The sequence below is a fragment of the Salvia splendens genome, chromosome 5, assembly GCF_004379255.2.
Source record: "Salvia splendens isolate huo1 chromosome 5, SspV2, whole genome shotgun sequence".
In the NCBI taxonomy this organism is placed as follows: domain Eukaryota; kingdom Viridiplantae; phylum Streptophyta; class Magnoliopsida; order Lamiales; family Lamiaceae; genus Salvia; species Salvia splendens.
Genome location: NC_056036.1, coordinates 913,067 through 1,188,817, shown reverse-complemented (window position 1 = coordinate 1,188,817; position 275,751 = coordinate 913,067). Strand labels below are relative to the sequence as shown.

General features: G+C 37.0%; 36 protein-coding genes, 8 non-coding genes and 1 pseudogene across 89 annotated transcripts; 15 read left to right on the top strand and 30 right to left on the bottom strand.

Annotated features, from left to right (window-relative positions):
* Positions 1 to 5,561: 5,561 nt before the first annotated feature.
* On the top strand, positions 5,562 to 17,497 carry LOC121803593 (histone-lysine N-methyltransferase ASHH2-like). 4 transcript variants are annotated; one of them, XM_042203220.1, is made up of 20 exons: positions 5,562 to 7,311; positions 7,595 to 7,885; positions 8,036 to 8,103; positions 8,212 to 9,847; positions 10,018 to 10,219; positions 10,886 to 11,034; positions 11,116 to 11,195; positions 11,423 to 11,554; positions 11,622 to 11,738; positions 12,186 to 12,278; positions 12,867 to 12,944; positions 13,459 to 13,515; positions 13,642 to 14,569; positions 14,658 to 14,713; positions 14,966 to 15,045; positions 15,149 to 15,231; positions 15,336 to 15,415; positions 15,744 to 15,823; positions 16,144 to 16,189; positions 16,285 to 17,497. In XM_042203220.1, the coding sequence occupies exons 4-20, from the start codon at positions 8,278 to 8,280 to the stop codon at positions 17,164 to 17,166; spliced, it is 4,713 nt and encodes a 1,570-aa protein (XP_042059154.1). In that variant the 5' UTR covers positions 5,562 to 7,311; positions 7,595 to 7,885; positions 8,036 to 8,103; positions 8,212 to 8,277; the 3' UTR covers positions 17,167 to 17,497. The 4 variants fall into 4 exon arrangements, with proteins under 4 accessions (XP_042059154.1, XP_042059153.1, XP_042059155.1 ...); XM_042203219.1 differs by having other exon boundaries at positions 7,595 to 7,917; XM_042203221.1 differs by lacking the exon at positions 7,595 to 7,885.
* Positions 17,498 to 18,140: 643 nt separating this feature from the next.
* Positions 18,141 to 19,427, bottom strand: LOC121802579 (annotated as a pseudogene).
* Positions 19,428 to 22,026: 2,599 nt separating this feature from the next.
* Positions 22,027 to 25,923, bottom strand: LOC121805073 (putative late blight resistance protein homolog R1A-10). The gene is made up of 2 exons (XM_042204825.1): positions 23,294 to 25,923; positions 22,027 to 22,424 (listed from the first exon to the last, which is right to left on the bottom strand). The coding sequence occupies exons 1-2, from the start codon at positions 25,835 to 25,837 to the stop codon at positions 22,401 to 22,403; spliced, it is 2,568 nt and encodes an 855-aa protein (XP_042060759.1). The 5' UTR covers positions 25,838 to 25,923; the 3' UTR covers positions 22,027 to 22,400.
* A 1,080-nt stretch (positions 25,924 to 27,003) lies between these two features.
* On the bottom strand, positions 27,004 to 30,374 carry LOC121802338. Of its 5 annotated transcripts, XM_042201990.1 has the most exons (6): positions 30,279 to 30,366; positions 30,065 to 30,149; positions 28,477 to 29,585; positions 28,186 to 28,396; positions 27,623 to 27,705; positions 27,004 to 27,285 (listed from the first exon to the last, which is right to left on the bottom strand). In XM_042201990.1, exons 3-6 carry the CDS (start codon positions 29,518 to 29,520, stop codon positions 27,208 to 27,210), a joined length of 1,416 nt encoding a protein of 471 aa, XP_042057924.1. In that variant the 5' UTR covers positions 29,521 to 29,585; positions 30,065 to 30,149; positions 30,279 to 30,366; the 3' UTR covers positions 27,004 to 27,207. The 5 variants fall into 5 exon arrangements, with proteins under 5 accessions (XP_042057924.1, XP_042057921.1, XP_042057920.1 ...); XM_042201987.1 differs by lacking the exon at positions 30,065 to 30,149 and having other exon boundaries at positions 30,279 to 30,374; XM_042201986.1 differs by lacking the exon at positions 30,279 to 30,366 and having other exon boundaries at positions 30,065 to 30,272.
* Positions 30,375 to 31,453: 1,079 nt separating this feature from the next.
* On the bottom strand, positions 31,454 to 35,291 carry LOC121802398 (PHD finger protein EHD3-like). Of its 2 annotated transcripts, XM_042202062.1 has the most exons (6): positions 35,151 to 35,291; positions 34,664 to 34,978; positions 33,962 to 34,117; positions 33,473 to 33,805; positions 33,142 to 33,231; positions 31,454 to 32,712 (listed from the first exon to the last, which is right to left on the bottom strand). In XM_042202062.1, exons 2-6 carry the CDS (start codon positions 34,874 to 34,876, stop codon positions 31,837 to 31,839), a joined length of 1,668 nt encoding a protein of 555 aa, XP_042057996.1. In that variant the 5' UTR covers positions 34,877 to 34,978; positions 35,151 to 35,291; the 3' UTR covers positions 31,454 to 31,836. The 2 variants fall into 2 exon arrangements, with proteins under 2 accessions (XP_042057996.1, XP_042057997.1); XM_042202063.1 differs by lacking the exon at positions 35,151 to 35,291 and having other exon boundaries at positions 33,962 to 34,206; positions 34,664 to 34,787.
* A 511-nt stretch (positions 35,292 to 35,802) lies between these two features.
* On the bottom strand, positions 35,803 to 36,270 carry LOC121802575 (probable calcium-binding protein CML44). The gene has a single exon (XM_042202264.1). The coding sequence runs from the start codon at positions 36,268 to 36,270 to the stop codon at positions 35,803 to 35,805; it is 468 nt and encodes a 155-aa protein (XP_042058198.1).
* A 1,229-nt stretch (positions 36,271 to 37,499) lies between these two features.
* LOC121802570 (TOM1-like protein 4) lies at positions 37,500 to 41,391 on the top strand. 2 transcript variants are annotated; one of them, XM_042202259.1, is made up of 10 exons: positions 37,500 to 37,701; positions 38,266 to 38,408; positions 38,773 to 38,851; positions 38,967 to 39,065; positions 39,142 to 39,246; positions 39,630 to 39,775; positions 39,869 to 39,950; positions 40,039 to 40,115; positions 40,201 to 40,392; positions 40,711 to 41,391. In XM_042202259.1, exons 2-10 carry the CDS (start codon positions 38,302 to 38,304, stop codon positions 41,237 to 41,239), a joined length of 1,416 nt encoding a protein of 471 aa, XP_042058193.1. In that variant the 5' UTR covers positions 37,500 to 37,701; positions 38,266 to 38,301; the 3' UTR covers positions 41,240 to 41,391. The 2 variants fall into 2 exon arrangements, with proteins under 2 accessions (XP_042058193.1, XP_042058192.1); XM_042202258.1 differs by having other exon boundaries at positions 37,500 to 37,812.
* A 1,679-nt stretch (positions 41,392 to 43,070) lies between these two features.
* LOC121806080 lies at positions 43,071 to 43,191 on the bottom strand. Its single transcript, XR_006051615.1, has one exon. It is a non-coding gene; the product is annotated as a U5 spliceosomal RNA (small nuclear RNA).
* A 402-nt stretch (positions 43,192 to 43,593) lies between these two features.
* LOC121806071 lies at positions 43,594 to 43,752 on the bottom strand. Its single transcript, XR_006051608.1, has one exon. It is a non-coding gene; the product is annotated as a U1 spliceosomal RNA (small nuclear RNA).
* A 575-nt stretch (positions 43,753 to 44,327) lies between these two features.
* On the bottom strand, positions 44,328 to 44,524 carry LOC121806074. The gene has a single exon (XR_006051611.1). It is a non-coding gene; the product is annotated as a U2 spliceosomal RNA (small nuclear RNA).
* Positions 44,525 to 46,827: 2,303 nt separating this feature from the next.
* On the bottom strand, positions 46,828 to 46,988 carry LOC121806055. Its single transcript, XR_006051593.1, has one exon. It is a non-coding gene; the product is annotated as a U1 spliceosomal RNA (small nuclear RNA).
* Positions 46,989 to 48,474: 1,486 nt separating this feature from the next.
* On the bottom strand, positions 48,475 to 48,636 carry LOC121806067. Its single transcript, XR_006051604.1, has one exon. It is a non-coding gene; the product is annotated as a U1 spliceosomal RNA (small nuclear RNA).
* Positions 48,637 to 54,772: 6,136 nt separating this feature from the next.
* On the bottom strand, positions 54,773 to 54,933 carry LOC121806033. The gene has a single exon (XR_006051573.1). It is a non-coding gene; the product is annotated as a U1 spliceosomal RNA (small nuclear RNA).
* A 482-nt stretch (positions 54,934 to 55,415) lies between these two features.
* LOC121806081 lies at positions 55,416 to 55,534 on the bottom strand. Its single transcript, XR_006051616.1, has one exon. It is a non-coding gene; the product is annotated as a U5 spliceosomal RNA (small nuclear RNA).
* Positions 55,535 to 56,291: 757 nt separating this feature from the next.
* On the top strand, positions 56,292 to 58,050 carry LOC121803344 (stellacyanin-like). Of its 2 annotated transcripts, XM_042203024.1 has the most exons (3): positions 56,292 to 56,511; positions 57,164 to 57,428; positions 57,744 to 58,050. In XM_042203024.1, the coding sequence occupies exons 1-3, from the start codon at positions 56,346 to 56,348 to the stop codon at positions 57,832 to 57,834; spliced, it is 522 nt and encodes a 173-aa protein (XP_042058958.1). In that variant the 5' UTR covers positions 56,292 to 56,345; the 3' UTR covers positions 57,835 to 58,050. The 2 variants fall into 2 exon arrangements, with proteins under 2 accessions (XP_042058958.1, XP_042058957.1); XM_042203023.1 differs by lacking the exon at positions 57,744 to 58,050 and having other exon boundaries at positions 57,164 to 57,620.
* A 9,242-nt stretch (positions 58,051 to 67,292) lies between these two features.
* LOC121802455 lies at positions 67,293 to 68,982 on the bottom strand. Its single transcript, XM_042202132.1, has 2 exons — positions 68,156 to 68,982; positions 67,293 to 67,594 (listed from the first exon to the last, which is right to left on the bottom strand). The coding sequence occupies exons 1-2, from the start codon at positions 68,881 to 68,883 to the stop codon at positions 67,525 to 67,527; spliced, it is 798 nt and encodes a 265-aa protein (XP_042058066.1). The 5' UTR covers positions 68,884 to 68,982; the 3' UTR covers positions 67,293 to 67,524.
* A 15,190-nt stretch (positions 68,983 to 84,172) lies between these two features.
* On the top strand, positions 84,173 to 87,861 carry LOC121801930 (pentatricopeptide repeat-containing protein At1g43980, mitochondrial-like). Of its 3 annotated transcripts, XM_042201404.1 has the most exons (3): positions 84,173 to 84,570; positions 84,688 to 86,333; positions 87,290 to 87,861. In XM_042201404.1, the coding sequence occupies exons 1-2, from the start codon at positions 84,182 to 84,184 to the stop codon at positions 86,117 to 86,119; spliced, it is 1,821 nt and encodes a 606-aa protein (XP_042057338.1). In that variant the 5' UTR covers positions 84,173 to 84,181; the 3' UTR covers positions 86,120 to 86,333; positions 87,290 to 87,861. The 3 variants fall into 3 exon arrangements, with proteins under 3 accessions (XP_042057338.1, XP_042057336.1, XP_042057335.1); XM_042201402.1 differs by having other exon boundaries at positions 84,173 to 86,323; XM_042201401.1 differs by having other exon boundaries at positions 84,173 to 86,333.
* Positions 87,862 to 88,733: 872 nt separating this feature from the next.
* LOC121802569 (serine/threonine-protein kinase PBL34-like) lies at positions 88,734 to 93,617 on the top strand. The gene is made up of 11 exons (XM_042202257.1): positions 88,734 to 88,941; positions 89,693 to 89,829; positions 89,923 to 90,020; positions 90,427 to 90,773; positions 91,269 to 91,412; positions 91,491 to 92,144; positions 92,253 to 92,410; positions 92,514 to 92,587; positions 92,667 to 92,805; positions 92,882 to 93,031; positions 93,465 to 93,617. Exons 1-11 carry the CDS (start codon positions 88,734 to 88,736, stop codon positions 93,561 to 93,563), a joined length of 2,208 nt encoding a protein of 735 aa, XP_042058191.1. The 3' UTR covers positions 93,564 to 93,617.
* A 1,531-nt stretch (positions 93,618 to 95,148) lies between these two features.
* Positions 95,149 to 99,548, top strand: LOC121805416 (probable serine/threonine-protein kinase PBL23). The gene is made up of 10 exons (XM_042205259.1): positions 95,149 to 95,369; positions 96,156 to 96,295; positions 96,651 to 96,748; positions 97,212 to 97,570; positions 97,661 to 98,101; positions 98,176 to 98,336; positions 98,487 to 98,560; positions 98,655 to 98,802; positions 98,986 to 99,135; positions 99,288 to 99,548. The coding sequence occupies exons 2-10, from the start codon at positions 96,236 to 96,238 to the stop codon at positions 99,363 to 99,365; spliced, it is 1,569 nt and encodes a 522-aa protein (XP_042061193.1). The 5' UTR covers positions 95,149 to 95,369; positions 96,156 to 96,235; the 3' UTR covers positions 99,366 to 99,548.
* Positions 99,549 to 99,750: 202 nt separating this feature from the next.
* On the bottom strand, positions 99,751 to 103,626 carry LOC121803589 (putative late blight resistance protein homolog R1B-16). Of its 4 annotated transcripts, none has more exons than XR_006051080.1 (3): positions 103,488 to 103,626; positions 100,104 to 103,393; positions 99,751 to 99,993 (listed from the first exon to the last, which is right to left on the bottom strand). XR_006051080.1 is itself a non-coding variant. In XM_042203209.1 (3 exons), the coding sequence occupies exon 2, from the start codon at positions 102,740 to 102,742 to the stop codon at positions 100,175 to 100,177; it is 2,568 nt and encodes an 855-aa protein (XP_042059143.1). In that variant the 5' UTR covers positions 102,743 to 103,393; positions 103,488 to 103,626; the 3' UTR covers positions 99,751 to 99,993; positions 100,157 to 100,174. The 4 variants fall into 4 exon arrangements, 3 of the variants coding, with proteins under 3 accessions (XP_042059143.1, XP_042059147.1, XP_042059146.1); XM_042203209.1 differs by having other exon boundaries at positions 100,157 to 103,393; XM_042203213.1 differs by having other exon boundaries at positions 99,751 to 102,795; positions 103,311 to 103,393.
* Positions 103,627 to 104,731: 1,105 nt separating this feature from the next.
* LOC121802565 (putative late blight resistance protein homolog R1B-16) lies at positions 104,732 to 107,192 on the bottom strand. The gene is made up of 3 exons (XM_042202251.1): positions 106,566 to 107,192; positions 105,688 to 106,458; positions 104,732 to 104,833 (listed from the first exon to the last, which is right to left on the bottom strand). The coding sequence occupies exons 1-3, from the start codon at positions 107,190 to 107,192 to the stop codon at positions 104,732 to 104,734; spliced, it is 1,500 nt and encodes a 499-aa protein (XP_042058185.1).
* On the bottom strand, positions 107,092 to 110,980 carry LOC121803592 (putative late blight resistance protein homolog R1B-16). The gene is made up of 2 exons (XM_042203217.1): positions 108,372 to 110,980; positions 107,092 to 107,459 (listed from the first exon to the last, which is right to left on the bottom strand). The coding sequence occupies exons 1-2, from the start codon at positions 110,927 to 110,929 to the stop codon at positions 107,444 to 107,446; spliced, it is 2,574 nt and encodes an 857-aa protein (XP_042059151.1). The 5' UTR covers positions 110,930 to 110,980; the 3' UTR covers positions 107,092 to 107,443.
* A 236-nt stretch (positions 110,981 to 111,216) lies between these two features.
* LOC121803588 (putative late blight resistance protein homolog R1B-16) lies at positions 111,217 to 114,265 on the bottom strand. Its single transcript, XM_042203208.1, has 2 exons — positions 111,612 to 114,265; positions 111,217 to 111,523 (listed from the first exon to the last, which is right to left on the bottom strand). Exons 1-2 carry the CDS (start codon positions 114,197 to 114,199, stop codon positions 111,517 to 111,519), a joined length of 2,595 nt encoding a protein of 864 aa, XP_042059142.1. The 5' UTR covers positions 114,200 to 114,265; the 3' UTR covers positions 111,217 to 111,516.
* A 163-nt stretch (positions 114,266 to 114,428) lies between these two features.
* Positions 114,429 to 118,112, bottom strand: LOC121803591 (chaperone protein dnaJ 10-like). The gene is made up of 11 exons (XM_042203216.1): positions 117,815 to 118,112; positions 117,240 to 117,299; positions 117,076 to 117,158; positions 116,881 to 116,962; positions 116,001 to 116,072; positions 115,789 to 115,918; positions 115,534 to 115,692; positions 115,298 to 115,476; positions 115,126 to 115,206; positions 114,928 to 115,053; positions 114,429 to 114,765 (listed from the first exon to the last, which is right to left on the bottom strand). Exons 1-11 carry the CDS (start codon positions 117,899 to 117,901, stop codon positions 114,685 to 114,687), a joined length of 1,140 nt encoding a protein of 379 aa, XP_042059150.1. The 5' UTR covers positions 117,902 to 118,112; the 3' UTR covers positions 114,429 to 114,684.
* Positions 118,113 to 118,885: 773 nt separating this feature from the next.
* On the bottom strand, positions 118,886 to 124,176 carry LOC121803590 (putative DEAD-box ATP-dependent RNA helicase 29). Of its 2 annotated transcripts, none has more exons than XM_042203214.1 (11): positions 123,677 to 124,176; positions 121,963 to 123,124; positions 121,805 to 121,862; positions 121,606 to 121,713; positions 121,170 to 121,212; positions 120,745 to 120,818; positions 120,282 to 120,334; positions 120,010 to 120,091; positions 119,832 to 119,888; positions 119,596 to 119,731; positions 118,886 to 119,432 (listed from the first exon to the last, which is right to left on the bottom strand). In XM_042203214.1, the coding sequence occupies exons 1-11, from the start codon at positions 124,047 to 124,049 to the stop codon at positions 119,041 to 119,043; spliced, it is 2,538 nt and encodes an 845-aa protein (XP_042059148.1). In that variant the 5' UTR covers positions 124,050 to 124,176; the 3' UTR covers positions 118,886 to 119,040. The 2 variants fall into 2 exon arrangements, with proteins under 2 accessions (XP_042059148.1, XP_042059149.1); XM_042203215.1 differs by having other exon boundaries at positions 121,963 to 123,027; positions 123,677 to 123,814.
* A 3,027-nt stretch (positions 124,177 to 127,203) lies between these two features.
* Positions 127,204 to 131,156, top strand: LOC121804834 (probable protein phosphatase 2C 11). Of its 2 annotated transcripts, none has more exons than XM_042204526.1 (8): positions 127,204 to 127,483; positions 128,827 to 128,969; positions 129,084 to 129,182; positions 129,269 to 129,427; positions 129,718 to 129,804; positions 130,244 to 130,335; positions 130,437 to 130,508; positions 130,791 to 131,156. In XM_042204526.1, the coding sequence occupies exons 1-8, from the start codon at positions 127,341 to 127,343 to the stop codon at positions 130,914 to 130,916; spliced, it is 921 nt and encodes a 306-aa protein (XP_042060460.1). In that variant the 5' UTR covers positions 127,204 to 127,340; the 3' UTR covers positions 130,917 to 131,156. The 2 variants fall into 2 exon arrangements, with proteins under 2 accessions (XP_042060460.1, XP_042060461.1); XM_042204527.1 differs by lacking the exon at positions 130,791 to 131,156 and adding an exon at positions 130,630 to 130,782.
* Positions 131,157 to 131,453: 297 nt separating this feature from the next.
* On the bottom strand, positions 131,454 to 134,150 carry LOC121804835 (ras-related protein RABC1-like). Its single transcript, XM_042204529.1, has 7 exons — positions 133,957 to 134,150; positions 133,695 to 133,869; positions 132,899 to 132,967; positions 132,624 to 132,689; positions 132,308 to 132,429; positions 132,057 to 132,185; positions 131,454 to 131,942 (listed from the first exon to the last, which is right to left on the bottom strand). The coding sequence occupies exons 2-7, from the start codon at positions 133,831 to 133,833 to the stop codon at positions 131,835 to 131,837; spliced, it is 633 nt and encodes a 210-aa protein (XP_042060463.1). The 5' UTR covers positions 133,834 to 133,869; positions 133,957 to 134,150; the 3' UTR covers positions 131,454 to 131,834.
* A 2,238-nt stretch (positions 134,151 to 136,388) lies between these two features.
* Positions 136,389 to 138,946, top strand: LOC121802176. The gene is made up of 5 exons (XM_042201767.1): positions 136,389 to 136,601; positions 136,789 to 136,848; positions 137,092 to 137,136; positions 138,342 to 138,439; positions 138,603 to 138,946. The coding sequence occupies exons 2-5, from the start codon at positions 136,795 to 136,797 to the stop codon at positions 138,688 to 138,690; spliced, it is 285 nt and encodes a 94-aa protein (XP_042057701.1). The 5' UTR covers positions 136,389 to 136,601; positions 136,789 to 136,794; the 3' UTR covers positions 138,691 to 138,946.
* Positions 138,947 to 139,803: 857 nt separating this feature from the next.
* LOC121802557 lies at positions 139,804 to 140,808 on the bottom strand. Its single transcript, XM_042202244.1, has one exon. The coding sequence runs from the start codon at positions 140,806 to 140,808 to the stop codon at positions 139,804 to 139,806; it is 1,005 nt and encodes a 334-aa protein (XP_042058178.1).
* Positions 140,809 to 152,029: 11,221 nt separating this feature from the next.
* Positions 152,030 to 154,927, top strand: LOC121805368 (scarecrow-like protein 1). Of its 2 annotated transcripts, none has more exons than XM_042205185.1 (3): positions 152,030 to 152,117; positions 152,421 to 152,483; positions 153,079 to 154,927. In XM_042205185.1, exon 3 carries the CDS (start codon positions 153,185 to 153,187, stop codon positions 154,757 to 154,759), a length of 1,575 nt encoding a protein of 524 aa, XP_042061119.1. In that variant the 5' UTR covers positions 152,030 to 152,117; positions 152,421 to 152,483; positions 153,079 to 153,184; the 3' UTR covers positions 154,760 to 154,927. The 2 variants fall into 2 exon arrangements, with proteins under 2 accessions (XP_042061119.1, XP_042061120.1); XM_042205186.1 differs by having other exon boundaries at positions 152,068 to 152,117; positions 152,431 to 152,483.
* Positions 154,928 to 155,682: 755 nt separating this feature from the next.
* Positions 155,683 to 162,395, bottom strand: LOC121803587 (transcriptional corepressor SEUSS-like). 2 transcript variants are annotated; one of them, XR_006051079.1, is made up of 12 exons: positions 162,042 to 162,395; positions 160,965 to 161,580; positions 160,130 to 160,788; positions 159,916 to 160,035; positions 159,626 to 159,674; positions 159,181 to 159,395; positions 159,025 to 159,093; positions 158,829 to 158,926; positions 157,815 to 157,908; positions 157,408 to 157,477; positions 156,022 to 157,155; positions 155,683 to 155,940 (listed from the first exon to the last, which is right to left on the bottom strand). XR_006051079.1 is itself a non-coding variant. In XM_042203207.1 (11 exons), exons 2-11 carry the CDS (start codon positions 161,212 to 161,214, stop codon positions 156,197 to 156,199), a joined length of 2,583 nt encoding a protein of 860 aa, XP_042059141.1. In that variant the 5' UTR covers positions 161,215 to 161,580; positions 162,042 to 162,395; the 3' UTR covers positions 155,683 to 156,196. The 2 variants fall into 2 exon arrangements, 1 of the variants encoding a protein (XP_042059141.1); XM_042203207.1 differs by having other exon boundaries at positions 155,683 to 157,155.
* Positions 162,396 to 172,800: 10,405 nt separating this feature from the next.
* On the top strand, positions 172,801 to 177,572 carry LOC121804629. Of its 7 annotated transcripts, none has more exons than XM_042204250.1 (3): positions 172,803 to 175,537; positions 175,627 to 175,685; positions 176,605 to 177,572. In XM_042204250.1, the coding sequence occupies exon 3, from the start codon at positions 176,630 to 176,632 to the stop codon at positions 177,440 to 177,442; it is 813 nt and encodes a 270-aa protein (XP_042060184.1). In that variant the 5' UTR covers positions 172,803 to 175,537; positions 175,627 to 175,685; positions 176,605 to 176,629; the 3' UTR covers positions 177,443 to 177,572. The 7 variants fall into 7 exon arrangements, with proteins under 7 accessions (XP_042060180.1, XP_042060184.1, XP_042060183.1 ...); XM_042204249.1 differs by having other exon boundaries at positions 176,584 to 177,572; XM_042204246.1 differs by lacking the exon at positions 175,627 to 175,685 and having other exon boundaries at positions 172,801 to 173,097.
* Positions 177,573 to 180,799: 3,227 nt separating this feature from the next.
* Positions 180,800 to 186,043, top strand: LOC121804643. 2 transcript variants are annotated; one of them, XM_042204273.1, is made up of 3 exons: positions 180,800 to 181,077; positions 184,460 to 184,858; positions 185,169 to 186,043. In XM_042204273.1, exons 2-3 carry the CDS (start codon positions 184,506 to 184,508, stop codon positions 185,938 to 185,940), a joined length of 1,125 nt encoding a protein of 374 aa, XP_042060207.1. In that variant the 5' UTR covers positions 180,800 to 181,077; positions 184,460 to 184,505; the 3' UTR covers positions 185,941 to 186,043. The 2 variants fall into 2 exon arrangements, with proteins under 2 accessions (XP_042060207.1, XP_042060206.1); XM_042204272.1 differs by having other exon boundaries at positions 180,800 to 183,531.
* Positions 186,044 to 188,774: 2,731 nt separating this feature from the next.
* LOC121805478 (alcohol dehydrogenase 1) lies at positions 188,775 to 191,147 on the bottom strand. The gene is made up of 10 exons (XM_042205348.1): positions 191,032 to 191,147; positions 190,754 to 190,890; positions 190,387 to 190,433; positions 189,974 to 190,299; positions 189,731 to 189,813; positions 189,579 to 189,654; positions 189,435 to 189,496; positions 189,267 to 189,362; positions 189,035 to 189,190; positions 188,775 to 188,933 (listed from the first exon to the last, which is right to left on the bottom strand). Exons 1-10 carry the CDS (start codon positions 191,066 to 191,068, stop codon positions 188,811 to 188,813), a joined length of 1,143 nt encoding a protein of 380 aa, XP_042061282.1. The 5' UTR covers positions 191,069 to 191,147; the 3' UTR covers positions 188,775 to 188,810.
* A 6,777-nt stretch (positions 191,148 to 197,924) lies between these two features.
* Positions 197,925 to 204,532, bottom strand: LOC121802155 (auxin efflux carrier component 6-like). Its single transcript, XM_042201740.1, has 7 exons — positions 204,045 to 204,532; positions 202,212 to 202,735; positions 200,266 to 200,455; positions 199,134 to 199,219; positions 198,826 to 198,983; positions 198,443 to 198,519; positions 197,925 to 198,119 (listed from the first exon to the last, which is right to left on the bottom strand). Exons 1-7 carry the CDS (start codon positions 204,470 to 204,472, stop codon positions 198,053 to 198,055), a joined length of 1,530 nt encoding a protein of 509 aa, XP_042057674.1. The 5' UTR covers positions 204,473 to 204,532; the 3' UTR covers positions 197,925 to 198,052.
* A 4,765-nt stretch (positions 204,533 to 209,297) lies between these two features.
* On the bottom strand, positions 209,298 to 213,009 carry LOC121802638 (maltose excess protein 1-like, chloroplastic). Of its 2 annotated transcripts, none has more exons than XM_042202316.1 (10): positions 212,659 to 213,009; positions 211,999 to 212,313; positions 211,746 to 211,919; positions 211,376 to 211,666; positions 211,210 to 211,299; positions 210,673 to 210,774; positions 210,364 to 210,482; positions 210,108 to 210,170; positions 209,965 to 210,026; positions 209,298 to 209,738 (listed from the first exon to the last, which is right to left on the bottom strand). In XM_042202316.1, the coding sequence occupies exons 2-10, from the start codon at positions 212,245 to 212,247 to the stop codon at positions 209,656 to 209,658; spliced, it is 1,233 nt and encodes a 410-aa protein (XP_042058250.1). In that variant the 5' UTR covers positions 212,248 to 212,313; positions 212,659 to 213,009; the 3' UTR covers positions 209,298 to 209,655. The 2 variants fall into 2 exon arrangements, with proteins under 2 accessions (XP_042058250.1, XP_042058249.1); XM_042202315.1 differs by having other exon boundaries at positions 211,999 to 212,357; positions 212,659 to 213,008.
* Positions 213,010 to 218,590: 5,581 nt separating this feature from the next.
* On the bottom strand, positions 218,591 to 223,489 carry LOC121805102 (zinc finger CCCH domain-containing protein 55-like). Of its 2 annotated transcripts, XM_042204890.1 has the most exons (5): positions 223,341 to 223,401; positions 222,502 to 222,724; positions 221,647 to 222,033; positions 219,077 to 221,279; positions 218,591 to 218,882 (listed from the first exon to the last, which is right to left on the bottom strand). In XM_042204890.1, the coding sequence occupies exons 3-5, from the start codon at positions 221,973 to 221,975 to the stop codon at positions 218,847 to 218,849; spliced, it is 2,568 nt and encodes an 855-aa protein (XP_042060824.1). In that variant the 5' UTR covers positions 221,976 to 222,033; positions 222,502 to 222,724; positions 223,341 to 223,401; the 3' UTR covers positions 218,591 to 218,846. The 2 variants fall into 2 exon arrangements, with proteins under 2 accessions (XP_042060824.1, XP_042060823.1); XM_042204889.1 differs by lacking the exon at positions 222,502 to 222,724 and having other exon boundaries at positions 223,341 to 223,489.
* A 4,074-nt stretch (positions 223,490 to 227,563) lies between these two features.
* On the bottom strand, positions 227,564 to 232,241 carry LOC121804421 (carbamoyl-phosphate synthase large chain, chloroplastic-like). The gene is made up of 4 exons (XM_042203959.1): positions 232,066 to 232,241; positions 230,620 to 231,995; positions 229,823 to 230,515; positions 227,564 to 229,280 (listed from the first exon to the last, which is right to left on the bottom strand). The coding sequence occupies exons 2-4, from the start codon at positions 231,946 to 231,948 to the stop codon at positions 227,736 to 227,738; spliced, it is 3,567 nt and encodes a 1,188-aa protein (XP_042059893.1). The 5' UTR covers positions 231,949 to 231,995; positions 232,066 to 232,241; the 3' UTR covers positions 227,564 to 227,735.
* Positions 232,242 to 233,999: 1,758 nt separating this feature from the next.
* Positions 234,000 to 238,208, top strand: LOC121805279 (vacuolar protein sorting-associated protein 45 homolog). 2 transcript variants are annotated; one of them, XM_042205081.1, is made up of 13 exons: positions 234,000 to 234,263; positions 234,728 to 234,929; positions 235,124 to 235,203; positions 235,323 to 235,550; positions 235,743 to 235,868; positions 235,963 to 236,043; positions 236,138 to 236,279; positions 236,403 to 236,581; positions 236,844 to 236,999; positions 237,226 to 237,333; positions 237,423 to 237,544; positions 237,739 to 237,870; positions 237,934 to 238,208. In XM_042205081.1, exons 1-13 carry the CDS (start codon positions 234,174 to 234,176, stop codon positions 237,992 to 237,994), a joined length of 1,707 nt encoding a protein of 568 aa, XP_042061015.1. In that variant the 5' UTR covers positions 234,000 to 234,173; the 3' UTR covers positions 237,995 to 238,208. The 2 variants fall into 2 exon arrangements, with proteins under 2 accessions (XP_042061015.1, XP_042061016.1); XM_042205082.1 differs by lacking the exon at positions 234,000 to 234,263 and having other exon boundaries at positions 234,790 to 234,929; positions 235,018 to 235,203.
* Positions 238,209 to 238,944: 736 nt separating this feature from the next.
* Positions 238,945 to 242,912, top strand: LOC121805230 (protein LAZ1 homolog 1-like). 4 transcript variants are annotated; one of them, XM_042205026.1, is made up of 9 exons: positions 238,945 to 239,163; positions 239,497 to 239,781; positions 239,941 to 239,997; positions 240,516 to 240,624; positions 241,171 to 241,355; positions 241,436 to 241,524; positions 241,620 to 241,875; positions 241,983 to 242,228; positions 242,328 to 242,912. In XM_042205026.1, exons 2-9 carry the CDS (start codon positions 239,566 to 239,568, stop codon positions 242,613 to 242,615), a joined length of 1,446 nt encoding a protein of 481 aa, XP_042060960.1. In that variant the 5' UTR covers positions 238,945 to 239,163; positions 239,497 to 239,565; the 3' UTR covers positions 242,616 to 242,912. The 4 variants fall into 4 exon arrangements, with proteins under 4 accessions (XP_042060960.1, XP_042060961.1, XP_042060962.1 ...); XM_042205027.1 differs by having other exon boundaries at positions 239,494 to 239,781; XM_042205028.1 differs by having other exon boundaries at positions 238,945 to 239,170.
* A 759-nt stretch (positions 242,913 to 243,671) lies between these two features.
* LOC121806035 lies at positions 243,672 to 243,762 on the top strand. The gene has a single exon (XR_006051575.1). It is a non-coding gene; the product is annotated as a small nucleolar RNA Z221/R21b (small nucleolar RNA).
* Positions 243,763 to 245,956: 2,194 nt separating this feature from the next.
* On the bottom strand, positions 245,957 to 249,069 carry LOC121805664 (uncharacterized protein C57A10.07-like). The gene is made up of 3 exons (XM_042205611.1): positions 248,072 to 249,069; positions 246,711 to 246,835; positions 245,957 to 246,438 (listed from the first exon to the last, which is right to left on the bottom strand). The coding sequence occupies exons 1-3, from the start codon at positions 248,667 to 248,669 to the stop codon at positions 246,121 to 246,123; spliced, it is 1,041 nt and encodes a 346-aa protein (XP_042061545.1). The 5' UTR covers positions 248,670 to 249,069; the 3' UTR covers positions 245,957 to 246,120.
* A 2,192-nt stretch (positions 249,070 to 251,261) lies between these two features.
* LOC121802546 (dof zinc finger protein DOF5.3-like) lies at positions 251,262 to 251,774 on the bottom strand. Its single transcript, XM_042202232.1, has one exon. The coding sequence runs from the start codon at positions 251,772 to 251,774 to the stop codon at positions 251,262 to 251,264; it is 513 nt and encodes a 170-aa protein (XP_042058166.1).
* Positions 251,775 to 258,566: 6,792 nt separating this feature from the next.
* On the bottom strand, positions 258,567 to 262,527 carry LOC121802214. 14 transcript variants are annotated; one of them, XM_042201826.1, is made up of 7 exons: positions 262,088 to 262,303; positions 260,881 to 261,671; positions 260,688 to 260,787; positions 259,590 to 260,545; positions 259,290 to 259,508; positions 259,077 to 259,201; positions 258,567 to 258,867 (listed from the first exon to the last, which is right to left on the bottom strand). In XM_042201826.1, the coding sequence occupies exons 4-7, from the start codon at positions 260,498 to 260,500 to the stop codon at positions 258,701 to 258,703; spliced, it is 1,422 nt and encodes a 473-aa protein (XP_042057760.1). In that variant the 5' UTR covers positions 260,501 to 260,545; positions 260,688 to 260,787; positions 260,881 to 261,671; positions 262,088 to 262,303; the 3' UTR covers positions 258,567 to 258,700. The 14 variants fall into 14 exon arrangements, with proteins under 14 accessions (XP_042057760.1, XP_042057750.1, XP_042057756.1 ...); XM_042201816.1 differs by lacking the exon at positions 260,688 to 260,787 and having other exon boundaries at positions 260,881 to 260,966; positions 261,569 to 261,671; XM_042201822.1 differs by lacking the exon at positions 262,088 to 262,303 and adding an exon at positions 262,430 to 262,527 and having other exon boundaries at positions 259,590 to 260,966; positions 261,569 to 261,671.
* A 3,565-nt stretch (positions 262,528 to 266,092) lies between these two features.
* On the top strand, positions 266,093 to 269,812 carry LOC121805772 (WAT1-related protein At1g43650-like). The gene is made up of 7 exons (XM_042205763.1): positions 266,093 to 266,454; positions 266,538 to 266,600; positions 266,710 to 266,826; positions 267,107 to 267,356; positions 268,035 to 268,193; positions 268,657 to 268,808; positions 269,617 to 269,812. The coding sequence occupies exons 1-7, from the start codon at positions 266,252 to 266,254 to the stop codon at positions 269,726 to 269,728; spliced, it is 1,056 nt and encodes a 351-aa protein (XP_042061697.1). The 5' UTR covers positions 266,093 to 266,251; the 3' UTR covers positions 269,729 to 269,812.
* The last annotated feature ends 5,939 nt before the right edge of the window (positions 269,813 to 275,751 follow it).

Below are 275,751 nucleotides of genomic sequence, written 5' to 3'. Positions count from 1 at the left end.
TGAGCTAATGGATCGGGCACTGAGGATCCGGCCCGTATCTTGGCTTGGCGGATCCGGATGGCGTTGCGGCTTCTGTAGCAACGCAACCGGTGATTTCGCAGCCATGGCGTGGTTCATTTTCTCTTTTGCCTCTGATTTAACAGATCTGAGCCTCCCATTGACTTTTTCCCCTTTTCTCTTTTTTTTTGGATATTAATTTTTTATTACAAAAATTGGCATTATTTCTTGGATTTTGTTTTTGTTTTAGTATTATTAATGTTAATTTGTGATTAAATTTTTAATATTTTACGGTTCTGAAATTCAATTCCTATTAATCATCTGGAAAATATTCATAGCTTGTTGGGATTCAATACGCACAAGACTTTCACACACTCAGGTGAATCACACACACACTCACAGTTGTATGATAACTCACAATGCAGAAGAACACACACTCACACTTAGAGTATCGAAGATGGTAATCTTGGAGAGAAAACTTGAAAACTCTTTATTGATTTTCACTACTAACTACGTACATGGTTTTTGAGCTATTTAAAGCTCTACAATCAAGTAGCAACTGCTACTAACTAACTACAAGAAGAATCAAGAAAGCAAGAAGAATAACTGCTACATCTCGGCTAACTAACTGCTGCACCAACGGCTAGTTTCTCTAGGCCGAACTTCCTTCTCGGTTCAAGACCGAACTGTAGCTTCTTCTTTTTCGGCTCAAGACGAACTCTATTCTTGACTCAAGACCGAACTTTCTTTTCGGCTCACAACCGAGCACTCTCTTCGGCTCACAACCGAGCTCCCTTCTCGGTTCACAAACCGAACTCCTTTCTCGGTACACAAACCGAACTCCTTTGCTTCTCGGCTCAAGACCAACTGTCTTCTCGGCTCAAAGCCGAACTCAAAGCCGAGCTCAAAGCCGAGCTTCCTTCTTCTTCTCTTCTTCTTCCAACTGAAATGAGCACTCCATTATTACAATTCTCCACCTGAGGGCTCATCTCAGTTCTCGCACAAACATTGATCAACTTCTTGCAATGATCAAACTTGTCTCTACTTAGAGACTTAGTTAGCATATCTGCCGGATTGTGCAAGGTGTTAATCTTAACCACCTTCACCCTTCCCCTTTCAATCTCATCTCTAATAAAGTGCAACTTTATGTCTATATGCTTGCTCCTTTCATGGAAACCCGGATGTTTAGCCAAGCATATAGCTGAGCTGCTGTCACAATGAATCACCATTGTTTCTTGGTCAAAACCAAAATCAGAAATTACTCCCTGGATCCAAAAGCTCTCCTGTACAGCTGCAGTGAGAGCTATATACTCTGATTCTGTAGTTGAGAGAGCAACTACACTCTGCAGACCTGATTTCCAACTGATCACAGTTCCAAACATGGTGAACAAATAACCTGTTTGAGACTTTCTGGTGTCCAGATTTGCAGCATAGTCTGCATCACAATACCCCTGCACAACCTCCTCAGATCCACCTTCCCAGCCATTGAACACAATCCCCCAGTCCTTAGTTGACTTCATGTACCTCAATATCCATTTAAGAGCATTCCAATGCTCCTTCCCCGGGTCTGCCATGTATCTGCTAGTCACTGAGATAGCATGAGCAAGATCTGGTCTTGTACAAATCATAGTGTACATGATACTCCCAACAACACTAGCATAAGGGATAGCCTCCATCTCATCAGCCTCTTGCTTAGTTTTAGGCGCTTGTTCCTTTGATAATCTGAAACTCTGGGACAAGGGTGTTGAGGCAGGTTTAGCATTCTCCATTCTGAATCTCTGCATAACTTTGTCAATATAATCAGTTTGCAGCATCCACAGCTTCTTGCAGCCTCTATCTCTCTGAATATGTATGCCTAGGATCTTCCTTGACTCTGCTAGATCCTTCATTTCAAAGCTTGACTTCAGATCTTGTTTAACTTTTTGAATTTCTGTCATAGAAGGGCCTGCAAGTAGCATATCATCCACATAGAGTAATAGGTAGGCAATGGGAGTCCCGCCTGCCTTCTTGATGTAAATACAATCATCATATTCTGACTTGGAGAAGCCAATCTTCTTCATCTGTGCATCAAACTTCTTATTCCACTGTCTAGGACTTTGCTTAAGTCCATAAAGACTTTTCTGTAACAGGCACACCTTGCCTTCTTCTCCAGTCTTCACATAGCCCTCTGGCTGTTCCATAAAGATAGTCTCCTCTAGATCCCCATTGAGGAAGGCTGTCTTCACATCAAGCTGTTGTAGCTCCCAGTCTAGCTGGTTCACAACTGCCAACAAGATCCTAATCGAAGTGTGCTTAACCACTGGAGCAAATACTTCATTGAAATCAATTCCTTCTTGCTGTGTGAAGCCCCTAGCCACCAGCCTTGCCTTGAATCTGATTCTATCTTTATCAGTGGTCTCAATCTTTTTCTTAAACAACCACTTACAACTGATCAGCCTCCTTTCTTTTCCATCTGTAGTCAGTCTGGATTTATCCACCAAAATCCATGTTTTGTTCTTGAGTAAAGATTCCATTTCCTCATTCATGGCTTCAATCCACCTTTCTCTGTCTTTACTCTTCATGACTTCTTTATATGTGAGAGGATCTGCAGTATCAATGCCCTCAGCAGCACAAAGTGCATAGTAGACCACATCAGAAAACCTTTCAGGTGGTCTTGTATTTCTTCTGCCTCTATCTCTTGCTATCTGGTACTCTCTGGCAGAATCTGCTGTAGGCTCATCAATTTTTCTACCTCGAGCTAGAGCACCATCATCCTCTGGTTCAGACTCACTTTCTGAGTCAGAGGCTCCACCTGCTCCTTGGCAAAGTCCCACTGGCTCCACCTTGAGAAAATCACTCTCAACTTCATTGGAGTCCAGCTTCCTTTTTAAGTATGGCATCTGATCCTCCAAGAACACAACATCCCTACTCACCACCACCTTCTGCCTACCAGGCTCAATGCACCAGAGCCTATACCCCTTAACACCCCTCTGATACCCCAGCAATATGCATTTTAGAGCCCTAGCCTCAAGCTTACTTTGCCTAGCATGAGCATAGGCTGCACACCCAAACACCTTGTATTTTGAGTAGTCACTATGGGCTCCATACCACATGTAATCAGGAGTCTCAGACTTAAGGGCAGTAGATGGACACTTATTGATGAGATAGGCTGCTGTATTCACAGCCTCTCCCCAAAATCTGTTGCTCAGACCAGAACTGAGTAACAAGCACCTTACTCTCTCTAGGATAGTCCTATTCATCCTCTCCACAACACCATTTTGCTGGGGGTTACCAGGAACAGTGCGGTGCCTCTTCATACCCTTCTCTTTGCAAAACAGATCAAACTCAGTAGACAGGAATTCCAAGCCATTGTCAGTTCTTAGGCATTTAACACTCCTTCCCTTCTCTAGCTCCACCTCTTTACACCATATCTTGAATTTTGTGAATGTCTCTGATTTTTCTTTCAGTATGTACACCCACAGTTTCCTAGTGTAGTCATCAATAATAGCAAGGTAGTATTTCCCACCACCAATTGAGCTTACAGGTGAAGGGCCCCAGAGATCACTGTGTATGTAGTCTAATGGGGCTGTAGAAGAGTGAATACCTGTAGGATAGGGTGCCTTCTTTGCTTTTCCAAGTATACACTGCTCACAGGGGTCCATCTTGTTGAAATCTCCAGAGATCAGGCCCTTCTTGATGAGTTCTTTCAAGCTTCCTTCTGCTGGATGGCCCAATCTCTTGTGCCATAGCATTATGGAATCATCTGACACTGCATTGCTTTCTCCATCAACAGCCTTAGCCTTCAGATAATAGAGAATGTGCTCTCTGTCAGCCTCCATCATCACTGCATTCCCAGATTTCACAAGCATCTTTCCCTGACTCATCAATATGGTGAACCCTTTCTCCTCCAGCATTCCCAATGAGATGAGATTTCTTTTCACTTCCGGAATATACCTCACCCCAGTTAGGATCTTTATAGAGCCATCTTGCAAACTTAGCTTCACTTTCCCTATCCCTTTGATCTGACACACATGGTTATTTCCAAGAACTACAGTCCCTGATGCTTCCTGAAGATCATGAAACCAAGATTTGTTGGGGCACATATGGAAGTTGCACCCTGAGTCCATTATCCACCTGTGACTGATCCCATTATCACTTACATTCATGAGTTGAGCAGGGGGATCAGTACTCTCTACACAATCAGAAGTGTTGTGGCCCTCAGAGGCTAGTTTTCTCTTCCAGGCATGGCAGTCCTTCTTCAAGTGCCCTGGTTTCTTGCACCAAAAACATGCTCTGGTTTCCTTCTGAGCATCAGAACTTGAGGGTTTAGAGCCCTCAAACTTTTTCTTGAAGTTCTGCTTTTTGAACTTCTTCACATTCAAGGCCTCTGCTGCTTGAACATTGGAGCTTGCAGAGCTTCTGCTGGTAGTCTTCTGGAGTTCCTTAGCCATCAAGGCCGAGTAGACTTCTGCATAGGTGATAGGCTTATCTCTGCCATAGATAATTGCATCACTCAACTGGTCATACGAGCTAGGCAAGGCATTCAATGTAAGAATGGCCTTGTCTTCATCTGAAATTTTAACATCCACAGAGCCCAGATCATCAATGATCTTATTGAACTCCTCCAACTGCTCTATGATAGATTTTTCACCAGAAAAACTATAGGCATAGAGCCTCTTCTTGAGATACAGCCGGTTAGCCAAAGATTTTGCCAGGTAAACTTCATCTAACCTGTTCAAGATCTCCACCGCAGTCTTGGCTTCTTGAACTTCCCTCAAGACCTTATCTCCAAGGCACAGAATCACTGCAGAATGTGCCTTGAGCTGCATCTCCTCCATCTTTGCCTGAGCTTTATCATCAAGCATTGGAGCCTTTCCTTTCTCTTCTGTATTTGCAAGAACTGCGGCCAAGCCTTGTTGAATCAAGACCGCCTTCATCTTCATCTTCCACAGGCTATAATCATTCTTGCCTGTGAACTTTTCTGCATCAAGCCTTGCTGCCATCTCTGAAACCGTTTGATCCTCTGCAAATCAGCTTCAATATCCCCTTTCCCACAGACGGCGCCACTTGTTGGGATTCAATACGCACAAGACTTTCACACACTCAGGTGAATCACACACACACTCACAGTTGTATGATAACTCACAATGCAGAAGAACACACACTCACACTTAGAGTATCGAAGATGGTAATCTTGGAGAGAAAACTTGAAAACTCTTTATTGATTTTCACTACTAACTACGTACATGGTTTTTGAGCTATTTAAAGCTCTACAATCAAGTAGCAACTGCTACTAACTAACTACAAGAAGAATCAAGAAAGCAAGAAGAATAACTGCTACATCTCGGCTAACTAACTGCTGCACCAACGGCTAGTTTCTCTAGGCCGAACTTCCTTCTCGGTTCAAGACCGAACTGTAGCTTCTTCTTTTTCGGCTCAAGACGAACTCTATTCTTGACTCAAGACCGAACTTTCTTTTCGGCTCACAACTGAGCACTCTCTTCGGCTCACAACCGAGCTCCCTTCTCGGTTCACAAACCGAACTCCTTTCTCGGTACACAAACCGAACTCCTTTGCTTCTCGGCTCAAGACCAACTGTCTTCTCGGCTCAAAGCCGAACTCAAAGCCGAGCTCAAAGCCGAGCTTCCTTCTTCTTCTCTTCTTCTTCCAACTGAAATGAGCACTCCATTATTACATAGCTTTTGCAATTTCCGAAAATTTAATATAAGTAAAAAAAAGTCAATTTACGAGTGATGTGATGATGTAAAATTCAACTACTTGTTAATCATGTAAACATCTGATAAACTAGATTCAGTCATATAAATAGTTTTTCCAAAGCAGTAATATAGTGTATTCCTTTCTAAATTGCTTGAATCTTTTTTAATTATACAAATCTAAAGTATAAGTATTGGTTTAATTAGTACTACTAGTAGTAATAATGACTTGATTTTTTGTAAAATGCAAAAGGGAAAAACATTAGTATTTGGTCAGTTGGTCTAATGATGACTTGAATTTGTTAACTAGTGTACTATACAAAATGGCAAAATATTGGTGTTGGCATATTTAGGACTCAATTATAATCATAATTCAAGCGTATTGCCCAAATGGATAAATTGGATTTGATTGTTTGTTCCTAAGGTTCTATAAAAATTTATAACTAATCCAAAATTGAATTGAAGTACGTTTTATTATTAAATAAATCTATTTTTGGTCTCAAATAATACGAATTAGTTAAAACTAATAATATTTTTAGTTAAATCGTAACAGTCACTAGAACCATATAAAAAGCTCCAAGCCTCCCATAGAGTCGAGTAACTAAATAGAAAATCAGATTTTTTGTTAAATTTTTTAATAATATTAAAAAAATTAACTTATGAATTTCATAAAATTTGCTCTAACAAATAAAATCAACAATTTTGTTCTAAATATAATCATATTTAAATCAATTATATTATGGGCAAAAAAATACCAAACAAAATATTAAAAAGCAAAATATTATAAACAACACAAAATATGTACATTTCTAATTCTACCTTTTCAAGTTAGTAATGAAGTGATCAGATAGATTGAATGTGTATCATTTAAGGCCAACACTTACCAAACATAGTGAAGTAGGTTAGATAGATCAAATATGTTAGCAATGCAGTTATTATTTTGTATAGTTTGTAATATTCGAGATTTACTGAAAATGCAAAAAAATCCGATCTTTATTGTTAAAAGGCAAAAGAATAATTACAAACATAAAAATAAATAAGATATTATAATATTAAAGAGAAAAGGGAAAACAATTGATCCACTTTTTTTTTAACGTAGTTGTCTATTGTATAGTTTGTTGTAATCCAGATTTACCGAAACCTCAAAATTCGATCTTTTTGTTAAATAGCAAAAAGAATAATTTTTGAAAAAAGGAAAAATAAAAATAAAATAAAACAAGATATTACAATAATATCTAAATAGAAAAGGGAAAATAATTAATCATTATCAGGGGTCGCTTGCCCTCACATGCCACGCGTACAACGCCTAAGAGCTGCGCAAAGACCGCTTGTACATGATCCTTACAACGTTGTACGCTCGCTGCGTGCGTGTGTGAACGGAATGGATAAAAAGGTTCCATATTTTGGTAGGAAAACTCTCTCTCTCCTCTTCTCTTCCCATTGAACAACCGTTGCCTGCACCGTCAAGGAATCCCTTTCTCTCTCTAAAATTCACATAAATACATCCAGTAAAGATTTTATATACAGCCGTTGTACGTGTCTCTTTCCACACGTTTGTTTCAATAAATCAATTAAATTAACCCTCGTTTGTTGCCCAGCGCGTTGGTTGATTTTCCATCAGGTACGATTTTCCCCCTTTTTATCTCCCCGTGACTTTTAATTTGTGTTTTTTTCGTCTGCGTGATTCGGCATTGGTAATTTCGATTGAATTAGGGTTTTGATTTTGCTCGCGTTTAGGGGTTTTGGGCTCTATTTGATTGGATTGATTGTTGTGTGTGCCTGAGACCGGCCCTTACCTGCATTGTTGTGCCGTTAGGAATTAAGTTCTCGTTCATCTATTTTATGATTGATATGTGATTGTGAACAATTTTTGCTCTTGTTTAATTGTAGCTTTGTTTTTGTAGTTGACCAATTGTGTTCTTACAGCATGAAGAGAGTGATGGAGGTGCCATATCTTACATGAATTGTTCATGCCAGGATACTAAAGTTTCAAGCTTTTAGTTTTCGGTGTGTGTATAAGCTCATGGCGTGTGTTGCTATCCCACCGTTCTTTTGCACAAGTGTACAAGCCTTATCGTTTTTGCAGTTTCAGGAGTGAATAGGATTTTTTCTCCCGCAGTATTTTCTTATTTGATGATGTAAACAGTACAATCGTGCTTGAGAAGATGTGCTAGACTAATTGCTAAGTCGAACATGTTAGTATCCATACTCAGCTTCATATGCTTATGTAGGTAGCATCACATCGTCCTTGTGGTTTATTGTCCCTATCACTTTCTGGAGTGCAGTGTTTATTATTATTGTTTAGTGAAGTTTACTTATTTCTTTACTCAATTTTCTTTTCCCAGAGTCAATAAGCCACATATCTGATGCAGTTGGAGGAGAGTGTAATTGACGTCTCAAATTTGGGGTTCTAGTAAGCTTCTTCTTTTCTGCAGTTAGATACCAATTGATATTGCATTCAGCCTTCCCTTACTATCAGAGTAAGATAAATCGCTGTTAATAAAAGGAAAAATGATTATAGGGGTTACCTGAGTACTGCTATTGAGACTTCACCAAATATATTGTGTATCTCAATAAACTGGATAACATGTTTACTGAGACATCCTTCAGTGAAAATGCTGGTGAGATCAGGGCAGCGTCATCTCCGGATGATCTCAATTTTGGCATTGGAAAATTGTATGTGTCACCCGAACCATATGAATCCACTCATGTGAGAGATGATGAATCATCTGATGTGATGCTCAGATCAGATGTTTCAGCCGCAGACGGACTTCTTTCACCTTTTCATTCCATCAACTTTGCTGAGCAACCATTGCTGGGGAATGACATGGCAATTAGCCTTGTCAAAATTGATGCTATTGGTTCTATTTCTGAAGCTAAGCAGCAAGGACAGATACATGGTGAGGGACAAGGTTATAGTTTACATTATTCCTCTGATTCTGAGAGGATTCAGGGTCCCTCTATACATGGGGATGGTGAAGCTGAGGTTGCTGATCAAATTGAGAGGACCCAACAATCAAATGATCTTATTGTATACGCATCGTCTCGGAGGAATAGTTCCCGCAGCACTCTTGATAAATTAAACCATATTAATGATTCTAAGCTACCATCAAGAAGTTGTACGGTGATCACCCCAAAAGACTCACCCTCGCAGACTTCTAGAAAGAAAAGAAGTTTACTCTCCAAGCGGGCTAAATCTTCTGTTTGGGGATTTGTGGATTTACCAAATTTTGAAGAAAACCCATGTTTAGGTAATGGTAATATAGTAGGGAAAATAAGAGGTAACCAAGGTAAGAGCAATGTTATCAAGGACAAGACAGGTCAAAAAGCTGTCTGCAAAAGCTCCACTCCAACTGGTCGCATCTCTTTGAAGATTAAATTTGGCAATCAAATCTGTGGTGTGGTCAATGTGGCTGAAAATTGTAACATATCAGGGACAAGCATTTCTGGATCATGTGACAAAAGTGAAAGTAAGTTTCAGGAGGAATTTCCTGGAGATATGTTATCCAATGAAAACAACATGGAGAATGTGATAAGTTCTGATGCATCTGCTTTGGATGCACATCTTGATGTTACATGTAGTGTAGAAAATAAATCCTTGAGTACATTAAGTGATCATCAGATCAGCAGCCATAAACAAGGGTATAATTTGAGAGCTCCCACTGAGAATAGGTGTTCAGATCCAGGAACTTCACCTGATTCTGAAGTTATAAACTCTATTCCTGATGCACCACTTGGTGAGAGAGATATCCATGATCTGCAAGATAGTCCTGGGATGCCACTGGAAAGAAGTAGTGGGGAATGCTTTGCAAACTCATCTGCTGGGGTTTCAAGTTTAAGTTCCCCAAAACTGAAATCTAAAAAAGGAAAGAAGACAACTGGTGAAGAAGCCAAACATAAAGCTAGAGCACCTCTAGGCCATGAAGTGAACCCTTCTCCTGAACTTTCTGATGTAACTGAGTCCTCAAAATCGCAGGCCCACTCTAGGGCGAAGGGAGGATGCAAGAGCAGGAATAGTATCTTGGATTTGCCCCGCAAGAAAGGAAAATCCTCTAGAAAGAAGGGAGATAAAAAGAACTTTGTTGTTAAGTTTAAAATTGATCCGAAGGGCGATGCAAGTGGTGTTCTTAGCAAAGTGGGAAGCCATCCAGAAGCAGGTACATGTTTAAGTCTGTTGATATCAGTTTTTATGTAAGAAGTGTCTTATTTGATGAAAACGTAAAAAAATGATGGTATTATGTTGATCATGCTGTACTCTGAGCCCAGTGCCTTATATCCTACTACTGCGATACTGGAAATCTGAAAATATATTTTCTCATATTTTTAGGAAATCAAACGCTCCCTGATCATGGAGAAATTGGAGATCTTAGCTCTCCTCCTACTGAATCAGGATTTGTATCTTCATCTGGTTGGCCAAATGGTCAGAATGCTCTTCCAATGAATGCATGGGTTCTCTGTGATGAGTGCCAAAAATGGCGGCGGATTCCAGCTACACTTGCAGATCAGATTGATCAAACAAACTGCCGATGGTAAACAACCACTGTTATTAGTATCTTATATATGAAATGTTGATAGAAATTACTTCTTAGTTACATTGAATAGACATGGATGGCTGTCTCTGCCAGTGTGTCTATGTGCCTAGTTTTGTGCATGTTATGTTATCCTCACTACTTGGCCTGGTAGAATTTTTTTACTTGTAACTAGTTTAGGCCTGTTTTTCTTTGTCAAAGAAATGTAGGAAAATGTCACCGAGTATCAGAAATATGTCACTCATCTTACATATTCGAAGCCAATGTATTTTGTTGTACAGGCTACAGTATGCCAGTAGTTACATGTTAAATTTGTTATGCACATGTTGCGGAATGGTGTATGTTAGACCCACCTGGAATGGTCTTAGGTCAACTTAATTGTTTTTTATTTTCTATTTCAAAATTCGGAGTGTCTCTTTGCAATCTTCCATAAGCTGTACAGCTCGCTACCATGTTTTCCAGGTCATATACTTGAATGATCCAAGTAATATTTGTCTAGTACATTCACCTGTCATTTGTTAAATTATGCTCAACCATATTTTGGCTGTTTTTTGGGTTACTCTGAGTTGAGCCTAAGAATGCGAAGTGTGGGACTAGGCGTCTTTAGATGTCAATCCTGTTTACAACAATGGAAATACCGATTTATGGATTTTGTCTTATGTGAAGGACTTGCAAGGATAACACTGATAAAGACCTTGCTGACTGCTCAATTCCTCAAGAGAAATCAAATTCTGAAATCAATAAAGAGCTGGGAATATCTGATGATGAAGATGCTGGCGACACCTTGCCGAAGTCCAATAAAAACAAATCAACAGGTAATTTTATTACAAATCAGATCTGTACCTTCTGTAGATGAAATGCCCCATTGCTTTTGACTTCTGAGTATATATTGACAGCTGCTAAACAGTCATCTTGGACCCTTATTAAGTCAAACTTGTTTCTCCACCGAAGCCGTAAAACTCAGACCATCGATGAGGTGAGAATATAGCTCCGTTCATGTGCAATTGTTCATGCCCAATATTTTGCTTGATTTTGGTTGTAAATCACTTAAATAAACTTTTAAGTGCATAACTGTTATTCTGTGTATCTACAATTGGTTTTTTTATTTGCTTCTTATTTTCACCCATTTTTTCAGTTTGCCCTGGCCAAAGTGTTATCAGTCTGATATTATTTTTCCTCTTGCATTTCACTCGTGTATAATAGGTGATGGTTTGCCATTGCAAACCTCCATCAGATGGAAGAATGGGTTGTGGATCTAAATGCCTTAATCGGATGCTAAACATTGAGTGTGTTCGAGGAACTTGTCCTTGTGGTGAACTTTGTTCGAATCAGCAGGTACCCACTATTTCTAACTTTTGAACAATTTTATTTTATCACTATAACAACCCGTGTTTCGCTACAGTTCCAAAAACGGACGTATGCAAAACTCAAATGGTTAAGGTGTGGAAAGAAGGGTTTTGGTCTCCAATCTCTTCAGGAAATCTCTGAAGGACAGTTTCTCATTGAATATATTGGAGAGGTAACTGAGTTAATCCATATTTCAGATTTTTAGCATTTATGTGTTGAAATATATCAGACTAAGTTGTCATTCTATATACTAAACTGAATTAGTCAATAATGCACAATATGAGATTGGTCAGCGGCCTTGCATATATTACTTCCAATGGATTTATGTTATTCCATGCAGAAATCAGAATCAGAGATGACTCAAGATTCTATTTTATTGTGTTTTCTTTCTGCAATGAGAATTTGTCTCATGGTATTTATTTTGTGTCACTTTGTTTTCCTGAGAAATTGCTCATTTGATACGCAAATTGCAGCAAATAGCTTGTCAGTAATATTTCCTAAACCTCAGATCATGGTGTGGTGGGACTTTGGCTTTTAGCATATTCTGTCATAGCAGATTATTCCCAGCACAGATAACTGTAACTTCAGCTCTTAAATGTTCGAGTTATGGATGTTTCAGGTACTTGATGTCCACACTCATGAAGCCAGGCAGAAAGAGTATGCTTTGCAAGGGCATAAACATTTTTACTTTATGACACTGAATGGGAGTGAGGTTTGCTGCCATCCCCTCCCCTCTTTATTTAATGTGTAAAGTGGAAAACATCATTGGGCTGTTAATATTCTTTTTATGTCATCGTGATGATTTATGTCCGATTCTGACTCAATTTTTTGTTTATAATGTTTATTTTAGTGTTGATTTTACTCTTTTGTTATGGATCAAGAAGTATACCTAAAAATGCTAATGTTATCTTTTTAGTTATAATGTATGGGTTGTGGAGTATCTTGAGTAGTTGAAGCATCCAAGTCTTCACTAATTGGTGCTAATTTGACAGGCTGATTTTTGGACGTTGATTTATGTTCTTATCTAGCTCACCAGTTTTTGTATATTTACTTTCTTTAATTTTGCATTCTTTAATTTTATGTAGAGCTCTCTTGTATCCTTTGAAATGGTTGGCTTGTGTAACCTTAAATACATTAACAATGATTGATGTAATTAAATAAGACTAGGCCTTGTGCTCAGCTCACTGAAATCTCAATTGATTCAATCTGAGCTTTCCCATGTTTGACTTTGATGACATCTAGTGGTGCTATTTTGTGTGTGGTTATCATGTTCTCTTGGAATTTAATGTTTTTATTTCAGGTAATTGATGCGTGTTCTAAAGGGAATTTGGGCCGCTTTATAAACCATAGTTGTGACCCTAACTGCCGGACTGAAAAGGTATTACTGGAAGCTTGGCTTTTTTTATATTTGTATTCTTATGTATATTCTTCATGCATTTCAGTAGTACAAAGTGAAAGAGCTTATGGATTTGTAAAAGTATTATTCAGTCTATCAGTCTAGGAACCAAGTTAACAAATTACATGCATTCCCCTTTCTACAGGATATGATGCCTTTTTGCCTCCCCAATTTGTGTGGGTTTGTTGATGTTTCATATGAAGCTCAACAGATTTTTTGCATCTTTAAGAAATTATTATGTGTGATCATTATTCTTCCTGAAAATGGAAAACCATGATCATTGGAGAAGCTTGTGTAATTGTGTCACACTTAAAAGAACAACTAATTTCTTCTATCATATCCTATTATTACTTTTAATTAGTCAAAATGGAAAAACTACATCATGTTATGTGTTTCCTTATTCCATGCCTGTAACTTCGGAAAAGAGATTACATGACTTCAAGGGATTTAGAAATAGAAAAACTAATCTTTGCCTTTTCATCTTTTATGATTACAGTGGATGGTGAATGGAGAAGTCTGTGTTGGACTTTTTGCTATTAGAGATATTAAAAAGGTAATGATATCTGCTGAAAGTGGTGAACCATTTATCTGGCCTAGGTCAAGCAGCATCATTGTTTGTGTCTGTGTTCTAAAGAGTGTGGGAGGGGCATGCTAATTTTTGTAATTTTTTGCATGACAGGGTGAAGAGGTAACATTCGACTACAATTATGTGCGTGTATTCGGTGCTGCTGCAAAGAAATGTGTTTGTGGTTCACCTAATTGCCGAGGCTATATAGGTGGGGATCCAACAAATTCTGAAGTAATTGTTCAGGATGACTCAGATGATGAATATGCAGAACCTGTTATGATCTGTGAAGATAGGGATATGAATCATGACTGGACTGCTATAATGTCTCAATCCTTATTTGAGAAAGAAATAAAATGTAGAGATGAGCTAGAAGAAGACAGAGACACAATAGAGAATGCCAATGCTTCTGATCAAATTGAGAGCATCAATTCAGGCACTTCACATAAAAGATTAGGTGTGAATTCTGATTCTAATGGATGCTCTAAGACTTCAACTGCTACACGAGTTGTGGACATGACAGTCCATGATAAATATGGACCTGCCAATGCTACTAGTGTTAATGATGTTGCTTCTGATCCCGCTCTTACACCTTTGGATACTGCTGAAGAGGGCTTGAATATTTCTGGATCAGCTAATATGGAGGCTGAATCTGAGAGCCTCCTGCCCCAGAGCAGTTCTCCTGTTAAACATAAGGAAGCTTCCCTTCGATCAGAGGAACTTAGGAATAACACAGTGTCGAAAACTCTGCATGCCAGTAATAGGTTGAAGATGCCTACTACTACATCACCTGTAAAATTGCAGCCTGATGCAGTTAAATCTAAGAAAAAGTTGAAATATGGCACTATGCGAGGAAAGGAGGAATCCTCAAAGTCTGGATCTCTTTCTAAGACTTATCATTCATCACCATCAATTAGAAATGGGAGACTCAAATCAAATGTCGTGAATGACAAAGGGGCTCCAGATGGGGATAAGTTAAACGCAGTACGCAACAAATCTAAGAAGTCACCGGGCCTTTCCATTAGCAGTCATGTTGAAGCAGGTACTGTCATTGGCTTAATGGTTTTACTATTTTTTTTCCTTGGGTGGTATGCTTGGGTTTACTGTAACGTCTTTCTGAATGACTGCAGTTGAGGGGAAATTGAATGAGTTGCTGGATACTGAAGGTGGAATAAGCAAGTGCAAAGTAAGTTCTTCTTTCCATCAACTTTTCATGTTTTTTCAAACTTTAGTTTGTTAATGCATCCTTTTGTTTCTGGTTTATGACCTCAACGAGGTTTCTACAAATCTTAGTATTTACTTTAACCACATGCAGTTGTTGCTTCATTTTGACGGCATCTGTTTCTTTTAGTTTGATTTTATGCACTTGATCCTGCTTTGTGTTCATCTTGGTGGTCCTGGTCCATTTCTAAATTCTAATCCTCTTATGGCTTAGCAGGATGCCTCAAGAGGGTACTTGAAGCTTTTGTTTCTAACCGCTGCATTTGGGAGTAATGGGCATGGCGAAGCTATTCAGAGGTATTTCCAAATGTTGTGCATTCATATGTTATAGTTGTGTGATTTGGGTGAATATAAGCATATTTACGTGCTTGATGCTTGATGCATTTTGTTCTCCTTTCAGTAATCGAGATCTTTCAATGATCTTGGATGCACTCTTAAAGACAAAATCACGGACTGTTCTGGTTGATATAATCAACAAGAATGGTAATTATTCAGTCTTCTGTTGCCAAAATGTTGATGTATACCATTTTAATTGCTGTTTAGTAACTTCATTGTGTTTTTCATAATGAGTGGATTTTGGTCAATAGGTCTGCAGATGTTACACAACATAATGAAGAGGTACAGAAAAGAGTTCATTAAAACTCCAATCCTGCGCAAGCTTCTTAAGGTAAATTTGTTAAACATGTACAGTTTTTAGTCATTAAAGTAATCATTCCATAATTTATCTGGAAACTAAAAAGGACTAAAAAATAAGGGGTTTGTGCTGGGTAGTGTCCAAAAGTGGGATGTGCACACTTGTGGGACGTACCCAAATGGCAAAAAGTGCACACCCATGGGACGGAGGGACTATAGTAATTCAATGAATAGCGTATGATATTAGTCTTAAACATAATACTTAATACTTAATAATGCTGTGACAACAATGCACCTGAGTAAAATAATCATTCAATGACTTGGATTATTATGTTTATTATATTATTCATTTTTGTGGATAGGTACTTGAATATCTTGCGACAAGAGAAATCCTTACTTTGGAGCACATAAGCGGAGGTCCACCTCGTCCTGGTGTCGAAAGGTGAAGAAAATTTCTCCTATTACTGCTGTACAATATACTTGAACAAAAAAAGTGTTCTGTTGTCATTTCCCTTCTCCATTTTTTCCAAAAAATTATATACAAAGCAATTCTATTCAAGTGATTCGCTCTGTGTTTTTATGTGTGGCTTCCTTTTCACACTGAACATAAAGAACATACATGTGCGGTGCGCAGATGGAGATATTTTCTCCTCTCGCCCTTGGACTAGCCTTGTTTTTTCTTTTGAATTTATAGTGTCATGCTGAACATGAAATATTATAAATTGTTATGCTTTCTAAATTGCTCCTTACTTGTACTTGCAGCTTCAAAGATTCAATGTTGACCCTGACAGAACATGCTGACAAACAGGTAACTGTCGTCCATTTTGGTGTCGATTTAGTCCCTCATTAGTCCATGTTTGATAGGCTTTTGACTGGAGTGTTTATTGCCTCTACTGCTCTCAGGTCCATCAAATTGCACGAAACTTCAGGGATAAGTGGATTCCGAGATCCCTCCGGAAAAAGTGCTTCATGGAAATGGATGATGGGAAGAGGGAATTTCGCCAGCAGTCAACAAATGGTAAATTATCAGTATCATCAGGAGATCATAGGAATGGCCGAGGTGGAAAACATGCAGATTCAGTAGAATCTTGTGACAAGCAGCCCGTTGTTGTATCTGGTATTGAGACTTCAGCCCCAAACCTCTCCTCTGCTTCAGGTTGTAGTAATGGAACTAATGGAACAAGAACACGCAAGCGCAAGAGTAGATGGGATACCCCTCCGGAGGAATGCATGCATCCCAATATTAGAGCCAGATTGTCAGTTGACAGAAACCAAAATGCTGACAATGATATTCCTCCTGGGTTTTCGACTCCTTGTAATGACTCTATCATCCCAGCTACTACTTGTTCGAATGCTATTAGTCATCAAGAGAGAGAGACATTCAGAAAGCATCCATCTGGCATTGTGCTGGCAGATTCACAAGATAGATTCGTTGCACGCATGCCTGTATCTTATGGTATACCCTCTTCTCTCATGCAACAATTTGGGGTCATTGGAGAAGCCGCTGCGGTTTGGACTGTAGCTCCGGGTTTGCCATTCCACCCCTTTCCTCCTTTGCCTCCATGTGCTAGCGACAAGGGAGAAGAGCCATCGCCAGTTGCTAAATGTGTTAACGAACCGCTTGAAAAGTCAAGACAAGATGATGTTGCTAGTCATGTTCGTTACTCTGGTAAGAAACGTACACCGACAGAAATGAATATTTCAATAGAAAATGAGCATCCAGATTTTCAGCAAGAAGAGGGTTCTCGTAAATTAGGCAGCAGAAGTGGGGGAACTCAGGTGTAGATTCGGGAAACGGGACAAATAAGTTTGGAGACTCATACAGCTCGGAGGATTTTAACCGGAGAGGAGTTTAGAACTGCAATTCATCACCATTCATTATAAAGAGTTAGCATCATTTTAATAGGAGATTTTTCAAGGAGCTTCTAAAATTGTGTAATGCTCCTTTACAATGTATGTAATTCTTGACTGCACAGCAATACCGATACTGAAATATTCTTTTATTTCTTTAAGTTTTATTCTCAACAGTAGGTATTAAATGCACTTTTCGACTTAGAGCAGGTGACCATTCTTCACTTTGTAAAACATTTATCTTATAAGTTTTGGTTCATCTCCATTTGCTGCACCCTAGTTTGTGTGTGTATGTTTGCTCTGCTCGTGTTGTACAGATAATCGATACCATCAGCTGTCCACATGCCTTGACGAGTATAATCTGTGTGCAGCCATTCAGATTGAGCACCGAATAGAGATGTCGAATCTTTGCTCGTTGCTGAAAGTTTGATCCAGCAGCAGGTACGCCACTTTATAAAGTGTTTTGATGGTTGAGACGAGGGATGGCTGCCGTGATGAGTGAGTCTTGAAGGTTAGGTGTTAAGGGCTCTATAGATTTCGATACCCTTTGATCCGTTCTGCCTTATTGAAGGTTTTCTATAGCCAATTGATTGTTTGCTATATTTCCCTTGCTATGTTTAAGTGAAGTAGGGCACATCAAACTATTCATTAAGTTATCTTAGCTAGTTTTCTTGATTAAATATCTGACCAACTATGAAGGTGAAAATGCTTCAATTTCACTTGGGATAAACGAGAACCAAATTACTACTACTATAATTTTCGCGGGTGATGCGATTTTGTTAACAAAGTATAAAATCAATACAACTTAAAGATTTCTTTAAGGGATGATAAGAGATGAGAAAAATTCTCACTCTTTGATTTCCTTATTTTTTTCATCCATACCTACAAGGAACAATTTCACCATTTATCTATTTTTTCACTCTAATGTGAGATTACATCTATCATAAACATGCCAAACACATCCACAACCAAGCCAGCAACACGTCCATCCTCTACAACTCCTCATAGCTAGTCTTGAAAGGCTTATAAACCTTGAGATCACAAACAACTCCAGCAACTGAGCCAGCAGCAGCAGCAATAGATATGGCCAAACAAGCCCCACTCATTATCTGCAAACTGATCCATCTTGAGCTCCACTTAGGAATTTTGTGGCTACTGATATACATCTTGACTGGGAAGAACACCGTGAGGGGCCAGAACCCGAACGCCCCAAGGAACCCCACGACACCACCGAAGAATAGCATGGCCATGGAGATCACGGTCGCTGTCACCACGAACACACTCCTCAACATGAGCCTGAACAGGTTGAGCTTGAAGGGGCTCTCTAGGCCCGGGACTGGGACCGGGATCTCCTTGTTTATGAGGGCGAACGTGCTCTCTGAGAGGTGTTTTTGTGCGACTCTCTCGATGAAGGCGAATAAGGGCTGGCAGAAGACCTGGTAGGCGCCAACGAGGTGGATGACTAAGGCTGCGTTGGCGATGTCCAGGAGCCAGTAGGGGTTGTAGAATCCGAAGCCGGTGAGGAGGTTGCCCGGGGACATGTCACCAAAGGCTGCGTAGCCGAAGCAGCCGCAAAGCATGTAGAAGATGGTTGTGACAGACACTTATCAAGGAGGCCTTCTTCATTGTTTTGTACTCAGATGATGGTGGGGATTTGATTGTGTCCTGTCATTAATAAGTAGTAATGTTTTGTAAGATTATTACTGAGATTCTTTTTTTTCAAGAAATGTACCTGGATTTCAATGAGGATTAATGAGTAAGAATAGGAAAAAGCAATTGCTCCAAGTGCTTGGAGGCTTCCCCAAATCTTCTCCATTTTTGTGACAACACCAATGCTAACTCCAGTGAGGCTTTCTTTGACTGTCCTATTTTCTAGAAAGACACGCAACAACACATAGTAGTGTCAAGAATCAAGATCAAGAATTGAAGATAGAAATTAGTATTAGTGTATACCAGCAACTTTGGAGATTCCAAGGCATAAGCCAATGAAGGAAAAAGTAAAGGACATGGCAGCAGCAACAATAGAGAGCCACCCACCCGTCTCATTAAAATTGGGGATTTGTGAGAGAATCACTTGCACCACACCAAATCCAATCTTGTAATAATTGCTAGACATTGCAAGGATGTTCATGCCCTTTTGTGTGGAAGCAATTTGACCTCTTAATATCCCTATTCCACAACATCAACAAACACATCCATGCTTGGGAGTATAATGGAATAGAAATAGGAATGACTTGGTAAAGAGCAAAGAATAAATTGTTATTCCTTAATTGATTCAATTCCTATGTTTGGTAACTACATATAATACATGCATTGAATGAAATATGTACAATTAATTTTTTAGAATTTAATTTCAATGTTAATCAATTGTTATTAGTGGAATTAATTATTATATATACATACATACAAGATCATTAGGATGCTAATTATACCTTAAATTGATAATTGTTATTAAATCTAGTCCATCTAATATGAAACAAACAAGCATATGTTCGGATGATAAAATTTTCTTATTTTATTTGAATTTCTAATAGTTTCGATATTCATGTTAATGTCAATCTAATGCAGATTATAAAATTTTATAATTTTATTTGAATTTTCAATAGTTGCGATATTTATGTTAATGTCAATCTGATGCATGTACTATGTCAATTAAATTTAGTTGGCATATTCAAGTAATTGAGTTTATGTTATTATTATTATTATTAATATAGAGTATTGACGTCACGAAACCTATCATGTATAAAGATTAAAGAATGACTAAAAGGACATTTTTAAATTAATAACACAAAATGGATTTTCACATGGCACCACGTCACTAGATCCTTTAGATCTAGTAATTAGCAATGGTTGACTTAACACGAGTTTAAGAAAAAATCAGTGAAATATGAGTCTTATTTTTATATATCGATTTTAAAATAAAATGTGAGTGGAGTAAAAAGTAAATATATCAGTTAATGGGGATGAAAAAAAAGAAAAAGAAAATTGGTACCAATTAATTGAAAACGGAAGGAATAACAATTAACAATTAATCACATCTATTCACATCAAATACGGAAATCTAACACACAACCACTCACATCATGCTTGTTGAAGCCTCCAATGTGAAGAAGCCAATAGCTGCCCCAGAAATAATCAAGTACTCCCTCCGTCCCCTAATAGGAGTCGTTCTTTGACCGGACACGAGTTTTAAAAAATGTAGAGAAAAGTTGGTTGAAAAAATTAGTGGAATGTGAGACCCATATTTTTATATTGGTTTTATAATAAAATGTGAGTGGAGTGAGTTAGCGGAATGTGGGGCCTACTACCATTTATGGTAAAAATGAAGAGTGACTCTTAATGGGGGACGCCCCAAAATGGAAATTAGCGACTCTTATTCGGGGACGGAGGGAGTATTAAATAGCCCCACGCAACTTAACCTGCATCCCACCTGAAAATCCAAATAATTCACACATCTCCAATCATACACTAAAAATAAATTTTAGTATAGAAAACTTTTTTAATCATACACCAACATGATACTATAGTAAAATTTGAATTTTGTAAAAGAAATAAATGTTATATTTATTTATAGTAAGTAAAAGAAACGCGTAGTGGAGAAATACTTCTACTGCAAGTAAAACTGTTTAATCCAACTCGATACCATGCATGCAGCACTATACAAAAAAATTAATTAATTCAGCTAAACACAGCATCTTTTGTTTATGCTTAATACGCAAGTTCGTACAAGTTATAACAAAACGCAGCATTCTTATTCCTTCTCTTTTTCCCAATATTTTCATTCTTTATTTACTACTACTAAATAACACAACATTCTCTTTCTCTCTTCTTCAATATTTTCATTCTTTGTTTTTGTTTTCATATTATAAAATGCTGGAAATGTTGTAAAATCTGATAATATTAATTATCATTCTGGAAACAGAATAATTAACTCAAAATAAAAAAATGAAATTTTAAGAATCCATCGTGATTGGTGAGGATATTCCTTCAAGAATGGTGATCAGTGGTTGAAGATTGCAAGCCATTTTTTGGGATCTCTTCTCGCTCAGAAAACTAAGGGAAGGAAAGCTCATTGTAAATTTGAATCGCAGGTAAATAACATTAGTGAAAGCCAACTCATCGTGGTTTTATGCATATATTTATTTTACATTTTTGGTAAATATGGCTTTTTCTTAGAATGGTTATCTCATCATTTTATTATATTTTTTCTATGTCATCGATATATTTTCTGTACATTTTAACTTTTATGTGAAATATATATTATATTTTTTAGAATGATTATCATACATAAAATTTATGTTATGAGATGCCCCTTTTAAGCACTCTTCTCTATATTACTCTCTCTCTCTCATTTTACTTTCTCTTCACTTTAACTATTAAAAATTAAACGAATGTTGCGCTTCGCTTATGGTGGATGATAGGAATATATACTTATAATATTGGTAAAATAAGATGAATTATATCTTGATCTATCTAGTAAAATTTGAAATTGATTATTTTAGAAAACAAATTTTCTCGATATTATCGGATCTTTCGACAACTTGGCTATTTCGATTGACAGACACAAGTGTATATCTAGATTCTATTACTGATCGGTTAGTTTTTCGGTAGCTCATTAGTATCTATACTTCTCGCATCGTCCTATCACCCATTTGCAGTTCTTTCGGTACGCAACACCGAAATATATACTAGACTTGGGCCCCAGTACAAAAATCCTGACTCCGTCATTATTTTTGCTGTTACTCCATAAATAGACATTATATACATAACAGTATAACACTCCAACAGAGGACCTGAACAACACTCGGATCAGTGTATTATCAAACTTATACTCACAAGTCACAATCATACTTATAATACTCATAAGTAAATGCTAATACAAGAATACCCAAATTAAAACATAATAAAACAAAAATGAGGCATTCCAAAATTAACATCACAAGTAAACTCAATATGTCTATTTAAAGCCATAGTCTTCATTCATTTAGATAGTTTTCTATCATTTTCTCCCTGACAATCTTCTCACCCTTATACATACGTCTCTTGTGTCTTCAATAATCAGCTGCTACATTATTTCTTTTTGGATAGATGATGCCAAGGGTTGTTGTACAGTGGCAAATGTAGTTGTATGTTTGTCATGGATATGTTTGCTCACTGTTGGGGCCATTTCATTCATCATCATCATCATCATGCTGTAATATCACAAGATTATTTGTAGAACTATTAATAAAATCATAGATTATTAACATCAGCATTAACGTCACAGGTTATTAACACCAATACGAGCGTTAGTATTAACATTAACATTAGAATAAGCATTAACATGACATTAAGAGCAAAGATTGTTATTATCAGCATTAATATCAGTATTAACATTATCATTAACATTAACATGGCATTAACATCACACAACATTATCATTAGTATTGGCATTAACCCTAAAAGAGCATTAGTACTAACATTAGAAATAGCATCAACAGGGCATTACCATCACATATAATTGACATTAGCATTAGCATTAACACCACAAATTATGAGCATTATCCGGCACTGTTATCAGCATATTGATGAGAAACTAATTTATAGGGCAAAAACAATCGATTAAACCATTATACGATCACAAACTACTCCCTTTGTTTAATGCTACTCACACTTTTCTGTTTCAAACTACTTACAATTATTTCTATTTTAAATAAAAAGTAGAGCATGTAATTAATATGCTTATTAGAGTTAATTAAGTGTTGTATTAAATAATAAGATGTTAATACTTTTTGGAAATCTTAGTGTGTAGGTTCCCATGAAACTATAAATTAATAATTAAAAAATGATCAGATACAATAGTAGTATCCACTTGATCTTTGTAAGACAAATTCAGTGAAATACACTCTGAAACTACAATGTACTACTTAATAACTACTATTAAAATCCTCATTTAAAGCTTCTGTATACATTTTTTATGAAATTAATCTCCGATTGAAAATTGAATGCGCGAGCAAAATCAGAGTGCTGCATACAACTAAGCATTCAAAATCTTCTTCAAGTTAAAGAAATGGTTAAGTACCTTTTGGAGGATGCGAAGTTTGAGGTCGTTGTTTCCATTTTCAGATTGCTCCTCCACAATCCTTTCCGCTGAGGCCACTGCAGATTCGCTGCATTCTACTAACTCGATTAATTGGAGTGTTGGGATTTCTCCAATGCCGCTTGGGATTTCCTCTAGATCTTCGCAGTAATATACACGGAGGTGGCGGAGTCTAGGGAAATTGGTCTCATCGGCTATCCAATGCACAATCCTCAAATCTTTAAGATATAGAAACTGCAGTGAGGGGAACACATCTCTATCTGCTAACTCCCACTCTTCATCACAACTGCAGAAAGATATCATGAGAACTTCCAGCTTATGTAGTGCACACAGAGTCCTCCACGCTCCCAAAATCATTTCACATCTATACAGATATAGTTTTCTAATATTACAAGCAAATATAACTGTGAAACAATGACCAAAACCGTTTGGAGAGGATATAGCTCTCATACACCCCAATTTTAATATTTCGAGCTTGTGAAGATAGCTAAGATCAATTGCCGTGAATGTAGTTCGGAGACTATCAATAATGAACAACTTTTTGATGTTTGGAACGCTTTTGAGGAAACCATCCAAACTTGTTGCCTCATCTTTAGGTACTTTCACTGAAACAATACTTTGCAGCTTCTTCAGTACACTATACTTCATTGCCTCATCTTTTAACAACTCAATTCCATTCACTTTGAGATGTCTTAACTCAGAGAGCTTCCATAGCTCAGCTGGCTCATCAAACTCGCAATTAGGAGCAATCAAGGTTTGCAAATTCCACAATCTTGATATTCCTCTGGGTATACTAGAATTGCAGCTGACAGCTAGGAAGCGTAAGTTGACAAATTCAAATATAACAGTTTGGAAACTATCGAATCTCATATCCATTAAGTCCAACACCCTTAGCAATCTTGCCGCAAAAAATGCATCAGATGGAAACCCACTCCAAAAATCAATGCATATAACTGATCGAGTTAGTGTCATTGAGTCTGTTGAATCATTAACATCTTCCATTTCGTCTGATCTGTGAAAAATCATGCGGCGCAGATTAGAGAATGTGAACTTGTTGGGACCATTCATAAACTTGTCTTCATCACATTTCCGAATGCATACATCCCTCAACATATCATGCATGTTATAACGCTTTGGTTTTCCATACTTGTTGTATTCTCTAACCATAAATAAATTTCTCTCTACTAGAGACTTTAGCCAATCCTCAGCCTCTTCCTCCAAACATCTTTCCCCGTTCGATTTTACAAATCCTTCTGCAACCCACAATTGTACGAGTCTGGGTCCACTAATCTCGTAGTCTTCAGGGAAAGCTCCCATGTATAAGAAACATGGCTTCAAGTGATTTGGCAAGTGGTTATAACTTAAAGACAATATACTATAGCATCGCTCGTCTGATCCAGAAATTGCTGCTATAACATTGTCCCCAATTTTCCTCCAAACATCTTCTGATCTTTCCATCTTAGATACTAACCCTCCAATCACACTGATGGCTAGAGGAAGCCCACCGCAATCCTTAGCGATCTTTCGACCAATCTCTTGTAAAACCAGAGGGCACTCCTCTTCTCCAAACACAAGTTGGTGAAGCAGATTCCAACTTTCATACTCGCTAAGCAACCGCACCTGATGCTGCAGACTCAAAGAGTCAGCATAGTTCGCTACATCAGATTCCCTAGTGGTGATCACAATGCGACTCCCATTGTTGTTGTCCGGGAAGTACATCCTAATCTCATCCCAGAATCTCGTACTCCATATATCATCTAACACAATCAAGTATTTTCTACCGAACAAGCTCTTATACAACATAACTTTTAACTCATCAATATGTTTATCAAATTCTTGTCCAGTTATGCAACGAAGAAGGCTTTTGAGAATTTGCCGCGTATTGTAATGTTGTGAGATAGTGGCCCAAGCGCGATATGCAAAGTGATCAACAATCAAAGGATCTTCATAAAGCTTTTGAGCGAGAGTGGTTTTACCTATTCCACCCATACCAACGATGGGGACGATCTCCAGGTTCTTCTGCTGCAGACCGATCAGCCGATCTTTGAGTTGCATCAGATCTTCATCAATTCCCACCACCACAGCACTCTTGGAACTGGATGAACTGCTAGACGGCATCTTCTTATCCACGAGCTTCAGTTGTTCGATAGCAGAATCAAGCTCTCGCAGCATCTTCTCATCCCCCATCTCCAACAGCTTCTCTGCTTGCTCCATCAGAGAATCAAGATGTCGTGTTACTTGCTGCAGATCTGGTGTGGAAAGAGTGAACCTCACACAATCCGATCCAGAGAGCATATGATGAACCATGTGGGATTCAAGGATGTCTTCAGCTTGGTGTGTTACTTCTCTGATTTGGGTGTCTAGTTTGGTGAATGAAGAATTACTATGAAGGAGCTTTTGAAGAGAAGTAGCTTTATCGAAGAGGGATTGGAGCTGTGGGTTGTTTTCATCAACAATCCATCGAGGTTGGTGAGGATCAAGAATTCCTTCAAGAATGGTGATGAGTGGTTGAAGATTGTAAGCCATTTTTTGCAGATCTCTTCAAGCTTGAAAAAAGATGATAAAGTCTATAACTTAACGCAGCTGCTCATTATTGACTTGAGCAAATAATATAAAACTATAACTTTATTATGTGGTTGTACTTTTCTGTGAATCTGTCCAAGACTTGCATTATTTTCTCAAGGCGGAGCCAGGAAATTGTACAAAAGGGGCAAAGAATTGCATATTTTCTCAACCGTCCGAATAAACTTTTCTTTTACTTTTTTTCTACAAGTTCATAGCTTTGGTCTTTAACACTCAATGACTTTTTGTTCTCTTTTTCAGGTTTTATTAAATATTACTCCTAATTACATGTCTGACTTTTCATTTTTTTCTAAATAGGGCAATAAAGGTTTTTCTATTAAAATTGGAGGCAAAAGTAATATAAAATACATATATATACACTAGATCCGCCCTTGATTTTAGTAGGAGAATCAATTATGATCTGTCAAAGTATCATGTTAATGCTATGATGTTATTCAGCTAAACACAGCATCTTGTGTTTATGCTTAATACGCAAGTTCTTACAAGTTATAACAAAACGCAGCATTATTATTCCTTCTCTTTTTCCCAATATTTTCATTCTTTATTACTACTACTAAAAAACACACCATTCTCTCTCTCTTCTTCAATATTTTCATTCTTTGTTTTTGTTTTCATATTATAAAATGCTGGAAATGTTGTAAAATCTGATAATATTAAATTATAGTTACTATCATTCTTGAAACAGAATAATTAACTCAAAATATGTTGTTCTTAATTATTTTATATGTTTTATTATTGAATAGTTATCATTTCAAATCCTTAATTCATTTCTTAAGTTGTTAATCATATATTTGATGATTTAAATAGTTATCTATTTTAAATATTCTATTTCACGAATGATAATTATAATGAGTGATTTAAATGTTGCAATGTAACTTTTTGGTGGTGTTTTAAAAAGCAGTAAATCTATGCAACCATGTTATAATATAGCCAGCCATAAATTGGTTTAACATACTAATACACACCGATTTGTTCATAAATGTTTGTTAAACATCAACTAATTTTACTTTTGAACATATATTTATGAATTAATGTTCGAACAACTGTGAAGGTGAAAAAGGCTTCAAATTCACTTGAGATAAACGAGAACCAAATTTCTAGGAGTATAATTTATCATAACATGCAAATATGTTATATATTGGTGAACTATATTATAAAAGGGCCAACAACATGCGATTTGGCATTTAAACGTGGAAAATGATATTATAATCTTGATTCTAGAAAAATGACATTTCCTTAACAACCAAAATATTGAGTATAGCCAACATGATCCAAATAAGCCAAAAAAGATGAGATCTTTACATAATCTTGATTCACATATCACCATAGCCGGACCCTGGGCGCACGGCGAGGCATTCTTTGTCGTGCCAAGGGCTGAATTCATCTGGCTGCTGCAAATTCCAGCAGAAGAAGCAACAGGAATTTTGTCAGAAAAATAGGCAAAAGTTCAACATAATTTGTGAAAAAGAAAGTGAAACCAAATACATATGAATTCAAGATGTACAATGCATATACACCCTCTCAAGGGACCGGCTTCGAATGAACTGATATCGAAATTTGCACTGTTTCTTAATGCATAGCAATTTCTTGAGCAGTTCAGACTCAGAATTTTTTCGGTATACCTAGATGCTTATATATTTTTACATAACATCGCGCAAGAGAAGAAAACCTGACAAATGTAAGTAGGCGAGAACTTTAAAAGGTACCAAAATTTTATAGGCTACTGACCTCAATCCATAAGAAGAATCCTCGTAGAAGGTTTAATTGTTTTGGCAAGTCGCCTTCCGCTTGTAAGAGCTTTTTATTGAGAGCTGCACTCGATAAAAACAACAAATTACATACTGGTTATCAAAAGAATGCTAAGTTTACAAATTCAAGTGCGAAAACCATACAAATGCCCAGAAAAGGAAACTCGAATGTTATCTTCATCGGCTAGAACTCTTGGAAATAATTTAGAGCATAAACTCAAATAAACATTCGACAATTTACGTGGCCTTTCGTCTTACTATGATTATAACATTCGACCTAGACTAGTATGCGATTTTATAGGTTTGTAAAACAACTTCTTCCTCCCTCTCATGTTTGTACTTTCTTTACGAAGTCCAAATTAGACGAGAGTTCCTCAACAATATGCATAATCTGAGACCAACTTCAGAGTCTGGTTGTTAGAAACGAGCATACAGGACCAACATCAGCCTCTTACAAGAGAGCTAAAATCAGGTTTAAAGTATAACAACAGATACTGTAATGAGGAAGAATCTTGGGACTAAAATTCACCAACTTCAACTAACCTGGATGGTAATCAAGATAACACTTTCCAGGTTCCTGCTTTCCAACAAATCTTTCTCTCCCCTTACGCAGATCTAAGTGGCGTCCTTTCAGCGAGGGTTTTTCTATATCTTGCCATAGCTTATTAAACTCATCTAAATCAAAAGGTTTTCTAAGAGCAGCAATAACCTTGTCCCTAAACGCAGACTGCTCCATTGTGCCCCTGTTAATCATCTGCATAACTGGAACTTGTTAACCAATGATATATGAATACGAAGACATATGTTTTTAAGATAATCACAACGAGAAACTACCTTGTTGAATGTATCGATGTCTATGATTTCCACATCAGAGGATTTGTTGTCGTCATCATCCTCTTTCATCCGATCACGCTCTCCACTCTTCAGTTCATACACTACTTCAATATCCCTGACAGTATAAATAAGATGATCGTTGACAGGCTTGAGTTTTTGATGCCATAAATGATAATCACGGTCGAGTTGGATTTCCTCTCCATCATACTCACTCTTAAACTTATTCCTTTTGCGATTTTGTGAGTAATACTCAGGGTCGAGTTGGATTTTCTCATCACCATACTCACTCTTGAACTTGTTCTTTTTGCGTTTTCGTGAGTAGGTACGAGAATCAGGCTCCATCACCACTACATTCTCTTTCTTCCCACTCTTGGACTTACTCAGTGGATCCGTCCTAGTCACCTTCTTCATCTCCTTCGCCCTATTATCATCGATTCGTTTTGTATTATAACTCCTCAACTTCCTTATATATTGTTGTTGACCACAGTTTTTATCCAAACCCGAATCTCCTTTGGCAGCGGGAGTGTGAGGGGCACGGCTAGAGTGTGACAACAACTTTGCATTCTCTTCCCTCTCATTGTTGGACTTGATCCTTTTTTTCCTGCAAGTCAGCTTCTCGATCTCCTTCCTACTCGAAGCAATGTGTGAATCAAGAATGCCTTGAACCTCTGCAAGAGGCATCTGATTCAAAGGTCCATCTATTTGATCTTGATCACACTCTGTATCTGAACTTGAAGCTTCTTCATATTTGATGATAGTCCTCAAGCCATCTTCTTCCACATATTCAGCTCTATACGCGTTGCCATGCTTCTTCAGTTTTCCTAACATAAGCATATAATCAGGATCGTCCTTATCAACATCATTGTTTAATCTCAACTCTTCATTTGGCTTCGCCCTACTCTTCTCGGAAAATATTTTTACCAGAGCGCCCATGTAGGTCTCGTCCACGCCGTCTTTACGCATCAATTTACACAATTCATTGCAGGATATTGCATCAAAATCATTAAATTTCTGTGATACAATTTGCCTATCTTTTTTAACCATTTCGACCAATCCTTACTTCAAGCCTCTCTTTCCTCCCTTAGAAGCCTCTGACTATTTTAACATATCTGCAAAATAATCACAACACTTTTATTTAGGAAAGTTGAATCATCATCCATAAATGTCATCTACTTCCTAGATTCCAGAATCATATTAAAAATTCAAACTTTCTTTTAAGAGACTCAATATCAGTGCTACTAGTGATGGTTTCAATTAACGCCAAACCCATCAAATCAAGGAAAGAAAAAACCAAACCTTTTCAACAAGAAAATGCATTCTTTCACATTACACACAAAAGTGAAAGAAGAAAGTGGCCAAATCTTGAAGTGGAAAACTACAAACAGCAATTCTTTACAACTAATGGAGTGAAAAATAAAATCTTGAAACAATAGAGGCATTTAATGAGAAACAATTAGAAGAACAAACCAATTACACAAATGCAATACAGACACAAATGCATATGGGATTTGAGAGTAGTCTTAAAATATACATCATGCAAAATTCGAACGGCCCAGATTGAAGCAAAATTTGATCAAGTCGAACGCACATGTAAAATTCAAGAGTTTCAGATCACAACTCCTAACGTTTCACACTCATGCAGTAGCAGCTTCGGAGAGAGAAATTTACCTTCCCTACAAATAACAAGAAGAGAAAAGGGAAAAGAAAAGATTCTGCATTTTCTTGAAAACCAAACACGCAGTGGTGTGTGTGTGTGTGTGTGTGTGTGGTGTGTGTGAGAGAGAGAAAGAGAGGCTACATACGAAAGAGCAGAGGTTTGAAGAAGAAGAAGATGTTCGTTTTCCTGCCATATTATCGCCGTAGTGTTTTTTTATTAGGGCATGAGGAATCATAATCACTCCACCCACCAAAAATTAAGGTATGTAGCCGTATTAGAACTTTTATTTATAGTTTTCCTTATTTGAAAAATATGGATTCCATTAAAATATACTCCTACGCCTTCCCTCCACGATTTCAAGAAATATAGTGGAAAGTGAGTCATACTTTTATATACTGTATCAGTCCTAATAAATGTGAAATATTTGGTTTTCGACACTGACACATGATTTTATACAATGTTGTTTTGTGAGTTAATGAAAATATAGAAAAAGTAGAGATTGCGTTATTTCTATTTTAGAGAATGTTTCATTTTTATGGGACAATCCATAAAAGAAAACGTTTCATTTTTAATGAGACAAATGGAATATAAGTTTTATAATTAAATTTAAGTGGGAAAAAGTTGGTGGAATGTGAGATCTATTACGAAAAATAGTAAAAAGTAAATGAGACTTTTATTGATGGACAGACGAAAATAGCACAATAGTACGTTTATTGGTGGACGGATGAAATAGTAAAAAGTACTAAATTGAGATAAAATTTACTTACTCCATAATTATTACATAAATAAAAATATTGCATAAATGATAAAGAATAGTTGAACCACTCATCGAGAAAACTGAAACGCCTACGAATTTCATAAATAAAATATTGTTGAAGTATGGTGTGGGTGGCTCAATCGCGTATAATCTTGGAATGTCGGAGGTTCTCAAGATGGGTTGTCGCTTACGATCGAGCTTGCAGTGTTGGCCTTGTATTCATCTTTAAAAATTTTCAATAAGGGGTTCATCTCTTTTGTTATCAAGTAGTATAATATTTTGCAATATAATGCATGCATACATGAAATTGGTGAACACATCCATCTAATATAGTTTTGAAACAATAATTTTTGAATTACTAAAAGTTACTCAAATAAAAGACATTTTAATTGTTACATTAATCTAAATTTTACGAGTCAACTTCTATTTTCCTTCAATTTTTTATGGGAAAAACAAGACAAACAAGAATTTACGTATCTGCAATTAAAAAAAATCCATAAAAATCATAAAATGCTGAAGTTAATGATAAATAACCATGAAACAAATATAAAGATACAAAGGAATGAGAAAATCTTTCGTCAATATTAATATAGGAGAAAATTACATAAAATGCAGAATACAACACTTGGCTTAGTCTAGGCTACTAAACAAGAATGCATCAATATTTCAACATAGAGTGAAGCTTAGTACAATTGCAGCTCATTCAATACAACAGATATCACAAGAATGAAATTCTGCATCAAAATCAGGGGCGGGAAAGGTTCTTTCAGATCGATTTCCCACAGAAGGCTCGGTATTCATGTCCTCGTAAAAGAATATTTACTACAAACTACATCACCTAAATCAATTCCATAGCAACTGTCAGTCTACAATTACGTGAAGGAATTTACCTTGAAGGACAAATGCAGAAATCCGTCTCCTACAAAAGGGATGATCGAAGTCAAAGTCAGCCTGTTGCAAAAATGTCTCGTCCAGATGATGCAGTGGCAGCCAGATTCTCTTCGTAATTCAGAGTTTTGGCTGCATTTAGAAGCATATCCACCCCACCTGATTTGTTCAAAGCCTCGCTACACTTTAGTTTCCCATTCAAGGCTCTCTTTCTGGATGCGTTTTGCATATGCTCGTACGTCCTCCGGGCTCTCTGGATACGCTGGATGCCAGTATTGCATTTTTGGCAAAACCATTTCCCTTTTGGTATGGTCGAGAGCGGTGGCTGCATGCAATAGATGTGGTAACCATGATCACAACCATCACATAGAACAATCTTATCATCGTCTTTATCAGTTAAGCAAGATCGGCACAGACAGGAAGGGCAATACCAACACTGGCCATGCGAGATAAGCTGCTTAGTTGTTAAACATTTCTCATGGTAAAACTTATGAGGACAAAAGTTGTGCCCACAGATTCTATATTCTCCGTCACTACCAACTTCAGTTCTACATACTGTGCAGTGCTGAAACTTGTCATCGGCAACTAACTCATTTGAACTCCCCTCTAACTCTTCTGTTGTTACAGCATTCTCAAGCTCGTCTTCTCCACCACTGCCATCACATGGTGACGACACAAAGGCATTTAGCCTCTCACAAGCTATGCAGTTCTCGTGTGAGGATTCAATTCCCTTTGCTCTACAGTTGGCACAATACCAACTTCTAGTAGGGATTTCTGTAATGGCAGGCTCGATACAGGAGATATGATACATCTCCTCGCACGAATCACAGACCAAACGAGTGTTTCCATCTGCCCTTTTCCTACAACACCTGCAGGTGTATGCTTCATCAAGAGCACGTGTCTCTGTCAGCTCGGGTTTAGTGTGCACAAGGAACTGTCAAGAAACATACAAAAAGTCATACCCAGCCCCTAAATGTCCAAGATGTGAAAGAAGCTAAATTAGTTTCAAAATATATTATTCCATTGAGACCTAATCCTTTAATCACTTCTGTAAGTGTATCGGGCATAATTAGCTCTTCAATAAGCTAAAATTTAATGCCAAGGACTTCAACCTAAAGAATTGAACACATATAACTGAAACTACATTTTTAATACCGAAGATACATTTTTTGGCCATCAAAATGTGCATTATCACTGAATGGATTTGTCGCAACAGAAACTAAATCAAATACATTGCATTAAGTGTGAGGGCCGGAGCTCCCATTAATTTCATTATCATTATTAAGTAGCAGGAGATCATACAAATCAAGATAATCAGGATAGACAAAACACAGAAAGGGCATCTGCAAGGAAATTCAATTACCTGTTCATTGAAAGCAGCCACAGTTTTATCTGATAGGCACTTTGCAAGAGCAGTTATATCAGAGCCAACCTTCTGGAGCTTTGCCCAAATCTACACAAGAAAGTACATCCTTGAGAACCAAAGCTCAAACAAATGCGATAAATCTGAAGTATTTTCTTCCTCAATCTCATAATACCAGATATTTGACAATGGTATTCTCAAAGTAGCCACACGTTGTGCATAAATACATTTCCAAGGTACGTATCCAAACAGATACATCTAATGTGGCAAGATGATGATGATGATCACACCTAGCAAAAAGCAGATTTTAAGTAACTTCAGAGAAGAGTACCTCTTGAACATCAGACTGAAATAGCAATGGAGACTGTTCATATACTTTCTCTTCCATCCTTGTGTTTATGTGATTCAAATCAAAGAGTTTGTCTGTCTTTATGCCTTCAAAATTTTCAAGAAGTAGACTGCATAGCTGTGCAAACTGTTCCGACATAAAAACATCCATAAAGGTGCAACTGCTGCGCTCTGTGAATGTTGTGGTATTTGGTCCGTTGACTGAACCACTAGATGTCAAACCTACATTAGACTTAGTTGCATTCTGGAGATCATCAAATAGAATGCCAGTCTGAGATGTGGTTTTGCTCCAGTCTTCAGAAGAACAGACAGAATCCTAGATTAAAAAAAATCATATTAACTAGTTAAGAGGCTACTAAATAGTAAATACATGTCAAATCTTGTTTGGATAGATCAAAATATATCATATGACAGAAATACACAACAATGTGAATAAACTGTAAGTTTAGCCTCTCCAAAATAAGAAAAATACCTTTAAAGTAGTTCCAAGAACAGTTGATGCTGGAAAAACAAGTGCAGTTTTTATGCTTTTCTTCAATCTGCCACTATCAAGCGACTGGCAGATTTGATCCAGAATAACGTTTCGTTTGTGATTGAGTAAGCAACCATTGGAACAATCTGCACCTTTCTGAGAACATTTAGCTAGGTCAAGTAAGCACTTCATTGACTGGGAAAATTAAAAGCATCCAAGCAGCCCAAGGGAGCACATACATAAAACTGCTAGACACGGATGGTTGTGGATTCAGAAAATAAAAATTAGGTAACAACATATCCATAAGCATAGGTGGCATGTAGGAGTAACAAGGGAGTAACTGTTAAAGTGAAAAAGAGGTAGAGAACAAATCCAAAACTGAATTCCAATAAAGGGGAATGATAATTCTGACTCATCAATATGTTTAACTCTCCACCCATATGCCCATAGTTCATAACTTATTATTAAAAGGAGCACCGAAGCAATCTCTTTCTAGTAGTATAATATTTCTAAAAAAACTGCAGTCACTAGTCTTGCAAGATTGTTCCAACTGAGTCTACAGCTTGTAACTTCAACTAAAACGAGAACTCAGAAGCAGAAGAACATTCTCATACTTCTAAGATAAAGTGAACAAAATAAACTGAGTTTGCTAAATGCTACACATCTTACTGTAGTATATTTGGGTATAACAAATAACCGCACCTTCTCACTCAGCTGACTCGCTGAATCCATGGTCTTGATGCTCTTTCGCCTCTTATAGGTAAGCAAACTATCCCCTCTCGATCCCGAAGGCCCAGTTTCAGAATCGACTGCAACACCATTATCCTTCACCTCCTCAACATCAGAGGATCCTACTAAACTCTCAAAATAACTTCGACTACCGTTCACATTACTATCTTTAGGAACATCCACCATCCCTAATCTTCGATTAAGCAAATCTAACCACCGAAGAACACTGTCATAACAATTGGAAGCCGGAGCAATCAGGAATTCCAAATTCCCTTACGAATTCAACACCTACGGTGCAAAAAACAATTGAATTAAGTCAAAATACAAGAATCAATCAACTGCTACATCCCGCTCTCCCAATAAAAGATCTAGCACTTGCTAAGTATGCATAAATCCAAAAATTGCTCGAGAATTTCAAAATCTGTACCGAAAGTAGAGAAACTTTTAGTTCAGAACTTACTGGAGTTGAAGAGGAGAAAGAGAGAGAGGAAGAGAAATGCCTTTCGCTGGTCGGATTTGGAACCCTAGAGAGATAAGTTGCCCCCAAATTGAGTGAGATAGAGAAAGGGTTTCAAATTTTCGAAACTGAAGTCTATTTTTTTTGCACGAAACCGCTATTTTTTATTTTTCTATTACATAAACCCCACTAAAAAACAATTTTATATAGTATATCTTTATATAAATTGTTTATTTAGTTAATTTGATATGATTAAATTAAACATGTTGCACAATTTAAATTTGTAATTAAACTAGTACTACTATATGTCATGGACAAATAAATGAATTAAGTAGTACTATTGCTACAAATATATGATGCTAACTAAATCAGAATTTAAAATTTAGTTAATATTTTTTCGGATTTTGGTTTGAATTTAATTTTTGGCAAATTTCAGATTAAAAATAAAAAAAATCCTTAACGAACTAAAGAAGCACTTTTATATGAGCCTAAATTTTTGAAAGAAATTCAAAAAGTCATGGACATAGAAATGAACAAATGATGGTATCGAACATTAACGAATCTAGATGAAATCATAACGAGAATCATAAAAGAACTCAAGTAGAATCAAATTATGAATAGAAAACAATGTAAATTATCAAAGCCTATTGTTAAGTTAATTAACATCATTGACTCTCTTATTTTCTACATTGTAATTCATCATCATCATATCCTTAAACTCGTCGAAGTCAAGAAGTCCATCAAGATTCTTGTCATACACATGGATCATATCTCTACAATCCTCCCCACTCTTCTTCTCCCACAACCCCATCTTCGTCAGCACCATCTTCAGCTCCTCACAAGATATAAACCCGTCCCCATCGACGTCGAAAACCTCAAAGGCCTTCCGCAGATCCTCCTCGTCGTCTGCGTCTCTGGGATCCGCGATCGCTTCGTAGAAGAACAAGAAATCGACGTAGTCGAGATTGCTTCGGCCCACGAGCTTCTCGAGCACCTCCGAGGTTGTCTGGATTCCGACCCGGTGGAGAAGATTCTGCAGTTCGGCGATGGTGATTCGGCCATTGTTGTTCTTGTCCAAGTTCTTGAAGATTATGTCGAGATCGAGAATGCTTAATGGTGACATAATGAAAATACTCATATAAGAGTTCTTTTTTAGGGTTTTGGAGTTCTTATTGCAATAATAGTATCATTTAATTAATGTTTCAAATTTTGTAACTTCTTTTATTAATGGTACAACTTTTACTAACTGATAAATTAATGTTTCAAATTTCATATTTATGTTAAGTTATTTCGGGCTGGAGCATTGGAGCCAAAAAGTGATGGTTTTAGATTTCCATAAAATATATAATTAGGCACAAATTTGAGCTTTTGTATATTGCATATTCAGGTCCAACTTAATTTTTATTGTTAATAAAACCCGTACAAGATATTTAGGCTCAATTCAGGTCGTATTATTATTAAGATTATGGTTTGCTACTTTTGTCTACATAATTATTTTCTTTTTATAAATTGTATTCAAAAGTTATACAATGATATATTTGCCTTAACATCGTATGGATAGATATTGTATTGATTGAACTGAGTTTGATCATTCATGTGCATATTTCATTTACGTTTTGTGATTAATTGTGATTATAAAAAACGTTTTCCGAAAGATTAAAAAATACTACTAATATATTAATTGACTACAATAAGTTCATGCAAATATGATTTAATATATGTCGTTACGAATTGATTGGAGCAAGAACAAATTTTATTTTCTATCCAATGAAATTCGCATTATGGCATTGGTGGTCAACTCAAATTCAAGTAGACTAAGTAAATAATTTCATCAAGTCAATGGACCACAAAATTTTGTCGTTTACTTAATTATGTTTGGACAAATTCAAGTGCCTATGGTTCAATATTAGTGGTGATTTGGACATTAATTATTTATATACAAATGTAGGGGAAATTGGACTAAGTAAAGCATGTAATTTCACTCAGTAATTCAACGATATTGTTTGAATTCCCAGCATTATCTTTGCGTTGCCATGTGCATAGTCGATAAATTTATACTATTATTCGAAATTTGCAATAAGATGCAAACTACACGTAAAAGTGTAAAAAGAGAATATTGAAAAAAGTATTTAGAACATGTATTATAAGTGGAAATGGGTTACCTAAAAGGTATTTTATTTGGTGTTGAATAATTTTTTATATAGTCCACTAAAAAGCAAAAGTAAGTTGTGATTTTTTAATTGGATATTCAGAGTAGAAGAGAAACACCATAGTTTTCCGTTATTATTAGTAATTTATTTATTATTGGATAAATATGTTTAATGTGTTAGATCACCTAATGTAAGATTTCTGTTATTCTTTCTTACCAAACACGCCCTTCTCTCACTCTCTTGAACTAGACAAAGGACCTGACCGACATTCTACAAAAGATCGCACCTTTCTTTGCTTCTCTGAACTCTCTCTCGCTCCCGATTCGATTCCCATGATTCCCGATCTCATGCTCTCATATTCCAACTGGGTCGCTTCGTGTTCTTGAAAAAAAATGATCTTTGAGGTTTTGTTGGCTGGTTTCATTTCAATTTTGACTTGGTATCTGAGTTCCGATTTCAGTGGGCCCCTTTTTCTAGGATGCTGTCTTGTATTCGCGAACTAGACTAGATTTTTGGTTAGTTTTTGCACTCGATTTCTCATGTGTTTCTAACTTCTTGAGCTGCAGCTGAAGTGAGTGATCGGGCTGACTTTGTATTTTCAGTGTTGTGTGTGTGTGTGTGTGTGTGAATTCTTGCTATGATGTTGAATTATTTCGTTATGAACGTTGATTTTGCTGTTTATATATACTGTATACATATAATCTTTGATGTTGGCTGTAGATTTTGTTGATTTGAGATGGTTAGTTATGTCTTCTATTGATTGTCAAGGTTCTGATTGTATGTGTTGAATCTGGTTTTGTGTTACGAACTCTAATGTGTCACATCGGTTTTGTAAGGTAACTAGGCAACCGATGTGGGGTTTATTGATCAGAAAGGCTAGTTTTTTTTGTGATTAGCTCTCGTGTTTGGTCTGTATCATTTGGTTGCTTCGTGTCAGTGAATTGATGGTTTGATTTGTTTGTTTTTAGGAAGGGGGAAGGTAGCGGCTGCAGTGCACAAAAAATATGCCTAACGCGGCAGCTGTTGTCGAGAAGGCCACCAGTGGCAAGCTGGATGGTCCAGATTGGGCAATAAACATCGAGCTTTGTGACATGATAAACACGGATCCTAGGTATTACTACTTCATTTACTTTGACTCTACAAGCAATCCGTTCTCGCGTGAGAGTGATTTCTTTAGATAAAATGTGCTTAGTATGAGATGTCAAGTGGGCAGTGGCTAATGCTTTTCCTTTGTATAGAATTGAATATCTGCTTTAGAAACTTTAGTTGCAATCTGTTAAAGAACCAGTGATAGGTTATAAGAATGTGACATCAAGTACTCATATTCGACTGAAACTAAACAAGAAAACTGGCTCTTTGTGTTTGGAGATTCTGCTTTAGATATCATATTCGACTGTAATAGTGCATTGGTTTCACATTGTTGTGGACGAGGTGAATTTCTGCGTGCAATCTCATATCTGAATTGAAAATATCAGGCAGGCAAAGGATGCACTAAAGATAATCAAGAAAAAGTTACGGAGTAAAAGCCCTAAAACTCAGCTCCTTGCACTGTTTGTAAGTATTCCTTGCCTTTTTCTGGGCTCTGAACGATGTAGACCATACACGTGTACTTAAAGACAATTAAGTGAATGTAGCTGAAAAATGTTTCCATCTAATACTTACAATTTAGGTGCTCGATACGCTGAGCAAAAACTGCGGGGAGCTTATATTTCAGCTGATTGTTGAGCGGGATATTCTAAGTGAGATGGTCAAAATTGTTCTAAAGAAGGTATTGCTGTTGCACCTCTTTTACTCGGAAATTTTCTTGTATGCATCTTTTCATTTGTTTGTAATGTGTCTTTCAGCCCGATTTGAATGTGAGGGAGAAGATACTTGTGTTGATTGATACTTGGCAAGAAGCTTTAGGCGGAATATTTCCTGAATATTCTGCTGCTTACAATGAACTGAAGGTGACTAAAATCTCCTGGTTTTTACTTTGCATATCTTACTCCAGAGCTGTACCGTGTTATTTTGAGGACGTTTTGTTTTACAATATAACGAAATGTAAGTTAGAAATATGCTTAATGAGGAAATGAATGAGCTCTTTTATATTCCCCGTTTCTGTTTAATGTTGATGTCCGACTTAAGTCAAGCTGCGGAGCTGATAATTGCCAAATTTGAACATGCTAATTAAGTTAATCGGATGTATAAGAGAAGTGAGGGACTAGTTAGGTGGCATGGTGTCTTTACTTGCAAACTCGTGGGAACAAGTTATCTCATGATTTTTCCTTCTTTAATCTTTAGTAAGGAACCATAATTCATGGAGTTATATGTTTATTTTCAAAATATGCAGTCTGATGGTGTTGAATTTCCACCTCGAGAGGAAACTAGTTTAACATTGTTCGATCCACCCCAAACACATACCATAGCTGAGACTACTTTCCCGTACGAGGATGCAGACATTGAAGCAACATTGGAATCTGATGCCTCTGGACTCAGGTACATGTGTAATGTTTTGTTTTCGCATTTTGTGTGCTTGAGATGTCTTTGAATTCAACATGAGTTTTCGTCTTTTTGGTGTCCGTCATTCAGCCCGGAGGAGATTCAAACCGCTGAGGGACTCACTGACGTTCTTATGGAAATGCTGACCGCCTTGGATCCAAATAATTCTCAGGTTGAATTACGTTGTCCCTTTATTGAAATCGATTCTCACGTGTTTGTTACTATACTAAATCAATTTCTTCTTGCCATTGGGTGTGAAGGACGAGATCATTGTTGACTTGCTCGATCAGTGCCGTTCATACCAAAAACGTGTCACAGTTCTTGTGAACGAGACTACGTATGTGTATACTAGTTTATTCTTCGTTCTCTGTATATGTTGGCTCATTTTTATGGTGTATCACATATTTTCCCACCTTCTGCAGAGACGAGAACCTTCTATGTAGAGGATTAGCGTTGAATGACAGTTTGCAGCGAGTTCTTCGTCGCCACGATGATATTATTGCTCATGGAACTCCAGTTCAAGTGGCGAAAACAGAAGCTCCAGTTGCGCCTCTTATGAACGTGGATCACGAAGATGAAGAATCGGAAGATGATTTTTCTCAGCTGACGCGCAGGTGTAAAATAAATTCTTTTACATAACGCGGACCACTTTTTCGATGTTTATTCTACATCCGTCCGAAACCAATAGTCCTGTTTTTCCATTTTTTGTCTGTCCATAAAAATTAGCCTAATTTCATTTTTGGTAAGTTTATTTCTAAAGAGATAACCTCCATTTTCCACTAACAATTCCCCAACCACTTTTTTCTCTATCTCCGATATTATCAATTTTGCATTAAAACTCGTAGAAATGTTTTTCAGCCGTTTATCTGTTTCGTGCCTTCTATAGCCTACAATACAAGGAAATTTAGCAAATGTGTTGTTAAAATTTGCAGATCATCGAGGGATGCATTGAAAGGGCTAGCACAAAAGACCGATCTCAGTGACGACGTCTATGAGACAGATCGTTCGTCCAGAGCATTAGGTTCCACGAGTAGTGATGTTCCGCCTCACTCAAGCAGCCGAAACTCCTTCCCTCCGCCAAGTCCAACGCATTCGTCATCATCTTCTGATGACGATGTCATCTATCCACCACCGCCACCACCACCACTCAGCGGAGCAGATGCAACGATCGAATCTGCGGATGCGTTGCCGCCTCCTGCAGGTACCCGTCTGCCTCCTCCACCAATCAGGTATAACCAGAGGCAGCAGTTTTTCAAGCAAAAGCAAACGAATGGCGGGGCAAGTAGCCAGTCTTCGGGTTCCTCCTTGGACGGCCTGGTTGGGCCGGCCAAGAATCTGTCGCTCAGATCACCACCGGCTGCTGCCACCGAGCAGGAAAAAGCCGATGACGCGCTTTTTAGAGACTTGGTTGAATTTGCTAAAGCCAAGTCATCATCACCTAGACCAAATAGGTCATTGTGATTTTGAAATTGTTGTATGTTCTTTGTTCCTCTGTTATTAGAACTCTTGAAATGGATATTTGTGGGATCTTGGAAAAACTGGTGAATATGTTTGTTGGTGTAATGTAAATATCTCCTCTCTAAGTATCAATTTATCATTCCTTTCTGAGGTAAGTGATTTGTATTTATTTTTTATTTCCCTAGACATCACAAGGCTCAATAATTGTCTCCTAATTAATTCTATTTTCTCAAATTTCACATTTGTTCTCTCATCACTTAAAGTTACCAAGTACCACTTCTCATTTTTTGTGTGAAAGAAAAATATCACAAAACATGATATAGATGGAGGACTTTTTAGGACTATATTACCTGATTTATTTACTTTAATGGGGTAAAATTATATTTTTACAATGAATTTGAATGTACTATTAAGTTCTTATCTATACATTTCTAGTAGTAATAAATTCAAATTTTGAATAAAAAAAGGAAAAATAGTGTTTCATGAAACAACTTTCAAGCCATTTTGACCACCAAAATCCAGCATTATGAGTAATATTAGAGTATCCGCAATGGGGACGGATGTCCCGACGGACACCAAAAAGCATATCATGCCATGTCATAAGGACATCCAACTGCACTGCCCCGTCATAAAGACATACCACTGCACAATAGCGGACATCCCCAAGGACATCTCGGCGGACATCAACAATAATAAAAATTCACAAATTAACAATTACGGAATTAAAATTTCGACACGAATACGGGAAAAATGCAACCATTTTATTTTTTTGAAAAAGCATACATATTTAAATTTTAAAAATAAATACATAGTTCACCAAATAAAAACATCCCGAACCAAAAAACGATTCAAACAAAGTTACATGTTATGCATTGAATCTGTATAGTTTGCCGTTAGCCGAACAGGGGTCTCGCTGGTATGATATGTTTTTGTTTTAGGCCTTCATTTTCGACGATAATACATGCGTTAGAGTTTTAAAAAAAAGCGTATATATAGAGTTTGCAACGAGCCGTATATATAGACGTGAGGTATCCGCGGAGTTCCGGCGACGTCCGCCATTGCGGATGCTCTTAGAATAGCATCAAGTTGATAAGAGTTCAAAATAGTATCGACAAAATTGGTTGTCTAATTGGGCCAAGACATCTAACTTTAGTGGGCTAGCAAAGCACATAGGATATCTTGGCCCAACTCATTGCTTGGAACGGATGGCCCAGAATTAGCGCCACAAGGGCCCAGCCAATTGTTTTGGGCCAACATCCAACCCACTTAATGGCCACACATAGGTTATAAGCCATTGTTAAAAGGCTCGGCAATATGCATATGTAGTTGACTAATTTATATATTGGAATAATTAAGATTATGATATCAATATGGGACAAACATGAAAAGCTTGGACATAAATTATTTTGTACTAATACTTGACATAAATTCAGTTGGCTTATTGTATAAGTAGATCGACTCATTTTCTAGAGAATCTCGGATGTAAAATATTGTGACACGAGATTCAATCTTGAATATGAGCTAAGACTTTAGTAGATACACTCCACACAAATTGTTTTTAAAACTGTGTAGTTTTTGGAGAATGTGCCAAAAAAATTTAGACTGATTATGAAATCAAACTTGTGCATAAAAAGTTTTAAAACACTTATTAATAAAAAAGTGAAAGAATAGTTGGTTCGCTATATACTTGGTGATAATATGATTTGGTATGATTGTGTATCAATTTGTGAAGATTAAAAAAAATCATAGGCAAAAATTATGAGAAATTAAAGTAGGATTATAGAGATTTATCATTATTACTATACCAAATTAATATTAAACTTGAATTAGTGGAGCTTTTCTAATATAGAAAAACCCTCCAAAAAGATTAGTATGCTGCTTAAATTGCGACAAGCACACGGTATTCTTTAGTAAAAGGCGAAAGAATAGTCCGCTATGTGCTCAACGCGCAGCTGTCTGGGTCAAATACATTGGGAAATTCTATATTTTACAAAGACTGCATTAGTATTGTTTTGTTGATTGTACGATGTGGGATTTGTAACACTTACAAAATTGATCCAAAAACTATATCTCACCTTCTTTATTATCAACTTTGTTCTGGAAAATAACAAAATGGAACTAGAATTGATGGGCTAATCTCCTCTGTGATTAGGCTTGTGGTTTTTAGTCAAAAGCTGGAGGATTTGAGAAACCACATTATATGATATAAAAAAAACGATGTAAGATTGTGCTGTTTATGCATGGTTCTTGGATGTTAGCATTTTCTATGCTCTAATTATGAGTTTTTTCTTCCAATTTGCCAGTTGAGCATGTATTGTTATAAGAAAACAACAGATAATGAAATTTGACTTAAATGGATAGGGGCCGCGCGAACGCAGGCCCCCACTGACACAAATTATGACGCAGACTCAACCACTTGGCCGACCTTAGTCAGGCGCCCCTCCAAAGTGCAATGGAGGTCGCCTAACTAGGCCATGGGTCTTATGGATCGCCATTGACCCCGTCCAGGTAAGTATGTTTCTTCTATTTCTTTCTATCATTTATCAATGTGCTATTCCATACTTCAGCTATTAGGCTTTCGATGTGGGATATATTATATGTTTTCTTTAATCTTTATGACGACTACTTTCATTTTTTACCTTTTTCACTAACATTAGATTTCACTTTATTAACGTCATTAGATCTTGTGGCAAGAATTTTAGAGCATTCGCAACGTAACTCTTTAAATTTGAACCTTGACTTTAAAGTAGACTTCATTTTACAAACGAGAGACAAAACCTCAAGAAAATCCAATTTGCCTATCAAAAGAAAAAAAGAAAAACAAAGGAGGGGAATGATGTAATTTATGTGTTTGCTGACTTTTGGGATTATGATGAATTGAATTGGCATATTGAGTTTTCCGCATGCACTGGGTGCTCTTGTACTTTAAATGAAATCCTTGAATTATTATTATTATTATTATTATTATTATTATAAAAGATCATGCAAATTACAAAGGTTAAGAATTAGGTAAGGTGGTGATAGGCCAATGTAATGCAATGCAATGCAATCCAAAAGTGATTGAAAAGAAAATAAAATAAGACTAGAATTGATGGGTTGTGTCAGGCCCGTGCAATAGTGCAATGCATGGGCGACAATACTTGAAGACCCTAGTAGCAAGCTACCAAGATAGCCCTACCCTCAAAAAATAAATATAATATCGTGTGAGCTAATAGCTCACGTATCAAATACTAAACTAAGAAAAATAGATACTACACTTGATCTTAGCTAAAAGGCTGAGAAAGGTATAAATTTTTAAACAAACGTGCCTCTTCTTTTAAACTCGATTTCCGAAGACCACTTTATACTCATATCAGATGTGGTATAATAGTTCAAGCCCTCTTGTTGTACATGGAGGATTTGAGAATTCATATTCAAGAATTACATTGTGAAAGTATGAGAGATAGGACTAAGAAACCATTGTGTAGTCTTTAACTTTAAGCAAAGATTGTTATTGATATGGTCACCTAAGAGCATCTCCAATAGCGGCGAGCGCATCGGCTCGCCGATTTTTTGCGCTCGTCGGTCCGCTCGCCGAACTATTGCAGCCGGCGAGCCCCAAATCGGCGAGAAAAACGGCGAGCGCATGCCGATTCCCGAGCGCTCGCCGTGCGCTGGCCGCTATTGCAACCTCCCGATCGGCGAGCGGTTTTTTTTCGAAACACTATATATGCGATTTGCACGACATTCTCATTCACACCACTTGTTTTAACGAGTACTCTCTCTATCTTAATTTTTGTACAAGATCAACAACGCGAAATGGAGCACAACAACGAGCCTACTCCGGGGACGAGCGGGTCTCAAACTCCCACGGTACCCGTGGGAGGTGGATGGGGTCCGATGCCCGGGTACTACTACCCTTGGCAGCAGATGATGCCCGGGATGGCACCCGGGGGTGGTACGCCGGGATGGCAGGGGATGCAGGGGGGTCCGATGATGCCGGGGTGGGCACCCGGGATGCAGATGACGCAGGGGTACCCGGGATGCAGGGGACGCCGGAGAGGCCGGGGATGCAGGGGACGCCGGGGGGGAGAAGACAACGTCTATCGCCCCAGTTTTGATTTTGGTACCGCTTCTTCGCACACATCGACCCCAGCGGAGACGCATTTCACAGGGTTTGAGACCTTCTCCTTAGAGGACTTGGGAATAGATCTCGGGGATGCAGGCACTTCCGTTCAAACGGGGGGAGTAGGGCGGGGTCGGGGCGCGCCCAAGAAGAAGAAGGGGAAAGGGGTGGTCGTCGAGTCATCGCAGCCGGCTGGTGACGACAGCCAGCCACGGAGGAAGTGGACGGACGCGGAGAACGTCTCGCTGTCCAAGGCGTGGGTGAGTGTCTGCGATGACCCCTTCGCCTCGAACAATCAAAGGATCCTCAACTTGTGGGCTAAAATAGCAGCAGCCTACAAGGCATTTTGCCCGGTGGGGAGGCCACGCAGCGGAGAGGAGTGTCGGAAGGGCTGGGATCGAATCTGGTCTGGGGTCTCCCGATTTTCGGGCTTGTACACCAACGCCCTCCGAATGAAGTACAGTGGCCAAACTGACGAGGACTGCAGGAGGATGGCGGAGAAAGAGTTCCCCTTGCCTGGGCTTTACAAGGAGTTCACCTACTGGAACTACTATGAGGTGCTAATGGACTCCGAGAAGTTTCGGGCAGGTGTCGATGCTAGCTGACCGAAGAAGCAACGCCTGAACTATTCCGGTGATTACGCCGGAGGCAGCAACGGCGGTTCCCACGACCTCCCTGAAGATGCTCAGGAGACCCTGTCCCCTCCCGCGTTTACTCGCCGCACTCGCCCGGTTGGTCAAAGGCGGGCGCAACGGGCTCGCCAGAGGTCCCAGGAGGTCTAGTCGGCATCCCCCCTGTTGGCAGCTCGACAACCGACCTCGTCTTCTTGGCGCATCAACAAGCGCGGGCTCAGATGATCAAGGTCATAGATAAATGGAAGAATGCAACTGACCCCGAGGAGAAGAGTTTTTTTTCACGCGGTGCTCGTGAGTATGCGAGAGGATTTGAATCCCGCCGCGGCACAGGTCGGGGGCTCTGACGCGGGCTCAGATGCCGCAGATTTGGGGTTCCCGGATAGCGGCGACAACGACGACGACTGCGACGACGCCGAGGAGTGAGGCGGAGGCTGGGGGCTCGTGCGTGGATTATGATTTTTTTAAAAGTAATGTAATTTTTAATGGATTTTTTTAATTAATGTACTTTTTAAAATTTTAATATTATTATTGAATTTTCCCGTATACGTGTCATAAATTTAATTCCGTATTTTGTGTAATTGTTAATTATTTGTTTTTAGTGATGATGATGTGGCTAGGCTATGACTGAGCTATTGTTTGTCCACTTACTTGTCCTGATGATGTGGCAAAGGAGTTTGTGGCTGAGCTATTGCTTCTCCACTTCCTATTGTGGATGCTCTAAATAACAAAAGCATACTATTGCATTTGTCCTAATACAAAATTTGCCGCTTCTTTGCTTACATCATAAGAGCTGTATCTTATTATTTGAATAAACAAGTTTATAATCTACAAGTTTATATATTATGCTATGGATAGGGGCCGCGCGAACGCAGGCCCCCACTGACACAAATTATGACGCAGGCTCGACCACTTGGGCCGACCTTAGTCAGGCGCCCCTCCGAAGTGCAATGGAGGTCGCCTAACTAGGCCATGGGTCTTATGGATCGCCCATTGACCCCGTCCAGGTAAGTATGTTTCATCTATTTCTTTCTTTCCTTTATCTATGTGCTATTTCAATGCTTGAACTATTAGGCTCTCGACGTGGGATATATAATATATGTAATGTTAAATTTTGAAATGCAACGCCGCAAAATTTCAACCTTAGCTTAAAGAAGACTTGAGTCCATCTTAAAATACTTCTACAACATAATACAAATAATATGAAACTAAAATTGAATTATTGGAGTTTATCCAATAATGAGAAAACACTCCAGAATTGAATTACTGGTTCAAGGGTATAATATTGCAAAAGAATAGTTTGCAACATACTTATGACATGGTTTGGAGCCATGATTAGAATGTAATTAAACTAAGACTAGTGGGATTTATTTTTATAACTATAATATAAGTAAAATGAAATTAGACATGAATTGTTAGGTTTTTCCAATTAAGAAAAAAATCCTCCAAAAAGATGAGTATGCTACTTAAATAGTGACAAGCTAATGTGAATCTTAAGGATTTAAGAAACATACGTTGCCCGGATTTGTTCTTGCAATAATATCCAATAACCCAAACAAGAAATATGACAATAAAAAGATGAAAAAGAAGAAGAAGATGATAAGTGTTATAATTTAGATTAAAGTTCAAGAAAGAAAACCCAATAGCTACTTTTACAAACAAAAACCTAATGGCTCCACAAAATTAGCAACACAAGAACTAGTAAAGCATACCTTAACATTCAACCTAAGCTCAACAATAGATTAGAATGCAACCACAAGAGATTTTGATAAATCTTCAAAAATGAAGATGGGTGCTCACAAATGAAGTCTTTGTTCTTACAATATAATTCAAAGTCTCCTCACAAAAACCCTAGACATGGGTATTTATACAAGAGAAAAAAAGTGCTAAATAAAATACACAAAAAGAGTCCAAAAACGCAAGTCGCACAAAAAACCCGGTTGGGTGTTTTTCCTCATGCAAAACGCCGGTCGGGCGAACTCTGTAGAGTTCGCGACCAAAAACTGTCAAAATGCCCAGTCGGGCGTTTTCCCCTTGCAAAATCGGCCGCTCGCGCGTTCCGTTTTGCGTTGCGCGGCTTTCTTAAAACGACCATAGCTTCCTCATCCTGGATCCGATTGAGGAGTGCAAGATACTCACGCGAAGCTATTTCGACGATGAAGACAATGGTTGTCTTAGGAGAGGATTTAGACTTTATCTTCAAAGGCTAATTCTGGTTTGAATTAGACCTCCAAATCCGGATTGACTCCTTGCCATGTCTCCATCTTCTTCTCGGACCCCAATCAACCCATGGCCCTCGGTGTCGTTATATCATATGATTGTGAATACCCGGATTCACATCACAATCGCACGGTATTCTTTAATAAAAGGCGAAAAAAGCCGCCAAAAAGATGATTGAATAGTTCTTGGATATTGTTAGCATTTTCTCTTCTCTAATTGTAGTTTGTTGAGCAAATATATTGTTAAAAAATATAAAGAGAATGAAATTAAACTTGAAATGGATAGGGGCCGCGCGAACGCAAGCCCCCACTAACATAAATTATGACGCAGGGTCGACCACTTGGGCTGACCTTAGTCGGGCGCCCCACCAAAGTGCAATGGAGGTTAGCCAAACTAGGCCATGGGTCTTATGGATCGCCCATTGACCCCGTCTAGGTAAGTATGTTTCTTTAATTTCTTTCTTTGATTTATGCATGTGCTATAATACTTCAACTACTAGCCTTTCGATATGGGATAATTTTGTTGTCTTTATGTGGATTCAATGCTTCATTTTTAGTCCAAGCCTTCTTGTTTTTACATGGAGGATTTGAGAATTCATGTTTAAAAATATCACTGTAACAATGTGAGAAATAGGACCTAGATAGAGATGATTGATTACTATTTTGTGTAAAGTTTGAAGATTTGTCAAAACAAAAATGTTGATATTTTCATGGCTGGTGATAAATATATAACACGGCAATATGTAAAAAGTTTAATATTATGAAGTGATAGGTTTTTCCAAATGAGGAAAAACCTTCCAAAAAGAGGCATATGCTGCTTGAATTGCTACGAACACACGGTATCTATACATATATAAAAGTTGAGTTTTTGGACGTTTTGAATAGCTATTTTATGTAAAGGATGTAAATGCAATTAAGAAAAATTATTAAATGATATATAAAAGTTGAGTTTTGGGACGTTTTGAATAGCTATTTTATGTAAAGGATGTAAATGCAATTAAGAAAAATTATTAAATGGCCTTTCATTTTTAACCCATTTAATTTTCGTAACTGTCACTATTTTTAGGCATTTCTTAAAATTATTTTGGCTAAACAATATGGTGCGGGAGATTAAAATCATTAGACACCCTTGTATCACTAAAACATATTAATTACCATTACCAATTCATTATTGAGATTAAATAATTAGTGCAATTTACCACCACTACCACCCAATTAACTTTTTTGAATCATGTGTATGAATTAAAGTTATACAATTATTAATTTATAATGTGGCAGTTATAATGAGCATGAATTAACTTTATTCTATTCACAATATTTATTCTTAATATATAGTCGTAATTTGAAACGTAAAAAATTAAAATTAATGAGTATGAATTAACTTTATTCTATTCACAATATTTATTCTTAATATATAGTCATTATTGAGATTAAATAATTAGTGCAATTTACCACCCAATTAATTTGTTTGAATCATGTGTATGTATTAAAGTTATGCAATTAATTTATAATGTGGCATTTATAAACGACCACTTTGACAAAAAAAATATCGATTCAAATGATTTATATGTATAGATGCAGAATGAATGTAATTAAGTTTTGGCATTATTTTGAAATATTTATAAGTTCTGTCCTCATTCTGAAATATTTATAAGATGAAACTAATTTAAATATTTACACTAATCATTTGTAATTAAAACCGTAACATTTACTACCAATTATGCATAAAGTTTTGCAGCAATAATAATATGACAGTTACTATTCTTTAATACAATTCATGATGTATACATATGTAGATTAATGTTATATTTCAATAGATTTAATGAAGGATTACAACATTTGTAAGTTATGTGCACGTTTTCTTCATTATAATTTCATATAGCACCAACAAAGCATCAAATAAATTGATTCAGACTATATCAATTGAATACAAGGTTATATTCACTCTAATTAGTAACGTACAAATTTATATGCATAGAAACCGTTATTGATTAATTATACTTAGAGAAGTTAAAATGTCTTTAAATATTATCGGCAAATGAAAGGTTTAAGAATAAGTATTTAATTCTTTTTGTTGGACTATAAATATATGACACATGGTAGCGATTATTTCACTCACTCACTCACTATCTTATTCTCTATCTCTATTGCACTGGTCACTTTTCTTACAAACTTTATTCGGCGGTTTCATCTTCCGATGAAACTTTATCCTACGTTTTCTATAAGCGTGATTGAATAGTTTTGATTTAACTCTCACTGTTTATGTAATTGCAGGAACTATAACACACTTCGGCAGTTATGGTGTTGAATGCAATTGTTTATGTAAGTATAAGATTTGTAGTTTATCTTTTAGAATTGATATTAGCTTTCATTTCAACTATAAATATACAAATTAAAATAATGTGTCTTTTGAGATAATGAAATTTGATGTTGAATCGTCAATTTGTCGATGGTGAGGAAGAAATGGGCTGAGGCATAGGTTGCGGCAGCCGTAGATTGTAGAAGAAATGGGCTGAGGCATAGGTTGCGACAACCGTAGATTGTAGAAGAAATGAACGAATGAGTGAAGAAGAAGATTGACAATGTCTTTATACATGGTCACAATTTCTTTTATTTATTTAATTTGTAACTATTTTAGGTTTGTGCTTAGGGTTATAAGTTTCGGCTTGGTCTTGGATATAATTTTCATGCACAATTATTGAAGCAATATATTTTTTTTTATCAAAACATTAGAGAGGATGTGTGACTGTTTGAAAATTTAAATTGATATTTATATGGTTGATGGTACTTGTGATTCTTTCATATTAATATTAATGATTATTGTTGTGTAGTAGTATTAATTTTTTTATTTTTATCTGAGTGTTTAGGTTGTCCATTAATACTAATATAGAACTGTGATTGTTATTGTGTTAAGAGATAAGAAAGTGGTTATTAGAAGCTTTGATTAATTTTACAAATAATGCAACTTTATATACTTAAATATGTGTATAGGTTTGGTAGATTTTTAAAGTTGTTTAATTTTATGTTTTGGATTATATATTTAAATTGTATTTACATATTTATTATTTTTAAATTTTATTCAATTTTAAGTAATTAGTTCAAATTATAAAATTATTTTTTTTGTTTGGGATTATAATGTGTCATTATAAATATTTAAATGAAATTATAATGTGTAAGGTTTTTATTGTTGTTATAATAAATTAATAAGTTTCGGCTTAGGGTTATAAGTTTCGGCTTGGTCTTGGATATAATTTTCATGCACAATTATTGAAGCAATATATCTTTTTTTACCAAAACATTAGAGATGATGTGTGACTGTTTGAAAATTTAAATTGATATTTATATGGTTGATGGTACTTGTAATTCTTTCATATTAATATTAATGATTATTGTTGTGTAGTAGTATTAATTTTTTTATTTTTATCTGAGTGTTTAGGTTGTCCATTAATACTAATATAGAACTGTGATTGTTATTGTGTTAAGAGATAAGAAAGTGGTTATTAGAAGCTTTGATTAATTTTACAAATAATGCAACTTTATATACTTAAATATGTGTATAGGTTTGGTAGATTTTTAAAGTTGTTTAATTTTATGTTTTGGATTATATATTTAAATTGTATTTACATATCTATTATTTTTAAATTTTATTCAATTTTAAGTAATTAGTCCAAATTATAAATTTATTATTTTTGTTTGTGATTATAATGTGTCATTATAAATATTTAAATGAAATTACAATGTGTAAGGTTTTTATTGTTGTTATAATAAATTAATAATTTACGGGAGTGGAAGTGGAAAAGTTATAGACAATGTTAAGAGTTTCAAGAGACATAACAGTTATGATCAATTATTTTATTAAGCAAATAATTTGTTGATCCAAAACTAATTACAGTAATAAAACGTATGCCAACAAAAATGCCATTGTGGAGTATAAGGAGATTGTGGGGTATTTAGGAAATGCCATTTTAAATTTAAATATTATAATTTAGATCAAACTGATTATGTTAATTAATTTACACTACATCATCTTATCTGGCAATTTGTATAGACTATAAATATAAATATTGTCAATGCCCCTGTTACTAGAATATTTAATCTATTAAATTACGAAATGTATGATACGTACTAGAAAAACCAGTTTAAATTATACAGGAACAGAAACGGTTGCATTTATAGAAGGAATGAAATGACCGTTTTTGGCCTTTGACTTTCTATCTCTTCTGACCTCTATCACTATAATTTAATGATTTATGATGTTTTAATTTTATGACTTTTCACATCTTTATTTTATCTATATAAAAAGAATAGAATTGTAGGCCGATTACATACCAAACCTTTCTCCCTCTCTTTCTTATGCCCTATACATTTTAAGAGCACTGTATTACTCAAGCTCTATCAAGTTCGTTAGTGCTTAAAAGTTTTGAGATGCTTTTACACACTCGGAGGAAGTCGTCTACGTGAACAACGCGTTTATCCGAGAGCATTAGTCGTTACACGAGTATCATGGAAAGATGGTTTTCCACAACTAGACTTATAGTTTGAATTTTTGGTATTTTTATTTTATAGATTATTTTGATGATATATATTCGAGGTCTCGTCACAAAATTGTTGCTAATGGTTATGGAAAGGTCAAATAAAGGTATTTCCTATTAATTATTGTTTTAGTGTTTAGACCAATAGTAATAATAATTGGTTTCTTGATTTGTTCATTTACTAATTGGTTTCTTGATTGTTCATTATTTTTTGTCATCGGTAATTCGTCCATCACACTATTCAATTTTATATTTTGGTTAGCATGTTATCAAGTATCATATTATTTTTGTTGTTGACGATGATGTTGATCTTTAGGTATCTTTTAATATATATTTATGGATTATTTTGATTACATATATTCAGAATTTATCCCATAATCGTGGTTAATGATAAAATGAAGTTACTTATTGATTATTTTTTGCTATTTAGACCAATAGTAGTAATAATTGGTCTTATAAACAAAATCTCCAAATAAATTTACAAGTGTAATGAAATAAAGATTCAATTTTTCCCCCTAGACTTTAATTTCAATCTATCATTATAAACATGCATACAAAATTCTCAAGAATATTAACAAGGCAGGATCTTCCTTTGATTTGAATAAATTTTTAAAATACTAAAAAATAATATTTTTTTAATATGAATACTAAAATTTAACATATATCAAAATCATATTTTGAGTTTAAATGTCCCACCATTGTTATAATTGAATTCACTAATTTAATCCAATTTGTTGTGAAATATAAAAAATCAAAAATATTCTATACAATATTTATATTAAACATAATTTTCTTTATTAATAAATTTATTGAATGAGTTTAAACAAATGATATTTTAACTTGGTTTTGCACATGTCAATCATGCCCCATTGCATATATATGTCAATAATTTTTTGTTTTCTTTCATTAAACAATAAAGTATATATCGAATACATATCTAAAACCCAAAAATAGAATAAGTGATCAACAAAGTAAAACTGAACTGGGGCGGAGGAGAATTTTATTAATATTTGGCTCATTTGTTGGTCATGATGAATATATTTTAAAGTTAAGGGTTTAGGATTTAGGTTTCAAAGTTTGGGTTTTTAGTGTATAGGGTCACTATATTGAAATGAAATGAATCTCGACTAGGAAGTGTCTCACCAGTGCAATATTAAATTATTGCAAAGTAAACTTGCTCGTGCAGTTATAACTCAACAGTTAATTCGTATTTTCACATAATTAAAATGCTTTTTAATTTTAAGTCTGATATTTAAATGTCAAGACTGTTTATTAAAATGTCAACACAAATATGTGTCGAAATTTTAATGTGATTGTATTGACATTTTTAAGAACAGTTAGCATTTAAACACACTCTTGTGGCTATGTGAGGTTAATGTGATTGAAAAAGTATAATCCAAAATAAGAGGATGTCGAATATTTTTTTGTTTATACATAATAAAATAAATACGGAGAAATTAAAATGACCCGTGTATCGCACGGGCGTGATACTAGTTCTTTAGTAAAAGGCGAAAGAATAGTTCGCTATGTGCTCATAGCGCAGCTGCATGTTTTGTTTTATCGCAAATTCCTCTATTTATTTACACTCTAGCAAATCTTGTTTGGTCTCTCTTCGATGTGGGATTCTGGCTAGTGTTGGTTTTTGCATATCATCTTCTCTTCTATATCTTGATTTTTTCTTACACCTCACATCTTTGTTATCTCAGCTCTTTTAGCTCGATGGCCACGTTCTTCTACCCGGAAGTGGCATCAAAGTGGTCTTCCGGCACCTGCAACAATGCCCCAACCTCGCTCGGATTTTTTATTGAGTTCTTTTACAAATTGCTGCAGGGTTGTGTTTTTTTCAGAATTCCGACGTTGATGACAAGATTTTTAATTATCAGCCAAAGAGGTTCGACGACTGGAACTGCAGCCGTTGTAATCAGAAAGATGTTGCTCTTGTGTAATCACACCTTTCACTGAGCTTGTGTTTTATAGTGTAAATATAGAGGATAAGAGAATTAATATTGATATTCTAAAAAACAATGTAAGAATTAGACTAAAAATGGATAGGGGCCGCGCGAACGCAGGGCCCCACTAACACAAATTATGGCACAGGCTCGACCACTTGGGCCGACCTTAGTTGAAAGCCCCTCCAAAGTGCAATGGAGGTCACCAAACTAGGCCATGGGTCTTATGGATCACCCATTGACCCTGCCCAGGTAAGTATGTTTTCACAATTTTTTTCTTTCCTTTATGTTTGCTATTCCAATTCTTGAACTATTAAGCTTTCGATGTGGGATATATATGTTTTCTCCTAGCACTTGGTCATATGGCGAGGATTGTAGAGCATTCGCAACATACCAGTTTGGCTCCTTCTTTATTACTCTAATACGAATAGTTACGAAATTAAAATAGAATTATTGGTTTTTTTTAAAAAAAAGGGTGCTTGAATAGCGACACACACACGATATTATTTAATAAAAGACGAAAGAATAGTCCGTTGTACACACTACTCACAACTGAGTCATTTATCAGATTGAGAATTTTAGCATTTAAAATGGCGCCTTAACATTGTTTGGCAATTTCTATAATACGGGATTCATTCTCGTCGAACACAACAAAATAATTCTACATGGTACATTTTAGAATATTATTATTTTTTGCAAGTGTAACAAAAGAAATTATAAAATAAACTTGAATTAGTGGGATATTTTCAATAATGAAATAACCCTCCAAAAAGATGAGTACGCTGCTTGAATAGCAACGAGCACACGGTATTCTTTAGTAAAAGGCGAAAGAATAGTTCGCTGTGTGCTCAACGCGCAGCTGCATGATTTATAACCTTGGGAATTTCAGTATTTATAGAGGCTGCCTTTGTATTATTTTGTTGTTGCAACGATGTGGGATTCCTTCTCACATGCACAAGTAGGGCTCATATTATACAACTTCGAGTTAAGTTTGTTTTCCTAAATTAAGACTTACAAGTGCAGCAATGGTGGTTCACTGCCTGTTATCTCAATTGGTAATTTATAACAACTACTCCTTCCGTCCCTCCCGGGCTAAGTGGGGTACTTCTATTTTGGCATAGGAATTACGAAAGTATTGTTTACTGAGTTAAATTATATTATTATTTTCAATTTAAATTTAAGAACAAGCTATATTGTTTCATCCATTTACTCAAACTTACACTTTTATCAGCCTCCCTCTATTTTGATTTGTATTATATACTATCAAAATTGTGAAAACCACCATTATTATTATTATTATTATAAAATAAACTACTAATATAGTACACTTTTTAGTAAAATGACTGTTTTTGTTTAATCATATTAGGTGATGGAAAGCATATCAAGTCTGTAAATTTATTCTAAGATTTACTTAAATAACTTAAATAAGTCAATATAAAAAGTTTAGTTTGGGTGGAAAGGAGTTCAACTTCCTGCCTACCTACCAACAAACTTGCTTTTTTACTTTATTATTTTTCCTTCAATTTATTGGTAGAAACCAAATCTTTGGTATGTTATATCAGAGGTAAAATCTTGATTCTATTTTTAATATATACAGGTTAGGTAATCTAATGAATGAATTAAATCCTTTATAATCATTACCACCCTCAAGCTTCCTTCCCTATATTGAAAAATGGGAAATAATTTGCTTCTTCTAATCACTGCCGCAATTCTCTTGCTCCATTGCTTGAGATGTTCGGCAACTGTTTACACCGTCGGCGACAGCTCCGGCTGGGATATCAGCACCAACATCGACTCGTGGTCGAACGACAAGACTTTCTCTACCGGCGATACTTTATGTATGTAACTTCTATCTTCTTTTTTTTCTCTCTATCTTCCCTTTAAATCATTTGATTATGTAATTTTTCGTTTATTTCATTTAAAATTTAAATATGTAATTTTCTAATTAATGAAAATTTAAAAATATTAAAAAGTAAATCAATTTAATTTGAAGTTCTAAATAAAAAATAAGAAATATGAAAATAGTAGGAAAAATAGATGAAGAGTATACTTCTTAAAAGTGTGTAAATAACAATATACTAGTAATGATTAAAGTGTGTTCTAAATTTGTTATGCAATTGAAGTTTTCAATTACTTTATTTTTATCTTAAATTTCAATATGTTAATTAAAGTTTATTACTCCCTTTGTTTCTTCATAGTTGAAGCGAAACTTTTCGGCACAGAGTTTTAGAAATGAATGTTGAGTGTGTTAAATAAATAGATAAAAAAGTAAGAGAAAGGAAAAGGTAGAGAGAATAAAGTAAAAAGTGAATAAAGTAGAGAGAATAAAGTAAGAAAGAGAAAAAAGTTAACCATATGTGGAAATGACTCAACTATGAAGGAACTTTCCGAAATGGAAAAGTGACTCAACTATGAAAGGACGGAGTGAGTATATAATCTTAATACTTTATACTTATAATAATAAATTAATTGTGGAACACAATGATGCAGTGTTCCAGTACTCACAGTACCACTCGGTCAGTGAGGTGACCGAGGGGAACTACCAGGGGTGCAACACGACCAACGTGCTACAATCGAGTAGCAATGGGAACACAACATTCGCCTTGACCAGCCCAGGCGAGCGCTACTTCATCTGTGGCAACAGGCTACATTGCCTCGGCGGGATGAAACTCCACGTCCACGTTGTCGAGAACCAGACCGTGCCCGGGCCCGTTGGAGCACCATCGGCGCAGCCAGGTGGATCCCTACCGCCCAGGTCATCCAAGAGCGACGAACCTTCGAATTCAGTTTCTTTTGTTAACCCTGCTAGCGTAGAAGCTCTTGTCCTTTCATCTTTTGCCTCTATTCATCTCATAAAATTCAAGGTTTTTGAGTTTTGAATGTGTTTGTTGTCACCCTTCATATCTCATTTATTTGAGTTGTATCACGCTTCTCCTTACTAACCCATTTAGACCGCTTTAATATTAGTAGCTTCTATTTTCACAACACAACCATAATCTATTTAGTCATTGCTTCAAAAGCCACACTAACTAGAAAAAACTAAAAAATGGTTGTCTTAATGGGCCCACAGATATGGCTGTAATGGACTCGAAACACACCGACCCGTTATCCTTCCACTGCCGAGAGCGGGAAGTATTCGCTGCTCTGTGAAGCCAGCCTGACGCAGTACCCACCACTCTACGGACCAAGAAGTCCATGCCTTCGCACAAGGCCCATGGCCCAACTCCCAGCTTGGAACGGGCAGGTCAGAATCAGCATTTCAAAGCCCAGCCACATTTAGTTGGGCCCAACATTCAACCACTCTATAGCCCCCACTTGGGTTACAAGCTCACGTTGCTGAGCTCGGCAACAGTATCACTATTTGAACCTATTATATACTTTGGATATAATTCATCAAATGTCGATGTGGGAATGGGATCATAGGTATTATATCAACAATAATTTAATTATTCATGTATATTAAATGAAATTCACACCGAAACAAAATAGATTGCTATTCAATAGCCTCAAACTCAATTAGGACATAATTTGATAAAAAAAATATTCTTTTTATACAATTTCATGTTGGAAATCACAGAAACGAGTGTGTGAGGATATATAGGTAGCTTGGTTCTCTAACAACATCAATCATGTTTAAATATTCGATCTCTTAGATCATCGAACAAGAAGCAATAGAGTACATCATTGTACCCTACAAATTTTTCGAAGCAAAGAAGAAAACTTAGCCATACATTGAAAATGTAAATTACACCAAGAATAATGGAAACTGTAGGAATCATGTTGTCGCCTTAGCATAGGACCATGGAATGAGAATGAGAATGAGAATGAGAATGAGAATGGGAATCGGCATTTCAAAGCCCAACCACATAGTTCGGCCCAATATTCAACCATTTCGAGGCCCCCACTTGGGTTACAAATTCACGTTACTAAGCTCGACGACAATATCTCTATTTCATATGGTTATATACATTGGTAATGAATCATTTAATATCACTGTGCGATCAAAAGTATCAAAGCAATACTAATTTTATTATTCATGTATCAAATGGCTCACACTGAAACAAGATATCACTCCATCCATATTTGCTCTTTGTTTCAATCCAAGAATCCTCAATTAGGACATATTTTGATGTAAAATAGTGTTTATGATGTAGAAGGGATTGACAATTTCTTCCTCCTCCGTTCCATAGAAGTAAAGTCATTTTTTCCATTTTTTACATTCCATAGTAGTAGAATCATTTTCTTTTTTTAGTAAAAAGTAACATATTTTCTCACTTTTACTTTTCCTTGTTTTGTTACTTTATTCTCACTACTTTTTCCTCTTATCTTTTTATTTAATACATTACACACTTTTTTCTTAATCTTCATGCCGGAAAGAAATGCCTACTATGAAACGGAGGGAGCATAAGAAAGCCTGAGTCCGTCGCCCAATTAATTAGAGTCTATCATGTGGCATAATATTAATTCTTATATGATAATTTGAAAAAAATAAGATTTTATTTATTTTTATTTTAGGATCTTGTTATGTAATTTTTTTATATTATTTAAATTGTGTACTTTTTTTTAATAAATCTTAGTGTTTTTTATTCCTAAGTCAATTTGAATTTATAAATAAAAAAATAAAAATAAGAAATAGTGGTACTCCATATATGAAAAGATGCAAGGATTGTGAATAGTTACCTAAACAGTGATCAAAAGCTCATAAATAGGAATATAGGATAATAATGATCAAGGTCTAAGTGCTCATAAGCCCATGGCCCAACTCCCAGCTTGGAATGGGCAAGCTAGAATCTGCATTTCAAAGCCCAACCACGTAGTTCGGCCCAACATTCAACCAATTTATAGCCCCCCACTTGGGTTACAAGCTCACGTAACAAAGCTCAGCAACATAAACTCTATTTTGTATTATTATATACATTTGGTATTTATAATGAAATATCAATGTGGGAACATAATATCAAAGCTACAAGAAATTTATTGTTCAAATGAAACTCGCGATGAAACAAGATAGATTGCAATTCAACACCCTCAATTAGGACATACTAGTGTTATCACCCGTGCTATGCACGGGACATAAAATTTTTAAATATTAAAGATAAATTCTTAGGTAAGTAGATTAAAAAAAGATCATAAAAAATATAATGATGTTTATAATTAAGAATATGTGTTAAACAATAACAAAAAGAAAAATGTACTATAAACAATAACAAAAAGAAAAATGTACTTCTCTAAACCCCTTCTAAATGAAATATTTCATATTCGACAAATGATGCTACACAATTTTAATTTGATATGAGTGGAGCAAAATAAAATAAAATAAACGATAAATAGAAGATGTGCGACTAAAGATCAAATAGTACGTGTTAGTTAGAATAAGATATGCAAGTAAAGGAAAATGTGCGACTACGAATTAAAGAGGAATAAATTATATAATTTGAAAAAATAAATAGCTCAATAGTTTTAATCAAAAAACTATATTCTACCTAGTTATTTAAATAAAAAATTTAAGTTAATCCATGTTTCTCTCCCTTGATTTTTTTTAATTGCCTCTTCTATCCTTCTTTCCATTCTCTGTGGCCGCCCGAGGCGTCGCGGGCGACACCGGCCAGCCGCTCACGTCCACAAAATTATGTGAGTTAATTCGAGCGCACATCATTTTATCCAAGCTAACCCAAATACTAATTAAAAAAAGTGGTCCAAAAGAAAAAAGAAAAAAAGGAAAAAATAGAAGTAAATGAGAAGGCTATTAAAATGTCATTCTGTTATGTCCTCTCGATTAATTTAACACCGCAATTTATTAAAAGGAAAAAAAATCATCACAATTTCCATTGCTCCACCATAGTATGTTGAATTATTATCAATATAATATCTTTTTTTCTATTTCTTCTCTGTTGGAGAATCCAATTTGAAATCTCTCAAAAATTGAAATCTTACATCTATATTACAATCTAACAGGTATATGCATGATTTATAGACTATTACCACCATTCAAGTTAAATTAAATGTACTACAAAAAAAATCAACATTTTAAAGTACAACAAATTAATAGAATTCATGGTTTAGGAAGATATATAGAATTAATAGAATTTTTTAGTTCATGATTTAAAACATGTTTTTTAGAATTAAGAAGACATGAGCAAACAAATACAAAAATCATATTTTTCACAAATAATAAATTCACTTTTATCAATACTAATTTCAATAATGCATGATAATATTCATAAACATAATATTTTGAGAATCATAAAAAAAGAAATAGAACTCAATCATAAATAACAATATCTTAGGTAGTGGAATAAATCAAAATCAACTCAATTATAACTATGTATACTACTTATAGTAATTTAAATATAAATATATTTCTCTCTCTAGAGGTGTGATCAAATGCAAACTCTCTATCTTTGATACAAACTACAAACTATGTCAACGGACTGTACAAATTATGTCACCGGAGTGTACAAATTATGTCAACAGGGGTCGATGTCAACGGACTGTACAAATTATGTCACCGGGGGTCGATGTCAACGGAATGTACAAATTATGTCACCGGGGGATGTACGGAGTGTACAAATTCTGTCGACGGGGGTGTCCAAATTCTGATTTTTCGATGACAAAAAGTTGACATTAGAAAAATCTCTTATATTAACCGTTGATTAATTGTATTAAGTGAGTAGGATTAAAGTTTGTATAGTTTGTATTATAAAGAGTTTGTATTTTAACATGACCCTCTCTCTCTCTCTCTCTCTCTCTATATATATATATATATATATATATATATATATATATATATATATGGGAGCGTTATTCTCCTATTCATCCCTTAGATCCTTTATTCTTCTTAATATGAGCCGTTAGATCTCATTCATCAACGGTCTAGATGATCTGCATTATTACACTATAATGATGCATTATTAATCAGTGTGCATTATTCAACTGAAAATCTGCATTATTACACTATAATGGTGCATTATTAGTCGGTGTGCATTATTCAACAGAAAATCTGCATTATTAACTGACACGTGGCACTAATCTAACCGTCGGATGACAAAATCGTGGGTCTGAGATCAAGGAGGAAAAAAGAGAAAATATGCAAAAAGGAAATGAATATATCCCTATATATATATATATATATCTTGAATGTAAATATATATTTATAAAGTAATTTCAACACATTAAATTAAATTAATATATTTAAATAATTTTAAAAATATATACTATTATATACAATAACAATCCAAATGTAATTTTAAAAATGTGTTCAATTTAAAATTCTACTATATTATTAAAAGCCCATATTATTAAATACACAAAAAAGCCCAAACTAAACCCGAATAGACTAAACCCACGCCTCCACATCTACTCTCCCACCTAGAATATATATTTATAAAGTAATTTCAACACATTAAATTAAAGCAGTTCATTTCACCATTTTTTGTCCAATAGATGCTACCTTTTATTATAGATACACGCTGCCACATACACAACCCATATACATATATAGTGTGAACACAAATTCTGCAATTAACAACATTCCCACAAAATGACTAAAAGGGTAAAAAATTAGGCTTCACAGTTTCTCACCAAAAGGACATTTTTGACTTTTCATTAAACTGTCACTTTAGATTAGTATAGATTGTAATAGGCATGTAAATACATGCATATTCAGTGTTTTATGATTTTATCTGAAAATTGAATTCAAATATGTTGAATTCGGTTTATTTAATTTTTGTTTCATTAAAGTTGGTGCAGAAATCGAAATTTGCAAATTGAAATTAGTTAAGATCCAAATAAAAAAATGATGTTTTTATTACCCCAATGCTAAATTTAATTTATCATATAAGCTTTATAGACTTCTCCCCCGAAATTTGTATCGAAAAATAAGATAAATAAAAAATTTGTATATCTGAATTATAAAAAATGGTGAATTTTTAAAATACATTAAAAGTTCGAATATTTACCGACCCACTATAATATAAATTGTTTATCATTTTTTAAAATTGGGCATAAATAAATAGTGATAGTATTCGATAGCCTATTCATGTCATAATTAATTTTGCAATTACTCGATACATAATCGGTATAGTATATCATTAAATAGCGTATTGTAGGCTATAATAGTATAACTCCCATTCAAAATGCAAAAATTAAACGGCACAAAAAATAAATGATCTTGTAAATAACTATAGGGTTTAATGGTAGAAGTATAATTATTGGAGTAGTCAAAAAGCGAAAACAAATTGTAACTAAAACAAATTGCCAACATCTTATATCTTCTTATTAATTTCCCTATTCTTTTCTATTTTATGTACTAAAACAAATTGTAATGGAATTTCATAGAGTGGTCCTTGTGGAATTTAAAAAATCGAAATGACTTCTTTTTAAGTTTTTATTCTGAATTTATTATTATTATTATTATTATTATTATTATTAGTATTATTATTATTATTATTATTATTATTACTACTACTACTATTATTATTATTATCAATCATTTACTAAATTTATCATCTGTGGAAGTTTGTGTAATCATGTCGATATTTAATTTTCCTCTTAACTTTGAGGACTTATTCAATCAATAATTGATATTGGGTGTACTATAACCATCTAATCAATTAATGCTAGTGTGAACACAAATTCTGCCATCAATAACATGCCCACAAAATGACTAAAAGGATAGATTATTATGCTTCATAGTTTCCCGCCAAAAAGGGCATTTTTGACTTTTCATTAAACTGTCACTTTATATTAGTATAGATTTCGTTGTAAAATCATCTTTATAATGTAGACGAGTGTGTAATTGTGTGACATTATTAATATATCATTCATTAACAACAACATTACTCAACTTGAATTTCTAACAGAGGTTATTACAGTTGACACAACTTGAGTCTTGATCACAAACAAAACAGAATAATTGTTTTTGATGATTTCATGAATTTACAAATCCTTCAATTCTCCACTTTTCTACTCCGCCGATTTACCGCTCTTCGACATACTCCTCTTGCTCTCCTGCTTCCTCTTCCATTAGTGGCATTACATTCTAAGAGATACTTCCTCTTTAGAATCATCGTAGCCAAAGAAAGTGTAATATCCCAAAAATAATCCTAGTCGAAATATCCACGTTGAATTTACCACATTAATACATTAGGCACCAAATCGGCCAAATTATTTTTGAAATCATACATATAAATAAATAGTTTTATGCAATGAGTGTCCTAGCACTTTCTAGAGAAATGAGAAAAGGCTTTTTTTGCACAAATTTATTAATAAAACAGACTAGCTAGAACTTTCTAGCTTATATCATTAGACTTCACCGACTTATGGAGCTTATAAATAGACTTTGGACTTTGGAGTTACAAAGAGTTATTTTCATATGTGCATTCAATTGAGAAAGTGTTAATAGTAGCCATCATAATCAGTGTCTAGTATTTTAACTAATACGGTATATTGTACCAACAATTGGAGTTATAAATAGGGTTGGGTCAATATGGTATATTATACCGAAAATTTTGTATCGTTATTGTATCGAAAATATCAATATGAAAGAATTTCTTATCATTACCGTATCGAAAGTTTCGTATACAAAAAAATTGTTGTAATTCACGATCTTTGTCAACTTGAGCTATCTTTGACATACGGCGATCAGTTTCATTGTCCACGGCAGTCTTGAGAGCTGATAATTTGGCTCTCGTGGCCTCCTGTCACGAATGAATACAAGTCAACCACTACCAGAAAAATAACCAAAACCGGTAGCTTTAAACAACAATTAGGATAAAACAATTACACACCAATGCATTACGCTTACAGTCGTCCCTTAGCACAAAGACCACACCTTCAGCTAATCCAGTTTTAGCCATCAGAAGATGGCGTTGCATTTCCTCTTTAGAGTCATCACTGCCAAAGGTAAAAACCGTGATTGTATGATCTCAACATGGCACTATCGCTGTAAAATATCACACAAAAGATAAAAAACAAAAGTAAAAAGGGGAGTATACAAGTCATAATACCTAGGAGGCTTCTGGTTAGCCTCAATATCAAAAAATTTCAGCACAGATATATCAAAGCCAGGTTTCTTTTCTTTCAAACCTCTGAAAATTAATATATTACAGTTATAAAGAAGTGATTGTATGTTGTATGTTCACTGTAAAATATCCCACATCAAATAAAATGAATAAGCAAAAAGGGGAGTAGACCAATAACAATACCTATAAGGTGATTGGTCAAAAAATTCCACACACACATTACGAAGCCAGGTTTCTTCAATTCTTTCAAAGCACTAAAAAATATTTTAGAGTTAACTGTGTAATCGCTGTAAAATATCCCACAAAAGATTAAAGATCAAAGTAAAAAAGAACAAACAAGTCATAATACCTAAGAGGAGTCAGGTCACCCTCAATATCAATATCAGAAAACTCCAGCACATACATTTCAAATTTCAAATCTCTGAAAAGTATAATAGAGTTCCAAGGTCGTGATTGTATGATTGATGTAAAATACTCCACAAAAGATAAAAAGTAAAAGTAAAAAAAAGAAAGGAGAACAGTCGTAATACCTAAGAGGAGTCAGGTCACCCTCAATATCAGAAAACTCCGGCACAGACATCTCCGGCACAAACATTTCAAAGCCAGGATTGTTCTTTTTTCCTTTCCCACATTTTTACGGTGAGTTTGTATTTATTACATTTTCTATGATATTAGGACTCTTTGATAAGAAAGATGAGATATAAAATGATATCTAAAACAAGATAAGAAATGCGGGCTTCGTGTCAAATTATACGTAGCTATGATTTTTTTCGTTGATGTTTGATAGAAATTAAATTATCTAGATTTGTGTATTATACATAACTAGTGTTCACCCACGCGCATAGCGCGACTTATAATATTTTCGTACTATTATTTTGATATTATGAATAAACAAAATAAGTGACGATATCATCTATATTTTCGTACTATTATTTTGATCTTATGAATAAGGAGTTTTGAAAATATTAACAAAAATGCCTTTTTAATTAACAAATATAATTTAATTAAATTTATATTTTTTATTGAATTTATATTCTACGAGTAAAAGTAAAGATGGTTGTACATATTGCGTAGTAGTAATATTTTAATTCCGTAGTAGTAATATAACCGTTCAATTTAGCATAAAATCACAAGTCACAACTCATATTATTAAAGAGGTGGGAGGGGAGGGGTTTCGAATAATACATGCAATTATGACATTCATATACTAATTCCTCAAATTAACGCAATGAGATAAACAACTCTTGAGATGCAAAAGAAGGCAATCAGCCGTTCATGATCACAAGGTATATAGGCTTTAATTTTGAGAAATTTGAGAAAGTATTATTTCATTTTCATTTGAAACAGAGAGTTTTATACTAGTGGAGTATTACATTTCAACATGGTGGAATTATTCGTCAATACAGTCCATTTGAGTCTAAACAGTATCTCAATTGGAATCCTTCAGGTTCTTTCTTGTATAATTTTGAATCGACATCTAAACCTTGCTCATCTTGGCACTCCTCAACTCTCCACCACCTTCCTGTAACGCGTTCACAAAGTCGCGCCTAATCACGCTCAATAGCTTCTCGAATTGGTTTTTGTATCGACAGTACATCCCGTATCCAGCAATCTGGGCAAGCAACAAAATCATGTTACTACATATTAAGAGAGGTAGAGGACTATCATGACAAATCAAAATAGAAGTACACCGTTATCTTGTAACCGATAGCTTTCAATCTTGCCATCTACTTCCTTGTAACCGATGGCTTTCAAGTAATCATCTGTCCATCTAAATGCTTCCTGAATCAACAAACAAAGATTTTGATATTAATGCAAATATAAGCACCATTTGCATCAAAGATTAGAACAAGAGAAGAGAGAACAATGGTACTTGAGCATAAGAAGAATTTTGAAGAAGTGAAAAACAAACCTGTGAGAAACTTATGTGCTTTGGAACTGTGTAGATGCAAGCAAGAGGAATATGAGATTTCATTGGTTGCATTGTAGCAAAAATGGCATTAGAGTCCCTTGGATTTCAAGTACAAACAACTCTTTCCTTTTTTTGCTTTTTTAAAAATAAAAATTAACTTCTTTTCGAGATGAAACTTATTTCGGGATAAAAGTATGAAAGCAATACAAAATATTCTATCCATGGGGACTCACATTGAAACAAGAAATCAATCCATCCATATTTGCTCTTTATTTCAAGCTAATAATCCTTAATTAGGACATATTTTGATGTAAAATAGTCTTTAAGATGTAGAAGGATTGACAATTTCCTACTCCTATAATTTATTATGTGGCATTTTCAAAATAATTTTGTCCACTGCCGAGAGCAGGAAGTAATTCGCTGCTCTATGAAGCCAACCTGACGCAGTGCCCTCCACTCCACAGCCAACTCCCAGCTTGGAACAAGAGGGCCATAATCAACATTCAAAGCTCGGCCACATAGTTCGGCCCAACATTCAACCACTTTTATAGCCCCACTTGGCATTTATCATGAAATATCGATGTGGGAACGTAGTATCAAAAAAATAAAAAAATAAAATAAAAATAAAAAAAACGTTGTATCAAAGCAACAATAAATGAAACTCACACTGAAACAAGACAGATTGTAATCAAATACCCTCAATTAAGACATATTTTGTCCGAAAATCATCCTTTATAATGTAGACGAGATTGCAACAAGTGTGTTATTGCGTGATGTTAATTTATGATTCATTAACAGTGGCACTACACAACTTGGAATTTTGACATGGGGTTATTACAGTTGACACAACTCGAGTCTTGATCACAAACAAAACAGAATAATATCTGCTTTCATGAATGTACAAATTCATCACTCTTCTACTCTGCTGATTTACTGTTTTTGGCTCGAAAAAACGGCCAGCAGCCTGTTTGATAATCGTTCCTTTTCCTGCATCAAAATAGACATGTGTTTCAGACAACCCCTCCGCATTTCAACAATCACATAAAAGTCAAATCTTTATCTATTAAACAAACAAGACAAAAATAAGTGCAAATTATCAAGAGATAATGAAATTTGGTCAAATTTTAATCCGATCCACAACTTTAAAGTCAAGAAGGAAAAATCATGCTTAAAGTATTTATTTGTTTGTAGTTATTCCACAAATATGGGAATGAATCTAAATTTCATGATTTTTCGGTGTTCGATACATAGAGAACATACTCCAATATAGTCCATTATTCGTGGACTATCGCTTCTTTCGTGAGATAATTGCGAAGAAATATAAACATAATTATTTTCAGCATATTTTTAAAATTGTTAGTCGGCCATAATATACCGAACTACGCGAATTTTTCCGGCAAACCAAATTTTTTGACGAAATCATAACATTAAAGTCTGAGTTAAACAATGTTGTCTATAAAACGCCGTTACATGGTTGAAAAACATCAATAATATATTCCCGACAATTGATCAATATCAAGAAACTGAAAAGCAAATAAACTGATATACCTGCCGGCGCCAAAGCTCCGGCAGCTACTGCTGCCGGCGCTGCTGCTTCTGCTACTGCTGCCGCCGCCGCTATTAACACTCATCCTGCTACTATCACTCATCCTGCTACTATCACTCTCACTCGACCGACTAACCTTCTTCCTCCACCAATCCCCTTCCCCGCCGCCGCCGCCGCCTTTCGCCGGCAAAACCCTCCCACTGCTAAAACTCCGATCAACACCTCTCCTCTTCTTCGCCGGCAACGAAAACGGCAACACCATCTTCAAAAACACCCCTCTGCTCTCAACCTTCAAGCTCCCGCTCCTCGACACGCTCCTCTTGCTCTCCTGCCTCCCCACTCTCGCCGGCGATTCCCCCGGCGGCGGCGCGTGGGCATCAATCCGGTGGTGCTCGACCAGATCCTTCAGCGACAGCTCGTAGGAGGATTCCGGCATGTTTCTCACCATCTCCATGAGCTCCCTCTGCCCCCTCGCGATGGCCTGCAGCCGCGCCGCCGGCGATAGGTTGCGGTAGTGGTGGTGGCTGAGGAGCGGCTCCGACGGCGTGCTCGGGCTGCTCTTCCACAGCGGCGGCGAGCACGCGCCGGAATCGTCGTCGGAGGTCTGGAAATTCGGCCGGAATTGGACGAATTCGTGATCGATTGATGCGCTGTTGATGCAGCGGTTTTCGATTTGGGGATTGAAATTGTGATCGTTGGATTTGGAACGGTCGAATCTTGGATCGTTCATTGCAGATTTTTTTTTGAGTTTGAAAAAATTTGAGGGAATTTTGGGGAAGAAGAAGAGAGGTGGTTGTGGTGGGATTGTTATACAATAGATGTAGGTCCAATTGTCACTTTCTTTTTAATTTGAAAATTTAATTTTTATTTGAAAAAATATTTTGATTATTTATTTTATTGGTTGAGGGATGTTAAAGATGATAATAATGAAAAGTCAAGTGTTTCTAGATGAGTGGGGAGATGATTTATACCCAGTTTTTCTGGGTTTTGTCTGTTTTGTGTGGCATTAAAATTTGTTTTACTTTAGGTTGTGTGGAGGAAAAAGATTGATTTTGGAGTTTCGTCATAAGCTACTTTTCTTAAGATTGTTTAGGAGGGAGTAATGTCTTATTTTAATAAAAAGTGTTTGTAAAAATAGAATTATAGAAAAATTAAAATTAATTAAGTTAAAATAAATTCAATATATTTGTAATGTATTATGCGATTTATGCTTGTGTAACAATAACACTATTACAAAATTTAGACTGCATGAAATCGTGTAACAATTTACTATTCTGTTACACTTGACTTTTACAAAAAATTTATGGTAAAAGATTATGTAATTCTACGAAAATAAATTGTTATAGTTCAATATTACACGATCCTGGATTCACGAATAAAGACGCTTATTATATTTTGTAGTGTGTTAAAATTATTTTGACATTCATTTTATTGGATGGTTAAATAACTTTAAATTTAAAGGTCGCGCCACACCACGAAGATAACTTCTCTACCGCTTGATCAACTCACACACACATAGACATTCATTTTATTATTCGGTAGGGATGTAGTATATATTTTTCTTTTGCTATATGAATATAAGCTAGTTTGACTCATCAAGTTTTATTTATTTCTTCCATCTTATAGTAGTAGTTCTCTAGCATTAATCATGCCACAATATGAGGCATGTTATATCGTTATATATAGTGGGCGATAAGGATATTTCTTTGCGATTTTTTTTCCGCAAATAAATAAACTATAATTTCATAATATAATTTTTCACTATTGTTTACATAGTTTATTTTTTAACATTGAAATCGTATGTGTGTGAAATTTTATTAATGCATAGAGTCATAGACTATACGTTCTTAATAAGTTATAACCAAATTAATCAAAATATATATACAGCTGCGTGTAATTTTACATAGCTTATGTTGCAATAGTAAAAAGTTCATCCATATATAATTGAAAATCAAATAAAAATTTATTTTACTCCGTGATAGCCTGATAAATATGACGAACTTATAATATAATTCGAAATCAATGTCCTACCCTACTAAATTGTAGTAGCAACTTATGTGTCTCTAATAATTCATATTTTTTCAAAAAAATAAGAATATAAAACAATTCGAAATTAAATTGAATTATTATTGGTTGCGACTCTTGCGAGAGATCAATGTTCGTCTCATCATGCTCACCGACTTCATTTTATTAAAATGCATATGCTACATTGAAATCATTAATACACACAGCATACGTGTTATAATGCAATAAATGATTAAATTTTGAAAAAGATTGGCCAACCAAAGTGTAATAATTTAAATTCGAATGTGAGGTCTCTTCTTGATTCTTAAGATTAAGTATCATAAATTGAGTAAAACAATTTATTGACATACTTCCTTGGAAATAAATCGTTTTTTTTTGTAGTATATCCATTTTGTAAATCTTTTAAAGAAACGAATTTATATTTAAATGAGTAAAAACAATTAAGGCTCACGTATACGACAATGAAAATAATAAAAATAGTTTTTTTTGGATGATGGAAAGGACAGTTGAAAATTATGCCACGACAGTCATTAACGTTACCAATATTATTAATTTAAAAATTGGTATGAAAGTGAAAGTTATTGGTAATGATTGTGACGAGCTACTAGTATATACACATATTTACGAAATTATATATACACAAACAATTCAAATTTGGTGAAAAGGTTATACATACATTTTTCAGCCTTAATTTATAAACCAAGAAAATAACATCTTGGCGTTGAGCCGCCATATAAAATTGAATTTTTGTGAGTGGATCAATCGTTCTAATTTATAAATACTAAATTAGACTAGATATAATGTTTCAGGGTGACACAAGCAGAATATTGAAAGCATATGAAAAAAGCCACATTGAAGTAAGGGAGATTGGCCGATTGGGTCATAAAATTAATTCATAAAATCAAGAATCGAAAAATTAAGTAAAAAAATTTATATAATCAAAATTCTAAAATTAAGAATTAAGAAAAAAACAATTATTATCACTGAATAATCTCTTGTATAATTTTGTAAAATGTGACAAGATTTATTCTTAGCATAATAACACTATTTAATTATAAGTAAAATAAAGCAAAAAAAATTACTCCTGTAACTTTATTAAATTCACGATGAAAAGTGTTACTATGATAGAAAAAACAAATTATTTCAGTTTTTATACATAACAATGCTCAATGTCAAGTTAGTTGACTAGCAATATATCCACAACTTGAGAAAAAAAACAAGCAAAAGACAAGTACATCAGTTCTGGATACTATACAAAACTCATCAATTTAACAACAAACTAGCAACAACATAGACAAGATGGAAGATCAAGACACTATCAAGTAAATCTCAACAGTTAAAATCATATAGAAGCACGTAATAGAAAGGATAACAAGCAATAGCATCGACACAATATATACAGAATCAAGTCAATCCAAGCACACTATGACAATAATCATCTTAATATTGGTTCAAAGGTTTACTGAGTAGTACTTTCTATTGAAATTCCTATCCAATTTACATTGTTTATAATTTTCTCATTTCAAATCGTTGTGTAAGATTATTTTAGTCCTTATTTGAATACATTGACTAAGAATAATTCATTGTTTTAAATCAAATATTGCCTATTTTACTTCTCCACTAATTAAAACATTTTAAGAAAAAACAAGTTGAAGTCTTGGGATCTTGGCATTATATATATGAATATTATTATCAGAAAAATCCACCACAAAGATTTGCCAGCTGCATTAAACCCACACGTGTGTAATTTAATACTCCTACTTGTTGCTTGAGCAGCTAGCTTTCTTCATAGAATCACACTAAATTACAAAAATATTAATAATGCGACAACATTTAGTTACTATAATACAAAAATTAGTTGAAGAAATTAAACTAAAAATGTGGAATTCTTCTCGAACGGATGTATGCAAATAAAAGATAAGGTCAATAATATAATATTGCTTTTTTAATTATTGGGATACCTATGTTTCAAAACCCAACATACGCACATTTTTGCCTTCACGAGCCAGTGATGACAAATTGGAGTACATTATAAACAATTCATAATACATATTAGGGGTGTCGAAACGGGCAGCGGCCGCACACCCAACCCGTTACCCGTCGGGTTTCGGGTACCCGCTATCCGACATAAGCGGGAACGGGTTCGGGTACGGGTATTGAGTTTCATGTTTTTGCCCGTTTAAATATAAATATTGTATTAAATTTTTTTAATTAATATTCGTTTAAGTCTTTTGTCCATTACTGTAATTTTAATTAATACACGTTTTAGGATTAACTCTGAAGTCTTTTGTCCATTACCCTAAATTGTCTGCTCTTCACACCCGCGCCGCCACCCGCCGCCCGCCCGAACCCGCCGCCCGCCACCACCCACATCAGCCGCCGACCCCTGCCGCGAAGAAGGTAAGGGCTCAAGTCAATAACTTCCAGATTGCTGCCCCAATTCCTAAGAAACTGCGTTGTAAATTATTAAAACTAAAACAAGATTTTGTTCTGTGTTTTCAAAATATTGCATACTCTTTCACCCAACCTCTTTATGCATTAAAATATAGATTAGGTGGCAAGTATTTGGGGATGAGTTTTAGAATTATAACACGTAATCTATGTGCTGGATGAGTATTTGCTAAATTAATTTTTTATCAAGCTGGTGCATGGTGAGTTGGTTGTCAGCAATTGATATTATTCTGTTAATATAAGAATATATCATGGGAAACTATAATATGTGTTATAACCCTCTACAGAGAAATCATTAGGACAATATTATTGTCACATTTAATCTATAGTAAGGTTGGTGGAGTTTTTGTTGTTTGTTGTGTGAATGAATATTATTCAGATATGTTGCGCCGAGAAGGATTGTAGCTGCCGGCGCCGGCCAAATAACTGGTTGAGTAAAATATACCTATTATTCAGATTGTGAGACCATATTCAGATATAAAGCCATATATTTTAAACGGGTCGGGTACGAGATACCCGTACCCGACAAGGTGGGTACCCGTCACTATGCGGGTCAGGTAACGGGACAATGATTTTGGCTACAAACGGGTACGAGTACGAGTACCCGGTTCTCCGGGTACGGGTACCCGCAGGTACCCGTTTCGACACCCCTAAATACATATCCACAATAAGGAAATGTAAATATTAATATAATAATATTGCATTATTTAGTCATAGAAGAGAGTGCCCTTTAGTTGGTGATCTTGTATTTTAGCTGATGAATGCTACATGGTACATCATTTTTGGTAGACTAAATTAATAAATTTAAGTAATAACAATAAGATCATACACAACTTAACTCCAAAGTTTGAGATGCAACTCTCTTATTAGCAGAGTTCAATTTCCAATTTAAAATAAGAGAAGAATAATTGAGATGAAATGTGGATTTAAAATAAGAGAAGAATAATTGAGATGAAATGTGGGATGAGCATCAATGAGGATAAATGATGGGGTACGAACTAAACAAGCCCAACAGCAGTGACGGCCCATCAGCCCAAAGCCCAAGGAGGAGTATGAGTTCGGCATTACCAAAGAGTTCGGAGGAGTTCGGCATTACCAAAGAGTTCGGCCTCAGCCTACAGCTCGGTAAAAGCCAACCAATCAAGCTCTGCTCTCAGGTCGGCATCAAGCTCTACTCTCAGATCGGCAACCAAAGCAGTTCGGTCTCGGTATTCGACCGAACAAGGAGTTAGTGGACCCATACAGGATGTCCAACACACCCACTACCACGTGGTGTCAACTCAGGCCACGATCGTAGGCCATGACCTACGCTACATCCACGATCTTAGGCCATGACCTACACGACATCCACGACTTAGGGTGGAGATGCAAGCCACGATCTTAGTTCCATATATAAATAGAACTTAGATCTGATATGAGGTAGTTAGAATCTCTCTAGAGAAATAATCATATAGCAAGTCTGTGTTGTAAGCTGTAATTCGCAGATCAAGCAATACAAACCTGCCCCCATTTCTCCCCGTGGACGTAGATTTACCTCAGTAAATCGAACCACGTAAAATTCTCTGTGTCGTAATTTATTTTTACGAGCATTTATCATCATCAAAAATTCGCGGAATCATCACTGGCGCCGTCTGTGGGAAACAGAGAACAAAATTTGTGATAAAGCGAATTTTTGATCCATTTTTTCCACCCAAAAAATGCATACCAGATCGCAGAGTACCCGTATTCCTGCCCGTGAGAACCAGGAGGAAGCCAATCCATCCCATAGGTCGGGAAAACAGCCTAGGGATAAATCCACCACCAGTTCTCATGGTGGAGGAACAAGCCGCTCCAAAAGCCGTCACACCGAGTCTTCCCAGCAGCCCGATTTGAACGAGGCTGTCAAGCTGTTTTTGGCGGAAAAGCAGGAGGAATTCTTAACCTTCCTGCAAAAAAGCCAAAAGCAGCCGGGGACAAAAACGGCGGATTCTCCCTCTCCCTCCATACGAGACAGTCACTACCGCAGTAGTGTCATGTCTTCCAGAAGAAAGAATCCTCGGTACCGGAATCACAGGAGAACTCCATCTCCTCCATACCGAAGAAATGTCGGGTTCGCCATGTACGAAGTATTGAGGACTCCGTTCTCGGACGATATTACCCGAACTCCCCTTCCACAGAACTACCGAACTCCGTCGATAACCTATGACGGACTCGTGGATCCTCATGACTTCCTGGGACGCTATCAGTATAATATGGCGAACCAAGGTCTCAATGAGGTCCATATGTGCAAGCTGTTCCCCGAGCTGCTCATCGGGAACGCCAGAAGGTGGTTCGACAGCCTTCCTCAAGGCAGCATTAGATCCTACCGAGATCTGATGGATGCTTTCCACAGGAGGTTCTTTCAGAAAGCGGAAGCCCGAAATACTTCGGCTCAGCTGCTTTCCATACGTCAAGGTCGCGACGAAAAGATCAGCGACTTCCTGACGAGATTCCATAAGGAATGCCTACAGGTAGATAATCTCAATGATCTACTTGTCTTTTCGGCATTCCAAAATGGAATCCTGCCCGGAGCTCTCTACAGAAAGCTCGTGGAGTGCGGTCCGCAAACAGCTCAAGAGATGTGGGACCTTGCGGACAAGTTTTCTCGTGCCGATGAGGCAGACCGTCGAAAACGGTCTTTAGACAGCTCATCTAGAGAAGACAAAAAGAAGCCCGGTCATAGCGATCAGAGGCATCCTCGCCGAACACCTTCTCCACTAAAGGAGAGATAGCGGTCATCCGAGGTGATCGAAAAAGAGCAAGTGTGTTCGCAGATTGCGCTTAAAAGTGCCGAGCAATCAGTTCGGCACCATCAAGCATAGCAATCACAGCAGCCGGAATCAGAGGCCGGCGAAATGACCGAAGTCACACCGGAGCCGAACTACATCTGGCCGAAGAAAGAAGAGAATTGGCCTGCATAAAAGCAGCCAAGTACAAGGAGCAAGTAGCCCGGTATTACAACCAAAGGGTGAAGAAGCTGCAATTTCAAGTGGGAGATCTCGTCTTGAGAAACAACGAAGTAAGCCGAGCAGAAAAGCTGGGCGAACTCGAGCCCACATAGGAAGGTCCATATCGGGTGTCAGATGTCCTCGGCAAAGGGTCTTAAAAATTGACTCACGCGTCAGGAGCACAAGTACCCCGAACATGGTACGTTTCCAACCTCAAGAAGTTCCATTTGTAAGAGACAGTCCGGTCAGTCAGTCTTATGTGTTTTCTTTGTTTTTTACTTGTTCTTGTCTCTACGTGCGTTGTGTCTGTCTATGTGAGTGTCGTCTCTTACAAATAAAACTGAGGTATCTCGTTCTTCAAAGGCTGATCCCCTTTTTAGAACATACAAGACCACAATTCAGCTTAAACAAGCAGTTCGTCTGAAACGAGCTGCAACAAGCCCACGATTGTGCGTCAAAGCTTCTAAAGAGGATACAAGACCACAATTCAGCTTAAACAAGCAGTTCGTCTGAAACGAGCTGCAACAAGCCCACGATTGTGCGTCAAAGCTTCTAAAGAGGATACAAGACCACAATTCAGCTTAAACAAGCAGTTCGTCTGAAACGAGCTGCAACAAGCCCACGATTGTGTGTCAAAGCTTCTAAAGAGGATACAAGACCACAATTCAGCTTAAACAAGCAGTTCGTCTGAAACGAGCTGCAACAAGCCCACGATTGTGTGTCAAAGCTTCTAAAGAGGATACAAGACCACAATTCTGCTTAAGAATCAAGCACTTCGTCTGAAACGAACTGCAACAAAAGTCCGATTCTCGCGATAAAACTTGCCTGAATTAGGACAAGGGAAAGTCCAATCCACGCGATAAAACTCGCCGAATTAGGACGACCAAGTTCGGTCAAAGCAGTTTACCTCATAAGACCGAGGACGACCATGTCTAGTCAAAGAGGTTTACTGCATAAGACCACTTCGGTTAACTGGGAAAGTCCGATCCACGCGATAAAACTCGCCGAATTAGGACAAGGGAAAGTTCGATCCCGGCGACGAAAATCGCCAAATTAGAACACAAAGACGAGTCCGGTCAAAGATGTTTATTTCATCAGACCAAAGACGAGTCCGGTCAAAGATGTTTATTTCATCAGACCAAAGACGAGTCCGGTCAAAGATGTTTATTTCATCAGACCAAAGACGAGTCCGGTCAAAGATGTTTATTTCATCAGACCAAAGACGAGTCCGGTCAAAGATGTTTATTTCATCAGACCAAAGACGAGTCCGGTCAAAGATGTTTATTTCATCAGACCAAAGACGAGTCCGGTCAAAGATGTTTATTTCATCAGACCAAAGACGAGTCCGGTCAAAGATGTTTATTTCATCAGACCAAAGACGAGTCCGGTCAAAGATGTTTATTTCATCAGACCAAAGACAAGTCCGGTCAAAGAAGTTTACTTCATAAGACCGAGGACAAGTACGATGAAATTTTTTCGCTAAGCTGTAAATACACAGTGTTAGAAGCGAAAACAAAAACAAAATTTCATTTTCAAATCTTGTTCGGCACACAACTCCGCTACCCTACAAGATGGCGTTACGCTATTACAAAGGACTATTCTACTGTCCAGGGTTGCTAAAGTTGAGCCATCTATTCACAAAATCCTCGTGAAGCTGAGTTCGGGCGTTCCAGGCAGCTGCAGAATAAGCAGGTCGACGAGATGCTCTAATCGACCTGCCACCTCTTCTCTGAGCCCGGGAAGCCCTAGCACCTCGGCGGCGAAGAGTCTCTTCACGAAGCAGTTGTTGGTCTTGCTCACTCATAATCACAGCTCCTCTACGAACTTCAGCCTGTTCTCGTCTTGACGTTTCCGGCTGTTCCAGAGTTCGTTGCTGACTTGGAGTACGGTTTTGAGCAAGTGAATCAAAGGTTTGATCTGGAGTGCGAGCATCTGTTGGCACGATATGCCGAAGGAATCTTTCTATGGAGGGGCGCCGAGAAAGAACAATGTTGTACCGAGAAGCCCAGCGCCGCAATGATGTCACGACTTGTTGGCAAGCCGAGCTCTCCAGCGCATTGTTCCTCCGGAGTACATTATATTCCTCCCACAGTTCGTCAACTCGACTCTGAACATCTGATATGGTCATTCCCCCGCGCACACGGATGTAATCCTCGTACGCAGTCCTCTCAGCAATGGTCGTATTCAGCTCGGCCTCCAGATCATTCTTATCGGACTCTAAGTCCTTATTATCGGCATCCAGCTTCACCAAACGAGCCAGAAGCTCGTCATTCTTCGTCTGATCGGCTATAGCTCTTTTCTCAGCTTCGTCTAAAGCCGAGGAGTACAGCCGCTTCCAGTGAAGTACCTCCAGCTCCTGGAGAGTTAAGAATACAAAGCAGCTACGTCAGTTCGGCATTTCAGCTTACCGAGCAGGTAGTAAACCACAACAGGAGTAAGAGAGTACGAAAGGCTATACGAAGACACAAGAGCAGAAAGAAGAATTTTTTCATTCATAAGAAAAAATTTTTCTATACAAGGAGGGCTTCAAGGCCATTTTACATAAAGGAAGAAACTAAACTAAGAGAAGGGAGACGAAATCATACTTCGCTAGCTTCGTCTCCACCTTCTCGGTGAGGTTCAGCTTCCTTCTCATCTGCTTCAGCTTCAGCCTCTGCCTCCTTGCTCTCCTCAGCCTGCTCGGCGCCACCGTAGCCGATCTGCTGCGTCTCCTGATCGGCTTCCTTCTCCGGATGCCCGGCTCGCTCGACTTCGGCCTCCCGCTCCAGCGGCTCGGCCTCACCCTCTCCGTTGTAAGTCGAAGCGGGTGAAACGGGTCCCACGGAGGCAAAGATAGCCTCCAGGTTCTCGTCCCGATCAGCTCGACAACTCCGGACTCGGTCTACAGAAAGCAGGACCGAGGATGAAGCGAGCTCCTCAAGGAGCGGCAGATTCTGAAGCCGAGCTGCTATCTCTCGGCTGTACAGAGGCAGCACGACATCGGCCCCCTGCTCGCCCTTATCGGCAATTAGCCTTACCAGGCTACCGACAAAGGCCGAGAACTGGCTGCTCAAAAAGAGTTTCTCCGTGTAAACACGGAGAGCCTCCCCTTGGGCAACCACGGCAGCAGCATCGCTCCGCTTCGCCTGCTCTCGCTGGATGACGAGCTGGTTTTTGGCAAACTGAGCTTCATCCTGGGCCGAAATCCTAGCAGCTCTGGCCTTCTCAAATTTAGCCTCAGCCGAACCCTGTTCGGCCCGATGACAAGCAGCCGCCAACTTCCTCTGCATCTCGGCATAGTCATTGGACGCTTTGGAGAGTTCGACGGCGACGAGCTTGGAGAGCATATCGTTCCTCTGAAAATGGATAAGGAAAAAAGTCAACAGAGGGCACCAAAAATACAGGACAGAAGCCAGGCCAAAGAATCAAGAAGACAATTCACCTCGGCGAAGTCCGTGGGCCATAAAAATGGCTCACAGATATGCTCCGAAGGAGGCGCCAAGACCACGTCTTTCTCTGGCGCTCTCGGGGGCTTCTGGGTCCTCCCCTTCCTACTTGCCGAAGTCGACTCCGGCTTCTTTGGACCCGAAGAGGTCTTTTGCCTCTTCGGATTCTTCTCGGCATCAGGCGCCGAGCTGGTAGCCTTCTCTTTCTCCGGCTCCTCAAGCTCGGAGGACTTTCGGATAGCCTTATTCAGCATGAACACTGCCAAAAAGCAAGAAAACAAGGTTAGTTTTCTTCGTTAAAGCAGTAGAGCATAAAGATAAAGAGAAATCCTCACCCTCGGCCTCTTCGTCCGAAGACGAGATATTGAACACGAGGTCGCCCTTGACGAGCTCAGTTTCCGAATACTGTTTCCTAATCATAGGAATCTTATTGAGCTCGCCCTCGAGCTCGGCCAACGGTTCTAACCGAGGATGGGGAATCACGGACTTCGGCCTTCTCCAAGGAAAGCCCGGAGCCGAAGTCCTATTATAAAAAAAGAAACGGTTTTGCCATTTCGGCCACTTGGTTTTGCAGAAGGCCCTAAAAGGCTGTAAGGGGATCAAGTAAAACCAAGATCCCTTCCTTTTAAACTGGAAAAAATTAAGGATTGCCCTCAGAGACAGATCCTTATCTAGCCTACGCAGTTCGGCAGCAAAAGCCGATAAGTGCCTCCAAGAGTTCGGAGTCACCTGACCTAAAGGGAGTTGAAAAAAATCAAGAAGCTCTACAAAAGGTGGGGGAAGAGGAAAACGAAGCCCGCATTCTAAGCAGGCTTCGTAAACGGTGGCATAACCCTCCGGCGGGTCGTTAGCCCTATGATCATCGTCGGGAACCACCGCCTTCCCCCCAGGTAAAAAATATTTCTCGTGAAGGGATATCACAGTATCCTTACTCAAGATACTGTGAAAATACTCTACGGTCTTCTCCCCGGATTCTTTCCGGCTAGAAGACCCCTTATCCCCTTTCCTACCGCTACCCGACACCGAAGAAGAAGAAGAAGACATTTTTCTTACTTTTTGAAAGTGAAGAAAGTCTGAAGAAGCTCTTGAAAGCGGAAGAAAATTTCTCGAGAAAGAGAGAGTATAGAAGACGCAACAGCAAAGGTGTTCAAATGAGGAAGAAAGAGCATATTTATCAGATTCGGCGAAGATTTCAAAATCGTCGCACCGTTTCGAATCCCACCTTTTCAGGATTCAACGGCCGGATTTTACTGTCGCATTTAATGCAGTCACATGCAAGGCACGTCCCCTGACGTCAGCCTCCCCCGTACCTTTATCCAGAATGCCGAAGTGACTCGCTTCGCCGAAGTGATTCACTTCGTCTTTCGGGGGGGGTAGTGATGGGGTACGAACTAAACAAGCCCAACAGCAGTGACGGCCCATCAGCCCAAAGCCCAAGGAGGAGTATGAGTTCGGCATTACCAAAGAGTTCGGAGGAGTTCGGCATTACCAAAGAGTTCGGCCTCAGCCTACAGCTCGGTAAAAGCCAACCAATCAAGCTCTGCTCTCAGGTCGGCATCAAGCTCTACTCTCAGATCGGCAACCAAAGCAGTTCGGTCTCGGTATTCGACCGAACAAGGAGTTAGTGGACCCATACAGGATGTCCAACACACCCACTACCACGTGGTGTCAACTCAGGCCACGATCGTAGGCCATGACCTACGCTACATCCACGATCTTAGGCCATGACCTACACGACATCCACGACTTAGGGTGGAGATGCAAGCCACGATCTTAGTTCCATATATAAATAGAACTTAGATCTGATATGAGGTAGTTAGAATCTCTCTAGAGAAATAATCATATAGCAAGTCTGTGTTGTAAGCTGTAATTCGCAGATCAAGCAATACAAACCTGCCCCCATTTCTCCCCGTGGACGTAGATTTACCTCAGTAAATCGAACCACGTAAAATTCTCTGTGTCGTAATTTATTTTTACGAGCATTTATCATCATCAAAAATTCGCGGAATCATCAATAAAATAGTTATAGATCAAAAAATATACTGATAAATTATTAAAAATATTGAATTTAATTAATTCGATTTGGTTTTTTAGGAAATTGTGTGGCTGCTACCGTGCCCGCCCACAACCCAGCCGCACCGATTTTCCTTCTCTTGAGAATGGAGTCGGGGACGCGTCTGTGTTGCGCATGTTCTAAACTTAAGGATTATAGGACAATGTATCTACTTTATTTTACAGACAAGTGACAATATATCAATATCAATGACATAAATATAGCAATAATCATGTATGTGGAAAATAATGTTCTAATCTTTATTAGTTTCCTGAAAACGAGTGTTAAGGATGAAGTTCCTTAACTCGTAGATTTTGCGTCGAACGTCGCGGGAGCTTTTGCCCGTCGATCAATCCGGCGTCAAAATTATGATTTTGTGCGTTTTGCACGTTTGAAAGAAAAGAGAGTAAGAGAAAATAAAATAGAAGAATAATTGATATTTCTTGAATTGATTAAAATGACTAACAATGTCCACTATTTATAATAGTGGATACTAACTTAATGAGCAAGACAAAAGATATGAAAAAGATATGCAAATCTATAATTAACTAACTAACTAAATAATAATAATAATAATCATCATCATCGTATCAACTCCCCCACGGTTGAAATCCACCTTGTCCTCAAGGTGGGAACCATGAAGCAACGATGAGCGTCGAGGAATCCTCCTGGATCAAACATACACCGAATAGTTGGACGTCTCTCTGCATCATCTCCATCAAAAAACACAAAGGGATGACCCTTATGGACATGATAATTCGGTTCTAAAATCTTGTGAATGCGTCCATGAATGCTCAAGCATAGAGTGTCATTTTGCGGAGGAATCAACCGGGCATCGGCGTCGAGCGATGTTGATCGATGATTCATACTTGCGAGAACCTTGACATGAGATGAATCACTCAATAATTTCAGCGATGCGTTGTCCACAATGGAACTACCCAAACCAATCTGGACTTGGGGAATCTTGATTCGAGAAGCATTCAATCGTCGCGAGCACTCAATCTCTACGCAACCTTGAACCGGTTTCTCTTTGCGCGCGGAATCCGGACTGGACTTCTCCATCTTCTCAACCTTTTCAAGTCCACCAAAACCAACAGAAGAAACAGGAATCTTCTTGGCAGAATTAGCAAAGCCTTCCTCAACTCGATCACAATCAGGAATCAACGCCGACGGTGGCGGCGGCTGATCGAGGGCGGTATCGGGAAGCAGCGCAAAGGGTGGTTGTGTTGTACTTGACTGCTGCGGCGGAGCCAATGAGTCGTAGGGGACTAAACCCGGCCCCGACGAAGCCTTGCTATTTCCTGATGGAGGAAGGTGCTGAACGAGGTCCCCAAACCCGAAAATTTGGGAGCCGTAGGGCTGCGCAGGTTCAGGCAGCTCGGGAGGAAGCATGTTGTCGATGCGTCGGTCGGCTGCAACAAGGTGAGACTCCATCCTGTAGCAAGCTTCCAACAATTGTTGAAGTTGTGCGAGAGTCGGATGTGCCGTGGTGGTGGCTGGACAAGGTGGCTGCGGCGCGGGTTGATTCCATCCTGAGTTATGGTTGGGGGGCAGCGGATGATCGTATGCCGAGACCTCATGGAAGGGGCGTTGTCCCGTTGTCTCCCAGTAGGCAGGTGGATCCCAGCTAGTGGGTTGTCTGAGCGCGGTATGGTGTGGCTGCTGAGGCGGTTGATAAGGCTGAGAGTATCCCTGCTGCGTGCACAACCTTGGCGGGTCCCAACAAGAGGGTGGTGGCGAGTACAAATCTGGCTCGTAGGACGATGGTTGCTGATACGCAGTTTCCTGGCGCAGCCATGGCGGGTCCCAGGAAGTGGGTTGACGGGCTTGGTAGGGATTGTGTTGTGGGTGGAGTCTCCCATCCTGTGGATATGGATATGATTGTTGTTGATCTAACGCTCTGTTCGGATAGAGCAGGGGTTGAGGTACGGGCTGCCATGGGTGGTAATCCGACTGCCGGAGTTGATATCCGGTGTAGCCGTACGACATGTAGACAGCGATTCGGTGGAAGAGCTCACGATGAAAGCACCAATTGTTAAGGATGAAGTTCCTTAACTCGTAGATTTTGCGTCGAACGTCGCGGGAGCTTTTGCCCGTCGATCAATCCGGCGTCAAAATTATGATTTTGTGCGTTTTGCACGTTTGAAAGAAAAGAGAGTAAGAGAAAATAAAATAGAAGAATAATTGATATTTCTTGAATTGATTAAAATGACTAACAATGTCCACTATTTATAATAGTGGATACTAACTTAATGAGCAAGACAAAAGATATGAAAAAGATATGCAAATCTATAATTAACTAACTAACTAAATAATAATAATAATAATCATCATCATCGTATCAACGAGGGTGCAAGTATGTATTTTGTCCTAGATTACAAGTACACGGTAATGAGTTAGGCTTGGTCAACATTCTTCCCATCACTTCATTTGCTTCCTTCACAAGTGACCATTTTTTTAGGTCGGGGTTATGGCTTGGTCGCATTAGTATATGTATACAAATTTAATAGTATGTGCTATATTTGATTTTTCTTCAAGTTTAGTGCTTTGTGTTTTAATTAATTTAAAGTCAAGTATCAAATCTTTAATTACAGTGTTTACCATATTTACTTCAATAATTCAATCCATATTAGCATATACTTGGTACTAAAATATACAAGTGTTGATATATATCAACACTATCATTCTTAAAAAAAAACACTTAATGCAAACTCAAATTATATCCAAATTTGTATCTCTATTTGATTTCAAATTAGATGCGGTACAAATCAAGCCATTAAAAAAATAAACTAGGGTTAATGGTAGAGTGATTAATTGCTGAGGTCAAATTAAGGTCTCAGGTTCAAGTTCACTGTGACACAGCATTTAAAATTTATATTTATATTATCAAGAAAATTCAAATAAATGTGCGTGCGTTGACTTAGGATTGGTTAGTTAATGTCCAAAGTCAAAGATTTCATGTTCAATTCTAAGAAATGTATATGTGCGGTCTAGCGGTTGTAACTATTAACTAATACCCGAAGCCATGTTCAAGCCCAATAAGTTCAGAGGCCCACTAACGATTTTAAGCCGTTTATTGAGCTGAATATTATACCGCTTCAGAACTTCATGATTGTCGTCTTCGTTTGCATGTTCAGTTTGCTTCAAAAAGCTCACAGATTTCATCACACGGTGTCGTTTTTCTCTGGCATCATCGATCAGTGTTCTTCTCTTAAGAGCCCCTCAAATTCTTTGAAATTAGTACACGCGCAGTTGGTAAAAATTGGCTTGAATTTCTCAAATGTATATCTGGGCAATCGATGTATCGATCTCTATTTCAATTCGGGATCACCGAAAGATGCTGTGAAGATGTTTGATGATATGTCCAGAAAAAACATCTTTTCTTGGAACTTATACTTGAAAGTCTTGGTGAAATGTTTCGACATGGCGACGGCGCGTCGGGTGTTCGACGAAATGCCTGAACGAGATGCTGTGAGTTGGAACACGGTCATATCTGGGTATGTTTCAAGTGGGTTTCGTGATAGTGCGTGGGAAGTTTTTGTGGAGATGAGGGAGCGTGGGGTTGGGCCGACTGAGTTCACTTTTTCATTGTTGTTGTGTTGTGTGAAATGTAGGGATCATGCTAAGGAGATGCATTGTCGCATTGTGAAGAATGGTGGGTGTTATTCTAACTTGGTGGTGGGGAATTCATTGATTGATATGTATGGGAAGCTTGGCCTTGTCGAGTATTCTCTTGCTGTGTTTTTGAGTATGGAGAAAGTGGATGTGATTTCATGGAATGCTATGATTTCTGGTTGCTGTAAATCGGGTTATGAGCGTTTTGCTTTGCTTCTGTTCTGTGTGATGAGAAGTAGTGGTTTCGAAGTAGACGAATACACGGTCTCTGCGGTGCTTACTGCTTGTTCCAACTTGCGGAATTGGGAGAAGGGTAAGCAGATGTTTTGTTTTTCTACTAAGATGGGATTTCTTTGGAATGCGGTTGTTTGTAGTGCAGCTATTGATCTTTTCTCGAAATGCAACAGACTGGGAAGCGCGTTGCGTGTTTTTAAGGAGTCATGTGTGTTCGATTCAGCTGTGTGCAATGCAATGATCGCCTGCTATGCTAGTCACAATATGGAGGAAAATGCTTTTCATCTTTTTGTTTATACTTTGAGGGAAAGTATTAGGCCAACAGAGTTCACACTCAGCTCTGTTCTTCACTCTGCTGCTGTGTTTGTTCCAGTGGAGCAAGGTAGTCAGCTCCATTCGCTCGCGATCAAAACAGGGTTTGAAGCGGAGGCAATTGTGGCGAGTTCACTTGTGCAAATGTATAATAAATATGGGTTGGTTGAGTTTGCCTTGAAAATTTTCTCGAAAATGGCTTCCAGAGATTTGATAGTATGGAATACTATGATACTGGGATTAGCCGATAATGGAAAACTATTCGAAGCTATTGAACTTTTTGAGAAACTTCTTGAAAGTGGTTTACATCCTGATCAGATTACATATTCTGCGGTTCTTTCAGCTTGCAGCTATGGTGGATTGCTCGAGGAAGGCATGGCTGTCTTCTCCTCCATGCAGCAGCAGCAGCAGCGGGGAGTAGTTCCGATGAATGAGCATTATACTTGTGTAGTGAATATGATGATTCAAGCTGACATGATTAATGAAGCAATTGATTTCTTGTACTCGTTGCAATGGGAACCTGATTCTCGTATATGGGAATCTCTACTCCTTGCTTGTGGGGATTATGAGAATCTAGAGCTGATAGAAGCCATTGCAGACGGATTGATGGAGTTGGAACCTCACTCGTCTCTTCCTTACTTGATTTATTTGGCTAACACTTATGAGCAACGAGGTAGATGGGAAAGCGTTGTTCGACTGAGGAGGAAGATGGAAAAGGTGACCAGAAAGGAAGTAGCTGACATCAGTTGGATTGGTATAAAAGGCCATACATATTCTTTTGAGGCGAACCCAACATGTCATCATGGTAGGGAGAATGTTTGTTCGATTTTGGGATTTCTAAAGCAGGATATGTCGACTGGAGATGATAGCGTGTTCATCAACTGATGAGAGATCGCGTTTGAGAGGAATGATTGGATGGAAAGAAGAGATAGTACTCTACTACTCTGCTATTTTGGTTTGGCTATACTTCTGTATCTTCTCTACGATGCTTTAATTCTGCATATTTGCAACTCCTGTGCATCTCGCGAACGTTTGAACTGCAAACTCCATATATTGGTATTGAACTATGAAGAACAAGTCGAGCGACAAGTGAGTCCTTGTAAGTACTAAGTACAGTTTAAGTGAAGATAAACACACCCTTTCACGTTATAAAATGGATTTGTAGATTTTAAAAAAACTTTGGTAGATGTTTCTGAAATATCTGCTAGTATTATAAATTATCACAGAAAGAAATATCTCGATATCGACCAGCCTTGAAGGGTTTATTTTAGAGATCAGGCTAGAAATCTCCATTTTCCCTTGTGATGATTTCTTTCTTATGGAGATTGTCTAAAATTTACTTTACATGATTGAGCATTTGTTTATCTTTGAGTTGATTTATTTCCTAGTTTAGAGTTAGCAAAAGTCCTATATAGCTTTACTTTGGAAGAACTAGATATCTCGGAAAATAAACAGTTTAGGACGGTATCAACCGTAAGCCTATTTTGAGGATCATTAGGTATCTTCGGAGGATTGTTCTTCTCAATTCAAGTTCCCTTCTTCTGTTTGCGCTTTGTATTTGTTCCTTTGCGTTCATCAACCTTTACTCTATATCAATTGGTGTAATGAAGATGGAAAGAACAAATACAAAGTGGAAACAGAAGATGAGAACTTGAACTGAAACTCAAAGAAGAACCTTCCTCTGAAGAGGCCTACAGTTAAAACTGTCCTCTAAACACTTTATTTTTCGAGATAACTAGCTCTTCCAAAGAGGAGCTATTTATATCTCTAAACTATGAAAGTAAAACAACTAATATGTAAAAAGTATAATGGAGATCTCTATCATATCTTTCGTCCTTGAAAAAACCAATCATCAATTCATAAGGATTCTCGAGGCTTGCATAGTACGGTAGATCTAGTACTTTGTCTTAAGGGGTTTGGTTTGATAGACTTGTAAAATTCATTTTCTTCATTGGAAATTCTGACTGTTGTCCATTAACCGTGATCGATCCTATGCTTCTTTGTTGTCTTGGCATTGTGAATTTAACGCGTGGTTATTTCCTATGTTTTGACCAGATTCCGCGTCTGCCTTGTCAATATCATCAGTATCCTCTGATGATTCCCAACCAATCATCGGTAAATAAAGTTTATTGCTGGCAGACAACTTGTATCTTTGTGGCTGGGATTATCGAAAGGGTTCAAAGAACTGTTTGCTTGCCAGACGAAGAGAAGGAAACCAAGGTTAGCCAAAAAACAAAACAATATCTCAAAATTCACTGTTTTGGTGCAGGGTGGAAACATTATTCTGCTGACAAATAAATTTGAGAACCCATCGGATGTCTATTTTTTCCTCAAGCAACGGAGATCAGCTGGATTTCGTTCATGTGCAAAGACAGATACAATTCCACAGAGACGAGGAGAGAGTACTAAGTAGTATTTCAACAAGAAATATCTATTTTTTTTCTGCTGAATTGTTGAACATAGTTTACTCCAAGTTCATGCTAGAATGATCATTTTCTTGTAAATGTACAGTCGTTTGTCTGATTCATTGTTTTTTTGTTGTGTATGTTTATCTGTAATATTGGAATAAAAATTATGTGTAACATACAAATATATGTATATAGCTCATGTTTATTTTATATTGATGAGATGGTGATTTGGGAGGTTCGAAATTGTCCATAATAGTTGGCCAACAAATATTTCAATGCCTGGACATACTTATCCTACTCTACCTGTGACCTACCTTCGTTACACTCAATGATTCAGTATAAAATTCATCAAGGAAATTTGCATGTAATTTCTTTTTGAATTTTTTTGGCTTCGGCAAATTCTGATTATACATATCAACTTTCGAACATGTTTGTAAATTAGCGAACTATTGATTTGTTATGTAACGTGGCACTATCGGAGATGGCATGGTATGCTACGAAACAAAGCCGTATTATAATACGAAACAAAGTCGTATTTCATTTGAAATCTTGATTAGTTGTAAAATCAGAACGAATCAACAATTCAGTAATTCCCGTGTGTACATATTTAAAGTAGTTGTACAGAACCAGAATTTAACGAAAGTTTTCTACACCAAACATGCACTATATAAATAACTATTGGAGAAGAAGACAATAACAAACAAGAAAAGTGAGACGTAGCGACACGATTAATGCAGCAAAACGACCACGTACACGGTTCAAAATGCGAGCCACCTATGACATTTGTGTTGTTCAGCCTCGATAACAAAGATACCCGAAAAACATAGTGTTCTTGAGAACATCACCATCTGTGCTTCGACAATGTCTATGTTTGTCCCTCTTACACAGCCTGTTTCTGTATATATAATCAAATATTAAACACATATATATCACTATTGTTTTCCTTTTCTCACAAAATTGACAAATGACAAAAACAATGACAGCAAACAAACAGTAGAAAGGAGCCATAATTTTGCTAAGGAAACTCTGTCATGTAATAGATTTTCCTTAAAGGAGATTGTGTTGTTCTTGAATTTACATAGAACATCTTCATGGATTCATTCGTTGCTCGGAGCTGCAGCACCAGGAGGTGCACTCCTCTCATGCTCGGTGGCGTTGTGATTGCTTTCGACGCATTCAAAACTCATGACATCGACGAGTTCAAGAAGATTATTAGTGATGTTTTGAATAGGGAACAGACGTTCGAAGAAGTTAGAACAATCACGTTCCTGGGAGCGCTCGATAGAGTCCTTCATCCCAGTAAGTAATTCTATGTCTCGTTTACTACAGAAGGAGTTGGTAAACAGGGACGGACGCAGAAAAAAGTGTTGGTAGGAGCTTTATTGAGCCAGTTTTCTCATAGTTGAATAGACAACTATTTTTCACTTAGACATTTTCCTTTTCTTTCTTAAACCATTTTTTGCTTCAATTTTTTCTTTGCTTTGACAATTTGTCTTCATAAGCGTCAATTTAGTAAAAGGGTTAAATCTTGCATAATAAGAGCGATTAAGCTTGAGTATTTGATTTTCAGTTTGATTTTTAACAAAATCAAATCAAATCAAATTGAAAAAATGATCACTTATAAATAAAATCACAACCTAATTAATTTTATTATGAGTGTACATGTTATGTATATTAGGATTATAATGTTTAAAATAAATTAGGTTTTTGTATTTTATTTTTCAAATTTTTGTACCCAAATTGAACCAAACCGATAAACTAATTTTCTTAAAAATAAAACCGAACTAATTGAAATTCGAACCAAATTATAAAATTTGGGTTGGATAATTGATTTCCAAATTTTTTGCTCACCCCTAATCTTATGCTGACAAAGATATGATTTTAACCAATGTGATTCAGAATTTATGTAATGTTCTCTATACATATGTTCTTGAAAAATCCAACATAGTGTAATTGGAAAGGGATAACTGAACAGTGACATATAGTTTCATATAATTATTTATTTATTGCAATTTTATTACATGCTCATTGTCAACTGATGTATCTACAGTGGGTTTCAAGATTCAAGTAGGCCACAAGACCTTCGTGGGAGCACACGGTCGTGCAATCGAGGAAGACGTTTCTAGAAAGCTCGAAGAGTATGTAAGCACACTCCAAAGCAGTGCCGTTGAATGTGAAGAAAAAGGGGTAATATATTATATCACAAGCAAGATTCTACTATTATCTTTTGTAGCAAAACACACATATTTCATTGCAATAACATGAGAATCCTTTGAATAGGTGGAAATCCAAGTGAAAATCATAGTTGGAGCTCCATTGCTTGATGTTCTTGTGGAAGAAATATCATCACTACGCGCAACATGGACAATACTTGATAGGTATGTCCAAATTCTTGACACGCAATCGAAAAATAAACCTAGATTCATAATTGATATTTGAGTTGACTATATAACCAATCGAAATTCCGGTTATCATCTAATGATAGGCAACCAGACAACGGATCTAGATTCATTATCGATATTGCGATTTGAGTTTATTAACACAATACTTATAAAATTCCCTTGTTGGGTTATGGGATGCTAGTCTACAAAATAGGCCGTGAATAAACAGATAGAAAACAAATCTAGATTCATAAAAGATATTGCGAGTTGTGAAGTACATAAACACAACCGTCAAAGAACTTACTTGTTGAATAATTTATTCTCGCGTTTGATCGAATCCTAAAAGGTAAATTCACTACTTTCGGTATTACACACATTTCAATTTGATGATTCACTATTTCAGGAAACTGAAAAAGGAAACAAGGTCTTGCTACATTAAAAAACTGTCTTGCAAAGTAGCACAAGTGCGTGATAACTTGTGTTTGGAGATATTGAGGCCTTATCACATCGACACCGGCTACAGAAACACGAAACATAAGCTGATTTACTCGTTAGGCAAGGCGGTTCCACTGCCTCCTACTCCAGAAGATGAGAGTGACATGACCTCTACCAGGTCCCTGCCTATCACTCCCATGATAAGGTCTAGTAATCCCAACAACTGCTTGATGGCGCCTCTGATGACGAACTCTGAGGAGAAGCTCGTCTCCTCGGACGATGAGAGTGACACGAGTCCTCCACAAGAATCACAAGGTTCGTAAGACTATGTTTGATTTGGAATCATGGACTTTAGTGTGTGGATTTGGAATTGGTGCATTCGATTACAATTCCAAATCTTCTCAATTTTACAATTTGAATTTCATATCTTACATAGATATATGAAATTCAAAATAGTTGTAATATTACACACACTGCACATACACAACACACACAATCTACACATACTTACATGCATAAGACACACTGCACACACACAACACACAACACACAATACAAACACTGCATACGCAATACAAATAGTGCACACATTCAATTGTGTATTGTGTATGCAATGTATGCATTGTGTGTGTATAGCATTAATTCTTCCCGTTCAATTTCGTATCAATTTTTTAATTTTATCAAAAAAATGATTTGGAATCGAACTAGAATACAATTCTTCTCAAATCCAATTCTGCAAAATTTTAAGTCCAATATCAAACAATTTCAACAATTCAAATGCATGTGATATTGGTCTTATGTCTTGTGCAGTTTATGCAGGAGAGATTGAGATCGAGGAAGAAGATAAACACGATGGCTCCAGTCAAGTGGAGAACGAGGATGATGACGTTGATTCGAGTTACTCAGAGATGAAGATTGAGGCAGGTGAATATTCCTCCGATACTTCACCAGAAGGTAAATGTAGACTAATGAAAACTTTCCTAATTCTGTCCCTTCGCATCTTGTAACGACCGGTTCGAATAACTCGTGCAGATAACGATCCCAAAGAAGAAAACAAGGCAGGAGACGAAGTAGACGATGAAATCCAAGAGTGTTCCAACGTTTCTGATGAGCCTTTTCCTTGTGATCCTGAAAAGACGAACGCATGCCTTGAGTCTCTGAGATCCAGCTATTCGCTCGTGCAGACTGCAACGGATGACTTCTCGTTCGACAAATTTCTTGGCGAAGGCGGACATGGGATTGAGTGCAAGGGCAAGCTTAGCGGTTCCAAGGAAGAAAGCAAGGCAGGGGAGGAAGTAGAGGACGAAGTCCAAGAGCGTTCCAATGCTTCTGATCAGCCTTTTCCTCGTGATTCTGAGAAGACGAATGCGTGCCTTGACCCACTGGGATGCAGCTATTCGATCGTGCAGACTGCAACGGATGACTTCTCGTTCGACAACTTCATTGGCGAAGGCGGGTACGGGATCGTATACAAGGGGAAGCTCAGCGATGGGCAGCTTGTGGCTGTGAAGGTGCAGAAGGAGACAAAAGCACAGACTTCTGCTGAGTTTCTCGCTGAAGTCTCGCCTCTCAGCACTGCACGACACGCCAACATTGTCCCGCTTCTTGGCTACTGCAGCAAGGGAAACCTTAGAATCTTGATTTATGAGTACATACACAACAAGTCACTAGAGTGGCATTTATTTGGTAAGGATAACTTTTTTTTTTACTTCAAAATTGCTAAGTTAAGTGATCGGGGGGCTCAAGCCCCCCTGAGTATAGCACTTTAACTGATGCCAGCCTTTTTTTAAACAGATAATGCAGCTGGAGTTCTTGAATGGAGCCAGCGATACGCTATCGCTGTTGGCGCTGCAAAAGGGCTGCGGATTTTACATGAGTGCTGCGAGAGTCCCATCGTTCACTGCAACGTTAGGCCAAGCAATGTGATGCTAACACAAGACTTTATTCCAATGGTAATATTTTGAGCCTAAACTTGATTGAAACACTGTTTTGTAATCCCGGGGGCTCGAGCCCCCCCCACAACGGTGTTTTTTGTGCTAATTTGATTCTCAACAGCTGGGAGATTTCGGGCTTGCAAAGTATAGCACTTCGAAATTCGATAAACAGAGAAACTTTCTTGGCAATCTTGGGTGAGTTGTGAAGTTTGATATGTTGGAATATCCATGAAACTATGTTGCATTTTTCTTATTTGGAGAAGCCCTTGTGCAGATATGTGGCACCAGAGGGCAGCATTGGGTGTGTAAAGGCAGACGTGTATGCGTTCGGCATAGTGTTGGCGCAGCTCGTATCGGGGCGGAAGGCGGTGGATGCGGGAGCCGGGGATCAGCAGCAGTCGATCAGGGAATGGGTGCGTAGTTGCTAGTTAATTAGGCCTAGTTGCACAAGAAGAGTTTAAAATTTGTGTTTTTTTGTTTGTGTGACAGGCTTTATCTTTGATTGAATCTCTGGCGTTGGATGATCTCGTTGATCCACGCCTCGGGGCTGCCTACTGCGCCTACGAACTGTACAATATGGCTCGAGCCGCCTACTCATGCCTACATACTGCACCTCTGTCGCGCCCAACTATGACGGAGGTGTGTTTTATTTCAAATTTAGTAGTCTTACCGTAAAATGTGGTATACAGAAATGCATACTGTTACCGTACCAAATTTTTTTGGTACTGTTTGTTGGGTTACAAACCCATCCCACATCGAATGAGTGAGGGAAGTTGAAAGGTGTATATAATTCCTGTCCAACCCCAATTAGTTTGAGGCCTTTTGGGAGTGACCCAAAAATAAATCCGTGCGGGCTTGACCCAAAGCGGACAATATCAAACTAATGTTGCAGTCGACGATCCTAACACTGTTACCGTACCAAATTTTTTTGGTACGACAACTGAGGTATCATGTATACCACTATTTTGGTATATTTTCTAACCCCCGCATTTACTCCTAACAGAAGAATTTGAAGGTTTTGTTTTTGGTGTTTTCTCTCTCAATTTATATCGTAATGCAAAGCTTTTTGTAGATCGTATGCATACTCGAGGGGGAGAACGATCATCTTCGCCATGTCAGTAGCAACTTATACCCCATGATAATAAGAGCAGAGGCCTGCGGCCTCAACTAAGGTGACAAAGTGTCTCCTTAAATTCTCGACTGCAAAATATACGAGCGGTTTATAACATTTTTACGGTACCAAACACAAGTATGATCATAAATTGATACGATGAAAGTCGAGACAAAATATAGTATGTAACTGTACATCTCCTATTCGGATGATTTAATCATGAACATCTTGTTTTGGGATGAATTCGTGACATTTTAACTAAAAAAAGTGCATCTGTGTTTTGTGTACTCTAGTGATGTTATCAATTCTTAAAAATCTAAATGCAGGAACTTTGAGATTTTCTTAATTTTTCATAGACGAGCAATTCCGATCAAATTAAAGCTGATGTGGACAACAAATGTCATATTACCGTCTATGTGGCGAAATGAGTCACGACAATCTATCGGGTTATTTGCATGTAATATACGAACTTTTGTCATTTTATGATTTTCTCCTGAACTTTCCTTTTTGAATATAAATACATGTCTTTAGAGAAAAAAAAACTCTCATGACAAACTATTTCGATCAATTTAATTGTGAATTGCTCTAATTTGGCTATTTTGTAAATTTATTGGTTCACCTTTTTTTTTGCAGACAGCAACTGTTTGTTTGCATTGGCTTCAACTAATCAAATGGTTGGACGTTTTTATGATTTATTGTAACATAATCATGACTTGTAGGCACAAATACTAAGATTAAATACAATCACATGAACACCTAACAAGATTTGAATATGCAACTTATCTTACCACAGAGATATATGAACTTGTTATATTCATAGTGGAAACACATGTACTTGTAATATTCACACCAAAGTTTCAAACAGAATGTTGAATAGTATAACTAATTGCATGGAAACATCTATTGCTGGGAAAAATCGTAAAATCGCAATAACTTCGAGGAAACTCTAAAAAATCTAAAAAATTTAGGATAAAGACATAAATCGCGATGTATTTACAAGCAAATCACCTTCTTCTATTAAAAGCGGCATCATTTTAATGGTCGATGTTGTTGTCACGCTGACACTTCTGACAAACACGTCAGCTTCAATCTGGAGGAAAAATAATTTCAGTGAAAAAAAACTTAAGTGAATGTCTTTAGATCTATAAAAAGTGTTCGGAAAAACCATAATATATAGAAAATTCACATATTTACAAGAAAATCACTGTATTATTAATCCGCTCATTTATAATACAGTATTGAATTATTATCAAATTATGGTTAGTCTATATTAAAACGTGATTCTAAATTACGAATGTTCAAGTTTTCACAATTGTCCCATCTATACAAAATGATGTTATGCTTAAAATAAGATCGTTGCATTAAAATAAATACTTTTTCTTTTCTTTTCTTATTTTAATGAAGCAATAGGGTTTCAAGGATCTCCAAAAGACTTCCCTTTATACATTAAGACAGAAAAATTAAACTTTACAATTTAAATATATTTTGTAATTTAAATAACTATAGTACCCTTTGAATAAAAAAACAGCTTCTTTTCTCTTCTTTTCGTATAGCCTTTTTCCCCTCTGGTAATTAAAGTCCGTTAAAACCGTTGCATTTAAATAAATAAATAATATTACTATCTTGAAGAAAATGCGATCGTAAATTCAGAAGCGTACGGAACAGTGAGCTCGACCGACTTCTGAGAAACCAAGACGCAATTTTGGCTTTTGGAAGCTCAGAAACCCTCCAAAAATGGTGAAATTCTTCGACGTGATCTATTTTGTCTCTCATCATTGGAGGCCTCCTCTTCCCTTCGCGCTGTAGTTCGAATATCCGCCGCATATTCACTCGGATTATGCTCCAAATATCTTCCTCTAAACCTAGGTAAATTAATTTACTGCATTCGATTGGATGGAATCTGATTGGATAAACACTCACTCTCACTCGCGCTGCGAGTTTTTGGCCCAATTCATGATTTTGCCCCTTATATTTCCCCCTCAGATTCATGCTCTTGCATTATAGGGAAACAAGGTTTTTAATTTTGGGTTTTTTTTTAAATTCTTCATTCCATAAGTTATGGGGAGTAGGAGTGATAGTAATAGGGATGGTCGCTCAACGCGGATTTTGTTTGTGTGTGATGCCACGAAGTATCACGGCAATCATGAGCTTAGGCATTCGATTCATAATGTTCGGATGCAGGCCGGTATCGTGAATTCAGGGGATACGATTGTGGTTTTTGGGGCGTTGCATAGGATCTTACATCCTAGTAAGTTTTTGCATTGTGAATTGTGATTAAAGTTCCGGTGTAAGAGGAAGTTGCAGTATTTTCCTTTTTCTGTGTATGGAGATGGATTTGAGTGAAATTGGGGGTCTTATTGTGATTGTTCTAGATTAGCAATCATGTAAAATTTTATTCATCTTATTTCAGCTGCAAATTTATTGAAATATAGATAGATTCCACTCTCTATTGATGTGTATCGAAAGACTATGGGATTGGAAAGGTTGTAATTTAGTTGTTTTAATTTCTAAGATTTTTCTGTTGCTCGTTAGTAACATTCTGTGGGCCTGCGTAAATTTAGAAATCAGATCATACATCATGTCGGTTGCCCATTGTTTTGCTTTTATATCTATCTTCTGAAACTCTGTTTATTGGTTACTATTTCTGTGCAGTGGGTTATTCTGTGGAGGTGGTTCCTGATAATTTCTTCGGAACAACACATACACGTGCGAAGGAAGAACATGTTTCTAAAATGGTTGATTTGTATGTCAACATGCTCCAGAAGAGTGCCGAAGAATGGGAAGCAGAAGGGGTAAATTTCTCATTTCTACTGATTCTGAATGAAGTCCTGTTTCTTATGTGGAGATGGGGAATCCTGTCTTTAATATAAAATCAAGACTTTGTAACAAGCTGTTTGATCATCATTGATGCATATTAGTGAGCCCCTAAGTGATAGTTTCAACATGATGCAGTGCTTGATAGTATCACGCCTTCATAATCAAGATTCATTTTCGCCTAGGATAGAGATCATTCAGTTTAATCATGTTATGTTGTAGCATAAGCTTATCTGGAAACATGTTTTGTCTGTTTAGATTATTCGTATTTTTTTGAGTGGCAACTTTCTCTTCAGGAAGCGGAATTGTTTCATAGTTCTTATCATCGTGCAGGTAGATATAGAAGTTAAAGTTACTGCTGGAACTCCCATGAGGAAGGTTGTTATGCAAGAAGTTGCAATTTCTGAACCAACATGGGTTATACTTGATAGGTAATGTTTGAGCCTTCATACTTCTACGTTACAGTGATCATGATGATGGCATTGCTTGGATGTATTCGAAGCTACACAATGACAAGCCTTTAATTTCCGATTTGCCACAAAACCTTTGTCAATTCGCTATGCTTGGGTTGAATAAAGAATCTACCATATATTGGAGGTGGATAATAATAAAATTTGGGAAACAGAAGTTGATTAGATCAATTGAGGATAAGCATCTTTCTTCTATCAGTTCAAGAAACATCATTTCTATATTCTTCAATCATAATCCATATTCTGGACATATACCTTTTTGGCTTTTTCCCACTGCATAGTTCCTTAAATCAAGAAAGTTTGGTGTACCTTTACGTGTGAAATATCGATACCTTTATTTTGTTCATACGAAGAGATGTGAAAAGTCCACTATATGTTATTCTTCAGTTGCGACTTTGTATTGATCCAATATCTACAATAACAGGCACCTAAGAAGGGATTTGAGGTTTTACCTCAGACACATACCTTGCAAGGTTGCTCTGATTCTTGATAACTCGTCAGTGGAAGTTCTGAGACCACACTCCTCTAACAAAAAAATCGAATATGTTGAAGATGAGCTCTTCTACTCTCTATCCAAGCATGTGCCAGTTCTACTGTTTCATGGTAATGAAAACAATGAGCAATCCATCATACCTTTCAGCTACCATGGATCTATGTATTCGATAGAAAGCTCAGAGATGGCAAAGAATGGGGTGCCTTCAATTGCATCCACGTCAAAGAAGCATAGCTCTTCCTCAAGAGATGATTTTGAGACAAACTCGAATCCTAAGCTAGAGAAATCAGGTCAGAGTGCTTGTGCATCTTTTATGCATTGACTATTATATTGATGTTCCCGTCTTACATACTTTTAATTGTAATGAGGAATGTCTGTAGGTGGCTCTAATAATGGCAACAATGAATACGACTTTCCTCCGCTGGTGATACCACAGCAGTTACAGCCCACTTCACAGAAATCCCCCAATGGACCTGCTATGTGCGTGACTTGTGGTTTGTGCACGGAGCTCATATCTACGAGATATAGTTACGTGGATATACAGCTCGCAACAGATGATTTTTCATCTGACAATTTGCTAGGAGAAGGAGGATATGGTCCTGTATATCTAGGCAGGCTGAAAGATGGCCAGCGTATTGCGGCAAAGGTGCAAAGGGAAGCGAGTACAGTCGGGCCTTCAGAATTTAATTCCGAAGTGTACATCCTAAGCTTTGCACGTCATAAGAATATTGTGATGCTGCTTGGTCATTGTTCCAAAGAAAACCGTAACATCTTAGTTTATGAGTACATTTGCAATAAATCACTCAACTGGCATTTATTCGGTAATTACAATTATGAAGTCTTTACATCTTCTATTGCCACCAGCTGCCTCAACCGGTTTATCGAATTTTGACAGAAAATACAGAGCGTGTTCTTGAATGGCACCAGAGGTATACTATTGCCATTGGAATTGCCAAAGGACTGCGCTTCCTGCATGCGGAGTGCCGTGGAAGTCCAATCATCCATCGGGATGTTCGGCCAGGCAATATAATGCTCACGCATGACTTTGTTCCTATGGTGATCCTTAAACCTTCTGTATCCATTTAGTCGTCCTTCATTTGGAGGATTGTCAAATTGATTTTGAGTCTTTGCTTCAATTATTTTCATCTACTAATGTTCTAGCAGCTAACTTTATTCTCCCTATAATTTTTATTTCTCCGCAAACAGCTTGGGGACTTTGGGTTTGCAAAGTGGAAGATGGATGGGGATGACGTACAGACGAGAATTCTTGGCTCCCTTGGGTGAGTATATTATGTCTACCGTTGGTGCTTCATGTCATGTTACCTTCAAAAATTTTATAGATGAGCTGAACTTGTGGTTTCTTGTGTTTTGCAGATACCTTGCGCCAGAGTATGCTGAGAACGGCATTGTCTCTATACGGACAGATGTTTATGCATTTGGCATCGTCTTGATACAACTGATCTCTGGACGCAGGTCGATAGATTTGGATAGAGATGGCCATCAAGTGCCTCTCAGGCAGTGGGTATGTCGTGTTGGACTCTCTTTTATTTGTTATTGCAAAACATATTTGTATTTGTTTTCTGATAAGCCAACATCAGTTATCAGAAACTTACACGACACATCCAATTTCCGAAGTTAAAACTGGCTAGATCTATTTTCAAAGTACTTATCATGTCTGCTGTTGATATAATTCAATTCCTTTCAGGCATTACCTCTTATTGAGGCTCTTTCATTTAAGGAACTTTCCGATCCCCGTCTTGAGGAGCCATGTACCACATGTGAACTCTACTACATGGCTAGAACTGCATATGCATGCATTCAAACTGAACCTGAGATGCGACCGTCAATGGCAGAGGTACTTAGTATTTAATCTCATGCCACAATCAGTTTATGCATTCTATGCCTGCAATGACAGTTTTATAGCAAATCAATTAATCAATTACCTAATGAAGAAACACATTTGAGTCAGTTCGATGAGTTATGACGCTGTTTAACTGGTTGTTGCAGGCGTTATCCCTCCTCGAGGGGGAAAACGATCATCTCCACCATTTGACCGAGCAATTCATACCTCATTACAGCAAATAGCTGGAAACAAGGCGTATTAATGACACCAGTAATCCCCATACTCTTCCCTTGTGTATATGGTTTGTGTGTATCCTAGAATAGTCTTGAACCAGTAGCATTGTAGCTTTTTACGCGATACGTCTCGTTTCTCTTGTGATGTGTAAGACTTGTACTCTTCATCAAGAGTGATGTTTTGATCCTTAAGGTTCTGTTTCTGTTTGAATACACAAAAATCAATTTTGTTTTATGATATTTTGTGACATTGTGTTGGCCTCTGGCCTAGTTGATAATTATTGAATTTCAAGCACTGAAATATGAATTCCTGAAAAAACTAGAATGTGAAGGAAAGTATAACTGAAAATCTGAAATCGAAATGGACGAACTAAAAAAACAATGGAAATTAATCTGCAAGGAAAAAAGTACCCCCAAAACCCAGTAATTATGAAATACTAGTATATGATTAGTACAAAAGTAGGTAAAAACTATAGAAATTTTCTTGAATCTTTAACGATATTACAATATAAAAACTTGCACTAATGATGTTCATCGATTCAGAAAACGGAGCTTGTCGACTGAAGAAGGTCGTTGGCCCATTCCTGCACAAGCTCCATATGAGGACACAAGGCTGCGTTGCATCCAACTCCTTACACTTGAAGAAGATTTGATAAAGAAGAAAAGATAAATAAGATACAGTGTAATACTTTCTGATATTAAATATAAATGAAAATAAATGAAGTTGCCAATCCTACTTAGCCTCACCTGTTGTTGAAACCACAGTGCATTCAAAATCTTCAAGTAGCAGAAATGGTTACCTTTTGGAAGTGCGTTCACTAGCGCGGGTCTAGGATAGAAAGTTTGAGATCATAGTTTTCATAGTCAGATTGCTGCTCCTCCACAATCGTTTCTGCTGAGGCCACTGCGGATTTGCTGCATCCATCCAACTCTATTAATTGGAGCGTTGGGATTTCTCCAATGCCGCTAGGGATTTCCTCTAGATATATGCAGTTATCTACACGGAGGTGGTGGAGTCTGGGGAAGTTGGTCCAATCGGCTATCCAACTCACAAGAATCAAAAATTCGAGATACAGAAACTGCAGTGAGGGGAACTCATCTCCCTCTGCTACCTCCCACTCTTCATCGCTTGTCTCCTCCTCCCTTTTAAAACTGCATGCACTTATCTTGAGCACTTCCAGCTTACGTAGTTCACATAGAGTCCCCAACACTCTCGAATTTATTTCACACCCACACAGTACTAGTTTTCTGATGTTACAGGGAAACGTAACTTTGGAACAATCATCCGAACCATCTGCGAAGGGTATGATTCTGATATAATTGCATCTTAATATCTCAAGCTCGAGAAGATGACTAAGATCGATTGCCGTGGATCTTCTGCTGTAGCCATCATCAATCCCCAACTTTTTGATATTTGGAATGCTTTTGAGGAAACCATCCCAAGTTTCTGCCTCTCTAGTTAGAGTTGTAACTGAAATTATTTGGAGCTTCTTCAGAACACAGTAGTTCATTTCCTTGTCTTTTAACAACTGAATTTCACGCACGTTGAGATTTCTTAACTCGGAGAGCTGCCATAGCTCAGATGACACATCAAACCAGACATAACCTATCAAGGTTTGCAAATTCTGCAATCTTGATATTCCTCTAGGTATCCTCGAACGGCACCAGATACTTAAGAAGCGTAGGTTGACAAATTCAAATATTTCAGTTGGGAACTCTTCAAAATTTATGTACATTAAATCCAACACCGTTAGCAATCTCGAGGAGAAAAAGGCAACAGGAGGAATCTCATCCCTCTGAGAATCACCAATGCCTATAACAGATCGAGTAAGTGCCATGGACTCTGTTAAAACATTAACATTGTCCATGCTATTTGAAATGTCAAAACTCACGCGGCGTGGATTAGAGAATGTGAGCTCGGGACCATTCTTCACATGCAGAAACTTGTCTTCATCAGATTTCCTAATGCATACATCCCTCATCATATCATGCATGCTGTAACTCTTTGAATTTCCGTACTTGTTCTTTCCTCTAACTGAAATTAGATTTCTCTCTACTAGAGACTTTAGCCAATCCTTTGCCTCTTCCTCCAAACTTCTTTCCTTATTTGATTTTACAAATCCTTCTGCCACCCACAAATGTACGAGTCTGGAGCCTTTAATCTCGTAGTCTTCAGGGTAAGCCCCCATGTATAAGCAACATGGTTTCAAGTGATTCGGCAAGTGGTTATAACTTAAAGACAATATACTAGAGCATTGCTCACCCGATTCAGCAATTGCTGCTTTTACATCCTTCCCAATTTTCTTCCATTCATCTTCTGATCTTTCGATCTTAGATAGTAGCCCTCCAATCACACTGATGGCTAAAGGAAGCCCACCGCAATGGCCAGCAATCTTTCGACCAATGACTTCCAATACATGAGGGCAATCCTCTTCTCTAAACACAAGTTGGTGAAGCAGATTCCAACTTTCAGACCCACTAAGCAACTGCACCTGATGTTGCAAACTCAAAGAGTCTACATAGTTCGCCACACCAGATTCCCTAGTGGTGATCACAATGCGACTCCCTTTGTTGTTGTCTGGGAAGTACATCTTTATCTCATCCCAGAATTGTGTGCTCCACATATCATCTAATACAACCAAGTACCTTCTGCCAAACAAATTCTTACGCAACGTAACTTTTAACTCATCATTATGTTGATCATATTCTTTTCCAGTTATGTAACCAAGAAGGCTTTTGAGAATCTGTCTAATATTGTAATTTTGAGAGATAGTGGTCCAAGCACGATAATCAAAGTGACCAACAATCAATGGATCTTCATAAAGCTTTCGAGCTAGAGTGGTTTTACCTACTCCACCCATACCAACGATGGGGACAATTTGCAGCTTCTCCACATCAGTCAGCCGATCCTTGAGCTGCATCAGATCTGCATCAATTCCCACCACAACACTCGATGAACTGCTAGACGGCATCTTCTTATCCTCCACCTCCACGAGCTTCACTTGTTCCGTGGCAGAATCAAGTTCTTGCAGCATCTTCTTATCCTCCATCTCCACGAGCTTCTTCACTTGCTCAATAACAGAATCAAGATCTCGTGTTACTTGCTGGAGATCTGGTGTTGAAAAAGTGAATCTCACACAATTAGATCCGGAAAGCATATGATTAACCATGTGGGATTCAATGATGTCGTGTGCTTGATGTGCTACTTGTCTGATTTGGCTGTCTATTTTGGTGAGTGAAGATTTATCAACGAGCTGCTGAAGAGAAGTAGCTTTATCGAGGAGGGATCTGAGTTGAGGGTTGTTTTCATCAACAACCCATCGTGGTTGGTCAGGATCAAGGATTCCTTCAAGAATGGTGATGAGAGTTTGAAGATTGTATGCCATTTTTCAGATATCTTCTTGCTTGGAAAACAAAGGAAGGAAACCTTGTTGCAAAACTGCAATCACACAAAAACAAGATGATTGAATCTAAAAAACTGAACTGATTGTTGACCTTGAGCAAATAAGATAAAATTGTTATTTGACTAATATATTGAGTAGTTGGCTTATAATTTTATTAAGGTTGTTGTCTTTGACTCTTTGCCTAGAATATGTCCAAGATAACAACTCAGCTGCGACTCAACTTGCTCATAGTCGATAATATGTTATGGAGTTGGATATAAACATTGTTTCACTAGGGGCATCAGTTATGATCTTGAAAGAAGCTTCAACTTCTGTATTCATCAATTATGCCGTTGTTGAGCTTGAGCAGACTTGCATTATTTTACTAAGGGCATCAATTATCATCTATAAAAGCTCATATCTCAAAGGTGTGAATCTGAATTGTAATAACAACTGCTCAAATCATAAGTTTCCCTAAATTCGCAAATATTCACCATCCTCTTAATTTCAGAATTGCAATTTGTGCATAATTAAATCTATAAATTAAAACAGAATTAAATCTAAACGTAACCTCTGTCATCACTCCCTCAAAGTAGGTGCGATGCCCAATCATCATAGTTCCCGTATACATACATACATACATACATAATCCTCCTGCAATCAATAAACCAACAAAACACCCACAAACTTTAAAACCCTAAATTCAATGAAAAACAATTCGATTATTAGAAAAAAATTCTTCATATACCTCAATGAAAGGTCGGCCTCGCCCATAGTTGTCTTCGTTGAGATCGTGCTCCACTTGCAAAAACTGCACCGATTTTCGGAAAAACCGAGTTTGAATTTCGCGGGAAGGTTTGGGGATTGAATTGAAGTGTGAAGTTTTGACACTGTTGAGATACATCGCGTTTCAGTTTTTTTAAAAGCGTCGTGTTGGCAACACACTTTTGTATTTAGTTTTATTTTATTTGCAAATATTATTACTACATGAGAAAACCACAATTAGATTAAAAATCAAAATTGTTACATGATAAAACTGAATTATCAACTAGTGTTAATTTAGTTAAATCATAGGCTGTTTCAAATCAAATACAATGAAATTTTTTATAATCTATGGTTTGATGTATTATTTAAAATAGTCTCCATAATAAAACTATTTCCATATTTTGAAATAACATGCTCATGCTATGGCTGTGTTTACAGAAGCTTCTAATGAATGCAAATGAAGACATTAGATAGAAAATACTACTAAGAACATGAAATAATCAATGTGTGAAACAAACAGACACTTTCTTGTAGAAAACTGAGCCTGTAGTAAAACAGAAGCAATACTCTGTTGATGTACTCATCTTCCTCTATACACAATTTAGTCTCCAGTAAACATGGGCAATCGAATGGCCTCTTATAAAACTGTACTAAAGATTTCAATAAGGATAAAGCAATCTAGTTTGAAATTCAAAGAGCAAAGTGATGAAGAGATCAAGAAATTCATAAAAGGCACGAAAGTACTATAAGGTTCATGGAATTGTATGAACATATATACCAGAGAAGCTCCGGAGATGATGATGATGATGATGATGATAATGATGTATTAATTTCATCAAAGTCGATATTCAAGAAAATCCTCTTATAATAGTAGTGTTAAAGCACAACACAAGATGATCAAAGACGTAAATAAAGTTTAGTGAAGAAAGTTGAAGGCTGATACGACTAGATCGTATCAGTTGGTGGGTTTTTTGAGAGAAAAGAAAGAAAGCAGCAAATGGTGGGAAATAACTTATCATGCATCATAAATGTGTTCGACAAGTTCCCTTTTTTATATATGGACCCTAGGGCGGTTCGACCTCCTATCTCTCGGGAAAGAACCACAAAGAAAACCCGAGATAGAGCTTAATACACTCGACTCCTTACTCTATTTACATGATATGAAATAACTAAAGTAACTATAAATAAGTAACTACCAACATAGTCTTTGTAACTGACAGGAGCTCTTCATAGTCGCCAAGGTGGAGCCGTTGACTTTGATGCAGAGAGGTCTTCATTCTCTGAGTCGTCATCACCCTCCTCTGGTTGTGCTGTCGAGGCATCCGACTCCTTACAGTTGAACATTTGACAAAGAAAAATAGGATATTAAACATAAATGAAGTTGCTAATACTACTTAATGTTAGGATCGTCGACTGCTACATTAGTTTGATATTGTCCGCTTTGGGTCAAGCCCGCACGGATTTTGTTTTTGGGTCACTCGTGAGGGTTGGACAGGAATTATATACACCTTCCAACTTCCCTAGGGTTGGACAGGAATTATATACACCTTCCAACTTCTCTCACTCATCCGATGTGGGATGGGTTTGTACCCCAACAAACCTCCCATCAAACCGAGACCACATCGGGAACGCAGTCGACACGAACATGCGTCGTTCCAGCCCTGGCCCCTGGGTCATCCTGGGCCCGACTCTAACCCGAGTCCTTCAGGGCCCGACCCTAACCGGGGCTCATCCAGGCACAACCCAGGGATGGGTTTGTACCCCAACAAACCTCCCATCAAACCGAGACCACATCGGGAACGCAGTCGACACGAACATGGGTCGTTCCAGCCCTGGCCCCTGGGTCATCCTGGGCCCGACTCTAACCCGAGTCCTTCAGGGCCCGACCCTAACCGGGGCTCATCCAGGCATAACCCATAGCCACCTGGGCTCTGATACCACTTGTTAGGATCGTCGACTGCTACATTAGTTTGATATTGTCCGCTTTGGGTCAAGCCCGCACGGATTTTGTTTTTGAGTCACTCCCAAAAGGCCTCAAACTAATTAGGGTTGGACAAGAATTATATACACCTTCCAACTTCCCTCACTCATCCGATGTGGGATGGGTTTGTACCCCAACACTTAAGCCCCACATGTTGTTGTTGAGCATTCAAAATATTCAAGTTGCACAAATGGTTGGTTACCTTTTGGAAGTGTGGTCGCTGCCGATTGGGGGTTTCTGAGATACAGAGTTTGATATCGTTGCCATAATCAGATTGCTCCTCCACAATCCTTTCTGCTGATGCCACTACGGATTCGGTGCAATCTTGTAAATCGATTAGTTGGAGTGTTGGGACATCTCCAATGCTGCTAGGGATTTCCTCTAGTTGTAAGCTGTCTTTTACATAGAGGTGGCGGAGTCTAGGGAAGTTGGTCTCATCGGCTATCCAACGGACAAAAAACAAACTTCCAAGAGATAGAAACTGCAGTGAACTGAAGACCTCCCCATCTTCTACCTCCCACTCTACCTCTTCTTTAGATCTCATCTCGCTTAAAAAAAGACATGCTTCGATCGTGAGCTCTTCCAGCTTATGTAGTGCACACAGAGTCCTCGACACTCTTGAAGTCAGTACACACGCATCCAGAACTAGTTTTCTGATATGACCAGGAAATTTAACTAAGAAACGGCAATGAGAACCGTCAGGACTGTCTACGGCAGAAAAACATTTGCATATTAATATTTCGAGTTTGTCAAGATGTCTAAGATAAAGTGTCTGGGCTTTCCTTCGGAGTTCATCATCAATTAGCAACCTTTTGACATTTGGAATGCTTTTGAAGAAATCATCCCAACTTGATTCCTCTTCGGTCAGCTTAGTCAATGAAATCCTTTGCAGCTTCTTCATAACACTATACTTCATTTCCTCGTCTTTTAGCAACTCTAACCCATACACCTTGACCTTTCTTAACTCAGAGAGCTGCCATAGCTCAGATGGCACATCAAGATGGCAAACAGGAGCAATCAAGGTTTGTAAATTCCTCAATCTTGATATTCCTCTCGGTATAGTGAAATTGCTGCTATAACATTGTCCCCAATTTTCCTCCAAACATCTTCTGATCTTTCTATCTTAGATAGTAGCCCTCCAATCACACTTATGGATAGAGGAAGCCCATCGCAATCCTTAGCGATCTTTTGACCAATCTCTTGTAATACAAGAGGGCACTCCTCTTTTCCAAACACAAGTTGGTGAAGCAGATTCCAACTTTCAGACTCACCAAGCAGCTGAACACGATGTTGCAGACTCGAAGAGCTAGCATAGTTTGCCACATCAGATTCCCTAGTGGTGATCACAATGCGACTCCCGTTGTTGTTATCTGGGAAGTACATCCTTATCTCATCCCAGAATTTGGTGCTCCATATATCATCTAATACAATCAAGTACTTTCTACCATACAATCTCTTATACAGCATATCTTTTAACTCATGTGTTCCCTTTTCCTTATGTTTATCAAATTCTTCTTTTTTGATTATGCAACTAAGAAGGCTTAAGAGAATTTGTGGTATATTGTAATCTTGTGAGATTGTGGCCCAAGCACGAGCATATTCAAAGTGAGAAATAATGGAAGGATCTTCATAAAGCTTTCGGGCAAGAGTGGTTTTACCTACTCCACCCATACCAACGACGGGGATGATCTCCAGCTTTGTCCACATCCCGGTCAAGTAAACACAATATGTCTATTTAAAGCTATAGTTTACATTCATTTAGATAGTTTTCTATCATTTTCTCCCTGACAATCTTCTCACCCTTATACATACGTCTCATATGTCTTCAATAACCAGCTGCTACATTATTTCTTTTTGGACAGATGATGCCAAGGGTTGTTGTACAGTGGCAAATGTAGTTGTATGTTTGTCATGGATATGTTTGCTCACTGTTGGGGCCATTTCATTCATCATCATCATCAATCATCATCACTACTGCATGATCCAATATCACAAGATTATTTGTAGAACTATTAATAAAATCATAGATTATTAACATCGACATTAACGTCACATGTTATTAACACCAACACTAGCGTTAGTATTAACATTAACATTAGAATAAGCATTAACATGGCATTAAGAGCAAAGATTGTTATTCTCAGCATTAATATCAGTATTAACATTATCATTAGCATTAGCAGGGCATTAACATCACACAACATTAGCATTAGTATTGGCATTAACCCTAATAGAGCATTAGTATTAACATTAGAAATAGCATCAACAGGGCATTGCCAGATAATTGACATTAGCATTAGCATTAACACCACAAATTATGAGCATTATCCGGGCACTGTTATCAACATATTGATGGGAAACTAATTTATAGGGCAAAAACAATCGATTAAACCATTATACGATCACAAACTGCTCACTTTGTTTAATGCTACTCACACTTTTATGTTTCAGTTCACCCCAAACTACTTACAATTATTTCTATTTTAAATAAAAAGTAGAGCATTTAATTAATATGCTTATTAGAGTTAATTAAGTGTTCACGTATTAAATAATAAGATGCTAATACTTTTTGGAAATCTTAGTGTGTATATATTTAAGGTTCCCATGAAACTATAAATTAATAATTAAAAAATGATCAGATACAATAGTAGTATCCAGTTGATCTTTGTAAGACAAATTCAGTGAAATACACTATGAAACTACAATGTACTACTTAATGAACTACTATTAAAATCCTCATTTAAAGCTTCTGTATACATTTTATATGAAATTAATCTCCGATTGAAAATTGTATGCATGAAAGCGCGAGCAAAATCAAAGTGCTGCATACAAGTGATACAACTAAGCATTCAAAATCTTCTTCAAGTTAAAGAAATGGTGAAGTACCTTTCGATGCGAAGTTTGAGGTCGTTGTTTCCATTTTCAGATTGCTCCTCCACAATCCTTTCTGCTGAGGCCACTGCTGATTCGCTGCATACTTCTAACTCGATTAATTGGAGTGTTGGGATTTCTCCAATGCCGCTTGGGATTTCCTCTAGTTTAGAGCAGTGATATACACGGAGGTGGCGGAGTCTAGGGAAATTGGTCTCATCGGCTTTCCAACGCACAATCCTCAAAAGTTCAAGATGTAGAAACTGCAGTGAAGGGAACACATCTCTATCTGCTAACTCCCACTCTTCATCATACCCTGTCTCATTAAAACTGCAGTTATATATTATGAGAACTTCCAGCTTATGTAGTGCACACAGAGTCCTCCACGCTCCCAAAATCATTTCACAGGCCATCAGAACTACTTTTCTAATATTACAAGGAAATATAACTGTTAAACAATGACCAAAACCGTTTGGAGAGGATATAGTTCTCATAAACCAGAATTTTAATATTTCGAGCTTGTGAAGATGGCTAAGATCAATTGCCGTGGATGTAGTTCGAAGACTATCATCAATTAACAACTTTTTGATATTTGGAACGCTTTTGAGGAAACCATCCAAACTTGTTGCCTCATCTTTAGGTACTTTCACTGAAACAATACTTTGCAGCTTCTTCAGTACACTATAGTTCATTGCCTCATCTTTTAACAACTCAATTTCATCCACTTTGAGATGTCTTAACTCAGAGAGCTTCCATAGCTCAGCTGGCTCATCAAACTTGCAATGAGGAGCAATCAAGGTTTGCAAATTCCACAATCTTGATATTCCTCTCGGCATGCTGAAATAGCCACGGACACGTAATAAGCGTAGGTTAACAAATTCAAATATTTCGGCTGGGAAAGTAGAGAAAGGCCTATCCCTTAAGTCCAACACCCTAAGCAATCTTGCCGCAAACAATGCACCAGACGGAAACCCAGCCCTATGAAAACCAATGCATATAACTGATCGAGTTAGTGTCATTGAGTCTGCTGAATCATTAACATCTTCCATTTCGACCGATGTGTGAAAAATCATGCGGCGCAGATTAGAGAATGTGAACTTGTTGGGACCATTCATACACTTGTCTTCATCACATTTCCGAATGCATAGATCCCTCAACATATCATGCATGTTGTATCTCTTTGGTTTTCCATTCTTTTTGTATTCTCTAACCATAAATAGATTTCTCTCAACTAGAGACTTTAGCCAATCCTCAGCCTCTTCCTCCAAACATCTTTCCCCGTTCGATTTTACAAATCCTTCTGCAACCCACAATTGTACGAGTCTTGATCCAATAATCTCGTAGTCTTCAGGGAAAGCTCCCATGTATAAGAAACATGGCTTCAAGTGATTTGGCAAGTGGTTATAACTTAAAGACAATATACTATAGCATCGCTCGTCTGATCCAGAAATTGCTGCTATAACATTGTCCCCAATTTTCCTCCAAACATCTTCTGATCTTTCCATCTTAGATAGTAACCCTCCAATCACACTGATGGCTAGAGGAAGCCCACCGCAATCCTTGGCGATCTTTCGACCAATCTCTTGTAAAACAAGAGGGCACTCCTCTTCTCCAAACACTAGTTGGTGAAGTAGATTCCAACTTTCAGACTCGCTAAGCAGTTGCACTTGATGCTGCAATCTCGAAGAGTCAGCATGGTTCGCCACATCGGATTCCCTAGTGGTAATCACAATGCGACTTCCATTGTTGTTGCTTGGGAAGTACATCTTTATCTCATCCCAGAATCTCGTACTCCATAGATCATCTAACACAATCAAGTATTTTCTACTGAACAAGCTCTTATACAACATATCTTTTAACTCATCAGTATGATTATCACATTCTTTTCCAGTTATGCAACGAAGAAGGCTTTTGAGAATTTGTTGCATATTGTAATCTTGTGAGATAGTGGCCCAAGCACGATATGCAAAGTGATCAACAATCAAAGGATCTTCATAAAGCTTTTGAGCGAGAGTGGTTTTACCTATTCCACCCATACCAACGATGGGGACAATCTCCAGCTTCTTCTGCTGCTGACCGATCAGCCGATCTTTGAGTTGCATCAGATCTTCATCAATTCCCACCAGCACAGCACTCTTGGAACTGTATGAACTGCTAGACGGCATCTTCTTATCCACGAGCTTCAGTTGTTCCATAGCAGAATCAAGCTCTCGCAGCATCTTCTCATCCCCCTTCTCCAACAGCTTCTCTGCTTGCTCCATCAGAGAATCAAGATGTCGTGTTACTTGCTGCAGATCGGGTGTGGAAAGAGTGAACCTCACACAATCCGATCCAGAGAGCATATGATGAACCATGTGGGATTCAATGATGTCTTCAGCTTCATGTACTACTTCTCTGATTTGGGTGTCTAGTTTGGTGAATGAAGACTTACTATCAAGGAGCTTTTGAAGACAAGTAGCTTTATCGAAGAGGGATTGGAGTTGTGGGTTGTTTTCATCAACAATCCATCGTGGTTGGTGAGGATCAAGGATTCCTTCAAGAATGGTGATGAGTGGTTGAAGATTATAAGCCATTTTTTTCAGATCTCTTCAAGCTTGAAAAAAGATGATAAAGTCTATAACAACTTAACTCAACTGCTCATTATTGACTTGAGCAAATAATATAAAACTGTTATTTGATAATATAGTGTGGTTGGCTATAACTTTATTAAGGCGGTTGTACTGTCAAAGACTTGCATTATTTTAAGAGAATCAATTATGATCCGTAAAAGTATCATGTTAATGCTATGATGTTATTCATATTGCTGACATAGGCTATGTTTATAGAATCATCTACTGTATACAAATGAAGACATTAGATATAAAGTAAGAAAAATTTTCAAACGGATAATCAAATTTAGTTTCTTGCAAGACTTCATACAACCTCTTGAAAATGAGACATTTTCTCCACAACAAAACAACATGAAATATTCAATGTCTGAAACACACTTTCTTTTAAGAAACTGAGCCTGTACTAAAACACAAATTTTGTGTTCTAACAAACCAGGCTTGAATTGTCTAAACAGAAGCAATAATCTGATGATACACTTATCTTCCTCTGTACACAATTTCGTTGTCATCAATGTCGAACGCGGGGTTACAGAGACACCTGAAGAGTCCTCCTATGTCCTGTCACAAATGGATAACAATCACACTCAAACTCAACTGCTGAAACCACAATGCATTCAAAATCTTCTTAGTTGCAAAAAATGGTTACCTTTTGGAAGTGTGATCACCGCCTGGGCTGGGCGTGTTTGCGATACGAATTTTGAGGTCGTAGTTGTCGTATTCAGATTGCTGCTCCTCCTCAATCCTTTTTGCTGAGGCATTTGCTGATTCGCTGCATTCTTGTAACTCGATTAATTGGAGTGTTGGGATTTCTCCAATGCCGCTAGGGATTTCCTCTAGATTAGAGCAGCCATGCAGACAGAGGTGGCGGAGTCTAGGGAATTTGGTCTCATCGGTTATCCAACGCACAAGAGGCAACCACTCGAGATATAGAAACTGCAGTGAGCGGAACTCATCTTCGTCCGCTGCCTCCCACTCTGCATCACATGTCCCGACCTCGCTTTCAAACTTGCATCCTCTTATCCTGAGCACTTCCAGATTATGTAGTGCACACAGACTACTCAACACCCGCGAATTTATTACACATTTAAACAGAACTAGTTTTCGAATTTTACAAGGAAATATAACTTGGGAACGACAATTCGAACTAGTTATCATATAACTGCATCTTAATATTTCGAGCTTGTGAAGATCGCTAAGATCAATTGCCTTGGATGCACTTCGGAACTCATCATTGATTGCCAACTTTTTGACATTCGGAATGCTTTTGAAGAAACCATCCCAAGTTGATGCCTCTTTAGTTATCTTCGTATCTGAAATCATTTGCAGCTTCTTCATAACACAATAGTTCATTTCCTCATTTTTTAACAACTCAAATCCATACACCTTCAGATTTCTTAACTCAGAAAGCTGCCATAGTTCACATGGCGCATCAAACCGGCAATAACCAATCAAGGTTTGCAAATTCCACAATCTTGATATTCCTTTCGGTATTCTTGAATGGCACTTGACACCTAAGAACCGTAGGTTGACAGATTCAAATATTTCAGTTGGGAACTCTGCAAACTCCATACCCATTACATCCAACACCCTTAGCAATTTTGACGCGGAAAAGACACCAGATGGAAGCTCATTTCTCCCAAAACCAATGCCTATGACAGATCGAGTAAGTGACATGTACTCCGTTGAACCTTTAACGCTGTCCATTCCTTTTGATGTGTCAAATCTGACGCGGCGTGGGTTAGAGAATATAACCTTAGAGCCATTCATCACATACAGAAATTTCTCTTCACCAGATTTCCTAATGCATAAATCCCTTAACATATCATGCATGATATAACTCTTCGGTTTTCCATACTTGTTGTATTCTCTAACCATAAATAGGTTTCTCTCTACTAGAGACTTAAGCCAATCCTCTGCCTCTTCCTCCAAACTTCTTTCCCCACTTGATTTTACAAATCCTTCTGCCACCCACAAACGTACAAGTCTGGAGCCTTTAATCTCGAAGTCTTCAGGGTAAGCTCCCATGTATAAGAAACATGGTTTCAAGCAATTCGGCAAGTGCTTATAACTTAAAGACAATATACTATAGCATTTCTCGTCTGATTCGGAAATTGCTGCTATTACATTGTTCCCAATTTTCTCCCAAGCATCTTCTGACCTTTTGATCATAGATAGTAGCCCTCCAATCACAGTGATGGCTAGAGGAAGCCCACTGCAACCGTTGGCAATTTTTCGACCAATGTCTTGCAATTCAGGAGGGCAATGTTCTTCTCGAAACACAAGTTGGCGAAGCAGATTCCAGCTCTCAGACTTGCTAAGCAGCTGCATCTGATGTTGCAAACTCGAAGAGTCAGCATAGTTCGCCACATCAGATTCTCTTGTGGTGATCACAATGCGACTCCCGTTGTCGTTGTCCGGGAAGTACATCTTTATCTCATCCCAGAATTTTGTGCTCCACATGTCATCTAATACAATCAAGTACCTTCTACCAAACAAGTTCTTATGCAACATAACTTTTAACTCATCATTATGTCGATCACGTTGATCTTGTCCAGTTATGAAACGAATAAGACTTGTGAGAATTTGTCGAATATTGTAATCTTGTGAGATTGTGGCCCAAGCACGATAATCAAAGTGATCAGCAATGAATGAATCTTCATAAACTTTTCGAGCTAGAGTGGTTTTACCTACTCCACCCATACCAACGATGGGGATGATCTCCAGCTTTGTTTGCATCCCGATCAGCCGCTCCTTCAGCTGCATCAGATCTGCATCAATTCCCACCACAACACTCGATGAACTGCGAGCCACCATCTTCTTGTCATCCACCTCCACGGGCTTCAACACTTGATCCACAGCAGAATCATGTTCTTGGGGCATCTTTGTATCCTCCATCTCCACGAGCTTCTCCAGTTGCTCCGTAACAGAATCAAGATCTCGTGTTACTTGCTGTAGATTGGGTGTGGAAATAGTAAATCTCACACAATCAGATCCAGAGAGCATTTGATGATGAACCATGTGGGATTCAATGATGTCTTCAGCTTGATGTGCTACTTCTCTTATTTGGCTGTCTAGTTTGGTGACTGAAGATTTATCAAGAAGCTGCTGAAGAGAAGTAGCTTTATCGAGGAGAGATTGGAGTTGAGGGTTGTTTTCAGCAACGATCCATCGTGATTGGTCGGGATCAAGGATTCCTTCAAGAATGGTGATGAGAGGTTGAAGATTGTAAGCCATTTTTCAGAAATCTTCTCACTATGAAAACAAGGAAACTTGTTGCAAATTGCAATCACAAAAACTGAATCTATAGAACTCAGCTGGTCATAGTTGACTTGAGTAACTAATATAAAAATTTTATTTGATAATATATTGTGTATAGGAGTTACTACAATTTTATTACGGTTTGTCGTTTTGTTGCAGGAGAGCTTTTTCAGTATTTATTATTGGCTCTGTTTATAGAAGCTTCTACTGAATGATATATAGAAATACATAGAAAATAAGCAAAATTTTCAAACAAATAATCAATTTCAGTTTCTTGCAAAACTACATACAACCTCTTGAAAATGAGACATTTTCTCCAAACAAAACAACATGAAATATAATCAATTGTCTGAAACAGACACTTTCTTGTAAGAAACTGAGCCTGTACTAAAACACCAATTTTGTGTTCTAACGAACCAGGCTTGTTTTGTCTACACAGATACAATAATCTGTTGATACACTCATCTTCCTCTATACACAATTTCGTCGTCATCAACGTCAAACGCCGGGTTACAGAGACACCTGAAGAGCCTTCCTATGCCCTATCACCATGAATAACAATCGCACTCAACTCACGTGCTACTTATCTGGTTCAAATGAGTGTCTTCGTGTGTGTGTGTGTGTGAGGAAGAAGAGAGAGAGAGAGAGAGAGAGAGAGAGAGAGAGAGAGAGAGAGAGAGAGAGAGAGAGAGAGAGAGAGAGACCTGTGTAACAAGAGGTGTCTTGTAATTGAGTGGTCTGTGAGAGTCCTCATCATCACTACTATCAGAGCTGCTGTCATCTTCAACTTTCTTCTTTGATGTTCCACCATTTTGATTCAACTTTTGACTCTAAATATAAACAAAATTGATCAAATCACACATTCTTGAACAGATCATGTCATCAATGATTCAAGAAACTACCTGAAAAACTCTCCCTAGATTTTTCAGAGCAACGGTCCTCGTCTTGAGCTCTTCCCTCCTCACATGGCTGTCTTGCAGCACCTACAAAATGAGTTCAAATATGTTGTTGCGAACCGGAAAAAAGTAATTTTGAAGAATAAGAAAAACAAAATGTTACATAGAGCTAACTAACCATTTGACAGACATGGACCAGAGTTATCTCAATGTCTACCACATTCAGTTTCCACAGCGAGTTCATGAGCGCCTCCCTGTTCTGTCTTAGATGTGCCTCCACGTCGTCCTCCTCACCACCACCTTCGATCTTGCACTGTCTTCTGATGTCATCCTGGAGCTGCAGCAGCTGAAAAGCACCTGCACGAAGGTGCATTTAACGGACTTTGACAAGAGATAATAAACACGCGTTAGTACCTTTTGCTGCAGTGAATTGTGACTTCCAAAAGTGTCCCTTGGTGCGAACCCACTCAGCAACGAACGGCACCCCTAGATAGAGGGCTTTCTTCCCCAGCTGCAGCGACGCCTGCCTCGTGTATATGTATCCAATGGTATTCAGCATTTCAGCCCCAAAAGCTGCACATAGTGAAGGAATAAATCACCTAGTTAATGTTTTTGAAAGACTTCAAGGGAGATTTTTTGTTGCAAAGTAAAGTCGGATTATATACTAACATGCACGCGAAAGCCTCTCTGCTTCGGATTCAGCTTTTCTTATGAAGCCATCTTTGTCACCACTGACATATTGCTGAAGAAAATCTCTTAGCTTCACAGCAAGCTTTTCCTCTCTCTCTCGTTGAACAGCCTTTATCAGGAATTCTCAATAGCAAAGTGAGAACATAACCAGCTAAAAAGGGTAATATTTGGGTGACTAGAACCAATACTACCTTGAGTTTGTCATGGACTTTTTCTGGATTGTCGCTTTCACCGGCTAATTCAGTAGACGCCATTGATGCCACCTATATAACACCGATACGCCACCCTGTTGCCGTATCGCGTATCGGATACGTATCCGATACCGATACGCGACGGATACACCGTCGATACGTATCCTGGGCGTATCCGCGAGCTGGGCCGTATTGGGCCGGGAAACCTCAGATTCGATACGTATCCTTCGGCGTATCCGCGAGCTGGGCCGTATTGGGCCTTCATCCTCCTCTATCTGCAAAGATCTGAGGTTCTCCTCTTCGAAATCAACGTCCATCTCTGTCGAAGAACTTCGCAACTTTCAATTTACGAACTTCAATCCGATTTGGGAACAAAATCGACAGTTAATCGGATATGAAGAAGAAGAAGAAGAAGAAAGGGGAGGCGCCGCTATTGCCTCAACTAGGGATTGAAGAAAATTGGAAATGGGAGAATGAAATTGGGCAAGAAGTAGTCACGATGGAAAAGGAGTATATTTGGGGCTCATTTTTTGGGCCAATTTATTACTCCATTAACTTTGTCTAATTTTGTAACTAGAAATAAATATTTTGATCAATATTATTGGTAATATGGATAAGTATAACCAAAAAATCGATGTGGTGTAATCGACCATAAAAGAAATTGACTTTAGCTTTTAATATTTTGTAATTTTATTATTTTTATTTGTATAATAACATTAGAATATCTATTTTGTAATTTATTATGCACTATTATTATTTATTAAAAAAATAGTTAAAACGTATCCGCGTATCGGGTTGTTTGGGAAAGAGCCGTATCCGCGTATCCGTATCCTTCGGATACTGATACGCGTATCCGTATCCGTGCCGCATAGGATGCCACAGCTAGATGCCCAATATAATCTTCAAAAAGTTCGCTCCCAAACAGGAGGGCGAAAACTGCAGTTGGATCGAGCAGTGTTTCCCTATTAAACCACTCTTTCATTAATCATTATGGAAAAACACACAAATTCCAAATGATGATGCATTGTGGTGATACGCTGTTGAACAGATAACAGCCTCGACTCGAAATACTTACTTAGATATGCAATTCTTGCCATTCCGATCATATGTATCTCTCTGCAACGGATCACTCAAAACTTGGTAAGCTTCTCCTAGTACCTGATGACATCAAGAATAACTTCATTGAGTTGACGATTGTCAAGTTTTATACGAGATAAGGTCGAAAGGGAGTGGGATTGCCTGAAACCGCGCAGCTGCCTGGGGATCGTCTGGATTCTTATCAGGGTGGACTTGCCTAGCCTGCAAACACGACAGTCGCTAAAAACATCAAATAAGGCTACGTTTGACATAGCAAAGTAGGCAGGAAAACACCCTATACATTACACGCCTACATAGTTTGGTTGGCGAATTCGAGCAGATTAAACATCTGATATTATCAGTAAATTATTTGATAACATTCTTTGGGGATAACAGAGATTGGACCATTTTTCATAATTGAACTATGATGAAGAAGAACTCTCTCAATCATCCAAAATAGTTGGATTACAATTGATTCTCTCCCCTAAAGCCTTTATGAATTATGATCTGTCATTACATTTTGAGGTATCTGCAAAATGAATTCTACATATTTGCAGCAAAGCACAAAAAATTCAAAATCAATAAACCCTAAAACGTAGCTACAAATAAAAAAACTGCACTCACCTCACCAACTTCATCAATCAATCTCATGATTAATTAAAAGCTAGCTAATTGCGAAAGAACAATCAATTAATCAACAAAACCCAAACATCGGAAGAGATCAATTGAATCATAACCTTAAGATAGTAGGCTTTGCGAATCTCCTCCACGGAAGCAGCAGGGCTGACGCCAAGAACGTCGTAGAATTCAGTTTCTTTAACCATATTTGGCAGAGGAAAAGGAAATCGAAGAAAGAGCGGTTTGGAGCAGAGAGGAGAGCAGAAGAGAAGTAGAGGAAGTGGGCATGTCGGAGCTGGGGCTTTCCACTGATTCAAAACTTGATTGAATAAAGCAAATCAGTGCCTTTTCCAAAAAGCTTTATTTTTCGCGGGAGGAAAACAGTTTTTTTTTTAACTGTCACTCTGTGGTGCTCATCATTTGCTCTGAGTTGTCGATTCATCTTCCTTTATTCAGATAATTAAATAATGAATTTTTATTTTTTTCCTAAAGTGTCACATGTGATGTAAAACGGCATCATTTCATTAAAACGATAAATAATTGGTGGCCAAAAATGATGTGTTTTAGTGATGCCAATTTCTCAAGTTATAACTAATCCAAAGATTGAATTGGTCCAAGATTAATAATATTAACGCTTGAACTAATGAAAGCCAAATTTGAGGGAAAATTATTTAGTTGGTTTCGGTCATATCTTTAAAGGAGAGATTGACTTGAAATATTTAGTACTTTCTTCTTTTCTTGACTGCATTCAAACTACTGTAAACTCAAAAAAAAAAATGGAACTACTTTATTCTCCAAGATGATACACGAAACAATGTGGTATTAGACCAAAAGTCAGTATTCAATAAACAACCCACCAAATATTATAAAATTAAAATAAATAGTTTCTTTTCTTTACACTTTAAGTCTCACATTTATTTTCCAACTTTAGATCGTATCTTCTTCAAAACCCCACACACGATACTCCACACATTTAAAAAGATAGACTTTCTTAGTAATATTCCTCTATCCCTTAAAATTGAGATTTCGGACGATACAAGTTTTAATACGAAATGGATAAAGTAAAAAAAAGTAAGTGTTTATGGATAATGGTGAAAAAAGTTCAAAAAATAAAATTTAACTAATTTTAATCGACACACCAAAATGGTGAAAATAGACTTTTTTTAAGACACAGTGCAACCTTGCTCCTCTTAAAATAAAAACCTCAAAGTTGTATGACTGTAATGCAATGTTATTACAACACTAAATATCAAAATTGGGATACAGTGCAACTCAGTTATAACTTGGCCATAATTTACATAAATTCCATTAATTTTAGTTTATGCAAGTTATAGTCAAACCAACCCTAGTACTTTCCCTTTCCTCTATTGCCACCACCACTCTTTCCTTTGTTATCAAACTTTCCCTTACTTCCAAACTTCCCACCACCACTCTTTCCTCTATTGCCACTCTTTCCTCTATCATCACCACCCTTTCCTCTATAACCACCCTTTCCTCTATCATCACCACCCTTTCCTCTATTGCTACTCATTCCTCTCTTGCTATTCTTTCCAAACTTCTTTCCTTTCTTGTTCTGTTGGCTCTTAAGATAAGAAACACGGTCCGCCTTCTTTTGCCGATCCTTGCTAACCTGGTTGAGATCCTTGATCTCAGATCGGACATGGGCATTGTGTACCTGTCTTTTAAGGCTTCTTCCACCCTTGAATCCCCGGGTGTCCCCTCGGAAACCAGAAGCACCTGCGAAGAAAAAGTCAAGATGATCAAACACAGATTTGTCTCTTGCCTTTATTGTTCAATTCAATATCATAGATAGAATGGTTTGATTGTTGTAATCAATGGTGTCATTGCCTCCTGGGAGAGAAGACAATCATGGCATAGTAGACTCGTATCCAAGATTTACCTGATGAACTAGCACCTCCATCTGCAGCGCTGTCGTTTGTTCCTCTAAGAGATACCTTGCTGTGTGATTTTTCTTTCCATCTCTTGTATATCCCGGTGCTCTTGGCTTTCACTTTCGCGCCACTTTCTGTTTTAATCTGTGCAAGACAGAATTACACGCAAACAAATGTGCGGCCAGTTAAGAAGAGCCAAATAAATGAACTTTAAGGCATAATTTTACTTGCAAATAAAATGTACCTTCCCACTGGCCGTCACACGATCTCCATTATTCAGCTTGATATATTTTTTGCTTCTCTGCACAGCACAAGGATGGCAGGTCAAATTAGAATAGAGATGCTCATGAGTTCGTGGGTGCCTCTCTTTTTATATTTTATTGGAAAATGAAGATTGATATTAGAAGAGCAGCTTGTAGTACCTTGTCCCAATGATATGTAGATTTCTGCTTCTGCATTCCAGAACCATCATCGGCATTGATGTCTAGAACTGCCGCATCCAACCTGTTCATTAAAGGATAGGTCAATCTCCATCCGCACATGATAGTCAAATGAACACTAGATTGCAACTTTGGGGCATTTTGCAGGTAGTGAAATATTGGGTTCAGTGATTGAGGGTTCAAAGATTTCATGTTATAAGAAGATACAGAGATATAATATATGGTACTTTTTTATCAACAAATGTTGCGCTCACCTATTTGATTCAAAGCCTTGGTTACCTCTCACTGCAAGTCCTGCTTCAAAATGCTGTAATTGACAGAGATATGAAAAGGTTATCTCAAATATAATAGACCATCAAATAAATTGAGTATAAAAACTACTCCATCCGTCCATCATGAGTATGCATCATTGAGGTCACGGGTTTTAATAAAATGTTTGGTGGATATTTAGTTAGTGAAGTATCTCATCAAGGGAAAATAGTGGGCAAGGCTTTTTGTAATAAGGATTATTTTTTCACAACTCTTTTGGATGGCTGGATGCCTTATGGAAATTGTTGCACACTGTTGGTGGACGGAGGGAGTATGTTATAAGAGATGAATAGCTATTAGCCACTACTATGCAAGAGATTGTAAAGTACAAGAGGTAGTGACAGGTGTTGTGTGAAGTTGATCAAACTAACAACCGTACAGTAAAGCCATGAAAACCAATAGGCTTACCTGATTTACAGGTACAGAACTTATGAAATATTCATCATCCTTGAAACTCTGAGCTTTCCTTTTCATGCCAGATACTGCACAGAATAAAGAAGAGAAGCGGTCAAACTATCATGCTAATGTCTATCTGCTTAAATCATGAAACTGTCCAAGCATCAAATATCAATATGTCTATGCCAAAACCATTTAGATAAAAAAATTCTAATAAACAAAAACAAAACATCCTTGTGTCTTTTGTCCATCCATTCGTGACAAGTCAATTTCTTAAACCACAGCTAATTTGTGTTAAATTGTCTTTCCCCAACACTCATTCCAACTGATATAGAAACTCCCTGAGTTCCATCTAATACTCATACTCGCATAATATTTTATTAGTATAACATTTGAAGTTCAAAAAGGTATATTGACAAATATAATGTGACAGGCACCTTGTTTCCGCTTGGTTTTTGGAATGTCATCAGCTTCAGTTTCCTACAACAAAAAAGAACTTACTAAATTAACTGCATAAGACACACAGAGAGTAAGCAATAAATTCATTAACTTGCATTGGTCAAAATGATAGAGATGGAGAGGACAGAGTTTCAGGGATTTGCTCGGCCCACTTCTATGTCAGAACACACCAACTCACCCAAGGTTACAAACAGTAGATGGGAGTTCACAAATGAAGAAAGTAGACTTATTTTTATCAGTACTGAATAAAGGGCAGGGAAAAATAAACACGGCTACCAAAAGAAAATAAGTGGCATCAATCCTCATACTCTTAAACACTGTCTCAGTACCAAGAAACAAGCAGTTTATTGCTGAATACGAAAAATCAGTCCATCATATAGTCATACATTTACAATATTTTGCTGAATCTATTACCTTCTTAGCATCATCATCTCTGGAACGCTGTTGCTGAACTTTATTAATCACCTCCTCGTGAACAGCTCTTTTAATCTTCATTATATCGGACCATTGACTAGCAGATCCCTGAAATTTCACTTAATCGTCAAATTTGGTGAAGATGGCATATCCAAATGATTTTTTTAAAGACTAGAAAGGATGGACAATAATATGTTACCTGATGATTTTTTGATTTTGCAGCATCCCCTTCAGCTTCCAAAATGGTTTGCTTGGGTCTGTTGAGATAGGTCATGCAATGGTGGGAGATTAGGAAAAAGAGAGGACGAAAATCGCGCAGTCCTAATGTACAGATAAGAAAGTTGATTTAAGACATACCTAAATGCTTTTAGACGCTCAGAAAAAGCCAAAGCTGTTAGTTCGTCGCCACCCAAGACATTCCTGAACATTGGATGTAAACCTTCACGAGGCAATTTTTTCACTCTTTTAATGGACTCCTTGGATGGTTTCGCTTTCGTCTTTGAGTACAGGCCAAATGCTTTTGATAGAGGTCCCTTTAAAGTACTCAATTCTGCAGATGAATCAAGTATTTCTCGGACTCTGTCTGAAATCAGATCTATAGGTCTCTGGGGCAAACGCCCATAAACAGTGTCTCCATTTGCCATTGCTTGACCTATTCTAGTCATAATATTATCCATATCTTTCAGCAGCTCTTCCTCTGTTGGAGCAGGCCTGATCGGTTTAGAGAGAAAGAGATGAAGGTCTAACATGTAAGCAATGTCTTCTGATGTAACAAAAGAATATGCAGCGCCAGTTCGACCAGCTCTTGCAGCTCTCCCCACGCGATGTACAAAGAGCTTGGGTTTCGGAGGAAAGTCGAAATTGATCACATTATCAAGTAAAGGGATGTCAATTCCTCTAGCAGCCACATCTGTCACAATCAGCAACATAGTCTTTCTAGCCCTAAATTCTGATACATGAATCTTACGGGCATCGTGATCCATATCACCGTAACAAACAGATGCCTTGATACCATCTTCTTTGAACATAGCATAGAGAAACTCAACATGATATTTGGTTGCAACAAAAAGTATAGTCTGTTCATCAGAACGTATATGATCCCTTACCAAATAAAGCACTGCAGCATGTTTTTCTTCCTCTCTTAAAGTGAAAAAGCAAAGCTTCAAGTCCGGACTTATCTTCGTCTCCAAATCGAGCCTGACTAGTTGAGGATCCCTAAGACCAGCCTTTGCAAACTCTGCAAGGGCACTCGGTAAAGTTGCACTGAAAAGCAATGTCTGACGATTCTCACTCAGTTGTGCAAGGATCTTGTGCAACTGTTCTGCAAATCCCATGCTAAAGAGGCAGTCGGCTTCATCAAAAACAACATATTCCACAGTGCGTAAAGACATGTCCTCAACCTCTTCCAAATGATGCATAAGCCTACCGGGAGTAGCAATTATGTAATCAGGATGCTGCGCCAATTCTTCAAATTGGCTTTCCATACTATCACCACCAACTAGTAAGCTGGCGCGAAGACCTACACAGAAAAAGCAACTTTGAAGCATAAATTTCACATCTTACACACACATTGCATGAATTAGAAATAAAATTGCGCCTTCAAGTAGACTATGACCAATCAACTCAAATCAATGTAGCCACTCAGAATTGGTAGCTACTTTCTATATACCTCAAATGATGAAACCATACAGACGGACGAATAAGATAATTACTTGAGTTCAGGTAAATAAAATCCAATAAATTACAAGTACCATAACACAAACCTTTATCTAAGAATTTACATCTCTATTGTGTTAAACATAAACACGTCTAAATACACAAGTACCTTCCAAACATTCACCATCATCACTAATCACGATATATGATATAGTGCCCATTTTCACCAACAATATCTCCAAACATGGCAAGCTACCACAAACAACTCTACACAAAATTAGCTAATGAAGCTTAAAACACAGTTAATTCTCAAAACTCATAAAATCAAACAAACAAACAAAACACATTTTTCATCCGTTTATCCATCTAACCACACCACTAATTAACAACAAAATTCAAAAATGGATCAAATTACCTGTATATCGGCCAAGTTCTTTGGCGAATTTGAAAGTCTGAAGAGCTAAGTCACGCGTGGGCGACAGAATAAGAGCCCTAACTCCAGCCTGCGGCACGTGCTGCTGGAGTTTCTGGAGCATGGGAATCAGAAACGCCGCCGTCTTGCCGGAGCCAGTGCGGGCCATGGCGACGACGTCGTATCCTGTTATAATCAATGGCATGGTTTTCCTCTGAATGGGCGTCGGAACCCTATAACCCTTCTTCTTCACTCCATTGTAGATGTTGAGACTCAGTCCCAGAGACTCGAATCCACATGATTTCGATTTCTTTGCTTGCTCCTGCTTCTTCTTGAGCTCCGTTTTCGAAGCAGCCAGAATGCCTCCGGCTCTCATCGTGGCGCCGGAGGACGGTGACTGAAGTGGCGGCGACGGCGACGCTTTGTTTAGGGATCGGAAAATGCGGTTAATCTGTGTGAGAATTGGGATTTAGGGTTTATGGTTATCTACGGAAATTGTATAGTTTTTTATATTCATATAGAGTTAATTAGTTAAAGTATTTTACATAAATAATCATTGTTTTAATACTAGGTTTTATGATATCCTGTCTATAAAAGCACTCTGTATAAATTTATAATTTTACTATATTTGTAACCCTCTTTCAATTTGTATGTTTGTAAATAATTGTAATTTCTTAGTCACATTCTTAATATTGCTTAATTGGTTCTACTCGAATCGATATTATCATATACTTGAAGACTCTAAATATGAAATCGTACTCAAAAGTCAAAACAATTTACTAGTTATTAGATTCATTGAACAGTTTTAACCAGTCAATTAACTGAATGGAACCACAATTAAAAAAAAAGAAGTGTATAAATTATTGTAACCTAGATTAAGAGTATTTCCAATTATTTATAATGAACTCAAACTCATTTTAGCATACATGTCACATTTAATATGATTTTACTCCAATTATTTACATTAAACTTAAACTTAAAAGAATATTCTCTATGTTATACTTAGAATGTTTTGCTCACAAAATTTTAAAAACTTTTAGTCTTGTAGTGTAAATTTAAAAATATATTTTTTACTCGAAAACTAAAATTGCGATTAGTTATGAAAACCCATTGAAACTAATTATCTACCTCATTTTATATTTTAGTGTATTATTGGATATGGTTAATAATTAACCGACTAGAACTAAAGTTGAGAAAAATTTATAAAAATGTTTCATTTGATAGGAATCATAAATTAGAGCATCCTTAATCATGACTCGGATTCAGGCCCCAAGTCCCCTCCACGTCGTCATTCCCCTAAATTTGAGTCTCATGCCACAACTGCTCTAACCCTGCAGGCCCAACCCGGGCCACAACTAATAAATTGCACTATTCACAACTTCAACTTATTTTACTCGTAAATGCAATACGTTGAACAATTCAAACCGGGAAAATACATTGTTAAGTAGAAATTAAAATTACAAATCCTAGACAAAGCAAATTAAAAATCATAGAAAATAAAAATACAAGCCATACATTTTTTTTAAAAAAAGGATAAAACTACTACTTCTTCATTTGTGCGCGAATGTAGGCGATCATCTCATGGTGCAACCCGAGATCGAACTCCGACATTGTCGAGGTATCCCTCGATGTCAACTCCGTCAGCTGGCTCATCCGCCAGGTAATACTCATCTCCGACATAGAGTCGGAGATCATATCCAAAGACTGATTGGGCGGCGGTGGCGGCATAGCGGAGTAGCTCGCAGTTGCCTTCCCTTTCGCTTTCCTCTTTGTCGTCTTTGTTCCCATCGGACGGCTTTGAGTGCTAGGGGATGAGAAGAAGACGTCGTCGTCCGTCACGTTGAGGTCGATCGTCGTACCTCATTCGCTCGAAGAGTAGTTTCCGGCGACAGAAACTTTGGTTCTCTTCAGCGCCCCACTTGCCGTCGGTTCGGTCCCACCGGTGTACTTCGGGCTCTTCTCGACAATCTTCCAAACGTCGAAGTACTTGAAGTGCTTCTTCCTGTCAGCGAAGAACTCCGCCTTGGCCTTCTCCATGAGGTCCATCTCGTTGTGCCCTCTCGGCCACTTGAAGTGCTTCTCCACGAGGTCCATCTCCTTCTGGACCCGACTCCGACGCTTGCGCAGCTTCACGTAGCTACGCTCGAACGACCCTCTAGGACGACCAGCGTTGTACTTCTCCGCAATCCGCTGCCAGAACACCTTGTCGCTCTGCTGATTGCCGATGATAGGGTCCTCGGAGACGTCGACGAAGTTCTTGGCCAGCCACAATGTCTCGTGCGGACTATACTTCTTCGGCCCCTCATAATCCTCAACCTTGCCCTTGCCCCTCCCTTCAGCGGGCTCCATATCACTGATCTCGTACTCATAAGTGCTAACTGACGATGTTATGTCGATGTTGCTAGCCACCCCCGGACTAGGCATCGTATGCGATGGGGGTGATGGCGGCACGTACCAATTGTTGGCGTTGACGAACTCGTTAATCTAACGTTCATTGCTGTTAAACCACTCCATAGAAGCCGAAAATATGGGAATACAAGAGGATTGAAATGGGTAAAGTGGGGAAGAATGGTGGCCAAATGTTCAGTATTTATAGACAAAAATTCGAAAAAAAAAATTGGGGACGTGCGGCCCGGCCCGGAGAGCATATAACGTTGGGCCGGGACGCGTTGTTGCGGCCTGGGCACATTTAACGCCGGCCAGGCCGGACCCCGGGACCGGCCTGGGCTGAAACTTTCTCCCCTCCAACGCCACGCACGGGCTGGGACTCGCTCATTGCGGCCCGGCCCCGCGCGTTAAGGATGCTCTTAGGATTCATCACTTCAAATATATTATATTACAATAATCAATATAATGCTTATTTGGACACATGATTTGCTTAAAGAAGTGCAGATTTTACTAAACATAATTCGATTAGTTCAATTAAACCGACCAATTATCAGTTAAAATTGATAATCGAATTCAATTAAAATTCGTAACAAAATTATAATCTATAAAATTGGTTACCAAAAACCAAGAACCGACTTTAATAAAGTTTTTGAATGGTAAAGTATAAAATTTGTGTTTCTATTTTACAAAATAAAGTAGAGAATCAATCCAAAAATGAAAATATATCAATTAAAACAGAATAACATCGATAACTGTGTACTCCTAACTACTCCATTCGTTTCTTTATAGTTGAGGTAAAACTTTTCGACGCGGAGTTTAAGAAAGATATGTTGAATGTGTTAAATAAATAGATAAAAAGTATGATAGGGAAAAAAGTAAAGAGAATAAAGTAAAAAGTGAATAAAGTAAGAAAGCATAAAGTAAGAAAGAGAAAAAAGTTATTATATAGGGAAATGATTCAAGTAAGAGGAAACTTTTCAAAATGAAAAAAATGACTCAATTATAAAGAAACGGAAAGAGTATTATCTTAATCGACGAAAAAACTTGTTACCGATTAAACTACACTTTACTATAATCAATGATCAATAGAAATAACTTATGTCATCAACTTAAAATAGTAAATTCTAAAACAAAAAAATTGAAAAAAATGGATTATCCCGAAGTCTTAGGTAAGCCGTTAACTGTGTTTCCAATCAAAACTACAATCATTACAGAGACAAGAGAGAGATGAATCAAAGCTACAATCATTTCTTCTGAATAAGGTTTACCCGAATGCACAATGAACACCAATCCAGATCGACCTCTATCTCAGCGGCCGCTACCACTGAAGGACCCATCGCCGCTTCCCGCGGCGGGGGCGCCGCCGAATTCCGATGTTCAGCCTAAAAATCCCGATGCCATCTTGAGCGGCAGCGGAACCAGGTGCATTTTCTTGCTTTTGAGTGTTTTTATTTCCAATTGGCATCGATTATTGAGCGTTGAATTTGTATTTCATTTTGTTTTTAGCCGAGAGCGTGAAATTGAGGGCTTTTTCTTTTTTTGTTCTAGAATAGAACTTAGATTCCTTGTTTGTTCTAGACTTTTTTTTTTGTTCCGGATTTGGGAGAGACGCATGACCCTCATGCGTCACCTTTTAATGAGACGCATGACGATTATGTCTCTTTTATAGAGACGCATGAGGGACATGCGTCTCTCAATTTTTTCGAATTTTAATTGAAAGACGCATGAGGGTCATGCGTCTTAGGGTAAAACGCACGACACTCATGCGTCTCTCCATAAAACATCAAATGGCTTTGTAGTTCAGTGGTAAGAATACCATATTGTGTCTGTGGAGACTTGGGTTCGAATCCCAGCAGCCACACCACAATTTTTAGGTTATCCTTACTCCAATATTTATTGAAATTTATTAATAATTAATTAATGCATATAACTATTACTAGTACTTTTAGTTTTTGTGGGCAATCCAAATGAGGAAACAAGACTATTGCATGTGGAAAAACAAGACGATCCAAGATCAATGCGCATCATAGCTATTTGATATTTATAGTACTCAGCATCCAGATTAAAAAACTATCTACAAAATCTGCTATTACTAAGTGAAAATTAATTAATGACTTGGGAATGAGTAAAACCATAAAAATGCTAAAACTTAACCTAGTGTGGCTGCTAGGATTCGAACCCAAGTCTCACAGCCACAATATGGTATTCTTACCACTGAACTACAAAGCCATTTGATGTTTTATGGAGAGACGCATGAGTGTCATGCGTTTTACCCTAAGACGTATGACCCTCATGCGTCTTTTAATTAAAATTCGGAAAAATTGAGAGACGCATGTCCCTCATGCGTCTCTATAAAAGACGCATAATCGTCATGCGTCTCATTAAAAGGTGACGCATGAGAGTCATGCGTCTCTCCCAAATCCGGAACAAAAAAAAAGTCTAGAACAAACAAGGAATCTAAGTTCTATTCTAGAACAAAAAAAGAAAAAACCCGTGAAATTGATCGATGCTAGGGTTAGCTGCCTGTGATCAATTTTTTTTAGAAAGAAATAATCCATTTAGGATTATGCGATAATTTTATTCAAAATTGCAGCTTTATTGATAAAGATAAGAATGCATGGATAGGTCATGGATAGTATTTATCATGATAGCAAGAAATTGGTTGAAGCTAGCTTTTGCTGCCTGTGATCAAGGGTGATATATTGAGAGAGATTATTTTTAATCTATTTGGAAAATTATGTGATACGTTTTATTCAAAATTGCAGCTTGCTGACTAGAGATAAGAATGCGAGGATAAGTTATGGATATTCCAGTTTCAAGGGTAAGCGTTCGACCATGGAGGATTATTACGAGATAAAGATATCAGAAGTCCAGGGTAAAATGGTTGCCCTTTTTGGCGTCTATGATGGTACGTTGCTATAATGGAAACAAACAAAGATTTTGTTTATGCTGTAATGTATTGATGGGGAAGGTGAAAATTATTTGATAGCTTAACTCGTTTTATTCTTACGTTTGATACCAGGGCATGGCGGGTTCAGAACTGCGGAGTACCTTAAGAAGAATCTCTTTACTAATCTCGGAAGCCACCCCCATTTTATCAAAGATACAAAGTTAGCTATTGGTATGAATTTCAAGATTCTGATTTCGGAGAGTGATGGTGAATGTGAAATTGAAAAAACTGAGGTGGTGTGTCTTTCTTGATTGCAGTTGAAGCATTCAAGCAAACTGATACGGAGTACCTCAATGAGGAGAAGGGTCAACAGAAAGATGCGGGTTCGACTGCATCAACTGCTGTCCTCGTACAGGACAAGATCTTTGTTGCAAATGTGGGAGATTCTAGAGTCGTTGCTTCTAGAGCCGGCTCAGGTTTGTGCCAACTTGAGAGCTCGATCTTTTTGCATTTAGTATCTATACATAAATATGTGAAATATTTAGTATTTTGTCGATAAGAGAACTTCTCATATCGGGAAATGATATATTTGCTTCATAGCATATCTAGTAAGCCATAAAAGAATTGCCCAAAAACATTGGACGAACATGATAAGCTACAAAATTTCCAAAGATCAACTTCTTGTCTCTTTTGGATCATTTTACATATGCTGGGATTTTGAGACGTTACCTCTAGCACTTTACTGACACATTGCTTCTTTATGTAGCTATTCCATTGTCGATTGACCACAAGCCTGATAGGACTGATGAACGTGAACGAATTGAAAAGGCTGGTGGTTTCATCGTCTGGGCTGGTAACTTTGAATTCTCACGTCTTCTGTTCTTGACGTAATTTTAGTCAGCTATGTCCTACAGTGAGCTGCAGCAATATTATTTCATTTAACTACCATCGTTATGGGCATTGAAACATTGGTTGAATAATTTTGGACCATAGCACTGAATCATAATGCTTAAATTTTAGTAGTAGGGAGTATCATTGATGTGGTCGTTGACGTCACTTTCTGTTTATTTTGGATCCAACACCTGTTTTTCAAATATGGTGTCAATCCTTGTCTGTGGTTTCTGGGGTGTCCACCGAAATCGGAGTATTTGCTGACACATTTAAATACTGAAATCGAGATGTAGTCCATCCCTCCCCCCCCCCCCCACCCTGGTGCCTTTTGGCTGCATGTTTAGCTTCTTTTTTTTTGCATCAACACTTTGCCTTGAGGCTACTTAACATCTCTTGGTCAGGAACATGGAGGGTTGGTGGTGTTCTTGCTGTTTCTCGAGCATTTGGAGATAAACTTCTTAGACCATATGTAGTGGCTGAGCCTGAAATTCAGGTATTGATATTTCATTTACACAATACTCGCTGTCAAACTTTCTCGTATTCATGTTTGATCGATACCATCTTCCTTGTTTTGACATTTATTATGGAATATAGGAAGAAAAAATTGATGGTGTAGATTTTCTTATAATTGCCAGCGATGGGCTATGGAATGTCCTCTCAAATAAGGTCAGTCCTCTCTATTACTTGCATGAATTTAACTAGCATATACTCATAATGGATGGATGATTTATCGTTGCATGTGCACATATTCTTAAGTCGAACTGTATGATACTTGTCGTTCGTTCAGGATGCTGTAAATATCGTGCAAGGAATACCAGATGCTGAAGCAGCATCAAGAATTTAACTAGCATGAATTTAACTAGCATATACTCATAATGGATGGATGATTTATCGTTGCATGTTCACATATTCTCAAGTCGAACTGTATGATACTTGTCGTTCGTTCAGGATGCTGTAAATATCGTGCAAGGAATACCAGATGCTGAAGCAGCATCAAGAAAACTGGTGGAAGAAGCCTATGGCAAGGGCAGTTCTGACAACATCACCTGTTTAGTCGTTCGATTTGAGAACTGACGATCAGACAACAAAATCGTATCGATTGTTTTTTTTTCTTTTTTCGATTAAAGCCTGTGATTGTAGGAGTATGTTTCTTTATTGCAGATGTGATCAGTATGCAACAACATGCTACTGTTTCTGGTTGTATTTTCAAACAATCTTTTTCATGTAATTTCGGAGCTAAAACAGTTTCTCCAATGCTTCTGGTATTAACTGTAAATTAATTGAATAGAGTTATGTTTTCATATTATTCAGAAATACATGCAGTTTACTCGACTTAATATTGTTATACTACATTTTGCTTATGCAATTAAGAATGACTTGCTAAATACATTGATTTAGCTGGTAATTAGCTGGTAACTTTTATTCAAATTTGAAACTTTGTTATGCTTCACTTTTTTCATCTACATCAATACAAAATTTGAAATGCTAATATTCATTGGCGTCTTTGTAGCAAACTAGACATTCAAAATTTTCAGAAATTGCTTAATTTGCTTCGAATTGATGACTACATAATATTAAAACTTTCAACAAAAGTTCGTCTTAAATTACAAATTAGATTAAAATTCATTATTATTGTACACTCAACCCTTTAATTATATACATTTCATATTACAGAATACCATTTTTCATGTACATTGAAAATAAAATAGTAAAATAAAATGTGGAGTTTCAGATATCCTTCAAATAAGTGACACACATCCTACTCAAAAACGAGAAAAAGTAAAACTAAAACCAACTTATGAAAACTACTACATTATACTTTCTTCTTTTGCAGTCACCAATCTATGGGTGAATTCAAAGAGACGCTGAGATCAAACAAGTCTGCCATCTAAGATAACTTGAGCAACGTACGGAAAAATGCAAGATACGAGTTGCAGACGCGTCTCCAATCAAACATCAACACGGAACTGAAAACACAACGGGGTAAAATATTCAGCAGCAACTGCCCGGCGCATCACTAGACTCGGGAGGCTTCTGCTTGAAAATGTTCTTTTTGTTACCAGCTAATCCCTCGGCCAAGAGACTGGGCGTTTCCAAGATCTGTCGGTATAACATAAAATTAAAACCAAGCTAAGAGTGTGCAATGCAATATCAACAGCTTCTTTATATGTTTGAAACAAGAAATTCACTCATCGATTATGTAAATTTACTGACCTTCAAGACAAGTTCCTCAAAACACTGCTCCACGTTGACACGAGTTTTGGCACTACATTCGATGAAGAGGCAACCGTATTCCCTTGCAAAGCCGATCCCTTCTTTTTTGCTGACAACCCTTTCACTCTCCTGCAAAAGATGTGAACGTTAACAAGCTTATCGCAGGTGTAAAAGAAGACCACCACGGCACCGCCACAGTGAAATGATGGAACTCCGAATAATGAACCAGCTAGTGCTAACAAGGGGAATACCTTATCAACTTTGTTACCAACTAGCATCTTGATGCAATCCTGGTTTGTGGAGTAGAGATCAATTTCTTTAGCCCAAATATCAGATAGATTCGTAAAGGTGTCTCGTCGTGTCACATCATATACTGTACCATGAACAAATGGTTTTGAGGGTAAGAAATCAGGAAAGATAAAGAAAAAATCAATGTCTATGAGTTATTTATACAATGTGGCTAAAGAGTGAAGTGGCAAGAAATAAGATCTCACAGCTCCAGAAATTTGATCAAGAACAGAACTGCAAGAGCAACAAGGAAGCACAAACAAAAATCTTTGAACATACCCATGATGATTCCTTGAGCACCTCGGTAGTAGGAGCTAGTCAAAGTCCGAAATCTTTCCTGTCCAGCTGCAAAAGGGAAGTTAGTTTGCGATCAAACGTATGCGCGCGGCTCTTAAAAAAATTGTGATTTAATAATATTTTACGTTTTTATCCAAGCAAAGCAAGTGTTAACTTCTTTATTTATTTAGAATGTTTCGTGAAAACTATTATCTTATCTACGTGACAATGACATTAGTCTTTAGTCAACGAACTGCAGGTCATTGCAGCATTCTTACCTGTATCCCAGATTGCTAGCTTCAATTTCTTTCCTCCAAGTGTTACATGTTTTACCTTAAAATCCACTCCTGTAGATGGAAATGGAACGTTATAGTGCCAGAGCCCAGAGGTAACATATACATATACTTGAGACCACACACATGAAAGAATAGTATTCATAATTCAAATTTAGACAACTCCCAAGATGGAGACCAGGCCATCCTCGAGAAAACATGCTTTGCTCAGTTTCTTGCTACACCACGGTCAAACAAGTAGGTGCTTAATCATAGAGGGGTTCCGACATAGAAAAGTGAGAATGGTTGTAAAAGGATTTGATACAACAAGAAGCAAGCAACATAAAAAATTCAAGTTCGGCTTCACTGACCATAAACCAACTTCTGGGGATAGGTTGGATTATACATGACATAGGAAATACGGATCGCAACCCCATTTGTACTACAGTCTACAGAACCTACATTTGCCCCAATCTATGGATGGGAACAAACATAATCATATGATCTACTGGAGGTTCGGTTTCTGCTTCCAAACACAGAACTACTTTGTTCCCACTGTCCTCAAATATATCACAAACCATCCAACTCCAAAAACCTAACAATTAGGTTCATATCATTAAAACAAATAATATCAATAACGACAACAATTCTCAATCCTATCAACCTAGATTCAAGACCCTACGCAAAAGAATCAAAAACTCCACACTGAAATTCCAAAATTGGCACCACATTAACCAATAATATGATAAAACATAAGCATATGCAGATCACACAACACGAAGAAGATCGATCATTGAGCTACCGATTGTGGGAGAGAGCTCCTCGAAAGCATCAGATGTAAAACTCAGCAAAAGACTGCTTTTTCCGACCCCAGAATCCCCAATCATCAGCAACTTAAACAGATAATCGAATTCTGGCGCTTCTCCAGATGATGACGCCATATCTTGTCAAATTCACAGCTTTTTCTTTCGATCAACCTGATCCCCACAAAATCAAAACTCAGAATATTGACCGATCAAGGCAAAAAGCAAAAAAGCAACAAAAAAACAGATTGGAAATATGACCTAAAATTGAATGCAGATCTGATGTAAACGTCAATTATGCACTTAAATATGAATATTAATTAATTTCGTGTAAATTGTATTCGCCTTGAATACGTAAATTAATACGATGGTGGAGTCTTGAGAAAGCAAAGTGATGAAAATGGGCTAAAGCGGTCGTTTGAGGAAATATTTTTTTCTCGAGACGGTAGGATGGGAAACGGCGAGTGATAAAGATGCAAAGGTTGTACTCTCTGCATGAAGGATTGTACCTTTATCTATTAATCATTAGTGTGAGATTTATTATTACGTGGCATTTATGAGATATTTCTATTTTACTGCATTTCTATTCATTCAAGATTGTTACAATAATTTTATACTTGTATAGCAAAAATTATGTTAACCATATTTCACAATCTTTACTACTATAAATAATAGAGACTATAAGATACAAGAAACTTATGGAGTACTTATTATTTTAAATTTATTACTGAATTGGGCAAATTGACTAAAAAGTCACAAACTCTGGGGAAAGTTTGGTTTTTCTACAAACTATAAAAATTGCATTTAAAGGCACGAACTTTATTGGATCGTGCAAATTTCCCAAACTACTCGATCTGACGACATATTTCCGTTAAAAACTTATCCCACGTGGCATGTCACATGCGTGACTTGGTAAAATTTCTGACTTGGCACAAAACGACGACATTTTATACTTTTTTTTATTGAATCTTCTTTACACTTCGCCGATTTCATCCCTATACCGTTTGTCGACAATTTCACTCTTGTCGATTATGTTTTCCGTCGATTGAATTGGGGTTGCGCTTTCGAAATAAGCTAAAAAGAGGTTATATTACCTGAGTTTAGGGTTAAGCCGGTGTCCAATTCTCATGATTCTCATATAAATTTCACTTTACATGCATAATAAATCAAAACTAAAAAAACATTACGAAAATGTTTAATTAGTAGTATAAAGGGTAAATTGCTTCAAAAGTCAACAACTTTGCAAATAGTTTGGTATTTCCCGTAAACTTTAAAAGTTGCATGAAAAGTCATGAACTTACCAGGTGTTGCAAATTTCCCGTACGACCCGACCCGGTACATTTCCGGCAAAAACTAATCATACGTGGCTCGCCGAAGGCGTGACATGGCAAAATCTCAGGCAGAACATTAAAACGACGTTGTTTTTTAGTTTCAATTAAATTAGATTGAAGCATGAATTCAAAATCGATCTATCTATTTGTTTGCAGATTAAAAAGAAAAAAAAAGTCATGTAATGCATAGTCAGTATCCTAATCATCCGCTACTTCAGTATAAAATTTACACTTCAGCACCCGGATGGCCGGAATACCCGACACGGGAAATTGGCACCCAAATGTAAAGTTCATGACTTCTAATGCAACTTTTAAAGTTTACGGGAAATACCAAACTATTTGCAAAGTTGACGACTTTGAAGCAATTTACCGTAATATAAACAATAATAGTAGTGTGTATTGAAAGCTTCAAGAAGCAAGATTGACTTTTCGAGTCTAATGTCATTTGTTATAATTAAATTTGGGAGTTACAACTTTTTTTTTACCTTTTAAATTATAACCTATTAAAAAAATAAGTTTAATTAATAAATATATTTTTAATTAAAATGACATTTTTGTAATTTTTTTAAAAACTCTATTTTTATCTTTTATCTATGTATTGATTGATTGTAACACAATAGCTTTATTTTGGATAATTACTATTCCATTCGCATGCTCTAATTTGTGAACAACATGAATTTTAATACTAAAAAAATAGTAAAACAAAAGAGAATGAGAAAAGCTAGTAACGTAAGGAGTTAAGGAGAAAAGGTAAGTAAAATATATGAGAGAGGAGAAAACTTAAAATCTAAGAGGAAAATTTTTCATTTTACCTTTTTTTTTAATATCCCAAAATAGCAAAATGAAACTATTTTTTTTGGTTTAATCACAATTGTTTCAAAGCTGGTTTTAACAAAATCCTACTAATCCACTCGACCAAATTTGCAAATTAATACCATAAAGTCTCCCAACTCGTCGGCAATAGAATACTTTTTGTGATTATTGAATTTAAGTACTACTACTACTTAAAAAAATTTATGAACTAAATGTTAAAATATAATTAAATCTTTAATTCAAATTCACTTCTAGTAATCTCTATCAAATAAGTATGGAGTATATATTTATCATGAATTTTCATTTAATGAATTTATAGAATCGATTACAATTATGTGTTGTCACACAACAATAACTCAAATTACTCTTCTAGTAATCTCTATCAAATAAGTATGGAGTATATATTTATCATGAATTTTCATTTAATGAATTTATAGAATCGATTACAATTATGTGTTGTCACACAACAATAACTCAAATTACTCTATAAATATATCAAAAAACATAAAATGCAAGGAAAAAAGTTATATTTAATTTTTAATCTTTGATTATCTGCAATTTATAGAGTTTTATTAAGCCGGTAGTTTCCTGAAGGAGGCGCCACCCCTTCACCACTTTGATTCGCCGCCGTCCCATTTCACCATATTACCCTAATCCGCCGGCGCAACTCACGCCTCAACACTTAATCGTAGATTTATCTTCTACTCGCGAAGCGCTACTACAACTGTAACAGCAACCCCCTCAATTGCTTCCAGCAATTAGGTAATTCGATTATCCAGATCATCCTGTCAGTTTTTTCAAGCTGAAAGTTGTGGAGGAATTCATTTACCAAATTTTATGGTTTAGTAACGCAGATTTCGATTCGTTTTTGTTCAGCCAAAACTTCGGTATTCTATTATTATTATTGTATTGTATTATTTTTTTATGCTTATTGTTTCGTGATTTGCAGAAAAAAATGCCGTCTCTGCAAACAGCATTGCCACCTGAGCTCGCCAACAATTCCATTAGGGTATCCTTCTGTTCATCCGTTATATTTATGATACTGCTCATGATTTTCGTGCTGAAACAGAGTTTTATATGAATTAGAAACATCAAAATCAACACAGTTTGTTGTTTTTGTTGTTGTTGTTGTATAAATGAAGGAATGATAAGAAGAGAATTATTATGATTATTTTTCAGACCCCTATCCAATTGCAGCCTTATCCAGCTAAAATAGAAGTTATGCAACTTATTTTGTATTTTTGATATGCAGCTTTATCGCGAATGCCTAAGGCGAGCTAAATATATTGGGCAAAAGGTATTTCGTATAGTGGAATTGTTTATTTTATGAGCTTTGAAGAGTATGCATGATTGTTTGATGTGATATACTGGTTTGTCTCTAAAGCTAGTATCTATACAATGCATAACACATAAGGGGATCCTTCATGCTTGTTTTAAAGTGAGAGTTTCGGGATTGTAGCTCTTATGTCAGAAGAGCTGACAAATACAATTGATGCTCAACATCCATATCTTAGTCTCTTGTACTCTATATATGTGGCCTATGTTGAGTAATGAAATACACCTACTACTCTTCTCTACTATATCTATATACTTCCCCGCATGGATTTATCTACAATTAAGATTAAGATATGGATTTATCTGCATATGTGTTAAAGAAGTCCGATAAAGAGGTGGATTAATAAACATTTGTGCATCTGACTTGGAATGCTTTAAAAGGGGGTTTGTGAATTGGTTTGGATTAGGTTCTAGTGTAGTATAGCAAATAGCCCACAACCTCTCGAATCTTGGTTTTCCTAGAGTTAACGGCTATGTCTTTAATCCCCCTGAGCTGGTAATTTATTTTAATACTCGAGAGAAGGATGGTTCTAAACTCTAGTGGACTGTGGATTGCCACATTTATTCATGGTATTTCAGTCTCGACCTTTTGAAAAACTGCAGGAAGTAGGTGGAAATATTTTGTAGTAGTAATGAGAGAAAATAAAAGAAATCTGCATCACGGTTACAAACTGAATCAAGCAACTGATATAATGTCTTATTGTTAACCTGAAGCAGACATAATCTACTGCTACAGTTCATCACTATTTGGGTGATGATTGACTCCGTGTCCGGTTCAGGAAGAAAGAAGGTGGACTAATCAATTTCTTTTACCCATTCGAATGCAGAAATTCATGTAATTTTTTCTATTATTTGAGAGGACGTTTCTACACTTCTAGTGGATGGCCTCATATTCAATGGTATTTCAGTCGTGACCTTCCGAAAAACTGCAGGAAGTAGGTGGAAATATTTTGTAGTAGCGATGAGAGAAATGAAAAGTAATGAGTGAATGAGTGAAACAAATAGATATCTGCATCACCGTTACAAACCGAATCAAACACCTTATAAAATTGTCTTATATGAGTAGTTAAATCTGAAGCTGACACACTCTACATGATTGAGTTCTTTCAGCAGAGCAAAGAAGAAAAAACGCTGACTAATCAATTTCCTTTAACTATTCGAATGCAGAAATTCAACACTGAACTTCTAATTACTATGGTGAGAGAGCAGTTCAAGAAGAACATGCATGAAACAGATCCAGATAAGATTCAAAAGATGAAGGACGAGTGAGTCCCATCTTCTCTTTCTCTATGGGCTATATATAATAATATCATCATTCAAGAATCACTATGGTAACTGGCTTGAGACTCTTTGATGAGATCTTCTAGTGTATGTTGCTCTTGCCATCCTCTATGTCAAGGCTTGCTTATGTTGTTTTTCATACAACAGTGCGGCAAGAGGACTGATCAACCATATGCTATACGAGTCTGAAAACTTGTCCGGGCGAAAATTCAGCAAAAGCACTGATCAAAGCTGAATCTCAGGTGTGCTATGCTCTTGAGTCTGGTGGCTGCCTTTTGGGATCTGCTCATATGTTTCATTTATTATCTTTAGTGAGAAAAGGATTACATTTTGAGATGTGGGAAAGGTTTTCATTTACTTGTTATTACCTACTATATGAGGTGAATTTGATGCTACCTTTGTCATAGCGTCATATTGTAGAATAACGTAGGCTGAATCATAACTCGCGTATAACACGTTTAAAGAAGATATCACACCGAGCCTATTTGTTACCTGGTTGCAATTTTATATTTTTAGGCATGGCTTGAGCTTAATATATCTGCCTTCTACATGCATGTAGAAAAGATTATTTAAAGATTGGGTAAATGCATATTTAAATTCCTAAACTAGAGGTTTTATGTTATTTTTTATTTATGCAAATCCTTATTACTTTTTACAACATAAGAAGTTAAGAACGCTCTTTGAAAAGCCAAAGAAAATAGGGAAATTCTGGAAATAAATAATAGAAATTGTGCTGTTAGAATAGGTCTGAGCATTCAGGCAATATTGCCTTATTTAACTGAATTATAATTTTTCTGACCTGTTATGTGCGACTTTTCAATTTATTGATTAGTCTTGGCCAATTCCTGTCACCTCAAATTTCCAAATTTCACTATCTTTTATTTGTTCAATATATTGACTCTTAAATTGCAGTTCCTTTCATTTGTCAACAAAGTTTTGCACATCTTTTTTTTTTGTGTAGTAATTTCATTTTAATTCCAACCCTCTCTGATTTATATCCTTTATAATTCTGTAGTACTTTTTAGTTTGGCGGCCTTACAATTTTGTGGGTGTCCTCGCCAATTTCTCCCACCACCATCTTTTTCCATTTTACAGACTAGACAAAATTATGTAAATGCTCTTAGTTGTGCAATAAAAAAACACATATATATAATACAAGAAACTAGTCCATTGAAATGACTTGGTCATTGCATCCAATTAAATTACACAATGTTCTATGAAGCCCAATAAATTCCTTATACTATGTCTAATTGCATCACTATAGAAAACAAGAGCAACAAAACATGTCCCTCTCTTATTATCATACATAAAATATGTATATGATTTATATCAAACCAAAAATTGAATCTCAGACATGATCAAGGTCCTCCATCTGCACATTCTTGGCCATCAATGGCACATAATCTCCCAAGTAAACCCCGAGATGGTCGGAAAGCGCCGACTTATCGATGTTCTCGTGGTGGTAAGACTTACACACTAGGTAGAGAACAGTCTGCACCACCAATGTAAAGAGAATAGTCACCAACAACACAACCAGAAACAGAACCCCGAACCCTAAGCTCCGAGCCAGCCCGACCCTAAAGCTCCTGTACACCACGAAGATCTTGAAGAAAATGTTCAAGAAGAAGATCAGAACGTTGAGCTTCAAGAATATCGCCGCTGCCACCATCATCTTCCCTTGCATCAGCCTCTTCCCCTTCACCATCGCCGCGATCCCGGACGAATCTTCCAGAACCGTCACCACGCTCGCCAGCTGCCAGATCACCGTCAGGTACACGAAGACGGCGGCGTAGAGGATCAAGAACACGATAAGCACCACGTCCCCAGCCACGGAGTCCGATATCGTGACGCTCCACACGAACAGGGTCACAAAAAACCCGACGTTGTAGAGGAAGAAGGCGAAGAAGGCGCAGAGGAAGGTGACCATGAGCCGCCTCCACACCCGGGGGACGACGCGCATGACGGTCCGGAACGTCGCGTCGCGGCCGGCGAAGGCGCACGCGACGGTGTAGACGACGGCGGAGGTGGAGAGGAGGGAGAAGACGAGGACGAGGGCGAAGTAGGCGAGCTTGAGGAGGGCGTACTCGGCCCATTCCTTGGTGACGAGGTCGGAGAGGCGGTCGTGCTTGAGGGTCCCGGGCGGGGCTTCGTGGAGGAGGAACTCGTTGAAGCGGATCTTCCAGAAGAGGAGCTCGGAGACGCGCTCTTGAGCGAGGTAGATGAAGGAGAGGGGGAGGATGAGGGTGAGGGTGAGTTGGGTGAGGATTTTTCTTAGCTTGAAGATGAGTTTGAAGGTTTCTTTGTAGATGCCGAAGAGGCCTAGGAATTGGAGTTCTTCTTGCTCCATATCCATGGTGGTTTTGATTTGAAATATGAGAGAGAGAGAGAGGGGTGTTTGGTGATGGAATTATCAATATATGATTTTGAAGTCACCTATGAAATTGCATTGTTGAATGGGTTGGGTTGGGGGTGGACTTGACTCTTGTGGATGGGGCCAGTTTGGAAATTTCTATGAAATTTTCTAAGAATGTATGTATGTATGGCTTGGAAATTGGAAGTATAGAGAGAGAGGAGAGGATAATAGTCCACTTCTTGAGATAACATGCTACTTTTGTAATTTTATTTTATTAGTGCATCATGTGTATAGACATTGACCTAGTACTAGATCAAGTGACTATTTTTTTGGGTTTTAATTTAATAAATAATAGTACTCATTTGCATTAGCTGTTCATTATATATTAAGGGGCTGATGAACATAAATAATGCATTTCTACTCATTGGATTATAATTATATGATGTTCTATTATAATGTTATTTTTAAATATTTTTTAGTACAAGTATAAGTATGATTTCTGTTACATATTAAAAGATTTTTTTTTTCTAATTATGAAAAATCATACATGCACACATATAATTTTAAATTTTAGTATATACTAAAAACTATTCCGTAGTTTATAAACTGATGTCACAAATAGATGGCTGATTTGGGCCATACATAACAGAAATGGGATGAACTGCAGACCAGATTTTAACCTTCAACCATATGGGCTCGGGCTGGAAAAAAAGGAAATTATTTGGGCCGTATCAGTCCAAATTTTATTGTGGGAAAAGATACTAAAATGCATAAATAAAACATAATTGGAGGTCTAGATTATATCTATTTAATGTTTGAGTTACTAGATTGAATTCCGCAATTTAATCACGTATAGTAATCACAAGACAAGAATAATAGCAACTCCATCTAACAAAATTGATCTCATCTACAGATTTTTATTTTGTACAAACCCTTTATTTTTTTTATAAGAATTAAAGTTCTTCAATTAATGATTTGTAAGATTAAAGGTATTCGAGAAATTAGTAAATATTGTGTTTATATGTAGGGGTGGCAAATCGTGCGTGTCGGGTCGTTATCGTGTCAACACGATAACGACACGAACACGATAACAACAAACACGAACACGACATGTTAAGAAAACCTCAAACACGAACACGAACACGACCCGCTACCCTCAGACACGAACACGACACGAACCCATTAACGACACGAACCACTTCGGGTCAACACGACACGATAACAACACGTATTGGAAAGTGACTAAATATTTAAATGATTTAAATGAGATATAACCATATGAGACTATGAGAGTCAATTTAATAAATATTGAAAAATGAAAATAATAAGAATTAATAATATTAAAATATTATTTGTTAACGAATAACACGAACCCGACACGAATACGACAAGAACACGTATTGTTAACGGATAACACGAACACGACACGAACACGACACGAAATTTTCGTGTCCTTAATGGGTCGACCCGATAAGGACACGAACCCAATAAGCTCTGACCCAAACCCATTAATTTCGTGTCAGTTCGTGTCGTGTCAAAATTTGACAGCCCTATTTATATGTACATAAACCTTCATTCTAACTAAACGATTTCTTTTTTGTTATGATTCAATATTTATTTATCTTATAGTACTGTATATCATTATAATATTGTTAAAGCAAGTGAACGACATCTTAGAAGTCATACTCTTACAAGCTTTTATAATTCATGATCGAGCATGGACACTTGATACAAAATAAAGTGAAAAAAGGAGGCAGGACTAGGGCAAGTTCTGAAGCACATTGTAGGTTATTGTTCGACGTTTATTCAAGAATTGACCTCACAAGCTTCGTTTCCTAGGCTCCGTCAATATAATATCAATAATATCACACGCTCGAAATTAGCATGTCATTATTGTCATCCGACTAAGTATTTTACTTTATTTGATTTAGGAGTTTTATTGAAATAGTCCTATCGAATTACGCGTTTTGTAGGTACAATCCATAAAGCACCAAAGCACTATCATTTTAACATTAATGTATTTAACTACCACGAGTCATGTCACAAATTTTTTTAATTTTTTTACACTATTTATAAATATATATATACACATTTTGGATGTGGTTAGGTGGGGCAATGGGCATGTTGAAAATGAATTGGTAAGAGATTTTAGTGAACATCGCACTTGATTGTTTTGCAGTACAAATTCCACTAGTGATTATTCTTGTGTTTTTTTTCTTCCAATTTTTCTATTTTGGATAAGAAAGAAACGTATCTTGAATTGATTATTACGAAATTATGAGTCTTCATTTTTTGTTCAACCATACTGATGATTCCGCGAATTTTTGATGATGATAAATGCTCGTAAAAATAAATCACGACACAGAGAATTTTACGTGGTTCGATTTACTGAGGTAAATCTACGTCCACGGGGAGAAATGGGGGCAGGTTTGTATTGCTTGATCTGCCAATTACAGCTTACAACACAGACTTGCTATATGATTATTTCTCTAGAGAGATTCTAACCCTTTTCTACCAGATCTAAGTTCTATTTATACATTGGACTAAGATCGTGGCTTACATCATCACTCTAGGTCGTGGATGTCGTGTAGGTCATGGCCTAAGATCGTGGCCTGAGTTGACGCCACGTGGTAGTGGGTGTGTTGGAAGTTGTGGAAATCCTGCATGGGTCCACTAACTCCTTGTTCGGTCGAATACTGAGACCGAACTGCTTTGGTTGCCGATCTGAGAGTAGAGCTTGATGCCGACCTGAGAGCAGAGCTTGATTGGTTGGCTTTTACCGAGCTGTAGGCTGAGGCCGAACTCTTTGGTAATGCCGAACTCATACTCTTCCTTGGGCTTGTTTAGTTCGTACCCCATCACTACCCCCCCCGAAAGACGAAGTGAATCACTTCGGCGAAGCGAGTCACTTCGGCATTCTGGATAAAGGTACGGGGGAGGCTGACGTCAGGGGACGTGCCTTGCATGTGACTGCATTAAATGCGACAGTAAAATCCGGCCGTTGAATCCTGAAAAGGTGGGATTCGAAACGGTGCAACGATTTTGAAATCTTCGCCGAATCTGATAAATATGCTCTTTCTTCCTCATTTGAACACCTTTGCTGTTGCGTCTTCTATACTCTCTCTTTCTCGAGAAATTTTCTTCCGCTTTCAAGAGCTTCTTCAGACTTTCTTCACTTTCAAAAAGTAAGAAAAATGTCTTCTTCTTCTTCTTCGGTGTCGGGTAGCGGTAGGAAAGGGGATAAGGGGTCTTCTAGCCGGAAAGAATCCGGGGAGAAGACCGTAGAGTATTTTCACAGTATCTTGAGTAAGGATACTGTGATATCCCTTCACGAGAAATATTTTTTACCTGGGGGGAAGGCGGTGGTTCCCGACGATGATCATAGGGCTAACGACCCGCCGGAGGGTTATGCCACCGTTTACGAAGCCTGCTTAGAATGCGGGCTTCGTTTTCCTCTTCCCCCACCTTTTGTAGAGCTTCTTGATTTTTTTCAACTCCCTTTAGGTCAGGTGACTCCGAACTCTTGGAGGCACTTATCGGCTTTTGCTGCCGAACTGCGTAGGCTAGATAAGGATCTGTCTCTGAGGGCAATCCTTAATTTTTTCCAGTTTAAAAGGAAGGGATCTTGGTTTTACTTGATCCCCTTACAGCCTTTTAGGGCCTTCTGCAAAACCAAGTGGCCGAAATGGCAAAACCGTTTCTTTTTTTATAATAGGACTTCGGCTCCGGGCTTTCCTTGGAGAAGGCCGAAGTCCGTGATTCCCCATCCTCGGTTAGAACCGTTGGCCGAGCTCGAGGGCGAGCTCAATAAGATTCCTATGATTAGGAAACAGTATTCGGAAACTGAGCTCGTCAAGGGCGACCTCGTGTTCAATATCTCGTCTTCGGACGAAGAGGCCGAGGGTGAGGATTTCTCTTTATCTTTATGCTCTACTGCTTTAACGAAGAAAACTAACCTTGTTTTCTTGCCTTTTGGCAGTGTTCATGCTGAATAAGGCTATCCGAAAGTCCTCCGAGCTTGAGGAGCCGGAGAAAGAGAAGGCTACCAGCTCGGCGCCTGATGCCGAGAAGAATCCGAAGAGGCAAAAGACCTCTTCGGGTCCAAAGAAGCCGGAGTCGACTTCGGCAAGTAGGAAGGGGAGGACCCAGAAGCCCCCGAGAGCGCCAGAGAAAGACGTGGTCTTGGCGCCTCCTTCGGAGCATATCTGTGAGCCATTTTTATGGCCCACGGACTTCGCCGAGGTGAATTGTCTTCTTGATTCTTTGGCCTGGCTTCTGTCCTGTATTTTTGGTGCCCTCTGTTGACTTTTTTCCTTATCCATTTTCAGAGGAACGATATGCTCTCCAAGCTCGTCGCCGTCGAACTCTCCAAAGCGTCCAACGACTATGCTGAGATGCAGAGGAAATTGGCGGCTGCTTGTCACCGGGCCGAGCAGGCCGAGGCAAACTTTGAGAAAGCCAGAGCCGCTAGGATTTCGGCCCAGGATGAAGCTCAGTTTGCCAAAAACCAGCTCGTCATCCAGCGAGAGCAGACGAAACGGAGTGATGCTGCCGCCGTGGTTGCCCAGGGGGAGGCTCTCCGTGTTTACACGGAGAAACTCTTTTTGAGTAGCCAGTTCTCGGCTTTTGTCGGTAGTCTGGTAAGGCTAATTGCCGATAAGGGCGAGCAGGGGGCCGATGTCGTACTGCCTCTGTACAGCCGAGAGATAGCAGCTCGGCTTCAGAATCTGCCGCTCCTTGAGGAGCTCGCTTCATCCTCGGTCCTGCTTTCTGCAGACCGAGTCCGGGGTTGTCGAGCTGATCGGGACGAGAACCTGGAGGCTATCTTTGCCTCCGTGGGACCCGTTTCACCCGCTTCGACTTACAACGGAGAGGGTGAGGCCGAGCCGCTGGAGCGGGAGGCCGAAGTCGAGCGAGCCGGGCATCCGGAGAAGGAAGCCGATCAGGAGACGCAGCAGATCGGCTACGGTGGCGCCGAGCAGGCTGAGGAGAGCAAGGAGGCAGAGGCTGAAGCTGAAGCAGATAAGGAGAAGGAAGCTGAACCTCACCGAGAAGGTGGAGACGAAGCTAGCGAAGTATGATTTCGTCTCCCTTCTCTTAGTTTAGTTTCTTCCTTTATGTAAAATGGCCTTGAAGCCCTCCTTGTATAGAAAAATTTTTTTCTTATGAATGAAAAAATTCTTCTTTCTGCTCTTGTGTCTTCGTATAGCCTTTCGTACTCTCTTACTCCTGTTGTGGTTTACTACCTGCTCGGTAAGCTGAAATGCCGAACTGACGTAGCTGCTTTGTATTCTTAACTCTCAAGGAGCTGGAGGTACTTCACTGGAAGCGGCTGTACTCTTCGGCTTTAGACGAAGCTGAGAGAAGAGCTATAGCCGACCAGACGAAGAATGACGAGCTTCTGGCTCGTTTAGTGAAGCTGGAGGCCGATATCAAGGACTTAGAGTCCGATAAGAAAGATCTGGAGGCCGAGCTGAATACGGCCATTGCTGAGAGGACTGCGTATGAGGATTACATCCGTGTGCGCGGGGGAATGACCATATCAGAAGTTCAGGAACGAGTTGACGAACTGTGGGAGGAGTATAATGTACTCCGGAGGAACAATGCGCTGGAGAGCTCGGCTTGCCAACAAGCCGTGACATCATTGCGGCGCTGGGCTTCTCGGTACAACATTGTTCTTTCTCGGCGCCCCTCCATAGAAAGATTCCTTCGGCATATCGCGCCAACAGATGCTCGCACTCCAGATCAAACCTCTGGTTCCCTTGTTCAAAATCCTACTCCCAGCCAACAACGAACTCCGGAACAGCCGGAAACGTCAAGACGAGAACGGGCTCAGGAGCAACCGGAATCGTCAAGACAGGGACGGACTGAAATTCGCCGAGGAGTTGTGACTATGAGCGAGCAAGATCAGCAGATGCTTATTGCAGAGACTCTTCATCGCCGAGGTGTTAGGACTTCTCGAGCTCGGGGAAGAGGCGTTGGGTCGAGGATAGCATCTCGTCGACCTGCTTATTCTTCATCTGCTCGGAACAACCGAAATCGGCTTCCAGAGGATTTTGCAGATAGGTGGCTTAACTTCAGCAACCCTGGACAGTAGAATAGTCCTTTGTAATAGCGTAACGCCATTTTGTAGGGTAGCGGAGTTGTGTGCCGAACAAGATTTGAAAATGAAATTCTGTTTTTGTTTTCGCTTCTAACACTGTGTATTTACAGCTTAGCGAAAAAATTTCATCGTACTTGTCCTCGGTCTTATGAAGTAAACTTCTTTGACCGGACTTGTCTTTGGTCTGATGAAATAAACATCTTTGACCGGACTCGTCTTTGGTCTGATGAAATAAACATCTTTGACCGGACTCGTCTTTGGTCTGATGAAATAAACATCTTTGACCGGACTCGTCTTTGGTCTGATGAAATAAACATCTTTGACCGGACTCGTCTTTGGTCTGATGAAATAAACATCTTTGACCGGACTCGTCTTTGGTCTGATGAAATAAACATCTTTGACCGGACTCGTCTTTGGTCTGATGAAATAAACATCTTTGACCGGACTCGTCTTTGTGTTCTAATTTGGCGATTTTCGTCGCCGGGATCGAACTTTCCCTTGTCCTAATTCGGCGAGTTTTATCGCGTGGATCGGACTTTCCCAGTTAACCGAAGTGGTCTTATGCAGTAAACCTCTTTGACTAGACATGGTCGTCCTCGGTCTTATGAGGTAAACTGCTTTGACCGAACTTGGTCGTCCTAATTCGGCGAGTTTTATCGCGTGGATTGGACTTTCCCTTGTCCTAATTCAGGCAAGTTTTATCGCGAGAATCGGACTTTTGTTGCAGTTCGTTTCAGACGAAGTGCTTGATTCTTAAGCAGAATTGTGGTCTTGTATCCTCTTTAGAAGCTTTGACACACAATCGTGGGCTTGTTGCAGCTCGTTTCAGACGAACTGCTTGTTTAAGCTGAATTGTGGTCTTGTATCCTCTTTAGAAGCTTTGACACACAATCGTGGGCTTGTTGCAGCTCGTTTCAGACGAACTGCTTGTTTAAGCTGAATTGTGGTCTTGTATCCTCTTTAGAAGCTTTGACGCACAATCGTTGGCTTGTATGTTCTAAAAAGGGGATCAGCCTTTGAAGAACGAGATACCTCAGTTTTATTTGTAAGAGACGACACTCACATAGACAGACACAACGCACGTAGAGACAACAAGTAAAAAACAAAGAAAACACATAAGACTGACTGACCGGACTGTCTCTTACAAATGGAACTTCTTGAGGTTGGAAACGTACCATGTTCGGGGGTACTTGTGCTCCTGACGCGTGAGTCAATTTTTAAGACCCTTTGCCGAGGACTTCTGACACCCGATACGGACCTTCCTATGTGGGCTCGAGTTCGCCCAGCTTTTCTGCTCGGCTTACTTCGTTGTTTCTCAAGACGAGATCTCCCACTTGAAATTGCAGCTTCTTCACCCTTTGGTTGTAATACCGGGCTACTTGCTCCTTGTACTTGGCTGCTTTTATGCAGGCCAATTCTCTTCTTTCTTCGGCCAGATGTAGTTCGGCTCCGGTGTGACTTCGGTCATTTCGCCGGCCTCTGATTCCGGCTGCTGTGATTGCTATGCTTGATGGTGCCGAACTGATTGCTCGGCACTTTTAAGCGCAATCTGCGAACACACTTGCTCTTTTTCGATCACCTCGGATGACCGCTATCTCTCCTTTAGTGGAGAAGGTGTTCGGCGAGGATGCCTCTGATCGCTATGACCGGGCTTCTTTTTGTCTTCTCTAGATGAGCTGTCTAAAGACCGTTTTCGACGGTCTGCCTCATCGGCACGAGAAAACTTGTCCGCAAGGTCCCACATCTCTTGAGCTGTTTGCGGACCGCACTCCACGAGCTTTCTGTAGAGAGCTCCGGGCAGGATTCCATTTTGGAATGCCGAAATGACAAGTAGATCATTGAGATTATCTACCTGTAGGCATTCCTTATGGAATCTCGTCAGGAAGTCGCTGATCTTTTCGTCGCGACCTTGACGTATGGAAAGCAGCTGGGCCGAAGTATTTCGGGCTTCCGCTTTCTGAAAGAACCTCCTGTGGAAAGCATCCATCAGATCTCGGTAGGATCTAATGCTGCCTTGAGGAAGGCTGTCGAACCACCTTCTGGCGTTCCCGATGAGCAGCTCGGGAAACAGCTTGCACATGTGGACCTCGTTGAGACCCTGGTTCGCCATGTTATACTGATAGCGTCCCAGGAAGTCATGAGGATCCACGAGTCCGTCATAGGTTATCGACGGAGTTCGGTAGTTCTGTGGAAGGGGAGTTCGGGTAATATCGTCCGAGAACGGAGTCCTCAATACTCCGTACATGGCGAACCCGACATTTCTTCGGTATGGAGGAGATGGAGTTCTCCTGTGATTCCGGTACCGAGGATTCTTTCTTCTGGAAGACATGACACTACTGCGGTAGTGACTGTCTCGTATGGAGGGAGAGGGAGAATCTGCCGTTTTTGTCCCCGGCTGCTTTTGGCTTTTTTGCAGGAAGGTTAAGAATTCCTCCTGCTTTTCCGCCAAAAACAGCTTGACAGCCTCGTTCAAATCGGGCTGCTGGGAAGACTCGGTGTGACGGCTTTTGGAGCGGCTTGTTCCTCCACCATGAGAACTGGTGGTGGATTTATCCCTAGGCTGTTTTCCCGACCTATGGGATGGATTGGCTTCCTCCTGGTTCTCACGGGCAGGAATACGGGTACTCTGCGATCTGGTATGCATTTTTTGGGTGGAAAAAATGGATCAAAAATTCGCTTTATCACAAATTTTGTTCTCTGCTTCCCACAGACGGCGCCAGTGATGATTCCGCGAATTTTTGATGATGATAAATGCTCGTAAAAATAAATCACGACACAGAGAATTTTACGTGGTTCGATTTACTGAGGTAAATCTACGTCCACGGGGAGAAATGGGGGCAGGTTTGTATTGCTTGATCTGCCAATTACAGCTTACAACACAGACTTGCTATATGATTATTTCTCTAGAGAGATTCTAACCCTTTTCTACCAGATCTAAGTTCTATTTATACATTGGACTAAGATCGTGGCTTACATCATCACTCTAGGTCGTGGATGTCGTGTAGGTCATGGCCTAAGATCGTGGCCTGAGTTGACGCCACGTGGTAGTGGGTGTGTTGGAAGTTGTGGAAATCCTGCATGGGTCCACTAACTCCTTGTTCGGTCGAATACTGAGACCGAACTGCTTTGGTTGCCGATCTGAGAGTAGAGCTTGATGCCGACCTGAGAGCAGAGCTTGATTGGTTGGCTTTTACCGAGCTGTAGGCTGAGGCCGAACTCTTTGGTAATGCCGAACTCATACTCTTCCTTGGGCTTGTTTAGTTCGTACCCCATCACATACTATGATTGAATCCGATCGGTAATTTCACTATTATAAACACAACTAAATACTGTCACAAAAATATTCATTTCACACTAGTGGTGAAATGTGGGGATTCACTACAAAAATATCAAAAAATTGTCAATTTCCAATTTGTTGCTAATAGTATAAACTATAACAAGACACGCAAACTCAACTCGAACATACACAGTAATTTCAGGTTGGTTCGGATCGACATGTATTACTACATGTTAATAAGAAATTTTAATTATTTTTTAGTTCTTTTTTACTTTATTAGAGTTGGTTTTCTCACCACATCTATTAATTACATTTCACTTTTATCACCAATTCCGCAAGTTTAAGCTGCATCCAATCATTGTCATCACTGCCACAAACACAACCACCAACTGACATCGAGTCATATATCTATCTTCTGCAATATGCCTGAATTGTTTCGTGTTTTTATTATGTGGGCGTCATGTCACGTCGAGTTCATGTCATTGTTGTTTTGTTGTCGGGTCAGCTTGGCCGAATCAACACAAATAGAATCGTGTAGCTAATGAGATCATGTTTTGTGCAGATTTTGTTCAGGTTTGAACGTAACAAGTCAGGTTTGAGTTTGAGTTGAAGATTTTTTTAAGTTATTGTATTGAGGTTTGATATTAATGGATTGGATTGTTATTACTCAATAAATGACTCATCCCACACTATTTGTTAGCTCTAATCTAAACTCATATTTGCTCATATACATATATATTTATAGTTTACTTAGTAGTAGTACTACTTTTTATGGATCCAAATGTAAATAGTATTTACAAAATATTGACCCTTAAAAAACTACCATACCATACTTTACGAACATGATTTTGTCTTAACATTTGACTCCTAACAAAGTAGGGAAATTAGTTGACCAGGTCTTCTCTTTACATATTATCCTTTTCTAGAATGCCTCTGTTTTTGAAATTTCTGTCACGCGGAAACTGAAGACGTGTTTTTTCATCAAAGTTAATTTTTATGCAATCCAAATCATCAAATTTTGTACTCAATATTAGTAGTATTACATTATTTTGTTTGTATGCTAACATGTGTAATGATTAAGTTTGGCAATTTGTCACTCGATAATAATTACATTCCATAAAATAAAACGCACTTTGAAATCATATATGTACTTACTTGTATTGGCGTTAGACAATCTCCAAACTCTATTAAATTCAATTTTTGGTTCAAGCATCATTTTTACTTTACAATATCAACCTTATTCACTATATTTGATCCTACGAATTTTGTTCTGTTAATATGTATTTGACTCCTTTCTAATGCAGTTAATGGCATATGGTATCACATAAATAAAAATGGTTAAAAGTCTATAAAAATACACACAAAAAAGTCAATTTTGATTTGTTTCACGTCTCTTAAAATTTGAAAGATAAATTACGAAATTCTAAAAAATTTCAATTGTTACATCTACCAAATTTTGAGAAAATTGAGATCAATTTAAATTTTAGTTTCTTAGACTCAAAACGATGTCATTTAGTCATCCATGTTATCTTATTAATATACGTATGTCACTATTCGACCACATAACAAAATTTTACACGTGAATAACCCCAATATCGCATCTGCCCACAAAAAAAAAAGGTGAGACAATTGCAAATTTTAAAACCTCGCGATTCGTTAACAAATTTAGAAAGGTCCATAACGTACCAAAATTCGACCAAAATTCGTGATTTTTCAATAAATCAATCCCTCTATACAAAGTGATGATATTATGCTTATGTCATAGCAAGCATTTGGATGAAAATTCAATGGCCAAGATTGATCAAGTGGGGTCACCCCAAGTTTGGTAGACTAAACCCTAGCAACAATAAAATGGTAAACTTAACAAATCAAGAAATTCATCAAAATCACACAACTTTCTATCAAGAGAGAAACCAAGGAATGATAGTGGTAAGTTCTTCCTCTTCTAGAGGACTTTGATTTCTCTCTTCATGTCATAATCATATTTTATTATTCTTACATCATTATAATAATTTCTTCAGACTCTTCGCATCACTAAATTCTCCTTGCTTCTTTAACAAAGTTTTCTCCTTTTGATTATTGGTAATTTGATATTATTGCTTGGACTTTTTGATTTGTCTGCTTGTTGCTTTTCCACCAAACAAACCTCAAAATCCACGAATTTTTCGTTGTTGAAAGGTTATTATATATGTGAAGACCTCAAATCCAATTCTGAGCCCTTTTTTAATTTAGGGATTTGCAGATTTTTAATTGCTGCTGATTTGATCTTCTGAGCTTCCTTATCTCTGTGAACAGGTAAATTGATTATTAAAACCCCTCTTTTTAGCTTATAATCTGTGATTCTTTTGACTATTTTGATTGAGTTTGGTTTAGGTTTGCTTTTTAAGAAGTTAATTGACAATTATATGGAGCTTCTTGTTCAATTTTGAGTTTTTATTTGGTAGATGTATCAAATTTCAACACCTTTTCTTGCAAATTACTGCAGAAATTGTGTATTTGTTACTTTCTCCGTCCACTGCCGATACTCTTGGCAGTGGACGTCATGAGTTTTAATGCAAAATTAGTAAAGGGAAAGAGAGATGAAGAGAAAAAAATGAAAAAAAAGGTACTCTATTATTAATAGAGAATCGGCCTCGCCTCATAACAGAGAAAAACTTGCCAGAAATAGAAAGCGACTAAGTTTTGTATATGACCCAAAAAAGAAAAGAAAAAATTATATTATCTGTGTTTCTTTAGTCCAAAATTGAATTGGAACTCATTTGTGTATGTGTGAGATTTAGTGAAATTAAGGAATTTCATTAAGCATTTCAGCCATTAGATGTTAGATAATGTGTTTTCATGTTAACAAAAAGTGTTTACTTGCTTGTGTTAATATATTCTTCCTCTTCAGTAATCATATCATCTGGAGGAACATCTGGCACCTTGTTGAGAGGAGCTTAGTTTCTTACGTTGTGCAACGAGCTTCTTGCTGCTTTAGTTTGAATCGAGAATCGAACATGTCTTTGGTCGGGTCTGCTGCGTTGTATAGGAGCCCTGAGCTGTACTCACTGAAAGATGACAACGATAGCTCGGGGCTGTCAACATCCAATTTATACTCGTACACCAGTGACAGTTACGATCCGAAATATTTCCTCGATTCACCATCATGTTCTGATGTGATAGGCAATTCGTTTCAGTCCCCGTCTTCTCAGCGTACCTCGTTGGTGGAATCAACGCACAACTCGTATCAGTTTGATTACGCCTCTGAATTGGATAGTCCCCGTGATGTGGATTATGATGAAGATAAGTTGAGGTTGAAGCTTCAAGAACTCGAGAAGGCGCTTCTTGATGATAATGGTGCCGCCATGGAAATTGATAGTGATTGTTTTGACTCGCCGAAGGAATCTTCGTCCTCTGATTCTAATCTCAGCAGCACAACGAGCAGTAAGGATATGGTGATCTCCGGTCCACTGTCTCGTAAGCATATGCTTCTCGAGTGTGCTGCTGTCGTCCATAGCGGAGATTTCAAGCGAGCATCGAGCATGATCAATGTTCTCAGGCAGCACGTCTCGATCCAGGGAGACCCTTCGGAACGAATTGCAGCTTACTTGGTTGAAGCTCTCGTCGCTCGGATGGCAATGTCGGGGAAAGGCCTCTACCGGGCGCTGAAATGCAAAGAGGCCCCGTCGTCCGACCGCCTCTCAGCTATGCAGGTCCTCTTCGAGGTGTGTCCGTGCTTTCGCTTCGGTTTCATGGCAGCAAACGGTTCGATTCTCGAGGTGTTTAGAGGTGAAAAAAGAGTTCACATTGTGGATTTTGATGTGAACCAAGGCAGCCAGTACTACACTCTGCTGCAATTGCTTGCGAAAACTCCGGGTGACCGTCCGCACGTGCGGCTGACCGGAGTCGACGACCCGGAATCGGTTCAACGGCCTGTCGGGGGCCTAGCAATCATCGGGCAGAGGCTCGAACTTCTCGCTAAACAGCTGAAACTCTCCTTCGAGTTCAAAGCCGTACCTGCAGAAACCGCTCTCGTTTCGCCTTCCGCGCTCGGCTGCCGGCCCGGTGAGGCGCTCGTCGTGAACTTCGCCTTCCTGCTCCACCACCTCCCCGACGAGAGCGTGTCGACCGTGAACCTCCGTGACCAGCTTCTCCGGATGATCAAGGGCTTGAAACCGAAGCTCATGACCGTCGTCGAGCAGGACGTGAACACGAACACCTCCCCCTTCCCGCAGAGGTTCGCGGAAGCTTACAATTACTACTCCGCCGTGTTCGAGTCTCTCGACGCGACTCTGGCCAGGGACAGCCAGGACCGGATGAACGTCGAGAAGCACTGCCTCGCCCGCGACATCATCAACGTGGTGGCGTGCGAGGGGGAGGAGAGGATAGAGCGGTACGAGGTAGCCGGGAAGTGGAGGTCGAGGATGACCATGGCCGGGTTCAGCGCGTGCGGGATTAGTCGGGACGTGCGGGGCGAGATCGAGAAACTCATACAGCAGTACTCGGATAGGTATAAAGTGAAAGAGGAGAAAGGAGCGCTGCATTTTGGATGGGAGGAGAAGACATTGATAGTCAGTTCAGCATGGAGATAAATGGTTGTTTGGTTGGTTAGTTATTTAGTTAGTTACTTAGGTTTATGATTTTATGATATGTGTTGCTTTTTAACTATGTGTTGCTTTTTGCTTTTTCTTTCAATGTAATATTATTGTAAATAGTGTTTTATCTCGTATTTTGATATTGACTGTGTTTTTGTGTTTAAAGCACTGTTGTTAAAACAAAGATCCTCATAATATCTAATGTAGAGCTGAATAATTATTTGGGTCAAATAAGTTGATTTTAAAACAAAGATCCTCGTCAAATCTAATGTACAACTGAATCATTGTTTGGATAAAAAATAATAAGACTTTTTTCATTCAATCAATTGAACGAAAGTTCGAGCTATATGTCTAGTCCCATTTCAAGTTCATAGTATATCAAAATATTACGGGTACGTATGTAAAATCTTAAATTTACATAATCTTGCATGCTAGCTTTATTATTTTGTTCTAATTATGCAATAAATCATATTTTTGGCATTGACGTAGAGTAACTTTATTTACGTGGCAGTTGGCACTGTCGGATGTCAAATAAACGTCACATTATAGGCAACGAAATCACATCATCTTGTACTAAATTAAATTCATTCGTTATACTACTATCTTCACTCTTTTGTTTCTCCTTTCTCGTCTTCTTCCGTCTTGAATATACACTTTAATTAAACAAATGTAATTCTTCAATTTTATATAATCGATATCGTTCATTATCTACTACTATGTGCCATCAATTTGATTGATGTCAAAACAAATCAATTGGTTTAGTTGCAAAATCAAAATAAATCAATAATTATGAGTAGGACAAACCATATAACACCGCCACGTATTATATCTAAACCACTGAATTTTTACTCCTAGTTTAAGAGTCATTAGGTTCAACCAACTAGCTCAACTAAAAAAAAAGCCCCCAATAATAGCAGAGATTAGTAAAAGTATGGCTGAGTGAAAGATGATTATGATGGGAATAAAACTACTGTAAACAAATTCTGAGCAGAACAAGTATAAGAAAATTCTACAATAAAACTTGGCTTCAAGGCAATCCAAAACTATATACACTCACATGTTGGGGAAAGGGTGTGGGAGCCAAGGGGAAGAGCCCGCAACCGCACCGGGGTTTGGCAGACGCCTCAAATGCTGAGATGGCAATACAAGCACTTTCCGGTGGCCATGCGCCACTCCAGCTGTTTTTGCCCCGAAACTGTTAGTCGAGAAAACGCTGGGAATCACATGTATCATTCAATCAAGAAAACCTATGTCTTTACCATTTGCTTTCTTTGAGATTAGTACAACAACATGGAGGGAGGGAGGGATGCACACTCACAAACCATTTATCTTCTTTTCTCACTATACGGATATCCGATCCCCAACCAACGAATTCACTCCTCTACGCTGCACAAACAGCCGTTAGTCCAATGCCACAAAATTATGTAAGACTTGTCATGGAGATGCTTTCCAGTCAAATTGAAGGTTATTGAAACCATTAACTGCACCAAGACCACCGGCAAGCAGTTGGTTGCTCATATCCTGCTGTTGTGAATTCATGCCCTGCTCTCGTGCCATTGCCATGGCTACTCTCCCATTCATGGAAAGGGAGTTATTAGCAAGCGCTGCTCGGATCCCACTTACCATGGCAGATTGGCCGATTCCGTTGCCCATACTCCCAAACCCTGAAACACCAGTACCAGGGTTACCATTAGCTACTCCAGTTCCTACGAGTATATTGCCCCCACTAACACTGCCATTGCTGCCTGTTGAGAACATTCCATTCACATTTTTCACATCACCACCCGTCATCCCCAAGCCTGACATACCACCACCACCAAGCTGTGAAGACATCATCATGTCGTGTATAATTTTTTGGACGGAACTCTGTGAATCATTTGCATCTGCATCACCAGAAAGAGTAGGTTGTGGCATTGAAATATTTGGCGAACTCGCAGAATTCACATGACCACCCGATAATGGACCATGTGAAGCCAGTTGTTGATTATTAGACGACGGCGGTGTCGAGGAATGGAAAGGGGATAGAGGTGGTTGAGACTGTGGCATGGTGTTTGCAGATCCTGGAGATGGCATTTGAACACTATTACCACCGTAAGGGCTGTTAATACTGGACATTGGATTTTGCTGCCGAGAATTCATTGAATTTTGATGAAGGAGGCCGACAATTGTACTGGTAGATGCAGTAGCGGTAGCTGAGTTCGCAGGATTATTAACACCAGGAGTACTAGCAGCAGAAGCAAGTTGTGTAGCAGCAGCCGTAGCAGAACTATCGTTGTTTGAGTTTTGACCTGTTTGCTGCTGTTGCTGTTGTAGCCGACTGTCAGGCTGTGGAGGTTGTTGTCCTTGAAATCCAGGTGAATGATTTGTTCTTCGAGGAAACTTCGCCAGACTCTCTGTAGAGATAAAATAACAATATTACATATGAAGGGGTAAAAAAACAGCTTGGAATCCACAAGTAGACTGGGGATACTCTTACTTATCATCGAATTTCATGCTTCTAAGTTATACTGACTTACTGAGAACAGTCATCATTCAAGCAAACAAGATGAATTATAGGAAACCCACCAGGTTATGAAATCAAGCTTACGTTGTACGATTCACTTACAAGCCTAGATGATAAGAATCTTAGTATAAGGTAAACTTACCCATAGGACCTGCACCAGTTTCACGGCTATAATCAATAAGATCCTTCATGCTATTGACCACTTCTGATATCTGCAATGTTGAAGTGAACATAAAACATCGATAACGGGAAGTATATAGCAGCAGCTTTAGCAAATATCAAGCCTTAGGGAAACACAGAATTTAAAGAAGCGGCTCAACTGAACTTCTACCTCTTCTATCATAAGACATGCAACTTACTATTGCCTCTAGCAGATATAGTTATAATTTTCAATCACGGGAGAATCTTTAGTTTGCTCCTAACAACTAACAGATATAGGGTGTTGATGGCCACTAGCATTCTTGCGAGTGTGCTAAGTAATTAGAGTTAAACTCAACATGGTTTTTAACACTGAAACTGGAAAGGGTTTATTGAAAAAAGGCATATTACCTGCAAGCATCGCACATATCTCTTCGTATATCCCAAATCATTTACTAATGGAACTTCCAGAGCTTTGGCAAGCTGACGTGCAGAAGAAACAAACCTAAAAGGCAAAATTGCAGGTTGATTGATAACACATTTATATACTCCACTACAATATAGATGAAGCAGATCCCCAAGCACTACATTAGCAGTAATTCACAATAAAATCGTATAATGTCTTTCTCATAACCACAAGTTATAATTTCTTTGATGTGGACAAAATTGTTGATACAAAATTTGATGGGCAAGAATATGAAAATTTAGCTCAATGACCATTGGATTTTTAGAAAAGGATGTCAACATAGAAGTTTGTAACCCTTGTTTTAGACTATTAGTTATATGTGATTGATTGCAATCTTAGACTAATGGTTAATTGGTGATTTTTCTCACTTCCACACTTCTAAAGCTCCATTGGTGACTGATGGAGAAATGAAAACCAACTACACATGTCCAATGAGAAACATTGCTGGACTGCCAAATCCCATACCTTGACCATTTACATGAGCTTCTCTAGTAATTACCAAAACTATTGCCAGTTTAATTTGAGCAACTATATCCGCATCACACGAAAATCAGACGTTTCAATTACTAACAAATAGCAATCAATTCCTATTTTAGCAAATTCCATCCCATTTTATCATGGTTCTATATGACTAGGTGGTCAACACGACTTCATCTTTCCAACATGGGCACATAGTTCTTCTCTACCACTTCATCCTAAGGCTTTATTTATCATAACCATTGGAAGTTAGCAAGAAAAAGAAGTCCAAACATGAGCTTTTGTTTGAGGTCTGGAATAATTCTGGAAAAAATTAGCATAGCAACTTAAGTAAAAACAGATAACCTGAATAATGAAACCAGCTACCATCACGTATACCTTATAAATAGATGGAGTATTAAATATTACTCCGTATTTGTCAAGAAAATAGATAAATAATTTGCATTTAAAAGATCCTCATAAGTAAGGTATCACAAACTCACATGTTGCAATTGTTTTGTAGCTCCGAAAAAGAGGCACTAGTTGACACATTTTGAGTAGCAGCCTGGTACTTTTGGGCAGCAGTGCCAAGTTGGCTAACCTGCAGTTCAAATATATTAAGTTAGGAATGGCACATTTTACGAATCCAGATATATAAACCGTATTTAGAATTTTTTTTATAAATGACAACAAGTCAACCTGAGGAATCAGCAACCTTCTTGGGATGAGCTCTTCATGACGCCGAGCACAAAATTCCCAGGAGCATATCTGACAAAATTATTAGCAGAAAATAATGTATTTTACAGATATACAAATCAAAAGAACAAAATGCAAGATCGGAAGCATTTATCTAACCTTGAGATCGGGAGAGAATACAATTCGTAGCTGACCATCACGAACAACACGAAGTTGCTCAAAGACACTCTCTTGTATAGCTTTCGCGTAGTCCAGAACAATTTGCCCTGCAGGATTCTGATACTCCCTCGGCATATCAACATACAGCAATTCTTCTATAGTTCCACTTTCATATTTTATTTTGAATAGTCTGGGTAAAACCTCAACAGTTGCCTCTGGTAGTAGAAAACCAAAATTTTGTAGTTAGATATCATACTAATTCTTTCCTATCTGTTTTACATCTCAATAATAATGCCCTTCTAAACTTATGGAAAGTAGGTGAGGGTGAAAATGACATTCTTAAATAGATTCTTCAAAACAAAACCCAGAGATGACTAGTCAGATCAATTCATCACAGAGGAAACCATCCAACAAATAATGTTGCAGAACCTAGACATGAACGCACCAAATCCACGACCAGGCTTGCGGTTGCAAATTTCACAATGCCAAACATCCTGCATATAAAAAGATAGGGGCATATCACTTCAAAATAATAGATTAACAATGGCTATAGAAGCTGAGAAGCTATGGTCAAGTAATTTTATAAATAATTCAAGCTGACGTTTGAGTTCAGAAAAAAGTTTGCTATTCATCAAACCTAGTGACAATGTTCAAAGAACCAATAATGACACAAGTTGGAGTCAAATAGCCTAGGCACAGGTAAAATTCATCATTAGACCAGTAAAACCAACACACCTGAGGGAAAACTCCAGTAGTTTGGCGACCAGGTCCATACATTGAAACGCACCACTTTTTCTTGGCATTGGGTGCAAAATATTCAGCTACAAATTTCCTCCAGAACTCAATGCTGTTGTCCTACAAAATAATGTCATGCCAAATCATCAAATGAAAACTTACTTTAGGCATTGAAAAGGAGACTTTAGGCAAAAATTCAACAGAAACATCTTACTTCAGGTCTGTGTTGTTGCTGATACATGTAATGTGTCAGCCTCCGAGCACACATTCCAGGCTCATAGACAGGTTTTACAGGGGACCTAACAGGCATGTTCGGTGGTTGAAACTGTTGTTGTAATGGAGATCTTTGTTGAGGCATAGCTTTTAACAGCTGCTGCTGCTGCTGAATTTGCATAATCCTCTGTTGATGCAAAATCTGCGCGGCAGCAGCAGCCTGAGAGGACTGTCGGGAAAGGAGGAGCTGCTGCTGCTGCTGTTGTTGCTGTTGATGGTGTAAAAATAAAGAAGGATCTGATTGCTGGGGTTCAATCTTGACAGTGCCTAAGCTTCTCATACTTTGTAGCTGCTGAGGTTCCATCTTCACTGAACTCAGAGTCCTCAAAGCTTGCAGTTGTTGCTGTGAGGCCTGCTCATTGGTCGTTTGTGGCTCTAGCTTAACATGTCCCACACCTCCTAGGCCTGCACGCATTGCCTGAAATTGCTGATGCTGCTGTTGCGAATTGGGTACAGAAAACTGTTGTAACTGCTGCTGGTTATGTTGAAAATTTTGTGGATCAAGATGTTGAGCTTGTTGCTGTTCTGGCAACATTTGGCTGCTGGAAGGGTTTGAGAATTGTTGCTGTCCTTGTCCGTGACCAGATGAGTTTGGATTGGCTGCAATAGTAGTTGAGATATTATAATAATATTAATAATTATAGTAAATTAGTGATAGTAATAGTTATACTAATAATCATAATAATGAGAAAAAGGAGTGTTGAATCCCATCCCATTTTCATTGCCAGGAAGTGAAACAGATTTGGGATTACCAACAAGTGCCCGTTGAAAGCTACCTGGACCAGATAAACCAGAACTTGAGCCTCCATTTCCAAATGACTGGTGAAGCAGAGAAGAAACGTTGGGAACATTCCCGAGCATATTCATGTTGTTTAACTGATTACGTGGTGACACTAGAGAAGGAAATGCATTCTGGGAGGGCATCCCACCTCCTTGCCCACCCAACAATGAGGAATTTGATCTTAACAATGACGGCGGAACCGGCTGCGCTCCACTATGCGGAGGGGGAGGCCCTTGTGGCACCATGTTTGCAGAAAACAGCACAGTCTATCCTACAATAGCCTTAGTACTCCTACCCCTAAATCACATCAATTAATCCAGAAACTGAACTTCCATGGATGCAAACAAGACTACAACCTAGTGAAAATATGGTACAATTTGACCACAGTTTAAAAACACAACCAATCATTAGAAAAAGCTCTTGGGTGTTCTTTTCGAGCAAAAGCAAGAGGATAAGCCTCGCAAATGAGGTTCTGGGAGTATACTATGCAAAATCCACGTCGATAATCAAAATCATCGAAACCAAAGAAGCTTGCTATACTGGTGAGCATCCTAACTTCTGCCTCCTCTTCTATCCAAATTGCAGTCTTTTGCCAGCTATCCGGTCAATCCCTGCACATGAAAAGTCGAATCAGATTCTTCTACTGCATATAAGCACATATAGCAATGCCAAAATCAGGAAGTATAAGCAAAATCCTACCAAACAATTTTTTTAGAGAAAAAATGACAAGTGTAAATGATAAGTATATATACTTACTTGAGAGAAAAGGATAATTAAATTAAATGCATCAACAAACAAATTACTAACAGCAGAAAACTACAATCTCAGAAATTAACAAAATTTAGCGTACAATAAACGAATTGACAGCAAAAAATCGATCGACCCCTAACTTCCATAGAAAAAGACAAACAACACACGATCTAAAGCCAAAAATGAAGCGATATTACCTAGGGTTCAAAACTCCAAACACGACACACACCACGACTGGGCGCAAGACACTCACACACACACCGTAAAAACTCGATTACTGACACGAATGCGAATTACACAAGTAAACAGTTCACACACTCACATAAGCAATGATTCCAGCTCGCAATCCGTTAAAACCTCGTAATTGAAGCTAAAACACACAATATGTTCCCTTTCCAGCTCTTTCGAGCACCAATATGGATAAATTCAGCTTCCTCCTTCAAACGAAAACCCCCAAAGTCAAGAGCACACAACTTGTGCGTTTCCAGTTTCTACAGTGTGTATCGAAAAAAGTCGTCCCCAAATCTTTCAGCGAACTAGAGAGAGTAGCAGACAGTTGATTTGAGCACAATTTTTAGAGAGAGATGAACAGAGAGAGGTGAGCTGAGTTTGGATGGGTTTTATTGCGGACGTCAAAATTCCATTTGATTGGATTGGATTTTTTCTCTCTCTTTTCCATCCTCTCCCTAAACGAAGTCAATCCTCTTCCTAGCTTATGCCTATGGTATGGATGTATCAATGGCCATGATTTCATGATGGTTGCATGTATGTGTCAAATGATTGCATGCATCATCATTATTAGCGAAGACAGCTCACCAATATTTGATTACCTCTTTGGCCATAGTAATTGGATTAATTTACAGAGATGCCACTACATTTTTATTGGATGTGGGCGCGAATTGCATACTATAGTGGAAGGCTATATTTATAAGGGCATCATTAACCCGTCCCTATTTCCGGCCCCAAGTTCCCTCCACGTCATCATTCCTCTATAGTTGTGGTCCAGACCCCAACTGCTGTAATCCTGCAGGTTGCAGCCCGGGCCGCAACTAATAAATGACACTATTCACAACTCCAACCTATTTAACTCGTAAAATAAAAAACGCTGGAAATTTAAACACGGAAAATTTAATTTCATCGAATACTGCAAAATTACAACATAGAAATTTTAAAACTGAAAATAAAATACATAAAAACATAACGTCAATTCTGGAAAACATTGGTGCGAGTCCAAATTTCTTCGATTAGATCGGCTTGGAGGCGAGTCCAAAGTTGAATATGAAGTTGAATGTGTATGAAAATTGAGTAGTATTTATAGAAAAAATTTTCGAATTAAAAAAAAAAAATTTGGTTGCGGCCCGGCCCGAGGAGCGTGTAACGCTGGGCCGGGACTCTACAGTTGCGGCCTGTCACCGTGCAACGCCGTCCCAGGCCAGGACGCGGGACGCGCGACAGGCTGGGAACGCGGCCCCGGGACGGGCCTGGGCCGTGACTCTCCTCCGTGCAACGCTCGGGACGGGCCGGGACTCGCGAGATGCGGCCTGGCCCCTTGCGTTACAGATGCTCTAAGCGTGATTGTTTAATAAAGTTTTTATTTTTATATATATTGGTAGAGAATGATTTTATACTATTAGAAAGAGAAATTCACCAAAATAGAAACTGATTATGATCCGTTTATATGAATATTCTAAAATAAATAAGATTATGATTGTGACATGTTTTACAAATAAGATAAAAGTTGTTTGTAAATCGATACTTGTTTATGTCTGATTCGAATCTTTTAACTCATTGGTTAACGAACCGTTTTAAATCGGAAAAACTTATCAGTTTGTTGTGAACCGCTAATCAATTCAATCATGTTTTATTTTGCAAATATTATTTATAAAAAGTTTTAAATTTGTTGGTTTCCATATTTTGACCGGTTTGTTATGAACCGTAGATCAATTAAATCATTTTTTATTTTACAAATATTATTTATAAACAGTTTTAAATTTGTTGGTTTCCATATTTTGACACGTGGTCAAGTTGTAAACACATCTATCATTATACCAAAAATACTGATTTTTAATATTTTATATATGATGTATACTATAATAGTTAATAAATATAAGAAAAATAGGTTATGTATTTTTAATTATATATATGTGTGAACTAGTGTATTTTGGTTTGACAAGTGATCAAACCAATTCGATCGAGGAAAACATGCTTGACAACAAAAATTACTTGAAAAATGATAACTTTGGAAAACGTATAAATTAATTGTAACTGGGGACCAAAACCATTCAAAAGTTTCGATTAGGTACATATTTAATGTATCACAATTAATTACACCAACTCTATGTAGTTTAGAATTGCTACATTACTAACCTATATTTGATGATTATCCCCATGCTACAGTGGATTCCCAGCTAAGTTCGATTTTTTTTACTACATATTAATTTGTTACATCACTTATTTAGCTAAGTATGCTCGAATATATTGATACAATATAGATGTGTGTATATGTAGGTATTGGTTATACTACCAATTACTATATTGTTTTTAAAATGAGAATACTATAACAATTATAATGCAATTGTATTTGCAATTAAAATGAGTTATCCATACCAACTGGTTGTAGCGTAGAGTTGTGGCGGGTTCAAACTGCGTCACTCGTTGGGAGACTTTCGGCCTAATAATAGTTTAACTATATATTTTTTCTATTTTTAATTTTATAATTTAGTGAAAAAATATTGGATGGATGAAGTATTAGGTAACTATTTATAATTATAGAGATGACTAGTATTGAATGATTGTTTTCTAGATTATCACATCATTCATTATGTATTTATGTTTGAATTCTTGGTTTCACTATTTTCAAATGGCATGCGTATAACGTTGATGGTGTGTCATGTTTGGGCAAAGAGACACGTGTTTTTTTTATTTGTGTTTGTTACAAAATTGAATCTAATAAAGTTGATCACATTATCTTTCATATACTATTAAACCTGTCTTTCTGATTTTTGCTCCTTTGGCTATATTAATTGAGTAAAGGTATTTCTTTTTGAATCGTTATGAGTATTTAAATTTTTATATGATAAAATTCAAAACATATAATATCTCTTGTTTTACTATTTTGATTTACTTTCTTTTTAATTATTTATTTTATTATCTTTCACATTATATTTTGCTTTTAGTTATCTATTTTATTTACTCTCGTATATTATTCTCACCTCATTTAACTCACTAAATATTTATAAATATCTCTATTGTAATGCGATAAAGACAGTACTACTATTAATCAAAGTAGTTCTCTCACAATATACTACTCCTACTTAATATTTTGACATATAGATTGACACAGAAGAGTAGTAACGAGTATTTTACATCAATTAACATGATGAAATTTAGATCTCGAAAGGTGATAATTTGAAAGCCTGGTCATTGAATAAATGGTAACTTTTTGTTGCAAACAATGGAAATTTGAGTACTTAATTTATTTTGTTCTTCAAGTTGACGGAATAATTACTAGTATGTTCCAAATTATGTTTCAATTGATTCTTCCCTATCACATAATGATCGAACACACCTCTAAAAGGAAAAGTATAGTAATATTTTTATTATGTTTTCATATTTCAAGCTTTTAAAATAATTTTTAAAACTGTCATAATCTCAATTCATATTGATGGGAGAGGATATCTAGGTAAGTATGTAAAAATATTTATCCTATAAGTAGCAATTATCACGGCTTGTTGCATGTTTGGCTAACAAAGCAATGAGGATTCATGGTGTGTTCAGTGGAATGCATAACACTCAACCGAGAAGCTATGAAGTTTGAAAAGCGGTTGAGGCTAACGGCTACTAGCCGTTGAGTTCTTGTTTAGTTAGTAGAAGTTGTAACTGTTTCAAGTGATCTTCTTGATTACTCTTTAGTTAGCTGTTAGTATAAATAGTAGAAGAGAAGATCTTGTAGTTGTCGATAAAACATTCATTCAGCTCAATAATATCCACGCAAAATTATTCTCTTCAAAAACCCTTTTTTCTTTCTCTTCTCACAATTAAGCTTCGATTTGTTTCGTGTTGATTGATCAAGCATTTCTACAATTGGTGCCGTCTGTGGGAATTCTTGAAGGTGCTTGATCGTTCTGATTCGCAGCTATGGCCGCCAGACTTGATGTGGATAAGTTTACCGGAAAGAATGATTACGGGTTATGGAAGATGAAGATGAGAGCCGTTTTGGTGCAGCATGGCCTATCCGCTGTTCTTGCCGCGGATGATTCGGTTGAGAAAGGGAAGGCTGCTGCGCTAGATGATAAAGCTCAGGCGAAGCAGGATGAGATGCAACTCAAGGCTCATAGCGCTCTGATCTTGTGCCTGGGTGACAAGGTCTTGCGCGAAGTGCAGGGTGAAAAGACTGCTGCGGGCATCTTGAAGAGGCTTGATGACGTTTATCTGGCCAAGTCCTTGGCTAACCGCTTGTATATGAAAAGGAGGCTCTACTCTTACAGCTTCACAGAGGATAAGTCAATTATGGAACAGTTGGAAGACTTTGCTAAGTCTGTGGATGATCTAGAAGCTGTACATGTGAAGATAAGTGATGAAGATAAGGCTATCTTGGTCTTGAATGCTCTGCCAAATTCCTACGATCAGCTTAGGGATACACTTCTTTATGGTAGAGATAAGGTGATTACCTACAATGAGGTTCATGCAGCTCTAATGGCAAAGGAACTGCAGAAATGAGGTAATAAAAGTCAAGATCAACATCAACCTGAATCGCTTAATATCAAGAAATGGAGCAAGAAACCATTCAAGAAGAAGGCCGAGGATTATAAGCCCGATGGTCCTGCAGCAAAAGAAAAGAGGTCTTGCCATTGGTGCAAGAAACCTGGACATTTGAAGAGAGATTGCTATGGATGGAAGAAGAAATTGGCCGCTGAATCCAAGTCCCATTCAAATATTGTCAACAGTGATGGGGAAGAGCCAGCTGAAGTGATGAATGTAGTGGACAAGATAGAAAGGGATTCATGGATCATGGACTCTGGATGCTCGTTTCATATCTGCCCCTATGCTGAGTGGTTCCAAGACCTCAGACACTGCAGTGGGTCAGTCATACTGGGGAATGACAAAGCTTGCAGCATCAAAGGAATTGGTGAGATTAAATTGAAGCTCAGAAATGGATCTGTGATAATATTGTCTGATGTGAGGTATATACCTGAAGTAAAAAGGAATCTGGTGTCTCTTGGAACTCTTGAGAAGAAGGGCTACTCGTTTCTTTCTCAAAATGGTGTCATGAAGGTTTGTAAGGAACAAGATGTAAAGATGGTGGCAGAGAGGGATGGAAGTTTGTATTATTTACAGGCCACTGTTATAATGGGTGAAGCTAATGCAGCTATCCGACCAGATTTAATGGCTTGGCATCTCAAGCTAGGACATCCGGCTGAAGGGACTCTAAAAGCAATGGTGAAGAAAGGGATCATTGACATCAGTGGCATGGATAATATGAAGAAATGCCAAGATTGCTTGCTGGGAAAATCCAAGAAGAAATCATTTCCAGCAGGTACTCATTCATCATCCTCTCCATTAGACTATATTCATTCAGATCTTTGGGGGCCCTCACCTATTAAAATTTGGGTGGAGGGAAATACTATATGTCTATAATTGATGACTTTTCAAGGAAGGTATGGGTCTTTATCTTAAAGGAAAAGTCAGAGGCATTCATCACATTCAAGAATTGGTGTAAAGAGTTAGAGAATGAAAGGGGGATTATTCCTAAGGTGTTAAGAACTGACAACGGTTTGGAGTACTTGTCCAAGGAATTTGACCAATTTTGCAGGGACAAAGGAATAAAAAGGCATAAGACAGTGCCTGGAAATCCTCAACAGAATGGAGTTGTGGAGAGAATGAACCGCACACTCCTTGAAAGGGTCAGATGCTTATTGTCTTCTTCTGGAGTAAACAGAAATTTTTGGGCAGAGGCTGTGACAACAGCAGCTATTTTGATCAACAAATGCCCATCATCAGCAATTGGAGGTGCAATACCTGATGAAAAATGGCATGGAGTAAGGCCTGACTATACAAGATTGAAGCCTTTTGGGTGTAGAGCGTTTGCACACTTCAAACAAGGGAAGTTGAATGCTAGAGCCTTGCAGTGCATTATGCTTGGCTATGAAAAGGGGGTCAAGGGGTATATATAGGCTATGGTGTACTGAACCTGGGAGGCAAAAGGTGCTGATCAGTAGAGATGTGGTTTTTCTGGAGGACAACATGCCTTATCTGAATCAAGGAAATGTCAAAAATCCAGAATCTGATTTCAATGAGTCCAGAGCTGCTATGACATATGTGGGTATGGATTCTAATGATGAAGTAAGTGTGGAGAACTATGAGGCAGGTGGAGGAATTCTAATGGATCCAGATACTCAATCAAATGAAGCTGTGCCTCAAGACTCCACACCAGATGCACCAGAACCTTCATTGGCTAGAGAAAGGCCAAAGAGAACTATCAGACCTCCTGCAAGATTTAGTGATTATGAGATGTTGTATTATGCTCTACATGTTGCTGAGCAAATGGATGCTTCTGAACCAGGCTCCTATTCTGAAGCTGTGAGTGGAGCAGAAAGGGACCAATGGATCAGAGCAATGAAGGAAGAAGTGGATTCTCTGATTGCTAATAAAACCTAGATCTTGGTTGAGAAGGCCGAATTCAGAAAGCTTATAGGGTGCAAGTGGATGTTTAAGAAGAAGCTTGAAACAGCAGACACTCACACAGTCAGGTTCAAAGCAAGGCTTGTTGCAAAGGGGTACAACCAAGAAGAAGGAGTTGACTTTAATGAGGTGTATTCCCCGGTGGTGAAGCATAACTCTATTCGAGTGTTATTGGCCGTGGCAGCAAGGAAAGGATGGGAGCTGGAGCAGATGGATGTCAAGACAACATTTTTAAATGGGGATCTTGAAGAAACAATCTACATGGCTCAGCCTCAAGGCTTTGAAGTACCTGGCTCTGAGCATAAAGTATGCATGCTCAAGAAGAGCATCTATGGGCTCAAACAATCAAGTAGGCAATGGTATTTGAAATTCGGTGAAAGTCTGACAAGGCTGGGGTTTGCTAGATCCCCTTATGACAGCTGTGTGTTTGTGAAAAGGCAAGCTAATAAGAGTCCCATCTATTTGCTCTTGTATGTCGACGATATGTTGTTGCCAGGTGAGGATATAAGGGAGATAAAGAAGGTGAAAGAACAGCTGATGAGGGATTTTGAGATGAAGGATCTTGGAAGTGCAAGTAGGATCCTTGGCATGGACATTATCAGAGACAAAGGCAGCAAGAAGCTTTGGCTTTTTCAGACAGATTACATCATTAAGATGTTGAAGAAATTCAGACTTGACAACATGAGAAGGACTTCAACACCAATGACTATACACTTCAAGTTGTGTAATGATCAGAAGGCTAGAACTGAAGAGGAAAGAAAGGAGATGGAGTTAATTCCCTACTCTAATATTGTTAGGAGTCTGATGTATCTTATGATATGCACGAGGCCGGATATAGCCCATGCTATCAGCACAACCAGCCGCTACATGGCTGGGTATGGCAGACAGCACTGGAATGCCTTGAAGTGGTCTCTGAGGTACCTAGGTTGAGCAAATAAGCTGGGGGTTCTGTTCTCAGGTGGAAGTGAGTTAGAAGAAGAGCCTTTGGTGGGATATTGTGACTCTGATTATGCTGCAAATATTGATACAAGAAGATCCCAGACAGGCTACATCTTCACTCTTTTTGGATCTGCAATATGCTGGAAGTCGAGCTTGCAAAGTATGGTTGCATTAAGCACAACTGAAGCAGAGTATATGTCCCTCACATCGGCAGTAAAGGAGAGCAAATGGCTACTGGGACTCGTGGCTGAGTTTGGAGTTGTACAGAAGGGAGTGACTGTCTATTGTGACAACAGTGGAGCTCTGTGCCTTGCAAAACACCAAATGTTTCACGAGCGTAGTAAACACATTGACGTGAGGTTACACTTCATCAGAGATGAGGTTGAAAGTGGTAGAGTGAGGGTGAAGAAGATCGACACCGCTCACAACCCGGCTGATATGCTTACAAAGCCTTTGAACAAGGAAAAGTTCGAATATTGTTGTAGGCTGGTAAGTTTGTGCTCGGTGGAGAGATGAGCATTGCCTTGTAGCCAAGGTGGAGATTGTTGCATGTTTGGCTAACAAAGCAATGAGGATTCATGGTGTGTTCAGTGGAATGCATAACACTCAACCGAGAAGCTATGAAGTTTGAAAAGCGGTTGAGGCTAACGGCTACTAGCCGTTGAGTTCTTGTTTAGTTAGTAGAAGTTGTAACTGTTTCAAGTGATCTTCTTGATTACTCTTTAGTTAGCTGTTAGTATAAATAGTAGAAGAGAAGATCTTGTAGTTGTCGATAAAACATTCATTCAGCTCAATAATATCCACGCAAAATTATTCTCTTCAAAAACCCTTTTTTTCTTTCTCTTCTCACAATTAAGCTTCGATTTGTTTCGTGTTGATTGATCAAGCATTTCTACACGGCTCAAACAAATTATTCTCCGTTCACTCTTGTGACTACTGTGACTCGAATCTCAACTAAATTGTACCGACTAACGTGATAATATTCATTGAAATTAAAAATCTTACTAATCTTACTACACGTCTATATAGTAGTAGTAGTATATTACATAAAGTGGGATATGATGTATGATCATATCAATGGATTTCTATATCAAGCCCACGGAATAAACTCCTTCAATTTAGACATAAAAACTTTAAAGCTTGTGACACCAAAAAAAATCTAGCCAAAAATCTAGGCATAATCCTAAATTGCTAAATAAGGGGCAACACCTTAGTATGTATCACATGTTGTTGTCCACTTGGTGAAAGTACTAATGCACATTCTCTCATTTTTATTGACCTAAAATGAACCTTCTTACCAAAAAAAACATGAAAGGAATAAATTTGAATATAGATATTAACTGAGCAAAAAATTAGTGATCCAAAAGTACATTGTTGCATTGTATGTTTAGCCAACCACAAATATAGAATTACAGTCACTGTTGGTATATACTAGAAGCAAATTATTCAATAAACTTTATAATATGGTAGTACTACTTACTTTGGTAATCAATAACAAAGAGTTCATCAAAGAGTCAAATAAGAGTATATTAGTAAATGAGATAAAAAAAAAACTGTTATTTTATACAGATAAAATTGTATATTTGGGACATTAAAAAAAAAGAAAAACAAGCATAATCTAATTTAGAAAATGAATGGATTGATAGTTTCTTATTTACCTTATTGAGATTAAAAGTTAAAACTAGTTTCTGTGCATTTATTATCAAACATAAAAAATCAACCAAAAAATAACAAATAAAGTGACGTTACTTAAATTTCCTTAATTATTGATATGGCTGGATGCCAAAGAATACCGTAGCCAGATATAAATAACCATAAAACAAAATAATAATGCTTGTATAAAGCTGGAATTTATACATGATTTTCTTTTAATAAATAACATTATTTAACTAATGCTAATGCATATGCATATGCATATGCTTTTTCACCACAGCATGCATACATAAGCAAACCCATCCGCATGCATTGATGGCAATTGACGGAGTGGGACACGTGGCATTGAGTCACGTGTCATTGAGATCGACGGAAAAGCAGAAACCGTTAAGGGAAATAACGGCCGTGAAAAGCTATTTGGCTCTGCTGACAGTTGGGTTTTTGGCTCTTAACTGGTTTCTAAGGGAGATTCTCTTTCCTATTTAATATGGCATTTGGGGTCCGGTTGCCTGTCGCTCTTTCCACCGCAATAAGATGCACCCTCATCGTTTAGCGTGTATGTGGCTCTGTTGTGATGATTGGGCAGTTTGAGTGGCTGAAAATCTCAATCAGATCGAGCTCTGTCGCACATGATCTTGGCTGTAGATTATCATTATCTTTCCCATAATGGCACTGTTTAATTTCTTTAATAGTGCTTCAATATCAGATGGGAATAATTTTAGTTTTATATGTTTGGATGACATTTTAAAATTTTTGGTGAGAGTATCAGGTATATTTAATTCGATGAAAAAATACAGGTTAATTGTCAATTAATAAGACGTTTCATCTCCGATTAATATATTAGATGTTCGAATCTTATAGATGTAAATTTCTTTAATTAATATCTTGAAACCATCATTATTTTCATATGTAATGTTCTATATTCACTCCCATGTAGAGAAGTTTTATTCTAGAGGGTTAAATTTTTTTAAAAAGTGTCTTAAATATTTAGTACTTTGATCATGTTCCAAAGCAGACATTGCAATTTTTTTTAGTTTGTTTAAAAAAAGATGTAATAATACTTTCTTTTTTGAAAAAAAATTATATCACATCATATTAAAATATATTTTCCCCTTCAATTTAATATAATACTAGTATAAAATAAAATTTTCTAAAATTTTAGTGTGAAGTAGATAGCGTTTTAAGGTTACCTTAAATGTTTGTTTTTTTATTCAGCTACGTATGGGCCTAAATATTTCGGTTATATATGGGTTAAGTATTGAAAATTTGCACAAACATCAGATCATAAAGCCCATTAAAATTCACTATCACCTTATTACTGCCTTTGTCCTATAAAATAAATAAATTTACTATCACCTTGGCAAAGATGAAAAAATGCATGGAAAATTATAATAAGCGTGTGATTGTTACTTGGGCGAATTTCATTTTAAGTTCGTTTACCTAAAACTAGTGTGTTATAAAAAAATAACAGAAAATTATAATAAATGTGTCATCGTAGTTGACAGCTTGGAGTTGTGGTGACCTTGATGTCATGGGTTCAAACCCCGCCATCCATTGAAAGATTTTGGGTCTTAATACTAGTATTTATCTTTAATTTTAATTTTTAGAAATGTAATTACCTAAAAACTTTGTAAAATTTTTTTGACTATATTATAGTGAGATAAAAGAATCATAATAAAATATTCAATATTTCTCTTCAGTTTTTATATTTAAAAATGATTACGCTTGATAATTTTGATACATGTAAATATTGGATGGAATTGATACAATTAATAGAAATTGACATAACATTAATAAGCATCAAAATTTAAGATAAAATTGATAAAAATCAGTAAAAGTCTGGAAAAGGAAAATGAACACAAGCTCAGAGACAAAAGATTAAAAACTTATTAGTTCGATTCAGTGCAAAAATGTAAGCTCAATTGTTTGATTATACATACAAGAAAACCCAATTAGTCTTGTTAGCGATTCCAATGCCGATTCTTACCAACCATTTCAATCGAACGGCCGGAAAGACGTCGAAGCTCCGGAGGTATTATCGCCGGCGGAAGATGCAGAAGCCCCTCCGTCTCTGGAAATGGGATGGCTACATCTATTATATACAGGTGAATAAAGTCCGTTGATTTTTTTTCAGCCCCTTAATACTGCTTCTCCATGCCCTCTATCTGTTTGACGAAATGCCCAAATGACGATTGTGTTAATAATGCCTGTGTCCTGCTCTTGATTTCCTCATTTGCTGTGTGCAATGCGCTCTCCTGAATTAACTTGGATTGTTGGTCCTTTGTAGTGTTGAATTCTTATGTTAATTAATGAATCCAATGTCTGCTCTATGAATCAGTATAACTATTGTTTGAAGTGGCGGTGCGACTTGCTATTTTAACATCTCTCATGTTTTTGAATGTGGATAAGTTTGATTTGATTAACTGAATAAAGTTTCGAATTACTGTGAAATATGATGATCTTTAACGGAAATGGATCACCTGCTGTGCACAGCAGGTGCTGTGCCATTTTTTACACAAACAATAAATAAAAGAAAAAGGAAAAGAAAAGGAATAAAAACAAGTAAGGCAGCGTTTTATTCACAAACTGCTGTGTTTTAAACACAGCCCCCTGCTGTGCACAGCAGGGGATCCTTCCCCGATCTTTAACACCTAGGGAGTGTGTCAGTGCTTGTTTTCAGCTGCAAAGGAACACATAAGTACTGTGGTTTATGTCGGATTTTTTGTGTGGAAGTCGTAGTTTTAGTTGTAGAAGAGTTTGCTGTATAAAAGAAATATGCTACAGATAACTTATAAACAAGATGATTAAGATACCTGTGAGGATTGTTACTCTAACAGATATAACACTTCCAAGTGTAGGTAGAAAAACAAAACAATCATGGATTCCTATCACGATCTTCGGGGAACATAGTCTAAACAATCATGGTTTGCTATCACGACCTTTGGGGAACACAATGTAAACATTTCTTGGTCTAGTGTATTCTAAAAGTAGCGAACGCAAACAAATTCATTTGGGGGGCTATTGTTCAAAGTTCATATATGGGGTATATATTTTTCTTGTTCAAGTATAGGTTTTTTGATAAAAGGATTAATTTGTTTGGGGAAGGAGGGGGGGCTTCAGCCCTCCCCAGCACCCCTGGTATATTATTTTCAAGCAATCCAACTGAATTTATGGAATCCATTCAATACCTTGTTTTTTTGGAGAACTAATCATCTGTACCTCTATTTTAATTGGGAACCACACTCAAGAATATAATTTTTCAAACGGTTGAGAATGAAAAGCTAATTGTAATAATAAACCATAACTAACATTTTACTAACTAAAAAATGAAAATATAAAAATAAAAATGTTTACAAAACATTTACTATGATATAAATATTGAAAAAAAAGTTGAACAAGTTGATAGTGGTAGAGAAATGATACACCACAGCTTGGTATATAAAACAAAAGATAGGAAAAGAAAAACAAAAAAATGTACCAGCACACAGTTTCTCTTAAGTCAAAATATATGATTCTTTTTGCATTTACAAAATTACTTCCATATTGGCCCATGGTGCTATCAAAACAGGGTTCGGATGGAACTGAGTGAATTTAAATCTGCTGGGTTAGAATACTGTGCACTCAACAATCTTAATCTGTTTCGTAGTTAATGATAGTTTCATAGAAGATGTAATGGATGCAAGAAAGGGCTGAAACTGGCCCAAATCATTGATTATCAAAGCAATGAAATACATGTATATATTCATCAGCTACATTATAAATTTGTGATATATGTTGCCTAATCTAATATGTTTAGAATTAGTAGGTGATTGCTTCTCATTGTTCAAGATTGCTATGACTTATTATTGTTTCGTGCGAAAGTACTCTGCCTCGTTCATTAGTAGTCATATTAGTCTGACTCTAAAATAATATAATGCATATTATTTCTAATATTTTCTCAGACGTTCTGCTTGCAGTATCCAACTAATAATTTTGTTTGGTATCAAAGTAAATTCTTATGTTCTTTAATCAAATATCACATATGCGATAAGTTAATTACACGAATACAATAATAAGAAAATACTAGATTACAGAGGTGGCCAAGTGGCTTCTGAGCCGCTACGCATTTAAACTTATTCCGAATTAGAATAGTGGAAAATAGCATTAATCACACCTTACTTATAAGTTATAACGCTTGCTCAAATGCCTGCATACGTAACATCTATCCTCACACGTCACAAGACCTTTATGATGGCACCTACACTCACAATATATACGTGTGAACGAGTGCATATCTTTTATTAAATCAACTATGATTGTAGGGATTATTACAAAACAAAAAGATTAAGAAAGCCAGGTGGCTGTTAAGCGATACCACTGGCCGCTTATTCCAGTCCAATCAACTTTACTCCATGTAACAAAAAGGATTATTACAAAACAAAAAGATTAAGAGAGCCAGGTGGCTGCTAAGCAATACACACAGGACAAAAAAAGACAGTAGGCTCATTTAATTTTGTAGCGCACGCGCACTAGCTTGGATGCGCAGCGCCTATATAAGAAACACAGGTTAGTCCATTGTCTATCCTTCTTCAGAGTAAATGTACTATAAATCTAGAGGGCTGAAATTTCTCAGAGAATTAAGCATATTTTCTAAGGATTTGGAGGCCAGTTGTCCTTTTTGGTGCAGTCTTCGCCAAGAATTATTTCCTTGAAGGTAAATCTGTTGTTTAAAGAATTTTAATTACATAGCTATACACAAATGAAGAAAAAATTGCATCTTTTTTATATATTTTCATGAAGGTATAAACTTAATTAATGGTTTAGTTTCTCCGTTGTGTAGTTAATGATAGATTATATGTTTGAAATGACTTCTTGTTGAATTCCATAGAAGGGAAGAAGATCTAATTGTCTGAATCTATGAAGTTCACATTAATGCTCTAGCAAATAAAGTAAGGGAGAGAACACAAATAACTACAGAAAAGTAAATGTGGAGCAATCGCTGAAATTGAGATTCTTGATTTTGTTTTTGACAACATTTCTGAGTATTTTAAGTTCATATTTTTGGTGATAATTCTGTATTCATGTTTGCTGTTGACAAGTTTATTTTCAAAATGATGTTGCAAGGATTAAGTTCATGAAGCAGTGTTCTTTAAGTTGAAGTGCTTGGATTTAATGGTGTCGCAGATGCGAGTGTGGGACTTTTTATTTGTCTCAAAAAAAATTTTGGATTCTTCAATTGTATGCATATTTTATACTCTCCTGCTTGTAAACAATTCAGGGATCAGTCCTTTATTTTACTCATTTTCACAATAATTTTTAATGAGTAGCAGTTGATAATTTTTACATTTTAACCCTGTTTGGGTAATCACTTCTGTCATGTCATGCTAAGTATTTCGAAGTATTTTTATTTTACAAGTTGTCATAAAAAACACCCCATTATTTTCACTTCTGTAATATATTTTGTTTTGCATGTATGTGTATATAAAACAAAGACACACATCTAAAGTGCACAGATATTTTAGTTCTTCGTGAATTCTTGAGGTCCTAAGCAAGATGAGATGAATTTGATGCTAGTTTTCTCAATAAAATTTGATGAATTCAAAAATGTACAGCTCAGCATTCTCTGTTCTCAGTCAAGCTTTCCCAGTTGCCTCAAACATGAATTCAGATCGGACATCCAACAACTGCTTCTGGACGATGGGGGTGGATGATGCTGCATCAAATGATGCACGCACATCTTTGAATTGGACAAGCGAGGAGGACAAGGCATTCGAGATTGCTCTCTTTACCCACTATAATCATGCTGATATGTGGGGTAAGATCGCATTGGCAGTTCCTGGGAAAACAGTTCAAGATCTAAAACTTCACTATGAAGCCTTAAGTTTGATGGCTTTTGAGTCTGGCAAGATGCCTCTGTCCATTTATTCGAGAAAAGGCGATGTTCTAGAAGAGAAGAAGCTGAAGTCAGAGCAAGTGACACGAGAGTCTTCTACAGCTAGAACCGGAGAATTGTTTCCTGGAAATCTCGAGAGAGCAGCAGCGCACGCTGGAACCCAACTGCTGTCAGGATGCGCAAAGGTAGCTTCAGGTGATGCTTTCGGGAAGCGCGGGCGCCCTAAGAAAGCTGTGTGTACTAATGAAAACAAGCTGGTGCTGGGGGCAAGGTATCCCAGGAAAAAGAAAGCTGTTGCATGTAACGAGGGCAAATTGCTGCCCGGGAAGCTACTGCGGTCTGGGTACCCTCAAGAAGCTCCAAAGGATATCGGATATCAACTGCTGTCTGGATACCCTAATCAACTGGGCTTCCCATCTGGTTCACTCCCGACTCCTTCTTATGGGACTGTTGGGAATAGCACAGGTGCAGCAATGCGGGATATTGATGAGCTTGCTGATGGTCGATATGATATCGGTTCTAGCACCGATATTTTGGATGATCTTGATATCTCTTTGTTCCCTTATTTTTGGGATTGAAATGGTTTCAAGGAAGTTAATACATTTTTCTTTTGGAAAAGCGTACTTTTGATGGGATGGCTTGTAATAAAGTTTGCTAATGTGTACAATGTTTTATCTTCTTTAATAAAGTTATGTATTTGGTTACTTATTTCGTATCTTCACCTTTTTTTTGTTTTTGTTTGCTTAGAGATAGTGTAAATGTAATATATAGATGACATTCATTATCCCATTTGTTTTTTTTATGAGGTTTGTTAATATGGGGATGAGATTCATTATCCCATTTGTTTTTTTAAAGGTTGTTAATGTGAAGATGACATTCATTATCCCATTTCTCTTTTGATGAGGTTTATTAGGGTAATTGTAATGTGTAGATGACATTCATTATCTCATTTCTCTTTTTAATGATGTGTTAAAGGATCCTCTAATGTGAGTCTTCCACAACACTTGCTTATGCACATAACTACACTGTTTCATTATTTTTTTTTTATAAATATCCTTCTACTTTTGGTATATACTTAAATAAACAATACTTGGTATAGAGTTTATGTATAATACATTATTGTAATTATTTTTGTGTCCCCAATACCCATAACTAGTTTATTATTGAACTTATTTTTATGTGCACTAAAATTATACACTGTTTTATTCAAATTCCTTTTTAAATTATATAATCCTTACAATAATAAAATAAAAATGTCATGTAAATAATATAATTGTTTGATTTCATTTATGTAAACAAATAAAACATCTTAGTTATGTCAAATTTTCATAACTAGAGCTCATTGTGGTATTTGATTTTTATTTTTATATTATACAATAATTCATTTAATGTATAAATAAATTTTCATTATTATAGTCAGATCCAGGATTTTATTCTTACTCAATCTTTCTCCTCTATCAGTTTACAATATCCTTAAACCATCCTAACACTTTATATGCACTTTATATAATGCATATAAAGGAATATGAATAAAATACAACACGATTTTAGTGCACATACAAATAAATTTAATAATAAAATTTAGTTATATGAACAATAAAATAGTATTAAAAATGTTAAAAAAACAAAAAAAAAAACTAGAACAACTAATTTATTAATGCAAGTGATGATGAACAAGTGCAGGCGTCAATATTGGTGCATGTAGAAAAGAGTTGAATAAAAAAAGATAAATGGTGGTGATTTGTGCACAAAGCTGCACAAAAAAAGATAGTGAAGGAGTTATAAGCACAGCCATGACCATGAAGCCTTAAGTTTGATGGGTGTTGAGTCTGGCAAGATGGCTGTGGCTGTGTCCATTTATTTATTCGACAAAAGGCGATGTTCTAGAAGAGAAGAAGAAGCTGAAGTCAGAGCAAGTGACACGAGAGTCTTCTCGGAGAATCGCTTCTTGGAAATCTCGAGAGAGCAGCAGCGCACGCTGGAACCCAACTGCTTCAGGTAATGCTTTCGGGAAGCACAGGCGCTCTATGAAAGCTTCCAGTACTGACGAAAACAAGCTGATGCTGGGGCAAGGTATCCCACAAAAAAGGATAAGGAAAACTCTTTTAATGAGGTTTGTAGGAAATGATTCTCTAATGTGCAGTTTTGTGCATAACACCATGTGATGTGATGTGCACAAAACTGCACTGTTTCGTCACTTTTATATTTTTTTTTATTTCCTTATACTTTTTTGGGCTGTTAGTATGTACATAATAAATGCTCTATACTAAGTAGTTGTCCTTGGGTTTATGTATAATCCATCAGGTTCTTCTTCTAAGGCTTATAACACCATAATCCAAAACTAAGACTAAATCTACGCCCTTGGATTTTGAAATGAATGAATGGGATTAAAGCTCACAAATTTCACTAAATAATAGACAAAATATCAACAAAAGGGTAATATCGTCATTATGTTATCATATGATAATTTTCGTGGGTATTTTTTATATCAACATAGTGTATTACAAATATCAACAATATGACATGAGAATATCAACACAAGTACAAGGAAATATCGACACTGATATTTTACCTACACTATATTGAAATTTTGCATACACTATGTTGATATTTTTTTTTGCATTTGTTGATAAAATCTGCTTATCAACATGTACGAAAATTGAAATATAATTTATCAAATTTCATCACCTGAACATCTGTCGGAATATATGCAATTGAGACCTCGTTGGAATCCTTATAAAATTATCTTTAATTTGATATATTTTTTGCGAAAAAATAATTTAAATCAAGAGAGTTACGTAAATTTAAAGCTTTGAGATGATTTTGATGAGAGATAATTGACATTAATACTCTTTAAGTTTATTTAATAATTTTTTAATTTAAAATATAATGAATGTGACATTATTTCAACCACTAGATCTCCTAATCTAATGACTAAGATTTAGTCTTAATTTATAATTGTTAATTAGTTTACAATTGATCACTCACCTAATCCATCATTTTTATTATTCTAGTGTTCCTTTAATTAGTTTATTATTAAATTTATTTTTACGTGCATCAATATTGTGTGATGGATGCATTGATTTCTACGAAGAAATGTATCATCTTAGCCGAGACGAGAGAGTAGTATTACTAGCATAGAAATAATCGAGGATCTAATTTTTTGAGATTTTTAGTTAACGAGATATCATTTACTTGCACAACACTAATAATAGGCCTAGCCGTCGATTATCATCTTCCCCATAACGACACTGTTTAATTTTATTAATAATGCTTAAATATCATATGAGTATAATTGGAGTTTTATATGTATGGATAATTTTTTAAAACTTTTGGTGAGAAGGTTAAAGAGTGTCTTTAATAGGAGTATAATTTAAAGTTATCTTAAATGTTTGTTTTTTAATTAGGCTATGTAATGGGTCTAAATATGCTGATATATATGAGTCCAAAAATGATTAAAAATATGCAAATACATCAGCCCACTTTAGCCCATCAAAAAATCACTATCACCTTCGACAAAGAAAAAAAAATGTATGGAAAATTATAATATGTTTTTGTTAGTTGGACGGATTTCATAAAATGTTCATTTTCCTAAAATAAATGTGTCATAAAAAAATATAATAAGCGTGCCATAAAAAAAATTCATGAAAAAATAAGGAATGGATCACTGCTTTTGAATATGGAGCAATTTTAATCCTTATACCCGTTGTTCTATCATTAGAAATGCCTATAAATCATCACGAAGGAAAAGTAATTAAAATGAGATATTTGAACTATAATAAATATTAATATTTCTCTTTAGTTTTGTATTTTTTAAAATAATTACCTAAAAACTCTTGATAATTTTAATACAAGCAAATATTGTGATATAATTGACACAATTAAGAGACATTGACTTATAGTAATTAATAAGTTTCAAAGTTTAAGATAAAATTGATAAAATCAGTAAAGGTGTTGAAAAGGAAAATGAACACAAGCTCAAAGATACAAGATTAAACACTTGTAACAGTTGTTGGATTCATTGCAAAAATCAAGCTCGATTGTTTGATTATACATACAAGCAAACCCAATTAGTCTTGTTAGTGATTCCAAATTTCCAATGCCGATTCTTACCAACCATTTCAATGATTCAATCGAACGGCCGGAAAGACGTCCGAGCTCCGGCGGTATTCTCGCCGTCGGAAGATTGGATGGCTATATCTACTGCATACAGGTGAACAAATTCCGTTAATTTTTTATTCAGCCAATTAATGCTGCTTCTCCATGCTCTCTATCTGTTCGATGAAATGCCTGAATGACGATTTTGCTAAGAACTTGGATTGTTGGTCCATTGCAGTGTTGAATTGTTATGTTAATTAATCTATATTTTTATGTACAAGTTCAATTCAGTGTCTGCTCTACAAATTAGTATAACTATTGTTTGAAGTGGCGATGCGTTGCTGTTTCAATGCCTCACATGTTTTTGGAATGTGGATGAATTTGATTTGATTGCTTGTTCTTTGTTATCATCTTAGCTCTTTGGAATTACTGAAATAGAATATGATGATCTTTAACACGTAGGGAGTGTGTCAGTGCTTATTTTCAGCTGCAAAGGAACACATAAGTACGGAAGGGAGTGTGTCACGTAGGAACACATAAGTACGGAAGTTTATGTTGGATTTTTCGCGTGGAAGTCGTAGTTTTAGTAGTAGTAGAGTTTGCCGTAAATAATAATAAAAGAAGTATGCCACATAGCTACAGATAACTAATACAGTAAACAAGATGATTAAGATACTTGTGAGATTGTTACTCGAACAAATAAGGAACTTCCAAGTGTAAGCAGAAAAACAGAACAATCATGGATTCCTATCACGACCTTTGGGGAACATAATGTAAATCTTTTTCTTGGTCTAGTGAATTCTAAAAGTAGCGGACGCAAACAAATTCATTATGGGGATATTGTTCGAAGTTCATATATAGGCGTATATATTTTTCTTGATCAAGTATACATATTTTGAAAAAATGATTATTTTGTTTGGGGAAGAGGGGGGGGCTTCAGCCCTCCTCAGCACCTCTGGTATATTATTTCAAGCAATTCAACAGAATTTATGGAATCCATCCCATACCTTGTTTTTTTTTTGGAGAACAAATCATCTGGACCTCTATTTTAGTTGGGAACCACACTCAAGAATATAAATTTTACCAACAGTTGAGAATGAACTAATTGTAATAATCAACCATAACTCACATTTTACTAACTAAAATACGAAAATATAAAATTAAAAGATATTTATAAACACTAACTATGATATAATAAACCCTAATTAGAAATTATTTATAAAACCAAAAAACAAAATACTTATCATATGATATATTGAAGAGAAGTTGAAAAAGTTGATAGTGGTAGAGATATGGTACACCACAGGTTGGTATATAGAACAAAAGATAGGAAGAGAAAACAAAAAAAAGTACCAGCACACAGTTTCTCTTTCATCAAAATATGTGATTCTTTTCACATTTACAAAATTATTTCCATATTGGCCCATGGTGCTATGAAAACAAGGTTCGGAAATCTGCTGGGTTAGAATACTGTGCACTCAACAATCTTAATCTGTTTTGTAGTTAATGATAGTGTCATAGAAAATGTAATGGATACAACAATGGGCTGAAACTGGCCCAAATCATTTATTATCAAAGCAATCAAATACATGCATATTTTCTTCAGCTACATTATAAATTTGTGTTATATGTTGCCTAATCTAATATATTTAGAATTAGTAAGGTGATTGCTTCTCATTGTTCAAGATTGCTATGACTTAATTATTGTTTCGTGTGAAAGTACTCTGCCTCGTTCATGAGTAGCCCTATTAGTCGACTCTAAAATAATGTAATCCGTATTATTTCTAATATTTTCTCAGACGCTCTGCTTGCAGTAGATTGTCCAACTAATAACTGGTTTTTGGTATCAATGTAAAAATTCTTATGTTCTTTAATCAAATACACATGTGCGATATGTTAATTACAGGAATACAATAATAAGAAAATATTAGTATTAGATTACAAAGGTGGCCAAATGGCTTCTGAGCAGCCACACGTATACTTATTCCGAAATAGAATAGTGGAAAATAGCATTAATCACACCTTACTTATAAGTTATAACGCTTGCTCAAATGCTTTCATACATAACATCTATCCTCACACGTCACAAGACCTTTATGGCACCTACACTCACCATCACTGACCCTACAATCATATACGTGTAAAGGAGTGCGTATCTTTTAGTAAGTCAACTGTGATTGTTAGGGGTTATTACAAAACAAAAAGATTAAAAAAGCCAGGTTGCTGTTAAGCGATACCACTGGCCACTTATTCCAGTCCAATCAACTTTACTCCATGTAACAAAAATGATTATTACAAAACAAAAAGATTAAGAGAGCAAGGTGGCTGCTAAGCAACACGCACAGGACAAAAAAGACAGCTGAATCATTTAATTTTATAACGCATGCGCACTAGTTTGCATGCCCAGAGCCTATATAAGAAACACAGGTTAGTCCATTGCCTATGCTTCTTCAGAGTAAATGTTACTATAAATCTAGAGGGTGGAAACATCTCAAGCATATTTTCTAAGGATTTGGAGGCCACAGCATCCTTTTTTCTGCAGTCTTTGCCAAGAATTATATTCTTGAAGGTAGATCTATCGTTTAAAGAATTTTAATTGCATAGCTATACACAAATGAGGAAAAAATTGCATCTTTTTTATAGATTTTCATGAAAGTATAAACTTAGTTAATGGTTTAGTTTCTCTGTTGTGTAGTTAATGATAGATTATGTGTTTGAAATGGCTGCATGGGAAATTCCATAGAAGAGAAAGTAGATCTGGTAACTTGATTTTGTTTGTGAAATAAATGTCTGAATCAATGTTCACATTAATGCTTTAGCAAATAAAGTAAGAGAGAAAACACAAATTACTACAGAAAAGTATATGAGGAGCAATCGCTGAAATTGAGATTCTTGATTTTATTTTGGATAACATTTCTGAGTATTTTAAGTTCAAATTTTTTTATGATAGTTTTGTATTCATGTTTGATATTGACAAATTTAGTTTAAAAATAGTGTTGCAAGAATTAAGTTCATGAATTAGTGTTCCTTTTTGCTGCATTATTACACAAAATGTCGATTTTTAGTTGGAGTTGGATGTAATGGTGTCGCAGATGCGAGTGTGGGACTGTTTTTCTTTTCCCCAATTTTTTTTTGGATTCTTCAATTGTATGCATGTTTTATACTCTCCTGCTTGTATATTTCCAAATAAACAATTCAGGGATCAGTCCTTTAATGGTAATTGGATGCAAAATTCTTCTATCTCTACTCGTTGTCACAATTAGTTTTAATGAGTAACAATTGATAATTTTTACATTTTAACCCTGATTGAGTAATCATTTCTGTCATGCTATTACTTCTGTACATATATGTTTGACCTGTATGTGTATATAAAACGTAGACACATCTAAAGTGCACACATATTTTAGTTCTTTGTGAATTCTTGAGGTCCTAAGCAAGATGAGATGAATTTGATGCTAGTTTTCTCAATGTAATTTGATGAGTTAAAAATTTTACAGGTCAGCATTCTCTGTTCTCAGTCAAGCTTTCCCAGTTGCCTAAAAAATGAATTCAGATCGGACATCCAACAACTGCTTCTGGACGATGGAGGTGGATGGTGCTGCATCGAAGGATGCACGCACATCTTTGGATTGGACAAGGGAGGAGGACAAGGCATTCGAGATTGCTCTCTTTACCCACTATAATCATGCTGATATGTGGGATAAGATCACATTGGCAGTTCCTGGGAAAACAGTTCAAGATCTAAAACTTCACTATGAAGCCTTAAGTTTGATGGCTTTTGAGTCTGGCAAGATGCCTCTGTCCATTTATTCGACAAAAGGCGATGTTCTAGAAGAGAAGAAGCTGAAGTCAGAGCAAGCTACACGAGGGGCCCATTGGACAGAAGAGGAACACAGGTAAAGAGCGTTTAGCACAGCTTACTTGCATGAAGACATATTATATTTTTGCCAAGATCGCTAAGTGCTTTATACTGTTGATGTGCCTAATGTACAATTTTTCTCAATGTCACGCCTGTTGAAAGGCATTGCCTGTCCAAAGGCATTCATCATAGCCAAGTCATGGCCTCATATAATCATGTTCTGCATCTTCACTTATAAAATTACATTTTGATTCTGATAAAAACTGAAATAATGCATATTTGAGAAGCATCGTTTGTTGGAACAGGTTCAACTAATGAAATGACCACAAATTCTGTGTTTGTTGCAGGCAATTTCTAGATGGTTTGGAGAAGTACGGTAAGGGTTCTTGGAAGAACATTTCGGAATATTGTGTGCATACTAGATCAAGTACCCAAGTTGCAAGCCATGCTCAAAAGTACTACAGAAGGCTGAGTTCGACTAAGAAAGAGGGTAAAAGGCTCAGTATTTATGATATCACAACTCTGAAACCCGAGAAATTGTTACCCTTCGAGAAGGCAACGGCAAGCTGCATGCCTGAATGCTGCAAGGGAGAGTCTTCTACAGCTGGAACCGAAGAATTACTTCCTGGAAATCCTGAGAAAGCAGCAGCGCATACTGGAACCCAACTGCTGCCTGGATCCGCCATGGGAGCTTCAGGTAATGCTTCTGGGAAGCGCGGGCGCCCTAAAAACGCTTCGAGTACTGATGGAAACAAGCCGATGATGGGGGCAAGGTATCCCCAGAAAAAGAAAGCTCTTGCATGTAACGAGAGCCAATTGCTGATTAGGCCAAAGAAAGCTCCATCTGATGCTGGGAAGCTACTGCTGTCTGGGTGCCCTAATGAAGCTCCCAAGGATATCGGGTATCAACTGCTGTCTGGATACCCTAATCAACTGGGCCCCCCATCTGGTTCTCTCAAGATCGCAGGCCACCCGACTCCATCTGGGATGGTTGGGCGTAGAAGAGGTGCACCAGTGCAAGACATTGACGTGATTGCTGATTGTCTACTCGATATTGGTTCTGACACCGAAACTCTAGATGATTTGGATCTGTCTTTGTTCCCTCATTTTCTGGATTGAAATGCTTGTGAGGAAGTGTAATAAACTTTCCACAATACTATTTCCATGCTAATGTCTATAATGTTTCTATCTTCTTTGATAAAGTTAATGTGTTTGGTTATAACTCCTCTACCTTCATCTTCTTTCTTTGTTTTTATTTGCTTAGAGATTACACTTATGGTTGAAATAAATGTGAACATGTTAGTGTTTTATGTGTACCAAAATTGTGCAATGTTTTATTCAAATTTCTTTTTAAATTTTATAATCCTTACAAAAATAATATAAAAATGTCATATAAATAATATAATTGTGTGATTTCATAAGCATATTAGTTTTCTCAAATTTTCAAAACTAAGCTTATTGCGATATTTTATTTTCATTTTTATATTATGCAATAATTCATTTAATGTATACATAGATATTCGTTATTGTAGTCCGATCCATGATTTTTTCCTTACTAAATATTTCTCATTTATCAGTTTACAATTTCTCGTTATTGTAGTCCCCAAACCATCCTAACACGTTATACTCCATAATGCATATAAAGGAATATGAGTAAAATATAACACAATTTTAGTGCACATGCAAATAAATTTAATAATAATTTTTAATTATATAAACACTAAAATAGTAAAAGTGTTAAACAATACACAAATTAGAACAACTATTTTTATTGATGCAACAACTATTTTTTATTAACGCATATGCCAAAAAAATAAGAGGAAATGAAAAAAAAAGTGATGATGAATCGGTGCAGCCATCAGGCCATATTTGTACATGTAGAAATAAGTTTAATAAAAAAAGTAATGAACAGTGCAGTTTTGTGCTGCTATTGTGCACAAAATTGCACAGTAAAAGATCATTTCTAATAAATAAATGTCACCTATACGTTACATCTACACTAACATATTCACGTTTATTTCATCTTAAAGTATAATCTCTAAGCAAACAAAAAACAAAAAAGAAAATGAAGATGGCGAAGGAGTTATAACCAAGCACATGAACTTTATTAAAGAAGATAAAACATTGTAGACATTAGCCATGAAAATAGTTATTAGCCATGAAAAGTAGGGTTTTCCAAAAGGAAAATTTATTAACTTCCTCACAACCATTTCAATCCAGAAAATGAGGGAGATTCAGATCATCCATGATTTCGGTGCTAGAACCGATATCATATTGACCATCAGCAAGCACGCCAATATCTTGCATTGCTGCACTTGTGCTATTCCCAACAGTCCCATATGAAGGAGTCGGGTGGCCTGTGATCTCGAGTGAACCACCCAGTTGATTAGGGTATCCATTGGTACCCGATATCATTTGGAGCTTGAGCAAAAGTAACGAAAACGGTGCAGTTTTGTGCACAACATAGGATGACTCCACAGTAGAGGATCCTTTCCCGAGATGGGGTCGGTGTAAATGTAATGTATAGATTACCCCATTTGTCTGTCTTTTAACGAGGTTAGTGTAATTTATTGATGACATTCGTTGTCTCATTTGTCTATTAATTAGGTTTGTTAGTGTAAATGTAATGTATAGATGATTTGTTTTTTAATGAGGTTTGTTGGAAAGGATCATTGAATGTGCAGTTTTGTGCACAATATGTGATGTGCACAAAATTGCACCGTTTCATTACCTTTTTTTTCAATTCCCTTCTACGTGCACGGACATGGGCGGACACACATATGATTAAGGAGGGGCTTAAGCCCTTCCCCAACTAATTTTTTTCATTATTTTAGCTATATAATATTATGATTTTGTTAGTATTTTGTGTAAAATAAAGTGTAAAAGCCCCCACCAAAATAATAAAATATAGAAAAATTATTATCTCATACAAAATTTGAATATATAACCCCTAATGTTACATTTTTCCGTGTCCGCCCCCGTGCACGAATATTATACTATGACTGCATTGTTTCATCACCACTTTATTTTTCATTTCCTCTTATTTTTGGGTAGTGTAAATGTAACGTACGGATGGCATTCATTAGTCTTTTGAGTTTAATGATGTTTGTTGACATAAACATCTCTATCTTCATTTTCAACACAATAGTCTTTCAGTTACAATTCTCTCGTTCCTTCTCTAAATGCCATTTTCAACTTTATGTTCAAAATTTTAAGTCGGATGTGAACAAAATAATGTAAATATGTTGTGTGTTTTTCATTTTTATTTGTTTCTAAGGATTAATTGCAATATTAAGTTTAAAGACGACCCAAACTTTGTACTTGGGATTTAGGGGTGACAGAGAACACTGAAAAATCAATATATCATCCTTACCGTATTAATAAAAAAAATTAAAAATCTTGACTCTCGGCATTTTTGGTAAAGTATGATACTATACCAGTAAATTTTGGCATGATAACAATATCATTTTCCTAATAGTATACAATTATATATTGTTACTGTAATATAATAAGCTTTAAGAAAAACGGTATATACTGTGATATATAGTACTACTATTATTATTACTAGCATAGAAATAATTGTAGATCTATTTTATTGGAAAATTTTAATTAACAAGATATCATGTACAACGCTATAGTAATAATATACAGCCTATGTTGTGTTTTTCACAACTTAGTTTATGTGGGTCTAGCCCAATCAATTTTCACAACTTATATCTATGACTATGAGGACCTAATTTTCAATAACCAAATTGATTTACTTATAATATTTTCTTATTTTATTTTCAAAATAATTTAGTAAAATTCTTGATATGTATACTTAATCATGATCTGATGTTAAAACCATTTTGTAACTACATCCTTTTAATATCGGAAGACTTGGGCAACAAAATCTCATGTTTATTATAGTTAAACTACACATAAGAGACATTTTATAAGAGTACATTCTGAGACATTGTTTATTTAATTTATTGATATTCGAAGCTCGATCAATCGTCCATGGTGATGATGCAGCGGATCGATTCGCCTCGGAGCATATAGTCGAAGGCCTTGTTGATCTCCGAGAAGGGGACGCGGTGGGTGATGAACTTGTCCAGCTCGAGCCCCATCTCCTTCAACGCCAATCAAAATCAATTTAAATTAGCCTGATTGATGAACGAGGAAACGTCTTATCAACTGAGACATGTTTTCATCACTAACGTCTAGATTTTACCTTATAACGTTCAACGACTACCGGAATATCCGTGCGGGGCTTGTAATTGCCAAAAAATGTCCCTTTCAGAGTCCTCTCATTCAGCAAATTCATAGGATGCGTTTTGAAGGCGTCGTCTTTGTTAGGAACCCCGACCAGCACGGCCACGCCCCAACCCTGCCAACGACCCGACATATCAACCATAGTACGAGACAACATTATAATACGAGAGTATGAGGTGCCAAAGTTATACATCATGAACACATTCAAACGCGGATATCATCGCGCTAACGTTCCCCGTGCACTCTATGCTACGGTCGACTCCACCATCGGTCATCCCGATCAGGACCTAAATAATCCACCAATAACATCTTAATCATCAAATAATGTTCAAAGATTGAAACAAGGAACCAATATCTACCTCCTGAATAGGCTTGTCATGATCTTTTGGATTCACGAATTCGGTGACACCAAATTTCTTCGCTGCGAGAAAAAAAAAACGCAACAGTAAATTTCAACAATCGTTACCAAACGGAACGTGCTTCGAAGATGGATTATGACGTACCTTCGTTGAAACGGTTCGCGTTCAGATCAACACCGATGATCCTTGAAGCGCCAGCTATCCGAGCCCCTTCAGCAGCCTGAAAAATCGACGTTTTAATAACACGTTTAAAAATTAATAACGTGCTACAAAAAATGTGGATTTGTGACACTCACGGCAAGGCCAACTGCACCCAACCCGAATATAGCAACGGTCGAGCCTTTTGTCGGTTTGGCGACATTCAGAGCCGCACCAAGTCCTAAAATCAAACCACAACTCAACATCGACAAACAAATAACCAATAACATAACACCCTCAAATCAAATCAAATCAAATCGAATCGAATCACAACGAGCAAATAATCGATAAGACAACATCATCTTCATCAACATTACGAGTCGAAATCAGAGGAAGCCGACCTGTGGAAATGCCACAGCTGAGGACACAAACTATATCCAGGGGGGCGGCCGGGTTGATCTTCGCGAGGCAACCAACGTGGACGACCGTGTACTCACTAAAGGTCGAGGTTCCAACAAAGTGGTATATAGGCTTCCCGTCTTTGGAGAACCTCGACTTCCCATCCCCGATCATCACTCCCCTGTCCGTGTTTATCCGGAGGAGGTCACACATGTTGCTCTCGGCTGACTTGCAGTGACGACACTCCTTGCACTCGCCCGTGAAGACGGGGAGGACGTGGTCCCCTGGCGCGACCTCGGTCACACCTTCACCTACACTCTCCACAATTCTATATACAGCAAACAAATTAAACACATCATCATAATCAACAAGAAACACTACTTCAATTGTGTGTGTATTTTTTATATGATCATACCCTCCGGCTTCGTGCCCAAAGATTCGAGGAAACAGAGGTGTCTGTCCCTGCACAATTATAGACGAAATAAGCTCTCTCCCCTCCTCTCTATAGAGGAATCTTTCGGGATAAGTTCTTTGATTTACAATAAGTGGTGACCGGGTAAAGAAACTAGCAGTGACCAACAAGGACGTTTGGGAGAAAATAAATTCTCGTTTTGTAAGTAATTTTATCGGAGGGCCTAACGGCTTGGTGTGATAATCAACGTGGTAGCGACCAACGAGTATAATAATATTAAATGGATTATAGACTACACAGCCCCTGTATTTTGGGATGAGTTCTCGTATTTTCGTATGTATAATAAAGCATGTAAATAATGTAAGTGTACCTTGGCCTCCCAGAAATAGACATCAGTGTGGCAAAGGGAGGTGAACAGAATCTTGACACGGACTTCCATTTTCTGCGGCGGCGCCACCTCAACTTCCTCGATCACCAAAGGCTTTCCGGCCTCCCACGCCACCGCAGCTACCACACAAATAGTTAAACATAAATCACTTAAAATCAAATTCAACCAACAAATCCTACAAAATCATGTACTATGTATTAAAATGAAAAATACACATCCAAATTTGGGTAAAATAGTGAAAATTGTGATCAAGGAACCACCTTTGCATCGAATAACTTGGGAATTAGTGCTAGACATTTTTTTCTTTTTCTTGATTGATAAGTTCTGATCGGTGTAGATGAATCTTGAAGGTATGAATATATATATAGTAAGGAGTAGTTATAATTTATAAAGGTGGTACGTGGAAGCACTATGTTGCATTGCGGTTATTAAAAAGAGAATGGGAGAAAATCAAGAAATGAAGAATTGGAAAGCACAATCAAATCCCAATTTGGATACCTTGGTGAAAAAGCTTACTGATGAATCGGCGAATTTTTGATGGTGATAAATGCAAGTAAAAATACGGATCACGACACAGAGAATTTACGTGGTTCGATTTACTGAGGTAAATCTACGTCCACGGGAAGAAAGGAGGGCAGAGTTGTATTGCTTGATCTGTTTTCTACAGCTTACAAATACAGACTTGCTATTTTATATTTTTATCTCTAGAGAGCGAGAGAGTCTAACCCTATCTATCTGATCTAGGTTCTATTTATACATTGAACCAAGATCGTGGCATGCAGCACCATTTACTAGGTAGTGGATGTCGTGGAGATCGTGGCGATCTTGCATGGGTCCACTATCCTGCATGAGTTAATGACTGCTTGACACCACTAAATAGATCGTGGGTGTAGTGGAGGTCGTGGAGGTTCTGCATGAGTCCACTATCTCCCAGTTCGGTCGAATACTGAGACCGAACTGCTGAACTATTGCCGAGCAGCTTTTGCCGATCTGAGAGTAGAGCTTGAATGGTCGGCTTTTACCGAGCTGTAGGCTGGGGCCGAACTCTTTGGTAATGCCGAACTGATTGGTCGGCTTGTACCGAGCTGTAGGCTGGGGCCGAACTCTTTGGTAATGCCGAACTGATACTCTTCCTTGGGCTTTGGGCTGATGGGCTGTCACTGCTATTGGGCTTGTTTAGTCCGTACTCCATCACTACCCCCCCCGAAAAGCGAAGTGAATCACTTCGGCGAAGCGAGTCACTTCGGCATTCTGGATAAAGGTGCGGGGTAAGTTGATGTTTGTCCTCGGTCTTATGAAGTAAACTCTTCTTTGACCGGACTTGGTCCTTGGTCTTATGAAGTAAACTTCTTTGACCGGACTTGGTCCTTGGTCTGATGAAATAAACATCTTTGACCGGAATCGTCTTTAGTCTGATGAAATAAACATCTTTGACCGGACTCGTCTTTGGTCTGATGAAATAAACATCTTTGACCGGACTCGTCTTTGGTTTGATGAAATAAACATCTTTGTCCGGACTCGTCTTTGGTCTGATGAAATAAACATCTTTGACCGGACTCGTCTTTGGTCTGATGAAATAAACATCTTTGTCCGGACTCGTCTTTGGTTTGATGAAATAAACATCTTTGACCGGACTCGTCTTTGGTCTGATGAAATAAACATCTTTGACCAGACTTGGTTTGTGTCCTAATTTGGCGAGTTTTGTCGCTCGGATCGGACTTTCCGTTGTCCTAATTTGGGGATCGGACTTTCCCTTGTCCTAATTCGGCGAGTTTTATCGCGTGGATCGGACTTTCCCTTGTCCTAATTCAGGCAAGTTTTATCGCGTGAATCGGACTTTTGTTGCAGTTCGTTTCAGACGGAGTGCTTGATTCTTAAGCTGAATTGTGGTCTTGTATCCTCTTTAGAAGCTTGGACTTCACAATCGTTAGCTTGCAGCTCGTTTCGGACGAACTGCTTGTTTAAGCTGAATTGTGGTCTTGTATCCTCTTTAGAAGCTTGGACTCACAATCGTTAGCTTGCAGCTCGTTTCAGACGAACTGCTTGTTTAAGCTGAATTGTGGTCTTGTATCCTCTTTAGAAGCTTGGACTCACAATCGTTAGCTTGCAGCTCGTTTCAGACGAACTGCTTGTTTAAGCTGAATTGTGGTCTTGTATCCTCTTTAGAAGCTTTGACTCACAATCGTTGGCTTGTATATGTTCTAAGAAGGGGATCAGCCTTCGAAGAACAAGATACCTCAGTAACATTTGTAAGAGACGACACGCACATAGACAGACAAAACGCACACAGACAAAACGCACATAGACAAATAAAAAAGACAAGCACAAAGACTGACTGACCGGACTGTCTCTTACAAATGGAACTTTTTGAGGGTTGGGAATGTGCCATGTTCGGGGTACCTGTTCTCCTGACATGTGAGTTAATTTGCAAGACCCTTTGCCGAGGACTTCTGACACCCGATACGGACCTTCCCATGTGGGTTCGAGCTTGCCCAGCTTTTCTGCTCGGCTTACTTCGCTGTTTCTCAAGACGAGATCTCCCACTTGAAATTGCAGCTTCTTCACCCTTTGGTTGTAATACCGGGCTACTTGCTCCTTGTACTTGGCTGCTTTTATGCATGCCAATTCTCTTCTTTCTTCGGCAAGATCTAGCTCGGCTCTCAGTCCGTCGTCATTCATTTCTGCTGAGAAATTTAGAGTTCGGGGACTGGGTATGCCGATCTCCACCGGAATCACGGCTTCAGTGCCGTACACAAGACTGTACGGAGTTTCACCGTTGGAGGTTGTGGGTGTAGTTCGGTAGGACCATAGGACTTGAGGGAGATTTTCTACCCAGTCCTTTGGCTTGTTCTAACCGAGCTTTTAACCCTTTCACCAGGATACGATTTGTTACCTCCGTTTGTCCGTTTGCTTGTGGATGAGAGACCGAAGTGAACCGCTGTTGAATATTCAGCTCTTGGCACCAATTCTTGAACGTCTTGTCGGTGAACTGAGTCCCGTTATCCGAAATGAGGATGTGGGGTATGCCAAATCGGCACACTATGTTCTTCCAGACGAAATCCAATGCCTTCGAGCTCGTTATCGTAGCTAATGGTTCAGCTTCCACCCACTTCGTAAAGTAGTCCACGCCAACGATTAGGAATTTTATTTGCCGAGGAGCTTGTGGTAGTGGTCCTACTATGTCTATACCCCATTGCATAAAAGGCCAAGGGCTTTGCATAGTGGATAGATCGGTCTGCGGCATCCTTGGGATATTTGCATGGATTTGGCACTTCGGGCATGTCTTGACGAGCTGCACTGCCTCTTGTACCATGGTTGGCCAATAATATCCCCATCTCAGAACTTTTTTAGCTAAAGCTCTGGCTCCGATGTGGCTACCGCACGATCCTTCATGAACTTCTCTGAGGATGTAGTCCGTCTCTTCCGGCCCTACGCACCGCAATAACGGCTGGAGGTAAGACTTTCTAAAGAGGACTCCTTCATGAAGTTCGTACCGAAGTGCTCGGCACGTGATCTTCCGAGCTTCTCTCTTATCCTCGGGCAATTGTCCTTGATCCAGATACTGCAAGATCGGCGTCATCCAGTTCGGCGAGCTGGATACTGAATGTACCTCGGCTTCATCAATGCTTCGATGCATTAATTCTTCCGCCTTTGAGCTCGGATCTGAGGCCAACTTACTTAAAGTATCTGCTCGGCTATTTTCCGCTCTGGGAATGCGGATTATCCGAAAATAGGAGAAACTTCGGCTGATGCTTTGCGCTTTGTCCAAATACTTCTTCATTCTCTCGTCACGAGCTTCACTTGTACCCAACATGTGATTCACTATGACTTGTGAATCACAATGGATTTTGAGAGACTTGATGAGCAGACTTTGCGCTAGCTTGAGTCCGGCAAGGAGGGCTTCGTATTCGGCTTCGTTATTAGTGGTTGGGAATGAGAACCGAAGTGAATAGGTTACCTCGTGTCCATCGGGAGCGATAAGCAGAATACCAGCTCCACTTCCCGTTTTATTCGAAGCTCCATCTACGAATCCGCTCCAGCAGTCCGGCGGCTTTTCTTCGGATTCCAAGGGCTGTGCTAGTTCGGCATTGGCAGAATTTTTCTGTTCGGCAATGACAGGGATTGCTTGATCGAACTTGGCCTCTGCAAGAAAATCTGCCAAGGCTTGTCCCTTGATGGCTTTTCGAGGTAGGTACTCGATTGAGTGTTCTCCCAGCTCTATGGCCCATTTGGCGATTCCGCCTGATGCTTCTGGCTTGGTCAAAACTTGCCGAAGAGGCAGATCGGTTAAGACGCATACCTTGTGAGCATAGAAGTATGGCCGCAGTCTCCTTGCTGCATTTACTAACGCCAGAGCAATTTTTTCCAGAGGTTGATACCTTGTTTCTGGACCTCTTAATGCTCGGCTTGTAAAGTAGATGGGAAACTGCTTTAGGCCTTCTTCTCGTACAAGCACCGCGCTAATGGTTTGATCAGATGCCGCTAAGTATAAGAAAATCACTTCGGCATCTGTTGGAGCAGAGAGAATTGGAAGCTCGGCTAAATAACTTTTGAGCTCGTCAAAAGCCTTTTTCTGCTCTATGACTTCAGAGACGATTTAGTCTTCTCGGCAGGGAGAGCGTCAATAGTTAGGATTACTCCATCATATTGCGGCTCGTTATCGTCTTCGGGATCCCGTTGCCTTTTCGGATCCTGAGGAGCGCAGTTCGCACCTCCCTGCTTTTTGTTCCTTTTCGGCTGCTTGCTTTGGTATTTTTTTAACGTCCCTGCTTTCACAAGGGCATCAATACCTGCAGCCAAATGTTGGCACTCCTCGGTATCGTGACCGTAGTCTTGATGGAAGGAGCAATATTGATCCTGAGGTCGGCGCGCGGCCGATTTCGTCATCCGCCTTGGCTTTTCGAACATATCGGAATGTAGTTCGAAAATTTCCGCTCTTGACTTGTTTAAGGGTACGAACTGAGCGGGCGGCTTCTCAGGATTGAGACGTGGTCCCAATCTGCCTTGTACCGGTGCCCTTTGAATTCTTTCAAAAGGAGTTCGGCGAGGAAGCCTCTGGTCGCTATGATCGGGCTTCTTTTCGTCTCCTCTAGATGAGCTGTCTAAAGACCGTTTTCGACGGTCTGCCTCATCGGCACGGGCGAACTGGTCCGCAATGTCCCACATCTCTTGAGCTGTTTGCGGACTGCATTCCACGAGCTTTCTGTAGAGAGCTCCGGGCAGGATTCCATTTTGGAATGCCGAAATGACAAGTAGATCATTGAGATCATCTACTTGTAGGCATTCCTTGTGGAATCTCGTCAAAAAGTCGCTGATCTTTTCGTCGTGACCTTGACGTATAGAAAGCAGCTGAGCCGAAGTGATCCGGGCTTCCGCTTTCTGAAAGAACCTCCTGTGGAAAGCATCCATTAGATCTCGGTAGGATCTAATGCTGCCTTGAGGAAGGCTGTCGAACCACCTTCTGGCGTTCCCGATGAGCAGCTCGGGGAACAGCTTGCACATATGGACCTCATTGAGACCCTGGTTCGCCATATTATATTGATAGCGTCCCAGGAAGTCATGAGGATCCACCAACCCGTCATAAGTCATTGACGGTGTCCGGTAGTTCCGCGGCAAAGGAGTTCGGGTGATATCGTCCGAGAACGGAGTCTTTAATGCTCCGTACATGGCGAACCCGACATCTCTTCGGTACGGAGGAGATGGAGTTCTCCTGTGGTTCCGGTACCGAGGAGGAACAGGAACATGTCGGGGTTGAGGATTCTTTCTCCTGGAAGACACGTCACTACTGCGGTAGTGACTTTCATGTCTGGATGAGGAGGGAGAATCCGCCGTTGTCTTCTCCGGCTGTTGGCTCTTCTGCAGGAAGGTTAAGAACTCCTCCTGCTTCTCGGCCAAGAACAGCTTGACAGCTTCATTTAAATCGGGCTGCTGGGAAGACTCGGTGCGATCTCTCCTGGAGTGGCTTGTTCCTTCTTCGTGAGAACCGGAGGTAGATGTCTCCCGAGGCCGTTTTTCAGACCTGCGAGCTGGACTAGCTTCCTCACGGTTATCACGAACGGTATTATGGGTGTTATGTGATCTGATATGCATTTTTTTGGGGTGGAAAAAGGGTCAAAAATTCGCTTTATCACAGATTTGGTTCTCTGTTTCCCACAGACGGCGCCAGTGATGAATCGGCGAATTTTTGATGGTGATAAATGCAAGTAAAAATACGGATCACGACACAGAGAATTTACGTGGTTCGATTTACTGAGGTAAATCTACGTCCACGGGAAGAAAGGAGGGCAGAGTTGTATTGCTTGATCTGTTTTCTACAGCTTACAAATACAGACTTGCTATTTTATATTTTTATCTCTAGAGAGCGAGAGAGTCTAACCCTATCTATCTGATCTAGGTTCTATTTATACATTGAACCAAGATCGTGGCATGCAGCACCATTTACTAGGTAGTGGATGTCGTGGAGATCGTGGCGATCTTGCATGGGTCCACTATCCTGCATGAGTTAATGACTGCTTGACACCACTAAATAGATCGTGGGTGTAGTGGAGGTCGTGGAGGTTCTGCATGAGTCCACTATCTCCCAGTTCGGTCGAATACTGAGACCGAACTGCTGAACTATTGCCGAGCAGCTTTTGCCGATCTGAGAGTAGAGCTTGAATGGTCGGCTTTTACCGAGCTGTAGGCTGGGGCCGAACTCTTTGGTAATGCCGAACTGATACTCTTCCTTGGGCTTTGGGTTGATGGGCTGTCACTGCTATTGGGCTTGTTTAGTCCGTACTCCATCACTTACCTCACATAGGCGAATTCGTGTCGCTTAATTAAGGCAATAAATATTTAACTCAAATATCAAGAAGTTGAACGTTTACATTATTATTTTTTTTAAGAGTAAAAAGTAAAAAAAGGTCTGAGGTATGATAAAATTTTAAAGATGTGTACATAGTCAATGTTAACTTGTGAATTGTCGATTTGAGTCGAATTAGATTGGCGATCAACGGTTACTAAATAATTGACCAAGGTTCTAAGCCGAATTGAAATCATATTAAGAAATTGAACCCTAATAATTTAAGACGATCTAGTTACAGTTAAAATTAATTGTAACCATGAACCGACAGTTCACATGCTTGTGCTTTTCCTTCCCCACTTGCTTGTAAACTTGAAAATTGAAATTGTGAATTCGTAATTATAAGTACTACCATAATGTATAAATTGAACATCATTTATGTGATTGCGAATTAGATATGCAGTCATAAATAGTTAGGACAAAAATATGGTTGTTTCTCTTCACAAGCCCAGCAGTATGTAATATAAAAGGGTTACTGGCAAAGAGACCAACATTCCAAAAATGACCCTGCATATATAAAAGGATTATTGTTAATTATTTTTGGATAGATTCATAATCATATTATGGTCCACTCAAATAAAATGGGAAACTAGAATACTAAATTATAAAACTTAAGTATTCAATTGTCTCGTCTGTGTACGAAACAATATCTTTGGAGAGGTTAAAAAAAACATTCTTTCATTTCGTATTCTCACCAAATCCGGCCATTTTATAAGAATTAATGAGACAGTTGAAAAATAATGAAATTTTGTAGTTTAATATTCCGTTTAAAAACTTTATATTATAACCGATAAATTTAACTGAAAATCTTGATTTAAATTAGAGTTTACCCAGTGCTTAGTATGTCAGGGTGTAACCCATACTCTCGTGCAAATACAAATGGGACAATTCCTTGCGGCAGAGCTGCCTATATTTTGCGAGAAAAAAAAAATTAGTCCAACAAATAGAAATAAAATCATGACTAAATTAACTAGTACAAAAAAGAAATCAATTTGATATTGGAATGTGAAAGAATTCATGCATATCATATCACATACAATTTCATAAAATAACGATAAAATTCAAACTACTAGATTTTTAGGCTGATTTTTAAAATAACGCAACTGAATATAATTAGATCAAACGGTATGGTTTTTTTTTCAGTTTACCATTTTCATATACAGGTTTATTGGTAAACCATAATAAACACGCAATAAATAGATAATTGACGTACCTGAACCATCGCAGCATGAAGACGCGTGCCTCTCAGGCCGACAGCAACGGATGCAGCCGACATCACCATGGGGCCGGTGATGAACCGAATGGCCATGGATATTGCCGCCATTTTTGCCCCACAAGCTATTATCCGAGGCTGAAGGGCCATGAATAATCCTGCAATACTAATTTTTTTTAACTCTTTCACTATATATAGAGTTAACAACAAGTATCCATTTTATTTGATAGATTTTGGTGACATAATTTAGGCAGCTGTGATATTCTCTTTTGACTTAGTAATAAAATGAAATAGAAATAAATGCATACCTAAGCTGAACATGGCCATCCCAAGGCCAGCATCAGAAATGATTTTGATTGAGTATTTCACCACACTTGGCATCCCTATATTCCATCTGTAATTTGATCACACATTAGAAATTAGTTAATTTATTTGATCACACAATAGAAATTAGTAGAACATGCATGCTTCTTCATTTAATACCTTCTTGTATTTTACTAATTTTACATTAAAACTTATATGATCTATTATCTGTATTATATCTATATATCCTACATCTATAGGCAAACATAGTAAGAAGGGTTTTAGTGTTGGATTAATTTTACATTAAAACTTATATGATCTATTATCAGTATTATATCTATATATCCTACATCTATAGGCAAACATAGTAAGAAGGGTTTCAGTGTTGGATTATGTAGTCTAAAAGGAAATAAAGCAGTTCACTGCCACTACTTTTCTCTATATATGTGATCTCTTATTGGAAACTATATTCGAAAATTATATACTCAAAGTCATGCATTGGCATCACTTCTGATGTACTAGATATACATTATATCAAATTAGATAAACAATTCTTTGAGTTTGTCGTTTTATATTCATAATTACATTTGTAATTATTTTCTAAAATTCAGTCTCTACCAATTTTTTACTACTTTATAATATGGGTAGTTATTAAAAGGGATATTGACACCTAATATCATGAAACTTTCAAAAAATTGGGTTTTTCCCACGAACTTTGAAATTGACAAATAATATCACGAACTTTACCCTGAGTTTGTTATTTTCCACGAGTGAAAAAAATTCCGGCTATATTAATAAATTGAAGAACAAATTTGGAGGGTGTGCTTCAAGAAAACCTATTCTCAAAGATTGAAAATCTTGAAACTCTCGAAGTTGTTGTTGAGAAATCACGAAAAAATCCGTATCATGATATTATTTGACGGAATTTTTTCATTGGTGAAAAATAACAAACTCGGGGTAAAGTTTGTAATATTATTTGCCAATTTTAAAGTTCGTGGGAAAAACCCAATCTTTTGAAAGTTCCATGATATTAGATGTCCATATCCCTTATTAAAAATATCTTTATTTCTTACCAAATTGATATCTAGATTCTAGAAAACTATACAAATAATGAAGTCTTTAGTGGTAAGGACTTACTTGAAAGAGATTAGAGACCATAATAGGCCTAAAACACTTGAATAAGTATTTGGATTACGAGAAAGCTTCCTTCCAACCATAGTCAAAATTAGTTTTAGCATAACCAGAGCACGTGGCATCTCTTGATTGGTTGCTGCATCTCCCTCCCTCACTTCAATCTTTGCGCAGTCTCTGAAGCTAAGATCCTTTTCTGCATTAATATCAAACAAAATATTTTTTCTTAAAAAAATATACTTAATCTATTAATGATTAATTAGATTTATTTAAACAAACTACAAAAATTCAATTACAAATTAATGAATTATCATCATTCGAAAACAGAAAATGTATGAAGTTTAATGTTGAAAAAAATTTCAAATAATATGATGAAACTTAAAGAAATAAAGTAAAAATGGGAATGACACAATAATTACTAGAATTGACAAAGAGGGACAAACCAGTGTAGTGGGAAGATCATCAAACTGTCTTTACTACATAATTCAAATGGGGAAATAATTGAATCCCACATATCAAATCCCAATTATAACACACGTGCTTTTATGTAATAATGCAATCCATTAATAAAAGTTTTTCAACATCATTGTTTCATCTCCAAATCCAACCACTAATTAATGGACTAACCCCTCACATTAAAAGGAAATAAATTATAAATATAAGGAAACAAAACTAAGAAGATGAAGATAGAGTATGCGAATAATTTTCCACCATTTGATAATTAAACTATTCAACCACATTAAAAGAATGTTTTCTAGTGGATACAAATAAATGATAACTTAATTTTAATAATTTAATTATCAATAATTTAACATTTTTCTAAAATTTAAAATTTAAAAAGTATTTATCGACAGTCATAATGTTGTTGAGACCAAAACTACTAGTCCCGGCACAAAATATGAGAGATTAATCACTTTTTTGGGAAAAGGGAACAGTAAAAATAACTTTAGAATATATCAATAAATAAAGAATGGAACATGTGCAATTAGTATGTAATTAAAAGTGAAGAACCTTTATAATTATCATAAAAGAATCCTAGAGCATTGTGACACCAAAACTTTATTGGTTTTGCTTCAGTTACAAGCTAACTTGATTGCAATTATAATCTGTAGGTTAACCATCCATATTCTTTCACAAACCCCTTACACTATAGTATCATTTATTTATAAGGATTACCGTTTTAATTTAAATTCAAATCTTCTTTTAACAAAAATAAAACCCTTTCAATTAAGTCATACGAAGGGATTGTATAAGAATTTATATATGCTCCTTCAATTTCTTTAATTTATGTATTTTCGCATAAAAATCAACACATTTAATTTAATCTCTTTCTCCTAAATAGAAAAGAGGTACTAACATTATTATTAGCAAAACAAATGAGGCATTGAAAATTGAAAGTGGTAGAGTCAATTCCTGTCTGGTTAGACCAAGTATATGACAGAATGAAAACAGAATCTTGTGACAAAAATATACATGCAAAACCCCATTTGACAGCTACACCTCTCTGCATGAACATATATAGCCTCTGTTCTTGTTCCCCTAATTCATTTTCTTTTTGAACATAAAATATTCAGAGTAATTGCACATAAGTTTTGCAATTGTTCAACAATACTTAAAATTAAAATATATGTGAGTCTAATCAGATATAATGTGACAACAAAACCAAGTTATTCATGATTAATCGTCGTCGTTTTAATTAACACACAACATAGTATGACATAGTAGTATTTTTTTTACTATTGTAAGACAATTGCTACAAATAAAAAAAATGTGATTTTAATAAAACCTGTCTTGTTTAAAAATTAAAATGACTAATCAAGAAATTTCAATTTTTCATAATTGTCTCAACGATCACGACGAACTAAAATATCGCAATATATCATTCCAATTTTTAAAATTACGAATTCGACAACTAATAATTTATTCATGCAAAATGATAAAATTCGACGTACCGTAAACATCGCCGCTGAATCCATGCGCCTCCGCCGGCGACTCCCACACCATCTTCACCGACGGAGACGCCTGCCGAAACACCCTCCCCGTCGGCGGCGGCGGGCTGACAGCCGCGGCGATGTCGAACTCATTGAAATTAGACGCTCTCGGTGTGGGCTGCAGCGAGTAGGCGTCTGACGAGGCATAGCCCGACAGCCTCGGGCTGACGGGTCGGAGCCCGAACCCGAACTCGTGGGGCGTGTTGATTGAAAAAATCTCGGCGTTGGAGAGGTTCGACGCCCTGGGCGTGATGCCCATGGAGGAGGACGGGGCCGCGGACGACGTGGACCGTCGGATCCTCACGCGGATGCGGCCGTTGTCGTCGATCTCCGAGTCCGTACAGAGCGGGTCCCGCCCGTCGAGGGAGATGACGTCGTTGTCGATTTCGAATCGGGTTATTGCAGCGGCGGTTTGGCCCGGGAATTGGGTTTGGATTAGGGTCTTTGCGGCCCGGTACTCGAAAAGGAAGAGGAGTAGGGTGTACCTAAGAATTAAAATTAAATTAAATTAAATTAAATAATCTCAATTTCTAAGAAGATTATGTTCGAGTAAATCATTAATCATTGATCTTCATTTTAATTTGATTTTTAAAACTAGGACTAATTCATTTAATTTATAAAATAATTACTTTTGAGATAACTTATTTAATCTATAACATGATGACTAGTTTGTTAAAAAAGAAATTTTTAATAACGAATTGACTGATCTATCGTAAGAGACAACTCATTTAATCTATAAAATACAGATCGATTGTCTTATTACTATAAGATAATATTATTTTATAAGGATTATTGGATTAATAATGTATTATTCCAAAAATATTGGTATGATTACCCATCAATTTTTATGACATATGGTGCAGGCTCATAAATAGAGACCTATATAGTAAACAAAATTTATTTTTTGGACATTTAGTTAGATTTTTAGCCAAATTCAAAATCGACATCTCATTTTTATCAATGAACGTGTGACAGATAGTGACTCTACATTATAATAAACAATTTGCGAAATGCAATAAATGTCATGTGACAAGTTTTTCAAATCAAACAAATGATGATTAAAGAAAAACAAAAATGGTGCAAGATTTTCTAAAGTTTGAGGAATCCAAAGGTGAAAGCGACAGTGTAAGAAACATATGTGTAGAGTGGTCAAAAGAAAAATGAACAATCACATTCCTACCTTCACAATTATGTATCTTGTATTTTTAGGCCAAAAAAAGTTTCACTATATGTTTGACTTATGTCCCCCCTACTCACTTTTGTATTAAGTTTTTCACTTAATAACAACAAAACTCTTAAACATCCCAAACTCCTTCAAATGATATCATTAATGGTTTTGTTTTATTTATCATTATATATTTATTAGAAAATTAAACAAACAAACACTATCATATATAAGTCACAATTCATGAAATTCATAAAATTCTATCATAATATCTATCATAATATCGGATTGGGTCATCGACTAACACAACCATATAACGAAGCCGAAACGCACATTAATATTTGACCCAACAATAATTTGGTTAAATTTCAATGGATGACGAATGAAACAAACAAATACTATCTCACATTAGATGTAACTTTAGAACTTGACCAGAATCATTATATCAGCCTTAATCAGAAAAAAGTCTTTAACTGACTCAACAATATTGCTGAATCAAAAGAGAAAAATGATTGACACAACAATATATATTCAGTCTAGTTTGACTCGTTCAATAAAAAATCCAACCCTAACTCGAAGTATTAACAAAACAAACAAATATCCCACACCAGTGTAAAGAGAGAACGTACCAGATAATGCATTGGAGAACAACAAGCTGAACCATCAATGTCTGCGTGAACTCCCCATACATGGCTTTAAGCAAAGGAATTCCCATCACCAAAGTGTTAGGCAGAGTCGAGACGGAAAACAGCGTGATGAGCCACTCGAGCCGGCCTCCGAGGAGGAAACACCAGGCCGAGAGAAGCGCGAGGACGAAGGCCTTCGAGAGCGTGTCAGCGAGTATGAACTTGGCGTCCATTTGGTAGGGGTTGTTGTGGGCGATGAAATGGAAGGAGAGGACGGGAACCGCGAAGACGGCCACGAAGCGGTTCACGCCCGAGCACTGCTCGGGGGTGAACATCTTCCACCACTTGACGGAGGCGTAGGCGACCAGCATTGCCGAGTACAGCGGCACCATGGCGCACATCACGCTGTAGAGGTCGTCGCCGCTTATCATATTGAGTGAGTGAGGAGTGGTTGAGAGGGAGGGGGTGATATTATAGTTTGTGGGATTGGGCGAGTTTTGTTTTTACTTTATACTCCCTCCGTCCACGAAAATTAGATAGGATTGTGAACGGGACATATTTTAATGTACAATTGGTAAAGTAAGAGAGAGTGAGGGAAAAGGTAGATGAATGAGTGTTAGTGGATTGTGGGGTCCATATTTAGAATGATGTGTAGGGTTAGTATTGGTTGAAAACTTTCCTTTTTGAACCTTGTCTATTTTTCATGGACGGACCAAAATGACAAACTTGTCTATTTTTCGTGGACGGAGGGAGTATTATCTAAGATGTAAGTTAATAGTATTTCATAAACGATACTTTTTCTATCTGGCAAAATATGTGTTCTACTTTGATTCTGACATGAGCTTTAATAAAATGTAAGTTAAGAAATTTAGAGGAAAGAACTTCATATACTCACTCTCGTATTTTAAGTGAAACAATTTTTTATTTGACACGAGATTTCATGTGATTTCAGTTTGTGAGTTGGGTGGAAAGAATAAATATTCATATTTTAGGAAATGTGTTATTTAGAGAGTGATGGAATGAGTTTAGTTTTATAAATAAATGTAAATAAAATATATTTGTGGAATGAAAGAATGAGATACGTATTAGTTTTATTCAAAGATAGAAAAAATAAGACACATGCTACTAGACAATCTCTATTTATGAATTATATGCTTGATGTGTTATAAATCATAATAGAGGATCTTGAATACATATAACCTCCTTTTTGGAGTTGACTCCTATTACAATTTTTTTTTTAATAAAGAACATAATACTCACAAAAATGCATTAGAAAAAAGAGTGAAGTATTGATAATAGAACATGGCCGGATTTTATTGCGCCATGATTTGTTCGTGCGTTTGTTGTGTGTTATATATCATGAAAAGCTTTTTAGGCGTGCAAAATCATGAGGTCTGAATATTGTATGATGAAAATATAGCCTCAAATTCAATCATTGTTATCAAACTCATATACTTTTACCTTTTCAATTTAACCCCCCACAAAAGTTGTTCTATCTTTGTGAATTTTCTATTTTTTTTTTGCTAGCTATCAGATCTCTATGATGAATGATGTTGGAAGATAAAATCAGGATGAGTTATGTCATTCGCCTCTACTGTTTTTGTCTATTGATTGATTTCGGTATTTTTGCATGCCAATTTTTGGCCCTCTTAATCTCCATGGCTTAAGTTATAAGTTAGGTCGGTGAAATATACTTTATCAAAATTGACTATTGATACGAGTAAAAGCAAATCGTTACTTTATCAAATTTTTCAATAATACCAAAAATTTTATATGATCAACTTAAATACTGATATCATATGGAAATATCGTTATATCAAAATCTTATTTCATACACTTATATATATTCGGTGTATATTAGTACGATGGTGTTTATTGTACTATTGCAATATATATCGAACTTTAATGTTAAAAGTGGGTGGTTTTAGGGTTCGACACAAACAATAATTAATGTAACAATGTGTAAGTGTAGGAAATAACCGGCAAAGTTTGCTTTTAAAATCCCGGTTCTGGCGAGAATCGCCCCCTAGCACCTTTACTAGGATTTATCTTGTCCTTCGTAATTGTTCGAGTGCTCTATTGCTGATCGATAGGATACAAAATCCTATCAAAATCCTCCGAAACCATCACTCACAAAAGCAGTAAATCCTTGGACTCAATCTACATCCCCAAACAAATGAATACCGTATGGAGGTCCATCCATACAAGTTAAAGCCCAGATTCAAATGATCCAAATAGCAGAAATTAATAGAGAGCATTATAGATAACTTGAAACTGACCTAAACAAATTAGAAAGCTAAAACATGATTGAAACTGGCCTAAACATATCAGTTCTTCTTCTTCTCCTTCTCTTTGGCTTCCTTTTCTTCGTAGTATAGTTTCTTCAATCTTTCTAAGAGATGCTCATTCGTCTGCTTCTCCTTCCTTGGACATGGGTGTTGCAAGGATCATCTCCATGCTTGTAGTTGCCACAGTGCTCGCAGAAGTCCTTGTCGCTGTTGCTCTCGACGCCGTGAGTTTTCTTCCAGTGAGTTTTGATCGACTGTGCACTATTGCATCTGAGTTTGAGTGGGCAGTCCAGTTTTTTGCACTTGTATAGGGGTGGTTCGGTACGGTATACCGTACTATGAATGTCATACCGTATACCGTACCGAAAATTACGGTATGACAAAACACCATACCGATACCGTACCAATTTTTTTGGTATACCGGAGTTCGGTATACCGGAAATTCGGTAAGGTAGTTTTTTATACCGTTATCATACCGTATTTTCGGTATACCGTACTTTTGCGTTATATCGAACTGCGGTACAACATACCATTATACCTGTTATACCAGGAAAAAAAAATCTATTATACCCCAAATATTCAAAAAAACAATTCTAGTGTTCAACTACTTCAAAAGGTCCAAAACAATTAAACTTCGTTACAATCAAATCTTGTTCATACAGTCATTCTTTTTAAAATTTAGTATAAATATAATATATTATATATGTATGTATGTTTATATATATAATAATCAATTGATATACCGGTATACCACGGTATACCGAAGCATCGGTATAGGAAATCTAATACCGTTATCGTACCGAATCTTTCGGTACGATATGATACCGTACCAAAAAGTACGGTATACCGAAAAATCTGTATTATCAGTATTTTTTCGATACGGTAAGTCCGGTATTCCGGTATAATTCCCCACCCCTACACTTGTATCTCCCTTGTTTGAACTTTTTTTCCATCGATTTCTCCTTGGCAACAGTCACAGAGAAGGTGGAAGAAGGAAATTTTGCTAGCATCCATTTCTCTCAATTATGAAATCTGGAAATTTTGATTCAAATGAAATGTGGGGGTTGGCTGTGGGTGTATGAAAATCTGACATTTTATGAGACTACATCCATATCTATACTAATATAAAATGGCAATTGTGTTAAATGAATAGGGGTGTTTAACCGGAACCAGAATCGACGGTTTAATATTTGGTTCCGGATTAATATTCGGTCCCGGTACCTGTACCGGATTAATATTTGGAACCGATTACCGGTACCCGATTAATATTTGGTACTGGTACCGGATTAATATTCGGTTCCGGTATTTGGTTCCGGATTAATATTCAGAACCGACCGATTAATATTCGGTTCCGGTACCGGTACTTAGATTTTAATTTAATTTTCAATTTATATTTTATAATTTCATATTAATATAACTTAATATACTAATACTATTATTCAAGTTTTCTTAACCCTATTTTATATTTAAGGCATTGACTTATCGAATATTTTTAGGTGTTGGACTTTTTAAAGTATTTTATTGTTTAATTTTGTAGGTATTGGATGATGAATATTGTTGCTTTGTTAGTTTGTATTTGACTTATGTTTATTTGTATTTTTAATTGTTTAATTGTTATATTTTTAGATGTTTGATTATTAATTTTTTTCATATTAAATTATTTAAATTTTATTCAGGTAAAAATTTGAATTAAAATTAGATTACAAACCGGTTCTTCGGTTCCAAACTGGAACCGGCCGGTTCTTAACCGACCGATTCCACCGGTTCCAGTTTCGGTTCCTGAATTTAGAAAATGTTCTAACCGGTTAACTGGTCAATCGGTCTGGTTCTAACCGGAACCGGCTGAATAAGCAACCCTAGAAATTAATGTTATGCTCTTTTAGGCGGGAAATAGAAAGCTGATTGTGTAATTATTTTTTTTTCCTTTTTTACTATTATAGATAATATACTGCCTCTTAAATGCAAAAATCGTGTGCGCACATGTGAACTGTGAAAAGTTTGAGGACAATAAAGTAATTTGAGTGAGTTATCATGATTAAATTTTATTATAGATTAAAGCAAGACGAATCTAAAGAATAATATAATAATTTAACTAGCATGTCAAACAATAGGTAAAACTAGAATAAATACGATCAGTGACATAGAATTTGGATTTTTCATTTCACGATTACATTTTCGAAACTCACATCAACGTGGTAGCTAGCCGCACGAAGGATGTGCTTTTATTTTTACTCCATCCGTCCCATAAGAATATACAATCTTTCATTTCCAGCCCGTCCCACAAGAATATACACTTTACAATTTTAGAAACTCTTTTCTCTCTAAAATGTGAGACCCATTTCTCACTAGGAATGCTTTAATTACTTTTTTTCTCAACTTCTCTCTCACTTTGCCAATTTTACATTAAAATCTGTTCTAAACTCAAAGTGTATATTCTTTGGGCCTTTGGGGACGTAGCAAGTATTAGTTAAATATAGTTGTCATCTTATTAAATAAGTGTCTCATGTAACTACTGCAAAATCAGTTGCCGTACGGAATAATTGTAAATTGTATGGAGTACTAAAATTATGATCTAATTCGCATTATTCAAAAGTTACTATAAAATATTAAAATTAACCAAAAGTTATAATTTAGATGAAAATTATAGCTATACTAGTACTCCATATTTCTTCAAATAAGGGCACCAGCTTGTCGGTGGGTCCGAATACTTAAACTCCCACAAATTTATTTCAAGCTGCATGCCAAACATCACCACTGCCCTTTTTCTCGTCATCAATATACTACCACAAAAAAATTCATGCATTATCATAGGAAATCATAATTTATATTTAAAGTTTACCCCTTTTACTTTCTTGCAAAGTATCTCCGGCGCCGCTGCCCCACGGGATCTTCTCCCGTGGGGGGGGCAGCACTCATGGACCTGCGAATGGGGTTGGTCAACCCAAACAGACCCTAACGATACAAGCCATCCACAAATAAAGGAGGTTTTAATACACAAATGAACATCTACATAATTATTACGTTACACTTGAACCACATTTTCCAGTTTAATCATAAAAATCGAAAAAACAAGAACTAGCATCACGAAACTGCACTAGAGAATTGAAATTAACGATTTGGCTTAACATCATACACCAATTTCAGCAGTCTTTGCTACAACTTCGTTTTGAAGAGACGGGGCGAGGAGGAGAATGAAGAATTGGAAACACCCCCCCGGTCGAGGAGCAGTACTTTCAATTTTGGCGTATCTACTCTTTCTTCTAAATGTCGCGTAAGTTTTTGACCATCTCATCAACAGTCTCCATTAGATGTCACAGCAAGGACGATCAAGGTCCAAAAACGAGCTCCTTCAACGAGGTGAAGGGTGAACTGAGACCATGCGCTTGTGAATCCCTCGAAAACGTCAGCACTGAATCAACGTCAATGTGTCAAATGCAAAATTTTACTAAGTTGGGCTTAGGAAAAGCACATGAATTATCTCCTCGAAAATATAGCCTGTAGCGAATTTTAACCTTTCGTACAAGCTGGATCGAGAAATGGACCTTAGCAAGATTATACTCATCTACTTGACAAGCATCAGCCCCAATAATAAAGATAAGATGACTCAAAAGCATTGACAGAAACTCGAGACGAACCTATCCACGCGAGGAAGGAGACAGTTGAAGCTATGTAGAATCCGGGGCTGATACATTTGAAGCTGAAATCATAGAACTTCCCTGTTAGCCAAAGAGAAATCTATGCAATAACAAGGCTGGATATATCGTTGTAAGCAAATTACCAGTATAAACACGTAAGATTTCCCCATCCGTAGAAGACAGATCCCCATGCTGATCCAACAAACCTGCATACAGATTTTAATTAACTATCCCTTTTCCCATTCAACTTTATGTCATGTAAGGAAAATATTTGCTTCTGAGACTTGATCTTTAAAATCCCGAAAACATCAAGTATACTGCATTTCTTACTAAGATAAGACTCCAGATGAGTTCGAGGGGAAAAGTACTAGACAAAAGGGCCAGTAGAAACAAACATACCACATAAAATCCCGAACAAACAGTGCACGTGGAATCATAAGCCCGTTGCCAATCACGGCCAGCAGCATTGAAATGGCTGATAAACCTTTTATGTTGTCAGGAGTCAGAAGATTTGTCCACTGAAACAAATTTGAATTTCCTATGTTAGAAGAAAGGGTTAGGAGGTGATTGGTACTAAGGAATGCGATCATTGTAGGAATGAAGTTGTTTTTAAAAAAATTTGAATTACAATTCATACAGATCTCATACTCACGCACCCGAGGTGAATACGGAAAATAAATATATGTAAAAGAGGATGAAAGAATAAACCATTTGTGCAACAGCCATCCACATGAAAAGAACAGTAGCGGTCCACCCAGATATCGATCCAAGAATTTTGACACCTTTGTCAGAGAGCTTGCCCATGCGACCCTGAAATTTTTCACGTAAATACAGAAGATTCTCAATTTCGGATTCTGTTGCAATCCAAACGACCACCAGTGTACACTAATACACATATTCTATGAAGCATGAAAGAAACCTATTGTGATATTCAAACATAAGTTAGAATGCATTTTCACTTTTCATTTGCCACCTAATAAAGATTATAACTCTATCTCTGTGTTATCTCTCTATTTGTATTCTCACCGTTTAGTTTAGGCATGTTTCTTAGATCTGGCATGAAAGTCATCCCGAAGCCCTATACAGAAGTTCTACGATGCTAGTTACTAAACCTATAGGGACAGCTTTTCTTGAAGAACTCCTAAAGCAGAGCAAAAGCAGAGATCATCTCAATAAACGAAAAAAAAAGATTATTTTCGCCCTTTGTATTTGACAAATAAATGAGGTATGGAGCCATCATCTCACCATAAATACAGCAACCAGAGAGGTAATGAAGGCGATAGTTCCCGGCAAGATAGTGTTTGGCACATAAGGAATGAAAGTCGACCACATGACCTGCAGTAGCCACAGGAAATTGATGTCAAATGGTCCGAAATAGCCTATGAATCATCTTGAGTACAGCAGTTATTACTTGTGGGAGAACGGAGAGCCCGGCTACGGTAACAAAGTCTTCCCAAAAGCGCCAGATTTCGGGGTGGAGCCAGTCGAAATATTTCAGAAAGTTTAAAGTCATACCAGAAGCGACCACGATGGAAGTTGCAACAAAATGAGGGAGAGGCATAGCTCTACCCATAGCCAGCTGCAACAATACCACATACGTTGATATTACTCCTAAGCTCTGCACTACAACTGCTTCGGTCTCCTTCTTCTTAATAAAGTACGAGGCCAGGCAAAGATTTCCAAGCAATCCCGTAAGCATGCCCTGCACATAAGAGGATTTAATATATGCCACTTATAATTTTCATTCCCGAGCAACAATAAGGCCCAACGAAATCCCTAACCAGCCATGGAACAGCCAGAAGTGCAGAAGTGTTCCCCGACAGAAGATTCCTCGTATTGAGTATGATCTGAGGCAGTTGCAACAGCAAGAATGGCAAATTTGCAGCTCCAGCAAACTTTGCTGTCATTGAATCCCATTGCTGAAAGCCTTCGCCTTTTTCCACCTCGACTGATTCCTTCATATAATTTTATTTTGTTAAACACCAACGGTAAGAGGAACAATAAATGAACAAGTTAACATTTAGACATAAAAACCTGACTGCTCGGATGCAGATCATCTGAGCTAGAACACGAAACAGTCTTGTCCCTATAGCAACAGAGTGATTGGCCACGAAAGAGAGCCTCCTTCAAGGGAAGCTTGTTTTTCTTGATGCCTCGTCTCAAGTGTATCGAAGGAGATGAGACAAACTCCAAATTTCGTGGATCAGAACTGAACGAGCACCTGATTGATGGCCTAGGCGTGTGCAGCGGTATCTTTCCCAAGATTATCATCGAACCCGCCATTGATTAAGAAAAAGCAACCGCAATCCTCTATTTGCAGTGCTCCAATAGTCAGAGTTAACTGGTCACCTTTACACTCACAATTTCAGAATTCAACACTTCCCAGCTAAAACCTATTGACAGAGCATTGATAAAAAAACAAGACTTCATTTTTAAGAACAAATTCCTTCAGGTCAAATCAAGAATTATATCCACAGCGAAAAAGATGAAATTTTGGCATAATGTAATCCGTATTCAAGTGTATAACACTCTTTTCTACTGCAATGCCAACTACATACAACACAAAACCAGCAAAAACAATCAGATTTCAATAATTATGCATAACCCTTTTGGGCATTTCATCAAGCAGCTGGCAACTTCAGTAAAATGGAACTCAAATCAATCATCAGTCACAAATTAAAAGGCCCAACTTACAAATACAACCGCTACCACTGCCCGCCCTCTGGGATGTATCATCTCTTCTTCCCAGATTCTTGAATTTAAGTCAGAAATCAAGTGAGTTCTTGCCAAAGATTGTTTTTTTAGGAAATTTTTTATTTTTAAATTTCCCGAGCTATCGTTGTGGTTGCGCTGTACTAATTTGGAAGGAAACAAGCGGTTCGGTAAGCAAAAAAGGTGGTGCTTTGTCTGTTTTCTACTTGCAGAAATATCTCAAGATTCACGATCTTTTATTTAATTTTGTGGGTAAAAGGAATTGAGGAAGATAGCAAATTAGGAATCACGGTTTCTCACTTTTTTCGTTTAGCGATCCAATGAGAATTAATTGGGAGTAAATCTCAATTCTCAACTGACGATCTAATTTTTTTCCATATCCACTTTTTTAAATATGGACACAAAATATGCAATTTAAAGAGAATTTTTTTATGTGATTCCATTCTTTTGAATGCAAATACAATTGCGTCTCAACCACACACAAAACATTACCTATTTTCGAGATATTTTTTGATAATGTAAGTAACTTTTATTCTAATTTATTAATTCAATATACTTATAATTACAGTAATACATTTGAATTTCTTTCTTTCTTGAGATAATCACCTTTTCCGACAAACTTTGTCAATGTATCCAAAAAGACGGTGCTCTTATTTAGAAAATAATATTGCAAAAAATGATATTGTAATTATATTAATTGTTAAAAGCATCCAAGATCCAAGACCTTTTTTGTTTATAACTTTCATTTACATTAATTTATGAATAAAAGAAATACTAAAACTTCATTAAAGAACAAAAGTTATACTAACATAAAATAAATGAAAATTCACACAATACACCTTAAAATAAAAAAAAATTGGGGGATGTTTTATAAATGAAAAAAATAATAATAATAAAACCTATTTTTCTAATTATTAAAAATTATAATGACACATGGCATGCTTTGATTGGATAGCAGATAGTCTCTTACATGGACCACTGTGCGAGCACAACGTACTCAACTGTCTGCCGGCACGTGCTCAAAATGATTGTAGTGCATGCGGCTATGGTCGCTCTAAGATTAAAAAACTTATGTAAAAGCTATAGGTTCAAATAGAAATAGTGTCAATCATTCATACATAAGTTTGTTAACCTTGAATAAACCCTACAATTTTTTATTATACTTCACTATTGCTGCCTTCAATCAGCAGCTATATTTATAACTTGCTATATTTCTTCTAATAAGCAGAAATTTATCTACTTTGAAGCAGAAGAAGCTCCTTTCTCAATATCAACACAATACACATCATCCTTCTCCTTCTTGTTGAAATCTTTCTCAAACCTCTCATCCTTTTCAATGGATATAGCTTTGGCCTCACTTCCATTAGGCCATTTCACAATATCCTCCTTCACCCTCACATGCTCGTCCCGATGTATCACCCCAGCCTCCTCCTCGGTCTTCTTCTCCCCCTTCTTCCTCGTCAGCAAGTGCCACATTGCTAGTAGGCACAGGGCCAGAAGGACGAACCACCCGAACGAGACCACCACCACGATGAAGGCAATATGAGCAGCCATTTTAGTCATGATAATGGTGATGATTTGAGTTTGTTTTGTATTTTAGTTTGGGAATGTTGGTGAAGAGAGATATGGTTTTGCCTCTCTTTATATTGGGATGAAATGTTCATGTTTTTTATGCTTTGAAGGGTTGAGAGACTTAGCTCCCATGTTAAGGTTTGCTTTTGATTGAAGTGGAAAACACCTTTTATTTCATTCACAAGTTTTTTGGAAAAAAAATTGTTTGGGGTGTTACCTACTACCAATAGATTGTATGAGTTTAGGGGCTTATGACAATAATTTTATTTTAATTATTGGTCTTGACATGCTACCACAATTTTAATACAAGGATGGTACATCCAAGTCAAATAGATAAAGTATTGTTATTTCCTAATTTATTGCTACATTCATATTTATATTCATACTCAACAATATCAACAAATATTATCCATATGTAAGGGTAATTCTGTTCATAGTCCTCACTTTACTTACTAAAGCATCTAATTAAAAATGAGGGTGATTTGAATTTTTAAAATTTTCATCAAATTTGGATTGGTATACTAATTTTAAAATATACTTAGAAATTATAATTAAACTATTGATTTATTTAGATTTTGTTATTAATCAAGATTCTCGTGTTGTCATAGTTCTACGACTTACTTGCTTACGTACCACTATCGGATGTCAATATTATTCCTAAACTCTAGAAGGAGTATATATTTTTAATTTAACGATATCGTTTTGGTCTAGTTAGATATTTCGACATGCCACATCAGACCAAGATGGCATCATTTTGAACATTTCGGTATGTCATCTTCAACTCGAGGGAAATTCAATTTTATACTAGGAAGTTGACTACACATTAAAATTTATGTATATTTCACCACATTCAAAGTTGGTGATAGAAGATCTTATTAACCCATAACGTTTGTATTTTTTGGCTATTAGTCCAATCTGAAATGTTGAAATAGTTGTAAATTTCTAAGTCCTTCGAATTCAAATTTGAAGCAAATTTACTTAGGCAAGTGTGCAAATGCATATAACCAATTTAATTGACTACAAACGCTCGTCTTTCAATTCAATTTAACCTCTTCATTTAATTCAGTGAAACAGTAGTGTTTCAGTATCTAATTTAATTTACAGGAAACTGTCAGTGTCTCAATTCAATTCAACATGACCCATTTTCAAGCTTATTTAAGGGATATCCAAATGCAAAATACCATAAGCTAAGTTAACAAAAAAAATGTCTTCTACTACAGTGAAACTATTATTCGCCACGGCATGCTTTACTTTCGTTTCGATCGCAATCGCGCTCGACACCCCTAACGTAGGTGATGGCAGTTTAATCCCGGGACTGCCCATCCCGGGATTAGGTGATGGCAATTTAATCCCTGGACTGCCCATCCCGGATTTGCCAGTCATCCCATGCCTAACCTCGGTGACAGGTGTCTCAGTGTGCATCAAAGATTTGATATCATCCGTTTTGAGCATCCAGTTGCGACCCATTAGTACAGCATGTTGCGATTCAGTGTTAAAAGTTGAAGATAGCTGTTGGCCGAAAGTTTTTCCTACCAACCCGTTGATTCCGGTTGTGATAGAGAGCATTTGCTTGTGGAGTCAAGCTCATCCGTTCCCGTTCTCGACCTCGGCCTCGCCACCGCCCCCGGAACCATCAGCATAGTGGTGGTGCCGATGATTGTTTTAATATTGCCGTTGTGATATGTATTATGCAATAGGCTAAGGATTCGGCCCTTTTGTCGTTAAAAAAACGTTATTAATCGAATATTAGTATTTCACATGTTCACAAGTTTTTTGGAAATAAAATTGTTTAATTTAGTATAATATCCTAATTTCACATGTTCACAATTTCAAATTGAGGAAAATTCAATTTTGTGAGAAACTGTCAAAGTTTATGTACTAGTCATATTTGAAATGATGTAATAGTTGCACATTTCAAGTGCTTCAAATTCGAATTATTAGAAACTAATTTCTACTTAGGCATGTGTTGAAATGTGTTTGCATTTACTAAGGTTTGAATTCAACCAAAATGATGCATAATTAATTTAATTGACAAGAAACGGTAGTGTTTAAGTTCAATATAAACTCAGCTTCGGTTAAGTATGTCTAATTTAATTTACAAGGTAATGTTTAGGGGTGAGCAAAAAAACCGGAAACCGAATATCCGAACCGAACCAAACCGAAATTTTGAAATTCGGTTTGGTTCGGTTTTAAAAATAAAAAAATTTCGGTTTTTTCGGTTTGGTTCGGTTCGGGCGAAGAAAAAAACTGAAAAAACCGAAAAACCGAATTATATATATATTCTATTAATTTAATATATTCTACTATATAATATATATTATATGTATTATTAATTTTATATTATTTATAAATATTCTATTAGTATATATAAAATAAAATAAAATAAAATACACATATATAAATATATATTTATATTATATTCATTTTTCGGTTTTTCGATTTTTTTTCGGGTTTTTCGGTTTTGTTCAGGTTTTTCGGTTTTTAAAGTTCGATTTTCGGTTTTTCAGTTTCGGTTTTTCAGTTTTTCGGGTTCGGTTCGGTTTGAATTTTGAACTAAATTCGGTTTTTCGGTTTTGGTTCGGTTTTGGCAAAAAACCGAACCGAAACCCGAATGCACGCCCCTAGTAATGTTTCAATTCAATTTAGCTTGGCTCATTTAAAGCTTATTTAATTGACATCCAAATGCAAAATACCATAATCTAAGTTACAAAAACAAATATTTTCCAGCATGGTAAAACTATTATTCACCACATTATGCTTCTCTTTCGTTTCAATCACAATCGCGTCGGACATTCCTAACCTGCCTGGCGCGAGATGGTGATGTCAATATTTTTCCGGGACTGCCCATCCCGACACTCAATTTGCCAAACATCCCATACCTAAACTCGGTGACAGGTATCGCAAGTGTGCATCAAAGATTTCATATCATCAGTTTTGAGCATCGAGTTACGACCCATCAGTATAGCATGCTGCTATGCAACGTTGAGAGCTTGAGTCCAAAGGAAGATCCATATTTCAACATGAGTAAAGGCCAAAATTGGTCCTGAACATATAGCCATTTTACGATTTTGGTCCTAAACATTATCTTTTGGATTTTTTGGTCCTGCACATATGGACATTTGATCATTTTGGTCCTGCACATATGGAAATTTGATCATTTTGGTCCCCCGTCAACATTTTCGTTAAAAACTAACGGTCAACATTATCTTTTGGATTTTTTGGTCCTGCACATATGGATATTTGATCATTTTGGTCCTGCACATATGGAATTTTGATCATTTTGGTCCTCCGTCAACATTTTCGTTAAAAACTAACGGTCAACGGCCGATTTTTTACTAAAACAATGGGTTGGGTCAGGTCGTGTTTGGGTCGGGTTTGGGTTACACGTTAAGAAAAAAAATAATTATTTTTTATTAATTAAAAAATTATAAAACTTTAATTTTTAGTTATTTTTGTTGATTAAAAATATTATAACGACTAAAACATGATGTTATTATACGATTTAAACATGATATTACACAATAAAATAAAAAAATTACCAAATTAAAATAATTATTTTTTAATCAAAATAATAAAATTAAAGTATATTAATATTAAATCTATATAATAAAATTAAATAATTAAAAAATTATTTTTAATAAAATCTAAGCATAATATTTTCTTCAAATTCATGAAAAAAATTAATTAAAAAATACTATACTTTAATTTTATTAATTAAAAAATATTAATTAATTTTTTAAGAATATTATGCTTAGATTTTAACGAAAATATTATGCTTAGATTTTAAGAAAATATTATTTTTTTCTTAACGTATAACCCAAACCCGACCCAAACACGACCCGACCCAACCCATTGTTTTAGTCAAAAATCGGCCGTTGACCGTTAGTTTTTAACGAAAATGTTGACGGAGGACCAAAATGATCAAAATTCTATATGTGCAGGACCAAAATGATCAAATGTCCATATGTGCAGGACCAAAAAATCCAAAAGATAATGTTGACCGTTAGTTTTTAACGGAAATATTGACGGAGGACCAAAATGATCAAATGTCCATATGTGCAGGACCAAAAAATCCAAAAGATAATGTTTAGGACCAAAATCGTAAAATGGCTATATGTTCAGGACCAATTTTGGCCTTTACTCTTTCAACATTAATGACTTACACGACTTACTTACATACAAGACGTCAACCAAAACGACACCACATCAGAGGCAGCAAAACAATGTCGCTTTATATCAAATTAAATACTAATTTTATTTGTTAAATTAGGATAGATAGTATATAAAAGAATGAGATGGGAGAGAGAAAATGAAAATCAAGAAACAAGATGGAAGGGATAAATAAGTTCCAGAAAAGTTTTCCAGAAAGGCTGTGCAGTTCCAATACACACCCAAAAAAAAGTTCTAATAAAAACAATAATTATAGTCCTAACTAACTATGCTAAATGTAACACACATGCAATACACAACTGTATAATTGAACACTTCATCACAGTCTAAGGTCTATAAAAAGAAAAGGGAGAAGAGAAAAGGAAGTGATTCAAGAATCGAAGGTCTATATAAAGAAAAGGGAGAAGATAAAAAAAAAAAGAAGTGATTCAAGAATCTGTCTTTAGACAACGGTCCACATAAGCCTGCAGAGAGAGAACACAAGTTTGTGTGTTAGCACAAGGAATCAAATTGACTACAGATTTTGATGATAAATGAGGGATTTGGAGGCTGAGATCACAAACTGAAAGTAGCAATTTTTAGTCATAGGAAAAGAAAAATATCAAGCAAATCTTTCAACTCAACTAGAACTGATTGGATAGCACAGAGTTTACTTTACCTGTACAAGTTTGGTGATTTTGGGTTCGGAAAATGAGAGATACTGCTCAACTTTCTCTTGCGTCTTTGGAACGTGTTCGGTTTGAATAGAGCTTGTTATTTTGTCCACCACCTTTTTCACGATAGTTTTGTGAACGTCTCTGCTCATCCGGCCTTCCTTCCATTTAGGCTTCAGTTTGTCCTTCACAAACTCTACCAGAGAATTTTTAAACAGACGCATCCCTTTATCATCCTTGTTAGCAGTACTTTCATCGGCTTTCCCATGGTCATCCAAAGTTTCAGATTGCTTGCCGTCTTGAACTCCCTTACTTTGCTCCCCCGTGCCCACTTTCACTTCATCTGCTTCTGGATTTTCGCGTGCTGTCTCTTGCGGCTTATTTGGCCTTCCGGAATGATCTATTTCTGAGTTATTTGCCGAAGGTACTTGATTGCCTTCATGCTCATTGCTATTTCTACCATTCTCCACAGAACTGACTGGATCATGAGAAACTGTAACTGGATTGAGTTGTAGATTGGTCGTGCCGTCAATTGGAACGTGGCCAGATGCATTAGATGTAGAAAGCACCATCCCTGTAGAGTTGGAAACTTCTTCGACTGGAGGTTTTGTAGCATGTTGATTCTCAAATTTTTTATTCAGGACAGGAGCAACGTGCTGAAGAGCAGCAGATAGAAGTGTGTTTGCATATTGAGCAGACTGCTCGCTGGTTAAATTTGGAAAAGGTAACAAGGTGCTCGTCTCTGTCATCCCAGCCATTTGGATAGCGTTTTGAAGTTTCTGAACCTGAGAGAGATTCAAATTAGCAACCTGGTGCATCTCAGCCCCATTCAAGGCTGGCATCTCTTTGCTAACGGCTTCCTTCGGAATAGATGAATACCCAGCAGGAAGTACACTTTCTCCATTTTGATGCGAGTTTTGCGCAGAGATAAAAGCTGGAACGGTGGCATTTCTGGTCTCTTTCACCTCATCGATAATGTCAGAATGGAATGAACTTACTACGTTGTTTTCTACTACTCCAAGGTTCTGATGTTGAATATGTGAAACTGGAGGAACATTCTGCTGCCAGGCATTCGAGGGAAACATTTGCTCTACCTGCAATTTGTTCGTACCATCTTGATTTTGCAACTGCAAATCATGAAACGCGAGGGCATCCTGTTTGGCCATAATATTTCCCTCTATATTAGATTCAGTAGTACCTACATCTCCATCATAACTGCCATTTCCTGCACGATGTAGAGGCGCTGAAATATTCGTGTGTTGTGGAAGTCCCCAATTTATAGTCTCATTTCCCAAACCGTGGCTCATTCTATTGTCAAGAGTGCTGTCGGTAACAGTAACAGCAGAACTATTCCCACCAGAAGGCTTCATATCATCTGAGATTCCACCTACCTCGTCCCATGGTTCCCATCTCGGGTCATCCCTCTTGTTAACCTTGTCATGTAAGCGACGGTCATTGTCACGTGAACCACGGCCATTGTCACGTGAACCACGGTCACTGTTGACTTTACCCAGCCTGCCCTCTAGACGATTAAAATTTGGATCCTCGTGAGAGAATTTGCAATTATCCCGATCACAATTCCCCGCTAGAAAATACTTGCAAGGTGGGTTCCTATTTCTGTAAGTCGAGGAGGAAAGTTTAGTACCTTCAACAGAAGTTTCATCATGGTGAGAAAATTTGCAACCGTCTCCCCACCTACAGCTACCCTTGACAAAGTTTCTGCACAGCACTGCACTTCTACTTTTATGTTGGAATTGCTCATCCTCTCCAAGATATGGATCAGAAACATCACCCCTTAATTCAATCCGAGGACCTCTGCTGTAAGACTGTTTAGATTCATTTCCATGATCTGCCCTATTTCTCCGACTCTCTGATATGTCCCCTCCCCCAAGGCCGCCATCCCTGTGACTGGTGTTTTTTGGATGGAAATGTTTGCTAAAACCGTCTCTTCTGCCCCTTCCTGAAGCAAAATCGCCTTCAGTTGCCATTTCAGGTAGACTTCTCCTGTCACTCCATCCAGAAGCTTGATGTTTGTAATCTCCTAAAGGGCTACGACTTCTTGTCCAACCCCTTGCTTCGCTGTCACTTCTGCTTCTGCTCCTTCCCCTCACTCTTTCCCTTTCCCTTTCCCTTTCCCTGTCCCTACTCCTGCTCCTACTGCGACACCTGCCTCTACTCCTGCTTCTGCTCCTACTTCTTCCTGGGTATCTACAATAATAAGACAACAATCAAGCATGCACAATCAAAAGAATGCATCACAATCCCGACATTTCATATTTCGTTTCAGAACATCTTAAAATGAGACTCCACTCCACCATATCCCACCTTAGGACTAAAGGTAAGCTATTTTGTTATATACACAACAAACCACTGTTTAAGCACTCAGTAACATTACATTATAGCTTGAATTGCTGCAGTGAAAGATTATTTAGAGTTACAGATAAACTTGAGAGAAACTAGAAGAGGGGGAGGGATATTAGAAAACAACAGTCCACGTGTCGTAATCTTATTATGTGATGCCAAAAAAGGTCCACGATACAATTATAGCCTAGATTTACAGATACTACTGCTGTACCTGCGAGAATGGCTTCGGTCATCTTCAGGAAATTGGTTGTATTTGAACTCAGGAGACATGTCCTGATAATAACTATTTTCACCGCCTATACCCTTTTCTTCATATGCGCTCTCTCTACCTTTGGGATAGCTGTCATTCATCCAAGCAACTGGGTCTTCATGAATTGATTCCATAGGCGGGTGACCAGAATGATACCTGAACTTCGGCACTCCGTGGGATCCAGATGCAGGAAACTCGTGATTATGTTCACTATCATGACTGGGATAAGTAAAAGGTTTTGTTTCGGCTTCCTCACTCCACAATGATTTGCGTTTTCTGCGCTCACCCATTAGAGAACTCTGGCTACAAAAGCTTGCCGTATATTTGTTTCAGCTCATGCAGCTGGATCTGTACAAAGAAAGCAATATAGCTAAACTCATCATTCTTGCACCATTTCAGGAATCAGGCTTACCAAATGCTTTCTTCTTGAAAAATTTACTCTACCATGTTCTCAAATAAGAAGCACAATTAATGAAACATTCTTCAAAAAAATGAAATGTGCTCGTCTCTGAGCATGAGCTATGATGAGCATAGACTCTTTACCAATCAAATTTTGTTACACAGTAGTAGACATCATTATGCTCCTCCTAGGTAATGCAAGCCAATTCATTCATGCAAGAAATTTATTTTTCTCTCTTTTCTCCGTGCGCGCCTATGCACACAGGGGAAGGGGGGACTATACTTCACAGAACCACAACCACTGAGCTCCTTCCATTCATGTTCTATACATGGTGATTTTCTAAATATATCCTAGAGGTTAACCATTTCCAGCAAAGATCAAAGCATCCTGTTGATTACAGTTCACCTATGGAGTACCTTATCGAACCCAACACTGTGCCTACACTATCCATACTTTGTCGATGGTGCATACTCCAGAGTAATTAGAGCATACAGTGTCTAGAGTTGGCCCAGCCGCTCAGATGAAAAGAGGCTAACTTTTCACTTACGGACTACGGTCAAGTGGAAATATAGACTGGATAGCATTCCAATCATATGTGGTCAATCATACCGAAGTTATACACTGGGATATTTCTTTATCCTGTAGACGCACACGTGCACTTTGTTGTTAGCTCTGTTAAATTACTGAACCGTTAAGCAGCAGATAGACATACACAATAAATGGCTTCTCCAAAAGCTTCAAATGATAAGTACTAGTAAACAGTCAAGAGATACCATAAAGAGAACAAATACGACCCGAGAAAAACCACTCGAAATTTAGCTCCATCAATGTCAGAAACACTAGTCCGAAAACTCTCGTTTCGGGTAAACGATACATTTAGTAAAAAAACATTATGCTGCAAAAATTAAGCCCGAAAAGCATTGGAAAGTGAACACATGTGACTTAGGAACCAACCTTCTACTTGTGTAAGAAAACAAATGCAGAAAAAACGAATCAAACAACTATACCAAATTAATCAATATATGCAGCAATTCATCAAACAGATAATCCCCAACAAACAACTCAATTATTTCCAAATCTGGCTCAAAGTTCACAACTTTTCAGCTACACCTTCAAAACACCTAGCACTCGTGAGCTCAATTTGCAGGAAAACACATGATAAAAAAAAGGTTCGAGCTAAACACAGAAATCAAATAACCAAAAACTAATTGAGCAAAAGCACATCCAAAAAAGGGCGAGGACGGCGAAATTAAACCTTTGAATCGAATCCCCAAACCCTCGTGAGCGAGCTAGAGAGAGAAAAGGGTGCGGGCCTGAGATTTACAGAGAGAATTGACTCAGTGAAAGTCGTTTGGTCGCAGGTTTTATGCCAATTTAGTATTCCAGAAAACTGTAAATTTTAATAATAAAAAAAGATCTAAACTTCAAACCATAAGGTAAGGTAAATTTCCTATTAAATCTAATCAAATAAATAGCCTTTGAAATGTGAGCATTTGTTCCAATTGAATTAAATCAAATTAGGATTTAATAATATTTAGATATAGTTTATGGATCCCTACTTATGTCTATTGATGGTAACTATAATCTAATTATGGTGTATGCACAAGTCTTATGGTCATAGATAATTGTCTACCCATAGATATTTAGGTATCTAATTGAGTTGGGATTTTAAAATATTATCAAATAATAAGAATCAAAGAAAGCAAACCAAGATTTGGATCGGCAGTAGAACTCACAGGTAGAAGATTGAATAGGCTGTGCAAGAGATTTCTCTTGAATATGCGGCGGTATACATAAAATTTCTCTTGAAATTGTTGCAGCGGTAGTGTGCCCTACATGCAAAAGTTCGCTCTTTCATTTGTTGATAATTTGGTAATTAATGATTATTTTTGGGATAATATTTTCCGTTCACAATTTAAACATGAAATCCTATATACCAAATAAGAAAGTAAATTATTTGCATCATTGATCTAATATACCAAATACTAACTCATGATAATTTAGTCATCTAACAAAAATAATTTTAACATGATTTTTAACTATTGAAGTAACCTTAATAGTACATACCAAACAAATCCAATATAAGTTATTTAGTTTTGTGTGAATAAACTAGCATAAGTAGATATTTTGTGTATTAGATAAATAAAATAGCTATTTAAATTCAATGATGAATATATTAGTTTGGGGTAGTGATCAAGATATAACTAATCTTAAGTGTATAACTAGAGAACAAATCTCAGCCACACATCTTAATGGAACAAATAATATTTATTTTAATATTAAAAAATATGCTGAGGGTATTTATGGAAATTACTTTATGAAATTCAAAATCACATTTCCTTCCAGATTTTCAAATTTCCTTCCAAATCTTCCTCGTAATCTTAGGTCTCGAAATTCTCCAATAGTTCGAAACCACAACGCCACCTTTCTCGGCCTTCTCCTCCGGCGACTCGCTGTTCTTCACCGATGAAGGCGGCGACGATGTAGGCTCCGCCGCCGAACTCATCATCCGCCTCCACCCTACCAACACCGCGCTCAAACCTTCAACCTGTGCAGCGGGCGCCGAACTCATCATCTGAAGCGTGATTCGGAGTTCTCGCTCTTCGACACGTGCTTCGATCTATCCGGAAAGACGGAGGTGAAGGAGCCGACGGTGGTGCTGCATTTCAGGGCGCGGATGTGTCGCTGCCGGCGTCGAATATTGTCACTACACAGCAGTTACGTTGAATATTGCTCATGGCTATGCTTTTATAATATATACAAAAAGTAGGGAATGAATATTGGTGTGTAAATGTAGATGAAGGGAATGAATGTTGTAAATGCACATTGATCGAGAAATGAGAGTTGGTATTTTTGATTATCCGTAAATTTTGTTATTGTTTTTTTTTGTTTCCTATAAATCTTTCGGTTAGATTCATTGTAAGATAAAGAAGAATAGATGTATATTAATATGAGCACAGTATGTGTTTGATGAAATGTCACAGTGAGTTCATTATTTGATGGAATTTGGGGGTTTTAATTTTACAAAACACATCACTCTTAGCATGATTTTACTTCACTCTTGTTTACAAAATACATCACTCTCATTACGATTTTACTTCACTGTTGTTTACAAAACACATTATGATTTTACTTCATTGTTGTTTACAAAACACATCACTCTTATTATGATTTTACTTCACTCTTGTTTACAAAACACATCACTCTTATTCTGATTTTACTTCACTCTTGTTCACAAAACACATCACTCTTACTGTGATTTTACTTCACTCTTGTTCACAAAACACATCACTCTTACTGTGATTTTACTTCACTCTTAGCATGATCTTACTTCACTCTTGTTTACAAAAGACATCACTCTTATTATGATTTTACTTCACTCTTGTTTACAAAACACACCACTCTTGGCATGATTTTACTTCACTCTTGTTTACAAAACACATCACTCTTAGCATGATTTTACTTCACTATTGCTTACAAAACACATCACTCTTAGCATGATTTTACTACACTCTTGTTTACAAAACACATCACTCTTAGCATGATTTTACTTCACTCTTGTTTACAAAACACACCACTCTTAGCATTATTAAGGTAGTGATGCATGAGATTTCTGTGCATTCAATGAAAACTTCTATTATCTTCGATAAGATCAAAGCAAGCATTATTAATTCATATAGATGGAGCTTAGTGTATTATTACAGTGGGTGCACATAAACTCATAAAATTACAATTTCTGAAAAATAAATCTCATAAAAATTGTCTTCCATTCTCTTATTTGTACAAACACTGAATGTACATGGTCAATTGTAGTATTTCGTGATAATCTGTATCCGAGATGCCAATGTATCGATCATTCATGCCTCATCTGAAATAAAGGAGTTATACAAAGGCATATCAGCAGGGACCGAAAAATCATGTTAATCGAAAAAAAATTGGCCGACTGCTCTGATCTTCACATTGTATGTATCTCCTCTTATAAACCGGGAACTCTTCCCCTTCCCCGTCCCCTTCCCTATGGCTGGATGCAGTGTATCTGATCTTCATGCTGTTCAGATTAACTGACGCCGATTGTTGGAACTCTTCCTATATATGCTCATAAACTTTGCCACAAATTCTGCAACACCAAAATAAACCATTTGATTAATTGCTGAGCAATCCCTTCAATTGAGCTCCCTGCCACCACCTCTTGCCCGTAGTGGACCACCACCTTCCCGTCAACCTCATCGCAGCTGCACGGCAACGGAATGGTCAGATTCTGGCCCACTTCGGTTAAATCGGCATTAGGTATCCCGTTGGCAGCCTGAATTTCGACTGCGGTGACGATGTTGGAGAAGACCTCGGCGGCGATGTGCCAGAGACCACGGTGTAGACGGGGCGGCCGTTGGAGACGCCGGTGCCGTTGCGGAAGATGCAGAGCAAGGGGATTCGAAGCTTTTGCTGGGCGACCTAACCTCATTTTGGTATCAATCTTTTACAAAATTACCATAATACCCCCGCCTTGTTATTATGGAGTAAATTTGTGATGGATGGAACTAATTTCTCTTTAAATTAGAAAATTAATACTAGCCCTTGATTTTTTTGATCTTGTGGCTATTATTTGTTCTCTAGTTATATGGTTAAGAGGTGTTTGTCATAGATCATGACCCTATTAGTTTGTATTTAAATATAAATTATAATCGCACAAAAAACGTCCTTGATAAATTACAAAGGTGAAAGCTTTGAAAGCAATATATGATAATTTGACACGCATACCAAATATTAGTTCACTAGGATAAACAATATTTGTGTGTGAATAAACTAACATAAGTACATACCAAACAAATCCAATACTAAGTTAGTTAGTTTTGTGTGAATAAACTAACATAAGTAGATATTTTGTGTATTAGATAAATAAAATAATTATTTAAGTTCAATGATTGATATACTATTAGAGTATTAGTTTGTATTTAAATATAAATTATAATCTCACAAAAAAGTCTTTAACAAATCACAAAGGTGAAAATTTTGAGAGCAATATATGATAATTTGACACGCATACCAAATATTTGCCCACTAGGATAAACAATAATTTTTCTTGGATATTAAATTTTTCAAAATTTCACTAAAAAATAGTACTACTATATTATTGCATTTGACTTTTACTATATTTGACATGTTAATTTTATTTTATAGCAACTTATTATATTATATTTTACTATACTATATAAAGATGGACTATATTCCACATATTTTTTTAATATTTGATGTGCTACTTTCTTTTTTACATTCATATTCATTAGAATCCGGCTATTTCTAAATCGGAAAATTAATGACTGATTAAATTTTATGCAAATGTCTCTTTACTCCTATGGAACTCAGATCATTATATGAATACGGGTTAATCGATTTTCAATTGTTCGTTTTCAGTAAAAATTCAAAATGATTTTAACCTCTCAAATAGCAACATACTATCACTGCATCGTTCCATCTCAAAAATAAAACAAAATTATACAATAGCTGAAATAGAAACATACTCTCACTTTATCGTTCCACTTCAAAAATAAAACAAAATCATAAATATATTTGTTCCAAATTCCACAAAATGAGTTATTCATCACAAACACAAACAACACTCAGAAGCATAAAAAAATGCAGCAACTTAACAGTCTCAAATTGATGCCGATTGCAAAGTTTTGCTGCTCTCTGTATCTCTCTCCTCCATGAAGTAATCCTGAAGAGCCGTCATTTCAATCTTGTTCGATCTCAAGCTCTTGATCGCCGCAGCAGTAGCCAAGGCGCCGGCCACCGTTGTTATCACCGGAATCTTGTATGCCAGCGCCATCCTCCGGAGCTTCAGGCCGTCAATCTGGTCAAGCTGGTCGCCCGAGCTCGTCACCACCATCATCTGAATCTGCCCGTTGGCGATCATGTCAGCGGCATGAGGCCGCCCTTCGTGCATCTTCAGCACGCGCTCGACGGGGACGCCTCCTAGCTCGAGGACTTGAGCCGTCCCGGACGTCGCCACGATCTTGAAACCGAGGCTCGTGAAGGCTACGGCGATGGGTCCGAGATGGGGCTTGGTCAAGTCGTTCACGCTGAGGAATAGTGTCCCCGATAGAGGTGGCTTCTGCCCTGCGGCTATCAGCGCCTTGGCGAAGGCGATGGAGGATCCATAGTGGATGCCCATGACCTCGCCCGTGCTCCGCATCTCCGGGCCAAGGATGACGTCGGCGCCTTGGAACTTCTCGAACGGGAGGACTGCTTCTTTTACTGATATATGCCTTGGGATGATCTCATCTGTGAAATGCAGGTCTTGAAGAGACTTGCCAGACATAACCAGTGCTGCGTACTTAGCTAGTGGGTGACCGATCGCCTTCGACACGAATGGGACGGTCCTCGAGGCTCGAGGGTTCGCTTCGAGCAAGAAGACATCTCCAGAGGCTGTGATTGCATATTGACAGTTCATAAGTCCACAAACATTCAAGCTCTTGGCTAATTTTGTAGTCCAAGACCTAATTGTCTCCAAGCTCAAAGACGACACTGTTTGTGTGGGAAGCATGCATGCTGAATCACCCGAATGGACACCGGCTTGCTCAATGTGCTCCATTATCCCACCAATCACAACATTACCGTATGAATCAGCAAGAGCATCAATATCGATCTCGATAGCATCGGATAAGTACTTGTCAACCAAAACAGGACGGTCAGGATCCACCTTAACTGCAGTTTCAAGATAAGTAATGAGCTTCTCGTCACTGTAAACAATCTCCATTGCACGGCCACCCAGAACATATGACGGTCTAACCACAACAGGGTAACCAACCTCCGCTGCAATAGCAAGAGCATCTTCCTCGCTCCTTGCGATTCCTCCTTGCGGCTGCTCAATCTTTAACTCTGTCAGGATTGCGTTGAATCTCTTCCTATCCTCAGCAGCATCAATAGAATCAGGCGATGTGCCCCAGATGCGAACATTTCCAGAACCACTTCTGCATTTGGGCTTGTGCTCATCTATATATTGTTGAATAGGAAGAGACAGTTTCAGCGGAGTTTGCCCACCAAACTGCACAATAATGCCATCAGGCCTTTCCAAGTCAATGATGTTGATAACATCTTCCACCGTGAGAGGTTCAAAGTAAAGCCGATCACTGGTGTCATAATCAGTTGACACTGTTTCAGGGTTGGAATTCATCATGATTGTTTCAAAGCCTGCGTCCTGAAAGATAAAGAAAAGAAGATATAAGCAAGGACAATCAAATTGATGAAACTGAAATCAATTAAAATTAAGTTCCCCTTTTTCTTATTTTTGCACTAACTGAATCACATCCCATTTGGAACTTCAACAAATTCCTCTATCCAACTAATCAAAGACAGAGCTCTTATATAAGTTTAGTATCAATAAAATTGTTTTGCTGCTACATACGAGCAGTGAGTATATAAATCATATGAAATGGCACTATGGCATAAATTATATTTTCATCTTGGATTCTTGGCCTATAATCTCAAAATAAACCATATAGATTTACAAGCTATAGTCAGATAGCTAGTGACATTTCCATCCAAGTCCTACAATGATTTATCACATGTATCATCCAAGATTGGAGTAGGAAGATCAATCGGCAAATATATATGCTAATTAATAACAGATCATATTAACTGTTGCACATTTGCTAATCCATTTGGAAGATTTCTTGTAATGTAGTTGGGGAACTAAATTGCAAACGAGAGAACACAATAGGAGATTAAACGATCACCAACCTGAAGGGCAAATGAAGTATGGCAGCAGCAGTAATCAAATTCAATTCCCTGGCCAATTCGATTTGGTCCCCCACCAAGGATCAAAACTTTTTTCTTGTTGGTAGGAGCTGATTCACATTCAGTTTCATATGAAGAATACATGTAAGGGGTATCAGCCTCAAATTCTGCTGCACATGTATCAACTCTTTTGTAAGCTGGTTTGACACCTAAAGACAACCTCTTTGATCGAACTTCCTTCTCAGTAGACTTTGTAGCAAAAGCTATCTGAACATCGCTGAAACCTCTCCTCTTCACTTCCCAGAAATCATCCTTGGTCAATTCTGATAAACTCCGTGCTAACAGGTATTGCTCCACATCCACGAGTTCTTTAAGCTGAGTGAGGAACCATGTGTCTATAAGACTCAATTCATGGATGCCCTCCACTGTCATTCCTCGCTTCATGGCAGCATATATGGAATGAATACGATCGGGACTGGGTACCCTCAGGCTGTATTTTAGTTGTTCCCAGTCCCAGTCAAGTTCCTTGACCTTTCCACAACCCCATCCAGAGTACCCACATTCTAGCGAGCGGACTGCTTTCTGAAAAGATTCCTGAAATGTCCGACCTACAGCCATGGATTCACCAACGGACTTCATTTGGGTGGTCAAAATAGGCTCAGAGCCAGGGAACTTCTCAAATGCAAACCTCGGTATCTGCATTCAAACATATAGAGTATATGAACATGCTTTTTGGACACAACACATCGAACCAAGAGTAACAAGATAGAGATAAATGAAAAGGGAAAACCGAACATTACCTTGGTTACAACATAATCTATAGAAGGCTCAAAACTTGCTGGTGTCTTCCTAGTGATGTCATTAGGAATCTGATCCAATGAATACCCAACTGACAATTTGGCGGCCATCTTGGCAATTGGGAAGCCAGTTGCTTTAGAGGCAAGCGCAGATGATCTTGAAACTCTAGGGTTCATCTCGATTATCATCACTTCTCCATCTTTGGGATTAACAGCAAACTGAACATTTGAACCACCGCATTCAACTCCAATTTCCCTGATAATCGCAATAGAGTAATCCCTAAGACGTTGGTACTCCCTGTCTGTCAAGGTCTGTGCGGGGGCAACAGTGATGGAATCCCCTGTGTGAACCCCCATAGGGTCGATATTCTCAATCGAGCAAATAATCACCACATTGTCTGCCAAATCTCTCATAACCTCAAGCTCATACTCTTTCCATCCCAACAGCGACTTCTCCACCAAAACTTGTGATGTCACGCTAGCCGCCAGGCCCGACTTACAAATAGCTTCAAACTCCTCCCTGTTATACGCAATTCCGCCTCCCGTCCCACCCAATGTAAACGCAGGCCGGATGATCAATGGGAACTCCCCAATCCAATTAGCAATCTCAAAACACTCCTCCAACGTTGTCCCAATCCCTGAAGGAGGTGTCTTGAGCCCAATATTCTTCATTGCCTGCTTGAACAGCTCTCTATCCTCAGCCTTCTTGATCGCATCAAGCTTCGCCCCAATCAGCTCCACTCCATACTTCTCAAGAGCACCACTCTCCGCCAAGGCAACAGCTAGATTAAGCGCAGTTTGGCCCCCCATCGTGGGCAACAGAGCATCGGGCCTCTCCTTCTCAAGCACTTGCTCCACCAACTCAGGCGTCATAGGCTCGATGTAAGTCCTATCCGCCAAATCCGGATCAGTCATTATCGTAGCAGGATTCGAGTTAATCAAGATCACCTCATACCCCTCCTCTTTAAGCGCCTTGCAAGCCTGCGTCCCCGAATAATCAAACTCGCAAGCTTGCCCTATCACAATCGGCCCCGCACCTAGGATCAAAATCTTCTTAATGTCGGTCCTTTTACCAATTTTTCCACCACTAAACCCCCCTACATTCGCTACATCGCCACTGCTCTTACCACCACCACCACGCTCATTCTCACACTTCACACTATTCAACACTGACAGCCGAGTCGACAAGTATAAATTACTCAAATTCCTCCCCGATGCTACTCCCAATTGCCGCGAAACGCGCGGAAACCGCCTTTTTCCGGCGGATAGGTAACGACTGGATTGAGTGGACTCACGGAGCACATTACCGCAGCTGTGCAGAGACTGACTCATCTCTTCTCAAACGCCGCCTTCCCCTTATTCAATTTAGAAGCAGAATCCTGCAAAAAAAAATTCATTCAGGTAACAGGAAACCAGCAGCAATCATACAGATGCAACAGTGGGAAATACCTCGCTGACGGCGGCAGAGGTGAATGATTGGCGTTACTTTGTCACTACTAGAGAGTGTGTGATGGTGCTGAAATAGAGTGTTTGCATTTATGGTGAGACTAGGGTTTACAGAGGAGGATTTGCCGGCGTTTTCTCCATTTGTAGTAAATAAATTAATGCGGTGAAGAAGGCGACAAATAAAAAGATTTAATCGAATAAAACCGGGTATATATTTTCGTTTATTATCGAAATAGAGATTTTCGAAGTTTATCCAACCGCTTTCTAATCCTAATCCTAATCCTAATCCTAATCGAATAAAACCGGAGTAATATTTATACAATGTGTTTTGGTTATAAGTAAATCATCACGACATTCATACGAATCAAGTAGTCGTTTTCTCTTAACGTTTCGTAAATTTCATTATATTTTTATCTTTTGCAGAATGTAGTTTAGATGAAGGGACAAATAAAAGAGTTATCAGCATAGTCGTATGACAATTCTTTCCACTAGATGATTTAATGTGATTGGTTTTGCACTAATCATAACATTACCCCCCCAGTCCCACTAAAATAGAAGAAGCTTTGGTGATGATGATATGAGTTTAATTATAAAATTGATAAAATAGAACAGATATATAAAAGAAAAATATTATTAAAATGAAGCTCACAACGCAGAAAATACTTGCCAAAACTAAAAAGGAGCTACATTTTTGTAAGTGGCCAAAATAGAAAACGAATACTACTTATTTTATGGATTGAAGGGAGTATTGTTTAAATAAGAGCATTTATTTTATTTTTTCTTACATACAAAAATATATAGAAAATGTTGAGAAACACGAGAATGAGAGTAATCCAATGTTTATCATCTCGGAGAACTATAGACATGCAATTGATGACTATTATTATGTCTACAATTTTAATTATTTGGGATGTAATTTACTATAGAAGGTGTGACTAATTTTGTTCACTGCTCCTAGTAGAGGACTGATATGCTATTTTAATTAATAAATATGATTTCTTGAAAAAATGATTTATAAAATTGATTTATTAGGAAAAAAATATTAGATTGTGATATGTTATGTAAATTAATTAGATAATTAATTATTTATATATTTTGTGAGGAAAATAATAAGAAAAAGAATAGAAAATAGAAAGAAATGTAAAAATCCCTGAAAAGATCATGTGCCTTCATTCCAAATTAGAATGGTGAACGAATTTAATCTCAAATTTTAAAAAGTTGGCGTTTTGATCCATTTTTCTGAAATTTCTCAAATTTTTTAAATAGAAAACATAGACATATACTCCCTCTGTCTCATAAGAATATGCAATCTTTCCTTTTTAGTCCGTCCCATAAGAATATGCACTTTCTAATTTTGGAAACTCTTTTACCTCTATTGAGGTGGGACTCATTATCCACTGACAATACTTTAATTACCTTTTCTCTCTACGTCTCTCTTATTTTACCAATTTTGCATTAAAATCCGTGCCGAACCCAAAGTGCATATTCTTTGGGGACGGAAGGAGCATTACTTACTCCTTCCGTCTCGCAATAGGATTCCTATTTAGTTATGACGCGGCCACGCGGGGTTTTAAAAAATATAAAAAAAATGTGGGTTGAATTAGTTAGTTATATATACCTATATATATATATATTAGTTTTATAATAAAATGTGAGTGAAATACGTTGGTGGAATATGAGTCCTACTCACTATTTATGGTAAAAGTGAAATATGATTCTTATAGTGGAACGAACAAAAATGGCAAAACATGACTCTTATTATGAGATGGAGGGAGTATATCTTAATAATTTGAGTCTTATTATATTTTGAATTTTTCATTTATAAACCATTTTCCTCTATAGTAAAACATCACATTATTTTTATATTTAATTTTAATGTTAATTTTAATTTTTTTTATTTTTCTCTAAATAGAGACCGGCGTCCGAACTACCAGCTGAACGAACGACGTCGTACTATATTCCCTTCACCTGAATCTCTATGCTTGATCTCCCTATCGACTAACTCTATCCCAATTCTGTTTAATCCTACCATTCTTAAACCCCAATTCGTAAAGATTTGTGATACAAACTGATCAGATCCGCAATCCAACTGGATCTTTCGGAAAGGGAAAATGGTGCTGATTTCGGTTGTACGAGATTACATCAATCGAATGCTACATGACATTTCCGGCATGAAAGTTCTCATCCTCGACTCTCAAACGGTGATTTTCGCCTTTCGCATGCTCTTTTACTTCTTTATATCGTCGAAATTTCGATCCTCGATTCGTCAGTTTATGTGATTTTTCTGTTATGGTTCTTAATTGATCGTTGAGCGTCTTTATTCTGGGACATTTGGGGTTAGAATTGAAACTTGGAAACTTAGTGGTATGCATTGTCATGATTCGTATTGGAAATTTGGATCACTAAATTGTAACAGAACGTCCTGAAATATGGATAAACTAGCTCAATTTGTTTGGCTCTATAGTATTAATCACAAATACAATGAACAATAGAGTGAAATTAGGGAAGGTTAAGTGAACTGATCACATGCTCTGTTATCAGAATCTAAGATGCTAGCTAGCTTTTTGGTTGAAGATTCGATGTGCCAATGTATATTTCAGAAACGCAACAAAGTTCAGAGTGTCTGATCGTCCACTTATTTAAGTTGAATCTTCGAAATTTGCAGGTTAGCGTTGTGAGTGTTGTATATTCACAGTCAGAGCTGCTTCAGAAAGAAGTGTTTCTTGTGGAACTTGTGGATTCCATTTCGATGTCAAAAGAACCCATGATGCACCTGAAAGCTGTCTATTTTCTCCGTCCAACATCTGAGAATGTAGTTCTTGTGAGACGTCAGCTGAGTCATCCTCGGTTTGGAGAGTACCACCTATGTGAGTATCATTTTATCTGCATCACGCATTAGTCATCGCGGAAAAGTAGGATATGGTTTGTTAATTTGCTTGTCAGAATTTCGTTCAGATTTTACTTCAGAAGCTGCTTATGAATAGTTGGTGGTATCTTAATTTAGTGGAATGTATTGTGGATGAGCGACTGAAGTCTCTACTGCCTGGTCATGTTGTTACAGTTTTCTCCAATATGTTGAAAGACACTCAGCTGCACAATTTGGCCGACGCAGATGAGCATGAAGTAGTTCAACAAGTGCAGGTACTTCAAATTTTGTAGAAGTGCCTCTTCACTGCCAAGGAAACTGACATTTTTAATTACTCTATTGGTTTGATTCATGTAGATGAAAATTGGCCTTTGTCTATTTCTTTGGTTTGCAGGAGTTCTATGCTGACTTTGTTGCACTTGATTCCCATCATTTCTCCTTAAATATTCCATCAAACCATATGTATATGCTTCCAGCCGTGGTGGATCCATCAGGTTTACAGCACTTTTGTGACCAAGCTATTGATGGGATTGCTGCCATCTTCCTGGCTCTAAAACGTAGACCTGTTATTCGTTATTCACAGACATCTGATATAGCCAAAAGGATAGCACAAGAAGCGCTGGTGAGTTACTTTCCTTTGGGGTTATTCAGTAAGATTTAAAAGTTCCACTTGTTCCTTCAACAAAACCAAAGTCTGATGACATAAAAAATTCCTGTAGTGAACATAGCATGCTTACTGGATTCACTTACTTTTTTCTAAATGCTTTAGGAAGATACTATAGAACTGATTTGGGATAATTTTTTGTTTCTGCAGAAGCTGATGTATCAGCAGGAGAGTGGTCTTTTTGATTTTCGGCGTTCAGAGGTTTCTCCGCTGTTGCTTATTCTCGATAGGCGAGATGACCCAGTGACTCCTCTTCTCAATCAATGGACATATCAGGTCATTGGCTCCTAAAAAAAGATATTGATGTGGTATTACATACTACTAATATTCTTTCTGAATATGACAATTTATTAGCTATTGTTATCTGTAGGCCATGGTTCATGAATTGATAGGCATTCAAGACAATAAAGTAGATCTCAGAAACATTGGCAAGGCATCAAAGGACCACAAGGTTGTTATTCTTTTCAGTATAATGTGGCTTTCTGCTTTGTCATTTCCAATGTATGAGGAAGTTTGTAACTTCAATTTATTTTTCACGCTCTCAGGAGGTTGTACTGTCTTCCGAGCAAGATCCCTTTTTCAAAGCCAACATGTATGAGAATTTTGGAGATATTGGGATGAATATAAAAAAGTTGGTGGATGATTTCCAGCAAATTGCAAAAAGTAATCAGAATATCCAGACAATAGGTTCGTCTTCAGTCGTGCGTCTTTATCAGACAGACACTCAATGATATTTTTCTTTCTGTATCTGTAACTTCATATGTCCTTGATGGCAATCTCAAACATGATGACAATTTAATAATTTTTCAGAGGACATGGCTAAATTTGTTGACAACTACCCAGAATACAAAAAAATGCATGGCAATGTTTCCAAGCATGTGACATTGGTTACGGAAATGAGTAGGATTGTTGAAGAGCGGAAACTAATGTTAGTCTCACAAACAGAACAAGATTTAGCCTGTAATGGTGGGCAAGGGGCAGCATTTGAGGTACAATGGTGCTTTTTCTTCCAATTATTTTCCCATTGGTCCTGATTTTTGAGATGATTGTTACAATAGCTCTTCTAGTGCATCTCAGTTTCAGCAGTACATATTTAATGAAAGGACATAACCTTATAGGCGACTAAGCATGCCTGATATCCGCATTAAGATGCTCGAGACGCCATCCCTTGGATATTGTTGGATTTCATATAATTTGTTCCAATTTAAAAAGTGTCTATGTAACTGTCTTATACTGTGTGCTCCTATGCAGGCTGTTACAAACCTGTTAAATAACGAAAATGTCTCAGATATTGACCGACTGCGCTTAGTCATGCTGTATGCTTTGCGGTATGAGAAAGAAAGCCCCGTCCAGCTGATGCAGTTATTCAATAAATTGGCATCTCAATCTCCGAAGTATAAACCAGGGGTATGTCTTTTTAAAACCCTGGAATCGGGTTCACATTTCTAACCAATTGTCTACTAAATTTATTGAACTATTAGTCTACCTGTGTGATGGTATTCTGGACTTTGTAATACTGAGCTGTTGATACGGGAGTACATTAATTGATTTTTTATGAATAGATTTTGTACTTTGCCAACGGATTATTTGATAATTTACAAGATGTATGACATTTGCTATCTTGGCTTGACAGCTTGTGCAATTCCTACTGAAGCAAGCTGGTGTTGATAGGCGAACTGGGGATCTTTATGGGAACAGAGATCTGCTCAATTATGCTCTTAATATGGCACGCGGACTCAAAGTATGTCCACAAACTCGCATCTAATTTTGCTTAATTTAAAAAAAAAGTATCTCACTAGGCTTTGAAAATATATCGTCTCTCTTTCTCAGGGAGTGGAGAATGTATACACTCAGCATCAGCCCCTGCTATCTCAGACGATGGAGAGCATTACTAAAGGGCGTTTGAGAGATGTGGACTACCCTTACATCGGAAACCATTTCCAACAAGCTAGGTACAGTTTTTAAAGTGTTTTCTCCCTTTAGAGCTAGTCAGACGCGAGAAACTGCAATCAGCCACAATTGAACATATGGTTTTCTCTTAACAAAATGACATTGTTAGTAGGAGAGTATTAATCTAGTCTGTGTCTGCATAATTGGATTTATAGTGTTCAGCTGTAGATCATCTTCGAATATATTTCTTTGACAGGCCTCAGGATGTCATAATTTTCATTGTGGGCGGAACTACTTATGAGGAGGCCCGCGTGGTTTCCCTCCAAAACGCTACGAATTCTGGAATCCGTTTCATCCTTGGTGGTTCAGCAATCCTCAATTCAAAGAGGTATGTTTGACTTTACTTGATTCAAAAGTTTCCCACTGCTAAATCGTCGCGACTGCTATATAGGTTTCTGAGGGACCTCGAGGAAGCACAGAGAATCATTCGGACAAGCACAAATGTGATATGAAACGCAACATGATGCCTCACACGAGGGATGTAAATTTTTGGCTTGACATAGAAATTTGATTTCTAAACAAACCAAGTTCGATGAATATTTCAACCTTGCTCTCTGGATGGGTTTAGATTAGAGCAATTTTTGTTGCTCTGTACAACGTTGGTTATGTATTTGTTTGTAATTGTACAACTATTTTCTTCTTCTTTATACAACAAATCTTTAGGAATTCATTTGTTTATATCATCAGTTTATATAGTAACATAAATAGGACCTGAACTTTTAAGGCTGCACATGTATGGTCTCTGAATTTTTTTTTCTAAAATGCCTATGAACTTTGCACATTTGAAAATTGAGACGCTCTTGCACTTATATAATTTTTTCAAACAAAATTGCCTCTAGTCCACTAAACAACATTTTAAACTTTATAATATCTCTCTCCCCTTGTATATTTCATTTTATTTAATTCTTATATTAGTAATTTTCATTTTTAATAAATTCATATATCTTTATAATTAATTTATTGGATTGTAGTTTGATTGATGAATTACTTTACTATATCTTTATAACGAATTTTCTATATTTTTATTTCAATAAATTCATAGTAATTCTTACATTAGTATTTTTAATTTTAATCAATTCATATATCTTTATAATCAGTTAACTTTGATATACTTGTAAACTAGTAAACTACATTTTCCGCCAAATAAATATAGTAGTATAGTCTATTTCTTTTTCCAAGTTTACAAATTTCTAAGTCATATTTTTTTAGAATGTCCCAGATTAAATAACTTATTTTATATTTTATTAACAAGTAATAATTAATTAAACACAATTTTCTCTACCTAATTCACTAAATATAATTTTTTCTGGAGTACTTAATTTATTAAATAATTTTAAATCACTGATTTAGAACCGTAGCCATATATCTCAACAGCGCACAGAGAATCTGGCCACGTATTTAGACTGTGAGATACTTCTGTGCCGTGACGGTGAAACTAACACGATTGTTTTCCTCAGTTCCCAACCGCCGAAGCAAAGCTCTCTCTCTCTCTCTCTCAAACACACACGCTCGGAGCCGTTGAGAACTGAGACTTTTTGATCTGGACCGAATCTCGAAACCAGTCCACTTGACTATCGCTCCAAGACTTAGTTGATTTTGGGGAAGAGTAGTTTCGCCATCGGTAAGAGGTTCAGCTCCGGCCTGAAAATGCACTTTATACCTTGTTTTGATTGTGCTTGGTTAATTTGATGTACTTGTGTTGCTAGGGATTTGCTCGGATTTTTTAAACGATATTTTTAGGCGAATGAAATACTAGTTGTTTGGTGAATTAAAAGCTTCACGGATTCTGCTTCATAGTACTTATTTTTGTAATTTCTTTTTCTTGTTTGATGATTGTTTGCTAGGATTGATTATATACTTGGATGATTCTTTCAATATTTGATTGCACATAACCTATTTGTGATTGGAGAATGGTGAATGTGATGTGATCTGGTGGAATGGGGTTGTTTAGCAGGATTTTTGGCTCTCGTTGATGGAGCTCGATTGCAATTAATGTGCTGAGAAGCTTGGGTGATCTGCTGCAATGCGGTGGAAAGGGGTGTTAGTATCGTTACTATGTCTTGCCACTTCGGGTGAATCAACAGACATGATTTCTAGATTTTCTTCTATAGCTTTGGGTACTGAGACGTCTTCCCTGTACAAATGGACGGTTGCCAGTGCGGGGATATTCGTGGCAGTGGCGCTTCTTTTGTCTACGTTTCTTATCTTTGAGCATTTAGCTGCGTACAATAAGCCTGAGGTTTGTTATAGCTTATAGGTTTTGCCTTTTGATATTTGTTCTAGCTTCGTAGTTGATTGTCTATCTTTGGGCAGACCAGTTATCTTTATCATTTACTCCATTTATCAATGCTATATAGTTCTGATTGATTTATGCAGTTTTGTTTTTTCTATGTTTCAGGAGCAAAAATTTTTGGTTGGCCTGATTCTGATGGTTCCTGTTTATGCAGTGGAATCGGTAAAGATAGCTTATCACAACTTATATTTCCTATTTCCACTCTATGTGAGAGCATCATTGCATTCAAGAGATGAGAGTTTAACAAAAACCTATACTAGTAAATAACATGTTGGAGGAATTGTTTCCATGATTTGTTTTTTTTGTAATGTTTCTGTTTGGTGCATTATAAAGTTATGCTAAGAAACTGGGTTTTGTTTCATGTATGTTGAAATAACTTCATCAAGTAGATATGTCGATTTTGTTCACTCTTCTTATAGTTAGTTATTAGGAAGGGTGTCTCTCAATATGGTTGCTTTTGTATGGGAATACAATTGTAGAGATATACAATTATTTTGTTGGACATAAGATTAAGATGTTCAAGTATATGACTCCTTAGGTGCACTTCGCCAAAATTTCATTATCAATAATCTATGCTCTATAGTCTATATGTTCACATTTTTCTAGATTTATTTTCTCTAATTAGGATGGCGTAATGTTTTTTTTATTTTATAATTGATGTCCTTGCTTTTTGTGAACAGTTCTTGTCGTTATTGAATGAAGATGCTGCATTTAACTGTGAAGTTATCCGGGATTGTTATGAAGCTTTTGCTTTGTATTGCTTTGAGAGATATCTCATAGCCTGCTTAGGTATGTCCTCTGGTGCAAAACTTGTATTATACTGTAATAATAGTATCATTATGTAGTGCTAACTTTATCTTGAATTACAAGTCATACCTTCTTTTGTGGCCCTTCTTTTAGCATTCTTAAAGTTGTGTTCCAAATGTTATCTGATCAGTTAGTGAATAAATCACTTGTACGCTAAAGATTTAAAAGGTTCGAATCCCTCTATGCAGTTGTGCTTAAATAACTCATTGTCTCATTCTAATGAATTGGCTTCTCTAGCAATGAACAATGTTATCTCAACATTTAGATCTTTCATTAATCATTAACTTAGATTCTCGATCCTCGGGTCTTCAAAACTGGAAAGAGTGTTAAAAGTGGAATGTTGAGTATGATACATAAATGAGATTCTTGTATTTTTATTGATTAACATTTTAGATATTTAGTAGTATATAATTATATAGGTAAAACAGTAATTATTTTGTGTTGATCGCATTATTAGACAGTCATTACATTTTTTTCTTTTCAAGAATAAAAGATGTACTAAGTTGGTGGGTATATCACATCCTGCAGGCGGGGAGGACAGTACCATTGAATTTATGGAAAACCAGAACTGGATCACTTCTAGTCTACCTATTATAGATGAAACTTATGCTTATGGAGTTGTCGAGCACCCTTTTCCATTGAATTGTTGTCTGAGGGATTGGAAACTCGGCTCCGAGTTCTATCAAGGCGTGAAAATTGGCATCGTCCAATATGTATGCATGCTATTTTTCATTAAACAGAATTTAATGTTATGTATACGTATTGACTGCAATCTAAATGCCTATATCTGTAGATGTTACTGAAGCTGATATGTGCCTTACTAGCAATGCTCTTTCAGTCTTTGGGTGTATATGGAGATGGAAAGTTTGAATGGGGTTATGCGTAAGTTTTTGCTTTGAGGATCTTTAGTGTACCATTTTGGTGTGCATTTACCCAAGATAGTTTTTTTTGCTAATCAATTTATAATCTGCTTGCAGTTATCCATATTTGGCAGTTGTTCTCAACTTCAGCCAGACTTGGGCCTTGTATTGCCTTGTGCAATTCTATTCTGTTACCAAGAATAAGTTGGCACCTATTAAGCCTTTGGCTAAGTTTCTGACTTTTAAGTCGATTGTGTTCTTGACATGGTGGCAAGGTGTTGCCGTAGCTTTTCTTTTCTCTTTTGGAGCTCTGCAAGGGTCGCTAGCACTGGTTCTGAAAGCACGTATACAAGACTATATTATCTGTATTGAGGTGTGGGAAGTATTTCATAAGCAAACTTGCAATTTAGATTAAAAAGATTCTAGAAATGCCGAATTTACTATCCTTATTCTCAAATTTCCGATATCCTTGTTATTCAGATGGGCATTGCTGCTGTGGTACATCTATATGTGTTTCCAGCTGGACCTTACAAACGTGGAGAGAGATGTGTAAAAAATGTAGCTGTGCTGGCAGATTATGCATCTTTAGGAACTCCACCAGATCCAGAGGAGGTTCGAGATAGTGAACGATCAACTAGAGTTCGTTTTTCTCGACAGGAAGACAGAGTGCAAACTCCAAAGCTCCATCAGAGTGTTCGTGATGTGGTCATCGGTAGTGGTGAAATTGTGAGATCATCGTACTTGCTTCTCTATTTTCTCAATTAATGCACTGGATGAGCTTTTCTTTTGGACATCACTCTAAGTAACTGATTATTATTTTTTTAGATTGTCGATGACATGAAGTTCACAGTATCGCACGTTGTAGAACCGGTTGAAAGAGGACTTGCAAAGATCAACAAAACTTTCCATAAGATATCCGAAAATGTGAAACGGTATGATGAGGAGCGTAAGAAGTCAGAAGATGATACCCATCTCGTCCCTTTGATCTCGGGAAAAGAATTCTCGGACGTGCATGACAACCTTCCCGAAGGCAGTTTGAGTGACAGCAGTGTTTCGGATGGGAAGAGGCCTCAGTACAAATCTAGAAGTCCGTCTTGGTTGAAACACAGATAACATATTTTTATCACAGGTGACTATCTCTAACTGCACTTGCACAGTTTGAGTATCTACTTCTTAGGTTAGGCGTAATGATGCAGGAAAATACATCTTGTAAATCTGAGTAACCTTTTAGGATTCTAACCGCGATGAGACATTGTTTTTATGGTGTCCGATCGCATTGTTTCTAAGGGATACAAACTGACACTATCCAGAATTAAACTTCCTCTTGCTGGAGTAGTTTGCAATTGAAGGATATTCATGTAACAAACATCATATGTGGAGTAATATCTAATGCAGTTTTATGTCTACAAAGCTATTTTTCTGCTAATGTTTGGTCCTCGGTCGAATGTGTTTCTTGATCTTGTAGATGCTTGGATACTTGCTTCAATCATAGATTTTCACCAATTCACACTGGTCGTGTTGTGTATGTGTTTTTGAATTATGGATACAGTGTTTAGTGAAGTTATATGGAACTGGAAGTAGCATAGTGAAATCATGCTTCTTTGTGTTACTAATGTGTTTTAAAATTAACAGTGTAAGAATTGATAGACCCAGCAGAATTATTTTTTTGACAAACAAATCCTGAAGCCGAAGCAAGTAGTTAAATTTATTCATTAAATTAATCAAGAGTACTATTTTTCAAACAAAAACTGAAATAAAAATAAAAATATAGTAATACTGATGACTAATTTAACAATATTTATAATAGCGAGAATTATTTAATTAATTAATTGTGTTAAGATTAAGTTAAGATGGCCGTTTCATTTTTAGAAAAAAAAAGAGATTCCTAACATTGAGCACTATGAATTACTAGTACTATCAAACATGCCGTATTAATCACAAAACAAATATATTTAGAAAAAAAACATAAAATTAATTTTTTCTAAACGAATTAGTCCAAGGATAAAATGGTAATTTAAACATAATGATTAGGGTATTCTCCCTCCTATAAATACGGAATCTACTGAATACTCCTCAACTCTGCTGAATGTAAAAGCTATCTTCACTTGTTTTTGCTCTTTGTTTATTTTGAATCTGAGATTAGAAAATCGAAATCAGTTTGATTTTGAAGGGCGGTGATGAGAATGTAGATAATGTCATGCACCACTCCGACGATCTTCGTGTGACGACAACATCTCATACCCAAACAATTTCTGAGCCCTTATCTCTCTATTCCATTTTATTTTTCCAAATGTTTTCTCTAAATTCGTCAATTCGTGATATTATTCCAAAATATTTATTTTATCAGCTAAGAACCAAGTGATGGGATCTTTCTTATGAAAGTTCAAACCATGATGCGGACCGTACAGCATTTTAATGCTTCTGGGGATAAATTTTGGTGTCTGATGGTTCTTCATTTCTTTTATTTTGGATAATTTGTGGAAATGTTTTCAAATTAAAAATAGTTTTTTTTCTAATTTTGGATTAATTCAATATATTTATGTACCAGTGTCAGTGTGTTTGATATCGATATATTTTTTTTTTCTTTCTGTATATAGTCTCCGATTTTATACCGCCTATTGAAATTGTTAATATAAAGAGAAGACTACAAAACTAATCATTCTATCTTTACAAAATGCTAAATTCGAAACAATTCAGCCTCTATAATTGCAAACAGATTGTTAATCACAAAATCTCTTTGCCTAGGCCATCCACGATAGAAATAGCCCAGCAATAGCCCAACCATAGCCTATCTACAAACTCTTCTCACATCATCAACACTAAAAATCTTCATGTCACATCATCAAAACAAGCAAATAGCCCAGCCATCGCCAAGCTATAGCCTAACCACATCACTCAAAATTATATAAAACAAATAATTAACAATCACACAAAATACGGAATTAAATTTACGATACATATACGGGAAAATTCAATAATAATACTCCCTCCGTCCCGCACTACTCGCACTTATTTCCTTTTTGGGCGTCCCAAGTTACTTGCACTTTTTCTATTTTTAGTAAAAATTTTCACCTACAGCCGTCATTTTTGACTTACCCTCATTCCTTAATCTCCGTGCCGAAAACGAAAGGGGCGAGTAGCCGGGACGGAGGGAGTATTAAAATTTTAAAAAGTACATTAATTAAAAAAATACACTTCATTAAAATTAAAATAACATTACAACATCATCATTAATGAGTTTGTTCCACATTGAAAGTGGAACATAAAATATTCAAGTATGTCTCTATAAGAGAGAAACAACTAAGAATGAGTTTGTCCCACATCGAAAATGGAACATAAAACATTCAAGGATGTCTCTATAAAAGAGAAACAACCAAGAATGAGTTTGTCCCACATCGAAAGTGGAACATAAAACATTCAAGGATGTCTCTATAAAAGAGAAACAATCAAGAATGTGTTTCATAAAAAAAATATTAAATAAAAAAAATTTAAAAAAATCGCTGGGCGTTGCGCTCGGCGATCCGGAGCCTGCAATGGCGCCGACGCCGCCGAGCGGATCGCCCAGCTCCCACACATCGCCTAGCGCTAGGTGATTTTTTTTCCGGAAACTGGCTCGGCGGTTACAATGGTTCGCCTAGCGGATCGCCTAGCGCCGGGGCTCGGCTAGGCGGTGCGCTAGGCGCCATTGTAGATGCTCTAAGCAGAAATTTATTTTACTTTATTAAACTAGTAATCCACTAGTAATAAATTTAGGAGTGATGTATCTTACATGGAGTACTATGTTTCATTGTTAAAAGAGAGTAAATGACTATAGGGTCTGTATTGTGAGAGAGTATAATAGGAAGTACTGAAAAATAATGTGACATGCATTAAAAAATTAAATGAGATTTAATTTTGTAAATGAATCAAAATTGAAAATTTATGAGCATCATATACTATTAAAATCACCGAGTTAGAAAGAGCAAGTTTAACATAGTCTAAATCTCTTTAGCATGCACAATATTCATGCTTCTTAGAGCATCGTTAATGCTCGCGGCCGGGCCGCAAAAAGCGAGTCCCGGCCCGAGTGTCGCGTTGGAGGGGGAGGATTTGCGGCCTGGGCTTGCTTTAGATGGTTCGGGACGGGACCGGCCCGGGCTCGCGTTAGATGGTTCGGGACGCAACGCAACCCGGCCCAGGGTTAATTCATGTTCGGGCCGGGCCGCAACAGAATTTTTATTTTTTAAAAAAATCAAAATTTTTTTATAAATGTTTTTAATGGTTTTTTTTGTATTTTAAAATTTCTATGTTGTAATTTTCAATCATCAATCGAAAATTAACTTTTCCGTGTTATAAATTTCCGGTGTTTTTTATTTTACGTGTAAAATAGGTTGATGTTGTGAATAGTGTCATTTATTAGTTGCGGCCCGGGTTGTGGCTTGCAGGGTTAGAACAGTTGGGGTCTGAGACTCAAATTTGGGGGAATGATGACGTGGAGGGACTTGGGGCCTGAAACTGGGCCGGGATTAATGATGCTCTTAGTTCTTTCTCTACAATAATTACAACAAGAGTGGAGTGATCATCAGCTATGCAGCATCTTATGTTGTGTAAACTCAAAAAAATTTATAAGACTAAGTTATTAAGCCCAAGGCAGCCAGCCAGGAAATGGTGCAGTTCCACAATAACTGAACAACCCCTTGATTTCCGGGCATCCATTAGGGTACGGGATCGACCGGTGAAAGGGATCGCGCCCGAGCTTTTTGCGACTCAACGCGCCTAAACAACCATAAGGATCTTCTTGGAACTGAGACCTCACCAGTGCTTCGCCTTTTAGTGCAGCTTCTCTTGAGTTTTGAGAGGACGCCGTGCCTGAATACAGGAACCGGAATTCCGGAAACCTAATCGCTGAACGGTGTAAATGGACGAACCTCTCCTCCTTGAAGTCGTAACCTACGACCTGAGTAACGCCATAGACAGTTCAAATACTTGGTAGATAAGTCGTAATCAAATCTTACTTACCTCACTAAACACAACTTTCTCAATATTGTGATGAAAAGAAATGCTTTGTTTAACTTAGAACACATGGAGTAAGAATACTAGGAATATTACAAATATGCCACTGAATATTACTCAAGTTTTTGTATAGTTTAAATAATCGAAAGAAATGTTTTTTAGTTCCCAAAAAAGCACACTTTACAAATTTTAACTACCAAAGTGTAATGAACTTACAGTAATGTTGTGTGGATAAGTGCCCGTAAGCTCTCGAAAGCGACACACGCTAAACAGAAGATTCTCGAAGCTATCTCGAGCATGCTCTTCAGTAAGCGCTCTACTTCGCACGCTGTCTCGTTTGCCTGCAGAATTTTCGACAGTCGGGATATAAACATGAGATGCATAACTAGAAAATAATCTGTAATCTAAGCATCTAACATCAAAATTCTTGGTCGAACCACTGAATCGAGACGAGTACCCATCTGAAAGCAAAAGACTACTAAATAGCAACCATCTGAGGGAAATATCAAAGTGAATACCAAGTTCAAATGTTACCACAAGTCTGACAACTTTCTACTTCTTCAAACAATACGAGTCAAAAGATGAGCTAAAGAATTAGGAGTATATGATTGAGGTCAAGTACCATATAACACAGATTGCAGAACAAACTCTTTTGTACTTCAAATGACGTACATACAGATCAAACAAACACAGTCCATGAGGTTCGAGTTCTCTCACCTACTTTCCATAGTCATCTAAAATGATAAATGATCTTATAACTTCGTCAATAATTGGGAATGATCAAACAAACAAATTCCATGAGGTGCGAGTTCTCTCACCTACGAGCAATACTTGTATTTAGTTCAAAGACCACCAGTTAATTAGTTGTACACGTTTCGAAGAATCTTTGGTTGCAATTATATCACAATATTCACTCATACCACTCCCAAAGGGAATAATCCAAAACCATCCCAATCCTTGTACTTAACCACGTCAATTTGGCTCTCGACAGATCCCCCAATGTATAGTGTATACGACTACTTCCTAGGTAGGACCCAGAAATGGCATCAAATTATCTCACTTAGATCTGTTACACTCAAACACCAGAAGCAATGTCTCTCTTGACCGATCAAATTGACTGATGCACATTTATCACAAATCTACAAAGATTATGACATTTGATATTCTGTACATTGTCAAAGACAAAAATCCATGCTCGAGTTGAGGAAACACAGATAAAACAAGAATGCAGACGAAGTTAGATGTGGAAATGTTGCAACTTAGGGTATTCTAGAATACGAAAAAAGGATGCTAATTTTCCAGTAGAGACAACAAGTTACACATATCATCTTCAAAATCCTGAGAAAAATACTACTTTTAACAAAAACATCACAGCTCGAAAGCTCAACCGCATCAACCAACAAACAGTAAGTGACTTCAAGAACTATCATTCAATCCAATTCTTGAATCCATGCTTCACTAGTATATACTCAATCATCAAAATCATATAAGTTTGATCACTAACATTAATTTCCATCTCCCCAAAATCAGCAACATCCACACAACTTGCAAAAGCTACAAAAAACGAAAGAACTCACCAAACCATTGCTTGGACTCTGCCACGGTCCAATAACTCTGAGCTTCGCTCCGTGGACCAGCTTCCTTCCGAGTCTCACCCCCACTAAACAAGAGCAATGCTGCATCATCCTTGGCTGCAATCTCCACTCCCCTCTCAATATGCGTGACAAACGTTGCAGCCTGCCCCGGATGCTTCTGATACGGCTCCAAATACCAAGCATCCTCCTTATCCACTTTCTCGCAGCTACTACTCGTGTAAACCGAATGCCCGGCCACCATCACAAGATTCCTCAAGCTACCAAAAGGGTAACTATCTCTATCTGCATTCCTATCCACTACCCCATAAGAAGACATCATCCTCACACCTCCATCATACACCGAGAACAAAATCAGGACAGCAACGCCAATTGACAAGAAAATCAAGAACACCAGCAAAAGGGGGTGGAGTTTAACACAATGATGTATCCTATTTCCTAGTGATTTGATCATTCTCAAGAGATTATTTTTTGGCTTTCGTGATTTCTTAGGAATCCCAGATTCCAAGTCAAAATCCCTCCTTGGATATGCTTGGAATGACTTGGGACTATTGCTAGCTCCAAATGAATAACTTGGCTTCATAGATTAGATGAATCAAATCCAAGAACCTAGTGCATATGTGTGCAACAAATCAAGAAAAACAACAGTGGCACCATGAATTTCAAGCATGCCCTTTTCAAATTTCAACACCAATAAATGAGGAATTCGCAATGTTGGGAGTGAAAAAGTTGGGGAATTGACGAAGCCCGGTTGGGAATTTGGTCGAATGAAGTGAAATTCGAAGTGATTGTGAATCTGAATTGGGTGAATTCAGATTATGAGCTTTTGATCTTCGACAATAATGCAGCAGTGTTGATGAATTCGACGGAATCGATTGAGAAATGAGAGATCAAACAAACAAATCACAGTGATTTGTAATTGATGGGATCTAGCCAAGAATGAGTCAACTGAGAATTTGTTGCTTTCAATTTACATAAAACTGATCAAAATGAATCGAAAAGGCATTTTTATACTCAATTTAAGAAATACTTATGAATATAATTTACTTATTCTAGCATAGACTTTGAGAATTGACTTTCCAGAAATAATTAAATTCAACATTTATTTTATTATCTAAATTTATGTTCACAACATCTTCTGTGTTTTGAGTAACACAAAAGTTGTAATTTTACACTACTACTGTCTATCATTATTACCTAAATTTAAAATTTATTATATAAACTTCAACCAAATATTTCTTGAAAATCATACACGCTTGAAGATTAAAAATAAATACTGGTAAAATTAGTTTATAAACAAATTTTCAGTACTTTAAAGTTTTAATTTCAATTTTGATTTACTTTTTGAAGTTTTTGTACAACCTTTGGTTTCATTTTTTTTAAAAAAAATTATGGTCTATATTTTTTGTAGCTTTAACTTCGAGAAATTTTCAATTATAACTTTGTAAAAAGGTAATATCCTTTTTTTGATATGAAAATTGAAGTATTTCAAAAATGTGAATTCTAGAATTTTTCTAAAAATAATTTAAAATTGATATTATAAATTTAAATTAAAAAACAACACTAAATAAATCAAAATTAGTGATATACTCCCTCCGTCCCAAGTTACTTGCACTCTTTCCATTTTTAGTAAAAATTTTCACCTACACCCGTCATTTTTGACTTTCCTATACACTCATTCCTTAATCTCCGTGCCGAAAAGGAAAGGAGCGAGTAGCCCGGGACGGAGGGAGTACAATTGAAACCTAATATAATTGCTTCCAAAACCCAATGGAATTGCAAATGCTATTGCCCAATATTGGACTTGGGCTACACCAATTAATTAGGCTACATAGTCCATGTATCTTTATTTTTTTGAGTCGCTTGAAATTCATAATCTGCATCGAATATTTTAAAAAATATAGTCCAATAATTTAGTGCTTTGATACATAATAAATGTTGGTCCTTGCAGATAATGAATGAACAATAAATTTAGCCCCACTTAAGGTTGTGAGTTATGTGATTCTTGATTTTTCTACCAAACCACTATCAACATTCCACCTTTTTGTCTTCAATACAATTACTTAACATATGTTATATATGGAAAAAAATGTATTTTCGATGAAATTTTGTATTTCAATTCCCTTATTTATTTATTCGTAATAATTTATTTCATTGTTTGGTATCATTTTATTCTCTTTAAAGTCACACTACTATAGAAGTAATGGGGCCCATTAATTATTGAAATTAATTTGGTTCATGAATATTTGGAGAGCACAACACGGTTTCTAAGTGGTGGCTCCCTATGAAATTTCTTCTATTTTTTTTTTGAAATCTTAATACAGTACTATACTTTACTTACATATAAATAATGCGGCAAAGAGCATATTTGTACATATAGTTAATATTTGACTTCACTCATGCTCATGCTCTGTTTTGGTTATGGCTAATGACAAGTACAATAGTATTTCGAAGATTTATTAAAATTATGTAATTTAATTTGTGTTTTGATTTCAAAATAAATTTTAGTGAGAAAGTTGTGAAATACCATCGTTTTGGGTTTCGGTACCATAATATGAAATGCGAGGGGTGTTCAGTTGTTCAAAATTATTTTGTCTTTAAGTTGTCTGATATTGAATTGGTTTGAAATTGCAAACAAAAGTCTAAAACTATCCTACATGCATAGTGTCGGGCCCTCAACACTGAAAGTTAGCTGGAAAAATCATGAACTTTGAATTTATTTGTAGTTAGACTAAGAAAATTATCTAATATTATACTAAAAAAATTATATTTAAGCGACACCATCAATGAGCTAAACAAAATAGTCTATTCACAAAGAAAATAGTTTTATTTATTGATAAATATCAGCAATATATTACATGTAGTTCTTCGGAACAAATCCAAACTTCGATTTTTTTTTTAAATTATGGGACAAACTAAAATTTGACAAATTTAATGATTTTCTTATGATTTACCCAAAACAAACCCCAAGCTAAACAATAGAAAACCTTGAAATCATATTATTTTTGCTTAATAAACCATATCATTATGAATGTAAATTACGTATTTTGATCAGTATTTCTCAAAAAAGAAAAAACAAACTCCAAGCAAAATCACACCTTAACACATAGAGACAAATCAAGAATTCAACCAAACTACACCACCAACAAATTAAAAGTAAAATAAAACGTTACACCTAAAAATGATCATAAGCCGACAGATCCCAATTGTCACTCATCAAATCCTCGTACGGCATTCTCCTCCGATCGCCGCCGCCGCTGCTCCAAAACACCTCCTCAAATCCCTCCACCAACGGCGGCCATCCAAACCCCTCCAATTCCGGAAACATCTCAAAATTCTCGGCCGCCGGCGCAGAGACAGAGGCCTCCGGAGTTGGAAGGGCAGCGGGGGGAGGGGTGGTGGGGCGGGAGGCGCGGCGGGATTTGCGGCAGGCGCCGCCGACGGGGACGTTGCGGAGGGAGCCGCCGCGGGTCCAGTAACGGCGGCAGGACTTGCAGAAGTAGCGAGGCTGGGAGACGCTGTAGTTGTTGTAGTAGCAGAATTTGGTGTTGGAGGAGAAGCATCTCGGGCAGCTCGGAGCGGCGACGACGTCGTTGCTCGGCCGCCATTTGTTGATTAGCAATGGGGGCTTGGTGTGATCGAGGAAACGGTGGTTGAAGCTTGATGATGACGATGATGAAGGTGGCATTATGTTTGTTTGTTTGTGTTTTTGGATGTGTGTTGGTTTATTATATATAGAGATGGAGATGGTGTGGGGTAGTGGTGGTGTGGAAATATGCATGTGAGAACAAAAGTCTTAGTTTTGAATATATATTGTTTGTTTGTTACTAGTACTATCTTATTATTGGTTTGCTTGTGTTTTTGATGTTGTGGGATTTTGCTAGGGGCAAATTGTTGAAAAAACGTGGTGTTTGGTCGAATTCTGGTCTGTTTTGCAATTTTAAAATCAGTTAGAAAAATCATGATGTTTGAATTGGTTTGTGATTCAAAAATCTGGTCGCTCACGTGCAATACATTATCGGCGAATTGGTGGTATATGTGTAGGCGCTATTGTTAACTTGCCGTCGATGACGTCTGTGTTTGATTTTCGGGCAGATACTAGTACAATTTAAGCAAATGGTGGTTTGGTGGTAGAGTAATAGTATGCAAAATATGCATATGAGGTTTTTTTTGTTATAGTATATTGTTTGTATGATTGGTTTAAATGTATTTTTGGTCTTACAATTAAGTGACATTTTTAGTGTAATTATTTCTGCTATATAGAATGCATAAATTTACTTTGGTAGGGGATATTCAATTTATATTCCTATAAAAGTAAAAAATTTGATGATAATATAAGAATAAGAAAAATTAATTCTCAGATAATGTATGTGTGCCAAACATTTTAAAATATTGGTGGAGAATTGTGAGACTGCAGTTCAATAATAGTACTCTTTTGTCCTAACGTGAGTTGGTTGGCAAAAATTGAAATAAATTTATACACTATGAAGTACAATAGAAATGATGAAATTGTGTACGGAAATTTAATTGAAGCTCTAAATTTTTTATAAGTTAGATTTATAAAACACACTATACAATAATTAATAATGTAGTGATTACTCTACATTTATTTATAAGGTAGACCTTACACCCCTAATCAACATTATTATTTGACAAATAATACTCCTACCCTAAGCATGAAATAATATTTCAATTGTATACCGACTATAATCACTCTCGATTTTAATAATTAAAATTTTTAACAAACAAACAATGGGAAGAAAACAAGTGTGACCAAAAGGTGACTAGGAGAATCTAAAATAGTGGGCCAACTAGCTAGTAGGAGTAGTATTGTGTTATGTATCGAAAATATCACTTTTAATTTTAAAATTAAAATTTTGTTATAAATGTCTTGAACTCTAAAATTATTTATTAATTTTAAAAAATAAATATGGTCTTTAAATAAAAAAATGTCTATCATCCATTTACGACTCCTCAGTCTCGACTATGCATGAGTTATCGATCGATTCAATTAATAACAGAATAGAATAGTCTATTAAAATGAAATAAATCTTATGGAAGAAAATTTCCATACTGAATTAATTAAAAGAAAATGACATCATTCTTTTAAATAATAGGGCACATCTTACATTCAAAATAAAATAAAAAATAAATCAGTGACATCCAATGGGCTACATTAAAATTTGAAGTACGGAATTATGAATGCGTGATATTTTTTTATACAAGTCAATAATTTGGAATTTAATTAAATATTTCTTATAATTTAAGAAATCATATTTATAAAAACGTGTATATTTTAGTTTATAATGAGCACACCAACGAATTACAAATCTACAAAAGATTGTCACCAATAGTGTGTGCAAAATATTAGGCAAGTTCGACGCACACATTTAGTACTTAAATCAGTTAGTAAATATAAATAAGAATAAATATCAACAAATTATATAGAAGTAGTATCTAATATATAGTTCCTTTATTATCACTTGCATTATCCCTTTTGTATTCTTATCCATCAATATTGCCACTTAAGCTTAATTTTGACACCTTTTTTATACACTTGAAGATGATATTGATTTTCGATTACATATTCCTAACATAAATATCAATCTATCAAGTGCAAATTGCAGGAAAAAAAATTTTAATAAGCAAAAAAGGGAAGCTTTGACCATCCTTTCATCCAAAAATTTGAAAATATTTGGAAGACATTTCTCCTCTAATTAATAAGTATAGTATAGTAGTATTTTTTTCAACAAAACAGATGTTATGTTAAATAAGGGCATCAGCAGTGGGGCGCCCTAAGGCGCGCCACATCATCATTTTTTTAATATTTACAAAATCCATACGAATTTAAAAAAACTAATAAATTAAAATACGAATTTCAAAAACTTCATTTCATTTAATAAAAATTAATACATTACAATGCGAATTAAAAAAATGCAAACTCAGCGACGGCGGTTACGAGCCCACACTTCTTCAATCATGTCGCTCATGAGCTGCGCATGATCATGTTGGTTGCGCATTGAGGCCTGTCTAGATAGAACCTCATTGAAGCCTAACGGTAATCCTCTATCGGGTGTCTCGGTCGACGTACCGGACGAGCTAGATGCACGGTCATCTTCATTCCAATCGGTGATGCTTCCGCCTTCATTCTCGACTATCATGTTGTGCATGATTATACACGCATATATGACATCGGCGATGACTTCCTTGTACCAGGAACGAGCCGGCCCTTTCACAATTGCCCACCGTGATTGGAGCACACCAAATGCCCGCTCGACATCCTTCCGCACCGACTCCTGCTTTTGCGCAAATAAAACCCTCTTCTCACCAATTGGGCAGCTGATCGTCTTTAGAAAAATTGTCCTATCGTCCTCGTAGCCCACAGTGGGGCGGACGATGGCGCGGCTGATGGCCTATCGTCCGCGGCCATCGTCCGCGTAGGCCGCAATGGGGCGGACGATGGCGGACATCGTCCGCGCTATACTCCGCGCCCTTAGTATAGGGCGCGACGATCGTCCGCGGCCTATGTCACGCACCCGCAATGGGGCGGACGATGGCGAGCGCGGACGATGCGCGCCATCGGGCGTGCCATCGTCCGCCTCATTGCGGATGGCCTAAGTATGCATTTAATTAAATAAAGGATATAATGGGTGCTGAATAGTTTTTGAAAATACGAACTTTACTAAAGTGTATATATGTATTCATAATATGATGACAAGAAACCAAGTTGTAGTCGATTAGGGATGGGAATTCATGTGGTGTGTTTTTTATGTCATTTTCGTGTATACATGGCACATGCAATACAAATAGCTAGATGCCTAGATTTGATTTGAAATTTCCATTTTACTTTGAGATTTTTTTCTTTTACTTCCATTTGTTTTAAAATTCTAACTACATATATCTATTACAACAGCATCTCAATAATAAAATATAGCCGAACCCATGATTTTGAAATGCTAGTAGGCTCAAATAGAAAAATCAAGACTCTGGCACAATTCATAGACATGGTTGTCGTTATTAAAGAAGGTAGGGATGCTTACAATGACAGTCAATATATGCAACATCTGATGGAGACATGGTTGTGACCCACCCTATCCTTGATATCTCACCTCACTACTTGTAGAAACAGATTGTGCATATTGAACTAGTGTGACATGTCATAGAGTCCATTTTACATGTGTTACTACATATTACAATCTTTATCTCTCTTACAGCTACTTAGACTTAAGGGTTGCATGTGGTTGGTTCTTAGCTAGAAATGGGCATGCAAAGAAGGCCCATAATTTGATAAGATGTGAATGGTGTACCTATTTAGAGAGATGTTTGTTATGAGGGTCATGTGCCACCTAGGGCTAAACATTTTGTGTCAATAGTCTCATTGTTGATTAAACATTCCAAAATTATAAAATTGCAATCAAATTCAAACTACTTTTGTTGGGATGGAAAGAGAATTTAATAGGATTTAATGGAACGAGTATAATTAATTAGTTATTAATTATATGAGCTTCGGCTCATCAAAGTCATTCATGACTCACCAATAACTTAAAATGGGAGTTATATTGTAGTAATATGGTTATAAATTCATTAGTGTTTCTTGATTTAATTGGTTAATTACTTAATTCATTAGTTAATGGAATGTTTAGTTAAATCAGTGGCGGATCCAAACCCCGGAAACGGAGGGGGCAGAATTTAATATTTAAATATTAATACTGTAATTTAATATTTAGGCTCTCCGAAAAGCCGGGAGGGGGCGACCGCCCCCTAGATCCGTCAGTGAGTTAAATCTATTGGGTTTTAATCCCCCATTTCGATTTCTTGATGGACGAGTCGAATAACATTGGTCTTAATTGGTTTTGAATCCGACCTCTACATAAACTCTTAACTCTAAACCCACACACCTGAACAATCTCATGGGAATGATAAATTTCATTCTCCAAATAAAATGTAGGAGCACTAATTAACATTTTTGTCAATTTTTTGGGTGTGATAAATTAAGTAAAAGAGGTAGAAAATCAAATATCGCTTCCACTTGATGATTATACATTGATTATAAAGCTTTCGAATTTATGCTTACAATGTATACAAACACTTGGTGGAATATGGCCCGAACATATTAAGTTTGTGATAAAAAAAAAATAAAGATTCATACATAAGTAATAAAATCGAATTTTCAAAACTAGTTTTAAACGCTAAACACCAAACACGTCATTTGAGTTCATTACAACTTTATTTGTAGTTCATTATAGGGAATACAAAGATTTAAAAATAATGAAATCATCTAGCATAATTTAAAAATCTGAAGTTCATTATAAGTTTGTTATTAGTTCATTATAATGAACTCCAGGTTGTCTTATAATGATGTTGCTTGGTGTTTAAGGTTTAAGACTGGTTTGGTATTGATCACAGTCATATTAGTTGTAATACAAATCGAGCTAATATGAAAACTAAAAATAGTGGCACGAACATGTAAAATAACTACATTTACAATGAAATTAATAGTAATATTCTTCCTAAGATGCGACATATTTCAAAATAGAGTAATAAATTGAATAACCTATTGAATAATAGAAACTTAAATTTAAAGTGTTTACCTAATATTTAAAAATAAACAAACTAAGAAAATAATAGTGATCGATGAAGCTCAATTACTTGCAAGAAAGAGCAAATGGCCCATATCTCAAGTCTTTGAAGACGAATGTAGTATTAATGGCCCACAAGCAAATGGATCGAGTCAATATGATTGGGTGTACTCTAATTAGTTGAGTTAATTTAGTTTCTAAAAGTCTCAAATCTTTGTTGAAAATTGAGGACTCTTATGATAAACAGAGCTTACTCCCTATATCTAATGTATTGTGATAAAGAAAAAAACTATTTTCCAACTAAGCTCTATTCAATGGACATTGACATCAAATTTAATAAAATAAAATAAATAAGAGTAATTATATCATTTTTAATTAATTTATGGCTCTACTTATTTCATTCCTAAATTAGTACTCATGGAATCCAATTCTTTCTCTCCTAAAATATTTTAAAACATTAGTGATACAAATTAAAATTTTATCTCCTAAATATTTTAAAACATTGAATTGATCATGGTTGTCGTATTTAAATATTTTGCAAGAATTCTAACGAAATTCTATTTGTATTTATATTAAAGAATAATTTTTTTTACTATAACACAATCAATTAATATTATTGTTATTGTATATATACATTTGTATATTTTAAAAAAGAAGATCAATAATGATTAATCTGAGATGCGCTTCTTCGTCTAGTTAGCGTTTAAGGATAATTAAGTCTTCTACATATATTGAATAAGTGTTTTATCTTTGTTAAAGCACTAGAAATAATTTTATTAAAACTAAATAAAAGTTTTTATTTAGAAGAAACAAATCTCAAATTAGTATTAAAATTTCGTGTGGCTCGCACGTGCGATCTCATTGTCCATTTCCAAGCTGATATGCGACAATTTCAACTAGAAACATAAGACTGAGATAGTGTCAATATAAAAGACGAGTTTTGACTTAGCCAAACAATACACTCTCATATTCCTACTCATTCAAATATTTTCTCCTACATATACATACACACATCATTTTTTCCATATATTAAAACACTCATCACTCTTTCAATCTCATTTCCCGCCGCCAAACATGTCCGACGCCGCCGCTTCCCGCAGTCTCCGTGGGGCCCGCCCCTCACCGCTGAGCATAAGCAAACAATCCCACAACATAACAAAGCAAAAGACCGCGCTGCCGCCGCCGCCAGCAGTGGCAAAATCTCACCGCAGCCACCCTCCGCCGCCGCCGGTAATAATCTACGCCGTCTCTCCCAAGAAAATCAACGTGGAGCCCGGAGAGTTCAAGGCGGTCGTGCAGCGTTTGACCGGCTTGAACCCCTCATCTCCGGGGCCCGCGCTGATCGACGCTCCACCGCAGCCGGATTTCGAAGAAAACGGCGGCGGCGGAGAGTTCCCGGCTGAGTTTTCCGGCGGTGGCGCGGAGATGCCACAAAATTTATTGTGGAATGGAACTGATTTCGATAATTTGCATGGAAACAGAAATGTGAATAATTTTGATGATGAATTTGGCTTCTTCTTCTTTTAGTAATTTCGACATTACTAATTATTTCTATGATATCTAATTATTAGTCAATGATAAATATGTTAGGCCTCATGTATTAAAAAATTAAGTCAGTTTTAGTCTTTTAGTCAATTGTTTTTTATATTAACAGAGTTCTATTTAATTTAAAATCTTCACTTATTTGTTTGTACTATTGTTTTCAGTTTTGATTATGTATTTTATTTTAATTATTGATAATAATGAAGTAATTTTATTATGAGTGTTTTTAATTTTATTAAGTGCTAATCAATAAATTACATTTGGTAGATTAATGTATTTGAATTAATTACATACAAAAATAGAAATGGTATAAAAGTTGTCTTTACGGATTTATCACAACCATATATTTTACACATTTCTTTAAGAACCAAAATATATTTCACTTAGAATTTCATATAGATTTTACACATTTCTTCAAGAAACAGATTATATTCACCTAGAATTTTATATAGTTGAATTCAACAAGTACGAAAACTATAACTACTGCAGTTGCTTAATGGAGTAATGGGGCTTTCCTCTCCAAAATGTGCTGCAACAACACGCCATTTTCATCCACGCGATCTCTACGCATCACCGGGTTGTAACTAGACAGACAGCGTGATGCTGCCCGAGCCTGCTTTTCCCTAAAGACCCCCCACATATAATATTTGCCCTGAAATCCTACACAAAAAACAACCATGTTAAAGAGATCATTTCTTTTTCAGCACGAGATTATGCAGTATTGTTTAGTGCGTTAACTGGGGACAAAATAAGGTAGAGAATTTGATGTTTCTATTTTTTTTAAAAGTGTCGATTTGAGTGGGAAATCTCGAAAACAAAAACAAAAACATGTTCCTTTAAGTGGGATGGATGAGGGAGTATTTACTTACTCCAGTGTGATAATGGCAGTTTCGTCCAAGGAAACACCAAAAGCTCAGCATTCTTAACAATGGCTTTCAGAGCAAGATCCTCTTCCACCATTTCATCAACAAGGTTATCATAAAATCGCTCGCTTCTATACCAAAAATACAATGTAATTCTGTTAATGTAACGTGAAGGAAGTGCAGCAACATGTTTAACAGCAACGAAGAATAATGTCAAACCTTTCAGATGGAAAGAAATAGAGTGCGATGTTTCCAGCACTCGATTCTGAGCTCTCGAAACGTAGTGGCCAGACATGAGATCTTGGCAGCATTTCTAGGTGGAGCAGTGGTATAAACTGGCGTGCCTCGTTGTATACTTTCTGGCATGCCGATATAGACATATGAGCCATGATATCCTCGAGTATTTCGTCTTCGTTGTTGGATATACTGAAACTTCCCCTGCGATTAAGAAGTTAATTCTAATAAATGCAAAAAATAATATCGATATAACAACTTTACCATGTTCATTATTTTTCTCACCTCCAAATTGGTTCCATGACTGGTTCGGCTCGGATTTGGCAATCATCCGGTGGTAAGATTGTTGAATCCTTTGGAAACCCGTCACAAGTTGGATTGATGCTCCTCTCAGCAGTCATGCAAGCAGACAGAGTTCCTGAGTCGAACCCTTTGTGTTTCTTGACGCGTTGAGCAAACAGAGGTTTACGCTTGTGGTCATTGAGATTAGCTGCAGAAGGCGTGTCAGGTTTCATCTTCTTTGAACTTCCCAAAGAACCACTGTCTGACGAGAAACGAGACAACACAGGATTAGTCTTGACATCTGACCCGCGATGCAGGCCGTAATATCTCTTCAAAGAGGGTGTAATGCCCTTCATATCTACCGATAATGTAGTTTCACTAGCCAATTTACCACGCTCACTGAAGCCAACATTAGTGCATTCATCATGAGGCCTATCCGAGGTGTTACTACAAAGTGTATCCCGGCCTTTTCTCAGGTCGGATACTGGACTCGCACTTCTCTTTTCCTTGGCACAATCTTTCCAAGATGTATCACCAGCCGATAACGTACTCAAAAACAGATTATCCTCGATATTTTTCTCCTTGTGCGAATGGGAAGAGCTCTGCTCACGTTTTTTGCTTTCATCTGCTGCTGAAAGAACGATAGCCTCGTCAATCATTCTCAAGCCCACAGCATGACAGTCACTGTCAGTTGCAGACAGTTCAACCAAGTCCATCTTTGCACACAGATCGTAAGATTGAGACGCAGGCTCATCTATCGTGAACGCCACTATACATTTTTCCTTCGTTCTCGTTCCAGAGTCACTTTGAATATGCTCTGAAGCTGAGCAGTCTCTTGTTTTGTTACGAGTGTTGTAATTTTTTAGGTGAGGCTGTTGGTTTTTCACCTCAGCTTCACAATCATCACACACCATCGAACAAATTCATCGAGTGACTTGGGTACTACGTTAAGGCAATAGCTGGAAAAGAAGAAAATTACAAGTTTGAATAAAGCAATAAATAAATTATAAATTCTCCTCTGAAGAAGCTGCTCCTCCGAAAAGGGCCACAAGCCACGGTAAAACAATACATTGAACGTAGGTACATAAACATATATCTAACCTAAAAAGAAACAGAAAGCTGTAACATGTCACGTTCAGCTGCCTGCAGCTCGAAGATGTATGATAATCATAGATGATGAATGTAATCTAAGCTCTTATTTCTGCATTTTTCATTTTTCTTTGGTTCATGGAGAAGTTGAAAGTTTCAATGAGGAAATAGCGGGAGAAAGGAAAAACTTCATTATGCAACTTACCGATGCACAGCATATTTGACGCATTTGACACAGTACACAAATGAATTACGGAATCCTACGTCACCACACTGCAAACATACTATCTCCTGCACGAGTAATTTATGCACAAGTCCATTATAACAAAAGCTGGTTCATATATACAGTTAAGTTTTTCTTCGACATCCTAAATTGCAGTTAAAAATTGGAAGACTGATAATTCTAAAAATCAAAATCAGTCATTCAGTTGATTAATAGTAATTGATATTTTCTACATAACCAGGGTTCACATATCCAGTTAGGATCCTCTAGCATATAACAATAAGCAAACAGACTAAAATATATGAAAACCACGAAAAAGTTCTCTTTTCCTCTGTCCGTTTGGTACACTGTCTAGTGCTTTTCATTCGACCTCTAGACTTTCACTGCAGCATCAACGTTTCATCTGCTAATTGTCTTTTAAAAAGCTCCAAAGTACTTTTTTAAACTCGATTTCCATTGAAATCACAGCTAGACTTCAGTTAAACAATGAACGTGGAATTCAAGCTTACAACGAAAATAATGCAAACAAAAAATCAAGTCACAACAATTGAACAAAGGATTGAATTATAAACTAGCTTAAGCTTTCCAAGTAAGATTGCATCGACATTCGACAACCAGCTATATATACATAACAGGGACACGACAATGTACACGATCAGCACATCCATACCAGGGTAGAAGGCCGTAGAGTCATGTTTCCACATGAAGGGTATCGAGGATGATCTACATCAACTACGTCCACATCCTCACAATGCCAAGCTATTTCTTTCAATCTGAAGAAAGGGTAAAACAAAATTCAAAGCTTAATCATTTCAACCAATAGATAATTACATTAGCTACATTATCATCCAGCAAAATCCAAGCAAAACCCTCCCTATTTGTAAACTAAAATCGAAATTCTCCACAGCAGAAATTATTTTTCCCAAAACAAAACCAATAACGTGTTTAATTCAATAAAAAATCACACATTCACAATCCACAGAATCCCTAAAAATGTGAAGGGCTACAGAAAAAGGCAAGAAATTGACATGCAGCTGGGAATGTCATCAAACTCAAAAGGGGGAAACCGAAAACATGAACGAAATTACTAATCGTGACAGCAGCTTTGAATTGAACTAGAAAATTGAATAATGACTCACTATTCCAAAAAAAAAAAAAAACTGCGAGGATTATGTGAAAAGAGACGAACAATACGGTATTCAAGCTTCGTCGCGTCATCAACTGATTAGAAATTTGGACAGAGCCAATTTAATCCAGAAAATCTGCGCGCGATTTCAATTTTTTTATTCAATTTGATGAAATTTTTTTCTCATCCACCTTTAACAGAGTATATTTTGGAATTAAAATTGTCTAAATAATTATAGATTAATCTGGAAAAGTGAAAACTCTAGAACAAGGAAATAGAAAAAACTTCATACTAATATTTTTTTAAATATTACGCCTACAACTAACAGTATACAGAATTGATAAAATAAAAGAGAGTTAAAAGAAAAAGTAATTAAAATGTTATAAAGTGGAAAATGAGTCTTACCTTCTTTGAAAGAAAAACGTTTCAAAATTAGAAAGTGTATAGTTTTGTGAGACGTAATAAAAATGAAAGGATGTGTACTAGGTGTATGAGACCTGAGGAAATAATAATTTATCTCTCTTGATGAGTACAAGTTAAATTTATAGTTATAATAAGTAGTACTTCCTCCGTTCCAATTAAGTTGAGTCAAAACTTTTGAGCACGGAGATTAAGAAATCTATTGGCCGCCACGGGCAGCGCCGCGGCCCGGGACCCTGCGCCCCGTCCTCGTCGAGCACCTGGCGCGCCCGCGTCCTCCACCACCCGCCGCCGCCGCCCTTAGTGAGCCGAGGCTGGCACCGCGGCCGACTATTGTGGACACTCTTAGAGTGGTTTTTTTTGTTGGGTTTTTGTTCTGTTGTTGGGGCTTTGTTGAGTAGTTGTGTGTTGTTGTTATGGTTCTTGCGTGGCATTTTCTTAGTGCTCGCCTATGTTGTCTCTGTTTCAGTGCTTAGGTTGATGTCGTGTGATCATTTTGCTTCTTTCATCTTCTTTGTCTTTGTCTTTTTTTTTTGTTTTTGGCTTCCGATTAGCTAGTTGATGGTGCTTAGTCTTAGGAGTTTGAAAATTTTATTCTTCACGCTCCTCTCGACTGATTGCTAGCCATTTTTGCTCGTTTGAGCATTTTGAAAATTTTTATCAAAATAAATTCATTTTCATAAGTATATTACTAGTATTTAGAAACTATATCTAACTATGATTTAGACATCACTCAAAATGATTTCTTAAAATATAAACTTTAAGCACAAACAAATGGGAAGCATTAATTATATCTCCACTAACTCGAGCGGTTGATCAAATAGTTTATATCACTTGCATTTTTGCATAATTGACTTGAAAGATTAGAAAGCAACGACCACAAAAAAAATTAATATTGTTAGTAGAGCTTAAATATGTAAATAGAATCAACTGATCAATGTAATATATCTAACAATACAATTAGGATCACTCTTAATAAATCATTAAAATTAAAACATACTCCATGAGACATACACCTAATTAAACATTATTTAGTGGGAATGTGGAATAACTAAATAATCCCACTCTCCATGACCAAAATTTGCTAGTAATGTTGCAATTATATCATCCTTTCACATATTTGGTATCATATTTGACTTGGGAGTGCAAATATTGCACAAAGGATTAAATTTCATTAAACTCCAAAGCCATCATTGAAGTTTCATGTCACCTAGTCTTTAGGCCAGTCATATTCATTCACCTAAGTTTGAGGAATAGAGTGAGCTTTCACCAATAATATAATTATTAAATATTCCATACATATATTGTTGTTTGTCCAAGATAATTTTCTGGCTTCATCCATGGTATCACTAAAAGAATATTATGGGGTTTCACCAATAATCTATTTAATTACTTAATACTAAAGCTCCCTTATCAAATTCTTGAAAAAAAATTGTTGTAATTTCAAGATATATAATAATTTGTGGCTCCACCCTTATCGTAAACAGAGGAATATTCTGAGCTCCCACCAAAAATGCTTGATCAATTATTTGAATATTCATGATTAATATCATGAATTCTCCAACATAAACATAGCGCAAATATAATGCTGCTACTTGCATAAACCTGCACGTTCTTAATAGCGCATGTCACTTTTAAATTAATTAATCATTAATACAACGAACATAACAAATCTAGATTTTAATTACTACTAATATATAGTACTCCTTAAACTATTTTAGACAGTTATTACGAGCAAATAGATTCTGTGGAAAGGAAAAGCTGGTTTTGAATTTGCACAGTTTTTAATTAATTTAAAGCTTCTATAACTCTTGACCAATTTGGTGATTATAGTATTTAATTCTACGTGAGACAATTAAATAAAATATGATGACAGCAAAGTCTATAAAATCTATTTAAGGCTCAAATATTTAACGTTGACAGCAAAGTCTATAAAATCAAAGTCTATTATTCTGGAAGATCCTTTTGCCAAGTGCTAATCTATTCATCAATAGAAATCATATAATATATGATGTGTTTTCTCATCATGTATCTGATTGTATAGTAAGTGACGAATTAATGTGACCAAAATTTATTTGGTATTTTATTAATGAAAAAATATTAACCCACTCGACATTATAATAATTGAAAATGTTTGACATTTTAATTATTTGAAAATATATCAAATATTTTAAATTTGACGACATGGCGATTGTTGTTCTATAAACAGTGTGTTAAATTATTATAATTGTTTCAATATTTGAAATATAAATATCTGGTTTTTTAGCCAAAAATCAAATTGGTAATTGAATATATAGTGCTTCACTCAACACTTTTTCTAGTAGTATTGCAAGCTTTGTTGATAGTGTTTTTAGACTTTTAAAGAGAGACATGATTGGACAGCAGTTCATATTTACAACCTTATATTCCTTTCTTTACATTTTAATTAAGCTAAATTGTATTTATTAGATATAAAGTTGTATAAAATCTCATGCCGCTCAAGGAAAAAAAGTCTTCATCCTTTACCCTTAGGGAGTACTATTTACTATTGACAATTAAGGTAAATTGTATTCATTAGAATACTACTAAATCAAAATAAATAATTATAAATTTAATGAACTGGATTTGAAAAAAAAAATGAAAGTGGAAAACGAAGTGGTACACACCGAATTGCAAAAGATGGGAATCTATCATCGGACCCCACTCTAAGATATATTGGTACCTACATATTCGTTGTTTGTTCTTATAGGGGAATAATTAATTATTAACTCATAATTTAATTGCTAACTACAATTAATTTAAGGTCATAGGATTTTAGAAAACTTTTGGTCTACAATTTGCCACGTGTAATTTTCGTTTTTATTAATTAAATAAAAAAAGATAAAAAAAATCAAATTAGGGTTTTCGATAAAAATGTCAATATAGTATTTCGAAAATATCAACACAATGCTGTGAGAATGTCAACACAATGCTTTGAGAATGTTAACACATTGCTTATATTGACATTCTACATTTATTATATTGACATATTTTATATATCATGTTGACATTTGTTGTTGTACAAAAAAATTGAAAATTTTTGATTTTTTTTCAAATTTTGACATCGGAACATATGCAAGTGAGATCTCGTTAGAATCCTTATGAAATTATCTTTAATTTGATATATGTTGTGAGAAAAAATAATTTAAATTAAGAAAGTTATATGCGTTTTAAAGTTATGAGATATTTTTCAATAGGTAGTTACAACTAATTTGTTGTAAATTGACCTTAATACTCTTATTAACGTTTTTTGTTGATCGTATAGACATTTCGGGGCTAATGATCTATGCCTTTAATTTGAATATCTAATCATTATTATTTAATTGTAGTTAGCAATTAAGTATTGAGTTAGCAATATAACACTCCCCTTTCTTATATTACTATTTCCATTTTAATTAAAAATGCAAGGAAAAATATCAACAAATTAAAATTTTAAGAGGCCAAGAACATAATGGAATTAAGTAAAAAAACTACCAGAAAAATGAAACCAATTTTAAAAATATATCAATTGTATTTAATTGTACACATTGCGTGTGCCATTAAGTATCTCATTGTGTCTATTTTAGATATCCGCTATAATATTAACATGTCATATCTAACTCATATTTCATCATAAAACTAACATACAAATAATCGCATTTCACTTATTTTTCTTCACGGTCACATTTCTTGAAATCCGTGACGATGGCGGAATGTCTGAATCTATATATACTATGAAGAGCTTGTCATTTCATATCTCCACATGAACTGAACTCACTAGTTCTTTTCTTTTGTCATATATAGAGAGAGATGGCAAAATCATTTGACATAGTGAAAATGTTGGGAGAAAAAAAGCCATATTTGGCCATGATATTAGTGCAATTAGCATATGCAGGAATGGCCCTCTTTTCTAAAACAGCAATGGCTAAAGGAATGAATCCATTCGTCTTTGTGGCATATCGTCAAGCATTTGCTACTCTTGCTTTGCTCCCTTTTGCACTATTTCTTGACAGGTTCATTCTCTTTTTATTCTTCCTTCCTTTAATCATTTTATAATGTTCTTGATTTAATCTTTTTTTGTGCTATTTTTTCTTAGGAAAAGTGGTGATCAATTGTCATACAGCCTACTATGGAAGATATTTTTAGTTTCCTTATTTGGGTAAGTTTGGATGATTTCGTTGTGTTCTTGGTTGTTATGTTGCTTTTGATATTTACGTGTTTTACCACTGAAGGCCATAGCCATTTGACATGATTTGACCGTTTTGTAGGATTACTTTGAGCTTGAACCTCTACGTATACGCGATAAACTACGTTTCTGCAACGTTCGGTTCGGCTAGCAACAACAGTGTTCCCGTATTCACCTTTGTCGTCGCAGTTGGCCTCGGGTACATCAACCAAATAGTATTCCCTCCGTCCCGTTAGAAATGAAATGCTTTCCTTTTTGGTCTGTCTCATTAAAAATGAAAAGTTTCTAAAAATGGAAATAATACTCTCTCTCTACTTTTTCTTCTCTCTTCATTAACTCACAAAACAACACTACATAAAATCTCGTGCCGAAAAGCAAATGCTGCATATTTAATGGGACGGAGGGAGTATATATATAGTCATGTTGATTCAGATCTCGAGATTGTCTGACACATGACTCTTGCGTGTGTTATTGATCAGGATTGAGAGGGTTTCAATTAGGGAATTGTCAGGGATTTTGAAGATTGTGGGGACTGTGGTGAGTTTTTCAGGGGCAATGGTGTTTGCCTTTGTGAAAGGGCCTCAATTTAGTATTGTGAATCTGTCTGAAGGGAAAGCTATGACTATGAGCAATCATGGAAACTATATTAGCAGCAAAGAGAAATGGATACAAGGTTGTCTACTTATGCTCTTGTCCAATGTTATTTGGGCTTCATGGCTTGTCATGCAGGTAATGTTTATTTATACAAATAAAATAAAATTTGATATTTTAGTAAATATATACATTCTCCTTTGCTAATACATGCATGTCTTATTTTCCTATCCCATTTTAATTTTATTATATAGGGCAAATTACTAAAAAAAAAAATTATAAAGCTTGGGTAAATTTTGGTCGATCAAAAAATCATGAAGTTTGGATTTGCTCTAAACTATCCCATGAGGAAAATTTTGGTGACTTACTTATAATATATTGTTCATATTTTCCAACCATATATTTTCTTTTTCTTTATGAATAGATAACACTGTTTAATTAATCGGTGATGACACGTCCATGTATGATTTTTCGAATGCCATATGAGATAAAATTTCACAAAAGAAATTGATTGTAAGATAATTGAGAATAAATCTAAATTTCATAATTTTCTAGCTAATTCCAAAGCTACGAGAATGACTAAATTTGACCAATTTCATAACTTTTCCGACAATTAAATTTTTTTTTGTCATATTATAATTATTTAGAATTATGTTTTTATACATAAGATAACAATGATCACAATTCACAAACACAATTATAACTGGTTCACCACTTTTCTTTCTGGCTCCGTACTCTAATAAAATTATAGTACTACTAGTTTTGTATGATTAATTATTATGTAATGAAACACATTATATTGATATTTGATTGTAGGCCCCTCTAGTGAAGATGTATCCAGCAAAGTTCCGATTGACAATGCTACAATGTTTATTTAGCTGCATACAATCAACAGTTTGGGGCATGGCTCTGCAAAGGGACATTTCTTCGTGGAAATTGACGTGGGATTTCAATCTTTTATCTGTCACATATTGTGTACGTCTTCACGTCCCTTTCTCAATACTCGTCTCATTTTGCCATTTATGTTCACTCACTCTATTATAGTAAGCAGGCGCAATATTAAATTAACTAATTACACTCACATTTTAATAGTATAAAACTACTGAATTTATCTTAAGTTAATTGATTATATTCACATTTAAAATATCCCTGACTAAACAAACCATTTTCTTTTCTAGAAAACATCAACCATTTTAATTGTTCTTTTACTTTATTCTCTGTTTACTTGACTCACGGAACACTACTTTCTGAAATTTCGTGTCGGGAAGAAATGTCTCGATTAACTTGGGACCGATGGAGTAATATATAAAAGTGGAACCAATATTTCCTCTGTGTGTCTATTGACGGACGGAGGGAGTAATGTTTGAATTTGATATGGTATTGAGAAATACATACTAATTCTTTTAGATTTTGATAAAAAATCTATTGTAATGTACAGGGTGTAGTAGTAACTGGATTAAGTTACTGGCTGTTTCTTTGGGCTGTGGAGAGCAAAGGTCCTCTTTTTACTGCAGCATTCACTCCTTTGCAACTTATTTTTACTGCCATCTTCTCTGCTTTTTTATGGAATGAGATGCTCCATATTGGAAGGTCAGTAATTATATTGTTTCGTATTTCAATTTCGTGATTTATTTCACAATAATGTACGTGTAATTATCATTTAATCGTGCTACCACTATAAAACTAAGTTGTATGGTCAAAAGGCCAGTCTTGTCAACAACTTTGTGTGGGATAAAAGAAGTGGTAAAGAAAGCGTAGTTAAAAGTGAAAAGAAAGTGGTTTACATTATAGTGTTATCTTGTTGTACATTATTTTAGCATAAAGACAAAATGTCAAAACTTGTGATAAATAATTGTGTTATGAAGCACTATAGTGACTTTTTGCACGATTTGAAATTCCAATTAAATTTGGGAGAAAATTTTAAACTCGTACAAAACAACGTTACGATATTGTTTCTTATATTATTCGGATTTGTCTACCTACGTTGCCTTGTTGAATTCAATTTAGAAGAAAATCCAACTAGTGGAAAATTCGTTACGAATTTTAAAGATGTTGACGACCAAATTTTAATTTTATGGAAAATATCAAATTTTGGCTAAAATTTATAATTTTAGGGGCAGTGACATAAATGAATTTAACAAGCTAAAATTTCCGAGATGATACTCATATTCAGATAATTTCATTATTGCTTGGATCTTATTCATAATTCAGCTGATCTTGCTGATTTTGACATGTCAAACAATCCGATACAAAATTTACCCAAAACTAAAAAGATATTTTCGACATCATGTGAACCATATGATACCTGACCATGTCATGTCCTTTTATCTGTAGTATATTGTGATTATGTGCTATGTCGAAAATTGTTCGTTTCTAACGAAAGGGATCTTTTGTGCAGTATATGCGGGAGCATGTTGCTTATAGTAGGTTTGTACTGTGTGCTGTGGGGTAAGAAAAAACAAGTAAAAATGGAAGATGATAAAGCTACAATGAATGAAACTAATGTGTAGTTATGAGTTTTGGACTAAGTCTATTGATTTTGGTGATGTATGTCTTTTTTATCTATATATAAATATAAATATGGCTATCAGTAACACCTTGATTTTGAATACTATGATATTATCAGGTATATATTGATGGCATGGGTTAAATATTAGCCACGAAAATCACGAACTTTGGAAGAATTATTGAACTTCCACGAATTTCAAACCTTGAATGATAATGCATCAAATTTCTAGATTTTCCATGAAACAAATTGCCTCAAAATTAGAAGGTGATTTGGTATTTAAAAAATGATGTGTTAAGCAAAATGAATCCTCATAAACAAAAAACCGTTAATTGAAAAACATCATTTATATGCACTAACTTAGTACAAATTATAAATTGTAAAGAGGTAACAAAACCTTTCAAGTTTCAATCAAAGTGGAAATTCAAAAGTATTGTAGAACTAGAATTATTTGGAATCCAAGCCCACTAGCCCAATATTCAATTGGGCCTACTATATATACATTAAGGACTCGTTTGGTAGCTATTTCATGTTTTGACTAGACATGATACCATTATGATAGTTATCATAGTTTCGATTAGTTAATTTACATATATTGGGTGTTTGGTAGATTAAGATAATTGTGAGTTATCTTATTGTAGTGTTTGGTATAATAAATCACAAGCAAGAATTAAAATTATGTTTGCCAAAATTATACTCATTAATTTAAGTTAATTACTAAACTATCCTCCTTACAAAAATTAGCATCTTTTTAAGCTAAACTTCTTACAAAAAATAGCATATTTTCAGGCTAAACTCCTTACTTATCAACAAACGTATATTTATTCTATAAAAAAACATATTTTATTTTGGTATTCTATTTTTGTAAGCATTGATTATTTTGGTCAAATTTTATGAATAAGCATTGATAATTTTGGACAAATTCTATATGAAAATATTTTATCAAGTGCCAAATTTTGTATATTCAAATTTTTTGAAGTTTAAAGCGTTTGTGGATTGAACAAAATCGTATGTTTTTGTTTAAAAAAAAGCAATTGCCTTCAAGTATTACGTAATTATAATTAGAATATAATATAATGAAAATAAAGTGAGAACAACAAATTGACATCACAAAAATCATAACATGATTTAATAGGAAAATGATGTCTTTCAATACAACAACATAAGTAAAACCAACACATATTTTGGTTTAGGGTTAGAAATTTTGATGGGTAAAATTGTGTTTTGCTAAAATTAACTTTTGTTCCATGATAAATAACATAGGATTTTGAGTAGTTACAAATACGAGTGAAACATATAATTTTCAGTGGGCTTTGTGCGGGCCGGATATAAAACACAAGCTATTAAGTTTGATAACATAACTACCAAACACACAAATAAACCCAGATAAATCCCTTATCTAGGCGTAACATAGCCACCAAACGGCCACTAATTGACTCCAATTTAACAAGTTATGTTCTAAAAGGATTTAAGTCATGCTCAATTTATAGTTATCTTTGCATAACAATTGTTAATGAAAAATACTCCATATGAGAAGCATTATTATATACAAATATTTTTGTATATTTAAAATAGTACAACCCCCTAAAATTTCACGTTTCGCGAAATCGATGATCCACCACGCACGTGCATGCACGTTCTTCTGCCTTGTAGTGTAGTGTTTAGACGTTGAGCACGATGTTGCCGATGCCCTTAAGGTGAGTTTGTTGGAGGCATATATGGTGTGAACAGATAATTAAATACTACTTCCAATATGGATGTATACAGTTAGCACTACATTTTTCATATGAAAATGTCAGATAATAAAGAAGAAGCAAAAAAGAGGAAAGACAGATGAATTTAGTTATATTTGCAGCCAATTTTAATGCCATCACTATTTCGGACCCCATCAATACACAATCATCATAATTCATGAAAATGACGCAATTTCACCCTATTTATTTATTTTGGATGAAACTAGGAGTATTATTTTTAACAAGTGTCCATGAAAACTTCTCCATAGATTCAGTTATATTTTTGGATAGCTAGATTGCCGGAAAAATCATAAAATTTAATCGATTTTTGATCAATTTTCGGTATATTTAGCTAGATTACAAAGGTCAAATAGAAATAAAAAATTGTGGATAGTTTATATATACACGCGCAATTACCTTTTTCTAATAAAAACTAAGTGGAGCTCATATTTTACTAACTTATTCAATCCATTTTTCGTTATATTTCGTAAACCCGTGCCATATTAATCGAATAGGACTATTATTGCGGGACGGAGAGAGTACTAATTTGAAACTTGTCAAGTGCAAGAGAGATTTTTGTTTTGTTTTGAGGGAAGTACAAAGGTAATATTTCAAAAACCATTACACTATCTATGGTATATATAAAACTAGTTGAATGTGATAGTAACTTACATGCACAATTACTATAAAATAGTACCATTTTGGAAAATACTTTCATTTCAAGAATATTTAATCTCTACTTCTCCAATACCTCTTGACCACCCAATATTGTGGGCCCAAAGATAAATGGGAGGACATCATTAAACAATAAGCATGGGAAAGCACAATGAGGCATTCATAAGGTCAAATAATTGTTACTACTATCTTTCTTATGCATACCATAATGGAGATATATAATAAAACTATTTTATCCTAGACTTATGTATATATCTATACTCATCATGTTTAATGATCTTAATTCATTTCTATCATAAAAATTTAAAATACTAAAAATTGTGTTTGTATTGCATTCACACTGAAATTAAATATATTTGTAAAAGACATAAATACAAATTCTAATGTTGCACTAATACACCAAAGAGATGTAACTATCAACTAATTAAAGATATATGTGATTGAATGGTTAAAATTTTAAAATGGTTATATGTCCTTACATTGTACTATGACTTCTCATTTGAACACCTCCCTGAGATCGGTTATACTGCAAACCACTCTTAAGACGAGAACAACAGAACATTTGTTTTAACGTATGAAGTAATCGTGTACGTAATAAAAATTAAATATATAAAAAAATACAATTTACATCTCCTTTAAGATTTGAACTCAGGTTTGCATTAATCTAATAAGAGAAATGCATCTATATATTTTAGATATTTTTCTAATTGATTTAAAAATAATTCCCGTTATAAGAATATATTTTAATTTGAACATCTATACATGTACTCCTATATTCTTTGTTCCTTAGAGAAATTAGTTCATGAGTGGTAGGGTCATATATAGATTGTGACAACACATTGCTAGTTGATAGTAGTATTTGCAAAGTTACGTCGTTTGAAGAAATTATCCACTTCAATTGGCTTTTCTTTTGAAGAAAAGCAAACACGAAATAAGAAATCCAATTATTCTTATTTCCAATTAACATATAAATAAAAAAATAGAATAAATATTTGTACGTACACAACATCAACATTCAACAATACCGCGTTAAAATTATAAGTGAAGTATTAATTTGTACGTCACTATAAATGGAATTAATTGTTTCAAAAAAATACGAATTTTGGCTCATTTTACTTGTATTTCTCATGTAAAATTATAAATTTTATACTTATTCCATAATACACAAATTAATATTTTCAATACTTTATTTTAAACCACAATCTTTATATATCCCCATGATTGTCATGTTAACTTTATCTATGGAATATTGCTATATATGAAATTAAATACATATCAAAACTATTTTAACGTTGAATGACATTAAATAATATTTGGTACCATACCTAGAAACTATTCCAATAAATATCTGCCCTAATTTACCTGCCCAAATCCCTATACTTCAAACCCCACACGTCTTATCCGGTTTGAGTATATTCATTATCTATCATTATAGACTATAGTGAATAATTAATTTTCTATTTTATGTAACTAAATAATCCTTTCATTTTCATCGTTATTACTATTAATTATTTCAACTCACACGTAACCATTTTTGAATAAGGGACAAGTGTTTCAAATTTTATGCGTTGTACATTATCTCCTATTAAATTCTAATCCAAATGACAAAATAATTTTGATTTGATCAGATTATCTAGCTTTAATTAGAGAAAAATAAATTCTTTTAAATTTAAATAGAGTGGTTTCATCGCACATAGTAGTTTTTGCCGACTTCAAAAAACTAGTCAAACTCTTTTATTAGTAGTATTTTTTTTTCTTTTGAGGGTTTTAATCGAACAGAAACATTGTTATTTGTTCACATAAGAGATTTTCATTGCATTTATTATTTATCTTTGTTTGTAAAATTCTGTTTTCTCACCAATATATTTGTCTAGCTATAGTATTGTAAAGAATCTGAAAGGGGTCAAGATCAATAAATAGGAAAACAATTAAAGAAAGGAAAAGAAAATTATACACGTATATATCTTCGATTAATTACGCCTTATATATACACCAAGATATTTTGGCTTTTTCCAAAATGTAGAATCTTATGCAATTATAGGGAGACGTACATTTTATCGAGACAGCTCGCATAAAAAAATCATGTTTTTAATATTATGTACTATCATGTAACACTTGATTTATATTTTGTACAAAATCATACTATAGTGTTGAAAAATGTGATAACTTAATGAAACCTGATTAGCATTTCTTAATAAAAAAATTTAATGCTATTATTAGATAAAATATTCAATATTAATTAAAAAAGTTAAACTCTATTTGGATATCATGAATCATGCATTTTTAATGTTTGTAAAGTTCAACAAAAACAAAGAAACTAAAATTGAAGAAAAAGGATAAAGTCAACCTTAAACAAAATAAATTTTACTAATATACATTAAATATCATTTTTAGTTATCGCGAAGGCTTATGATATATGCATCTTTTTTATTAGAATGAATGCAACTCAAGGTTCAAATTTCGAGAGGAGTGTGGTTAATTATCACGGAAAATGCAGTAACTTTGTACGTTCTATTCAATGCAAATGTTCTTACATTCTCATTTTATGTTTTTAACTTTGTTTTAGTATAAAGGATCCTTATAATACACACACATGTAATATTGAATAAAGCTATGCGGTCACATTATGGCCAGCCATAAATTAATTAAATAACAAAAAAAATTGATTTTTTTCAAATTTTTGGTTTAATACTACTTGATTTTACTTTTATATCATCTTCATTATATGTTGCTCAACATGTTAGTGTTGCTCTTTCGTAGTTTTTGCTCAACTTATTACTACTGTCATTTCTTGATTGTTGCTCAACGTATACAGTAATTCGTGATATTAATGTGTTTTACGTAATGGAATTCAAAGATAAGTATCAACTCACAAGTCCATTCACACACATGTAAGTTTATATCGGTAATTCTAATTTTTTTATACATGTAAATGGACTAAATTAACTTTTTATGGCCGGCCACGTTATGGCCATTTAGCATCATTCTATAATATTTATATGTATATATAGATATAAATAGGATGTGGTTCCTAGTAAAAAAGGTGAGCTCAGACACCTCACATGCCAAATGTTTTATTCTGTTATGTACAGGATGTATTTTAGATATTTATTGTGTTCACTTACATTAGAAGCAATAATTTCACAACTGTAAATTGCTCCCAACTTATCTCATTAATTATCTGTATTATTGCACCTTAATTACTGCTATATCCCAAGTTGCTGACAACAGGTGCATTCATTTATAAATATGTCTAATACAGATCATCAAATGTTTAATATCATGTGCACGATCATTTTTATTTTGTATAGGATATACTTTAGCACATAAAATATACATCCCTCTCATTGTATCTCATTTTCAATATTTGTGACTGTTTACTAGATTTAACAATTTTATTATAATGTAATTTGAGAATTAATTATCTGTAAATTATATATGCATGATTGTTGTAATCATAAAATTATTATCTTGAATGATACTTATATTATAATCTGGACAAATTTATATATACCAATAAAAACTATACAAATGTAATTTCCTAGTACTTTTGTTGTTCATATCATTTCACATATATACTTTGGTGTCTATGAAGTCACATTTCAGCAAAAGATGATAG

Bases quoted from the DNA above. Each gene is read 5' to 3' on its own strand.
- LOC121803593 (XM_042203221.1), top strand. From the start codon at position 8,278: ATGTTTACTGAGACATCCTTCAGTGAAAATGCTGGTGAGATCAGGGCA. The intron at 10,220-10,885 runs GTAAACAACCAC...TCTTATGTGAAG, and splicing joins GATCAAACAAACTGCCGATG to GACTTGCAAGGATAACACTG. The intron at 14,570-14,657 runs GTACTGTCATTG...GAATGACTGCAG, and splicing joins TAGCAGTCATGTTGAAGCAG to TTGAGGGGAAATTGAATGAG.
- LOC121805073 (XM_042204825.1), bottom strand. From the start codon at position 25,837: ATGGCTTACAATCTTCAACCACTCATCACCATTCTTGAAGGAATTCTT. The intron at 22,425-23,293 runs GTACTTAACCAT...GTGATATTACAG, and splicing joins AACTTCGCATCCTCCAAAAG to CATGATGATGATGATGATGA.
- LOC121802338 (XM_042201987.1), bottom strand. From the start codon at position 29,520: ATGGTTAAAAAAGATAGGCAAATTGTATCACAGAAATTTAATGATTTT. The intron at 27,706-28,185 runs GTTAGTTGAAGT...TATCGAGTGCAG, and splicing joins TTATCTTGATTACCATCCAG to CTCTCAATAAAAAGCTCTTA. The intron at 27,286-27,622 runs GTCAGTAGCCTA...TGGAATTTGCAG, and splicing joins GATTCTTCTTATGGATTGAG to CAGCCAGATGAATTCAGCCC.
- LOC121802398 (XM_042202062.1), bottom strand. From the start codon at position 34,876: ATGGTGGATGTTCCTAAAGATAGTAATGTGAACGGTAGTCGAAGTTAT. The intron at 34,118-34,663 runs GTGCGGTTATTT...AAATGTTCTCAG, and splicing joins CGAGTCAGCTGAGTGAGAAG to AAAGGTGCAGATTGTTCCAA. The intron at 33,806-33,961 runs GTATTTTTCTTA...TTTTTAATCTAG, and splicing joins TTCTTGGAACTACTTTAAAG to GATTCTGTCTGTTCTTCTGA.
- LOC121802575 (XM_042202264.1), bottom strand. From the start codon at position 36,270: ATGTCACCATTAAGCATTCTCGATCTCGACATAATCTTCAAGAACTTG.
- LOC121802570 (XM_042202259.1), top strand. From the start codon at position 38,302: ATGCCTAACGCGGCAGCTGTTGTCGAGAAGGCCACCAGTGGCAAGCTG. The intron at 38,852-38,966 runs GTAAGTATTCCT...CTTACAATTTAG, and splicing joins CTCAGCTCCTTGCACTGTTT to GTGCTCGATACGCTGAGCAA. The intron at 40,116-40,200 runs GTATGTGTATAC...CACCTTCTGCAG, and splicing joins GTTCTTGTGAACGAGACTAC to AGACGAGAACCTTCTATGTA.
- LOC121803344 (XM_042203023.1), top strand. From the start codon at position 56,346: ATGGGAAATAATTTGCTTCTTCTAATCACTGCCGCAATTCTCTTGCTC. The intron at 56,512-57,163 runs GTATGTAACTTC...ACAATGATGCAG, and splicing joins CTCTACCGGCGATACTTTAT to TGTTCCAGTACTCACAGTAC.
- LOC121802455 (XM_042202132.1), bottom strand. From the start codon at position 68,883: ATGAACGATCCAAGATTCGACCGTTCCAAATCCAACGATCACAATTTC. The intron at 67,595-68,155 runs GTATATCAGTTT...ATTTTGATGCAG, and splicing joins CGGAGCTTTGGCGCCGGCAG to GAAAAGGAACGATTATCAAA.
- LOC121801930 (XM_042201402.1), top strand. From the start codon at position 84,182: ATGATTGTCGTCTTCGTTTGCATGTTCAGTTTGCTTCAAAAAGCTCAC.
- LOC121802569 (XM_042202257.1), top strand. From the start codon at position 88,734: ATGGATTCATTCGTTGCTCGGAGCTGCAGCACCAGGAGGTGCACTCCT. The intron at 89,830-89,922 runs GTAATATATTAT...TCCTTTGAATAG, and splicing joins TTGAATGTGAAGAAAAAGGG to GTGGAAATCCAAGTGAAAAT. The intron at 90,774-91,268 runs GTTCGTAAGACT...TGTCTTGTGCAG, and splicing joins TCCTCCACAAGAATCACAAG to TTTATGCAGGAGAGATTGAG.
- LOC121805416 (XM_042205259.1), top strand. From the start codon at position 96,236: ATGGTTGATTTGTATGTCAACATGCTCCAGAAGAGTGCCGAAGAATGG. The intron at 98,337-98,486 runs GTGATCCTTAAA...CTCCGCAAACAG, and splicing joins CGCATGACTTTGTTCCTATG to CTTGGGGACTTTGGGTTTGC. The intron at 98,561-98,654 runs GTGAGTATATTA...TGTGTTTTGCAG, and splicing joins AGAATTCTTGGCTCCCTTGG to ATACCTTGCGCCAGAGTATG.
- LOC121803589 (XM_042203212.1), bottom strand. From the start codon at position 102,742: ATGGCATACAATCTTCAAACTCTCATCACCATTCTTGAAGGAATCCTT.
- LOC121802565 (XM_042202251.1), bottom strand. From the start codon at position 107,192: ATGTGGACAAAGCTGGAGATCATCCCCGTCGTTGGTATGGGTGGAGTA. The intron at 106,459-106,565 runs GTTATAGCAGCA...GAGCTATGGCAG, and splicing joins GGAGGAAAATTGGGGACAAT to CTCTCTGAGTTAAGAAAGGT. The intron at 104,834-105,687 runs GTAACCAACCAT...TTCAACTGTAAG, and splicing joins AGCGACCACACTTCCAAAAG to GAGTCGGATGCCTCGACAGC.
- LOC121803592 (XM_042203217.1), bottom strand. From the start codon at position 110,929: ATGGCTTATAATCTTCAACCACTCATCACCATTCTTGAAGGAATCCTT.
- LOC121803588 (XM_042203208.1), bottom strand. From the start codon at position 114,199: ATGGCTTACAATCTTCAACCTCTCATCACCATTCTTGAAGGAATCCTT.
- LOC121803591 (XM_042203216.1), bottom strand. From the start codon at position 117,901: ATGGTTAAAGAAACTGAATTCTACGACGTTCTTGGCGTCAGCCCTGCT. The intron at 116,073-116,880 runs GTGGCATCCTAT...GGTGTTATATAG, and splicing joins ATTATATTGGGCATCTAGCT to GTGGCATCAATGGCGTCTAC. The intron at 115,054-115,125 runs GTAGTTTCTTGA...GTTTATATTTAG, and splicing joins ATCTAGGGAGAGTTTTTCAG to AGTCAAAAGTTGAATCAAAA.
- LOC121803590 (XM_042203214.1), bottom strand. From the start codon at position 124,049: ATGAGAGCCGGAGGCATTCTGGCTGCTTCGAAAACGGAGCTCAAGAAG. The intron at 120,335-120,744 runs GTAAGCCTATTG...TGTCAATTACAG, and splicing joins GTTCTGTACCTGTAAATCAG to CATTTTGAAGCAGGACTTGC. The intron at 120,092-120,281 runs GTGAGCGCAACA...TTTAATGAACAG, and splicing joins CAAGGCTTTGAATCAAATAG to GTTGGATGCGGCAGTTCTAG.
- LOC121804834 (XM_042204526.1), top strand. From the start codon at position 127,341: ATGAACACCAATCCAGATCGACCTCTATCTCAGCGGCCGCTACCACTG. The intron at 127,484-128,826 runs GTGCATTTTCTT...TCAAAATTGCAG, and splicing joins TTGAGCGGCAGCGGAACCAG to CTTGCTGACTAGAGATAAGA. The intron at 129,428-129,717 runs GTTTGTGCCAAC...TTCTTTATGTAG, and splicing joins TGCTTCTAGAGCCGGCTCAG to CTATTCCATTGTCGATTGAC.
- LOC121804835 (XM_042204529.1), bottom strand. From the start codon at position 133,833: ATGGCGTCATCATCTGGAGAAGCGCCAGAATTCGATTATCTGTTTAAG. The intron at 132,430-132,623 runs GTATGTTCAAAG...TTCATGGTACAG, and splicing joins TGCTCAAGGAATCATCATGG to TATATGATGTGACACGACGA. The intron at 132,186-132,307 runs GTATTCCCCTTG...CATCTTTTGCAG, and splicing joins TTGGTAACAAAGTTGATAAG to GAGAGTGAAAGGGTTGTCAG.
- LOC121802176 (XM_042201767.1), top strand. From the start codon at position 136,795: ATGCCGTCTCTGCAAACAGCATTGCCACCTGAGCTCGCCAACAATTCC. The intron at 137,137-138,341 runs GTATTTCGTATA...ATTCGAATGCAG, and splicing joins CTAAATATATTGGGCAAAAG to AAATTCAACACTGAACTTCT. The intron at 138,440-138,602 runs GTGAGTCCCATC...TTCATACAACAG, and splicing joins ATTCAAAAGATGAAGGACGA to TGCGGCAAGAGGACTGATCA.
- LOC121802557 (XM_042202244.1), bottom strand. From the start codon at position 140,808: ATGGATATGGAGCAAGAAGAACTCCAATTCCTAGGCCTCTTCGGCATC.
- LOC121805368 (XM_042205185.1), top strand. From the start codon at position 153,185: ATGTCTTTGGTCGGGTCTGCTGCGTTGTATAGGAGCCCTGAGCTGTAC.
- LOC121803587 (XM_042203207.1), bottom strand. From the start codon at position 161,214: ATGGTGCCACAAGGGCCTCCCCCTCCGCATAGTGGAGCGCAGCCGGTT. The intron at 160,789-160,964 runs GTAGCTTTCAAC...CTACTATTGCAG, and splicing joins TTCTGGTTTATCTGGTCCAG to CCAATCCAAACTCATCTGGT. The intron at 159,094-159,180 runs GTTAGATAAATG...TAATTTTGTCAG, and splicing joins TATTCTCTCCCGATCTCAAG to ATATGCTCCTGGGAATTTTG.
- LOC121804629 (XM_042204244.1), top strand. From the start codon at position 176,564: ATGAATTCAAAAATGTACAGCTCAGCATTCTCTGTTCTCAGTCAAGCT.
- LOC121804643 (XM_042204273.1), top strand. From the start codon at position 184,506: ATGAATTCAGATCGGACATCCAACAACTGCTTCTGGACGATGGAGGTG. The intron at 184,859-185,168 runs GTAAAGAGCGTT...TGTTTGTTGCAG, and splicing joins TGGACAGAAGAGGAACACAG to GCAATTTCTAGATGGTTTGG.
- LOC121805478 (XM_042205348.1), bottom strand. From the start codon at position 191,068: ATGTCTAGCACTAATTCCCAAGTTATTCGATGCAAAG. The intron at 189,814-189,973 runs GTCGGCTTCCTC...GTTTGATTTTAG, and splicing joins CAGCTGTGGCATTTCCACAG to GACTTGGTGCGGCTCTGAAT. The intron at 189,497-189,578 runs GTACGTCATAAT...TTTTTCTCGCAG, and splicing joins CGCGAACCGTTTCAACGAAG to CGAAGAAATTTGGTGTCACC.
- LOC121802155 (XM_042201740.1), bottom strand. From the start codon at position 204,472: ATGATAAGCGGCGACGACCTCTACAGCGTGATGTGCGCCATGGTGCCG. The intron at 199,220-200,265 runs GTAAGTCCTTAC...ATCAAATTACAG, and splicing joins TGGTCTCTAATCTCTTTCAA to ATGGAATATAGGGATGCCAA. The intron at 198,120-198,442 runs GTAAACTCTAAT...TTATATATGCAG, and splicing joins CCTGACATACTAAGCACTGG to GGTCATTTTTGGAATGTTGG.
- LOC121802638 (XM_042202316.1), bottom strand. From the start codon at position 212,247: ATGGCGGGTTCGATGATAATCTTGGGAAAGATACCGCTGCACACGCCT. The intron at 210,775-211,209 runs GTGAGATGATGG...GAAAAATTTCAG, and splicing joins CTCTGGTTGCTGTATTTATG to GGTCGCATGGGCAAGCTCTC. The intron at 210,027-210,107 runs GTAATTTGCTTA...CTATGATTTCAG, and splicing joins AATCTTACGTGTTTATACTG to CTTCAAATGTATCAGCCCCG.
- LOC121805102 (XM_042204889.1), bottom strand. From the start codon at position 221,975: ATGGGTGAGCGCAGAAAACGCAAATCATTGTGGAGTGAGGAAGCCGAA. The intron at 221,280-221,646 runs GTACAGCAGTAG...TTATTATTGTAG, and splicing joins GACCGAAGCCATTCTCGCAG to ATACCCAGGAAGAAGTAGGA. The intron at 218,883-219,076 runs GTAAAGTAAACT...CTCTCTCTGCAG, and splicing joins AAATCACCAAACTTGTACAG to GCTTATGTGGACCGTTGTCT.
- LOC121804421 (XM_042203959.1), bottom strand. From the start codon at position 231,948: ATGAGTCAGTCTCTGCACAGCTGCGGTAATGTGCTCCGTGAGTCCACT. The intron at 230,516-230,619 runs GTAATGTTCGGT...GTTTGAATGCAG, and splicing joins TAGATTATGTTGTAACCAAG to ATACCGAGGTTTGCATTTGA. The intron at 229,281-229,822 runs GTTGGTGATCGT...TTTATCTTTCAG, and splicing joins ATACTTCATTTGCCCTTCAG to GACGCAGGCTTTGAAACAAT.
- LOC121805279 (XM_042205081.1), top strand. From the start codon at position 234,174: ATGGTGCTGATTTCGGTTGTACGAGATTACATCAATCGAATGCTACAT. The intron at 236,280-236,402 runs GTTCGTCTTCAG...ATAATTTTTCAG, and splicing joins TCAGAATATCCAGACAATAG to AGGACATGGCTAAATTTGTT. The intron at 236,582-236,843 runs GTACAATGGTGC...GCTCCTATGCAG, and splicing joins GGCAAGGGGCAGCATTTGAG to GCTGTTACAAACCTGTTAAA.
- LOC121805230 (XM_042205026.1), top strand. From the start codon at position 239,566: ATGCGGTGGAAAGGGGTGTTAGTATCGTTACTATGTCTTGCCACTTCG. The intron at 241,525-241,619 runs GTAAGTTTTTGC...ATCTGCTTGCAG, and splicing joins AAGTTTGAATGGGGTTATGC to TTATCCATATTTGGCAGTTG. The intron at 242,229-242,327 runs GTGAGATCATCG...TTATTTTTTTAG, and splicing joins TCATCGGTAGTGGTGAAATT to ATTGTCGATGACATGAAGTT.
- LOC121805664 (XM_042205611.1), bottom strand. From the start codon at position 248,669: ATGAAGCCAAGTTATTCATTTGGAGCTAGCAATAGTCCCAAGTCATTC. The intron at 246,836-248,071 runs GTGAGTTCTTTC...AAAATTCTGCAG, and splicing joins AGAGTCCAAGCAATGGTTTG to GCAAACGAGACAGCGTGCGA. The intron at 246,439-246,710 runs GTAAGTTCATTA...GGCGTTACTCAG, and splicing joins CTTATCCACACAACATTACT to GTCGTAGGTTACGACTTCAA.
- LOC121802546 (XM_042202232.1), bottom strand. From the start codon at position 251,774: ATGCCACCTTCATCATCGTCATCATCAAGCTTCAACCACCGTTTCCTC.
- LOC121802214 (XM_042201818.1), bottom strand. From the start codon at position 260,500: ATGGTGTGTGATGATTGTGAAGCTGAGGTGAAAAACCAACAGCCTCAC. The intron at 259,509-259,589 runs GTGAGAAAAATA...TCTTAATCGCAG, and splicing joins GTCATGGAACCAATTTGGAG to GGGAAGTTTCAGTATATCCA. The intron at 258,868-259,076 runs GTAAGTAAATAC...TTTTTTGTGTAG, and splicing joins ACTGCCATTATCACACTGGA to GATTTCAGGGCAAATATTAT.
- LOC121805772 (XM_042205763.1), top strand. From the start codon at position 266,252: ATGGCAAAATCATTTGACATAGTGAAAATGTTGGGAGAAAAAAAGCCA. The intron at 267,357-268,034 runs GTAATGTTTATT...ATTTGATTGTAG, and splicing joins CTTCATGGCTTGTCATGCAG to GCCCCTCTAGTGAAGATGTA. The intron at 268,809-269,616 runs GTCAGTAATTAT...TCTTTTGTGCAG, and splicing joins GAGATGCTCCATATTGGAAG to TATATGCGGGAGCATGTTGC.